The sequence below is a fragment of the Nesoenas mayeri genome (assembly GCF_963082525.1).
Source record: "Nesoenas mayeri genome assembly, chromosome: 20".
In the NCBI taxonomy this organism is placed as follows: Eukaryota; Metazoa; Chordata; class Aves; order Columbiformes; family Columbidae; genus Nesoenas; species Nesoenas mayeri.
The window spans coordinates 4,608,485-4,861,902 of NC_137569.1; the positions used below are offsets into that span (position 1 = coordinate 4,608,485).

General features: G+C 55.2%; 15 protein-coding genes across 18 annotated transcripts in view; 7 read left to right on the forward strand and 8 right to left on the reverse strand.

The window, feature by feature from the left end:
- The window catches only part of SLC13A2 (solute carrier family 13 member 2), a gene marked incomplete at both ends in the record, with an annotated part of 12,057 nt that extends 6,056 nt beyond the window's left edge, over positions 1-6,001 (reverse strand). Inside the window, 5 exons of the mRNA XM_080356839.1 lie at positions 189-369; positions 1,229-1,455; positions 2,504-2,640; positions 2,984-3,112; positions 5,900-6,001. Of these exons, the coding sequence (XP_080212965.1) occupies positions 189-369; positions 1,229-1,455; positions 2,504-2,640; positions 2,984-3,112; positions 5,900-6,001 (776 nt within the window). The remainder of the gene's footprint in view (positions 1-188; positions 370-1,228; positions 1,456-2,503; positions 2,641-2,983; positions 3,113-5,899) is intronic.
- A 1,088-nt stretch (positions 6,002-7,089) lies between these two features.
- SLC46A1 (solute carrier family 46 member 1) lies at positions 7,090-11,365 on the forward strand (the record flags this gene model as incomplete). The annotated part of the gene is given in 7 exon segments (XM_080356840.1): positions 7,090-7,095; positions 7,724-7,790; positions 7,793-8,007; positions 8,105-8,957; positions 9,351-9,434; positions 10,469-10,625; positions 11,181-11,365. Coding segments are annotated over 7 exon segments (1,458 nt in total). The 3' UTR covers positions 11,257-11,365.
- Positions 11,366-15,653: 4,288 nt separating this feature from the next.
- SARM1 (sterile alpha and TIR motif containing 1) lies at positions 15,654-21,987 on the reverse strand (the record flags this gene model as incomplete). Its single annotated transcript, XM_080357327.1, has 9 exons — positions 15,654-15,783; positions 16,327-16,448; positions 16,552-16,741; positions 17,309-17,402; positions 17,521-17,756; positions 18,259-18,350; positions 18,476-18,688; positions 18,844-19,462; positions 21,533-21,987. 9 exons carry the CDS (start codon positions 21,985-21,987, stop codon positions 15,654-15,656), a joined length of 2,151 nt encoding a protein of 716 aa, XP_080213453.1.
- Positions 21,988-25,013: 3,026 nt separating this feature from the next.
- On the forward strand, positions 25,014-28,726 carry VTN (vitronectin; the record flags this gene model as incomplete). The annotated part of the gene is made up of 8 exons (XM_080357355.1): positions 25,014-25,074; positions 25,475-25,594; positions 25,874-26,191; positions 26,291-26,430; positions 26,700-26,856; positions 27,524-27,673; positions 28,177-28,449; positions 28,629-28,726. 8 exons carry the CDS (start codon positions 25,014-25,016, stop codon positions 28,724-28,726), a joined length of 1,317 nt encoding a protein of 438 aa, XP_080213481.1.
- A 450-nt stretch (positions 28,727-29,176) lies between these two features.
- KIF12 (kinesin family member 12) lies at positions 29,177-33,322 on the reverse strand (the record flags this gene model as incomplete). The annotated part of the gene is made up of 14 exons (XM_080356841.1): positions 29,177-29,320; positions 29,652-29,991; positions 30,164-30,453; positions 30,532-30,636; positions 30,772-30,890; positions 30,979-31,114; positions 31,352-31,443; positions 31,695-31,830; positions 31,910-32,044; positions 32,184-32,259; positions 32,423-32,544; positions 32,619-32,697; positions 32,834-32,899; positions 33,243-33,322. 14 exons carry the CDS (start codon positions 33,320-33,322, stop codon positions 29,177-29,179), a joined length of 1,920 nt encoding a protein of 639 aa, XP_080212967.1.
- Positions 33,323-33,915: 593 nt separating this feature from the next.
- SEBOX (SEBOX homeobox) lies at positions 33,916-34,551 on the forward strand (the record flags this gene model as incomplete). Its single annotated transcript, XM_080357344.1, has 2 exons — positions 33,916-34,194; positions 34,303-34,551. The coding sequence occupies 2 exons, from the start codon at positions 33,916-33,918 to the stop codon at positions 34,549-34,551; spliced, it is 528 nt and encodes a 175-aa protein (XP_080213470.1).
- A 752-nt stretch (positions 34,552-35,303) lies between these two features.
- Positions 35,304-37,545, reverse strand: VMA12 (vacuolar ATPase assembly factor VMA12). The gene is made up of 6 exons (XM_080357245.1): positions 37,297-37,545; positions 37,152-37,225; positions 36,989-37,078; positions 36,274-36,310; positions 35,838-35,950; positions 35,304-35,737 (listed from the first exon to the last, which is right to left on the reverse strand). The coding sequence occupies exons 1-6, from the start codon at positions 37,466-37,468 to the stop codon at positions 35,642-35,644; spliced, it is 582 nt and encodes a 193-aa protein (XP_080213371.1). The 5' UTR covers positions 37,469-37,545; the 3' UTR covers positions 35,304-35,641.
- Positions 37,546-37,569: 24 nt separating this feature from the next.
- Positions 37,570-46,143, forward strand: POLDIP2 (DNA polymerase delta interacting protein 2). Of its 2 annotated transcripts, none has more exons than XM_080357243.1 (11): positions 37,570-37,791; positions 38,210-38,291; positions 38,988-39,085; positions 39,368-39,464; positions 39,877-39,952; positions 40,555-40,662; positions 40,903-41,039; positions 41,792-41,818; positions 41,995-42,120; positions 42,527-42,606; positions 45,770-46,143. In XM_080357243.1, exons 1-11 carry the CDS (start codon positions 37,622-37,624, stop codon positions 45,792-45,794), a joined length of 1,026 nt encoding a protein of 341 aa, XP_080213369.1. In that variant the 5' UTR covers positions 37,570-37,621; the 3' UTR covers positions 45,795-46,143. The 2 variants fall into 2 exon arrangements, with proteins under 2 accessions (XP_080213369.1, XP_080213368.1); XM_080357242.1 differs by lacking the exon at positions 45,770-46,143 and adding an exon at positions 44,146-44,360.
- Positions 46,144-46,663: 520 nt separating this feature from the next.
- Positions 46,664-55,286, forward strand: TSR1 (TSR1 ribosome maturation factor). Of its 2 annotated transcripts, XR_013923104.1 has the most exons (16): positions 46,664-46,777; positions 46,855-46,958; positions 47,467-47,683; positions 47,763-47,897; positions 48,436-48,857; positions 49,138-49,297; positions 49,625-49,791; positions 50,080-50,279; positions 50,687-50,849; positions 51,077-51,187; positions 51,528-51,660; positions 52,052-52,168; positions 52,441-52,581; positions 52,701-52,775; positions 52,869-53,177; positions 55,273-55,286. XR_013923104.1 is itself a non-coding variant. In XM_080357241.1 (15 exons), exons 1-15 carry the CDS (start codon positions 46,678-46,680, stop codon positions 53,045-53,047), a joined length of 2,424 nt encoding a protein of 807 aa, XP_080213367.1. In that variant the 5' UTR covers positions 46,664-46,677; the 3' UTR covers positions 53,048-53,388. The 2 variants fall into 2 exon arrangements, 1 of the variants encoding a protein (XP_080213367.1); XM_080357241.1 differs by lacking the exon at positions 55,273-55,286 and having other exon boundaries at positions 52,869-53,388.
- Positions 53,569-55,668, reverse strand: SRR (serine racemase; the record flags this gene model as incomplete). Its single annotated transcript, XM_080357244.1, has 7 exons — positions 53,569-53,847; positions 54,131-54,340; positions 54,501-54,575; positions 54,663-54,782; positions 54,861-54,964; positions 55,167-55,302; positions 55,510-55,668. The coding sequence occupies 7 exons, from the start codon at positions 55,666-55,668 to the stop codon at positions 53,650-53,652; spliced, it is 1,002 nt and encodes a 333-aa protein (XP_080213370.1). The 3' UTR covers positions 53,569-53,649.
- A 98-nt stretch (positions 55,669-55,766) lies between these two features.
- On the forward strand, positions 55,767-163,753 carry SMG6 (SMG6 nonsense mediated mRNA decay factor). 2 transcript variants are annotated; one of them, XM_080357239.1, is made up of 19 exons: positions 55,767-55,865; positions 56,953-58,711; positions 60,222-60,414; positions 61,122-61,232; positions 61,960-62,066; positions 63,212-63,290; positions 64,240-64,350; positions 64,992-65,204; positions 79,026-79,087; positions 82,852-82,997; positions 106,654-106,770; positions 107,265-107,433; positions 116,161-116,362; positions 146,207-146,383; positions 149,627-149,776; positions 156,431-156,584; positions 159,490-159,701; positions 159,954-160,035; positions 161,612-163,753. In XM_080357239.1, the coding sequence occupies exons 1-19, from the start codon at positions 55,772-55,774 to the stop codon at positions 161,740-161,742; spliced, it is 4,269 nt and encodes a 1,422-aa protein (XP_080213365.1). In that variant the 5' UTR covers positions 55,767-55,771; the 3' UTR covers positions 161,743-163,753. The 2 variants fall into 2 exon arrangements, with proteins under 2 accessions (XP_080213365.1, XP_080213366.1); XM_080357240.1 differs by having other exon boundaries at positions 149,630-149,776.
- A 1,816-nt stretch (positions 163,754-165,569) lies between these two features.
- Positions 165,570-168,276, reverse strand: HIC1 (HIC ZBTB transcriptional repressor 1; the record flags this gene model as incomplete). The annotated part of the gene is made up of 2 exons (XM_080356884.1): positions 165,570-167,515; positions 168,225-168,276. The coding sequence occupies 2 exons, from the start codon at positions 168,274-168,276 to the stop codon at positions 165,570-165,572; spliced, it is 1,998 nt and encodes a 665-aa protein (XP_080213010.1).
- Positions 168,277-180,707: 12,431 nt separating this feature from the next.
- On the reverse strand, positions 180,708-182,046 carry OVCA2 (OVCA2 serine hydrolase domain containing). The gene has a single exon (XM_080357071.1). It carries the CDS (start codon positions 181,938-181,940, stop codon positions 181,290-181,292), a length of 651 nt encoding a protein of 216 aa, XP_080213197.1. The 5' UTR covers positions 181,941-182,046; the 3' UTR covers positions 180,708-181,289.
- A 215-nt stretch (positions 182,047-182,261) lies between these two features.
- DPH1 (diphthamide biosynthesis 1) lies at positions 182,262-200,798 on the reverse strand (the record flags this gene model as incomplete). The annotated part of the gene is made up of 12 exons (XM_080357069.1): positions 182,262-182,454; positions 182,806-182,937; positions 183,242-183,320; positions 183,533-183,633; positions 184,543-184,699; positions 185,508-185,576; positions 187,261-187,382; positions 188,054-188,208; positions 189,797-189,918; positions 197,272-197,335; positions 199,727-199,879; positions 200,750-200,798. The coding sequence occupies 12 exons, from the start codon at positions 200,796-200,798 to the stop codon at positions 182,380-182,382; spliced, it is 1,278 nt and encodes a 425-aa protein (XP_080213195.1). The 3' UTR covers positions 182,262-182,379.
- Positions 200,799-204,493: 3,695 nt separating this feature from the next.
- RTN4RL1 (reticulon 4 receptor like 1) lies at positions 204,494-232,053 on the forward strand (the record flags this gene model as incomplete). Its single annotated transcript, XM_080356842.1, has 3 exons — positions 204,494-204,651; positions 205,266-205,312; positions 230,690-232,053. 3 exons carry the CDS (start codon positions 204,494-204,496, stop codon positions 232,051-232,053), a joined length of 1,569 nt encoding a protein of 522 aa, XP_080212968.1.
- Positions 232,054-253,418: the final 21,365 nt, after the last annotated feature.

Sequence of the window (253,418 nt, forward strand, 5' to 3'; positions counted from 1 at the left end):
GGCTGTTAGTATCCAAAATTCTGTATTTAATGATTCAGAGAAGTGGAGTCCTGGGAGGCCTACTAAGGAAGATAAGCTAACTTCCCAACAAAGTTACCAAACTGATATTTTCCTTCTCTGTGCTGGCTGGAAGTGAGCAGAATGAGGCAGTTTAGTGGGTCTGTAATCCCAAATTCAACCCAACTTACTCAGCAACTTGTCCCTGCAGTATCAGATTTGGTGTTGTCCCGGTCAGAGTTGCAATCCCTCCGATACTGGCTGAGTAACAAATACAGAGAGACATCCCCTTGCAGAATTTCTTGTGTTTCTCATCTAGCAGATTTTCATTTATCTTTTTATCTTCCTCGACTGTCATGACATGACTATTTCCTACATCTCAAGACAGAAACAAAAGAGTTATAGAAGACCAGATAGAAAGAGATCTTGCACCTGCATAATTCAGTAGTTCAAGGCTATGGCACAATGGGATCAGAGCTGAAGGAGCCAGGTTTCTTCATTTGTTGTTTGGCAGCATTGTTAATTATTTGACCTTCTGTTTTTTTTCAGAGGAATAGAATTTGAAATGTGTGATAAAGTCTGAACATACTGCTGACACTTCTCAGTGAACTAGGGCAAGGTCCGAACTGCACACGGTGGGGGGAGAGGTGAGAATTCAGGGAGGTACAACAGAGTCAGAGGAGCTGGACTGGGGGAAACTCGTTCTATACCAGCACCTGACTGCTGGCACTGAGATTTATATTCAGAAACACTTGAGTCATCTCAAAGATGGGGTGAGGGCAAGGCAGCTGGGAAGGAGATATTGTTGTGTGATTCTGTATCTTTGGATTAGAAAGATCATTTTAATCCCTAACCTTCTGGCATGAAATAGGCCACAAATTTTCCCTTGGAAACTCCCTATTTTATCTGGTAAGTTACACAGTAGATAATAATTGAACTAAAATATATAGGGAAATATCAAGCCAAATGTAAAGGCTTCCGATAAAGTAGACTTTATGCATTTTGTTGTTTAATTGATTGGTTATCATCGCCTCGTATTTTCAATCTATTTCTAACTTCAGCCAAGTCTTATTGTGCTTTTATCTGGTTCATGGAAGAGCATCATAAATGCTGTTTGATACAGTTAGGTACATTCTGCTTTTAATATTTACTTGCAACTATAATGACCGTGAAGAAAGCATCAGGTTATCCTCCGTTATCCCAAAGAGTAAAACACGCATGACCCACTCACCTTTTTTCTCTGTTTCTCTGGAGCTCTCTGGTTTGGTTGCCTCTTCCTGCAGTTCAAAGGCTTTATTGATGTTTTCAGACACTTGGCCAGGTGTACTAGACTCCGTTTCAGACTTGTGCAACTGTTCCAACACTGCTTGTGCAATTGGGACCATCATGGCAGTGGTGGCAGTGTTGCTGATCCACATCGACAGGAAGGCAGTCACAACCATGAAACCCATGAGAAGTCTGAAATGAAAACGTTTGAAATAGGCTGTTCAGAACTCAGGGCTGCAATGCCCTTTTTTTCATCGTTTGTTGTTGTTAAATTCACACATAGTGCTTCTTCTTACCCTGGTCTGCTTTGTGAATGACACAGGAAGATTTCACCTTATTTCCTGTGTGCAATTTCAACCAATTGTGCTTTTACAGTCTTATGACTAGGGAAGTGGAGGCTGGTATCTTGGAGCAAACAGTTCATCTAGTCAGTATCCTGCTTATTCTGCATTCTATATTGAGACATACCATCTCAATAACACATGTCAATGTATTGTCATATATTCTGAAGAGGAATTGCAAGCTGAATTTGATCCCAAATGGCAATCAGTTTAAGCCATAAGGAAGATGATCTCTTTTTTTTTGTAATTTTATCCCACCTCTATTCAAGATTCTCTTCTTACTCATATAAAATTCTAATCCTTGTTTTGGTATTACTCTGTTATTTGTCTCAAATAGAGATGTAGGTTAGGTATTAAATGAAAAGCGTTTTATCTTATATGCATTTTTATTCTATTGCTTTGCAATTTCCTTCTATATTCCATCTTATGATCTGAGACAAATTAAATAGGGCCATGTAGCCTCTGCATAGCTTACAGTTCTCGTCTGGTAAACATTTGTTGTTTTCAAAACAAGCATCCCACATTTTCTCTTCTCTTTGCAATCAGTGTAATGGCTAAATAGTGTATGTTTTCTGTGTTTCAGCTGCAGTCTTTCCTGGTTCTCTAAAGCTGTGCTTCGGGCCAAGCCTGGCAGCACCCTTCTCTTCTCAGAATTGACTCTCTCTTTGGTATTTCTCTACCTAAAGCCATTTGGAATTTAAAAAAGAGGCACCAGGTCTGTAACACAATGAAGGATGCCCATTTGTAAGGTTTGTTTAGGTGCTAACTCACTTGGACCGTAGAAAAGCGTTTGTAGGATATGATTTGCAGATTCACATAGGAGGCTACAGGCAACTCTGAGATAGGAACTAATGCCATAAAGTCCTTTATCCCACAACATTTTCACGACTGTTACTCACAGGGCTGGTCTGACACCAGTGATAAGCAAAACCCACAGAGCAATGCGCTTGTGCAGCTGCCAGTTCTCAATAGCAATGGCCATCAGCAGTCCCCCAATAGAAAGCATATTGGTGTCCTTCAGGTACTCCTGGCAAGTCTGGAACATGGAACATGGGAGAGAAAATATTGACACGAAACCGATGCTCAGAGAGAAGGCACCTTCTGCGGGAGGATCTTGACCTAGACACATCATCACGCAGTAAGTATGGATTGGATCTAGACAGTGAATTTGCTTTGATTTCAGATTTGCGGCTCCACCCAGAGTTCATTCTGAGCTCATGTAAGTTGTGTTCCACAGAGAGGACAGTATATTCCCTCTGTAACTATAGCACAATTTGCTCTTCTTTGCACTACAGTCGAGAAATCACCCTGGAAATATTCCCAGAATAACAGAAGCTGACCAATAAATACATAGGCAAACACATATAGAGATCTCTTACTGTTGTTGAATCCATGATGTTCATTAGTGGGAACAGCAGGACAGGAAAAAGAGCTGTGACAGCCACCGGCAAGGCTTCCGTGCACCAAAACAGGGCCATGACGATGATAGTGTAACCGCATTGGGCCTCCTGACAGAAGAGTACATGCAATCAGAACAGACTGTACAGCTCACTTAGGCTTTGAGAAGGCAACAGCCCATAATTGTGTTCATTATCTGATAAAGGGATTTGAGAAAGTGTTGTTTTCTATCTTTCCCATCTATCCTCCTACCTGTGCAGATCCTAATCAAATGACAAATTATTTGACCACCTCATCAGAACAGTGAGGAAAAGGTTGGGGTCTCCAACAGAGAGAAACAAGCTGAGGAAAAGAAACAAATCAGTGGCTTTTAACCCTTCATGATAAGGAATTAGCAGCCCCTGCACAGATTTCTTGATTTTGCTGATGATGGTATTTTCTTTTTATGTTTTTGTCTTTGAGTTGCAGAAATAGTTACTGATCCAGTCAAGCTTTCTCCATCTTTTTTCTCTGCATGTTTCAGGACGTGACCCAGATGAACCCCAACTAATTTCAACAGCCTGGATTCCTTGTGCTGTAAATACTTTTATCTATTTTTCATTGGATTTTTAGCTTAATACAGATTTTGAAAGGCTCACTGACAGACCGGTCACAGATCAGTTTCAGCTTCCACTGACTATGACTTATTTATTTGAAGAAAGTATGATCCTTTATTTCATGTTACTCCTTTTTTTGTTTGTTTATTTCCTGAGAAAACATTGATTTAGTTCTGCTTTGGACAACCACTCCAAATCTTATGTAAAAATATTTAACTCAGTCTCATACACTAAAAAGATTCAAAACAAGATGTCACAACAGATTTTTACATGGCTGGGCTGATGAAGAAAGCAAGAAAAAGTAACGTTGCAGGTTATAGTGTTGCCCGTGTTTTGGAACTAGCACAATAATGAGCACCAGCAAATGCAAGGGATGAAAAAAGTGGTTGTGTGGTCTTGGATCAGGGTTGTCCACAAAAAAATACTGGACAGTATGAATGAAAATGTAGTGATGCTTATTGAGAAAAGACGTTTACAGAGAAGCAAACCAAGGAGCTGGAATAGTGTCCAGCAAAATCTAACTTGTGATGCTTTAGAACGTGCTTGGGACTTGTGAACATGGTGTGGAAGTTACAGAGCTGGTGAAGGGAAGGGTTGAGCAGGGGAACTGAGTAGTCTGGGGGAAAGGAAGATAGATAGCAACCTGGGTGATAAATTACCAAAGGAACAGAGTCCAAGAAGTAAAACTGAAACACATTCGTGAAGAGATGAAGGGATGGCTTTTTGAGCCTTACTTTTGAATGAGAGCAGTAAGAACTTTAATTGTACATCACATCAAGCACTGAAAGCAATTTCCCATTTCGATGTTCCTTTTTCTCCCATTTTTGTTGTTAAATGATGCCAATGGGTGACTTTTGAGAGACCTTAGCAACATATGGAACATATATCATATGCACAGTGTGAACAGGCTCTCAGTAAAAGTCAGAATAAGGCATTTCACAAAGTCAGTTGTCCTGTAATGACATTCCTCTGGCTTTAGACAAAATCTTTAGCATTGTTTGCTCTCATTTGTAATAGTTTTGTGTCCAGTACTATGTCATTATAGGACAGGTTAATAGCTCGGCAGAATAGAAAAATGTGAAATTCTATCCTGTAACTTGTCTGCTTACAGCTCTGCCTGCTGAGGTACCAGCTTTTCCTGCTCAGCAGTACCGCAAGACAATTCTAACACAAGAAATCTTCTTACAGATTGCAAAGGGAAAAGTCCAGGACCTCTTAATTTTTTGTGTTGTAGCTGACTACATAGAAACCAGAGAGAGTCATTTTCAAAGAGGAACTGAACCAAGACTGCCAAATCATTCCCCAGGCAACACCAAGGATTTATTGTATGGTGACAATGACTCTAGCAAGTAAGTTTGAACACGTGGCCTCAGGACAAAAAAATATATCCCTCTTTCTGGCTACTTAGAACTTTTCTGCTCCAAATCTCTTTTAACTTCTGTAACTCTTTTGCCTCTGGAAAGTTAACTAGCAAAAAGGTACTTTTTCTGTTTTTCTTCTTAGTAAGCTTTTTAGTGATAGTTTAAGCTATTTTATTTGCATAGCAAGGAAATGGGATGACACGCCTGATCAATCCCTACATTTTACCTCAGACTAGTGCCACGCTGTCATTCTTGCTTGTGATCCTCTGGTCATAGCTCCAAAATCTCTGATAACACTCAGAAAAAGAGCTGGGAGGAAGAAGGAGCTTTGGAACAAGCTGCACAAAAAGACAGAGAAGAGCTAGTGAAGAATGAAGCTCAGTGAAGGAGACTAGAAACTGGGAGGCAGCAGGGACTGGGAGATAAGCAGGCAGGCTGAGGCCAGAGTGGAATACACATTATTTTATCCTTATGTATTAGAATTAATTTGTCTGTCTGACCAAGAAAAATACCTCTCCTAGATGGCAACAACAACAAGGACAAAATTAAAGTAAGATGTGAACTGAATACTTCTAGAAAATGAGAAGGGGGGTTAAAACTGAGCCTTAGATTGTAGATTAGGTTGACACGTATGAGCTTCAGCATAGAAAGGACTTTGCTAAATCACTTAGGTGGAAAGCAAAAGCTGAGAAATTGCATGTCACTGGGCATTCTTCTAGAATATGCAATCAGAGATGTAACTGTTCATCCGTGTCCTATTGCTTTTATGTTGCTCCACCAGCCAAAGGGGGCTGCTCAGACAAAAAGCTCTTCGAACAATAAACGAAGGGCGATTCTGTGAAGTGAGAAGGAATCTCTATGTTCTCTTCAGCTCTGTCACTTAAAAGGAACAACTCCAAGGAGGGATTTGGCTCTCAAATTCGATTTAAAAAATTCTTACCTTAGTAGGAACAGCCAGAGGCAGAGGAAGAAACAAGAGGGGTACAAACACTATGATCAGGTATTTCCTGAAGGCCAGGATCATCTGCCAGAAGCCAGCCATGGTGCTGGACCTAGCCCAGCGCTGAGAGGCTTGAGATCTGCTGCTGGAGACTATATAAACACTTGGGAATATTAACCATTGACCTCAGGAGGCTGGGTGTTGTTTTTGGAACTGTAATTGGTGAAAGAAGGGAGAGAACAAAGAAGGGAGGGGACAGCAAGAGTGTCAGATCAGGAACGTTCTTAAGACAATCTTCCTGATAACCGGTAAATCCAGGAGAGAATTAACTCCTTGTGGATCAAGTAGGTTTATTAAAAGCAGCCTGAAATGGTTGACGCTTTGTTTAAAAAAATATTACTATTTTTGTCTTTGATAATGCCTTCTTTGAATAGGTACTGTTATTCCTCTTGTAAAAAAGAGAAACGGCTCCCTCCATAATAGGTTGAAAATAGTTTTAAAAATATGTAGAGTAGAGAACACATCTGCACCTGTAATACTCAAATATAGAGATTAGAAGCATCAACATAAAACGTTATATAAACATCATTGTATCTGCTGAGGAATTCTTTGGGTAGCAAAATCCACTAGAGTAGAGCTCCTGTCACCAGATGTCACATCAAGTCCCTGTGCAGAAAGGAACTTGCAGTCCTTAGCCCCTGCAAGCAGGGTCACACGTCTCTGTGTAATCCCAGGATGACCTTCATGACAATTCTGTTTTCTTCTATTCAAAGAGCAAAAAGGGAAATGTGAAGATTTGGTCAGAACTCAGTTCCTCCCATGTGACAGCCCAGTGGGTTAAAAGAAAGGCTGAGGTCCAAAGATGGAACCTAATAACTTATATCTCAGTGGGTTGGGAAAGACTTGGCTCTAGTGCATTGCTTTGCAAACATTGGCCTATTTTTTTCACCTGATCTTGCAGGTTTATATGCCCAGCTTTGCTATCTTGCAAGGTGTGTTGGGGGGGGGTGGGAATCAAGTGCTATTGCGAAATTACCAGCAATTCTTGTCCCAGTTGCAAGACACTTCCAAAATACAAGCACTTGAATTACTTGGTTCTGTAAATACGTAGGAATGGAATGGAATGGAAGTTTTGAATTCCAAAGGGAATGTCTTGTTATTGTTACTTTGATATCTTTATTTGGTAGATCATGCAAGTTCGCACTTTATATAATGATAACGTTTCCATTTTATTGGTATAAATTGTTTCAGCTCTGTTTATAGCTTACTCAAGCAGAGAAAGAGAAGCACAGGCACGAAGCCATCTGATGCCAGCTCCACTAAGAGCTTCTGCTCTTCTGCTCTCTCATCCCTTCTCTGTTGGGGTTTGTTTCCTTTCAATAATGTGCTTATGACTGAAAACAGTGGGGTTTCAGTTGCCAGAGCTGCAGACTCACAGCTCTCTTGCAGGCTTGATTTAGGCATATTGCTCACAAGAAACAGCATCATTCTAGTGTGTTAAAAATGCTGATTATAACTTTTCCTTTCTTTGGAGATAAGAAAAAGATCAGGTTTTAAGTTTAAATTCAATAAATAACACACCCGGAGTTGAAAGGCACATTTAAAAGATGTATAGATGAGGTTCTTAGGGACATGGTTTAGTGCTAGATTTAGGTTATGGTTGGACTGGATGATCTTAAGGATCTCTTCAGGCAAAATGATTCTGTGATTCTATTCACAGGGCTGCAGAGCCAAGCCCTGCCTCCGGATCTCCTTGTTTGCCACGCAAAGGCAGAGCGCATCCCTTCCTCCTTTTGCAGGAAAACGAGCCACGACCGCTGACAGCCCCCGGTTCCCCGGCGGGGCGGGGCCGCCTGTCCTGGGCGGAGCGCTCCGCGCCCGCCTCCGCCGCCATGGCCGCGCCGCCGCTGCCCCCTGCCCGCCGCTGCCCCCCGCTTGCCAACGTCGAGCCGCTCCTGTTCCTGGCCACCCTGTCCCTCGGCCTGCAGGGCCCGCTCGCCACACAGTACCTGTGGGACCGGCTGGGGACCGAGCGCGGCTACAGCCCCAACGCCACCAGCCCCTCCGGCTGCGGCAATGGCAGCGCTGATGATGACCCTCTGCGGCAGGTGGGAGAGCGGGAGAGGGGCTAGAGGGGTCCAGGGTGCTCTGGGGCAGTGTTGGGGGCCGCTGGTGCACAGTCTTAGATGCCCGTTTCTCTTGCAGGAGGTGGAAGTGCTGGTCTCCCACTGGAACCTCTATATCAACCTAGGAGGCTTCTTCGTTGGTCTCTTCTCCGTGACTCTCTTCGGACCATGGAGCGACAGCGTGGGCCGCCGTCCTGCGCTCATCCTACCAGCAGTGGGGATGGCTGTGCAAGCGGCCGTCTATCTTCTCGTCATGTATCTGCAGCTGCACGTTGCTTACTTTCTCCTTGGGCGCATTTTGAGTGGCCTCATGGGAGACTACAACCTGATCCTGGCCAGCTGCTTCGCCTACGTGGCCGACACCAGCGACAAACGTGCACGTACATTCCGCGTGGCCGTCCTCGAGGCGTGCCTCGGCATCGCGGGCATGCTGGCCAGCATTGGTGGTGGCCAGTGGCGCAAGGCTCAGGGGTACATCAACCCCTTTTGGCTCGTGCTTGCTGCCAGTCTCGCTGCCGCTCTCTATGCGGCCTTCTGTCTTCAGGAATCGGTGAAGCAGCAGAAACCAGCCAAGCTGTTCACACTCAGTCATTACAAAGCTGTCTGCAGGCTGTACACAGCCTCAGAACACCGGAGCTTCAGGCGGCAGCTTGCTCTTTACTCCCTGGCTTTCTTTCTTCTGGTGACGGTACATTTTGGAACCAAAGACCTCTTTGTTCTGTACGAGCTTGGTTCCCCTCTCTGCTGGGCTGCTGACCTCATTGGGTACGGCTCAGCCGCCAGTTACCTGACTTACCTGAGCAGCCTGGGAGGGCTGCGGCTGCTGCAGCTCTGCCTCGAAGACACCTGGGTGGCAGAGATAGGATTATTCTCCAATATTTCGGGACTGGTGGTGATTTCTCTTGCTACTACAACATCACTGATGTTTACAGGTGATGCTGAGTCCTTAAATCCCTATATCCAGGTTTTTAGCTTAGTGATGCCAGTAGATGCAGGAGGGCAGTGTGCTTCTGGGAGTTCAAGCACTTGGAGGAAGTTCTGCCTCCAGTGCAGCCCATGTGCCAACAAAAGTGTGGCTCGGTAACAGCAAAGCTGACCAAACACTGAAGTTGAAAGTGCAACCACGTAGTTCCTGGAATATTAGATTTCCCAGAAGCTATATTATACTACAGACACAGACTGAAGTGCACTGTAAGATGCAGGAGTGTGATTTGGGTCTAAATATAGCAGGACGAAACTGCCTAGAGCTGCAGATTTCTATGATTGACTTCAAAGACTTTATTTTTTAGCTGAGCTTTCTCTAATGTGCTGTTTCTTGCCTACAGGTTATGGGCTTCTGTTCCTTTCCATGGCAGCCACTCCAGTCATCAGAGCCAGGCTCTCCAAGCTGGTCAGCGAGACTGAACAGGGTAAGGAGTGGACCAGTGTGCTTAACCCAGGTCCTGAAACTCTCTTCTTTGGACACTGAGACCAAACAACTTTGGGAGGTTAGGACTTCCCTGGCTCCTTTGGACACCTGTGCCCCTGCATTCACCCTCAGACCCAGGGTAGTATTTTATTTTTTCAGAATAATTGTCAGTTTTCATCCATTAAAACTTGCTACATTTTCAAGACGAGAACAAGAGAAGAAAAGCAGAATGAAAGGTACTGCATTCAGGCTCAGGAATAGTTCTTTCTTCCATCTGTTTCTTTCCAAAGCTTGTACAAGGAGCAAGAGTTAAAATAGATTGTATAATTAGCAGAAAATCGTGATTTTCCTGACTTTTCTGTAGATCAGTAACAGTGGGAAGAAACCCAATGTGGTTAGAGGGTTATATCATTGACCATGGTGAAAGATCATGGATAACCTGTAGGAGGAGCGTAGTTGCCTTTCTTCCAGTAATTTGTTTGAAGACCTTGCACTTGTTAAACTCTGTGCAGGTTTAGGCACAGGCAGGCAAAGGGAAGGAGGGAATCAAGGTGGGAAAGATTAAAAGGTAACTTTACGTAATTTGTGCTTCTTATATTGGATGAAGGTGGTGTGCACTCGATACCACATTTATGGTGCTAAATCTTTAAAGTGCAGGCTTCTCCTTAATTTAATGTTTAACAAGTGATAAGATGTGCTTGGCAGTAAACAGATCCGTATAGCCTTATCAAAAGCATTTGCAATCCAGAGGATATTTAATGTCCCTGGCCAGCTCCGGTGATAATGAGTTCTGGAGCTCAGTGAGGTGGTCCTGGCTGCAGAGGAGCTGAGCTTGCCAGGTTTGGCCTGTCAGGCCAGCAGAGTGAGCCTGATCCAGGCTCCCAGCTCTGGCTTACCACACCTGCTAACGCAGACACTGTTTTTCTGGTGCAAACTCATAGAAAAACTCACGGAATCCCACTGAAGGAGGTGATGTGTTTAAGATGTTTACAGGCAGGGTCATCTCTCCGTTAACCTCTGATATATCTCTTCCAGGTGCTCTCTTTGCGTCCGTTGCCTGTTTGGAAGCGCTGTGTTCGCTCGTGGCTGCAGGAGTGTTCAACTCTCTCTACCCTGCAACCTTGCACTTCATGAGGGGATTCCCGTTTCTCTTCGGGGCTATAATTCTTCTCATTCCAGCAGCTATAATTGGGTAAATTTACTTCAAATTTCTAAACTTTGCTATAGGGCCTGGGAACTGTAACATGAAAAATACTATTTACTCAAGATAGAGACTCTCAGTTCTTGAGGTATATTTGCAGTTATGCTTCTGGAAAGGTGTTTAGTGCCCCAGTAAGCAGAGGTGCAGGTCCACTTCTTCTGGCATCTGAATTGCAGTGATTAACCTACAGCCCAAGTAAATCAGCTGCCAACATTCAACATGCTTCAAAGTCTCATTCCACCCTCAGAGTGGAATCAGAAATCTGGAGTTGAATTTGAAAGTCCTCCTTTATGGGAGAGTTGGAGCTCTTTTAGCAGTCCTTCTTCCTGTGGTTTCTTTACTAATTAAAGCAAAAGTTGTGTCATGATAGAAAACAAAAGTCCCCTGGTAAGTCCTGGGAGAGAGAATGTGTTGGGATTTGCAATAGAAGTACAGCAGCTCCTGGCAGGGTCGTTTTGTTCTCTTCCTTCGAAACTTTAAAACTCATTTCATTCAGCAAGAATCCCAGTGTGCCTTCGTAGGCTCTAACTGTTCATTCCTTCTTAGGTGGATAGAAATCTGGGACTCAAACCATGACTACAGTCACTTCTCAGATGCTTCCCTGACTCCTGCAGACGGCTGAGCAGCAACTTAGCAACAAGGAACTGGCCAGCTTGGCAGCGTCCATCTGCAGACTGCTCTTTATTCTTCTCTTGGAGGACAGACTAGTGTGGGAGGGACACCCTGCTTGTCCTTACTAATTTTTAAATGCCAAATAGTTGGAAATCATGGCTCTGACTACCCACAGGAACTTGATTTGCAGATGTAAATGCCTCCTCGCTATTGTGTTGGCTCATCTGTCAGAGAAAACCCAAGAGATCCAAAACCCAATCAAGAGTAAAAGCTGTTGTTGGCCATTTGCAGGGCCAGTTAGTGGTTTGGGGTTTGGCGGGGAGGGAAGATTCTGTGGCATGTTTTAATGGCGAGAGAGGACTGAATTCTGGTTTAATTACAAAACAATATTCCACTCTCAGTAGTACAGGGTGCAGCAGATGAGTTGCTGGTGTGAGTGAGGCCCAGACCAAAATCTGCAGGGCAAGTCTGAAGCAGAGGCAGTCCAACAGCGCGCTGCTGAGGAGGCTCTGCGCTCCGAATCATTGTAGTATCAATAAAAGTCACACAAACCTTGCGCGCTAGACTGGGCTCCTTCAGAAATCCTTGTGACGAGCAGCAGTTTAGCGCAGGAATGCTATTGCTGTCCTTACTGACTGAGCTGGCTTCAGCTTCGCAAGTCAGAGGTGTCCTGGGGAGAGAATCTAACGCCTGAAGTGCTTGCAAAGAGGAGCGCAGCAGCACGTCCTGCCTGTCGGTCTGCAGCTCAGCCCAGGATTTCAAAGGTCCTTTTGAGAAGTGGTAACTTGTGGGAAAATATTAAGGTGCCAGGTAGGTTCCTGAATTGACAGTCACCAAAACTGATGAAGTTAAGGCTAAAATTGACAAAATCGCTGCTCCCTAACTGAAGACCATTGTGTTATAAATGTGAGGCCCCAAGTGTCATGTGGAATCACTGCTGTGCTTTTGGCAGAGCCAGAAGCCATCCTTCCTCATCGATACACGGCGCTGTCAGGGCAGGCTGGTGTGGGGACAGGACTAGTATCTGCAGAGATAAATTGTTTTGTTGTATTGATACAGGGAATTAACTAATTAATACTTAAAGAACTAACTCAGTACGGGACATAATTTTGTGTCAGTGACCTCACTTTTGCCGCCCCTCTTGGAGTATGTTGATGCTACCAAGCAAACCCCATGTTCACGGTGTTCATAACTGTTCTTTCCAAAACATTAACTGTATTGCCTCAATCCTATGTTCTTCAAAGTGTCATAAAGCAGCAGTTCTGTGTACATTGCGTTGTACCCGCTGTTCAGATGCATGCAATAATGTCCTTGACTGTGAAACTGCTTAGCAGACATGTTACTTTCAGAATGCATAAACCCTCCATTCTCTTTTATGGTTCATAAAAAGATAGCTTTTCTCATACAGCTGTTGATGTCATTTGTCCTTGTCTCATTCTTCCTTTATCGAAGACCCTGCAGTAAAGAAGCAGCAGCTGAAAGTCATCTGCCTTGTGGAGCCTGAGCATGTGGGAGTCCTGAGTCAGGAAAAATGCAGGTTTGGGACTCGGAAGCAGCCCACCACAGCAAAGCTTGTGGGAGCATTTAGTCTGTAACTTATCCTTCAACGTGCAGTAACTGTGAAACGCTGATAGACGGCTTTGCATGATAAAAGTGGGAGAATTAAGCAGAGGAGCATGAGGTGAAGTAGGGAGGATTTAAGAACTTGCTGTTACACCACTTGGTCTGTGTGGTTTTGCCAGCAGACACAGGAGTTGGGTGTTTGATTAATGGGCTGAGGCCAGAATTAGCCTCCCTGGGGAACGGGTCATTCTGCGAGTGTGCGTTAGGTATTTGTAGCTGAACTGATTGAGAACTACGTCCTCTCTACCGCCAGACTCCGTGGACGCCAGGGCCAGCAGCTGCTCAGCGTTGTGCAGTGAAGGGAGACCCATGTCATGGCCCTGTATGCCTGTTTGTGTCAGTGCGCTTGCAGAGGAGAAATTCAGTAGGAGCCATTATGTTTTTCTAGGCTGTTCTCCAAGAACTACAACCATGAAGCAAATACATGATCCACGCGTTGTGACTGTGGGATGCAGGGAGCTACACCAGTCCATGCAAAGCCGAGTGTGAGGATGGTGCTGGAGAATGTCGGTTCTGCACGAGGGCCAGTGCGAGGAGGCTATAGGGGGAGAAGCGTGTGACACAGACAGAAAAGAATTGGGGATTTAAGAGTATAAACCCAATTTATTAAACATGTCTGGGAGAACAACTTAAAACCTTTCTGATATGACATAGCAAAGGCAAAAGGAGGGATGATAACAGGATTCATTTCCTTGAGACTGATGGGAAGGGGCGGGTGTGGGATGTTTTGTCAGGAGCAAGGCAAGTTCATTAAGGCGAAGATAAGGATGGAAAAACAGGAAGAGGCACAGTCTGGGCAGCTGGAGTGTGAGATGGGATCTCATTGCAGGTGAGATGCCTCAGCTGTTGAGAACTAAATCCCTACGTTGAATGGTGGGTGAGCAGGTTAATTGCTAGAGAGCTCCTGGGAAACGATAACCTTACTGCGTATTATTGTAGAGAGAATAATCCTCAGGACTGCTTGTGTGGGACTCGGCAGCCATGGAGGCCTTGACATTTCATCAGGTACTCAAGCCTTTCCTTGAAACAGCTCGCAAGTGCCTTTTATCCTTCCACAGATTCACCTTTGGGCTCATCTGCTGGCTCCCTCCTATTTAATCTGCAGATTAGATAGATTTTTATTTCTGATGAATGGCAGATACAGCCATTAAATTTTCACTGGAGAATAAAGATGCTATTAACTGTGAGCTGATAAGAACTATCCGTAAAGCTGTGCTTAAGCACAAAAATTAAACTTTTTTTTTTTCCCTCAAATGTTCATGGATCTGAGCCAAAAGGAAACATGTTTGTGTTCCTGACAGTCAAAGCAAGCAGCGAGGCTTTGCGGGGAGCCAGGAGGAGGACAAGGTGGCTGGGACCCCTCATTACCCCCTGAAAGAGTTGATTTCTTGAGCAGCGACAGGCAGAGGAACTTGCTGCTTGTGCAGCGTCAGGGCAGGCTGGTGTGTCCTGGGCACAGCTCGCTCTCCTTACCTGTGCGTGTCTGAACAAGGACGTCTTGCTGCACTATTCACTTTGTGTTGGAAAAAAAAAGACAAGCTCAGGTAGGAGCTGTGATTTCTGGTCCTAATTACAAAACGAGGTGTTGTTGAGAAGCCTGCTGAGCTTCTGACCAGGTGTGAGCAGCAGGGCAGGGCTGGGAGTGCAGAATTCGGGGAGCTGGGTCAGGGTGCCCGTGATTCCTCACACCTACCAGCCTCCACCTGCCCTTTGCATCGACCTCGCTCTTTCCTGATGTTTCAAGGTGAGTAGCTGCAAAAAGACCTGGTGGGTGTTGAGAAGAGGTTGGTAGAAAGAAACAAATGCTGGTTGGTACATCTAGCAAAGAGTAGGAACAACCCTGAGGAGCTCAGCCAGGGGTCAGCAAAGAGATGCTGTGTGAAGGGGCAGACCACGGGAGGTTTGCTGTGGAGCACCAACAACAGAATAAAGTACAACCAGTGTAAATAACTGCAAGTACAGTACAGCAATTGGCATCTCTGGATGTGCATGGGTATATGTTTTCCAGAGTCACAATCCAGTGAACCTGGGACATCAGATGGAGGAAAGGGGCTTGTTTTTAAAAGTACTTTTTGCAAAGACCCTGCTGAACCTTCACATGATCTAAACGCAAACTTCCATAGCCAGAGTTAAGAGCACAAAGTGGTTTTGCAGCATTAGGAGGTGAAAGGTGCTTGAGGAGTGAGTGAGCTCATGTGATAAAGGGACATTACTGGGAAAGGGAAAGCTGCTGCTGAGCAGTTCAGAAGGCCTCGGTGCGTTATCTTTCCCAAACACGGGGATTTTGGTATGGCTTAGCTTTTATTTGCCCTTTCCTGCTCTCAGCTCCTGACCACAATGACGTTCCCACGGCACCCAGCAGAGGCCACACGATGCTTACGGACCGTTCCCTCTCCACTGTTCTTCCATCTTGCATCTCCTCTTGCCATGTGCCCTCACCAATCCCCCAGTTTTTGGTCCTCAGAAGATCCCTCCTCTTCAGACACGCTTCTGGGGGAAGCTGCAGCCCTTTGCGGGGTCTGAACAGTGTCAGCCCCTGGAAGACAACTCGTCCATTCCAGAGTCCACCCTGGCTTGGCTCACCAGGCACTGTACTAGTGAGTACCGGCCTTTTAGCGTCAGGAGTTTGCATTTGGAGGGTGAAGGGGAGGCTGATGAGCCACAGACCTCGTCTTAAGCCAGGGTACTAAGATAGGGAAAAAATCTAGAGGGAGAAATTTGAACCTGCATAAAAAAGGGGTCACCTGGGAGGTCTCTGGAGGGGATGAGGCCACTGTGCTGGTCCTAGGTCTGCCCCAGGGAGGGCAAACAGTCCAGGCCGTTCTCCGACCCAGCCGAGGAGTCTCGCGAGGAACGGCCCTGGAGAAAGCGAATGATTTTGTCGATTGTGGCCTCCTGGTACTCGTGGGACCACCTGCATTTGAAAGGAAGATTTGAGTTAATTTTTCCATTGCACAAGATGCCTCGAGACAGCTCGGCGTGTTTGGGTCGGGAGCCAGAGACACCTCTCCCCAGCCCAGCTCTCCAGCAGCCTTTTCCCCATGGACAATGGTGGAACGCTGGATGTCTTGGGAAAGTCCCTTCCCCGTGCCCTGCTGGGCTGGAGGGCTATGAGAGGGTTGGGATGGCAGTGAGGTGAGCGGACCCCGGGTGAGTTGTGAAACCCTCCAGCACCCCTCCTGCCTGGACGGATGGGCACAAGGACCCATGTCATCTGAGCAGTGGCTGAGTGGGGGATCCCTTATCCAGAGGAGCCCCAAGAACAAAATCGAAGAGTTAGGGTGGGACCTTTGTTCACTCTGTGTTCAGGAATGCTCGAAGTGACTCACCTCCCCTTTATCCCGTTCTGTCACCCTCATCTCTTTCTCCCAATTGCCTTGTGTTCTTTGCTACTGCTTATGTAAGCCGTTCTCTCCAGGTACCAAGGAACCACATGGCACAGGTTCCTGTTACTTACTTGATACCATTAAATTTCAGGACAGCCCTCATGTCTTCAGGAAGGGTTTCTGGGTCAGGCCACTCAAAATGGTCTGTAACAGGTACAATGTTCTTTCCAGAGTCCAAGGCTGTCACAATCTCCTGTGGGAACACACACGCGCTCCACCCGTGGCCCATGTCAGCCCATCACCAGCCCTTTTCTGCTCCAGCATCCACCAAGCTCCCATGTGATGGCATCTCCTACCTTGTGCACCCAGTCCTTGCACTCCGGGTCTCCCATGCATTTATCCAGCGCGTTTGGTGAAAGGACCAGCACAAAATTGCGGGCGCTCATGACGCTCTGGATCAGCTTGTCCTCAAACTTCCCTGCCTCCAGCTTCTCCACGTCGATGAACACGCTGAAGCCGTGCAGCTGCAGGTGGACCTTCAGCAGGCTGGTGGCAAGAGGGGACAGCACCATGAGGAGAGCTAATGCCAGCGCCCGGGTTTTGTGCGCTTTCCCACTATGTTGGCCAAGATGTGATGAGACAGAGGAGCAGTGAAGAGGCTCCCAGAGAGGACAGCGTGGAAAAGGGTAAGTCATTGTCAAAGAGGGACAGGGTGGCAGTGACAGGACTGGGAATTAGCCCGTCCACCGCACAGCTTATGGCACATGCTGTCCCCATTTGCACCGCAGCTTTTGGCAGCCTCTCCTTCCTCCCTGCTGCAGCTCTCCTGGCTCCACGCTCTTCCCACAACTTGTTTTTTACACTGAGGGTGATGAGAGCCTGGCCCAGGTTGTTCAGAGAGGTGGTAGATGAGCCGTCCCTGCAGACATCCCAGGCCAGGCTGGACGGGGCTCTGAGCAACCTGAGCTGGTGAGGATGTCCCTGCTCATGGCAGGGGGGGCACTGGATGGGTTTGGAATGTTCCTTCCAACCCAAACCATTCTATGATTGTATGATCACCAGCCTTCACTCTGGGCTGCAGCCCAGCACCGCGTTGTTGCCTGCAGGACTCACCTGGCCAGCTGTGACCCGGTGCTCCTCCGGTAGCTGATAAATACATCAGTCCCATCCGAGGCAGTTTGCAGCGTTATAGGGGAGTGAAGCGTTTCTAGGCAGAACGAACAGCAACCACAAGTTAAAAATACCCAACAGCTCATGCCAAACAACCCTCAATACTTGTCCCCACCCTCCTGCCCTGGCACAGCGAGCGGCAGCAGGGCCCGCACCCCGTGCAGCAGTGAGGATGCGGACGCGGTGGAAGCCCGTGTTGATGTGACAGTCCTCCTGCAGCTGCTGCTCCGTCACCCGGTGCAAGAAGTTGCGGTTGATGCCGCACGTCAGCAGGTTGTATGTGTACTGGCGGAACTTGGGGTCGATGCCGCCCAGCCAGTCGGCCAGGTTGCTGCGGTCGCAGGTGGAATAGTTTGCGAAGGTCTTCAGCTCCGTCAGCTCCCGGAAAAACCTGGCGGAGAAAGAAATGAGAGTGTGGAGCGGGGAGGGGAGGGTGCTGGACCAGGCAGGACCTGCAGACATTTGGTACCATGTTTTGTATCTGCACAGGAGAGGACGCAGCTACATGTCGTGGTGAAGAGTGAGGTAAAGAAAAAGAGACAAACAGTGTGACTGTGGGAGTGTTGGTCCTCAGGACACGGAGGTTTGAGGAGCTCAACTGAGCAAGGAGAATCTCGGGTAAGTTCCCATCTTCCTGGGTAACTTGCAGGATCCCAGGTCCCCTGTGCCATAGGCGGCCTCTTGCCACCCCACACCTCTCCGGTGCATTGGCCCCATTGCAGGAATCCCTCTGGGACTGGATTTGGCACTGGAAAAGCCCTGGTAGTCCAGGTGTTGTGTTTTCAAGATCTCTGTTCTTGCCTTTGCAAGAGAAGAAAGGCACAGATCTCCTCCCTGGCTCTGGCACCGTGGTGATGGCCATGGGAGAGGCCGGTGTTCCCTGGTGGTCCTACCTCTTCCGAGTGATGCTGGAGTCCATCCCCAAATCCTCCTGCAGCTCCTCCTCAGTCAGCCTCAGGAGAATGTCCCCATCCACCTGGTGGTCCTGCCAAGAGAAACCCAGGCTGGAAAGGTCCCAGGAAAAGCTGTTGGGTGAGATGCTTACACCTCTGCTGCAAGATGGGGCAAAAGGGCTCATCCAGGTATCCCTCCTCCAGCACACAGACCTACCAGGAAGCTCTGGCAGTATTTGTTGAATCCGATCTGCTGCAGCCACGTCTGCACCTCACAGGGTTTCCAGTTGGGAACCGTGGGCAGGATGCGCCGAGGAACCTCCTCCCCTATCATGCGCAGCACCTTTTTGGCCAGGGAGGAAGTGGTACTGCTGGTGGAGTAGCACACTACCCTCTTCAGGCTCTGCGTAGCCCCAATCTCACTGAAAATCTGGGGATGAAAAGCGGGGAGATGTCACTTTGCTTTCCCATCAGCCAAAAAACAGGGTCCTAGGTGAGCTCAGAGGGGAGCGAAGGACACCAAGAAGCGGTTGTGGCAGCCCTGCCCTTTCACACCTGCTTCCTACAGGTCAACCTACCCTTTACCTTTGCTTTCTTCTGCCTGGTTTTGATGGCAGCCTCCATGCAGAGGTAGAAGGCGGCGATGCACTGCGCTTCCAGCCGCGAGCTGTCCAGCAAGGCCACCAGCCGCTGCAGATCGTCCGCCGTCCTGCCCTGCCTGTTGTCACTGCTGCCCAGCATCTCGCAGGCAAACTGCTCCGGGTCCAGCGAGGCGATGAACGGCTCCACCAGAGCCAGCGTCCCCGAGCGCTCCACCTCCTTCTCGATCTCCTTGTTGGTGGCCAGCACTGTGATGGCCAGGCACGCGTGCAGGCGGATCAGTTCATCATCCCTGGAGAACACCAGTGGGAAAAGCCACTCTGCCGTCCTCTTCTCGATCATCAGGCGCTGGTTGGCCTGCCCGCCGTACATGGCGCAGTTGGCCAAGGCCATGGCGCAGTGCCGCAGCACGACGGGGTCCGTCCAGCGGCACCAGTACAGGATGGCATCCAGGCCTCCATCAGAGATGAGCTCGAAACAGGTCTCCTCGGTGTGTTTGAACATGTGCTCCAGGATACCGGAGACGCTCTGTGCCAGCTGGGGAACGTCTCGCTCCTTGGCTAAGTTCAGAATCACTCCCAGCCCGATGCGAGCGATGCGATCCCTGCAGGGAGAGGATGCGCAGGATGATGAGGGGCAGCTGGCCATGAATGGAGTGAGAGCAGTGACTGGTGTGAGAACTCCCCTGTCCTTCAGTGGCATTTGCCCATGACAGCCAGATGTTTCCCTGTGGGACATGGGTGGCGAGAGGTAACGGGCTGGTGTAGGAAGAACCTGTGTGGGTCTGATGGAAGAGCTTGTGATGGGACAGAACAAGTGGTGCGTAGCCCAGGGCCACCGCACCAGAGGCTTGTGCTCGAGGTAAGATATATGTAGCAATTAACAATGCAGGGTAGGCTAATGCCAGGCTGGAAATCGATCGGCTTTGTCAGCTTTACTGGGTGTGTATGAGCTGCTTCGTGCTCAGGGGTGGAAACTCATTTGTCCCTAAGCAGAGCTGTCCTCTGGCTGCTCTCCAGCTCGGTGGCAAGCCCAGGACAGGGGTGTCACAACTACCATGTGGAACTGGCCGTGAGGCCGTGCAAGAGATGGGGATCAGCCTGTCCCAGGATGGCAGCTTGGAGAAAAGCTGTTAATTTCTGCAATCCTGGGCTCTCCTAGAAGAGGACAGGAAGGGCCCGGGGCCACCAGCTGCCACTTGGCCATGACATGCTTTGTGCCCCATGCCATGAGGACAGTCTTGAAACGATGCCTGCATGGGGCTGGGTCCTAAAAGTGTAGAGCAAGGAAGGGGGAAACAATGGACTCCCCCCTGCCTTGCCATAAACCTGCCAGGATGAAGGGACAGCTCCATCTCTGGCCTTAGAAATGACCCATTTGGTGCCGCGATGGATCTGCTCCGCTCCCGAGGCACCAGCGCGGTGGGGGGTGAGGGCACGGCAGCCTCTCCGTGCTGGCACATGGACAAAACATTTCTGGGAAGCCTGTGGCCCACATGGCCCACGCTGACCTTGGGGTGGATTTGGCAGCAAACACTGTACAGAGCTCTGGAAAAAAAGCTCTCAGGCTGCGACTGGCTCTGAGCCCGGGCTCGGCCACGGGGCTGGATGACAAACGCAGCCCCACCGGGTCCCTGGCTCCCCGGGGCTGTGAGCTGGAGCCAGGACTGGTCTGACTGAGCACAGATGCTGCGAGAGGTCTCTAAGCCAGAGGTTTGGACCTCCCAGACATTGCTGGAGGTTGATGGAGGAGAACAAGGAGCTGGAGACCCATGGCTGATCCCAGACCCTGGCCCAAGAACTGCTCCTGAAGCAGAGACAGTGACTCCAGCAGCTACTTTCCCTCACCAGGAAGCTAAGTGCTGCAAAAAGACCATGCCAGCAATGTTTCCTGGGATTAATTCTGCTCTAATGGACTTTCCTGATTTATCTGTTGCTTTTTTTTGCCTATCAGTGCGTGCAGCGCGTGTTCACGGTGTGCGACGGGTGAGGTGCTGTGCATGAGGACGTGTTGGGTGCCACATGTGCACATTCACCCTCAGACACACACACAGAGCCAGACCAACGCCTCTCACCTGTCCTGGGGCGCACCACCTGCATCTCCAGCCTCTGAACTAGGGGGCCACAAGCTGGGGGGGCTCCGAGGGCCACCGACTGACCAGCCCCCTCCTTCTGGCCTCACTCCAGCCCTGGTCAGCAGCTGAAATTCTCTGGGAACCGGCTTCATCCTCCTCCTGCTGTGGTTACGGCTAAGGGGGTGTCGTGTCTCGTCCTAGGGATCAGATGCTCTGGGCCAGGCAAATGGACCCAGCTCAACCACAAAGGGTATTTGAGCACATCTGGGTGGCCCTAGGCTGAAGGTGGCTCATGGGGACACCCCAGTCCTCACCAGCATCCCATGAGCTGGGGCTGGTCCTCCTCCCACCAGCCACGGTGGGGGGGGCAGGTTGTGCCATTGCTGGGGGTGATCAGCAAGCTGGGGACCCCCTTGTAGAGGTGGCAGGTGTGGGGGGACACCCTGCAGAACCAAGAGGGTTTGATGCACCAGGAGCACCCAGAGCAGGGAAATCTGGGGGGGGGAGATGGGGTGGGATGGGTGAGGAAATCCCTGCTGTGCTCAGGCCTGCGGTGGGGAGGGCTGTGCCCGCTGCCGGGGGGTGGCTCTGCACACTCACCTGTTTTCTGCCACCAGGATCTGCTCCAAGAGTTTCCCCGCCTGGCACTTGGTCTCCAGCTCCGCCGTGTACAGCAGGTTCAGCAGCAGGTCCAGTCCCCCTTCCAGCCGGATCACGTCGCACACCGCCTTGGCCACATCCCTCCCCAGCGTGGGCATCCCCCAGGCTTCCTCCACCAGCTGGAAGACCTCGGCGATGGCCTTTGTCAGCTCCGCGGGGCCGGCCGCCTGCTTGGCGCGGGCGATGGCACGGTGCAGAGCAGGCAGGATGCGGTCCAGAGCTGCCCGCACATCGCTGTTCACACCAGGGGAGACCTCCCGGTGCTCCCAGGAGCTGCCCCCGCCGGCCCAGCTCCCTGCCTGGCTCACGCACTCGGGCACAGACAGACGCTCCGCACCCGCCATGGCGAAGAACCGGCAGAGCTTATAGAGGGAGACGAGCAGGGCGAGCACCATCAGCAGCTCCTAGCGCAGCATCCTCGGTCACCCGCCCACTGGGAGCACCCGGGCTGGGCCACCAGGCTCCTGGGGAGCCACCAGGTGACTGGAGAGGATGTGCTGGAGGGGACACAGAGCTGGCCCGTGGTCCAGCTGCAGGGATGGCTGCCAGCACCCTGTCCCCTCCCTGCCCTGCCGGGATGCGGAGCTGTAAGCCGTGACAGGAGCTGCCTTCCTAGATCCAGGCTCAGCATCTCAGGTCCGCAGGGGCTGATGTCACCCGCGCAGGCGCCGCCTCGCCAAGGAGGGGCTCATGTCCAGGCAGCAGCTTTCCCCTCCTCGCTGCAGATGCTCTGCCAGACCCCACACCCCTCCTTCCACAGCCCCCGGCCTGACTGCGGTTTGTCCCGCTGTCCCCACAGCTCATGTCCCGCTGTCCCCATGGCTCATGTCCCCCTTTGCCCGAGCTGCCGTGGTCACCTCTGCAACAGCAGGGCCCCCCAAGCTGCTTTTGCAGCAGGTATCGCTGGACCCTCTGTGAGTAGCGATGGGGGCACAGGGTAGAAATAAAGAGTCAGGCACAGCAGTGGCCGTGGCCGTGGGCGCAGTGTGGTTGTGGCTGCTCTGCCACTGCATTTTGAACTGATTTGGGGTAAATAGCTCCCTTTGCACGATGGAAATGCAGAGCAGCTCTTCTGGGTGGGCTCGGGATTTGCATGATAAAAGAAAGAGCAGAGGCAGCCCCGGCGCCTTTTATTTTCCTTTTTTCTTTTGTTTTTCCAGGCCGGATGTGCTCAGGGCAGAAAAGCTTTGGATACTTCTTGCCTCTGTTGGGAGGAGCAACTTAAATCCTTGGCTCCTAAGCCAGGTTGTTGCCAGCTCAGACTAAGACTTAAATTCAAGTTGATGTTTTGATGCCACAGAGTCGGTTTTAATCCTCTCTGAATCCACTACGGAGGGACAGGCAGAGGAAAGGGATAACAGGTCTCAACAAAGGACGGCAAACAAGGCGACCCGAGCGGCCCAGTGCTGCAGGAGGAGCTCAGCACAGAACCAGTAAGGATTTTCCTGATAAATTATTGTTAACTGGGGGTAACAACGAGCTGTTGTGATGCAGCACAGCAGAGGGCTGGCTGCCTCGGAGGAGGCTGCTCTTTGTGGCAGGCAGAATTCAAACTGTTCTCTTAGGCTTGTTCTGACAAACCCAGAAAGCTGAGCTTTGCTTTAGTTCTGCTTTGCTGTAGTTCTGCTTTGCTTTAATTTTGTTTCGCTTTTTGAGAGGGATCTCCAGCCCTGGCAGCCTGGGCTCTGGGGGCACCAGGGGTTCCCAGCCCCATCCCCTGTGCTCCCCTGTGCTGCAGGGGCTTCCCAGGACCCCGTTACCCCAACCAGCCCCCTCCCGGGCTCTCTGGCCGTGCTTTGAGCAGGGCAGCTGGGGACGGGCTGGCCAAGCCTTGGCCGCTCTGTTTGCTGGCGATCAGGAGCCTGGAGCAGCAGGAGGGAGCTTTGTCTCAGCCGATCAGCAAAAGCAGCTCAGACACTGCCCAGCTCTGCCCCTGCCCGAGCCCTCTCAGGGCACTTGTTCCCCCCATTCCGCAGGGATGGGGTGAAGCTTTAGAGCACCCGGGGACACCACCAGCCCTGCCACAGCTGAGGCCGGGGGACAAGGAGGGGGTGATGGGGCTGCAGGAGAAGTCCTGCCCCGACAGCCCATGTCTGGCGGCTGCCCCCTGGGCTCACCAGGGCTTTCTGAGTGGAAATGCTTTCAATGCCTTTCTCAACACCAAATCAAAGCTCTTTGCAGCAAAGGTGGGAGCAGCCGATGCCGGGAACTGCCTGTGTCTGAGCTGGCAGAGGTGAGGCCCCTGGAGAAGCGGGAACCCTGCTTGGTTTTCTGCTCTCCCCAAATCTCCTATCGCTTATTAAAACACTGCCCAGGTTTCCCAGAGAGGCGGTGGATGCCCCATCCCTGGAGACATCCCAGGCCAGGCTGGAGGGGGCTCTGAGCACCCTGAGCTGGTGAAGATGTCCCTGCCCATGGGAGGGCAGTTGGAACTTTGAAGGTCCCTTCCAACCCAAACTACTCTATGATTCTTTGATTCTGTTAAAGCCCAGAGCTGCACCGCTCCGGCCCTGGGGCTGGAATAGACCCCACAGAGCCCGGACAGACCCTACGGACCTCCTGCCCCACCAGTGCCACAGCAGCAGAGGCAGCCAGAGGTGCTATCTCTGTAGCCTCATGTGCGTTTGCTCCTTGCCCCTGACTAAATAAACATCCTAGAGTTACCAGGGGCTGTGGAAAGAGCTGAGTCAACATTAATTAGTAACCAAAAAGATTGGTCGGAAACAGAATGATGGGAACGACAAGAACAAAATACACAGACTTCTGTTTGCCGACTGCAGTGAAAGTGCAGAGGGCTCCTGCGCTCCCTCCTGGACACTCACCCCTGTCCCTCGGTCCCCGTGCTCAGACGTGGCACCTGCCCCGTCCCTGGTCTGAGCCTTGGGGCTCCTCAGCTCCGCTCCCAGCCTTGCTGGCATTGAGACAGCCAAAATCCCAAGAGCAAGTCCTCCAAAAAGGTGACATTTTGGGCAAGCATAAGCCCAGGGCTTTTTCCCTTTGCCCTCTGAGCGCTGCTCCCTTTTCTGCTCTCCTTAGGGTTTTATCCTGCTGGGACCACACTGGGAAACAACCTCCACTTGAGACGGAGGCTGGGAGCTTCAATATTGTGACTTTGCTGTCAAATAAGCGTGACAGGACCTCAAAACTGGTTCCTGGCTCTGCCTGCTCTGTCCCCCACACCCTGTCAGTAAAGACACAGCCACTGGCTCTCAGAGCTGCCTGTATGTGTGGGGAGCCCTGTCCCTTCCGAAATGCACCCAGCTCGGCATGGGCTGCTCATGGGAGAGAGTCTCTGCCCCTTTCCTCTCTGTTCTGACCTTGGCCTGTTTGTTCTCTCCCCCCAGGGCAGGCTGAGCAAACAGTGGATGCAGCAGCCCTGGCCGCAGCAGTCACAGGAGGGCTGCGCTCCCGGCTGTCCAGGATGAAGCTGCTCTCCGCAGCGCTCGCGCTGGCCCTGCTCGCTGCTGCCCATGCTGCCGAAGGTGAGCTGGAGCCACCAGCCCTGTGCCGGTGTGGAGATAGAGCGAGAGTGGCTCCTGGGCTGGTGGAAGGGCTGGGAGGCCCGGGTAGGGTGAGGAGGGGACCAGGTGGTGGCCATGGCTGCTGGCCATATTGGCTACATCTCCAAATCACTGGCTGTGCTACAGCTGGAGCACCAGCATGGAGCTGGGACCCTGGCACAGCCTGGTCTGTGGCTCCCGTCCCAGCAGGAGCACTGGGAGGTGCTGCTGCGGCCCCGAGAGTAGCCGTGGAGAGGTGGGGTCCCCCCAAAAGGAACATGCCCTCGTTGGCTTTCACCCCTGGGGCTCGGCTGGGGAGGAGGCACAGGCCCTGCTGAGCCCCCCATGTTCCTCCTCCTGCACTGACCATCAGTTCTTGCAGACTCCTGCGAGGGCCACTGTGACGATGGCTTCGATGCGCGGCGCAAGTGCCAGTGCGACACCCTCTGTGTGTACTACCAGAGCTGCTGCAGCGACTACTCCACCGCCTGCAAAGCCAAAGGTACCGGCCCCGCGGCCGCCCCCCTGCCGAGCAGGGGCTGCTGGGGTGGCTTTGGGTGGCCAACATCGTGGGGGCTCGGAGGGTCTGTGCTGGGTCAGCTCTGCACCCACAATGTCAGCAGGGGGAGGTCAGCGACAGGATTCGGTGCTGGGGGTGCTGCGGCACTGGGGCCCCAGGGGTCTGTGCAAACCCGTATTTCCTGGGAGCAAATGTCTCCCGCACCCAGACCCTGTGGGAGACCCCCAGGGCTGGTGGGGACCAACCCGCTCCCTCCCGCAGTGACCCGGGGAGATGTGTTCGCCTTGCCGGAGGACGACTACCTTGACTACAACCTCACCGTCGACCTCGGCACGGAGCCGAGCACCGAGGCAGCCCCCACAGAGCTGCCCACAACCCCACTGCCGGTGCAGCCCACGCCGGAGAGCGAGCCGGGCCCCGAGGAGACGCTGACGGAGGCGCCCGTGGAGGAGGCGCCCAGCACCACGGCAGATGTGCTCGAGGAGCGGGACCCCGAGGAGGAGCCAGAGGAGCTGTGCAGCGGGAAACCATTCAACGCCTTCACCGACCTGAAGAACGGCTCCCTTTATGCTTTCCGAGGTACCTTGGGGGCCTTTCTGAGTCACATGGGACATGCTGCTGTGCTGTCGCCCCATGCTGGTGGCCATAATGCCGCTCCCACGTCCCCTCTTCCCCCAGGGAAGTACTTCTATGAGTTGGATGAGACCAGCGTGCGGCCCGGCTACCCCAAGCTCATCAGCGACGTCTGGGGCATCGAGGGCCCCATCGATGCAGCCTTCACACGCATCAACTGCCAGGGCAAGACTTACCTGTTCAAGGTAGGCAGGAGCCCGGCTGCAGGGCTGGGGGTGCTCCTGGGGCAGTTGGCACAGCCCCTGACCTACCCTGTCCCTACCCTGGCACCTCCATGTGCAAACACACACAGTGGCTGCCAGATATCCCCAAATTCCTGTGCCTGTGTGGGGCCCCAGGCAGCCACAGCCTCACCACGGGGCTTCTCAGCCTCCGCTTGCTCCCCTGGGCAGACCCTCACTTGGGGAATGCTGCACCCAGCCCCCTGACCCCACTCTGCCCGACACCCCCCCAGGGCAGCCAGTACTGGCGCTTTGACGACGGAGCCCTGGACCCCGGGTACCCCCGCAACATCTCCGAGGGCTTTGAGGGCATCCCAAACAGCATCGACGCTGCCTTCGCTCTCCCTGCGCACAGCTACCACGGCAACGAGAGGGTCTATTTCTTCAAGGGTAAGGGGTGCAGCCCCCCGTTCCTGGGAAGAGCCCGGTACCAGTGGCCATGGGCAAGATGCCCCTCTGGCTACTGCTCCCCTATACAGGGCACTGGGGAGGCCACACCTCAAATTCTGGGGTCAGTTTTTGGCCCCTCAAGACAAGAAAGATCTTGAGGTGCTGGAGTGAGTTCAGAGAAGGGAACGGAGCTGGGGAAGGGGCTGGAGCACAAGTGTGATGGGAACAGCTGAGGGACCCAGGGGGTTCAGCTGGAGAACAGGAGCTGAGGGGAGACCTTCTGATCTCTGAACTGCCTGAAAGGAGCTTGGAGCATGGAGGGGGTTGGGCTCTTCTCCTGAGTAACAAACAATAGGATGAGAAGAAACAGCCTCAAGTTGCACCAGGGGAGGTTTAGGTTGGATATTGGGAACAATTTCTTAATAGAAAGGTTTGTTGGGCATTGGAACAGGCTGCCCAGGGCATTGGTGGAGTCACCATCCCTGGAGGGGTTGAACAGACAAGGAGATGAGGTTCTTAGGGACATAGTTTAGTGCCAGTGTTGGGTTAATGGTTGGACTCTATGATCTTGAGGGTCTCTTCCAACCAAAATGATTCTGTGATTCCATACTGCTACTCCTCAAGTGCGTGTCCCCCGCTAATGCCCTGTGCATCCATCCTCTCCCAGACAAGTACTACTGGTCCTACGACTTTGCCCAGCAGCCGACGCAGGCCGACTGCGAGAAGTCCTCCCCCTCCACCGTGTTCAACCACTACGCCTTCATGAACCGCGACAGCTGGGAGGACGTCTTCCATATCCTCTTCGGTGGCAGGATGAGTAAGGGCTGAGATGGTGCCAATACATCTTGCACTGACCGGGTACAAGGAATACAGGCACCCGGGGAGAGGGAGCGATGCCGGGGGTGCAGGCAGGCTGGATGAGCTGCTGTGACAGGAATCCCCCAGGCCACAGCTGCATCTCCCACAGCATCCCAAATCCCATCCTCTGCACGCACTACCCAGCCCGTCACCAGCCATCTCGCACCACAGCATCACTGTTGGGGATTGTTTATTCCCAGTGGAGATGCCAGAGCAAAACCCCAGCCCTGAGCAAGAGAAATGAAAGCTGGAGAGAAGGGGGCTCAGCAGCACAGGGCTGATCCCAGCCAAGGGTGGAGTGAGGGGCTACTCCCGGCTCTGCTTGGTCTGTGTCCCTGTCACACGTTTCCATCCATGCTGGGATCCTTTGGAGTGTCCCCGTGGGTCTTGGAGTGGGTCGTGGGGGTGGGGTCACCCCAACACCTCACTGTCCCTTTGACTCACCCTCTGTCTCTTTGCCAGCCGGGGCCAGCAGCCCGCGGTACATCAGTCGGGACTGGCGGGGGGTGCCCAACCGGCTGGATGCCGCCATGGCCGGCAGGATCTACGTGGCCTCCCACCAGCCCCGCAGGAGGAAGTCTCGCCGCCAGCGCAAGAGGTACAAGAACCACCGGTCACTGAATTTGGGTTTATGGGCCTGGCTGGAAAACGACTCCGACTCCGCGGGTGTTGAAAGCGACTGGCTGTCGGGTTCCAAGTGCGAGACCCTCCAGAGCGTCTACTTCTTTGTAGGAGGTGAGTCTGGGGCGGCAGGATCTGGGTGAGATGCAGAACCAGGGCTGCCGGGGCAGGGGGAGGTTTCCTCTTGCTCTGCAACATCCCTGAGCTGAGGATGTGGTAGGAAGGTGCCCAGGGCTGGCAGTGAGGGCTGGCAGTGCCCCACAGCCCTGACAGCCATCTCCTCTTCCTCCCAGACAAGTATTACCGCGTCAACCTGCGCACCAAGCGTGTGGACCTGGTGCAGCCCCGCTACCCCCGCTCCATCGCCCAGTACTGGCTGGACTGCCCGTAGCCTGGGGAGGAGAGCACCTGAGCAGCCCCCGCCGCAGCGGCCAGCAGCACAGCTCCTAGCTAGCCAGAAATAAACCGTGAGCGCTGTGCAGGCTGGAGAGCCGTCTGTCTGTCCGTTCATCCATCCCATGGTCTGTGCAGTCCTTGTAGTCCGAGATCCCTGTGTCCCCAAGGGCTGCGTTTGTCCCCCCAGGTGTAAGAACTGTGCGTGGGCTGTGCCAGGTCCCGCTGCTGCCCCCGGCCATGGCGCGGCTGCTCAGATATGCTCGGCCAGCCAGTCCAGTGCCTCTTCCCACTGGAGGAGAGGGACGGTGCCGGCGGCTGCCAGCCGGGAGCCAGCGGGATCAGATCTCCCGGGATCAGGTCCACAGCCCCATGCACAAGCAGCTGGGTTGGGGATGGGTGCCCATCTCTGAGGGACCCCATCTGAGGCCTCCCCCCACTGCCCTGCTCACCTCTTGGCTCCGAAAACCCTGGCCACGGTGGTGCCGAAGGGATGACCCTTCCCTCGGGGCTCGGGCACTGCGCAGGGCCCAGCAGCTCCAGGGGAAGCTGGTGCTGCTGAGACGAGCTCCTGCTCTTGCCCCGGCTCCTGCTGTGAGGACACATGAATCAACCCCCCAACCCACTGTCCCCTCACACCCTGTAACCCCAGGGGCTTCCTGAGCCACAGTTGATGCCCAGGGGGGTGGCCTCAGGCCCTGGCTCTCACCGCTTCCCCTGCTGTGTCTTGGGGAGCCCAGGGAGCTGATGGGACCCAAGCAGACCCACGTCCTCCTGGCCAGGTGGCAGGACACTGGTGCTCCGCTCTGGGGGGACTGGCTGTGGTACGGAGGGCCCTGGCAGCATCTGGGGGGTCACCAAGGTGGTCAGGCTGCTGTGCCACACTGTGCCACCCCCATCAGAAGAGACCCGTGGGGCCATACCTGGGACACGATGGCATCAGCCAGCCCGGGGCAGCACTGGCGACAGCTGGGGTGGCTGGCGGGAGGCAGCAGGGGAGTGGGTTGTGCATCCTCACCCTGCCACGGGCACAGCCCCACATGAGGATGCCCATGGAGTCCAGGGCCCCCCATGCTCGCCGGCAGCCGGGTGCCAGAGGCGGGTGTCGCGTCGGGCTGTCGGAGCCTTGTGGGGTGGCTGGGGGGTACACGGGGCATGTGGGCACTCTGGAGCAGAGGCTGGCTGCCACAGGAGCTGTGGGGGGCTCTGTGGTGTGGGCCAGCTGGGATGTCACTGCTGGGGTCTGGGGACATCCGGGGCTGCCTGGGGAGCAGTGAGGAAACAGGACAGGGCATTAGCAGCCTCCGGTGAACTTCCAAGCCCTGGGGAGCCCCCAGGAGAGACTGGCTGATGTAGTGCTGGCCAGCCCGGGGCTCTGGCTGCCCCACCAGCCCTTGAGCCCCTGCTCACGGGTCCCACGTGTGTCCCCCCGTACCTCAGCTGCTCATTCTCCACCACGAAGTCCCGCAGGAGGCCATAGAGGCTGGGCCAGGCTGGGGCTCCCTCCTCCAGGAGCTGCCCTTCAAGAGGACAGTTGCGCATCCCCGCGGAGCCATACCTGCCTCCCCAGCCTGGCCATGCCCCTGGCCTCGGCGGGGTCCCTAGGACCTCCATGCTCTTCATTGGCACCCTGGGCAGGCACAGCTGCTGGCGCAGGGAGAGGTTTTCCAGCTGCAGGGCATGGATTTCTTCCTCCAAGCTTTGCAGCAGCTTTTCCCGGGACACCTGGGAGCACAACGAGGTGGCTCAGGGGGGTCGCAGCAGCAGGACAGAGCACCTTGCCTGCAGCCCCACCTGCTGTACCCTGTTAGCCATGGGTCTGGTGGTGACTTTCCGGGCCCGGCTGGCATAGTGCAGCGTGCTCAGTGTCTCCGAGAGGCAGCGCGAGGATGGGGAGATGCAGGCAACCTGCCAGAGAGCGAGAGCCGAGGTGAGCTGCCAGACGGGGGTCACCGGTACCCCTCCAGCCTTCCCCTCCATGGGACGAGAACCTGGCACCCTGCAGCTCCATGCACCCCTGCCCACCCTCCTCTGTGCACGTACCATCAGGGTGACTCCTGAGCCGCCCAGGGAGCGGGCCAGCAGCCGGGTGAGCTTGCTGTCACGGTAGGGAATGTGCGTCTGCTTCCCTTGGGATTTGGCCAGCAGGGAGATGCAGTGTCCTAGCGGAGGATGAGCCGCAGGGGGTACAACAGGGCTCTGATGGGGGCCAGCAGCTTGTGCTTCCATAGCGAGGGTCTGCTGACTTACCCAGCGCCAGGAGGCTGCGGTTGATGTTGTTGGCCTCCACGGAGAGCTCCCCGCTGGAGCCGGTCTCCTTCACCCGCTCGCTGCCAGCCAGGTCCACAAAGCACAGTGTGCCCTGCTTGCTGGGGCGGGCGCTGGGCTGGGGGACCCGTGTTGGGGGGTGATGCTCTGGTCACTTCTCACCCCTTTCCCGTGGCCCACAGCAGCGTCCCAACCCCTGCGTCTGGGATCTGGCTCCCTGCTGCTCCCCCCAGCCCCACCAGCATATCTTGGGGGAGGAGGACGTGACCCTCACCCTATGGCTGTTTGCACCCGCACAAAGACCCCTGGTTGCCCCAAGCCCTCCCCATGTGCCCGGAGCAGGACACGTGCTCACGGCTCGGCTGCGGACGTGGATGGTCAGAAGAGCGTGGCTGCGGCTTGAGTGCCTGTTGAGGGCGTGTGCCGAGGTCCGTCGCCTCTGAGATCCTGCCCGAGGAGGTGGGTAAAGAGCTGCAGGGGGGCACGATGCCCTGGCACAGCACCCACTGCCCACCCCTGCCAGACACCAGCCTGCCTGGGCTCTGCAGCAGGACAGGGAGCTGCCCCTCTTGGCTGCTGTCAGAGCCCCGCCAGTCCCAGCCACGCATCTTGGGGGGGACTGAGAACCCCCACACCAGGTCCAGCACCCCCTGAACATGCCCCTCAATGGCCCCATCCCTACGTCCATGGCTCAGCACCTTGCAGGAGCAGCTCAGTGATGGTCTCCAGGCTCTTGAAGTCCACACTGAGTTGGTTCTCTACATAGAAGCCACGGGTTTTGCTCCACCGCAGGGGCAGGACACACGGTGGCCCGGGGCTCAGCAGGTCCCGGACCTGTGGGTACAGCAGAGGCAGGGGAGCAATGGCACGGAGTGCCAGGGGGGCTGGGTTGGGTGACCAGGTGAGTGCTTACCTGCTCATTGTAGATCTCCAGGTAGGAGGCACTTAGAGCCAGGTCAGAGCCGCGGCTCTGGCTCTGCTCCAGGAGGCAGGCAAAGGATCTCTGCATCAGCCCCAGCAGCCCCGGGGCCGCCGGCCGGGTTTCATTCTGCAGAGACACTGAGAAGGTAAGTGGTCACGCTGCTTTGGCACCCACCTCGTCCCACCCCCACAGTGCCCAGGACTGGGTGAGAAAAGCCCATCCCACCAGCAGGATCAGGTCAGGTAGGGGTATGGTGGTATCGTACCTGGGTGAAGGGTCCCATCAGGGTGTAGGTTTTCCCCGAGCCGGTCTGCCCAAAGGCAAAGATGGTGCAGGAGAAGCTGGGGAAGATGCTGAGCCTCAGGCATGGCCCCAGGCGGTGGCACAGGGATGCCACCTCCCGGCACGGTCCCGGCAGTGCAGACGCAACAGTGAGGCCTGGACAGGTGCAGCGCAGGGAGTGTGGGGTGGGCTGGGGTCTGTGGGGGTCTCAACAGGACTCACCCATCTATTGCCAGCTCCACCAGTTGCCTCATTCCACTGCCTTCGAACACGGCCTCCTGGGAGGTGCCCGCATCGAACACAGCGTTGAACCCGAAGGTGGCATCGTGCCTGGGTGCGCTCACCTGGGCACGGGGATGGTGGCAGCTCAGGGGGAGCCGCAGCCCCTCCTGGACCCCAGTTGGAAGGTGACACTTACATGGATGGTGCCATCACCAAGGCTGTGCACAACACGCCGGTCACCTCGCTGTGTCTCTGTGCAAGTCAGTGGCCGGACCCTAATTGTGTAGGGTGGGATGGTGACATGGAAGTGTCACTGTATGGGGACCACGGGGAGTCCCACTGTGTCCCTGCCCCAGGCAGGAGCAAAACTGGTCCCCACTGTATCCCCGAGCCCTCCACGTCCCCCCTTACCTCAGCACCACTCTCAAGCGTGTCTCTCTGCCTACCGCAGGGCCGTCCCGCTCCTCTCTGGGGCTCCTTTGTGGAACAGGGGGCAGTGGGGCACAGGATGCCCCCCGGCTGGGGGACCTGCCCACAGGCACCCCAGAGACCAGGGCAGCGGGGCCCACAGTTGCGCTGTGCTCACGCCGTCCTCCTGTCCTCGCTGTGCCCTGGGGCCTGGCAGAGGACAGAGTGAGATGTCCCCCCATGTCCCCGCAGAGGGACTGTCCTGTTCCCCCCAGCCTTTCTGGGGTGCCAGCCCCCCGCTGGCTGCCCAGGCGGCTGTGCTGGCTGGGAAGAGCTGGCAGCAGTCACTGCGCAGCCCCTGCCTGCTCCAAGACAGAGTGGCCTCCGCCCCCTCACGTCCCCACCAACTTACAGTCTCTCCTGGCTCCGTGGGAGCGTTTTGGATCGTGCACCCGGCCGGGGTTCCCAGCCCCGCTCCTCCTCCGGCTCCATTAGCCCCCCCAGCACCCCACAACTGGGGTGCCCGCAGTGCCAGGCCGGTCCCGGCAGGATCCACCGCCAGCCAGCCCGGGCTGCCCCGCACAACAGGTACCGCCGCTCCGGTTAAACATTGACCGGTGCCGGCCCCGCGGGAGAGCGGCGGCAGCACGGTGGGGGGCGAGGTGGAGCGGGGGGCGGGCGGTGGAACCTCGGCCCTGGGCGCCGGGGAGGGGGCGCTGGGGACCCCGGACTCCCGCGCCAGCTGGGGGTCCCGGACCCACCGACACCGGACCTCCCCCGAGCCCTCTCTGAGCCCCGGGATGCTCCCGGGCCCCGCCGTGCCAGAGGGCAGCGGGAGAGGAGACCAGTACGGGCAGCTGGTGGGGTGACCGGTCCCCGGGGGCGCTGGGGGGGACCGTCCCCGGGGCAGCCGCGGCTGTCGGGGGATGTGGAGTAGGGACCGGCCCCGGGAGCTGCCGGGGAAAGGCTTGGAGAGGGGGGGCAGCGCCGCCCGCTCGGGGCGGTCCCAGCCCGGTGCAGGGGGGGAGAGTCCGGGGCGGATAAAAGCCGGGGCGGCGGCGGCGGGTCCGGGGCAACCGGGCAGGATGAGCGCGGCCCCGGGCACCTCCCGCGCCCCTCAGCCGCTGCTCCGCTTCCCCGACGGGGCGGGCGGGCCGGGCGGTGGGCGGGTGGCGGGCAAGACCGGTGCCCCGGGGCCGTGTCCCTGCCCCTGCCCGGGGGGGCCGCGGAAGCGGCGGCGAACCACGTTCAGCCGGGGGCAGCTGTCGGAGCTGGAGCGGGCCTTTGCCGCCGTGCCCTACCCGGACATCGCCACCCGGGAGCGCCTGGCCGAGCTCACCCAGCTGCCCGAGGCCAAGATCCAGGTGAGCGCAGACGGGACCCCCTCCCGGGGCTGGGACCCCCCTCTTCCACAGGGCTGCCCCTTTGGGGCCGCTGCTGGTGTCTCACGTTGTCCCCCAAACCCGGTCCAGGTCTGGTTCCAGAACCGTCGTGCCCGCAGGATCCGCAGCACCAAACCAGAGCCACCACCGCTACCGCCGCTGCCACCACCCGGGGAGAGGGGTCCCCCTGCTGCACCCCCCGATGGCACTGCCATGAGCCCGACCCCTGTCCTCCCTCCGCCGGGCGCCCACAGTCCCGCTCGGAGCCTCCCCACCTCGCTGGGCTCCATCTCCGACCTCATCTACAGCGCAGCCATCACCAACCTGGGCGAGCCGTAGCCGTGATGGGGAACCCCCCGGCACCAGGGACCCTCCCAGCACTGGGGGCCCCCCCCAGCTTAGCACTACAATTTCATTAGGGTGTGGAATTACTGCTGGTCCCAGAGGTCCCAAGGATGTCATCCAATATCCTAAATGCCGGTGTGGCCGTGGCGGGCCCAGCTCCCCATCAGCCCCCTAATACCGACTAATCTTTTGGAAAAAAATACCTTAATCTGGGGCTGTATCCACGGATGATTGTGGCGCGGCCGCCCCTAATCCGCAGGCACGTTCGCAGGTGCTGGCAGATCCCCCTGTATCGGATATTAAAGCGCGTTTGCAGAGGGGCTTAGCTGCCATCAGAGCATTAATCACCGTGTCCGGCCCTGGCAGGCTGCCCACCCGGCAGGTGTCCGGTCCACAGCACCAGGTGGTGCCACCGCGGGAGTGCCGACCTGTTCCATGGCACCCGAGAAGCCCCCAGTATGTCCCCACCCCACCTACAAAAGCTGGGCACCCTTTGGCTGGGGATGTAGAGCCATGTGCCTCTTGCAGCCTTGTCTGACTTTGGGGGGCTCCGCTGCACCCCATGGCACGGGCAGGCACCTAGTGCTCCTCCCCAAAACACCGACGCTGAGTGCGCGAGCAGGCGGGAGCAGCGAGGGAGTGGGCAGGAGCAGGATGGGGGATGCAGAGGGATAACGAAGATTCTCAGCTCTCTGTGGTGTCTTTTAGGCAACAGGTCAACAGACGCTCCCATCAGGCAGTACGAAGGTTGCAAACACGCAACATTATTTAATTTCAGGCTAAACGGACAGCAGCTTCACAGGAGAATGGGAACAGCACAGCTGTGTCCCTCTGTGCTGGGCGATGAGAGTCTAGAAGCTCCCTCTTCTGTTCCGCAGCTGCGGGATTTTCAATCCATGATTCGTTTCAGGAACATTAAGGAGCGGGAAGCAAAGGACGAGGCCTGAGGAAAGCAGCGTGCTCTTCCTGGTAGCAGCAGCAGGTACAAACAGATGGTAGAAGATAAACCTGCCCCAAATTAACGACTCCTGGGGAGGACGAAAGCCTCCAGCGCGAGGGCCATAGTTCAGGAGGACACGTGCGATCACAGTTTGCCAAGGTCCCCTTCGAGGGTCCGCACCATCACGTACAGCTCGGCCAAGCCAACAACTGAGGCCACGATTACCGCTGAGAGGACGCGCTGGGGACACAAAAAGAGAGAGAAGTGACCCCGTGTGTGCCTGGAGCTGCTGCCCGTGCTGAGGAGCGCGTTTGCCGCTCTGAGACCAGGGGTCACTCACCGCTGCGGTCTCTGCGAAGACGTACTGGCTGCCCAGGTACGTGCAGGCGAAGGCGGCCGCCACGGTGACAAAGAAGTTGAATATGGTGATGACAACGGCTTTAACAGAGCGAACTGGAGAGAAGGGGGAGAGGCTTTAGGTAAGGCTGGGAGAGCCAGGTGGGGAACAAGCTGTCATCCCGTTGATGGAGCCTGCCCGTGGCTGCCTCGGCTGGGCTACAGCGACGCTCCAGAATGCTTTATGCCTCCAGAAATATTTATAAGAAAAACCAACAGGCTGCTCCTTGACTCGAGCAACACTGTTGTGCATTAAAACCTTTGGTGAGATATTCAGAGAGAGAAGGGCTGTCTGAGATAACAGCTCGCGATGCGGTTGTCCCCAGGACTGCCCTGGAGGTACACGCTGCCAGGCGTCAGCAGGACAGGCAGCCACTCACCTTGCCTCCCAAATTCAGCCAGTGTCCCATTCATCTCCTAAAAGAAGGAATTAAAACAACTTGTGATCTGTTGTATTTTAACATTAACCGCATAATAAAAGCAACACCGATGCCCTGTCCTGTCCCTAAGACTCAGAAGTTCGAGGAGCTGCCGGGGGCCCTGGCTGCAGTTTGTTGGGCTGTGCCACAGCATCGGGTTTGTCTGGGTTTATGTTTGTGGTCTGATTCAATGACATTGAGAAGGAACGCTGGCTTGTCCAGACAGTCACTGTGCCAAAAGATCTCAGTGCTTCCTCAGAAAGAACAAGTGCCCAAGTATTACCTTGTTTTTTCAGCTTTTACCTTGACATGAACGATCTCATTTTAAAACCATGAGGAAAATGTAACTGTTCAGAAAAAGGCAGCACGGATGCTCCCAATAAAACATTCACCATACGTGCTCAGCCTCCCAGACCAAAACCGGAGGTCTCTGGCACACAGAGCTGTTCCCAGACGCCAGCATCTCTTCTGTTCCACCATCCCAGTTACCTCTGCCCTCACCCCTGTATCTGTTGTCTCTGTGCATTTACATGTGCACTCCTCCGGTCCCTGCCCACATTCCCTCCATTCCACACGCACTGCAAGGGGCAGGTTTCCTTTGCCGTATGTCAGGTTGCTCTCGCCCACGCTCTTGAGCACCGAACCCTGACAGCAGGCGACGCGGGGGGCCGCTCACCTGGCCGGTGATGTTGCGGGTCATCCGCCGGTACTCCTCGTTGGCCAGCTTGGCCTTTATCCGCTCCAGCCGGGCCACCAGCTCGGGGTTCTGGGGACGGGCAGAGCGGCTGTAGGGCCGGGGCAGCCGCCACCTCCCGCGGCCCTGCCCGGCCCTCACCTACCCGCGGCGGGACCGGCACCTCGGGCAGGTGGATCTCGCTGCCTTCCAGGAGCTCGTGTAGGTACAGCGGGGACTCTGCGGGGAACGGTCGGTTACCGGCGGCCCGGCCGGTCGCGGCCTGTGGCTCCCGGAGCGGCGCGGCCTACCTGCCTCCCGCAGCGCGGCGTGCAGGCTCCGCAGCAGGCTGAAGGGCACCAGGGCGCCTTCAGACGCCAGTGCGGCCTCCAGCTCGGCCCGCAGCCCGGCGGGCAGCCCCGCCAGCTCGTCACCCTCCACCGCCCTCCGCAGACGCCGCCCGGCCCGCAGCGCCGACGCCATCTTGCCCGGCCGCCGTCGCCTAGGCGACACGGAGCACCATAGAGCGCGGCGGCGGGCTAGAGCGGCGCTGCCCGCCCCGCTGGGGCCGCCGGGAAGCGGAGGGGGGGCGCGCGGTGCATTGTGGGCTGGCGGCGGGGTCGGCCCGGCCGCGGGATGTCGGGCTGCGCGGCGCGGCGGTGCGTGGCGGCGGCGCTGGGCCGGTGCCGGGCCCGGGGACTGCCGCTCTGGGAGCCGCCCGCGGCCCGCGGGCTGCGGCCTCTGGGCGCGGGGGCAGCCGCGGTTCTGCCGCCGCTGCTGCTGCCGAGGCGGCACCTCTCGTCGCGGTAAGGCCTGGGCTGGGGGGGGCCGGGCCCGGGGGGCGGGTTAGAGGGTGAGGGGAGGGCTGGGGAAGGCAGGCGGTGGGGGCTGCGAGGGGGTGTCTGGAGGTGAGGTGAGGGGCCTTGGCGGGGTGTTTGGGGTGGGGGTTGGGGGTGTTGGTTCGTTGTGGGGAGACTGGGAGGGGGTTGGGGGCTGTTGAGGTGGCTGAGGCAGGGATGGAGGAGGATTGGGCTAAAGGGGCAACGGGGCGGGGGGTGTCCAGGGTGTTGGGAAAGGGGTGAGGGGCAAGGAAAGGGGTGACTGGGCAGCCCAGTGTGTACTGGGGATCCCGGGGGGTGTGTGGTACCTGGGGGGCTGTGTGCTCCCTGGCCTGGGGGCTGGCTCGGCCCCTGCACACCCCAAAAACCCCTTCTCTGCTCCTAGAAACCGGGCAGAGGGCAAAGTGCTGGAGCCCGTGGGGGTGTTCGAGGCACCGAAGCAGCATGGCAAATACGAGACGGGACAGGTGAGCGGTTCTGGGGAGCCAAGCTGACCCTGCAGCCTTGTCCCACAGAGACGAGGTGGCCGTGATTTACCCACAAGGAGGCTGCTGTGCTGTAGCAGAAGGCCAGAAGTTTCACAGTTCGGTGCTTGTTGTCACTGCTGTGTCTGCAGTTTGTCAGTCATCTGACAGCAGCAAGTTGATAAGAATCTGCAGCATGATACAACCGCTGCTACAATGGCATTTGCTCTGCTGGTTTTACTTAAGGGTTTTCTCTCTTTAAGAGCAAAAGAGACAGTCACTGAGTTGGAGAAATAACAACAAAACTTGTCATTTTTGTGCTTGTGACTCGCGCATCTGTTTGTGTGATCCTCAGTGGTCTCTACCATGTTGGTCTCCTTTCTGCACTTCTGCCATTCTGTTACTTTATTACTGGTTTAGTCATTTGCTCTTCTGGGATAGAGGTGACATAAATGTCTTCTCTCATCCCACACTGTTTATGTTCCCTCATTGTTTCTGCTCTGGGTTCGCACAGTGGTGATTCTCCCTATATTCCCATCCTACGCATTCATACCCTTTGTAAATATTTCTAGTTTTACCTCAGTTAACAGGTTATTTTTTTTAAACATCAGTAGAGGGCTTTTAGCTTCATGTTTTCTGTTGCATCTAAGTTGATTAAAGCTTGCTGTGGATTCAAATGCAATTATTTGTTCCTTTCAGCTATTTCTTCACAGTGTGTTTGGCTATCGAGGAATAGTCCTGTTTCCATGGCAAGCCAGGCTTTATGATCGAGATGTGGCCTCTCCTGTCACAGAGAAGTAAGGATTTGTTCTGGTTTATACGCTGTTGTACCATTACTGTCTTTCTGTCTGAAAACAGAGCTTTTGTGGCTTTTGTGCCAAACATTGTTGATTGTCATCTCTGCTCATCTGTCATTGTGCAGGTGGCAGACATGAGTTTAATTCTGATGGAACGGAATGATTACAGACTGTGAAATGTATATATTTTTTTAAATCATTGTTTATCAACATGATAAACAATGGTAACAACAGTTTGCTGTCCTCCCATGCTTGAACTCAGTGCTCTGCTTTTCTTTTTAGAAGCGAGAACGCAGCAGGCCATGGTTCTAAAGAGGTCAAGGGCAAAACGCACACTTACTATCAGGTGTTAATAGATGCCCGGGATTGTCCACATATAGTAAGTAACCAGTAATCTTGATACTGGAACTCGAATATCTTCTATATAAATGCTTTAGATGGACAGGCACTGAAAGAAAATGGCTTTGATGGCTAACTTAATTGTTTAGAATTTTAAAACAAATTTGTTCTTCAAGTCATATTTTTCCTGAGAAAGATAATTAGAATGTCATATGGCTGTGTTTGGGACCACGTTTCCCCTGTTAGTGTTCCTATTCTGCTGCACACAGGTCATGATGAATGTGGGTTGCAGCACTGAGAATGCTCTTCACTTATTTGAGTGGAGAACTAGAGGTAAATTGGTTAAATAAAACAAACGTTACATGCTTTAGAAACCACAATAGTAAACTGAAATGTGGCTGGAAACTGGCCCACAACAATCCATACTGATAATATACCTCCCTTTTTCTCAGTCCCAGAGATCACAGACAGAAGCAGTGACGTTCCTGGCTAATCATGATGACAGCAGAGCCCTCTATGCCATACCAGGTAAGGAAAATGCACCTGTAACCTCTGGGCAGATGTGGATTATGCTGAGGTGAGGTCAGAGATGTCACCAACAGCCAGTTTCTGCCAGTGAAGTAGCAGCTCCTGCAGGATGATCCCGTAGTGGGTCTGGCTGTGGCTTGGGGCTGTGCCAGAAACAACAGAACAGCTGGGGTACCTGAAGTACATACATGAAGCCGTTTTGGATGGCTGGAAGTTGGGCAGAGTCCGATGGGACGCAGGCATGGCTGCTTTGAGCTCTTGAGACACAGATCCCGTGTGCACACCCTGGGGCAAATGGGCTCTTCTGCTTTATTACCAGCTTTCCTCCTGTCCTGTACATATCCTGCCCAAAGTCCTTTTGTGGCAGTGTGGTTCCCTTCCCTGGCAGCCTGTCTTTATCAGAGAAATCATTCTGTGGAGGTCTTGCAGGAAAACGCTGCCAAGGGTTATTACTGGCCTGTTTCCTCCATTCTTGCCTGTGATTTTGGCTGCTGCCACCAAAAACCTGAACATCTCAGTAGTGTGATCTATTTCTCTGTCAGAGGTCATCTAACCTGCTCTTTGCTTAGTAAATTCAATCACTTTTGGGGTTTCTTTTTCAGGTTTAGACTACGTAAGCCACGAAGATATTCTTCCCTACAGCTCCACTGATCAAGTGCCCATCCAGCATGAGCTCTTTGAGAGGTTTCTCATGTACGACCAAACAAAAGGTAAATTCTGCCTTCAGAGGGAACTTTTCAGAGGGAGATGCTTGAGGTACTCGATAACAAGTACCCAGAACCCACCGTCTTGGATACAGTGTAAAAATCATGGTCTGTTTTGGAGTTTGTTAACGTAAAGCCTCCTTTAAATAATTTTCTGTAACTATGAGAAAGGAGTTGCTTTGAGGGGAGAGCACTCTGGTTACAGTACGCCTCTCCTCATCCACTCTCATCTTTCCCTCCCCACAGTTCCACCTTTTGTAGCCAGGGATACGCTGTGTGCATGGCAGGAGAAGAACCACCCCTGGCTCGAGCTCTCCGATGTGCACCGAGAAACCACCGAGAACATCCGCGTCACTGTCATCCCCTTCTATATGGGCATGAGGGTAGGTCTGTGTTGCACGTTGCTGTTTTAGTTGTGTGATCTGTTCAACTCGCATGTTTTTCTAAGACCGGTTTACTGACTGAAGGTATCTTCTGCTTACTGGAGAAATGACTTTTTAATCACAGTTGCGCTTTCGTTGTCATTATGTTCAGCAGAGGTACGAACTCAAAACTGTTTTGTCTTGCGTTTTTGGAGAACAGCTCCTGCAACTTGGCTTTTGTGTGTTATTTGTAGGATGGGAAATACCCTGTACTGTTCTTCAGAGCAGTGTTAGCAAGATATTGAGGAATATGAGGAATAATTGAGGAAATGGTCCTTTACTGCCTCAGTCACAAATGGGCATGGGTGGCACCAAGTTCCTCTGCACCGTGGCAGGTGGAGGTCTTGGTGTGGAATTGCAGCTTCTGTGGAGCCCAACTGATGTTTGTCCTAACCTCGTCAGAAAAACAGGTGCCTGAAGGCCAGGAAATGGGTGTTTCTAGATCTGTAGAAAGTGCGTAATTAACATGGAGACCAACCCTCTGTGGTCATGAGATCCTTGCAAATCTCCCATCTCATGATTACATGCCTAGAGCAGGGGCAGTGCGGGCAGTCGCTGCTTCGCAGAGCAGCTGTCTCTGCGCTCACGTGAGTTGTCTGCGTCAGTCTGGCACGGAGCGAGAGCCCCTGTGCTTGTGCCCCGCTGACAGCTGAAGAGGTTTTGGCGCTGAACATTGAAGGGCAGCTGCTAAAGTCTTTTGTTTCTTTTGACAGGAAGCCCAGAATTCCCATGTCTACTGGGTAAGTGCCTTTTATTTCACCAAGCAGCTAAAGGGAAGGAGTTTTATTTGCTGTGGCATCATTGCTGTGTGATAAGCTCTGAGGGAGAGTGGCCCTTGCCTGGCAACTGTTTCCCAGTGTTGGCTATGGGTTATCAGCTGTTTCCAGTTCTTGATAAAAATCTTTCTTCTGTCCAGTGGCGCTACTGTATTCGCTTGGAGAACCTTGACAGCGAAGTTGTACAACTCCGAGAACGGCACTGGAGGATATTTAGCCTGTCTGGCACCTTGGAAACGGTCAGGGGCCGCGGCGTTGTAGGAAGGGTAGGTATCGTGTGGTGAGTTTTGGGAAGCGCAGCTCTTTGCTGGAGTTCTCTCGCTTGGGTTGATTTGCCAGTAAGTTGGTTAGTGGGCAGGAGAAATAGATGGAATAGGAAGCTGGCAATGAAAACAAAAAATCACATGAGCTTTTCATCCCTTGTTAGTATGCTTTAACTGAAACACACTGAGCAATAGAGAATGATCCTAAATGATCAGTAATGGGAAAACTGGAATAATACCTGATTCTGGCACTACTCACTGGGTGAGTTGTTTGCTGTGTAATTGGTAGTGATTCTCAGATGTGGATCTCCCAGTTTTTCTTCTCGCTATATAAGTTTCCCATTGCTGCCCATCTGTGGAGAAATGTTAAGATCCATTGCTGATGCAGAGGGGTCTTTTGTCTTCTCAGGAGCCAGTTTTATCCAAAGAACAGCCGGCGTTTCAGTACAGCAGTCACGTCTCCCTGCAGGCATCCAGTGGCCACATGTGGTAAGAAGCGCTTATTACTGCAGTAGTGCTTTAGCTATAGGACCCTGCGCTGAGCTGGGATGCGGTTTGCAGTCTGGAGTTACGGCTGAAAGGTGGGTGGAAGTGGACGAGATATATTTGATAGTTAAAACTTCCCTGAGCTTCTCTATAGCAGTATATCAGTTAGTGATAAGGTCTGTTGATTCTCTGCACCAAGAGAGGTTCCAGGCTGATTTATCCTCCTTCTGTGGTCTGTGCTAGACTGGATTTGAATAGACACAAAGCATTTCTCTGTCATCTGCTGCTGTTCTTCCTTTCTGTCCCTTTCGGTCCCTGGTGCAAGAGGCAAAGCTTCTTGCCGGTGTTTCCCTGGGAAGCAGGGCTGTCTGCACCGGTGTCATCTTTTTTTAGAGAGGTCTGGGCTTCAATTCTGTCCCTGAGTGAAGCTGTGCAGTTCTGTGCCCACAAAGAATTGATACATGGGGTTATTCCATGTTTAGGTCAGATAAGGCCTTCAGTCTAAGTGGTAGTCAAGTCTCTACTTCTGTAAGCACAGTTTGGAACGTGCTCAGCTGAGTTGTTCTTCTCCTGTGCCACAGGGCTGAAGCAGTTTCCCCATTTGCGTTTCAGCTGGGTTAACACATTTAGTGTCATCTCTTAGTGGACAAGAAATGCACAGTCACCTCCTGCCTTCTGTGCCACAGGTCTTTCTGGCCTGTATTTTTTAAGTAAATCTGAGTTAAGCTGCCTTGGTACTGCCTTTGAGTTGGGAAGAGCAAGGGAGCAGCTCTTTGCCTATAGGATACACCCTTGTTTTCCATGTTAATGCATTTCAAACTGCTCTATCACATGCCCTGAGGAATAAAACCAGCTCGTTCAGTAGTTTTTCCCTCTCTGCATGAATCCTGAAAAAGGAGACCAAGTTTCTGCAGCTCAGAAGCTGCTCAGCTTGAATTCTGGTGTTCAATTGCATCCTCTCCTTCATGAGAACCTGTTAGTTTATCTCGATGATCATCCTGCCCACATCATATTGTGCAGTACAGTTGTCTGTAGTTCAGGGCAGTAAAAGTTCTTTGTTTGCACAAGGACAGGCAGATTCAGTTCTGAAATGCAAAGCAGAAGCTATTCCAAATTACATCTATGGTGGGATTTCGCATTGTCGCAGACTTCTTACCCAGTGGAGCTTCTGCCAAAGAATATGAATCTGAATTTACGTGTAATCAGTTTGTAAAAATAGCTCAGCTGGTTCTGTCTCCTGTGGGGTGGGAGTTAGGTAAACACTGTCACAGATGCTTGGAGTGTGCTTACCTCCTGGAGGCTCCGATCGTGACATCTTTATTCAGGAAACGTCTATATGTGATGTAAAGTGCTTGGGAATCTCCCAATACATGAGTCATCCTGGCAGGCAGGTGTCTTGGCTGCTGAACTGATTGCACTTGCTGGACCGGCCTTGCAAACGCAGCCCTGGAGTCCCTGCGCAGGACATGGAAGAGCTCACGGCTTTACCTTCCAGCTGTGTTTGTCCCCGGCCTCAGCGTGATCTCTGCCATTATTTTGCAGGGGCACTTTTCGATTTGAGAGGCCTGATGGCTCCCACTTTGATGTCCGAATCCCACCCTTTTCTCTGGAAAGCAACAAAGATGAGAAGACCCCCCCATCCGGCCTTCACTGGTAGAGCAGACCGAGCGCCAAGCCCCAGAGACCTGTGTGTGTTGTAGACCTTTGCTTCCCCATTATGCTGCAAACAAGAACACGGAGCTTTTAAACGTTTTAAACCATTTTTGTTTTAACTGTTGTCTAACGGGGAGGCTTTTTTTGAACTCTAATACTGGCTCTCTCAGGCTCCTTGTAAACATAAGCTGTGTTCCAGTTAACCCTTTCCTCAGCTGGGGGATGTAAACCTGTGCTGCTGCAGAAAACCGGCGCCACAGCAGCCTCGGACCCTTCCCAACATGTTGTGAATTCTCTGCAATGTGAGTTTTCTCTAATAAACTGGCCCTTCCAGTTGCAACCAGTCTTCCTTTATAAACCAAGGCCCAGGCTTTGCATTCAGCTTGCCCCGGCTTGTTGCTCCCCCTTCATTTCCATACGAAGCAGTGTCAGCCCAGGCTTCTTGCCGCTTCAGAAGGCAGCAGCGAGGATGTTTTGGGAGCAGGAATGGGAGCTCAGCCTTCCCGCAATGCAGCTGCTTTGTGGGGTTTAGCCAGCGTGCAGGAGAGCAGCCCGGGAGCTCCGCGTCTCTGGGTTGAGTGCTGGAGTGATGTGGAGCCTGTTGTATCGGAGAACAGCGCAGTGGGGACAGGCGGGTTGGCAGGTGGTGCTGAGCAGCTGTCACGCTGCTTTGTGTGCACAAAGCACCAGGCTGCGCGTCAGGGTAGCACGGGAGAGCTGAAGGGGTCTGGACCCCTGCCAGGACTTGGTTGCTGCAGGGACATGTGTCCCGCCTGCCAGGGGGCACTTCCCCACTCTCGCTGTGGCTGTGACCGTGTTTCCTTGGTTCCTGCTCTGGCAGGAAGAGCTTGTGTTAAGCTGCCATGAGGTCGTGCTTGGCTTTCTGCTCCTTCTGGCTCAGCTCACGGGTTGTGATTTTTGGTGGTTTTGATGGTGTGCGTGGAGGGCCCTGCGGAACCGCATAGGTCAGTGAAACAGCTGTAAGCTTTTGATGTATGGATTGGTGGGAATTCTGATTGTACCTGTGAAGGGCCCAGTGCATAGTGCAGATCAGGTGTGAGCTCTTTTTACAAGACAGGGCAGCTCTGAGGGTTGTACAGATCTGGAGACACATCTGCCTCCCTGGTGGGACCCTACTGGCTGCCTCTGGGTGACTTGCAGGGGCAGAGATAGTTGGCTTTGTGGAACCCTGGGCAGAAAACGTTTCAAACCTTGCGCCTTTCCTTGGTCTTGCTTAAATAACAAGGTGTAGCACTCCCAGGACGGTTGTTTTTCCCAGAAGTAGCTTTGTTGTCCTCTCTGAGCAGCCTCTGTGTGTGTGGCAGTGCGGTGCCATGGCTGTGGGCCACCTTGGCTGAGGGACAAACGGCCTTTGGAAGTGACAATAGGAGAGACTCGTGTGCTGTCCTGCAGCCAGTGGGTCCCTGTTACAGAGAGACTTCATTTCTGCTGCTCAAACAGTATTTACGTGTCACTGGTTTCTGAATTTTGTGTCTTCCTTCCTGTCTGGCAGGACGTGCCATCTGCAAAGTGTTTAGAATGGAAAGTTCCCGCTGTCAGCCTGCTTGTCGGGGTAGAAAACGATCCGTAAAGAACAGCCCCATGTTGCCACCGTCATACTGGTTTCCTTACAGAGGAGAAGGGGGCGCTGACACCCCCACTTTTCCCTCCTGCATAATTGCTCAGCCGGGGTGGCAGCTGCCCTTCCTCTCCCCTGGGTTACCAACTGCAGCTTTGCTGCCAAATCCAACACTGTGGTAAATGTTTAACCCCGTTCCTTGCCTGCCCTTGTTTCAGCGGGGCTGGGGACCTGATGTTGCTGGTAGTGTCACCGCGAGTAACCGCAGGGTCCTTGGGCTCTGCCAGCGCCAGCCGTGTTTGGTGTGACCGGTGCAGGGTGCAGCTGAGGCCTTGGGCCCAGAACACACGTTCTTGGCTGGATAACACCTTGTTCTTCGCTGGGGAACATCTTAAGAGCCGAGGTGACAGCGCTGCGGTGACAAAGTGACGCGGGGAGTGCGGGAACGTTTCCCCTCACTGGCTCTTTGCCGAGGGGGAAGAGCCGCGCCTGGGCTGGGCCTTTCCTCAACCGCTTCTTCCCGCAGAGCGCGGACGGGCCCTCCGCTCCCTCCTGTGTAAATCCCCGCACTGAGATCCCCTCAATAAAGCGCTGAGGAACGGCTGTCACTCCCGTCTCTCCTTCCTGCCGCCGGGCACCGGCTCGGGGGCTCGCCCCGGCCCCGCAGCGCGGCTCTCCCGCCCTGCCCTCCCCGCGGGGCCGGGCCGGCCGCTGCTCCCCCTCAGCGCCACCCCCAGCCCTCCCGCCGCCATCTCAGCGGGCTGCGCTCCGCCTTCCCGGCGTGCCCCGCGGCGCCGGAAGTGACGCCAGCGGAAGCGCGGCGGAGGCGGCGAGGAGGCAGCATGGTGGCTGCGGGCGCGCACCGGCCCGGGTCGCTGAAGCAGCAGAACAAGGCGCACAAGGGCGGGAAGCACAGCGGGGCCTCGCAGCGCCGCGCTGGAGGTGAGGCGGGCGGGACCGGCCGCCTTCTCCGCCGGCTCCTCCGCCGGATTTCCCTCCTTACCGCTCTCTCCCCGCAGGCCGCGTCCCCGTCAAGGCCCAGCCCCGCCGGCGGCTCCGTGACCTCAGCCGGGTGGACCGGCGGCACCAGGCGCTGCAGCTCCGGCGGCAGCGCAAGGAGGCGGTGAGGGCGGTGCGGGAACCGGGGCGGTGCTGATGTTGCAGGGGGAGCGGGAAACGGGTCGGTTCGGGTGATTGTGAGGGGGCTGGTGGGGCCCTCGTGTGGGGGTGTCCCTGGGGACTGGGCCAGTTCGGGGCTTTGTGGGGGGATCGGGAGCTGCACCGGGCAGAGGAATGGCTGCTTGGGTGTGTTCAGTTGCGGGCAAGCAAGAACATTCCACTTTCCCAGCTTGCAAACCAAGGGCATTGCGCTTTGCCTCATGTCCAGTCTCTACATAGCCATTGTTTCTCTGTTGAGTTCCTGTTATGCCTAGTTTTCCTATGTTAGGCCTAGTCTTGTTATATTGTGCCTAGGGGTTTCCAAAAGAGTTTTTTTCCTCTTATCAGGCAAGCAAAGTGTTACAGGACAGAGCAGCTTTGGGTTGAGCTGCTGAGGGATCTGGGGTTGATCTGAGGGACAGGACAGGAACTGGATCGGGGCCGGGGTTCATGCTCTGCAGTTGTGCCCACAGGTGCTGGCGGAGAAGCGGAGCTTGGGCAGCCGGGATGGGCCCCCACACCTCGTGGTTGTGGTGCCGCTGCACTGCAGGGCTGCAGCCCACGACACCCTCCGCCTGCTGCAGAGCCAGGACTCGGCTGTTGTCCATGTGGATGAGGGGAGAGCCGGTGGCTTTGCGCTCCTCTGCCCCCGACTCAAGCAGCGCTGGCGCTTCGTGACAGCACAGACAGGTGAGGAAATGCTGTTGTTGCTGTGGTTCTTGGCTCTGTACCCCTGCCAGCCCCGGTAACAGGTGTATTTTGTATGTAGGGGAGCTTCACGCTGTCTTGGACCTCGCAAAGGTTGCCGACTCCCTCCTGTTCATCCTGGATGCTGCGGATGGCTGGGACAGTGCAGGGGAGCACTGCCTCTCCTGCCTCTTTGCACAGGGGCTCCCCACTTATGGTGAGGGGGTGAGAAACATTTAGGGCTTGTAGTGGGGGCTGAGGGGGTGCTTGATGGGGATTTGCTGTTGCAGTAATTAAAAGCTTCATATGTTAAAAGGTGATCACAGGTCTTTGACCAGCCTGTTTCTGAGCACTGATCAGCCAGGTTAATGCCATTCTTGTGCTGTCTTGTACTACTGCCCTGGTGGGGAGTGTTGGAGATAAAAGGGGTGTTTATGTGCTTTGGGTGCACGGTGGTGCTCAGTGTTGTAACGGTTATTTGGCTGTGCAGAGCTCAGGAATTCAGGTGCTTTCCTGCTAAGTTCAGTTCCTGGGTCCTTATCTCTGTGGTGTCATCTATGCTCAAAATGTTACCTCTACAGACAGGTTTTTCTGTCCTGATTGTTCTTTTGAATGGGTGACGCTGTCTTTGTACCCTGTAGTGTAAATCCCTTTGGTTATTTGGGTTGGTGATGTCTGAGTTTGTGTTGATGCTTGGTAAAAGGGGTGTTGGAAGTTTTACCATCCTGAACTCTGTTCTACTCGCTGCTTGGTAGCTCTTGCTGTCCCAGGGGGCACCGACTTGCCACCGAAGAAGCGGATAGATGCCAGGAAGAAACTTGCCAAAGCCATTGAGAAGCGCTTTCCTGAGGCCAAGTTGTTCCCCCTGAACACGGAGCAGGAATCCTCACTGCTGCTGAGACACCTCGCCACCCAGAAGCAGCGGCATCTCGCTTTTCGGGACCGGCGGGCTCACCTGCTTGCCTACACTGCCGAGTTTGTGCCTGGCCAGGAGAGTGACCTAGTTGGGACCTTGAAGGTGTCCGGCTTTGTCCGGGGACAGACCCTTGACGTGAACAGCCTGGTGCATATCGTGGGGCATGGAGACTTCCAGATGAGCCAGGTGGATGCGCCCCCTGACCCTCTCTCTTTGAACCCCCGCGTGGTTAAGGGACAGAAGAGGAGTCAGGACACGGAGGTATGGGCGTGGGGGAGGTCAGGCCTTTGCGGTTCTGTTAGAACATGATGTTTGTGAACTTCCATCACGAAAATACAACTGGGTGTATGTGGTCAGGGGGAGTTGTACCAGAGCCAGCAGGGCTGTATTCGGTGCTGAGCTGAGGTTCCTTGCCCACAGCATGTAACAAATGTTATATTACGATGTAATGAACATGATAGCAAAGGGAGTTTCACTTCGAACTGATTGCTAGCTTCAGTTATGTGTATTCACATTTGGAAGCTCTGCTCTTGCCCTTCAGGATGACTCTGTAAACGGTACCGATGAGATGGAGGAAGATGTTAAGGTCCTGATGAAGGTGGATCCACACAAGCAGGAGTCTTTGCAGTCAGAAGTGGTTCCTGACCCTATGGAAGGGGAGCAGACGTGGCCTACTGAAGAAGAGCTGCAAGAAGCAGAGGGTGAGTAGCAGCAATACTGCTGTACCTTTTCCTTGTCCCTGTTAAGGGGGTTGTTAGAAACCCTGTGTCACTGGGATGGCTGTGAAGAAACATGGTAGTTGGGAGCCCAGGGCTTCCATTCCTTGTCCCATCACTTCACTAGCAGGCTGCATGCTTTGCCTGGCAGTTGGCAGAGTTACATTTCAGCTGCCTTTTCTGCGCCCTGACAAGTTCTGTGCTGGGAAACAGCAATTCTGGTCTAGAGCTGATCTTGGCTCTCCTGGTGTAAATGTTTCTGAGGGAAAGGAGAATTGTTGCTTGGTTAATTATTGGTGGGAAATCTTACAGCTTCTTTGAAGGCAAACAGGAGGGTGGTGAAGGTCCCCAAAGGCACTTCCAAGTACCAGGCTGCCTGGATTGTGGATGATGGAGAGGAGGGCAGTGAGAAAGATGATGATGACGACGATGAAGATGATGACATGGATGATGACCTGATGGAAGAGGCAGTTTCCCAGGTACCTCCAAGAGCTGATTTTGCAGGTGATTTCCATGGCACCACCACATATCCCAGGACAATGCTGTCCTTCCTGCTTGCTCTGTGCAAGGGCAGAGCACAGAGCCAGGACTTGCCTGGGTTTCCATTGTTAAGTTTCTCATGTGTATCATGTTGCTTCTGTGGCTTGTTAGATACTGAAATGAGGGACTCTGGTGTAGCTTGGGTCACGATTCATGCAGGGTTTGTGGTGCTGCCTGGACATGAACAGCATGCATGCTCATGGACTCTGTGCTGTCCTGTGTGTCAGGAGGGGGAGAGCAGTGGTGAGGAAGAGCCTGCAGAAGAGGAATGTGAGACCATGACCGTTTCCGAGTGCTTGCGGGATGACCAGTACGATGAGAAGATGGAGGAAGATGAGCAGATGCTGGAGAAATACAAACAGGAGAGAATGGATGAAATGTTTCCAGATGAGGTGGACACGCCACGTGACGTCCCTGCCAGAGTCCGGTAAGAAACAGGTTACTTTGCTGGGAGAGGAGCTGGGAGGTGCCCTTCTGTCTGGTTTAGTGAGATGGGGCAGGAAGCCTGTGATGTCTGAGCCATGGTGTCTGAACCTGGCTGAAGGATTCTTCTGAAGACGCATCCTTAGGCTCTGAGGCTTCCAGGGGATGCAGGAGTTGGGGGCAGTGGATGGGTCTGCGCAGGGAGAGGGAAGAGGATGGCAGAACCCTGATGCAAAGGAAGGTTGTTTGGGGACCCGGCTGCTGTTTCAGGTTCTCTCTGCACTAAGATCTTTTTTTGAGAAGCTTTGCTTTGCTCCTTTTGTCCTCTCTGAAGGTGACAGACCACAGAAGGTGCTGGCCGCATACCTCGATGGGTGAAGTGGTTTGTCTTTCCTGTTATCTGTTGTGTAGGTTCCAGAAGTACAGGGGACTGAAGAGCTTCCGGACTTCTCCATGGGACCCCAAAGAGAATCTCCCAAGGGATTATGCCAGGATTTTCCAGTTCCAGGACTTCTCCCGAACCAGAAAGCACCTCTTCCGGAAAATAGAGAAAGAGGAGACAGAAGGAGCCTCGGTAGCTCCCTTTTCTCTTGCCGATCTCTTCCCCTACCGTGTTCCCTTGCTCCTAATAGGAAAGACTTATAAGGGAGGAGGCTGGGTGGATCAGCTGGCTGGTTCTGGGCATGAGGCCATGAGTTCAGATGATACTGTTCTCCTGGATTCCTTCTCTAACCCTGGCATGTGTTACTTCTGATGCTTCTCTTTTGAGAGAAGTATTTACAAACGATCCTCTCTTGGCAGGTTGGCTGGTACGTTACACTTCACATCTGCAACGTTCCTGTCTCGGTGATGGAGAGCTTCAAAGAAGGGAAGCCCTTAGTCCTGTTTTCGCTGCTTCCCCATGAGCAAAAGGTGACTAAGTACAGCCTTGCTGATATCTTGTAGGTGTGCAGCTCCTTGTCTGATTCCTTCAGGCTGAATGGGTTGGAGATGCTCTGGCTGCTGAGGGTTTGGGCTGAAATCTCCCCACATTGCTTGCATTTCTAAGTAGGACCTTCCTTTTGGTCAGAGCAGGCTGAAGCTGCGAGGAGTGTTTAGGCTTGGGTGCCTGAGCCTGGGTGAGATATCTGCTTTGGTGACAGCGCTCCTTTGGGAAGCCATTGTCAAGGGTATTCGTCTCTGCAATGTCCCATTGCTTTCTGCTCCATCCACCATCGCTCATCAGCCCCTCACACTGCTGCCTCTCCTGCAGATGTCCGTGTTGAATTTCCTGGTGCGTCGACACCCGAGCAACAGCGAGCCAGTGAGGGCGAAGGAGGAGCTGATCTTTCACTGTGGGTTCAGGCGCTTCCGAGCATCCCCCCTGTTCTCCCAGCACACCTCAGGTTTGTGAGGGAACGGGGCTGGGGGTGTTTCTAGGGCAGGAAGCCTGTGATGTCTTAGCCGTGGTGTCTGAACCTGGCTGAAGGACTCTTGTGAAGACTCACTCCTAGGCTCTGAGGCTTCCAGGGAGAAATTAAATAGTGAGGAGTGGGTGGGCTTGGGCAGGGTGGCTCCCTGGTCCAGGCAGGGCGGTGGGAGGCTCTGCACAGTGAGCTGGTAGCTCAGAGGATTGTCTTTGCTCCTGGATACGCTCTGCCAGCAGAGGAGAGGTGTTGTCAACTGTTTTCCTGAAGCTCAGGGCCTGTTTGCCAGGGAACTATGGGCCCATGGGTGTTTCCTAGAGCTCTGACCATTGATCTTGGCCTGAACTTGATGGTTACTGTTCTGTCCTAGCTGACAAGCACAAGCTGGAGCGTTTCCTGCGCCCAGATGCTGCCCTGGTGGTGACTGTTTACGCTCCCATCACTTTCCCTCCTGCTTCAGTGCTGCTTTTTAAGCAGAGAAGTAACGGTGAGTTGAGAAGTGGCATCTGGGAAACAAACATCAGCTAACCCTTCCCATACCCCACTTAGTATATCTATCCAGGAAGTATGACTTGAAAAAGCTGTCCCCTTCGTGCTGTTTGAGAAGATTAACACATTTCCATCCCTGATATCACTAGTACCTTTGGTTGTCCTTGCTATGGGGTTGCTTTGGCCCTGCAACCATTTGAGGAAGGGAGTTGTGTTGAGGGAGGTGATGGAGGCACCTTGTCCTGGTGCATTAGTGACTCTGCCTTGCAGCAATGCACGACCTCATCGCCACGGGTTCTCTGCTTTCCGTGGACCCCGACAGAATCGTCATCAAGCGGCTGGTGCTCAGTGGCCACCCTTTCAAGATCTTTGCCAAGACAGCTGTTGTGCGATACATGTTCTTTAACAGAGGTATGGCCTGTCTGTGTGGTGGGAAGAGGGGACACAGCAGGACTCCCGCCCCATGGGAGCGTTTGTGTTGGTACAGCCACATCAGTTTTCTTACCTGCCTCTCGTGTTTTCACCCCCAGAGGATGTGATGTGGTTTAAGCCAGTGGAGCTGAGGACAAAGTGGGGTCGTAGAGGACACATCAAGGAGCCATTAGGTAGGTCTGGTTCTGTTTCTCTGTGATGCTGAGCAGGACATGGTCCTGCAGGGCAGAAGGGACAGCTGATGGCCTCTTGTGCTCTCTGCCTAGGGACCCATGGCCACATGAAGTGCCATTTTGATGGACAGCTCAAGTCCCAGGACACGGTGCTGCTGAACCTCTACAAGCGCGTTTTTCCTAAATGGACTTACGATCCCCATGTTCCGGAGCCTGTACCATGGGTGAGGAGTGAGAGCACGCTGCTGCTGCAGGAGGTGGAAATGGAATGAGCATCCAGTTTGTGCCTTAGCTCCCAGAACACTGTTCTCAGCTCGTGCACAGTGAGGACAGCACTCACCTCTTGGACGTATTACTGCTGGGGTCTGTACAGGGGTGGCTGTCTCAGCAGCTGCTGCTCAGGTACCAGCTAGAGCTATTTATTTTAATGGAAAACGTTTTCAGAAACAGTTAAGTGCCTGTGTTTTGGTGGTGGCTGGCTGTGGAGGCCAAAGGGGGAGGCTATGCGCACCCCTTGTCTTTTGAACCCCGTGCCCCTCTGGGGCTGTTGTCTGTCCCTCGTGCCCTGCCATAGTGGTGGGTGCGGGGATTTTGCTGTTTTGAGGATGAGTTTGCTGGGATTTATTGTTGATGCTGAGAAAGAAAAGTGAAGTAGCAGCTGGAGAGAGGAAAACAAGCAGTGCTTTGTTTCCAGGTCTCTCAGTAGTGACTCTGTTTTGGAAGCAAGTGCTGTAGAGACCAATGCCAGCTTCCCTTATTCCTCCACAAAAACTTTCAAAGGCTTGGGGTTGTTCATCTGTTTTTATAGTAGCGCACAAACCAGACTGTGCAAACCCAGAGCAAGGTTTCCGTTGCTTTAGACATCGCTCTGTTCTCATTCCGCTTTCCCAGGGAGCTCTGTGAGCCAGGTCAGGGAGCTCAGGTCCACGTTTCCCCCGCACAGCACGATGCAAACATTCTCCACGTCCCTGGGGACTGCCTGGAACTGCTCTGAGAGCACAGCTGCCACTCCCACACCCGCGGTTGGCTCGATCAGCAGCTTCATCCTTTCCCACACCAGCCGCGTGGCTCGCTGTTGGGACAGAGCAGCAGCTGTCACCCCAGCAGCCAGCGGAGGCTGTTCTGGGGCTGCAGAGGGCAAGGCCTGTGCACGTCTCCCTGCAGCGCTCTGGGAAGGGAGAGTGGAACTTCTGCCAACCCCTTCCAGCTGGAGACAGGGTGTTGTGCAGCTGCAGTGGGGTGCAGGGGCTTGTGCTGCTCTGGGAGGGCGGAGGGGTGAGAGGGGAGGGGCAGGGCAGGGATGGAGGCAGCTGCCTGCTGGCAGCTACCGTGAGAAGTGAGCTGGGAACATTTACCTTGATTTCTTCCTCTGAGACTGTCAGGACATCATCGACCAAATCCCTGATGATGGGCCACGTGTTTGGTCTGATGCTGGTTTTAACGGCATCTGCGATGGTATCGGGCAGGTGAAGGCTGGGGGTCAGCTCCCCCCTTACCTTGGACTGGTAACAGTCGTCCGCGTTGCGCGGCTCGGCAGCGAACACTTTCACATCTGGTCTCAGAGCCTGCAGAGAGCGGAAGGAGCCGCGCGGTTGCAACTACATTGTGTGTGTGCAGGGGCTGAGTGTTCCACGCCGCTGCCGTGCAGGCCCCGGGCACCCCAAGATTTCCACAGCTGTCCTGGGAGCCCTGCTCTTCCCATGGGGAGACGCAGCTGTCACCTACCTTGATGGCAACTGCCATTCCCGCAACCATTCCTCCGCCTCCCACGGGAACCACCACCGCGTTTACCTCGGGTGCCTGTGCAGAAAGGAAGCGTGAGTGCTCCTGGCACCTCCTGTCCCCCCTTTTTGCTGTGCAGAGCCCTGGGCTGTGTGTTTCCCTCACCTGCTCCAACACCTCCAGGGCGATGGTGCCCTGTCCCGCAATCACCGCTGGGTCCTGGTTGGGGTGCACCAGGACTCCTCCTGTACTCTGGATGACACGAGCTGCTGTCTCTGCTCTGGACTAAGGGAAAGAGTGCAGGTGGTGTCACCTCTCCACTCTGGTTGGGCCATGTCCCCAGCCACTTTCTTAGTCCCTTACTGTGTCACTGGGCTCGCAGGGCACCAGGGTGGCACCGTAGGAGCGGATGGCGTCTTGCTTACAGCATGGGGCTGTGTGGGGCACGACAACGTAGGCAGGAATCCCTGTGTGATGGAAGAGGAGACAAATCCAACAGCCAGAAAGCTGCAGGAGTGGGTTGTACCTTGCCTGTATTCAGGAGAGGGATAACCCTGCTCATCCCCAGGGGTGGCAGAACGAGGCTCCTGGTGCTGCCTCTACCCAGGGAACCACTGCCAGCCCTGTGCCCGGCTGCTCTCCGGGCTTGGAGCTGGGGGGACGCGTTACCTTCTGCCTGGGCAGCGCAGGCGAGCGCCTGGCCGTGATTCCCGCTGCTGTGTGTCACGACAGCTCGGGGCAGGTCCCGTCCAGCGCACTCACTGTCCTCAACCAGGCTCCTGACCGCGTTCAGCGCGCCGCGGATCTGCAAGGAGAGCGCAGCCCCCTCAGTGCCGCTGCAGGCGGGGAATCCCCGGCCTTCCAGCCCACCCAGTGCCCGGGGAAGCGCTGGGGTCCCCGTGTGGGGTGGCAGGAGCTTCGGAAGCTGGTGGGTGCCAGCAAGAAGAGATCTGCGCGCCGGGGCTGCCCGGGGGCTGACACCGGGCCGAGGGCTGGAACCGCCCCCACGCACCTTGAAGGAGCCTGTCCTTTGGAACAGCTCGCACTTAAAGAGCAGCCTCCGGCCGGCCAGGCGGTCCATGCCGCGGCAGGTGAGCACCGGGGTGCGGTGCAGGCACTCCCGCAGCCTCCGCTCCGCCGCCCGCACATCGGCCAGACCCAGCCCCGCCATGTGTTCGGCCGTGTGCGGGGGGGCAACGCGCATGCGCGCCGCGGTGTTTTTGGCCCTGCGCGGCCGCCGTCCGCCTGCCGGCCCCGCCTCCGGCGGAGGGAAGATGGCGGACGGGCTGGAGCGCGTCCGCGTCTCGGCCGCCGAGCTGCGGGACATGGTGGCGGCGGAGGCCCGCGCCGCGGCTGCCGGCGGGCGAGGTGAGGGGGCGGCGGGGGCCGGAGGATCGGTGGTGGGAGCTGGGAGCCTCTGCTTGGGTCTCCCCTCTTCTCTGCAGCGGCACCTGCCCGGGGTGGCTGTGCTGGGGGCCGCCCCCCGCCGGGCCCGCGTCGCCCCGGACACGGTTGTCGCTCGGTGAGGGAACGCCAGCGCGGGCGCGCAGGGAGCGGGGCCGCTGGGAGGCAGCGGGCTGCCCCGGGGCGGGTCGGTCCGAGCCCCTCGGGAGCTCCTGCGGCGCCGGGTCTGGCCCCGGGAGCGGCGGCTCCGAGTGTGCGGAGCGGGGCCGGTGCCGGTTACCGGCGGGAGGGAAAAGTTGAGGAAACGCAGCGCGTAACGGCCTGGCTGGGCTGAAACGTTTGGCGATGCGTTGGGCTCCGGCTTTGGGCTCTGCTTGCTGGTGAGTTTTTGTATGTAGAATCATTTTGGTTGGAAGAGACTCTCAGGATCATCGAGACCAACTATAATCTAACCGAAATCTGGCACTAGATCATGTCTGTAAGAACCTCATCTAAACGCCTTTTAAACCCCTCCAGGGATGGTGACTCCCGCACTGCCCTGGGCAGCCTGTTCCAATGCCCAACAGCCCTTTCCAGGAATAATTTTGTCCTAATGTCCAATCTAAACCTCCCCTGGTGCAACTTAAGGCCATTTCCTCTTATCCTATCACTTGCTACTTGGGAAGGCAGCAGAAAGGCTCCTGCAGCTGCTGCTGAAACCTGTAAAGCTAAAACTTTACACCTGGTTCTTGCATGTGCACGTTAAAGTCTTGCATTGTGCTTTATCTGTGGCTTTCTCAGGTTGCTGTCCCTTTGAGCAAAACTGTTGTGGGATGTAAGTGAATCAGGCCAAAAATTTGGTCAGCATTATTGTACTTTCTCATTTCCTACTCTTGCTCTGTGATTTCCTGTAAACCTCGACAGAGGATTTCAGGTCTGTTCTCTTGGACCTGCCCTGGGGGCGTTAGGCTCTTTGCTGTTATTTAATGTTTTTCCTTCAATGTTTGTCGTGGCTTTTTGTCCTTAGTTGGTTTGCGGTGGGAATAACTTTATTCTTTCTATTTTTCCTCAGAAAACGTGAAGGAAGTGAAGGAGCCAAGGCATCGCAAGGACAACAGGCGCCCAGACCTGGAGATTTACAAGCCTGGCCTCTCCCGCCTGAGGAGCAAACTTGTGCCGCCAAAGCACGAGGCCTCGGAGAAGGAGTGGAGCAGAGCTGAGGAGAGTGCCAGCGACAAGGGCTCTTTCGGAGGGCGGGCTCCAGTCATGGAGGATTTCAGCAAAGGTGATGGCCCCAAGCAGAACGGTCCTTCGCAGGAAAATGAAGAGACAGAGACTAAAGGCGGTCTTCAGAGCCCAGAGAACTTCTCCAAGCAGCCTGCTGCGGATGAGTGGTGTTCCAAGACCACCAGGAGAACCAAGAAGCCGGACCAGCAGATCTACCAGCCTGGAAAACGCTTGCACTCAGCTGCTAAAGAACTGTCCCTGTGGTCAGCAGCTGAGGAGGTCACTAGTAAAATGGAGCAGCTGAAAATTGAGAGAGATGAGGAGACTGAGAAAGGTACCAGAAAAGACAACAACAGGAAAACCAAATCAAGTAAAGAGGATAGAGAGGGCAGCCAGGCTGGGGAAGGAGTCAGAACCTCCAGGGGAGAAAAGGGAAGACGAACAGAGCGAAGCGACAGGATGAGGAGAACCAGCGATGAGGTGACACAGGGGAAACTAGGCTCCACCAAACGCTACTCCCGCTCTGACAAGCGCCGGAGCCGGTACCGCACCTGCAGCACAAGCTCAGCTGGAAGCAACAACAGTGTAGATGGAGCCTCGCTCGTGGATGGGATGGAGAGGCGACAGGAGCGCGCAAGGGAAAGAATCCGTCCTAGGAAGCAGCTCTCTGCATCCTCCACCGACTCCTTGGATGATGACAGAATCAATGAGGCCGAAGCCTATGTCTCCAGCAGGAATTTGGACAAGAAGAAGCGTTCAGAGCAGAGTCGAGCTTCTAGGAGCGAGAACGAGTGGAGCAGCAACAGCAGGGAAGTCAAGGGACCCTTTCGAGTCACGTTTGACAGCAAGACTATGAACAGGGATGTCAGCTTGGCAGATACAGATAAAAAAAAGCCCCTGAAGGCGTTTGTTGGTGGCAATGACTCAGAGACTTGTGAGGAGAGGAGCCAGAGCAGAGAGCCCCAAGGGAGGGGCCGTGGGATTCTGTTCCTTCCTGCCAACACGGACCTCTCTGCCAGCACCGCCGGCTCCCCCGAACCCGGTCACCCCGGGCCCAGGCTCCTGCTGGGCAGTGCTGGCAGTAAAGGCCCCCGAAGCCGGGGCCGAGGTGGCACTGCTCGCAGGCTGTGGGACCCAAACAACCCAGACCAAAAACCTGCCCTGAAGAGCCAAACCGCTCAGCTTCACTTCTTAGACACAGATGATGAAGTGAGCCCCACCTCCTGGGGGGAAGCCCGCCAGGCCCAGGCATCCTACTATAAGTTCCAAAACTCTGACAACCCCTACTATTACCCTCGGGCTGCTGGTCAGGGCCCCCAGTATCCTTACGGGGGGTACTCCCTGCCATATCCTATGGGTCCAAGCAACGGCGTGTATCCAGGAGCCTATTTCCCTGGGTACCCTGGCCAGGCGGGGCAGTACCTGTGCGGCCCCCTGCCCCCAGCTCCTCTGAGTCCTGAGATGGAGCAGCAGATGCGGAACATGCAACAGCAGGAGCTCAGCAAACTCCTCCGTGAGGCTGGGAATCAGGAGCAGCAGCTCAGCAATCTGCTTTCCAGAGACCGCATCAGCCCGGAGGGGCTGGAGAAGATGGCCCAGCTCAGGTTTGTGGCTGTGCTGTAGAGGAGAGAGTCCGAGCAGTTTCCAGGGTGAACTATCAGAATGACTATCCTGAAAATCAGGCTACTTTGGCATCTGGTAGGCTGGAGATACTGGTATACAATAAGAAAGCCCTTGAGGTGCTGGAGCGAGTTGAGAGAAGGGAACGGAGCTGGGGAAGGGGCTGGAGCACAAGTGTGATGGGAGCGGTTGAGGGACCTGGAGGGTTCAGCTGGAGAACAGGAGCTGAGGGGAGACCTTCTGATCTCTGAACTGCCTGAAAGGAGCTTGGAGCATGGAGGGGGTTGGGCTCTTTTCCTGAGTAACAAGTGATAGGATGAGAGGAAATGGCCTCAACTAGCACCTGAGGAGGTTGAGGTTGGATCTTGGGAACAATTTCTTCCCAGAAAGGGCTGTCAGGCACTGGAACAGGCTGCCCAGGGCAGTGGTGGAGTCACCATCCCTGGAAGGATTGAACAGACATGGAGATGAGGTTCTCAGGGGCATGGGGTAGTGTCAATGTTGGGTTAATGACTGGACTCGATGATCTTGGGGGTCTCTTCCAACCAAAATGATTCTATGATTCTGTATCTCAGAGATCTGGAGATGGGGCAGTGGCTCACTGGCTTTTGATGTGCTGGGACTGTCATGTGCCAGTGGTGTGTGGGTATCGGAAGGAAACTGCAGGCAAAGATATCATTTATCTGAGCTGGGAGCCAAGCCACGGCTTGTTGTGGTTGTGGAATGCTGTGCCTGCGTCACAGGGACGCGAGGGAGCAGGACGAGCACCTGCTGCAGCTCTTGGATTCTTTTTGCTCTTACTGGAGCTGGTCTGTCTTGGTTCCAGAGCTCTCACATGCTTTCAGTATTTACTGGGGGACTTCTGCTTCATTTTCTGCCCTTGCTTCTCTGCTCTCTGATTTGCATTGTGGGCTTCAGGGGCGGCGACGGTTAGCTTGTTCTTCTGAAGCGTTACGTGGGTTCCTGATGCCGTGTAACTGCAATGGCACCTTTGAGGTGCCGGGTAGTTTTTCTCCTGACGCTCTGTGACATACGGCCGTCCCATGGAAGTGGCCTGGTGACCTCAGCCAGCGAGAGGGAAGTGACAGTGGTGCACTGGAGGGCAGTTATTTTAACATGGCAGCAGCGTGTTTCTGCTTGGCATCTTTCATGTTTACTTGTGGCTTTCTTGTCTCTGGGGCTTCCCTGGTGACTTATTTTCAGAGCTGACTGGCAGCAAATTCAGCAGGTGAGCTCATTTTGGGGCTTGTGCTGTGTTTTGGGGACTTGTGCTATGGACAACAGGATGGGATATGTCTGCTTGAAGCAAGTACTGCTGGTCAGATGGACACATGTGAAAGCATCAATTTGCCCCAGCGTACGAGCTGACTGAACCATTGGCATCTCGTGCTTGTTGGGCAAAGAGCAGCTGGTGACTTGGGACATACCCCTGGCAGCTCAGGATCAGGCTGGGCAGTTGCTGTTGTGTTGACTGTGGATTGTGTTTCGTTGTAGGGTGGAGATGCTGCAGCTGTACGAACGGTGCATCCTGATGGATATTGAATTCTCCGATACCCAGAACGTGGACCAACTGCTGTGGAAGAATGCGTTTTACCAGGTGATTGAGAAATTCCGGCAGCTTCTCAAGGATCCTCAAGGAGAAAATGCCCAAGAAATTCGGAACAAACTGCTCCAACTTCTAGATGAGGTAAGAAGAAAGAAACATCCCCAAACTCCACTAAGCCTTTGGGTAGAATTGGTTAGTGTTTAGAATGGGTTGGTGTTGCTGGACATACTTCTTGATCTTTCTCATATCTCTGCACCTTGGGCCATGCTCCTGCAAGGAAAATGCTCAGACAGATTATCATTTATTGTGGCAAGTGTAGATCCAGGTGGACATCTGTTATAATTTAAACCAGGCTTGTTTTGGTGTGTTTTACCTTAATTTGAAATTGACTTAAGCTAAAATGAAATGAATGCCCTGAAGTGGAAATAAACAGAAGCATTCCTGGAGGTTTGTGACATCTTTATCCAATTTGCTTAAAAGTCATTCCGTTAAACTGTGCAGCTCAGTTTACTCTTAGTCGAAAGCAGGTTGACGGATCTGAGAGTCTGTGATCCGAGAGGATGTGTTTTGTAGAAACAGGTTGGTGGGAAGGGACTGCTGGAGAGCTTTAGTGCAACCTCCTGCTCAAAGCAGGACTCCTCAATCAGGTTGGTCTTGATTTTGTTGGCTCAGTCTTTAAAAAAGCTGTGAGGTTGGAGATCCCCCGACCTCCTCGTTGTTTTCTGAAGAGAAACAGCCCAAACCTCATGGAGAGGGACCTTCTTTCTTGCAGGTGGCAGGGATGGTGCGGTGATTTTGTGCTTGCCATCAGAAAGAATGTAACACCTGAGTACGTGTGTGTTTTGCAGGGCACTTCTTTTTTTGATGGGCTGCTCCAGAAGCTGCAAGTGTCATACCAGTTCAAGCTAGAGGACTACATGGATGGCATGGCTATCCGCACCAAACCTCTGAGGAAAATGGTAGGTCGGCTTCCTCCTAGAGACTTCTCCTCCTATTAATCGTAGACAGTATGCTGAACTCAGCGTGCTGCCCTTGCCAAGAGACAGGCAGCTGTACTTGGAACACATGTCACTATGTTTGCAGGGAATCTTTCTTAGCTGTTAGAGAACTTGTTGAACCAACTCTGGTACTTTAACATTTCTCAGCTTCTTTTGCAAAGAAGAACTTTTTTTGTACCAGCTCTGTGACCAGGGCTCATTAAGGGAAAGAAGTGTCCCAAGGTGCCCTGACTTTGCTTTAGGTACTGAACATCTCTTATTTCTGTCCGTGGAATATGGAATAATGAATGAGGAAAGCTCACAGCTGCGCTGCCTCCGTGGCACTTGACAGCGTATTGCCCTGAGCTGTGAGTGCAGGTGCAAGCGACAGCTGGGAATGGATATTTTAGTCCAGCTCCATTCCCAGAGAGCTGGATTTGTCTAACATCTGTCTTCAAATTGGTCATGGCCTGAAAATCTGGAGAGAGATGGGATGTCATTTTACAGGAGGAGGTGTTTAGGGGATTGGCTTGCCCGTGCAAATGCTGGACCAGTGCCATGGAGCCTTGTCATGTCATTCTGCTGCCCTTTTGTGAGACCTTTGGTGTGTTGGTGACCTCTTTGTAGCTCTCGGCAGTCCCTGGGTGCTCCCAGGGTGCCAGCCGGGGCCGCACAGGTCCCACACAACGTGCTGAATGCTTCTTTGCAGGTGAAGTACGCGCTGATCAGTGCTCAGAGGTGTATGATTTGCCAAGGGGACATTTGCCGATACCGAGAACAAGCCAATGACACCGCAAACTATGGAAAGGCCCGCAGGTATTGTTATTGACTGGGGACCTGAGCACAGCTCTTCTTCTGTCTACAAGGGATGCATCTCATTTCATGCTTAAACTTGCCCCTAGCCAAAGAAACCTTTCCTGTGAAGCTGAAGGATGTATCCTGGCCTGTTCTGCTGTCTGAGGGAGCAAATCAGCAGATCCAGTCACCCTGTAGCCAGCTAGTGTGGAAGTTGTCCCGTGCTGGGAGGGTTTGTGCTGTTGAGGCTGGCAGAATGGCTCGTATTTTCTGGTAGCTTTCCAGCTAGGAAAGGTTCCCATGTGTCCATATGTTCCAACTGCATCAGGAATTACTGCATTTGTTTCTTGTCACTCTTGTTTTTCTGATTTTTTTTTTTTTTCTGGAGCGAAGACTGATGAAGTGGGGGCAAGTGAGCCCAGTGTAGGGAACGGAGCCCTGAAACCTGGAGAGTTCAGGAGAAAGGGCAGGGAAAGCTGATGCTTTTGGGGTCCGTGGGCATCGAGGAGTACAGTGATATCTTGAGGGGACTGCTGGAAACATAGCAGGTTCATGATGTACCTGAACAGTGTTGAGGGATCTGTGTGGCTTGATATAAGCCAGAGAGCTAATAACACAGTGGAGGGAAAATAGGAGAATGGAGGGGTGAACAGACTGCCACTGGATGGATGCCTCTGCTTCTGTGATGATTAAGTATCTTGAAAAAGTTGGAAATAGAATCATAGAGTCATTTAAGTTGGAAGAGACCCTCAGGATCATTGAGTCCAACCATAACCTAACTCTAGCACTAAACCATGTGCCTAGAATGAGCTAAGCAAAAAGTTTGGCCCCAGCTGCCATGGAGCTAAAAAGGCGACTGAGGGAGAAATGTTTCCTGCAGGGGCACAGCGCTGGCTGGATCTGGCTAAACATTCATCTTCAGGCAGAGCCAAGGATGTTTATTTCTGCAGCTGTATGTGCCCCCCCTCTCATGCTGTGCCTCCCCAGGCTGGTGCAGCCTCGCTGCCTGTGCAGGCTCTTGCAGGCAGAGGGCACTTGTGCAAAGGGCCTGTCCCCTGCAGGACTGCCAGCACTGCGATGCAGGGGGAATTTTCACCTTTAACAGCAAGGAAGGCAGCCTGGTGTCCTTTCAGTAACTCTTTCTCTCTTGTTCTTCTCTTCTTCAGCTGGTACCTGAAGGCTCAGCAAATTGCTCCCAAAAACGGGCGCCCGTACAACCAGCTGGCGCTTCTGGCCATCTACACGGTAAGATGCTCATCAGGCAAGGATGTCGCAAGCGCAGGGAGAGCCTCTGGGGTGGCTGTGAGATTCCATCTGGTGGAGAAAGGCATTGTTTAGGGCAGTGCTCGCAGATGTTTGGGTTTTTTTTAAAAAAAAGAAAAGACTTATGTCAGGATGTGCTGTGTGAATCACAGCTGCTGTGGCTCCAGGCAGCTTTGTTAGGTACACGCTACTCCCTCAGGCTATTGGCATTTTGGAGACTGTTCAGTGGGCTGCTGAGAGTGCAGATGTTTTAAAAGTGGGTTGTGTTTCAAGTTGTGCGTGAGATTTCTGTGCTCAAGACCATGCTGCAAAGAGGATGCTGTTCCTGTTTGCCGTGTCTTCACTGAACCTATGGGCACTGGTCTAAGCGACATCCACATGCGACTTTCTTAGGTTTGAGTTTTGCTGGCTGCTCCAGCCATGCAGTAAACCTTACTTCAAGGAAGATGTGACAGCAGATAATGGAGCTGTCAGGCTAGGACCTCTGTTCTTTGTGAAACTCCTGTGGAGTCGTTGCCATATTTATGGTAATGTTGAAAAGAGTTATTTCCTGAGCCATCAGGAATTCAGTATTTAAGCTGTTGTCCTTTATCGTGTTGTCTGCTAAGAGACTGTTTTGTGTGAGCTACTGGGTTGATGGTTTTTCTAGCAGCTTTGGGGCTGAAGCAGGTGAGTCTGCAGGCTGCAGCATCACCTACTGTCCCTAAGCCTGGCACAGGGTTTGCGCTTTGTGCTGGTAGTTGTAGGTGGATGTGGATGGAGAGTTCAAGGTCCTGCTTTTCATACTCTTTGTCAGCCTGTCTGTCTGTCCCAGGTGGTGTAGAGGGAGAGGCCATGTATATTTGAGTGACAGGAAGGCGAAGTATGTGGGAGCTTGGCTTTGAATGCCCCAGAATGAGTGGCAGCTCTGAGTCTGGTTGTGTTTTTGCAGAGGAGAAAACTGGATGCTGTCTACTATTACATGCGCAGTCTGGCTGCCAGCAACCCCATCCTCACAGCCAAGGAGAGCCTCATGAGTCTGTTTGAAGAGACGAAACGCAAGGTGAGCCTTGGAGCAGCTGCCTGTGCTGGTTCTTCCATACTGGAGAGCTGTGGGAGAATCCAGAGAGGAGGGTGATGGGGCTTTTGGACTTGGAGTCACCACTTACCTACTTATAATAAATTCTGTGTTGAGAGTTGGATGAGAGACACAGTCTTTAGGATGATGGTGTCCTTTCTGCCTCTTCTGAGACTCCTTTTGGGCTTGTTTGGGCAGCTGAATCTCTTGTTTCTGGTTCAAAAACTGTAAAACAGCTAAGCTCAGAGAGGGCTGTAGGTTGCTGTGGTTTGCAGCATGGCCTAGGCATGTAGCATGATCATTGCATTATCCTGTAGGTACCTCACAGGGGTGGGCAAGAGAGGCTGAAGTCCCTTTGTGGCCCAGAGGGTCACCTCAAATCAAAGATGCGGCACGTTGGCTGCCACATGCTGCTAGAACTGGACACAGCTGCTCCTGTCCTGGGGCAGCTGGGGTTGAAAACCTCTCACCTGCACTGTCCTATAGCATCAGAAACTAAGTTCTGGACCTGTCAGTGAGTTACTGTGATTCTGAAGCAAGGGGAAGGGCTAATTTCTCCATGTGATTGATTATACTTTTCCTGAACTCTGATCCCTGGGTGATCTGAATCTGTCCTGTTTCCCCAGGCTGAGCAGATGGAGCAGAGAAAACATCAGGTGCTGGATCTGAGCCCCAGCCGCCGGGGGAAGGGCAAGAAACCCACATTGCGACAAGTTGGAGATGATGCCACGCGGCTGGAGATCTGGATCCATCCTTCACACCCCCGCTCCTCCCAGGGCCACGAGTCCGGCAGGGATTCCGAACAGGACAACGGTCTTGGGAACCTCAGCCCCAGCGACGTGAGTACTGCAGGAGGCGGCAGTTGGCTTTGGTGTCATGTGTTTGGAATGCAGCGGAATGACACTGGATCTGTTTTGCTTTCCTGTTGCTAAATTTTCCAGTGTTTTGGCTTTCCCTATGGGAGCTGTGCCTGGGTCAGGCTGCGGAGCTGGTGACCTCGTGCCTCTCATGTTTAAGGCATGTTGTTACCATCCATTTCTTGGCAGCGTGTGCTGGCGTGGCTGATCTGGAAGAGGAGAGGCACAAGCAGAAGAAGCTGTAAAATGCCTCTGCTGAGGGCTCTAACTTGGGTGAGGTTGCTGGTGGGAAATGAGGTCAGATGCTGCAGACCAAGGTTAACAGTGACCCTGTAAGCTTGGAGGCGTGTTCTGGAAGTGGATCACTTGTCCCATTGCCAGATGGTTGGAGGTTTGCACTGGATATGTGAAAACTGTGTGTTCAATTTCCATTATAGGTGTTATATTTGTATTACCTGTTCTGCTGAGAGGCCAGATTGTTGCTTTTTTTTTTGCAAGGATTTAAAATTAAAAAAAAAAGACAGCGTCTCCCAAGTCTGTTGGAGCTGTGTACCTTGCGAGAGGAGCCCGTGAACTCTATTTGTCAGGCAGAGGAATGCAGGCACAGGCAGTGGTGGTCGGGAGCTCATCCTCTAGGAATCCTTGTGCTGCTTTGGCACATGCGGCTTGCAGGAGAACTTGCCAGGGAGCTCTGGGCTGCCTGTCCTAAAATGGCTGTTAAGGATGTGAGTTTAGCAGAGCTGGGAAGACCTTCTCTGCACGCTGCGGGGCCCGGAGCCGCTCAGACACGATTGCACTTTTAGAACTCGTGTGTGACTTCAGCTGGGTGGAACTGGGGTGAAGTCTTGGAGCTTTGAAAGATAAGCTCTGGCACACAGCTGCAGCATTTTTAAGACGTTACTGCCCTTGGTTGTTTTCCCTCTCCTCAGCTTCTCTTCTGGAGACCTTTGCTTCCTCAGCATCATTGAAAGGAGCGTGCCAAGCTTTAGCCTCTCCATAAATCATTGATGAAGATGGTTTGACATAAGATGCTGTGAGTGTTTTTGAGGCACTAGGGGTTTCTCTTTGGCAGTGCTCCCATGTGAGACGGTGTAACGGCTTAGCAAAGTAAGGGTTGGTGATGTCTTGTTGTTTATTATAGTGCAGTGCTGTTTGCTAGAGCTGGCCCTTGGTCTGTTCACTGGGGGGCTGTGCTCTCTGAAGTGCAGGTCGCTGCCAATGCCTGTACAGATTGTGTGTCTGATTACTACCATTAGTCTTGATTTCTTCATCTGTTTGAAATGTTGGCTTGTTGAAAGCACAGGCTTTCTGATCATGGAGAGGCCAGACAATCAGAAATTTGATGGCAAAAGGGGAAGCTGCGGGTGCAGTTTCGGGCACTGCTGTGGTGACGCACTCTGCTCGTGTTGGCACAATTAATGATGGGACCGTAACATGGCCATCTCACCAAACGGATCTGCGCTGAAAATAACCAGGTGACAAGAAAACCTTAAGCCTGTGTCTCTGCCAGAGCTCCCGTGCTGTGAAGCTCTGGGCTGGATAAAGACAGCAGCTCTTTGGGAAGCTCTGGACTCCTTGCTGCTTGAAGCTACAGCCTCTCACCCTCTGACTCATGTCTCTGGGTGGTTTCTCCTACGGAAAGGAGCGCAGCAGCCCGTGCGTTGCCACGGTGTGGCACTGTTTGGCCTCGCAAGGTCCCTGCCCACGCCAGGGACCGGCAGCAGCCCTGGTCCTGGCAGCCCCTCTGCCCCATGTCCTGCAGCTGGGCGGATGGGAACAGCTCTTCTCCCAGGGGACGTGTGCCAGCGCCTACGTGTCATTTGGGGGAAATGAGTCTAGACTGTGTCACCGCCTCCTTGGTCCCTTCCTTGACAGCTTTAGCCCTTGAAAAGACTGAGATGAGCCGTGTTCTTTTGTTTGTACTGACAGCTCTGCTCTGCAGGTAGCTCCTTGGGTATTGGTCTTTACGGCAGCTATTTCTGGGCCACAGAATGCAAGAGTAGAATGGGAAAGTGTTCAGCTTTCAGAAGTAGATGCAACACCACCACGAGTGTAGACCCTGACTGCGCTGGACACGTACAGGGCAGAGGTGTAGGAGAGAGGCTCTTTCTTCAAAGCCAGCCCAAGCCAAAGGTGTTTTTACTGTGGAGATGCTGTTCATTGGTGACAATGAATTGGTTTGGGATGTTTTCTGTCCGCAGTGGGTGCTTGCTTGATTGTGCAGACAGTCAGGTGCCAGCCCTGTGACGTGGCACACGTGGCAGGGAGATGCTGAACAATTCCTCTCCCAGGAGCTGCTGATGCGCGCGCTGTCCCTGTCAGCGAGCAGCGCGTCTGCTCAGCACATGCTTACACATCTCCTCTCAGTGCTGACTTCATTTTTCCTTCTGTAAGAAGACACATCATTACTTTATTTCAGGGTTAGGAGCCAACTGGATGCAGTTAGTGAAGTGTGATGGCAAGTCTGCAGAAGGCCAGCTCGCGCTGCGGCCATTGCTGTGACGAGGGGAGGTGACACGCAGTGCTGACTCTTTGCTCTGGCACTCTGTGGTTAGGTAGAGGCTTGGCATAGCTGCTGCTTTCACAGTTTGCTACATCATGTTTTCTAGGAAGGTGGAGCTGGAAGAACGGACCATCTGTCCACACTGAGGGGCACGTTCCTCCTTTTTGCCCATTCCTCCCTATCTGGATTTGGTGCTGCTGGCATCGAACGTGTGGGACAGTTTCAAAGCGAGCTGAAGGAGTGTTTGGGTTGTAGCCTGCCTGTTTCATGCGTCAGGTTTTGTCCGTTATGCCTGTAGTCTTTTGGGGTTTCATTCTGTGAATGGCTGTTCTCTGTGGTTTCTTTGTGTGTTTCTGGGTGTGCAATGGCAGGAGAGTCCAGGCTGAGCCAGTGCCCTGATGACCTGGCGATGTTGGGTCAGTTTGTGTGGGATTCCAATCAGAAATGCAAAAAAAAGGAGGCTGAACCAATGAGCTTGTGTTGCTTATTTAAAAACAGCTGGACAGGGCAAAATGAGCTGAAGAGCTGAATCCCTACCATGTCTTCTCTGCCACTGGTTTCACTTGCCGTGGGTCCCTATTGATCTTAAATCTGATAGTACCGTATGCAGCTTACTGCGCAGATAGATGGTGAATTGGTAAAGTAAACAGGGCAAACGTGCTGTCAGCCTCTTGAGAAAGTGTTAATATTACACTGAGTTTGAGATTTTAATCACCCCTGTCAGGAAGCGCTGAGTTAAGGTTCCCACAGTTGCTGTTGCCCGCACTCTGCAGTGGATATTTCCTCGTGTTATCACGCAGAGTGTGTGCACTAATAAAGATTACTCCATCACTGCAGCTAAGATGAGGGAAGAGAGCTTTTCCCTTGGCACAACAGCCACACCAGTAATTGAATAATTCTTCTCTCCAGATGTCTGAATACTTCAGCATCATTAGAGAATTAAGTCCAGCCTCTTCGTGAGAGGTCAGTCTTGTAGAGCCATCAAAAGTTTGATAGGGCCACCCAAAAAGCTCTTAGAAAAGCTAAGGCTGGAGTCGAGATCTCTTGTCTTAGCCCTGCGTGTCGGCTGCAGGAACCTTCTCGTTTCTCAGGCTGGGGGTCTCTCGGCCACTTTGCTCCATCAGCCCGTCCTTTGCTGGGACCGGTCACATGCGGGAGGGCTGGTGACGTGTGTTCAGAGCTGGGGTCGCCTTGATGTCACCACCCGTGGTCCCTACGAGCTTCTGGTTTGTTAAAAGGCTGTTGTGGTGCGAGGCGGGCGCCTCCAAGCGTGGCGCAGCTTGGCTCGTGCAAATACACCCTGTTTACTGCGAGCAGCTCCCTTCACGCTGCCTTTCTCACCTTGTTACTCTTTTTCCATTACATGTGATGAGAAATAAGTGACAGGCAACAGTGGAAACGATATATTGCTATAATGGTGGTTGTTCTTCCATATAGGTGCATGGATAAGATGCTGCTTGGGGAACTCGTTGTTTCTGGAGTGTCTATCCTGAGTCTGCTGGGCTTTGGAGCGTTTCTCGGCGCTGCCAGCGTGGCTGGGTGCTTTTCCTCAGGATAGTGAAAGACTGACCTTTTCTGAGCAGACTCCTGAATAATCCCTGCTGGGCTCCCCCATTTGCTACCTCCATAGTGTCAGGTGGGCAGAGTGCTCAGAATGGTCCTTTTTTAGGAGCCTCTGATCTGGAAGGTAAATCCAGGTGACTGGGGCTGTGCCTCTGGTTTAGATGGGCAGTGTGAAAGTGCAGGTGCGCCTGTGTTCCCCCTGCTGCTGGGAGATATCCCCCCAAAAGAGTGACCCTGTGGGGTGTGCATGATGCCCCAAAACCCACTGCTGGCTCTTGCCTGCTTTCAGGGGTTTTTTACCCAACACTGTGTCTGTGCAAAGAATGGAGGGGATGGAAACCACCAGACCAGCAGCTCCCGGAGATGCCCAGCAGTTATTTCTACTGAAACCATTTCTCACACCTGTTAAACATCTGAGCTGCACCAGAGCAGCGGCATAGGTGTGTCCCCAAAGGAAGGAGACACACGGGGGAATGTTCCTTCTGGTCATCTCAGTGCATGAGCTGGTAGCAGGATATACACAAGGTCTTACAGAAAGGCCTCGGGTCAGGCTGCCATCTGCGCCTTGTGTTAAGTTGGGAGGTTTGTCTCTTGCTACGGGTAGGTGCTCCCTTGTACATGACATGAGTGACCCCATCTGTGGTCTGTTGTATTTTGGTCTGTCCTGGTGTCCACACCTCTGCAGCGCTGCGAGCCTCTGCTGAGCCTCCGTGCAGCACAAAGCAGGCAGAGAAGCTCTCGGGGGTGGGAATGGCACCAGCGATCAGCTGTCTCTCCTTACTTCCATCCTTTATCCACCACCCACCTGGAAAAGCAGCAAGAGATGTTGCATCCTGAATTTGTGTGCCCAAAGCAGGACCTGAGAGGGAGAAACCTGCAGTTCCCTCTGTCCTGCCTCCTTTCCTCACCCCGCGAGCTCGCAGGAACCCATCAGGTTTGGTTACTCATTTGTGGAGGTCAGGACTAGGTCTCGGGTTTTTTCCCTTTGTGTTTAGGAAACGGTTTACAAACTGTTTTGAGCACAGGGGAGCTGATGCCGTGCGAAAGAGGTTTCTCAGCCTCTTCACTGCTGGGCTCGCGCTCATTCTCTGCCCTGCCTCGTTTTCTGTAATCTCTTTCTCGGTTGGCAGCGTGAGTGTTTCTCAGTGCTTTCCTCAGCCTGCAGCCCCTCTGCCTCCTAATATGACCTCGGTCACTAAACCACCTTGGGGCTTTATTTTTACTCTAGCCGTTTCGTTTCACGTGGTAAGGTTTAGTTTCTTTCCCCTAGCAGTGAGAAGGCTTCTCTGCAGAGGAAGTAAAAGAGTGCCAGGCTGCAGTTGAAACTGGTTAAACACTAAAACCACACTCCTAGCCTCTCTGGGTTTGAGACGTGACATTCAGCCATGCAACTTAGCACTGGCTTATTTTTTTTTTGCCTGCCAGTCGTGCACCCTCTCTGCACTTTTTTTAATAAACGTTGGGTTTTTTTACTTTAAATGCTGCTAAAAAATAATCTCAGCTGCAGTTCCTGCATTAGTGATCCTACAAGAAATGCCGTTGCCCCTTGCCTGGGCTCATGATCTGCCATGGTTGCTCAGTGCTGCTCCGCTGAAGCTCCCAGAGCTCGGTTTTACCAATTTAGCCTGTGCACATATATCTTGTAGAGACCACATGTTGCTTTCCAGCGCAGCTTGACCTTTTGTCACTACCCAGAAAGTGAAGGCTGAGCTATTGGTAAGAGTTTCCAGAAGTTGGTGATGATATTTCTTTTTTCCTTTTCTTTTTAGACCATGTTGGTGGTTTTATTTAAGTGTAAAGAACAAGGCAAGAACTAATATTACTTGAATGGAAGAGACACTGACATGTTCTCCTTCCGGTAACAGGCATCTGGTGCTAATTAACGTGTGTAGAAGTATCGAGGTGGATCAGAGGTGGGAGCAGTACAAGGACATCAGTGGCTTGTGCCTGTGCGAGGGGCTCTGCTGTATCCCACTGCTCAGAGAGGCTGCGGTCAGGGGGCGACACTTCAAGTTTCAACAAGCTTCTCATACTCTAAACCCAAGTACAGTCATCCAGAAACCGCCTTTCCCTGTCAGTCACTCTTTCCTCATTTCCTCTCCTGCTGGTGCTGATCAGCCGGGGATTTGTGTGTAACCAAACCCCCTCCTGCTGCTGCACATCAGGCCTTGCTCGTGGTGGCGGGTTTGGTGCTGCGGGGTGATGTTGGGAGGGAGAGTTTGCACTTTGGATGAGAATATTGCCAGAATTGGCAATACAGGTAAAGGAAGTAAAATGCCTAATAGCAGGGTTGGGAAATTTCCCAGAGCGGTGATTTGTCTTTTGTTAGTCTAACCTTGATCTTTGTCCGAAGCTGACTCAGGCCAACGTTTTCTGCTGTCTGCTGTACGCTTTTTTTTTTGGGATGGGCACCTCATATTCTGCAGCCAAACCTCTTAATTCTGCCACGGGGAATGTTTGTTTCGCTTCGATATTGAATGAGGCATTTCCAGACAGGCTTCGCATCCACTGTGGAGGTGGGTATTAGGAAAGAAACTTCCTTCCGGAGGATCAGGGAGTGGAACCTGCTGGAATCTGTGTCATTTCCTCTGTCCTTGGCTCTACTCTTCCTCCCAAGCAGATTTCTTTGCTGCGTGATTCACAGTGCAGACGGATATACCTTCACACCCTGGGTTGTGCTGCCCAGGTAGGAGCGAAGGCTCCAGTACTGCTCCAGGGATGCAACAAGGTGCAGAATTACCTCCAAGTTGTAGGAGCTTTGGGCACGGGCTGCCTGGGAGCGGCCGCCGTTAGCCCAGCCGGGAGAGCGAAGGTTGCGTGCGATAATGCTGTCATCCTTCTGGAAGGCTCTGACTTTGCTCAGCCTGTCGTCCAAATGTCTTCTCTGCTGGCCTAACTCCATCCCGAGCCTTTCAGGGTTAGAACTCTTCAGTCTTCACCTTCCTTAATTTCTCGTATTATCTCTCTCCTTTGTGCTTCAACCCCACAAATAATGTTCTCTGGAGTAGTGAAGAAGGCTGACAACACCCTGAGCTACATTAACAGGAGATCTCTTGTGACCAGAGCTCATCACACGTTGCTCAGTGTCATTTTTTTGTCACAGGAAGGGGCTGCTGTCTCCTGGCAAGCGGTATGTGTTTAAGCTGGGTTTTTTAGCTGATTGTGGCTGCTTCAGCATGTGGCCTCCTGCTTACCTGCTGTCCGGAGAGAGGCTCTGCCTGGGTCATCTCCTGTTCTGCGCTTAACCAGCTGCAGCCTGGAAGAGCTGAGCTTGTATCCTAAATGACCTGCAGCACCAGAGCCAATTTGTACAAAGTTTTGTGTTGAAAGTTAACTTGATATCTCAGCTGAGGACTCTCTGGCATGTTTGCGTAGATTCATAGAGTTTATAGCCAGCAGGGACCATTAGATCATCTAGTCTGATCTCCTGTATATCGCAGGTCCTTAAATTTCACCCTGCTACTCCTGTATGAAGCCAAATAACTTGTGTTTGGCTAAAGCTGAACTTCCAGAAAGACATCCAGCCTTGAGAATCCACCCTTTTCCTGGGGAGTTCATTCCAGTGATAATTGCGCTGGTTCTGAAACGCTTACACCTTGTTTCCAGAGTGAACGTTTCCAGTTTGTTCTTGTGCTTTGCTATTCTGTGTAAAGAGCCCTTAAGTACCACGGAGGCACTTCACACCCTGCTATCAAATCGCCTCCCAGCCTTTTTTGATACACTAAACAGATTGAGCTGTTTTAAGTTTTTCACTGTAAGACATCATTTCTAGCCTTCTAATCACTTTTATGGCTGTTTTATTTTTGATCCTTGCCAGTTTTTCAGCATCCTTTTTGAAATAAAGGCACTAGAACTGGGTGCAGTATTTCAGTGTCAGCCTCGCCGCTGCCGTCTATAGTTGTAAATGTGCTGTCCAGTGCTCTGCTCGTATGTCTAAGGGACGTATTAACCCTTTTTACTGGACTTCTCATTGGAATTTAACCACTGTAGTCCCTAGAGCCTCTCTGGAGAAGCTACTTTGGGCACAGTCTCCTGCAGATTTAATTTGACATAATCCCAGAGGTACAACATGACATTTGATGCTGGAAAATCGCAGATTTTGAAGCGATTATAATAACCTTGTGGCTGCAGCCATCGTTACTGCTCCTTTTGCCTTCGTGTTACAGGCAGTTTGACAGCAGAATTTCCTTTCAGTCTGTTGATGAAAAGCATTGCCAGTGAGTCTCTACCAACCTCTTTCCATCCAGTTCAGTGAGGGCCCCCGAAGACCCCTGCTTTTTCAGGGCTTACTGAATCAGTTTTTAATCTCTTTAATGCTAATATATTTTTCAAGAATGTTGCGTATTACTAATTCATAGAAACCAAACTTAGATGCAGTTTTGGTTGGAAAGGAAATAACATGCACATAAATATTCTATTCGACCCGTTTTCATTAAATTAAAACTTCTGCTGGTAAATTTGTTGTTAAATAACGCTGAATTTATTTATAGGTCAGATATTTGTTCTGGAGCCAGTCAAGTTACTACTGCTTGATTTTTACGTTATCAAAGTGCACTATATTCTTGCTTGTGTGTCTCATCTCACCTGCTCCCTGCAGTGATGAAGGAAAAAATCAAAAGCTCGTTGGTTTTGCTGAGTTGCTTCCTAAATGCCTCTTTTTCTCTTGCTGGATTGCTGACTTGTAACTCTTACAACCATGAGATGTGTCGTGGAGCTGCTGCCCTGCAAAAGATGAGGAAGCTGCATGAGTGTCTCAAAGTCTCTTTACCTGTAAATTAATTTTGCATGCCTCAAGGCCACGGTACATCAGGGTTCCCTCTTTATTCCCTGTCATAGCAGATTGGATTTGACATTTGTGCAGCGCCTGATCCTGAGTATTCAGGACTCTTACTGGAATTGCTTCTAACGTTATAGAAATTAATCTGGTTCAGGGCAGGACGTTGCGACTGCTGAACAGAAACCTGCATGTGGCAAGAAGGAGCCAAGGAGAGCTCAGTATCCATTTGTGGTTGCAGGTGGTATATGAAGAGGAATGATTACAGTAATTAGCCCAACTGGAATTTGCCCACAGCTCTGCAGGTACTTTGTAAATACTGCAAAAATGCCAGACGATCTTAATAGCCCTTTTGTCTCTTCTCCTTTGTGTAGGTAGCTGTTTGCACCAAACACTTCCCACCAGCACTTTACTGTTACAGGTGCAATTGCAACAGCAACGAAAAACCAACCTCCTGCTGGTATATTGCCAGTCGAGCCCACTGCAGCATCCTGGGCTTTTCAGGAAGCTGTATCAGTGCTTGGTGTTATTTCAGTGAGATACTGCTGCAGCAAATACCCGCCAGAGCTGAGCCTTGCAGCTTTGGGACAGCATGGGATAAAGGTTTGTAAGGCTGGCTCCAGGGCAGGTGAAAAACAGGAATAATCTTAATAATTAACATGGTTCTTCTAGCCCTTGAGCTGCAAGTGAGAACGTGGCATGGTTTGGGTACTGGGATGTTATTTAATACTTGGGGTGAGCGTGGTACGTGTTTTGGAGCAGATCAGCGTGGCTCTGTGGTCTGTGTCCCAACCCCTTGTCACTGAGGAGACCTCTGGACCCAGGAGAACGTCCTGCTGTGCTCCAGTCCCTTCCACACCGGTGGAAACAGTGCATTTGTTACAGGCGGTTTTGCATCTGGTCTCTTGATTAATGGACTTGTCTTTTGCAGCCTATTTTGACTCTGACACCACTTTCTGCTCCACAGATGCTTTGCTGATGTTGAAGAAAGTTTGCCTCCCTTGATAAAGACCAGATCCTGAAATTTACTTCCAAACCTGAAGTAACAATTTTTAACTTGAAACACTTTTTCCCCAGGAGTGACCGCTCCAGAATCCTTCCCTTATTTGGTGCCTCCTTCACAGCTGGGACTGATGCTCAGGTGCCAAAGCTTTGTGAGCTCCTCGCCATGAGCCAAATGGATCTGTGCTAGGTTTGAACATGGCAGCTCCGTATCCCATCGTGGGTCGTGGTATTGCTTGTCCTCTGCACCCTGGTGACATTTCCAGTGTTCCTGTGCTGGGGTGGGAGACGCATTTTCAACCCTTTTTGGTCAGTCTCTTGAGGCTGGGTCTTGCTTTCGTCTTTTCTGGCTCAAGACATGACAAACCTTTCCTGAAGCTGTCTGGCCGCCTCTGTTCTGCGTGCTGTCAGGCCGTACTCCGCGTGGCCTCGCGGTGATTTGAGCTGGCTGTTCCAGGGCTGTTTGCTATCTCTGCGCTCAGCTGCTCCGTGAGAGGTTTGTTAGTCACTGTTGATTTCTTCCATGGTAACAAATCCAGTTTGGTTGGCAGCGCGGTGTGTGAATGCTCCCCGAGCAGCAGTGGGCTGCTTCCTCTGGTGAGGTTGCCTCTTCCCAGGTGGATTTAGTCTGTCTGCACATGCTGACTCATGACAGCCCAAACAGCTGTTTTCAGCTTCAGGCACTACTGTGTGCAGGGACCCCTTCTTCTTCTTGACAGCTGGTTTGTTTTTATAACTAATGCCTTCACTATATGCTCATAACTTCCATATCTGTGATGCCCACTTTTCAACTGGAAGGGCCAAAAAATCCATTTTTTGACATAGTTTCATTGTTGTATAAGCCTTGCTTGGTGGGCTCTTCCCAGGTGGCTGACTGGGAACAGCCAGATTTGCTTCCCCATCCCAAGGAGCAAACCTGTCTGCAAAGGGCAGCGCTGCGAGCCCCAGCATGGGCACAAGTACCACTTTTGGGAAACTTGGACTGTGCAGGGAGTGAGATAAAGGCAGGGAGTTGTCACAGGACTTGTGCTGGGACCATGAGAGTGGTGAGCACCCCGGCAGGGCTGTGGGGAAGCGTTCCTCTCCGCCGTGCGAATGCAGAACAGCAGATTAGGGGACTTCTCTCTCTGCCCCAAATCTGGGCAGCTCGGTGGAAGTCACTGTTTCCCTTTTGGCGTGAGAAGCAGCATTTGACAGGAGAAGCAGGGAGGGCTCCCGGAGACTGAGGGACAGGTGAGTCACTAGAGAAGGAGTCATTCAGAGAGAAGCCCAGTCAAAGCAGCCCGTGGCCTTAGCGTGAACTCGGAGATGAAAGGTCCAAAGTTAAGTGATGAGCTCATCAAAACCTTGAGGCTGTGAGAGAAAAAGTGATGAAAGGAGCACGAGATGTGCCTGCTTGAGATGCCACAGTACTGGGGCACACAGGTCTCTGCCTGGGCTTGCTGAGTTCATGCTTAAGTTGGCAAGAGGTATGAAACGTGCTTCTTTCCTAGAGGCAGGTATCCAGCTCCCTTTAAAAAAATATGTGTATATATATGAGCATATCTATGTCCCAGTTCAGCACTGGTTCCTGTGGAGTGTGACTGGTTGCTCCTTGGGATTGTGAGTGAAAAGGCTGAGCGTGAAACTTGCTCTCAGAAGATGGGGGTGAAGCCGAGGTCCTGGCGAGCCCTCCCGGAGCCGAGCGCGGGTGTCACTTCCCATTCAAGGTGGGGAGTTTTGGTTCTCCCCTGCTGCCGGTAAAGCAGCGCGGGGATTGCAGGGTGAGGGCACCCGGGGCTGTGGGTGAACGTGGGCCCTGGAAAAACTTCTGCCCCGATTTCTTCTTTTCCCCCACGTGCAGCTCTGCCGATCAGCGTGGCGACACGCTTTCCGGTAGAGATGGGTCAGGCCAGAGGTCTTTTTCTGTATCCCCCATCAGAGAGCCCAGAGCATGGACCCCTTCTCCAGCTCCACCACCCTAGCAAGGCTCGGACTTGTTAGGCTGTGTCTCTGTCAGGGTATGTGATCACGGCTGGAGCCGCAGAGCTGGTCACAAACCAGCTTTCTACCTCGTGGAAAAAAGAGTATATGTTAACCGTTTTGAGCTCTGAGCTGCCTTGGTGTCCTAAGGAGGGTGGTGGAGAAGTGGCTCTATCAGGCTTTGCTGACAGGGTGAATAAGGGCTTTGCTGTGCTGTCCCAGTATTCCCCAGTCTCTTCTGGGTTTCATCTGCAGAGTTAATAAAATGGTGGCAAATAAAGTTGAGTTCCAGTGGAAAGGGCTCTTTAGGGCAGCAGTAAAATAGTGAGTAAGCAAGAACCCCTTGCTGCGGGGGCCAGTTTAATTGGTCTGGCTTGTTTTATGAGACAGGTTTTATGTTTAAACTCGCACATGGCCCAGGAGCGACTCTGCAGCAGGGCATCATTCTCCTGCATGGGTCCTCCGGGAATGCAGCCCGGGTTAATTACACCTCGCCGAGCAGCTGGCGTAAGTCTTGGTGTGAGCCGAGGGGTTCAGCAGATGAGGGTGGAAGGTGACACAGAGCTAGGACTGCCCGTGATAACCATACCTTGCAGCCAGGCCTGGCAGGGAGCTCCGTGCTGCCTGGAGGCACTGACCGGTGCCTATTCTGCATGTGTCTGTCTGGGCATTGTCACAGCCCTGCTGCTGGCCTCGTCCTCCCTCCGTACCTGTTTCCCCCGTAAATGGAGGTGGCATCGCTGACCTTTATAGAGGGATCCAAGCTATAAACATGCGTGGATGGGAGCAGAGCGGCGGTGCTCAGGCTGGGTCGCTTCTGGTCAGTGTCTCCGTGCACGGTGCTCAGGGCCTGGCTTTTCTCACCGCGCTGAGGCTCTGCAGGCGCGGGAGGGAAAGCTGCTTGCTGTGGAGAAGGTAAGAGCGAGGCCAGTCCACTCCTGCTGTGACACAGCCACCTCCAGGGCCAGGCAAAGTGACAACTTAACCACCCACAGCCTTCTTCAAAGCCTTTTAGATAAGGACTGGGAAAGCCTGAGCTGGCAGAGCTGGCTTAAAGCAGCAGCAGGTAATTATTCAAGTCAGGTTTTGGTGTTGCTGGACCTAATGCCATCCCTAGGGACATTCCAGGCCAGGCTGGACAGGGCTCTGAGCAACCCGAGCTGGGTGAAGATGTCCCTGCTCATGGCCAGGGTTGGACTGGATGAGCTTGGAAGGTCCTTTCCAACCAAATTATTCTATGATTCTGTGATTCTAAGCAGGGCGGGAAGCTGCCATCATGCCATCATTGTGCCATCATGCCATCATGGTGCCGTCATGGTGCCATCATGCCGTCATGGTGCCATCATGCCGTCATGGTGCCATCATGCCATCATTGTGCCATCATGCTGTCATGGTGCCATCATGCTGTCATCATGCCACGTCCCCCTGCATCTCCTGAGCTCTGTGATGCTCAGGTAACTCAATGGCAGCATCGCTGCCGCAAACTTTCTGGGGCTCCTGGGTTTAAACAAAACGATGCAGCATCACCCCAGTGTCCCTTTGCTCCTGAAAGCTGCTCCTGGCTGTGCCGTGAACTCGCCGCGTCGCTGTTTCTCCACCAAACCTCTGGTGCGGACGCTCCCCCCACACCACGGGCACCGGCTTCCTTAGGTTAATTGTGGGTTTCGCCCTTTGGGGACTCGTTTCACTTGAGCCCTTAGGCCGGGCTGTGCTGCGGCCTCCCGGGGCGCGGGATCCGGAGCCGTTGGGGCCGGTGTCCCGGGGCCGGCAGAGGGCGCTGTGCCTCCACCGCTGCTCCAGCTGTTTGGCACTTGCCGGTGGCTCCGTGCGGGGAGTTTGTAAGAGTTTGGGCATGTCCATTTGGTTCCCATCTCCAGTGCCACCCCCAGCATCCCGGCCAGGTTCTTCTGTCACTGGGGACATTCTTAATTCACAGGAAATCGGAGAGAGTTTAATTGTTTTCTCCTCTCCTTTTTTTTTTGTTTTTTTTCCCATGCAGCTGAACAAAAGGTTCATCCTCAGTTTTCTCCATGCCCATGGGAAGCTGTTTACCAGGATTGGGTAAGTGTGCAGGATGTTTATTTTATTTTCCTACATTACAAGTCTTTTTGGAATTTAATATTGTTAGCAACTAAGCTGTGTTTGGAGCTGAGGGCACAGGGTGTGAATTCTTGCAGGCCTAGCCTCCTGGTTCTTATTCTCCTTACCCGCCCTCCCATCCGCACTGCTTATTGTTTGGGCTTTTTTCTTCTCCCACCTCAAGGCCTAATCCTGCCCATGCAGTGGGACGCTCTGGCAGAGGCTGAGCCCAGCCAGGTGTTACATACACGGGAGGGACTAGGAGCTGTTTTCTCTCTCTCCCATCACCTAACCATGCTCTGTTCCTCTTAATTTCTGGTTTTACCCCCTTCTCCCATTCTCCCCACTCTTAGCCAGCAGAGAGGTGGCTCTGGGGGCTCTTGGTCGCTGCCATCTGCGAGGAGCACGAAGCCATCAGGATAGAACCATGCGGTGGCTGAAAGCTGCCATCCAGAGCGTGTCGAGACAAGCCTTGCCCTTCACCTCCTCACTGCCGTTTCCATGAAAGCCTCGTAACTGAGAGCTGCCCTGGCTGTGAGAACAGGTTTATACAAGGTGCCCTTGGCAACATCTGTCAGAAACTAGTTTCAAGGAATTGAACAGCTACCCCTGAAGCAGAGCAAGCTCGGTTTAGACCTGGGTTAAAATCCCGGCCTGGGAGGCATCCATCTGACCCAGAGAGCAGAGCTCAGCCTCACTGCCGATGGATCTGTCCCCACTGCGGGTCCAGACGGGCCCTTGCTGTCCCGTGGTGGGGCAGGTGTCATAGAGACCTTGCGTGGGTTCAGGTGGTCTCTGGCAATGGTGATCTCTGCTTGAGATGGCCGGTGCTTCCTCAGCAGATGTAATCTCATGAGCTCTGTTGGCTCTTTCAGTCTCTTGTGGAACTAATGGCTACAAGTTACAGGGTTGAGAGACCTTTTCCAGGCCACTTAGTTAAGGATAGTGCGGTGCAAAGTGGCATCTTGTCCCTCTTGTCGTTTTTTTTAACTCAGAGGTACAGTTCCCTGCCTCTACATGTCCCCTTTCCCCCCTGGAGCAGGGAAGCACAGCAGTGCAGGACACAGCACTGACCCTGCCGCGCATCCCGAAACCTCAGCGCTTGCTCCATCCAACACACTCTCTGCGGTTGCGCGTGCGTGACATTGGACCCTTCGTCCAGGAGCTCAGGAGCTGCACTGGCCAATTTATTAGCGATCCGATTGTCTGAGGGCCAGGGAGAGAGCAATCCGCTTGCTGCCGGTGCTGCTGATCTCTCCCTGAGTCACAAGGCACTGGTTACCTGCCTGCAGTGTGGAGGCAGAGCTGGATGTCCTGCTGCCCACAGGCAAAGAGGAGAAAAGCTTCAAGAGCCCGCGAAAAAGGTTTGGTAACTGCAGCGCATCTGTACCAGAGGGCAGAGCGTCCGGGGAGCTGCTGGTCCTGGGCTCTGTGGGGCCGTGCTCGCAGCCCAGCGCCGGTTGAACGCGTGCCAGCAGGGGATTAATGGGGATGCTGCAGGGATTGCTTGCACATTTGGCTCCTGAGACTTTTGTGAAATTAGGATGCGGCGGTTGCTTCCCAGGACAGTAATTTAGAAAACCCAAGTATGTTTAATGGTAGAATATCCCCTGAAGTACTTAGAAAGGAACTAGAAAGTAATACCATGACACGGGAAGAGAAAATCATCCAGCCCTGCTAAACAGCTTCCGTGCTTAAAATAGGGAAAAGGTGAGGAATAGTTGAGTCTTCTTTGGGCAAGATCTGCAGTGATTTATCTGTAAAAGGTACAGAAAAGGTGATGTTGCCTTAATTGGACTCTTTTGCTCCGAAAACCACAGGTAAGCAATTTATTAAAAGCTTCCGCTCTGCTCCTGACCTGCTGGTTCTGAGCTCAGTGGGGTTACTGCATGCCGTTCCAGATGTGCTGTGATATCAAAGCACAGCTGGTGCGGCTGAGGAAGCCCTCGCTCCTTCTTGTTGTTTTTCCATGGCAATAATCTTCATCTCCTCGCTAACAACCCATCCTGCAAAGGGCTCCTCCATCCCCAGTGTCCTGTCTGCCCTGGGAGGATGTTGCTGGATGTGGTCTGAGATTTCTCAAAATTAGGAAGTATTTAGAAGCAATCAGTTTGTTCCAATTCTCTGGCTGTGCCCCAAATCCAAGGAAGTTGCCTCTTCGAGGGGGAGCAGCGCTTTTGTACCGGTGGAGCTGCTTCGTTGTGCGCAGCTATAAATTGTGAGGGGCCTTTTTGGTACAGCCCATGTTTGTGGGAAGGTAACGGACACTTAAACTGCTCCAGCAAACAGTGCCCAGGGAGAGGGTATCCCTGTGCCAGGCAGAGCTGGTAGTTGAAAGGAATCCGTGAAATATGGTTGAGAAGAAAACCATTTCTGTCTTTAAAAATAGAGCTGATTACTCTCCTGAAAGTCTGTTGGGGAAGCCCAGCAGAATTGCCCATGTGGGTTACCAGAAGTGGCTTTGCTAATCCAGCCTGTAGTGTGCTGATATCACAAGATCTGAATCTCTCGTGGGAAGATAGAGGAAATTGCGATGGAGGCCCCTGAAGTCGCTTGCCCCAGCTCCAGATGCCTCACCCGCTGTGGATTTTGGCTCCCTCGCTCCCATGTGGGCACACCACTTTAATGTCGCTGGTAACTGGAGTGGGAACTTGCTGTGAAATGGATATTCATTCCTACTGGGTTTAGCTGTGGCTTTTTCTAGTGTAGGAGCAAGAACACAGCAAGCTCAGCAGAGGAGGCAATGGGACAGGAGGACCTTTTCACCCCCCGATAGTTTCCAAGGTTTATGGCAGCTTCTTGGTTATAAAGTTGTCTTCCTACGATATGAGGTGAGGACTCTCTTTGGGAGGCCTGTTATAGGCAGCCGTATCTCAGTCATTTCTGTGAATTGACTGTGCTCTTCTTCACAATCAGTTTTTGACCCCACTTCAGCTGGGAGGTTGCTGAGGATCCAACAGCTCTGATAAGTAACCTCGGCTAATTCCCTTAGTGATGCCAGATAAAGAATAGGATAAACGTGTCAGATTTCCGTGGGCGCTTGTGAGCGGTGCTGAAAGCACACCCCATCCCCGGCTGCTGCGTCCTGACGAGCGACAGCAGCTCTGTGTGCTGAGGGACCAGCTCCAGCTTTGTCGTTTCCAGCAGCTAGATGAAGCCAGTCATTAGTCTGCGACTCCCTGTCCTGTGGGGCTTTAAGTGATGAAGTTTAGGGGCTCAATCACACTGTCAGGGAGTGTGTAGCCTGCAGGGGACGAGGCTCAGTGCCATGGGATGCGATCCTGCAGTAATAACTCGGGGACAGGCACCGTTCTTCTGGAGGAAGAGCTCTGGCCAACGTTCAGTGCATTGGAATTGCCACATCCGCAGTGTGGCACCAGCGTGTGCCATTTGCTGCAGCCCGGGTTGCTTGCAAGTCCCGCGGGCTGCTCCTGGTCCAAGTGAGCTGTTGGCCTCTTGGCACCCCTCCCGGATTGGTAGAAGTCAGTAGAAAAAAATGGTTGGTCAGAAATGACTCATAAAGGCCGTGTTTTCCTGCCAAAGGAATGCTGCCTGTTGGTTGCAGAGCAATCCCTCTCTCAGGAAGGCTTCAGCTGCCTGCATCGCAGCCTGCACCTTCGTTCCCCATGGCTCCTGGAGGGGAGACATCACCCCAGGGTGTCCCCCCTTCCCCAGGAGACATGACACTGGGTGAGCTGTGCCCTGAAGCTCAGCCTGCGCTCTACAGCCTCTTTCTCTGTCTGCAGGATGGAGACTTTCCCTGCGGTGGCGGAGGAGGTCCTGAGGGAGTTCCAGGTCCTGCTGCAGCACAGCCCCCCTCCCATCGGAAGCACCCGCATGCTCCAGCTTGTGGCCATCAACATGTTTGCGGTGTACAACTCCCAGCCCAAAGGTACCATGTGCTGCGTTAGGGGAACCGCGCTGGGGATCAGGTCGCTCTTTGTACGGCCGAGGTGGTCATGGAGAAGGGTGGGGGACTCACCAGCTAGAGATGGATGGCAAAGCAGAGCAGTGGTTGGATGCCTGGGGGTGTTGGTGTGTGTATGGACAGCAAAGGAATCTTGACTGGGCCTCGATGGAGCTAACTGGGGTGTCTGCGGAGTGAGCAGACATCGCATTCCCTGGAAGTTGACTCAGTAAGTCTCCTCCATCCACCCAGGATGCTGTGTGAGGTCTCAGCCGTTGTTGGGTTTAATGTGTTGGTCAGCAGAGATGCCACCAAACCAGAATCTCTCCTAATTGTGTTTCCAGGGGATGTGTTTCTCCCTGTGGCGCCCCCCACCATGCAGCAGGCACCCAGCTCTGCCTCAGCCACATGATGGGAGCAGGGATGGGGATGCGCTCACTGGTGGGAGGGAGCAGCGTTTCACATGCTGATAGCTTGGGATTTACATGCCAAAGATGAAGGCCTCCAGCTGATGGATTTCAGTCAAGGCTACCACGCGGCTGGTCAGGTTGAGCCCCAGAGAGCTGCTGCTGGAAGATTTCTCCCTCGTGAGCCAGTTGGCCACTTGTCAGACTGGTGGTTAGTGGCCAAGGTCAGCTGATGGAGCGAACCGGCGTCGGCCGGAGGGCTGGGAAGTGGCTCCCGTGCGCCGTGTCCGCTGCCCAGCCAGTCTTGCCGGCACCTTCCTCTCCCTGGGGAAGCCCTGGGGAGCCGTCAGTCCTGCTGGCGAGGCCGCCTGGCCCTCCTGCCTGCTTGATGCCAACCAGCCACGGCGTGTTTATCTTTGAGCTGCAAAGTACTTTACGATTATAAGCAAATGCCTCTGTGCCGCCCCCCGGTAGGTATATTAATAGCGGTGTCTGTGCCGCAGACGGGAGCTGGTGGTAAAGAGAGGAAGAGATTAGTCTGGGCCATACCGTGAGCTCCTGTGGCAGAACTGGAAGCGATCCCAGCTTTGAACCACTGGGTTCTGCTCTCCCATCCGCAGCTGAGTTATGGATGTGCGCGAGTGACAAAAAGGGGAGTGCTTTTTAGCTCACGTGAAAAATAAGTATTGTTGGAGTTGCCCTCACACGTGGGCAGCTGCCAGCTGGATCTCTGGAGAAAGCAAACGGGTCGCTGCTGGGGACAGCAGGTTGTGCGCAGAGCAGGCGATGGTGGTTGTGAAATGCCTGCAGGTCGGATGGCACCGCAGCTGCCATCTGATGCCTCTGCGCCCTGCGGGGATTTCCCTGAGGGCTCCTTGCTCTGGTGACTCTAAAATATCGCTGGCAAAGTGAATGGTCTGGTGGTCTCCAAGCACTTGTTTGCGAAGTGCTGGCACAGCCCAGGGCGGGCTCAGTGCTGACACTGAGCTGGGTGCAGAAGGGGAAAAAAAAGAAGATGCAAAGGGCCTGGTGTTTAAAAGACAAGCAAGAATATTTGCTGAGTTATTACCAAGTGCCCGGCACGCAGCGAGGGTGTTGGCTGCTTCCCCAGCATGTGGGATGCTGTGGGCAGAGGGACTGGCTGGAGCGTAGGGCAGGAGCGGCTGTCGGGAAGGTGCGGGTTTGCATTTCCCAGCACATGAGTCACCTCCCGGGGCTGCGGTAGCACGGGCAGCGGCGGGAGCGGGTGCGAGGGGACCCATCCGCCCCTGCGGGTGCGTGGGAGGGCGCAGGGAGCAGCGGTCCCACCCTGCCGGCATCCCAGTTGCCAGGAAGCTTTACTGGGGCGCTGAGAGCTCGCCGTAGTCAGAGCTTGGCTGCTTCAGCTCTGTAAGGCTGAATCTAACTTTACGGTTGGACCGAACAACCTCCAGAGATCTCCTCCTACTGAAATCCTTCTGCAAATCTGGGATCGCAGCGTGTCTGTGTCCTTCCCATTGCCTGGGCCCGTCTGACCTTCAGCTGCAGTAGCAGGAGGGGATCTGGGGGTTTAGGGCCGGCAGGGGAGGTCTGTCTATGAGCCTCTGCCCTGCTGTCCGGGGCAGTTCTCTGCAGGGAGAGCTGCTCCCTGCCTCTCCTGCCGTGTATTTCCAGGTCTCTGGAGCCCCAGATATGCCTGAGAAACTTGTAAACTTGCTTTCTTGCCCCATGCCTGGTGTCTAATGAATCCCTCGTGCTGGTGTTCAGTGGTGTGTGCAGTTGTGGGGTGGTGTTGCCGGCAAACAGGCTCGATGTGGGGAACTTGTACAAAGTTTTATGCCAAAGAACACAAACTTTTAATCACAGATTCAGGTATTGAGAAAAAGGAAACTGGAACAGTGAAATGCTTTAATAAGCATCTCTCTCTTCCTCAGGCTTACACCAGACGCCTGTCCTGCCCCATCTCAGTCGCTGCTTTCGTAGCAGATTTCGCTCAGTCTGTCCCAATGCCTTCAGTGAGGCAACAGGCAGCACAGGAGGTTGGGAACTTGTGCACAGCGGTTTCTGTCTACTGCTTTTTCCTTTTACTCATTTTCCTTTGCTCTGCCATGGGTTGGCTGTAGTCCCTTGGGGTGTCCTTGCCTCAGTGTGCGTCCCCCATATTGCACTTTCGATGCGTCCTCCTGCGTGTCTCCAGCTCCTTGCGGCTGCCACTCTTTTGTAAATCAGTCTGTGCGAGGTCATCATGTGCTGTTCTGATGGGCTGACTATTTTGGGGTGCAGTGGGGTGTTTAAACTGCTTTCAGACCCAACCAACTGAGAGCAGCACGTGGTGTTTCACAACCTCCTCCCACGCAGGTCGGTGCTGCAGCCCCCAGCTACCCGGACCCTGCAGCATGTGCCCAAGGGCTCGAGTGAGTGCGGGCAGAGCCCCGTGGTCTGTGCCTGGTGCAGGCAGGGCCCCGTGGTCCGTTCCCAACACAGGCAGCTGAGCTTGTCCCCAGGGACAGCACCAGGCGCGCCGGAGCTGGTCTCAGCAGCCGCGCAGCAATGGGAAGACCCTGGGAGATGGATTGGGACTGTTGTTTTCGCTGACAGAGGAAGCCAAAGAATTCCCACATGAAGTGCTTCCCCCGCTGTTTGGCATCAAACGGCATCTTCCTCCAAGGGAGCCGCTCTCTGCGTTGTCCCTGGAGTCACGAGCCCTCCCCTGACCTCCTGGCAGGAGCGCTCAAGGTGTGAAAAAGCTTCTTGTAGACCTCAAACCTGTGGGGTGAGAAGGGCCCACCCAGAGGAGGGAGGCAGAGAGAGATGTGCACTCTCCATAGCAGAGATGTGTGGTTGCTGGAGCTTTCCATCACAGGACAGAGGTGACAATCAATATTTTGGGCCATCCTGGGCTCCGGCTAGGGTGGGACCTTTGTGGGATGGCCCGTTTAACAGTTTGGTAGCCATCTGCACAACCAGCTAACAGAGAAGCATGGATCCCTTTATCCCCAACCACAAACACTCCAAGAATTTTAATTTTTTTTTTTTTTTAATTCTGTAATTTGGGGAAATAAAATGTTGGTTTCTGAAAAGACTAATTGAAGCCGTGCTTGCAGCAGGGGCATCTCGGTGAGGGGAGAGAAACCCCCTCCCAGCCCATCTGTGCCCAATTTACTCCAATCTGGCCTCTCTGAGGCTTTTTTTTTCTTTCTCTCTCTCTTTAATAATTTGTTTTATAATTCCTGGAATCAAACCCATCTCAGACACACTGTTTTATTTTACTGTATTATTGGATTATACTTCCTATAAATCACTGGATGTTATTCATAGGCCACCACCAGAATAACTTCCCCTCTCCCCCCCCACGCCCCCCCTGATGGCCCCGCATTCCAAACAAGCGCACACCAAAGTGGGGGTGCAGCAGCACGGGGCACCCTAGAGACGTTTCCCGGAAATCCCAGCAAATTTGCCTGGCTGCGGGTGTGAAGCATCAGGCTGCAGCACCTGGATGCCTTCTGGCACTCCCCGGGCCGGTCACGTTGTGCCGGGTGGAGGTTGTTAGGAGGTCGGGCTTAGGTGGAAGCGGAGAGGGGAGGGAGCTGCCATATGTGCATCCTCAGCACATGGAGGGAATGAAGTTGCATCCCCCCGGGGCTGAGCAGAGTCGGGGCACGGAGGCAACGAGGAGGTTCTGGCAAAGCGCACGGCTCGAGCTGAGGGTTGGGAAAGTGGTTTGTGTTTCAAGCGAAGGGAAGTTACGGCGCGGCAGGGTGACCTGCCTGTAGGGTGTCTGCTCACCGGTGGGTGAGGAGAAAGACCTGCACTCCAAAACTCCTGTGGGATGTGGGGAGGGTTGGGGCGACAGACAGGGTGGCAGGGTCAGGCTGGGCTTTGGTTCGCAGCCCTCCTGGCTCTGTCATCTCGAGTGGAACGTGGTTGGGTTTTCTGGGCGAGATAAGGTTGGCTGGAAAACCGTGAAGGCTCGTGTAGATAAAGGATTCACATCCCACTCCCTGCGGTGTCTGTCGCCTTTGTGCTGCCACACCAGTGTCCTCAGAGCAGCGTAGAGTAGGTCGGTGCTGCACAGAGAACTGCTCTTACACAGTGAATGTCCACTGACTACAGCCTTTGCAAGGGTTTGCTGATGTCCACAGTCCTGCTTGCTCCTTGAAGACCTACACCAGCTTCTGAGATGTTGATCTTGCCCAAATCGTCGCGATAGACACAAGAAAGAACGCACAGCTTAGCGCAAATCAACTGCTGCTTCTAAGCTGGTACAGGACTTGCCATTTGCTTGTGTGTTCAGCAGCCCGGCCTGGCTGGAGAGGACACATGAAACACCAAGGACCCCCTGAAATCTGCCTGTGCTTTTATAACCAGCAGCCTGCTCTGCTGCTGTCCTGCCGCCATGCACGGCCCTGCACTGGATGGAGCGTGTTTCGCTTTGCTGACCACAGCTGCTCGGGCTTGTGAGCTAAAATGTGAACCCTTAAAATATCCCCCGAGATGCTGCAGAGGCTGGTGGTGTCTGTCCTCAGCAGAACCTCAATTCTGACCATCTCCATGGTTCTTGTTTGGTTTCCGATGCTCGGTCCGAGCTTTGCTCAAAGAGCTCACTGCAGCACCAGAAAAAGTCTCAGCAGAAGCGTGTGCTGCTCTTCTACTGCAACCACATCTCAATGGCTGCTCATGAGGCTCTAACCACATCTTACATATTGGAGTAGATAAAAGGTGCTGGGAGTTGAATTCAGAGGAGTCCAGTGTATTTGAGTGAGTTTAAAAATAAAGCAGTACTGTGGACGGCTGCTGTGGTTCGGTAGAGTTTTAAAATTAGGCACAAAACAAAGCTTAATAAACCTCAGGCTGTAGATAGCAGAAGCAGCAACTTGATCTTCCCCTGTCTGGGGAGCAGAACTGAATCTTTTTCTGCTGGTGCCCGTGGTAAATACGCTCTTCACCAGGGTCCAGCTGGCACCTTTGAGCAGGTGGCTCTGTGCGCCCTGACAGCTTTGGGCACAATAACTGGGAACTCGATGAAGATGCCGCGTTGCAGGGCTGCGTCAGGGGGAGGCTGAGCATCTGCAGTCAGAGCAGAGCCTGAGGTCCCTCCACCTGCTCGGGGGACTCGGGTTTGTCATGCAAACGCGGCCCACTCTGCAAGGAGGATGGAGCCGAGCAGTTTCATAAGTGGTTTTCTCAGGGCTCTGGCTGTCATACAGCAAGTGTGGACTGAAGTGTCTGCACCGAGGTCACCAGTGTGCACCTGGCAGTCGCTGCTGCCTTTCCCTGGGAGACCAGGTAGTGCTGTCTTTAGCGAGGTGCTGCTAAGACATAACACTTCCCAAAGCCTTAAGGTTGGAAGAATTGGCTATTAAATTTGGTTTTTCCCCTCCCTTTGCATTGCTGCTCTTATTGGCTTTGGGTTTGAGTCGTAATCGGGAGAGGAAACCCAGAGGAGAGCTGGCAGGGGCTGGTGTCTGTCCCTCCCCATGCTGCCTGGCTTACACGGGGCTCTCTGCTTGCTGAGATGTCACTGCGAAGGGGGTTTTATACTCAACCCCTTCTCGAGTGATGTCTGCAACTCGCTGCATCCACGTGCTGCCCGGACTTCGGCCGTGTGAGCAGAACAGGGTTGAAGTGATGCGGGGGGTGATAACCTGCATTGCTCATCTTGGGAGCTGCGAGGCTTCCTGCTCTGAGCTGCTCGCTCATGCTGAGCCTCCTGAGGGACACGTCCATGTCTGGAGGTGGCAGAAACCCTCCAGAGCTTCTCCTCTGAGCCCTTGGGAGTGTTGGAGGTTGGCACAGTTGCTGGGAACTGTCAGCGCCTTTCCTTTCAGGGAAGGAAGCTGTCTCGGACTTGAGACATATCAGCCAAGTTCAGGTAAAATGCTCTTGGCCCAGATGCATCTTCAGAGTCTCGCTCTTGGGCTCTTGAGGCTGGTGGCAGCAATGTTTAGACCAAAGTCTTCCTTTGCTTATTCCCCTCTGTTTCCTGTTTAAAAGGCAGATTGTCACATATTTGGGGATTTATTTACCGTAATTGGAGTTATTTTCCTGGCTGCTGGCTTCTGCCCTCTGATGCAAGACTCCTCAGCGAAATGTGTGTCCAGAAAGCCATGTGACTTTTTTTTCCCCTTGCCCCAAGTGCCAGCAGGAGATGCAATAATCAACGCGCTGCAGGGAATTTCCACTCGCAGTTCAGGTTTCTGAAATCTAGACGTTGGCTTCAGAGGCAAAAAGATCGAGTAGAGCTTTGTGGCAGGGAAAGGAAAGGTTTCCAGCGGAACCAAGCACATGCTGGTGTGTCAGACTCTCTAGTCCTGCCCTTGGACTGAAATACAGCAGAAGTCCCCGTCGAGCAGTGTTAGATGAGCTCGCTGGGGGCTTCTGCCCGCTCTGCCTGTCACACGAGCAGATCCTTACGTCTGCCCTTGAAGCTGTTCCACCAAACGCAGAGTGATGCTGAGATCTCATTTCAGGGCAACAAACAGAGGGGAAGTGATTTGTAATCACAAAGCTCGAGTCCGCTCTCTAGCCAAGCTTTGGCAGCCTGAGCAGCGAGTCGGGACAGAGCCGGTGACAGGCGAGGTCATGCCGGAGGGGGACGGGCCAGCTCTGCGAACGCCGAAACAAAACCATTATTTCGATGAAGAAGCAGCGTCGCTGTATAAAATGAAAGGCAGGAAACAGAGCGCTGGCACGCGGTGTCCGTCTGTCCTGCTGTAAAATGAGAAAGGAGGTGCCTGAGGCAGCTGTCCTGGGGCTCTGCCTCACCCCTGCTTTGGTGGTGGAGAAAAGTGGGGTGCCAGGGAGCCGGGTTGCACCAGGTGCAGCAGCTTTGCTGAAGCTTTAGATGTTTGCACCGTGACAGGAAATCCTCTCGCTTTTAAAGAGAAGTTTCTGACTCTTTAATGTGCGTTGTGCCTTTGATTTCGTCGTGCTTCTAAGCAGCACCAAGTCAATTACTGTATTTCTGCTTAATTCTCTCAGAGAAACGTTGTATAATTAGGCTAATTATGGTGCTTTGTGAAGTTGTAAAACTCCTGATTGAGCTTACGGGGCTGTTTTATAGCCTGCCAGGTGTAGGCAGGGAGGGCTGCCCGCCCTGTGCCCTCTGCGGGTTTGGGCGCAGGCTGCCAGCTCGGTGAGGGTTGCATCCTTCCCAGGGACTGCCCCATGGGTGCTGTGGACTGATCCCCTGCCAGCTCTGTCCTGCTCATGTCTGCTCATGGGCTGCGGTCCCTTGAGGAATCGGGTGCCCGGTGCTGGGGGGACTTCAGCTGGGAGTGAGCACCCCCAGGGGCTCATTGGCATCTCTTCTTGCCTTGATGCTGAGGTCAGGAACCGCGGCAGAGCCAAGGCTGTGTTTCCACTCTGAAGTGTATCTGCAGCTAGGAGGTGACCCCACACAGGTTTACGTGTGGAAAACTTTCATTTGCCATGATTAGGGGCTGCCCGAGGCTGCGTGTGCCCCAGGTGCTCGGCAGCACAGCACTGGGCTAAGTGATGGTCAGGAGGAAGGTGAGGACTTAAAGCAGCTTTCCAGTGCATAAAAGGGGCCAATGAGAAAGATGGGGACAGACTTTCAGCAGGGCCTGTTGCGATAGGCCAAGGGATGATGGTTTTGAGCTAAAAAAGGGGAGATTCAGGCTAGATGTGAGAAAGAAATTTCTTGCAATGAGGGTGGTGAGAGCCTGGCCCAGGTTGCCCAGGGAGGTGGTGGATGCTCCATCCCTGGAGACATCCCAGGCCAGGCTGGACGGGGCTCTGAGCAACCTGAGCTGGTGAGGATGTCCCTGCTCATGGCAGGGGTGGCACTGGGGGAGCGTTGACAGTCCCTCCAACCCAAACCATTCTGTGATTCTATGACGTGTTGAGCGTGTTACCTTCAGGAGTCACCCTGGCTAACGTGGTGCTGAGACCGTCTTCACAGCCAGCGTGGACCATGGCAGATCAACCCCAGCCAGGTGACAGCACTGAAGGTACGTGGCCCTTCTCTCATTGAAGACTCATTTCTGATTAATGTTGCTCATGATGGCTGTGGTTAATGTGACCATAGGGCTGTCTTATAGGTGACATTGAGAGGGCACAAGTGATCTGTCTGTCCCCAAGGCTGGCACAAGTCTCTGGTGTGTGCTCCAGGTCTCCTGGAGTGGGACAAGAGGCAGACAGGAGTGTGTCACCATGGGTTGGGAGGGAGATGCCCCATAGGGATGGGTTCACCTCTGGCGTTTCTCTCTCCCGGGAGCGTGTGGTCCCCTGACCCAGCCCCGGTGAACTCCGGTGCAGGGAGCCGAGCAGGGGAATCTTGCGTAAGCAGCGCTTGCTCTCCGGGTAATGGCACCGAGACGGAGAAAGAGGCTCCAGTTGCCAAAGGCGGGTTGGGAACAGCATAAACCCTTCAGAGCCGGAGCCCGGGGAGCCAAGGTCTGACAAGACCTCGTGCCTGGTGCTGGGACCGGGGCTCGTCCCGCCCGGGGGGCCCCACCGGCGCGCGGGGCCGTGGCGGGGAGCGGCGAAAATGCCGCCACATGGGCTGGTGTGCGTCTCTGGGAGCAGGCGAGGCGGAAACGATGCTCCGGGCCCATCTGCGGGGAGCGGGAGACGCGCCCCAGCTGGTGCGAGGCCCTGGCAGCCCCGGGAGCTGCCGTCTGTTGGGGTTTTACTGCTGTCTACGTTGAAACACGGCTTGGGAAAGGAAAGGAGGGGGGGGACGTCAGTGGCACGGTGCCAGTCCCGCTTCGCCTGGCCTTCTCGTTCCTCTCTCCTCCTCCTCCTCCCCGCTCCCTCCAATGCTTTAAAGTCACATTTCCAGGCCAGACATAGAATTAATCTCTGGGCACTTCACATTGCTGGCAGCGCAAAGCAGGATGTGGGATCTTTTTTTTCTCTCTCTCTGCGTCTTGGCTGACTTTTTTACCTCTCGAAGAATTTGGAAGGGCCATGAGATTCCCCCCGCCCCCCCTCGCCTCGGTGCCGTGCAGTTTTTCAGCACGCTGATCACCCTGCTGTGGCTTCACCCTAATAGATTTCATATGCTGACACAGTTGACATCAGTACCAAACTATTTTACATGTGATCTGGTGTATTTCCTGAGGAAATCTGCAAGATATTTATTAAGAACTAATAAAATAAACCTCTCCATGAGCTTTTAGGTAGTTTTCAATTTTTCATGTCTCTCTCGTTTCCTCTTATCAATGAGTTTCTATTTTCTCCCTCCTCTCTGACCATTGCAAAAGGAAACAAAAATAAATGTTTTAAACCGTTCCTGAATGGACACTGGGAATATTTCTGTAGTGATGTACTAGCAAAGTTGTATTTTTAGTGCCGTATTGTCAAGACTAAAAATATCCCGCCGCAGTGCATCCTTTTTATAGGGTTTTGTGTGCGCGCGTGCGTGTGCTGAACGTTGTACAAGTTTGCACCAGCGTGTAAGGTCTGTGTCTGTACTACTGCAGCGCTGCCTCCCCATCGCAGCTGGACTCCATTAGGCCTCGAAAATTAAAGTAATCCTGGTTAAGAAAGGGGAAAAAAAGAAAAAAAGATTAATCAATCTCGCAGAGCCGCGTTTCCCCAACTGAGCCTGGATACCTGCGTGGCAGCTCCGCTTTGAGAGACTCCAGCAGCCCGGGTTGCGTGGGCCGGCAGCGCCGTGGGACGGTGGTTTTGCCATGGAGGGTGTTCCCGGCTGCCGCAGCGGAGCGGGGGGTGGACCAGGGGATGTCTGGCTGAGGGTTTAGTCACCCAGTGGGTTCCTGCTAATTTTTCACATTCAGGGAGCCCTTTGGGACCGCGCTGCGCTGGTGAGCGGGAGTGCGTGTGTAGCTGGGAGCAAGCTGGATATTTCACGTTTTTAGAGGAATTTTCTACCTTTCTGCTATTTCTGTCTCCTTCAATTAAGTGTGTTTGCAATGGAGAAAACCAAAGGTGGCAGCTGGCTGAGAAGCCGCTTCCCCTCCGTCCCCCGCAGCAAACACGGGGTGACCCCCACTCCGAGGGCTGGTCCCCGGAGCCGTGACAGGAGGCAGCTCCGTCTCTGCCGCACGTGATCGCCGCGGCCATTTCCAAATCGAACGTCCTCGCCGGTTTGCGTCCGCAGATACCCGGCGGCCGTCGCTCTGGTCCCCTGGACCAGCCTTGCGTCACAGGTGGCGGGTACCGCGGCTGACGGGGACCTGACGGCTGTCCCCGCAGCCCCGTACGCACGGCACACGGCGTCCGATCCACTGGCGCGTCTCACGCTCCAGCCGGGCGCGAGCGTCCCTTCCCCCCCGCCCTCCTCTGAATCACTCGCCGCTTTACTCCGCTTTTACTCGCGGGTGCTTTGCTTTACTGTCTGCTGCCGTCTGGAGAGAGCCGCAGCCTTTCAGCTTCCTGCAGAGCAGTTCGCCGAAAGCAGTAATTAGGGCCCGTAAAAATTTATTTTATTAGCGAGAAGTGTTGGTGGGTAATTGGCCATAATTTGAACCCAGCCAGATTGGAGATTAATAAAAATATATATATATATATTTAAAAAAAAAAAAAATCACAGATCTTTTTACCAGAAGGGCCAGGGCTGTTTCTTGCAAACCCTTCCCGAGGAGGGTGGGATGGGACGGGGACGGCGGCTGCTGCGGAGCGGGCGGCCGGCAGCGAGCGCCTGTGCTGTACCCGTCCTTGAGGGCGTTTGACACTGGCATGGGAAGAAAGGAAACCTTGTTTTCCAAGAACTCTGCTCTTTCTCAGCTTGATAAGCATTTAAAATAAAAGCTGCACAATTGGAATTGGCAGAGCATCCTCATTCTTTTGTCTGTCTGTTTATTTTTTTCCCCTCATCCCTCGACATGTGTGCTACAGCCCACGGTTACTACGCCCCGCAGAACCCCGGCCTGGAGCTCTGCAGGCGCACGCCGAGCTCTGCCCACCCCCGGCCTGGCTCTTTGAAGCCTGGCAGAGCAGCAGAGACCCGGCTCCATCCCCAGTCAGGCCCCCGATCTCCAGGGCACTGAAATATTTAACAAAATGTATGTTTTCAGCCTCTTTCAGTTCCCCCTTCCCTGGCAGGGCAGCAGACCCAGGGCTGTGCCTGGAGCGGTGGTTTTGGACCCGGCCCGTGACCGCGCTATACGGACCCGATCGCTTTGGTGTTTATAGACTTTGTTAGAGCAGCTCGAGTGTGGCCAGCACGTCGGAGCGTCCCGTGGGCTCATCGCGACGGTCGGTGTCAGCGATTGGAGAATTAACCGCTCGGGGAGGAGGGAAGAGCCGAGCCCCTGCACACATGTCACGCTCGGTTACTGCTGGTTGAATCAGGGAGTTACTTCAGGTTACTAGTCCTGGTGGTTTGGTGTAAGGGATGAGGGTGTTACTTCAGGTTAGTAGTGCTTGTTTTTTGCTTGGCAGCCCCCGGGGTTGGAACCTGGTGTAGCTGTTTCTCAAAGAATATTTTTGGTTTGAAAACTGAGGGTCAGCAGTTCGCGAGCGCTGTGCTTGCAGCCAGCTCTGTGGTTCGCCGTGTGCCACCGGGCCAGCAGCACTTGAGATCCTGATCAATTGATTTGCAATAATATGAAACCACGAAGGGCGACTGCCAGTTAAATCTCCCCGTCTCGCCCCATTTTCCCCACCCAAAGTGCCTTTCTGCCCATATCCCCTTTCTCACTGCCTGTCTCCCTCCCTCCCTTTCGACTGTGTATTGGAGCTTTTGTCTATCTTTTTCCATCTCTCTGTCTCTTTTCATAACAGATTTTAATAATGTTTTAGTTAGTTCCAGCCTTTTCCCTCAATGGATCCCATTGGAAAATGCATTTGAAAGGAAACAGTTATACACTTCCCTTCCTTTGAAACTCTGTTGGCACCTTTTCCAGTGCAGTAAACCATACAACATGGATTTTCAAAGTTTCCAAACACAGACATGCTGGCGTTAAATTTATGAAAAAATATTTTATTCGGCTGTATAGTAACTATGAGTCTCGGAGCTGCTGGTCACAGTGAAATCGAAGCTCGCTTTGGAACTGCAACAGGTTTTCAAATCTCTGCAGGAAACGCAGCAGCTCTGGCTGTACGGGAGCTCGCGGCTCCCTCGTGCCCTCATGGCAAGAGGTGTAGCTGCAAATAAAACGGGGTGCTGGGGCACCCCGGCGCTGAGCCCCCCACCCATGGGTGCAGCTTTTGCATTGCTGAGAGCTGTGCAGCAATGGGAGCTGCAGCGAACCTCAGGGTCGTGCCAATCCTCTCTCAAATCACAGGGGAAAAGAGGAATTTGGCATAAAACCGTTACGTCTTATGCTTGTTAGTGAAATGTAGAAGGTTGAGGCTTTTTAGTTACTGAGTCCCGTGGCGGCGGGGGCTCGATAGCCGGTGTGGGTGTGCGTGCTGCAGTCTGCGCGGGGTTTTGGGACCTAAGGCTCCGGCTACACATCAGTTGTCGGAGCACTGAGATCGTATTTTCTAGTACGGCTGCTCGGATGTTAAACATCCTGGAATGGTTTCTCTGTGTGCTGCGGGTTTGTGCCTGTGGTCTCAGCCCTTCCCGTAGGGAATTGCTGGCGTGACACCTGAGAACCTCCCTTTGCGTGACACCACTTGGAGGAGACGTTTTTCCGAATTTCTGCAGGAGACAGCAGCTCCCGTTCACCACGAGAGGTCGGGTGGGTGAATCTGGCTGTGTCCTCACAAGCAGGGCTGCGAGGGATTGATTCCAAACACGGCAAACCCCGGAGCCTCTGCTCGTCAGCACCTCCATGCACTTGAGGTGTGGTGTAATGCAGATAAAGGCTCCTGTGATGGACGAGATGATGACGTGGCAAAGAGATCCCGACCTCAGTTTTCCTGTTGTCCTTTCGCTTGTAAAATTCCTTTCCCTTCACGTGGGAGTTTTCCAGAGAAGTTGCTGATTAAGTGTTATCATCATGTTCAGTGCCACATGGAGCATAGGAAGAGCTAAAAGGTTCAGGTTCCAAATAATTGGATAGTGTAAACTCACTGGTGTCTGTCTTAGAGCATCTTGGGTTTGGATGTCTTTCTGCATGGTACCTCTAGCGCGTACAGATGGGGAAATGCACTTAAGGAAAATAACAGGTTTTCTAGTTTTTTGACTGCTCACCTTGAAATGCAGGAGTCGTTCTTCTAAAAACATCTTCAGCAACTGCATTTGTTTGTATTTGAAGCAGAGTTGCCCAGTGTCTGCAGATTCCATCCTCTCTGGGTCACCATGGCCGGCCAACGAGTCGGAGACGTGCAAACACTGACCATGAGTGTTGAGAGTGGTTGAGGTGATTTCTGGATCCCCTTGGAAGTTCATAACCAAGGCAAAGACAGAATCTAGTTCTCCAGGGTAGCACTGAGCCATCTTAATCCCCCAAACGTGACCGTGTCCTGCAGCCCTCAGCCATACTGAATACATCAGAAAGCTCTGCAGGTGGGTCTCTGCTGACTGTTAATTTTCTCTGCCGACTGTTAATTTTCTCTGCTGACTGACAATGGTAATCTGAGAGGAGAAAAAGTGATATGTCATTAGGACTACCTTGTAATGCATAAGTATGATGCATTTAACTCAAAGTTGCATAGATGGCTCTAGGTCTGGTGTTCCTGACCTTCCGGTCCTCAACTTTGTGTTCATGTAATGGTTTTTGTACGTGTAATTCCCATTGTTTTTAGAAAACCAAGCTCCCCTGTGGAACGGGACTGACCTCAACTGGGATCCTGGGCTGGTGTGTAAATCTCGATTCACCACACCAGCCTCTACCAGGGCAGGAACACTGTCACCCTCTGTGCACACCAGAGCAGCCTGGGGACGTGAGGAAGGGGCTGTTATGCTGTCACCTCCATTGTGCTGCTTTGGCCCCTGTTTCTACCTGCCCTCTCCACTCTCCAACCTGCTTTGGCTGCTGCTTCCCTTGCCTGTCTGAGCAGACGAACCAGCTGCTGCTTCGCTCGGAATGGCACGTGAGTGCTGATAATGAGCACCCGAATTTCCACAGGGTGCTCTTGCTTCCCTTGGCAAAGCGAAGCTGGCTGGAGGTGGCAGAAGGCACACCCAGACCCCACCGCAGTCCCCTGCCAAACTTCTGGTTCCTGCTCAAAAGTGTGAAGGTGCTAGGGATTTTGCTGAAATGGTCAAAAGAATTTTTAACTTGAGAAGAACAATATATTTTCCCTAACCTCATTCTGGCAAATGGCTGAACCTTTGTAGCTGAAATTTTCCCAATAAATTTAGCTCGAAGAAAGCTTTTGGCCTGAAGGATTTGCAGCCTAAATGGTTAAAGTTTGGCAAAGTTGTTAGGAATTAAAACCAGGGTCTTATAATGGAAAGTGTTAGGTAAGCTTGACTGTAGGCACAGCGGCTGGGCTGTGCCCCGCTCGGAGGGGTGTCCTGGTGCTGGGGGGCTGCTGGGGAGACTGGGCAAGGGCGGAAGGTGAGGAGACAGTTCAGGCCTGTGGGCATCCCATGGGGACCCTGGGATTTACTGCATCCCTGGAGCTGGCGGGGGGGCATGGGTTTCGCTTTACGTTTTGCCATTTGCTTTGCGAAGTGACATACTGATGCTCCGGTCCCTCAGGAAGCTGTCAAAAGAGGAGCAGCAAATGAGTGAATGTGTTGAAATGGAAGCTCCACGCTTTGCTGTTCCTGCCGCATCAAACACCGCTTTCTCTGAACACGCCTGTCTACAGGCTCTTCTTAACTTTTACTCCAGGCTTAAAGTGCTCACCGAGGTTCGCAGCAGAGGGGGCACGTTCCGGGCTGTCAGTTTGCATTTGCTGCCAAAGACGTGCCCACCTCCAGTATGGGGCTGGGGAGGTAGAAAAGGCTGCCTCGTATTTGCTGCCATAGTCCTAGTAAAACTTCACTCAGGGCTGGAGTAAATCTCTTGGAAAGCTCTGTTCACACCTCCTCCCCCGTTGTAAATAACATCTGACACAATTACGGTCGGGCGCACGCAGCTCCTGGGTGGGATGCTGGTAGCAGCGTGCCATGCTGGCTCCCCTGGCGGCCCGTTCCCCCGAGCACACGTCCCACAGAGCGTGCTGGCCTCCCTGGCATTTTCGGGGTGAGGTTCATGGCTCGGGCTGTGCAGATGGGCTGACAGATCTACCAGACAGAGGACAGGCCATCAGTGGTTTTCTTGTACCAGGCTACATGGTCCTGCCTCACTGCAGTGCTCCTACTTCCCTTTTACGTTTCTGTCATCCACATTTTTTCGCATTTTGGTGCAGCGTTCCCTGTTTTGTCCACACGTACTGAGCCCTGCTCGCCTTTGGACCCTTTCATCCTTGTAGTCACTTCAGCCCCATCCTGCTTGTGCAAGAGGCAGCTGGTGCCAGAGGCAGCTGGTGCCAGGCTGCTCTGGAGCTTTATACACGCTGATGAGCTGCCTGTCCAGCTTGGAGGGACACGCTTTCTTACGAGCTTGCCAGGAGTTACGTATGTGTGGCTTTGCCAGCCTTTTAGCTGCCAGACAGGTCAAATTTGTGTAGCTGTCAGTTGTTGGCAGCAGAACCAGCGGCTCTTGCAGAGCCTCGAGGCTAGGGAAGGTTTTGCTGTGCCTGTGTCCTAAGTCCTAGCATTAGCTCAGCCACTTGGAGCGGCACTGGTGAAGGCAGCACTGAGAAATAATAGTTTATCTGGTGATTCTGCAGGCTTTGCCGGTGTGGGCGAGACTGTAGGTGCCTTTGCTGTAGCTGTGATGCTCCGGGACTGGTGTGTCCCTGTGTGAATGGGGCTGGTGAAAGCAGGAACCGGCTCCCTGGGCAGGAGGAGTGTTTGTGACACTGCCTGGGGTGATGGACACGCAAACCTGACTCCTGCGGCCTCGCTGGGGCCAGGGGTGCCGAGCAGGGTCCTGGCCCTGCCAGCCGGGTCAGGCACCCTGAGCGCGGAGGGAGAGCTCCGAGTGCTGCTGAGCGCAAGTGGAAATGGCTTCAATCTGTGTTTTGACTGATGGGTCTTTTCAGGAAATTTCTGAGAATAACATTTCTAAAAATGGCTGCTTCTTTCCACTGATATTTCCTGGAAAAGGCTGCAGTTAATTTTAAACCACTATCCTTTTCCCTTTTCAAGTGGAAATGGCTCTGTGCTTGTCCTCGAGGGCTAATGTCATTCTTTCTGTCCTAGACCGGGTGCCACCACCCTGACCTTCTTGTGCAGGACCTGCTGGTCTTCCAGGGCTGCAGAAATTGGGGTGCTGGGGGCACACTGTGCACATGTCCCTGTGAAAATGAACAACTGTCTCTCCCCGAGTCACTTCAAAATTATATTCTTCATTAGTGACTACTGGCCAGCCCTGAGTAGGCAAGAAAGTCGTCTCTGAAGTCATTCCCTTGCCCAGCCTTAAGCTCTGTTCACGAGGGTCAGGAAGGATGTACGGAGCTGGTTATCGCGCCCCAGGTGCAAGGATCCAGCTCGGCATGTGGATCCGGGGCTTGGGGACGGTCAGAGCTGTCCCCGGAGCAGCCGGAGGGAGCTGGCAGCACAGAGCCATCCCGTCAGCAGAGCACGGCTTCCCCTGTGGCTCCCGGGCAGGCTTGCTGCTTCGGGTGGGAATATGTCATTAATTTTTATACCTTCCCCTGTAAACCATCGACCCTTTTTATGATGTCATGAGGGATTCCTTAATTTTGCAGCTGCTTCCTGGTTACGTCAGAGAAGAGCCTCCCGTCCTCGAGCCCCGCGCTGCAGTCCAGGACGGCTGGAAACAAATGAAGTGTTGAATATCTAATGGCTTCCACAGGGAGAGCTGCTCCATCCTCCCCAGGCCCCCGGCATTCCTCACCTCCTCGGCCTCCCTCCTTCCCTCCCTCGGACAAGACGGGGTTTCAGCGTGGAGCAGAGGGAGCTCCTGGGCTGCCCCGGCTGCTTTGGGAACACGTGCGGCGAGTTCCCCGGTGCTGCCGCGTGTCTGGGCGCTGCAGCTGAGACCCCCCCCAGGTCCTTCTTATCTCTCCGTGGGGAGAGGTCAGTGCGGGAAGGTGGATTTGGGAAATCTCAGGTTATCACTGCAATCTGAAGGGATTCAGCCCTGTGTGCTGCAGGTGGTGTTCAGCTCAGCCGCTGGGCTGTACTGGAAGGACTGGGGCTGCCATGTCTGCTGCCTGTAGATCCCGAGTTGGGGAGCATCTTTCTAGAAAGCTGCCCATCATTGTTTCAAGGCTCTTTGCAGGGTATTAGCCAGTGCTGAGCGAGTGCCTCCAGGTTCCCAGGCTCTTTCGGGGCAGATGAGTGTGTGTGTGTGACTCGCCGGTTCCCAGTACAGAGCTGGGAGTGCCCATGACTCACAGGTCCTCTGCGAGGGGGTGTTGGGAAATGCCCCCACAGCTGTGAGCATCCTCCTGGCTTTGCTGCTTTGTATTCCCGTCGGCTGTGTGAGGTCTCCACCGCGGCAGCAGGACCAGCTGCCTGGACTGGGTGCTCCCCGCAGACATCCCCGTCCCGGCGGGCTGCCCCACGGCACTGCCAACTCCACGTCTGGCGGAGGGTGACTCACAGGGAAAACACTTTTGTGTCTGGGTGATAAGAGAGCAAAGCAATTGCCTTCAGGTGGTGTCAGCGTGGAGGTGACTGGCCTCTGTCTCCTTCCCCGCAGGGCAGCAGCCCCTGGTGAATCAGTTGTCTGTGCCCGGAGCTGCTGACACATCAGCCGGTGCTTTAGGCACCGCTCGCCCATCGCCGAGCTCCTCCACCTCCTGCCTCCTGTTTTAGACTCATAGAATCATTTCAGTTGGAAGAGACCTTAAGGATCATTGAGTCCAACCATCACCTAACCTAACTCTAGCACTAAACCATGTCCCTAAGAACCTGGTCTAAATGCCTTTCAAGCACCTCCAGGGATGATGACTCCACCACTGACCCGGGCGGTTTTGCCATCCTCGGGATTGTGCCTGGCGACCCGTTCGTTCGATTGCCTTGGCATCTGTTTCTTTACTGTGTCACTGAGGAAGGTGGGTTTAGCTGTTGTTCTCCGGGAGCAAAGCCCATCTCTGCTGCTGAGGGGGCACTTGCCACTGCTGTCACTCCAGACGTCCCGGTGCGGAGCTGCAGCTCGGGTTAGGATGGGGAGGCCAGCGTGGAAACTGACTTGCTGGATCCTCTCAAACCTTGGCTTAGAGTGGTCCGGTTGCCTGAAAGAAGGGAATCCGGTCTCCTTTGGGACTCTAACGCCCATTGGCTTGTTTTAACAGCGCAAGATTCGGCTCTTGTGTTGTGTTAGCGGGGATGGCTGCAGGAGCTTGTGTGCTGCTCGCTCGGGGGTTGCTGAGACTCGCACCACTGCCCTCCTCTGCACCCGCTGCCCCGTCCCCACCGGTGCCCCGCAGCCAAGGCCACCTGTCCCGCCCTCGCTCTGCCCCGATTGTCCCTCGCAGGATTTCCTTCGGCACATGGCGCTTGAGCGGCCGCGAGAAGCTTCCTCCAGCAGCTCCTCTCCTCGGAGGCGGCCGTTCCTCACATCGCCTGCTCTTTTCCCATTCCCATTTCCTGCGGCTGGTTGCATTGCCCTAATAGAGGTTTGGCATTGCTATTTTGCACACCCTAGTGGGAGAGGGGATGTGTTTATCACTTTTCCTGGAGATTATCTGTTTAAGCACTCTCTGACAGTTACAATAACAAGGGCAGCGCGTTGTGTTTCCCAGCAAAAGGACACTCGCTGCTGAAAGATGTATAGCACTAATTAGAAATACATAACATCCGGCCACATGGCAGCCTTCTCCCGGCCGCTCCATTTCCTGAGCTCAGACGACTTTGACGACAGTTGGTTTATGTTTTCCATGAATATAATGTTCTCAGAGAAACACAAATTTCTCCCCGCTACAAAAGTCCCCGTTCTCTCCGTCTCTCTCTCCCCCCTCCCCATGCACCCTACCCTGTGTGAAGCAGGTAGATTTATGGCTGCAGAAAGTCCAGGTTGGATCCCGCTGCTGGCTGGGTCGGAGCAAATCTCACAGCCCCTGCAGGGGACGCGGCTGATCCCAGGGACACGCTCGCAGAAGGTGCTGCAAAGGAAACTGCCTCCTGATAGAAAAACAGCCTCTTCACACACACCAGTACCCGTCTGAAAAACAAAACATAACCAAACACTCTTTCCTACATGCAAAGAAACAGGGAGAATGCTTCTGCGGTTCAGAAGGTTTTTGTGATCTTCAGAAAAACCACCCATCCCAGGTTCCCAGGTGATTTTTCTCTGCGCTCGCAGTCATCAGTTCCCATTTTTTCCATCCCATGCCCTCTCCCTCCTCTCGTTCTTGGGCGCTGCTTCAGAGCAGATAGCCTGGGCGCCAGCTGGAGGAGTCTGGGTCCGATCTCCAGCTCGCAGCAAGCAGCAGTGACGAGGACAAGGACATTTTTCAGAGGTCCCCACGTGCAGGATGGGAGCAGGGCAGTTGCTCTGCTGAGTGTAAGGCGGGTGAGGTGTAAGGGCGGTTAGATGTAAGGAAGATGGAGCATGCTCGGGGAGGTGAAATCTTAGAAGGTTTTAGCTGCTGAAATGAATTCCTATTGAATATGGAAAAACTGCTGTGTTTCAGATGTTTATAGCTTGGCCAAGTGTGGACAGATTTCTAGTAGGACATGAAAACTCTCTGTTAAAAAGGTTATTCTGCAGCAAAATCTCTGGTCCCCTTTCCAGGATTTGCAGTCGCTAGATTAGCTCAAGGAAAAGCTTGTGTTTTTTTTCTAACAAGGGTAAGCCACTATCTTGTTTCCTAGCCTTATTCTCACAACTAGCCCAACTCTTTTGGCTAAAAATTTCCGGAAGAATTCAGGCTGAGACAAAGCACCCAGCGTGGAAAATTCAGCTCTGATAGTTAAAGTCTGAGCCAATTGGAAAAAGGGTCTTATGAGTGGCTAGTGTCAGGCAGGCTTAATAACACGGTGCTCAACCCCTGCCTGCAAAAAACTGTCGGAGTTCATGTCCCTCCAGCCGGTCCAGTGTCTGGAGCCCCGAACTCTGTGGTGGGTTTGCAGGGGGCTGCAAGGCTCTCGCTTATTTTTCAGGTGCAGACAGACAGATCTTTGAGGCAAATTCAGCCTCTGAAGTGTGCGGTAATGCAAATTACCCAGGCTGTTTCGGGCTGCAAAGTGTTTGATGATATTCCTGCTTGAAAATGCTCTGCCCGCTCCTTCTTAGCTCTGTGCAGCGATGCACGTACCTCAGAGTTTTGCTAGTGTAGCTGATATGGGACTACAGGTGACTGAGAAACAGACCCAGCTTAAGCAAGCTCACAGAAGGTGGGTTTTTAGGCCGGCTCAGCTCCCTGCCGTGTCTGCAGTGTGGCTCCATGTGTCGGTGCAGCGTGCGGTGAGGGTACGTCGATACCTGAGTCAGACTTGGCTGCAAACGCTGCGAGTTCTGAAGGCTTGACCTTAAGCTGTGGTTTAACGAGCAGTTATTTAGGTAGCAGTGCCAGCTTTACCCACCCTCCTCTCCCCCCACACAGCGGCTTTGATGGCGATGGCACAGCTGAAAGGTGACATTTCTAACCCCGATGAGCTGCGGGATCTGGTTCTGCGCAGACGAGAGCTGTGAGGTGATGTGGTAACAGGAGCTGTTTAACTGGTGCCAGCATTGACATGGACATTTGTAATGGTTTTAAACTAGAAGAGGGAGATTCGGGCTAGAGATAAGGAAGAAATTTTTTCAATGAGGGTGGTGAGAGCCTGGCCCGGGTTGGCCGGAGAGGTGGTGGATGAACCATCCCTGGAGACATCCCAGGCCAGGCTGGACGGGGCTCTGAGCACCCTGAGCTGGTGAAGATGTCCCTGCTCATGGCAGGGGGGACACTGAATGGACTTAGAAGGTCTCTTCCAACCCAAACCATCCTGTGATTTGCCTGGTTGCGAGGGGAGAAGGTGGAGGTGGAATGTGTTGTGGTTGATGGTGCACAACCTGCTGTTGTGCTGGGCGATTTCCTGCAGAGTGTCGCTGCTGGGGCTGCTGGTGGCACAGAGGAGCCATGTCTCTGACCGCCTCAGGGCCTGTGACCTCGTGGCGACTTCTTTTACATGTGATTTATGTCTGTAGTTGGCCTGACCACCTCCATACCGTGCCCTGGCTGCGCGGCGTGGCTGGGTGTGAGTACAGAAGGGTTATCTGATTACAGCCGAATTGGGGTTTCAGGGGAGGAAGCGGAGTGCAGGTTTGTGGCAGCTTTAGATGATGGGATGCCAGCAATGCCATGTGTCAATGTCCCCGACAGCAGGTTTTTGGTGACTGCCTGCAGGGATGGGATACAGGATTGCCTGCGGACCTGATGCTGTAGTTCGGCTTCTCCTGCACCTACTGTGCATTGGGGAGCTGACCTCTGAAGTCCATCAGTGCTGCGGCAGCACTCGTGACCCTCAGCATCACAAACACCTTTTTAGGCTTTGCCTTTTTTGGAGGGGGAGGACTCAGCTTTTGCTCCAGCCCAGCTTGGGGGTGACTGCCAGTCTGGCTTGAGCACAGTGCCCGGAGTCCCTGGGGTGCTGCCCCCAAAGTGGGGGGTTCCTGCTGAAAAGCCCAGAGCTTTTTACCCACCCGGGGAAACCACCAGACTCAGGTGCGGCAGTCGTGGTCTTGTCGTGTGCCCGTTTAAGATGGGAGGTGAAGAGAGTCCAGGCTCTTGCCCGAGCGCGGGAGGAGGGAGCATGGGGAAGACGACTGTAATTTCTTCAACTGGACTGTGGCCAGAGCACTGAGACTAACACTCTTAATTGTGGGAAAGGCTTCATGAAAGAGATTTACTGTCCCAGAGTGGTCACATCTTTAGTTTTATATTTCCTCCAAAAGCTGACAGCCCCTGCAGTACGGCGCTTTCTACCATTGCCCTACGGCATCGCCTCAGGCCTGGTTCGGGGAGCAGAGCACCCAAATTCAGCTACCAAGGCGCCTCTGTGCCACCCCGAGTTACCCTTGGGGGTCTCCCCACTGTGTGCTGATCTCACTGGCAGCTGTAGGAGCTGGCCAAATCAAGCCTACAGATCTCCCTCCTATTTTTTCCCATGTTTTCTAGGTGTGCTTTAGTCTTTTTCTGGTTGTTTTTAACCTCCCCACCCCATCACTCTGAAATAATTTGCACTTAAAAACCCCGCGTTTGTTCTCTGTGCCTCAGGTGTTTTGCCAGCCCCAGCTGGAACAGGGTCTCAATGTCTTGCTTTAATCCTCTTGCCCTTTGCCCAAAATCCCTGCTCTGCCGCATCAGGGGAGTTCAGCTTCCACCACCTTCTCCTCGAACTGATGCTTATGGCTGTGGCGGAGGTGCTGGGGAGTCAGTATGTACGTGTTAGTGTTCCCTGTGCAAATCCTTCACCTGGTTTGCAGCAGCTTTTCTCCCCATGGCTGCAGGGTGAGGGCTGGAAAGCGATGTGCAGGCCAGCGAGGGGCTGCTCAGGGACCCCTGAGCAGTGCCAGAGCATCCCATCCCATCCCATCCCACCGGGGAGCATCTCTGTTCTCCCCACACCGCTTCCCTGCCTCCCTCCGAACCAGCCCCCAGCCAGCTGCTCCCCCCTACATCTCAAGGAAGGGTGTGAACTGGGGGGCAGAGGGGATTCGGAGGACAGAGGCTGCCCGGAGGGATTTAAAACCTTCTGGGAACAGGCAGCGCGGTGCCTGAGCGAGTCGGGCAGGCTGGCAATGCCCCACGCTGCTCTCAGCATCGCTAAATGGAACCCACGCCCAGCTCCAGGCAGTTCCCTCGAGCCAGCTCCCCGCTGCTCCCAGCAGCCTCAGAAGTGGTTTCTGGCTGGGTGTAGATGTGCCGGGGGGATTTGCTCTCACTTCAAGCCAGCTCTGTTTGGAAGAGCTGTGGTCGTGTGGCATCTACTTGAGTAACAGCTTCAATTTAAGCTTTCTTGACAAGCTGTTGTGTGACTGGTGAACTAATGGGAGGAGCCCCCCTCCTCAGCTGCTGAGGTTAAAACTCCAGCAGGGACAAAGATCAAACATGCAGCTAATTACCCTTTTAACACTTAAACATACCCCCCTCCTTCAGGGGAAAGCATCAGCTCCAAGCAGCAGCTTCTGTGCTGGAAGCCCTGAGTGCCGGCTCTGTTGGGCTGGCTCAGCACACGAGGTGGTGTCAGGCATGACATGGGCAGCGTGACCACAGCCGCTTCCCTTTCCAGAGCAGCTACTCACCACCATTTTCCTCCCTACATGGAGCAGCTGAGCCCAGGAGAGGTGTGAGCTGGGGAATCGCCCAGCCCTGCGGAGATCCCTGCCTCGTGCGGGATGCAGAGGGGGAGGCTACGAAGGCGAAGCACGAAGGAGCATCTGCCCTGCTCCCCGCTGAACCCCGTCTCTGTCTCCTAGAGTGCATCTCGGAGGACTGCCGCTCTGTCATCCAGGAACAGGCCACGGCCCTGGGGCTCTCCATGTTTGCCCTCTTGGTGAGGAGGTGCACCAGCCTGCTGCGGGAATGCGCGCAAGGTAAGGGCTTACCGACAGTGTCCACGCAGCTGCTCGCGAAGCAACCCAGTGAGGTTCAGACCCTCATTCCCTGTTATTTTGTACAGCCCTTCCCATCTGCTGGGGCACTTGTGTTTCCCCGCAGTGTCCCAGGCTGTGCCCAGGTTACAGCTGAATCATCTGGCATGAAAACTCCTGATCTGTGCAGGCAAAAACAACTGGAAAAAAAGGATGGACACAGGGCATGCTTTCTGCCAGCTATTGGGAAACTTCCCAAGACGGAGACCTTAGGATCCTCTCTCTGTGACTGGTGCACTAGCGTCCCACTGCCCTCAATAAAAAGGGTCACGGATGTCCCAGCTTGTCCTCCAGGCCAATCCATGTAGAGAGAACAGATCTGGCCCTGCGTATGGTCTGGGTTGTGGCTTTTCCCTTGTGTGTCCAAGACTGGGATGTTGGGATCCATGTTGTGCATCCCCTGTCCTTGCCTGAGCTCTCACGTCTTGTATTTGCAGTTCAGCCACAAGAGGTGGAGCAGGAGGATGAGGAAGACGACATCAAGGTCTCTGCCTTGCCCCAGGACCTAAAGGAGCTGCTCCCCAGTGTGAAGGTCTGGTCAGACTGGATGCTCGGACACCCGGACACCTGGAATCCTCCTCCGACCTCTCTGGAGCTCCCTAAACAGTACGTGCATCCTCTGCTCTGTCTTCTGCTGTCTGCTCCCTCCCTGAGCCCCTCGTGCTGCCTTTCCCCCTCGCTCACGCTCACTCCTGGCTGTGACACCCAGCAGAGACTCGCTACGCAGGGGATTTTTGATGGGGACTTTCTTCACTGATGCGTCAGTGGGGTTGCAGTGTCTCTGTGGGGGCCTGGCAGGTGCCCTTTGCTTCCGTTTGCTAGGAAACGTCCCATGAGCTGGATTTATACTTTCTGCTTAGGATGCGCCTCTGCTTTTGTTGGGATACATATCTTTTACACGTCCTGCAGGCCCAGCCAGCTGAATAGGCAGGACCTTCCTCTCTGCAAGAGGAAAGTCCATTTCCAGCACAAATGGCAAGGTGTTGTTGCCTTTTTTTTAACAGAATCAGGTTGACCTTGGTCAGGCTGGGCTGGCCCGGAGCAGCTTGCCCGTTCCTGGAGCTCCAAAAGTCGCCTCCCTTCTGCTTCAGAAACAGCTTGTCTCTACCTCTGCAACACACAAAAGGGTTAATTTTCCAAACTGGCCAATTCCAGCCCATTAGTCCATAATGCGGACTAGGCAATTTGCATATTTTTGGACAGAAAATCGAGTGAAGGGGCCAAGTATGGAGTATGCGAAACAGTGTCTGAGCATGCTCTGTAGCTGCTTTCCCGCAGGATTTTCCATCTGCCTCCGGTTCTCCGGATCCAGAGCCTGAAATCACGTCTTATTGTTAATCCAAAGGAGCCAGAACCCAGGGTGATGGGAAAGCGCATTAAGAGTAATCCAGCAAAGTGGCTTAACCATTAATGGGTCCCCGCTCCATGCGTCAGGTCCAGTCCTGCTCTCCTAGTTTATTGCCTCTTACTCTAGTTCTTTTTCATTTGGCTGAGGAAATGGAAATCTCACACAGGAAGTTCTGGGCCTCATTTTGTGGAGATGGAGTCTGTTTTCTGTTTGTCGGCTGCTCGGTGTGGGACCGCTGCCTGCTCATGTGAACTGCTGCCCATCTTTGGGCAGGAACTCAAACTGGGATCTGTCACGTGAAAGCGCCTGCACCAATCCCCCCCTTCCTCTTGTGTTGGGAGCCGCTGAGCCCTTGGCGACGGGCAGCCTCGAGATGGAATTTCTGATCGGGTTTGCACAGCCAGGGCTCGGCGCCTTCCACGGGACGAGCTGCCTCCCGCTCCTGCGGGGCCGCGTCCCCCCGGAGCTGCCGGAGCAGGTGCCGGCGGCTCCCGCTCGCCCGTCAGGGTGGTAGAAGGTGGTGGTGGCCGCCCAGCCTGTGGTCCGTAGCTTTTTGGGGAGCAGGGAGTGTGGGTTGGGAGGTTTTGCTCTGCAAGGTCTGCCGAGTGGAGGAATGAGGGACTTCAGCTTGTAGCAGGAGCCCAATGGCTTCCCCACCTTATCTTCTCCATGGAGGGTGGCTGAGCAGCCCCTCTTGTCCCGCCATGCCCATGCTCTGGGCCATGGACAACCTTCCTCATACTGGCTGCCAGCTTCTCCATCCCAGAGCTCTTTGGCTTATCCATAGCGAGGAGATGAGCTGCTCCTCCAGCCCAGATCTCTAGTGTGGACCCAGCATCGCATGGCCAGATGTCGGTGGCCCAGGACGGTGGGATAGCAGCAGCTGAGCTTCCCTGGAGATGTGGGTAGTGAGGAGTAGCAGGGAACTGGCTCCGCTCTTGGGCATGACCTGGGGCTTGCAACACTTTCCCTGGAGGTGGGGAAGGAAGAGGGGAGCACTGGCTTGCTGGTTTGGCTCTACTGACACAAGCTTGGGGGCTGTTCAATAACCAGGTAGAGTAACTGGGTCTCGGGGTTTAGATAGGAGCAGCTTCAAAGAAGTTTTGGAAGTGAGAACCTGAGTCAGAGCAGCAGGTGTGTTGGAGCAAGGGAAGGTTTATGGGCAGGGTGAGCCCAGGAGCGGGGAGAGCATCCGAGAAGCAACTGCAGATGCCAAGTTGCACAACTGAGTAAGGGGCCTGTGTCGTTCCACACATGATCTGTGCCTCACAGTGCCATGAGGTCCCCACCAGTGCCACTGGAGAAGCTGGTTGGACACACTGAAACCACCTCCCAGCACCAAGCAGCCATTGCTGTCGGTGCGCGCAGAAAAGGGATGGTAAAAAAACCCACCCAAAGCACAGAAGCACCGTGCAATGATGCCACAAATGTGCTAAAGCTTCTGGAAAAAACAGGCCCCATACCCACCTGGCAGGCCTTTAGGAGCAAAGGCCTGGCCCAGAGCTTGCATCAAAGTGCAGCTCATCCGGGGCCAGCGCCGCTGCCAGAATGACGGGCTGGGCTCGGGGCCAGCGGGGCAGCTTGTCAAGGCTCCGCCAGAGCCTAAAACCTGGGGCTACATGTCCCGAGGCCTCCGCTCACACCGCATTTGCCATGTTCGCGATCGCTCGTTCTTAGTAAGGGAAGAGAGCTGGGGGGATTTTTGAGAACGTCTAAACTCAGCCCAGCTGTGGCAGTTGGTTTATTGCTTTCAGCTGGTACTTGAACCCAGGTCCTGGTCTTGGAGTCTTTCCCAGGTTTAATCCCCGGAGCTTTCTCTGCAGCTGTATGACACTGTGCTGACCCCGAATGAGGATAGGAAAATAGAAACGGTGCCAAGCCAGAGTCTCTTTTTCATTTGGAGTCTGGCTGTCTGCCCATGACCAGGGTTACATAATGGGAAACATAGCTGGGGCTCTGGAGAGCCCGCGTTTCACCACGCTGCCCAGACCTTCGCGTTCTGATGCTATATATCTTCCTAATTGTAGCTCGGATGCATTTATCACACTGCTGGATTTGAGTCCTTACAATAAAAAAAAAAAAAAGGGAAAAAAAAAAAAAGAAAGCAAGCCCACACCAAATTCCTCAGCTCGCTGCTTTTCCCCCTCGGACAGAGGTGGAGGGAAAGGTGTGAGGGGTGAGCGCTGCCGAAAGCCGACGCGCGGCTGCAGAGTGGGCTCTGTGGAGCGGAGTGGGAGGCTCCGGAGGCTGCGTCTTTGGGGTCCTTTCCTTGGCGAGGGCTTGGGAATGAACCCTGGCTCCTGGCAGGCATCCGCTCCCTAGCTGAGGGCTCAGTGGTTCCAAATTCAAGCTGAATGAGAAGCTACACCTTTCCCCAAGCCCCCGCTCCTCGCTCTGGCGTGTTCATCCAGCTCTCAGCCACATCTGTGTGGTCACCGTGGCTCAGAGGATGCGCTGGGACATGCTTTGAGGCCAGAAGGCCACGGAGAGGTGACGGGCTGCCTGGATCCCTCCCCTGGGGCTGCTCTGTGTATTTGAGAGGTGGGGGGTGTCACAGAATCACAGAATGTCAGGCATTGGAAGGGACCTCAAAAGATCATCTAGTCCAATCCCCCTGCCAGAGCAGGAACACCCAGATGAGGTCCCCTCTACCTATTTGTGAGAGGGGCTCAGTGTCAGTGAATTTTCTGTGGCTCTTTTCTCGGGTGTTTCTAGAACAGAAGCTAAACCTCACCATGGACATCTCTGCTTCAGAGCAGCCGTGTCCTGTAGTTCAGGGATTTTGTGGCTGGACCAGGTCTTCTAGCAGCAGGTGACAGTCACTTCTGCATCTTAAAGTGAATTCAGATGTGCACGTTTCATGGCAGACATTGTGCTGAGGTCTGAATAGGAGGTCGTTTAAAGCAGTTGCATTGCCATATGCATATGCAACTGGGTTGGAGCAGCGTCTTTCAGATCAACTGTCCCCAGAAGTAATTTGTAGAGATTAGGGTGGAAAAGCAGCGTCCTGAGGAGCAGGGTGGATCTCCTAAGGCGGAGATATCAGCAGCAGATGGGGCGCAAGGCGGATCTCCAAGGAGGCTGCTGTCGTTCAAGTGAATCCATCTCCTTTTGGGACATCTGGCTGAGGGGCTGAGATGGGTGAAGAGGGCTGGGCAGGGGAGAGCAAAGCTTCTCTTTACTCTGCTTTGTTGCTGCAATTAATCCACTGCTAAACGAAGTGTGAGAATCGATGAGGAAGCCACTGGCTAGACAGACAAACTGCCGTAGGGCTGACCCTGGCAAATCTGTGCTCCTTCCATGCTGGAGTGAAGGGCCTCTCGGTTTGTGGAGACTGTCTGCAAGCATTTAAAAATGGTTAATTTAAACCAAGTATTAAATTAAATCCAAAAGCTCTGAGCACATTCTAGAGCTTACCTTCCCAGAGAGATCTGCCAGATTGCTCTCATCACATCGCTCTTGCGGAGAAGTGTCACTGAGATGGCAGCTCCCACTGGGACAGATGGACAGAGCCTCGGGCCGGGGTGCCAAGACCTTGCTGGAGTTTGCTGGGGAATAAATGGAAAATGCCTTTTACAGATCTCAGCTTTAATTAGTAGTGCTGGCCCACCAGAGTTTCCCTATCGAGACATCAAAGCGAGGATTCAGAGGTGTCTCGGCGGTGTAAACCTGGCTGAGAATGAAGGTGAAGTTGAGCGAAGCAGGAGCCAAAAGGCTCCGTGGGGAAGGGGGCTGTGGTGAGGCAGGGCTGGCTGGGAGGACACTGCACCTCTCCTGGAGAGAACAGCATCCCTCTGATTCCCAAGGCAGGTTCTCAGGGGGGAAATGGTTTGCAGACACCTGGCTGGCCGAAGAGACGATGTGCAGGGCGGAGTGAGGGAAATCACTGGTGCCACGGGGCAAAGGGGCTGTGACCAGCTCTGAGTCCAGGGCAGGGTTGGTGAATGCCTTTTGGGAAGAGCTCCCCCCACCAACCCCAATTGTTCCTTATAGAGGAGGTGCTTTTAGTTTGGCTTCCCATGGGCTAGAAGAGGAGACCCAGGAGGGGGATGTGGAGCACTTGGTGTGTGCAGGAGCTGGGGTGGGCACTGATGGGTGCCCATCGCCCAGCCCCAGGAGCTCAGGAGCCTGAGGCGTTTGCCATCTGGGCGGCCGGGGAGCACAATGCAGCGCTTCTTCTGCACCGTGCTTTCCGGGTTTGTTCTGCAGCTGTGGAGTTGGACTGTTAGTGTTTAAACAAGCTGGTATTACACAGGAAACGGCCACCTCCACAGGCCCCCGCGGGCTTGTAACATGGGGTCATTGTGCTTGATATTAATCACCAGGCAGCCTGCAGCCCTGCTGAAGATGGTGGCGAGCGCCGGCGCAGCTCCGCGGCCGGCAGGGATCCAGCGAGCATCAGGCTCACTCCCGTGCCCATCTCCCTGCACTGGCCTCAGCTTGCCCCACATTTCGGTGTGTGCCTTTTGCCTTGCAGCGAAGCATCCCCATCATGGGCATCCCTCTTTGGCAGGAGCCATCCCCGGTCTCACCGTGGCCGTGCTCTGCCCCGGGGCTGAGCTCCAGCCCCTGCGCGCTCGGCTGTGCTTGTGTGATGCTCTCAGCATCCTCTGGCCGGGCTGTGTCCTGTCGGCGTGCAGCTGGGCTGCGCTCACACTGACAGCTACATTAAACCTGGAATCCTGAGGCCATAAAAAAGAAATTAACTCTTATTTTTTTTTCCTCTCCTAGTGGAATAAGCAAATGTAAAATGTGTCTGCGGGGAAGTGAATGAACCCCCCGTTCTGAGGAAAGACCTTGCGCTAACCCCCTTCTCACTTCCTCGGTTAAAAGCGCTGGGAGCCTCATCCCTGTACCTGGGGCTGCGTGCCTGGGCTCGATGTCAGTAATTCGGGGCCTCCCTCCACAGAGGGACCCCAAAGCCCTGGCACTGTGCATATGCAGGCACCTGGACCTGCTGTGGCTTTGCAGAGCAGCACTGGTGGGTGACATAAGCCAGAAACACCTGGAGGTGGCCCTAGTGGTGTCCTGGGAAGGGGCAGCAGGGAGAGGGCGCCTGATGGGGCTCCCCAGGGTTGTGCGACCTTCTGGGGCAAGCGCAGGTCCCAGGAGGTGTCCCACTAGGCTGTGTGGTGTCCAAATGAGCCATTAGCCCTCGCTGGCTGTGCTGGTGTATAAATGAGCTTGGTGAGGCCAGTACTGAGAGATTGACTGCACGGGGGGAGCTGCAGCTGAGAGGAAGGCAGAAAACTGTCCAGATTTGCTCTCTGCAGTGCTACCTCTGTGTTGCAGGAGAAAACCAGAGCAGAAACGCCAACACCTTCGTCTTTGTTGGCTTTTTGAAGGCTCTGCAGGGTGTTGCATGTGAGAGGGTGCTGCCAGTGCTGGCGCGGAGCTGCTGGGGGTTGCACTGCAGTGAGATCTTGCTGCCTGGAGAGCCAGCACCGTCTGTGGTTTGACTGAAGGAAGCCCAGGGTAGAAACTTAACACGTCCAGTGCGAATGGCAGATGTGGCGAGGCACTGTGAGGCAGTAGGGAGCTGGGGATGAAGGGGGTAAAGTGACAGGGACTGCTCTCGCACTCGGGGGGGTGAGGGGCTGTCCTAGGGGTCTGGCAGCCATGGTGGGGGAGGAAAGGGGACATTGAGCTGGGTGACTGCAAGGGTGTTAGCAGCTCGGTGACTGTGCACATGGTGCTTTTCTAATATGGGTGCCAAGCTCTGTAGAGGGAGACGGCTCCTGTGCTTCATCTGTGCTTTGCCACCCCTGACCTGCTGTGGATCCCAGTCCTGCCCAGCATCCTACTGCTGCCCTCACCGGTTATCTCCATCCCTTCCCTGCAGCACTCTTTCTTGGGCAACAGAGGCGAGGTCTCAGCGATGCGTTTCTTTCCCTTCTTCTCCGCCCCAGCCCTGTGCACCTGGCTGGCCCAGCTCTCTGGGGTGTCCTCTGCATCAGCACCTGCTCCCAACACCCCTGTGTGCTCCTTCATAGAATCACAGAATAGTTGGGTTGGAAGGGACCTTCAAAGCTCCCCCAGTGCCACCCCTGCCATGAGCAGGGACATCTTCACCAGCTCAGGTTGCTCAGAGCCCCGTCCAGCCTGGCCTGGGATGGTTCATCCACCACCTCTCTGGGCAACCTGGGCCAGGCTCTCACCATCCTCATTGTTCAAAATTTCTTCCTCACATCTAATCCTCCCCTATGGCTTCAGGCATTCTCCTTGATCCTTTCCCCCGCCGATGCCAGCAGAATTTCCACCTCCTCCATCCTGGTATGGTCCCACCAGTGCGATGTGACCGTGCTCAGGCAGCCCAGCCCCGTTGCCAGCAGGGCACTGGGGGGGACTGAGCCTCCCAAGCCCTGCGCATCTCCCATGGGCAGAGCTGCCTTGGAGGTGGCCCAGAGCAGCCCTATCGCATCCGGTGCTTGTCTCTGCAGCCTGGGCCAGAGGATAAACTATCAGAGCTGTGGGGCAGTGGATCATTCCTCTTATTATTTTCTTCTTTTGCAGATAGGGGTCGTGGAAAGTTCAGTTCCTTTTAACCCTCGCAGCTCTGTTTATTTTCCAGCTGGTAGCACAAACGCAGCGTTTCCCATTACATCACAAAGGGCCTCGGACAGATCCCTCCAAAAAAAAAAAGTGTTGCAACTGTTTATTTTTTTCCATATTTAAACATTTCTGACAGCCAGACCTGGCTGAGCCAAGCGATGGAGCTTTGTGAATGAACCCAGCTCCTGGTGTCTGTGCGCAGAGGGTTTTGAAGAACCTCTTCTCTGCAGCGTGCGGGCTGGGGCTGGCGGAGGGACGTGGGCGACTCTGCGTTACATGTGTGCTGATTACGTGCCGGGCTTTGATTAATGGCTCCTCATTCTGCCTGGCTCCCAGGACGCTCTTGAAAACAAGATGTTTCATTTCAGCGTGCTTTTCCTGGTACATTGATTCCCGTAAATAACCGAGCGCAGACTCTGTCCACCTGGAGCGGTTCAAAGAGCAGGGGCCTCCCTCCCGCCAGCCCTGGGCTGGTCACCGCTGCGGCTCCGGTGATGCTGGGGTTGCTCCACGCTTTTCAGTGCCCCAGGGGTATGGGGAGGAGGACCGGCCTTCCTCACTGCCACCAAAAGCAAATCAACCCCAGTTTCCCTTGTTCCCTGCTTTTATTCTGGTATATGCACTAAGAAAACCTCAACGTGAGTGCTTTGAGAAATGAGAGGGGGAAATGTGGTACGAGGCAGCCTGGTCGGTGTGGTGCCCCCATGCTTGTTGCCTGATTCCCCATCGCTGGCCATCCCCAGGGTGTGCTCAGCAGTGGGGACGTGTGACGGGGATGCACGGGGAGCAGTCCAGGGCCTTGTGTTCACACCCGGCACTGCCGCTCCAGCAAGGTGACACACCACAGAGGCAGCTTTGCAGGTCACTCGCAAAGTGTTGAAACCCTGGCCAGAAGCAAAACATGGCTTAACCTCCCTGTGGCTGGGGTTTAACTGAAAACATCTCCTGCTGCAACACGTGATTGTAGCAGAAAATAGCCAGGCTGAGAGGGTGTGCTGGGCTGGAGCCCTCCAGGTGCCTCTTGTACCCCGACAGCAATGCAGGGTCTCAGTCTGTCCTCCCAGCAGGCTTTAAAATTGAGTAAAAAGCAGCATTTCTCCCATCTGGAGTGATCTGGGTGCTGCATGGGGAAGCTGCTCCCCACTCAAGAGCGGGCAGAGCTTGGCAGAGCAGCGGGAAAGGCGAGATCCCAGGATCCATCCCCATCCCGGGGGACAGAGAGGCCGGTGTCGGCGCTTGGGGGCGAGGGTTTTGGAGCCCTCCCGGGTTCGGTGCCAGTGCAGCTGTGGCTGGAGCCCTCCCGGTGGGGTCGGTTCGCCGCGGCGGTGGCGTGCCTTGCCTCGCCTCACCTCTCTGGTATTCGCTGCAGCGTTGCAGGCAACTCCCAGCGCATTCCAGCCCCAAATTGCTCACGTCTCTCCTCGTTCTCCCAGGGTCTCAGTAGATGTGTGGGCGACGCTGGCTGACTTCTGTAACATACTGACCACAGTGAATCAGTCGGAGGTGCCCTTGTACAAGGACCCAGATGACGACCTTGCCCTGCTTAGCCTGGAAGAGGATCGGCTGCTCTCGGGCTTCGTTCCCCTGCTGGTCGCCCCCCAGGAGCCCTGCTACGTGGAGAGGACCTCGGACAAGGTCAGCAGTAGGCCAAACATCCCCCCTTCGATTCCTCCAGACTTTTTATTCTTGGGAAGTTTTCTGTGCAAACGGAACACGATTAAGTCATTGAGAAGGGTGTTAAGGGAAAATATCGACCTTTCAGCCGCTGACATCCAGCTCTGTGTCATGAAAACCCCTCTCGACTTCCTCTGGTGTGTGTGTGCTCGCTGGCATGTTGTATATACGATCATTTCCTCACTTGTTTAAATAGTGCAGCTTGTGTTGGCAGTGCTCTCAGTGCACTCCAAATGGTTTGCATCATGCTTAAAGCACCCTCCCCCTCCCCCCGGCCACAAAACTCTGCCTTAGGAAGGCAGCCAGGACTTTTTTCCTTCTCTAAAGAGGAGAGTGATAAATAGGTGACTAGAGAGAAGCAGACACCATGTGTTAACGTACAAAAGGCTTTTAGGAATATGAAGCATTCCCCACTGCCCTCTCTCTGTTTTCCTTTCTTTGCTCTAGGAGCCCATTCTAGCCTGAACTTTCCTTTGGCTGTTTGTTTTTAGAATAATGAAATCAGTTCCCTTGTTGATGTGGGGTTTTGGGTCTGCTCTCTGCCACCACCTGGCCAGGAGGGACCTGGGGAGCCAGGGGGGCTGCACTTGGAGAGTGTGTCTGAACCTGATGGGGGATGGAAGAGGCACAATGGCATTTGTTTTGCGTGCCCTCCGAGGCACGGCAGGATGAGAGTGGCTCTCAACAGTTTCCTGCTTGGAGGCAGAATCACAGCACCAGAAACGCTGCTCATCTGGGGAAGCCACAGCGTTGCCTTCCCCGAGCGGTTGGTGCTAGGGGAGGAGAAGTGGAGCTGGTTTCTGTGGAGAGGCAGCGTGTGACGGTGGCAGCGTGCCTTCCCGTGTGCCGCTTCTTCTTGACGCGTTCCCAAAATGACGGTGAGAAATTTAGGACCTTTTGTCACAGAGGGACCCAAGAGGTGCAGATTTCTGTTTCACTTCTCTGTCTGCCCTGCCCGTGCTCACAGCGCTGCCCGCGGCAGAGGGGAAACAGGGTCCCAGTAAAACCGAGAGCCCTCCCAGTTTGGGGAAGCACCTCAGTCCAGGAAGTCACTGTGGAAAAACGGATTTTCAAGCTTCTATTTGAACGGGTTAAAATAACAAGCAAGCTGTTGCTGCCCTAAGGTAGCCTGTTCTCCCAGCGTGTGCTGTGGGCTCTCGCGGGGTTCTGCTGGGGACAGTCTCACTGGGACAGTCCCACTGGGGCTCTTTCTCCAGCAGCTCCACCCCAGAGCCCCCAGCAGCCAGGTAGGTGACTGAGCAGCCCGGTTTGGTGCCCCATAACTTGTTGGTGGGGGACGGTATTCCCTGAACTCTGCCTCTTCTAACCACACACCGGTTTATTCGGAGTGCCATCTACCTGCCCTGCCAGGCACTTGCACTCGTGTGTAGAAGAAGAGACATATCTTTGTGCTGTAGCTACACCTGAGCTGTGTTTTCTTGCTGTCTGGCGTCCCTTTAGTTCTGGTGCTTTATAAGCAAATTGTACATGACTGGCGGGAGCTGGTGCCCTGCACAGCACAGCAGCAGCCACCCCACAATCCAGGATTATCGGGCATGGTGGTACCAGCTCAGCTCTGCTGAAACAGCAACACGGATCCCAGAGAGAAGCAGCCAGGCCTGGCTGTGCCCGTCCTCCTTTTCTTTCTTTATTCTTTTTTTTTTTTTACTGCTTCTGTAGGTCTTGTTTGGTTTGAAAGGAGCTGACTTTGGAACCGTGATCCCACCCGGCTGGGGTGTTCGCTCGTGTTTGCGCAGGTCTGATTGTGCATCATTTGTGTTGTCCTGTCTCCTGGGCTCTGCTTTACACACCAAACACATCACACACGGGTAGATGGAGTAGCTCACTGGTACCAGCACTACCCAGGACATGCTGAGCAAAAGCCACAGGTTCCGCAAAGTCTCTTCTCAATCCCATACTGACCAGTGTTCTCATTAATGGTCAAACTGGTGAAACAGCAGGTGTGCGTATTCACTTTGCAGAGGAGACCCAAGAGGGTTTAAGGGGAGGCCAGTGAGACAGAGCAGAGATCTCAAAAGCCTGACTACCAAGAAGGGATTGAAAGAACTAGGGCTTTTTAGTCTAGAGGAAATTCAGGGAAAATGCGGTGAGCTGTTGCAGAGAGGAGGAGAACAAGCTGTTGTCCAGCTGCACGCTGAAAAGCACAGGAAGGAATGGGCACAAATGGCAGCAAAATAGATTAAGGCTAGACTTTAGGAAAGGCTTCATACCTTTGGGTAGTTAAGCACTTGAAAGCAGCCTCCTTGGCAATTCTGCAGAATCTCTTCAGCCGTGGAGATTTTTAAAAGCAGGCTGGATGCCTCTCTCAGGTACAACTCAGGTGGAGGCGAATGCCTTGGAATAGGAGGCAAAATGACCTCTTTGGATGCTTCTACCCCATTTTCTGTGATTCGGTAATGCTGTAGAAAGGGGCTGGAGTGGCAGCTGTGTCATTACAGTCAAAGAATTACCTTGTTGCACAAACCTTCTCCTTCTGCCTTATTAATGAGGTCAATTATTTGACTCCAGAAGTGGGGTGTTGCAGAGGGCAGTGCAGACCAAGCCAGGAAGGTACAACTGAGAGACACGAACCCATGTGCCTTTCACATATGACTATGAGCAAAATACAAAAAGCCACTTTCCTGTAAAGAAGCCCCGAATTCAGCTTAACCACAGGACCTTTGTGTGCGGTCCCCCCGTCCACCATGTGCTCCCTGCCCTCCCTTCAGCGTGCGGAGCCCAGATGAACGTGACTCCTCAGCAGATGCACCTCTGGGCTGTTTGGAGTGGAAGGGGCTGTGTCCATGCTGAGCGTGGTGCCACAAGGGGACCCTGAGCCTCCCGCGTTCCACATCCAGCTGCATTGCACAAACTTTCCCATTTTTTGGGTGCTTCTAGTTGGTTGCCAGTTGGCCGAGCTGCGAGCAGGTGAGAAATGCTGTCTCCGTGCAGCAAGAGCTCTTTTCAGTGCTGATTTTCCACTGCTGTTTAGCAGGAGTTGTTTTTTTGCACCCAGTCTTTCTCTCATGTTCTCAGTCTTGGCCGAGTTTTCAGCCCGTGTTCCTGACTGTTGTTTGCCGAAGAGGCAAAGAAAACGTTCTGCTCTTTGTATGGCACCTGTGAATGTCTGTGAGCTGGGAGCAGGGCTCTGGTGTGCCAGAGTGGCTCTGGGAAGCTCACTGTCACACCTTTCCTATCACTTGCGTGGCTAGGAAGAGACAGTAGGCTTTCTACAGCAAGGATGATATCTCACCTTACTTGCTGATGCTCCAAATCCTTACTCTGTGCTTTTGCACCATAGTGTTTTTAACGAATTTGTAAAATTTTGGAGGAAATGAATCTGTTGAAAGGCAAGACTGGAGAGTATTGGATTTAAAATGGTGTTAGGTTATTGGCTTCACCAGGAGGATGGTTGTTTTGTAAGCTGTATAGGACAAACACTCTGCTTGCCACTTCTTTCTGTTCTCCGCGTCCCATTTAGCAGATGGAGCACAGTATTCAGCCAGAATTTCTCAGCAAGTTTTTGAGCATTTGGCCTGGCTCTTATTTTGAGTGAAAATGTTCTGACTCCATTCGTTGCCATGAAGCCGTGCGTTCGGATTCCTCCTGGAGCCAGTGTGACACTTAGAGCTTCCCATCGTCTCCTGCGCTGTCGCTGAAGCTGTAACCAACAAAAGCTGGCTCGGGGGTGAGCAGAACTTGGTGATGTTTTCCTGGGCGTATGTTGGGCAGATATCCATTGCAGCTTGTGGGATGGAACAACATCGAACGTACCAGTCAACAGCAAACTATGCAGCCTGGTGCCTGAGTTGTCAGACTGGTGTCTGCAGCATTTGCAGCCGAAGGAGATGCTGCCAGGATTGTACCCGAGGAAAGAGCAGGGAACAGCAGCACGGCTGAGTTAAGGATCGGGAACTAAAAATGGTGATAACTGTGGATTCATCAGGTGTTGCTGCTCTGAGGGATTTGTAACAGAAAACACTTGGGTTGTGTTGAGGTTAAAGCAAGTCGTGGTGCATCTGAGCTGTGTGTGGGTCTGGTCTTATGCAGCCCTGGGGCATGTCCTGGGCTCCTCATCTCCTGCTGGACCCTCTTGTCTTGGGAGCGTCCTGCTCCGTGGTGGCGAGGCTGGAAGAGGCCGCGAATCACCGGGCGTGCAGCAGAGCAGGGAGGTCCTTCCCCTCCGTGCAGTCACACGATCGCCCGCATCCCTGCAAGCTCTGCGTGGGCTCGACCCGTGCGTCACCCAAACCTGCGACCGCAACCCACGCGCTGCCCCAGCCAGGGAGACGCGGAGGAGAAAGTGTTAATGTCCCTTCCCACAATAAACCTCTCTGCATGGGGGGTCCTGAAACCTGAGCTTCTCTCTCCTCCCCCAGCCCTGACACACGTTAATAAAAGGTTTTTAAACGCCAATAAAAAGGCAGCAGCCCCAGCTCACCAGGTTCGGGGCCCAGGGTCCTTGGGAAGGCACTTCACAAATGTGTTTTTTGCATTTTCAAGCTTTTGGCTGGTGAATAAGATTGAGGAGAAATACTCCTTCCCCTGATAACAATACAGTGAGACGCAGGATCAGCAGTGTGTGGATTAAAACCAGACGGTGCATGATTAATACATATGCTTATAGGGCTAGTCACTGTGGTTCCCTCCTCTGAAACAGAAAGGCACTTTTTTTTCCCCCTCATGTGCATGCTGGTGTGTGGAGTGGACTGTCTCAGATACTCACCACTCAGCCTCAACCCTGCCTCACCCCAGCAGGCAAATGAAAGCTCTAAAATGCAAGGCTCTGAACAATAACCAGCAATATTTTACAGCCAGGTACCGCGCGACTCCTCCAGCTCCAGGGTGGCCAGTTTGCTTCCCACACTCGGGGCAGTTCTTGTTTCACAAGGACTTGCTTCCTGCTCTTTGCACTCCTCAGCTGTCAGTGCAGATAGCCTAAAATCCAAACTTTGTTCTCCTTAGAAAACACAAATCTTTCCTCTGTGCTGTCCAGCCCAGGTGGACACTCCAAATTTGACCTTCTCTTTAGTTCCTCTGGATCTGCAGAGCTGGTAGCCTTTGAATTAGCTATCTAAGAGCCTTTCAGTGTAGGCTTGGGCTAAAATTAGTCCTGTCTTGTTATTCACTTATTTACAGTATTTCAGTCTCTTTAAAACTTGCCGATATCTCTTGGCAGTGTGTAGTCCTGTCTGATGCTTCTTGGAATGGCCGCCCCAGGAGGAACAGCTCTCGGAGTTCTGTCACACATCTAAGCACCAGGCGTTTGATCCTTTCTGAGACCTGATGGCTCCTGGAATGCCAGGGATGCAATCCACATTGGAGTGGCCACAGTACAGTGATTTTGGGAGGACTTCTTGCAAGGCATTAGAGGAAAGGTAGCAAGACCAGGACTGTGAGAGCACAAACTCTTTGTAAGCAAAGAGAAAACCCCAGTGAGCAAATGTAACTGTTTTCTCAGCATCCTTTCCATATTCCCATTCCATAGCCCTTGAGCATCTCCCTCCAACTGGCAGGCAAACGCGCTCAGCCCATGAGAGCGAGAGCTTCCAGCTTGGAGTTTGATCCAGAGAGGAAAAGGGAAACTGTGAGCAGAGATCGGAGCCCCAAGCAGGAGAGTCCAAGGAGGAGTCATCCTTGAAAAACTCCTTCCATTCCTGCCTGCCTCGGTTTCCAAACAAGCAGTGAAAGATGCTGCCCCGGGCAGCCCTGCTCGGAGCGGGGACTTGGCAGGAGCTGGCAGCCCCGAGGTGGCGAATTTAGAAATGTTTACATTTTCTGACCAGTATCTGAACTCCATCCCAGCCTCGACCTTCCCTTTCATGTGGTGCCTTTGGATTGTAAAAGGCAATTAGGCTAAATTATGGGCCATGTTGGAAGATGATGTCATCGGGTGATGGAGGAGAGGTTGGATTTTATGCCACCGCGAAGGTAGCGGGCAGAACATGGGCTGCTTTGAAGTCCTAGTCCATCCTTGACATTTGTGCTTTGCCTTTGCCAGGTGTCATTAGCACAATGGGAGGTGTCAAACTGGGTCCATGTCCCCAGGTCAGGGTGGCAGAGGAGGGTATATTGATGTGTGTTGTGCTGTTTTAAATATATCTTCACAGAAATGGGCGCAAGTACCATCCTGGTGTCTGCTGCTGCATCTCCTTGGGCTGTGCAGTGCATCTTCCAGAGAGGTGGACTGGTCACTTACTGTTTGGTCTTGGTTTTTAGTTGCTCTTTAAGCTAAGGGTGTTTTGAGCATATTTTTAAAACTACATTTCTCCAGCTGAAGGTGAAGGGAACTCATTACAAACAAGCCCTAGTGCTGCGCGAGGACACTGAATACAGCCCTGGAGAAATCCGCAATGTGGAATAATAGTTCAAGCTCTTAAAAGAGAGGGGGGTGGGTTTAAAAAGAAAAAAAAATACTGCTATAAATCTAGCGAGTGGAATCTGAGGGAAATGATCCCATCTGGAAAACTCCGGCGCTGGTGCTGCTGAAGGCTTAAGGAGCGATGCAGATCGCAAAAAGAAAACCCTGCAGTCTGAGGATGACAGGCTGCTTAATTGATGTCCATCGCCACTGGTACTCTGCCAGTTGATGTTGGCTCCCTTCCAGCGTGCTGCAATTTTGGGACCAGGTGTGAAGCGTTTCTGTTCCGTCTTGTTCCCAAGCACCTACAGAAGCCTCACACATCTCACTCGAGGCTGCAGCCCTGTAGGAAACAGCTGTACAGGTAGAGGTGAAAGGAAATGTCACAGCTGGGCTTGGAGTACTCCCCCGTGCCTTGCCTAGGGCTCTGTCTTGGGGTGAGGGCTGCTCTCCCGCCCCCGTGCTGGGTTTGGGGAGGTGGCCACTGTCACAAGCACACCTGCCTGTCTGTCAGCAAGGGGCTTTGAACATCAGGGAGCTGCTGGGAAGAATGTACAGGTCAGAAACTCCCTTTTTCAAAGAGCGTGTGTCAGTCCTGGAGGTGGGAAACCCAGCCCGGGAGAGCCCCCAGCCCCTGGTGAACTGTGGCCATCTCCTCCGATCCCTTCTCCTTCAGGAAAACACGGGGAAGTTTCCAAGGGAGTAAGAGCAGGTCTAGTAGGAAGCACTCAGCCTTGGTTTTAAAAGGCTGAGAACCCGCAGGAACCAATTTTAATCCCTGTGAAACGCATGCGTTATTTCCAGGCTAAATTTGTTTTGTCTCAGTTTCCACTAACTGAGTTTTGCTGTAGGTTGGGAAGTCCTCCATTGCATCTCTGACCCCAATATATTAATGTGTCCCCTTGTCCCCATCTTTTGATAAGCTGAATAGATGGAGTGAGAGACATGATGGTTTGGATCCCCTGCGCCGTTCTCATGGTGTTTTAGAGCTGTGGCTGCCCAGGCTCCACGTGTTGCTCTGTGAGCTGCTGCACCAGCTTGGAAGGACAAGTGACCAAGTGACCACTGTGCTCTGCTGCTCTTCTCATCCCCATCAGACACTACCAGCATCCCACCACCTTTGCTCCTACAAGGACAACTTTGCATTTAGCTGTGTTAGACAGTGCGTTGTTTGCTCGTGAGTAGGTGACTGAGTGATTTTGAGATTATTTTACTCTGTTGGTGAATTGCTCTCTTCAAAGATTGAGAGGGTAGGAGATGGTGTCTAATCTCCAGGCTTTATCAGTAAAGGTTTTCTTTGTTCAGGTCACTGAAGCTATTGTTAAGCGGCATAAGCCCAAGCAAGCTTCCCCGCGGCCCCGCCAGGACTGCCCTCCTGTTTACGCTGACATTTTAAGACCTCTGTTGACCAGATTTTAATCCACTCTGTATCCTGTGCACTGCAGTCTCTGGGGCATACTGGCTGTTCACATCCTCTCGTCCCAGCCATGCAGAGCGCTCGCGCTGGGGACAGCTGCCTGCCTGACGACACACGGCTGTGGCACCGAGCTGCAGACACAGTGTTGAAAGCAGCAGGAGCTCAGAGCTCTGCAGCCACTTTGCCACAGCCAAGCGTTAACAGATCCCGTAGCCCTGGCCAGGCAGGCGCGATGGTGAGGAGGAACGGACCTCTGGTGAGACCCCACCTGGAGTCCTGCGTCCAGCTCTGGTTCCTCAGCACAGGACAGACATGGACCTGCTGGAGAGGGGCCAGGGGACCCACAGAAATGATCCGAGGCTGGAACAGCTCTGCTGGGAGGACAGGCTGAGAGAGTTGGGGGTTTCAGCTGGAGAAGAAAAGCTCCAAGGAGACCTTATTAGGGCCTTCCTGTACTTAAAAGGGGCCGATAAGGAAGAAGCAGACAGACTTTTTAGCAGGGCCTGTTGTGATAGGACAAGGGATGATGGTTTTAAACTAAAGGAAGGGAGGTTCAGGCCAAACATAAGGAGGAAATATTTTACACTGAGGGTGGTGAAACACTGTCCCAGGTTGGCCAGAGAGGTGGTGGATGAACCATCCCTGGCGACATCCCAGGCCAGGCTGGACGGGGGTCTGAGCAACCTGAGCTGGTGAAGATGTCCCTGCTCGTGGCAGGGGGGGCACTGGGGGAGCTTTGAAGGTCCCTTCTAACCCAAACCATTCTATGATCTAACAGTAGCTCTAGCCAGCCCTCTGCAGAGCTGGGCTCCTGCTGCTTTGCCTCCGTCCTGATGCTGAGAGCTGCTGTGTGGGAACTGCAGTCTCACTACGAGGTGAGGAACCACCTGCCAACGTGTTAAGATCCAGTTACACGTGTTCTCTTAATGAGCCTGTTTGCGAGCGTGAGGGTGGCTTTGTGGTCTGGACATGGCTTGCAGGGAAGTATGAGGTGTTGCCTTCCAGGCAGCCCCATCTCTTGGGGAGGAAGCTGGAAGGAAAGAACCAGCTGTTGGTGGAAACAACCTTCCCTGTTCCTGTGATGCCTCTTTCCTGGCACCCGGAGGGAGCGAGCAGCACCCCGGTGCATGGGGAAGCCGTGGGGAATTTGCTCAAGTGACTCGTGACGTTTCCACCCTTTCCTTCCCTGCCTTCTCCCAGCTTTGGATCCACCTCTACCACTCCTCCAAGCTGGGCTTGGACCGGGTGCTTTAGCCACTGTGTCGGCTCCAAGTGAATCAGCTTGGGCGTGAGCCGTGCACGTGTACCAGCACGTGTGCGGTTCCTCAGCCAGTACTGCACTGTTTGTCTCTGGTGTCAGCAGAAGGCTCTTTTAAATTGTTTTCTCGGAGTGCGATGTGATCATCAGCTCAAGGCACAGCCTGACGGGATAAATCAGCCTCATCCCATGCCTGGTTTCAGGCAGCATTGGATCTTTTCTTGTGGATCAGATTATGCTCGTTGTCGAACGTCCTTGCTTCTGTCATTATCAGTCCAGGTTTATGTAACAAGACAGAAAGCTTATTTGTATTCAGTCTTTTTTTGTCCTAAAAGCTGCCTGCAGAGGTTCAGGATGGACTCTTAAGATACGGGAAATGTCCTCTTCAAGAAACTCACTGTTACCGGAGTCAGCATCAGTGGAGTGACGTAGGAAAGGAGAATCATTCCATGAAGTGTCCTGCTCAGCGTGCGCTGCCTGCGCCCTTGGCTTCCCTTGGGGTTTTTCAGCAGGTAATGGCCTCACTTCTGCCACACCGGCACCCTAATGACACAAAACCTACCACATCTTGGCAAGACATCAGGCACAGATAGTGCAAGGTTCTGGCTATAAAAGAGGTATTCACTAACTTCAGTGTACTCGGAATGACATATTAAGAGTCCAGACCTCGTGGAATTTGCTGATGAGCCTGCAAGAACATTGAAAGGCCTCATTAAATCACCATTAATGCTGGATCCCCTCCCAATGAGCCATCTCTTATTGCTACCCAGAGTAAACCTTGAGGAAATGGAAAGGCTTCTCTGGCTGGCTGAGACAGACTGTGGACATGAAGCATGGCCTCACCTTGGACAATCTTTGTGGTGCTCAAGACTTAATGTGCAGGAGGGCCCTGGGACTCAGGGTTGTGTCTTTGCCTCATGCTTTGCGTGCTGGATCCACTGCTCAGACCTTGCTCTCTGGTACTAAATTCAGTCCTGGTTCTGACTCTTCATCTGTGACCCTGCCTTGGCTTTGGGGTGACCCCGTTTCACAGCACTACTTATATTTTTGTCGTTGACCAAGTGAAATGCTTAAAACATCCCTGCTTGAAGACAAGGACGGCTGTGGTATCCACCAACGCAGCATTTGGAAGGACCTCAGGAAACCTGAAAAAAGACCCAATTAATAACTCCTCATTGTTATCCTGAATAAGAAAGATCCACGTCCTGGGAAGCTGGCCAGAGAAGTGGACTGGGTGGAATGCAGGGAGTGGTCAGCCCAAATAACAGATGGGGATCTACTCTGTCTCTACGGGAGACGGAAGGTGACCTCTGTCATTGAGCTTGGAGTCTGCTCCCCACGTTTCTGCTCCCAGACGGAACTCGCGGTGTTTTTGTGGATGCCGGATCCATCCATGGATACCGGACTGAGTCTGGGTGAGGACGGAGAGCCCAGCTCCTGCTGGGCTGGAGCTGTGACCCTCGGTGTCCTCGTGCTGTCACATCCCAAATCAGAAAGAGAGGACACCACCACCATCTTATTTATTGTTTTCTTTTCTCGCCGTCATTGAAGTCAAAGCACTTCCCAGGCATTAATGAACGTACCTCCACAACACGTTATGACAGAAGGAAAAGCAATTTCCTCGTTGGAGATTGGCAACAGAGGTACGCGAGGCCGAGGGACTGACCCGGGTCCCACAGGAAGCCTCAGCTTCAGGATGAGAACAAACCCCTGATACCCAGCATTTCAGCCCCAGGCCACTCGCCTCCCCGAGGAAAACGAGCGGGTATTAAGTGAGGGTTCACTGGGAAGCGTTAAAATTCTTCCCTAACATATGCCTTGCATGAGTGACGTTACTGCTGCTGGTCTAACTGCATCTGTGGTGGGACACCAAAAATGCTGGATATTTAATCCAGATAACTCAATCAAATTTTTCCCCATAACATATTTGCATATATTTCCTTAAACATAAGGTAAAAGCCATAATTTATTTAAATTAACAACATTTGTCATAATGTTTTGCATACCAGCATTTTACATAAAGCATTTGCTCCACCATATGTAACAAATATTTGTCTATAAGTTTATACTGAATAGAGACAATAATAGTATTTCCATCTAGTGATTTTGTTGATTTATTTTTTTTAAACTTTCCCAAAACTTCACTGTACTTGAGATAGGTAGATGCGTATATAAGCACACATTCTTAGTATGGAGACAAAGATGTTTTCTGAGGTCTGAGAAGCTGTTGCCTGCCTTGTCTGCTGGGTTTGTGAACAACAGAACAGATTTACATTTTGGTTCCTTAAGCATAAATGATGTAACGTGTGTGATAGCATCCATTATTGAAGGAAAGAGATTTTATAGACAGAGAGTTTGTTACATCCTTTTAGCGCTGTGTCTGTTCACCTGATACCTGGTCCATACGCATGTTTCCCATGGAGAAGCGGCCGCGGGGCAGCACTTCAGAGAGCGTCAGGGACGTGACACAGTTGCTGATGTACATTTTTGGAGCCTACCAGCTGCCAGGGATGTGGCACATCCCTTTTGAAGATCACACTTGCACTCTGAAGTCACCTAGATGCTTCTTGAACTTTCACCCTTTGCCAGCTTGCATTGTTAGCTCCCTCTAGTACTGGTAGCTCTTTTAGTTCAGCATCTGTCCCAGTGAACAAAGATTTGATCCGTTTTGATCTGAGCTTTGCAGAAACCTGATGATTAAATGTTCCTATCAGTCTGGTCCAGGGGAGCTGAATCTGCTCAGTAGTTGCCTGTTATCATGGCTGCAGCTTCAACATTTTTAGACACAAGTGTCCTCACCGCCTTCCCTGTGGTCGAGAGCTGCTCTTTAGTGACTACCGTGGCACGGGAAAGGAGAGATCCACAGGTATCAGCGTGGAGGGCACCTCATGTATATGGTACCCGCTAAACATACAAGAGGCTTAATCATATGGGAAATGCCGGGATGATAAAGATAAATCCTTGTAGTCTGGAGAGCTGGAAGGGAGTTGTGTGCATGGATTTGAGTAGGTGGGAACAGGACTGAATACCTGTACAGGTGCGTTGGGTGATTGTATCATTGCAAGTGTATAGTCGGAGCAGTTGTTAAACAGAAGAGTGGGCAAAGACTTGTTCTTTTTGGGGTCTTCTGCCTTTTTGTTCTCAGTAGTTAGGTGAAGGTTGTTCAGCTGCCAGGGTCGCACCTTTAGGTTGCTTGAGGATCCAAAGCTTGGCCTGGCTGATGCCCATGTCATTCCTTCCTCCCCCGGGAGGATCTGAGCATCTTCAGCACTGAACCTGTGGAGAGAGCGGAGTCCTCATCATGGCCCCTCTACTCCACAGCATCTCTGACCATCCTCCCTTTCTCAGGATAAAAAATGCTGCTTTGGAGAACGGTTTATTTAAATGAATTATTTTATGTTTTATGTGGGTTTTTTTCATCTAAAATGAAACATCTTGGCATGGTGAAACGTGAGGACAGGAGAGAATTTGCTGGAACTCATGAGAGGTGTAGCATGTATGTGCTAACAGGTATAATTTCGGTCCTGCCGTGTCACTCCTCATGCAGACAGAAGCACATCAACCATTCCTTGTGGTGATGAAGTTCTCGAATCCTGGATTAGATGGTTTTGGGGCAGTCTGGTGTTGAAGGGGAAGCATTGTTGCCTGTTAACCCTCAGAGATGCGCTACGTGCTGCCATCCTCTCTCGGGCAGCGCTGCCCCTTCCTGCAGGCACTTCGCTCCTCCTGCAGCTCGTGGGTCTCCTGTTCCCTCGGGCAGGATTCCCGCTTTTCAGCTCTTCCCAGATTTCACCTCGGTTTCCCCCTTTTTAATAGGAATGTTTGGCCTCTTGCACTCCGACTCGGGGAGGAGCAGCTTGTTTCTGCAGCTGGCCTGGTGCCAGATGTCATCACTTCAGGCAGTGCCACGCTGCACATCTTCAGCAGTTTGAAATGGAGAGACAGAGGGAGACAGATAAGATCAGCAGCTTTAGGTGATGGCATTGTTTCAAATAAACCATGCATGACCCAAAGCTTCCACTTCAAATGGAGAATGAAATTGCTTCATCGTTTGACAGCTTGCTCCATGAAAGAAATTTATCTTCACTTAATTGCTTTAGATCCCAAGAGGCTGTGTACAGTAATTTCTAGGAGATAATTATATCAAATTAAAAAAATATGTGACTATGCGACTGCTGAGCGTGAATGCAGTGGCCAGAGAGCAGGAAGGAAAGAGGCACCACATCTGAGTGGTGCTCACAGGTTATCGGTTCGTCTCCTCCCCGTGGTCTGCGGACATGGCACGTGAGACCACAGGAGAGTCTGTCTGCCAGGGGCTGGGTGCTCAGCAGGGTGCTTGGAGCTGAAAATCCTGCTCTGATGGAGCTTCCTCAGGATCCTGCCTTCGCTGCCCTGCTCTGAGCTATGGCAGGGGTGTCCGTCGCCTGCCTTGTCACTGTTGGGGACAGCTGGCCTCTCCAGGCAGAGCTTGGCAGTGCCTTTATCCCCACAGTTCTCCTGTGTGGTTGTACAGTAGAGTTGAGGAACAAGAAAGCTTGTTGATTTAAAAACATGTATATTTAGAAGCAGAGTGTAAACTTCCTGCCCAGGCTGAGATTGGATTCTTGACTATGTTTGAGTTTCCAGTTTTCATTTCCTTTGCCCTCATACTTCACATTGTGTATCTCCCAGAGTGTGCCCCAGACTAATCTCTCCTTAACCCTCCCTCGCCCCACATTTTTCTCTCATTATTTGCACATCAGTTCCAGTTCTTCCAGGAAGCGGCATTATCTCCTGGTTGTCACTCGGTGCCATGGCTGAGCCTGGGCTCCTGCAGGTCTCCTCTGTCCCTCTGGAAGTGACCCCAGTGACAGAGCCAAGCTGGGGGCTGCAGCAGGGACAGAACTGCTGGCGGTTGCCATCCCTCAGAAGATGGGCTTTTTCAGCACGGGTTGAAGTCCTGAAGGGACATCACTCTTTGTAGCTGATGGTAAACATCACCGACCACTTCCAGGAGGGGTAAATCGCTCCATCGTCTGAACGTTCTTCTCTTTCTCTCAGTCAGACTGCATGCTCACCTTGACTGTTTCATGTGACAGCTCCTGCCCTGCCATTGCCTTTACAACCCATCTCCTGGGGATTTTGTTCCCCGCCAAGGGCTGTGACAATTTTTGTGTGTGATCCTTCACGGGCTTTGAAATGGTTGTCAACAATCCTGGGCCAGAACTGAGCTCCCCCTCACCCCTGTGATGTGCAGGCTGGTTTTTGAAGTGCGATGCTGCTTCAGCTGTTCCCAGGAAGTCTTCAGGGGAGCCGTGTTTGTACTAAGGAGGTAAAGTCCCTGCATATTTCTGGAGGGGATCTACTCAATGGGCTCTTTGATGTCATCTCAGTTTTTGGACTTAGATCAAGTAAGTCTGAAAAAGAAATGTTTTGGCTTAGCCCAGAACATTTGCACCTGAGCAAGATGACCTGTGGCTGTCGTGGTGTCTAAGGAAGAAATCCACGGCAACCGGTAAAGCTGTGACCCAGAGGCAAGGAGATAGAGGGTTCTGGTCCCAAAAGCTGCCCACTTGGCTCCCAGGATTGTCTCCAGTGGTGAGGTGGGACAGTTATCGCATGTAAAATGTCTCCTCAAGGCAGCCCTCAAACTTACCGCTGTCCTCACATGCTGCTGATGGTTAATCTCACACTGCCCTGAGCGCAGACAAAACCAGCCCTCTGGTCTGAGGTTCTGGTGCCTTAGTCCTGGACTCAGAGGGGAGGAGAGGCTCATGGCAGCGCAATGTGGTTGCCAGAAGTGGGGAGACTCCTCCAGTACGGTGTAGTTGTGTGGGGACACAGCACATAGCTCCGTGACTGCCCTGATGCCCTGTCCTGTAATAATTAGGAACTAAGCAACTAGAAAGTGATGCTCTGCTGACGAGAGCAGGTGGTGAGACATGGTCGGAGGCGAGGGACCAGGCATGGCACTGACCAGCCAGGTCCATAAGCTCCAGCTCTTGGCCCCTGGGGTTCAGACACAGCACCTTCTGCCATTGTGGGTTTTTTCAGTGTTTTCCAAAAAAAGCTCTGCCAGCAGTAGTCACTCTGTGTCCTCTTATCCTTTTCCCTGCTTTCTTGACAGACTTCTTCTCTTACTCCTTTTTGTTGCTGTTAGCAAAGAAAATACCACCTAAAGCCATTTGAAATGGAGTTTCTGCTCTTAATAGTGGCTGCCCTGACAGCCAAAACCAGGAGCCTTGGGGGACGGGCGAGGGGGCTGCAAAGGGGGTGGGCACACGATTGCAGAAACTGGCAGGAGAACGTTTAAGAAGCTGAGAATACGAGGAGCTCTCATCTGGCTTGAAGCTGCTGCTCCCAGCGCAGTCGGCATTTTGTTTCAGAGGCCACGAGTGAAGGAGTTAATGATGATCCCAGATGGCTTCAGTGTTTGCCTCTTGCCACCCCTTCCTGTTCCCCCAGGATCTCAGATGGTGGCGGGAGATGAAGTAAAATTCTAGAGTTTATTGTAAAGTTCATCTCTCGCCCTAAATCATGCTGGAACTTGCATGTGCTGTGTTGGCAGCTTCAAGGGGATGCTACCTGGTAATTAATTAGTTGTCAAGAGACAGCCCAGAGCTTCCAAGTCTTTATATTCTTGCTAATAGAAATTGCTCTGATTACATTTCCCCCCGACTTGGCTGGAGGGCTGAAGAGCAGGAGCTCTGGTCCATGGGCAGCTGGAGCAGGTCCCTTTGCTGGGACTCCTCTCGACGTGCTCGCACACGCTGCCGTGAGCACGAACCCCCGGGGAGCCCAGTCCCGAGCCCTGTCTTTGCCAGTTCTGTTCGTGTTTCTCATCACACCTTTCCCCTGCCTGTGCAGGTGAGCCCTGCAACAATTTCCCTTCAGCATCTCCTCGGGGTCTTCCCTTGGCATCATCGTTCCTGTTGGTCCTTCCCCTGCAGCTGCCGCCCTGGCCTGGATGGAGGTGTTTTACATGTTTTCTTCACAGAGCCCTTTTTCTGGGCTAAGCTTGGAGAAATATTCAGTGTCTGCAGAGATTCCTAGTGTTTCTCTCAACCTCACTTCTGTTTTTTTCCCCCTGTCTTTATCTTTGTGCTTGTGCTGTTAGTTATGAGCAGATTTAGGTTTCTTCTTGCAGAGAGAGGAGTGTGGTTGAGGAGCTGCATGAGAGGTGCCTGGATTTTGGGGTCCTATACGCACAGAACTGGTCTGGAGCTGGGTTATCTAATGGTTTATTAAAGGCTCATTTACATTTTTGTACGCTACTTTGTGCTTTTCCCACCTTTTTGCAGAGATCCTCTGCTAACAACTGATTTCTCCTCTCCCCTTCTCTGGTCCATGTCTGTGTGTCCCCCAGCAACCTGGTTCTGTCTGACGTCTTGAGCAGCTTTGCGCCCATCCAAAATTTGCATCTTTGGAGCTAAACCCCACCATCCATCCAAACTCTCCTCCTTATTGTGCTTCTGTGGCCAGCACCACCATCCTGGGGGGAGCAACGTGTGATGTACCAACTATTTGGGAGACATTGCTCTCCTCCTCCCTCTGCAGCAGGACACACTCATTTTCTGTTGTGTCCCTCAGCAGTGGACTGAAAATCAAACCTTCCTGTGGCTCCAGGAGGCATTTGTCTGGGAAGGAGCTACTGGGGTACTTGCAGGAGGTGACAGTGACCCAGGTAGAGACCCAGGTACCCAGCTAGGGACCCAGGTATATTGCAGGATGCAACCATAGCAACCCAGGGATGCTGCAGCTCTTTGGAACCTGTCTCTTGCTGTCTTAGGGGGCAGCTCTGCCTGGGCTGATCCCAGGACGTGTCCCCTCCAGCATCCCTCTGGATGCTGTAAATAAGCCGTGGCGAGCGATGCGGCTCTGCCGGATGCTCTCACGCCCGCCAGTGCCGTCCCTTCCCTTCCCACCCCCGGGGAGCCGGGCTGCGACCCACCTGGCGTGGCAGCTTTGCAGACATGTGGTCCCTTCTCTTTGTGTTTAGTTAAGTGTGGGAGGACTCGACACTGTAACTCCTGTAGCTTTTAAGCTATTGTTGGTGATACAGCCCTGCAAGCAGACGTGGCAATTTCACAAGCGTGGCCCCATCCCTGACAAAGACAATTAGGATGCTATTCTGTTATATCTGGGGAGAGAGAGATTTTCAGTGTCTAGAAGGAGCAGCCTGGAAAGGGCATAATCTAATGCAGAAGATGAAGACAAAGGCATTTGGAAGGCAGGATGTGGGGAGAACGGCGGCACGAGCGCAAAGGGCAGATGTGCAGCGGGAGTGGGGGTACGGGAGCCCAGCAGCTCGGGGTGCAGGGCAGGAGGGATGTGCTGCTCCGGGCAGGTACAGGGGTGCATGGGCTGGGGTGAAGGCAAAGAGTGGAGTGCTCTGTGCTTGGCTGGGAAATGGTTGTTCTGGGTGAGAAGGGTGAAGTTTCAGGCTGCTGGGTGTTAAAAAAAACAACAACCCAAGCTGTGATAACCACTGGAGTGTGATCCTGCAGAGCAGAGAGCGAAGGAGATGAAGGTGACAGCAGTGGCACTGGGCTGTCAAGTGGTCTGCAAGCTGCAGAGGTGGCACAGGAGAGCTCAGGGGAGCAGGAGGAGGTGGCCAGGCCACCCCTGTCACAAGTTTTGGTGCAATTCACCGTGGCAAGTCCGGAGGCTGTTTGCAGTCACAGGGCTCAAGCTGCGTTTCACACTGCTGGCTCCTTCCTCGCTTGGCTTTTCCAGCATCTGATCTGCCTGTTTGTTTGCTCGCAATGATTTCAGTTGTTTTCTATTTTAGCTTCTGACCCCGAGTGCCTGGGCTGGGGCGGGCAGGCACCGTTTGAAAGCCACCGCTTGGCGGCAACAACTGTTCGAGCCGCGGAGCAGCACCCATCTAACCCCTCTTTTCACACACTCGGAGCTTCCCAAACATTAACCTTTGGATTAAAATTTTCCATGCTTGGTCTCTCCCCAGATGTGATGTCTGAGCTTTGGTTTGAGTTCATGTTTTTCATGTTTGCTGGATTTGTGTTATGGGAGAATGAAAGAAATACTTTTCCCATTTAAAAAAAAATTATACTCTCCTTTTTTGTTTTGTTTTGTTTTTTTACATTTGGGGATTCACCAAAAATGGTTGAAGTTTGAAGCTGAAAATAATTAACTTGGCTGCAGCAAGTTCGTGTCGCGGGCGCTCGGGAAAGTGCCGCAGCTCCAGGTGTGCGGTGCGCCGGGTGTCACCAGCGCAGCCTGCACAGCCCATCCAGGTACGCGCAGGCTCTGCCGGCAGCGCCAGGAGAGCCTTGGTGTGAGTCAGGCTGAGTAACTCCAGATTTGGAGGAGGGCAGCTGGTTTCTTGTTTTTTAGAAGGAAAAAAGAAGTTGTTTTTCAGGCTCACCATGCAGGATCACGATGCGCCGGGGCCGCGCGGGCTCCCAGGCTGCGGTGAGTCAGGCGCAGGGCTCGCCGTGCTGTTTTCAATCCTCTGCTCAGCGGTGCAGGTCATGGCATCATTGGGAGATGACGTGCTGTAGACAAGGCGGTACGGTCACCCCCGAGGTGTGAGCATTGTGGCTCCTTTCTTTTGCAGGAGGAGCTTTGCCTCGTTTCATGTGGCATCAGCTGGTGGCTGCACCTTTCCTTGTCCTGAAGCCAAATGCTCGAGTCCTACTGTTGTCACCTCCTTGTCACCTCCAGGGCCACCTTGGACATGCTCAAACTCTCTGTATTTCCCTACATAGATTATTTATTATCTTTTTTTTTGCTGGCTGCAGCACCCCTCCTCTCTGCTCCAAGTCTGTGTGCTGCTCATCGGGTGGGGACCTGTGCTGCTCACACCAGCACTTGTAATGTCTGGCCTGTGGCTCTGCCAGAGGCCAAAATTGGCTCTGGGTGCACGGCTGGATCGCGAGGACAGTGTTAGATGGAGGGTGGAGTGAGTGAATACCCCTCTCTTCCTACTGTGCTTTCAGGAAATGTCTCTAATGCAGCTGTAAGTGTGAATGAAGTCAAAAGGATGGATCGGTGCCCCCGCTCCAGCCCACCCCACTTGTCAGGACCCATCCAGAATCCCCACCCTTATTGTTCTGGTTCAGCTGCTCTGTTTCGGGGCAGGGGCCCTGCTCTGTGCTCAGCATCCCGCTCCCAGGAGGAGGAGCTCTGCAGAAAACAAAGACACAGCGAATAGTTTTCCTCTTGCCGACCAGCCACCCTTCCAATTCCTCCTTCCCTTCTCTAGGTGTGTTTGCAGCTCTCGGCCCGGCTGGAAGCAAGTGACTGTGAGGCTCAGGCCATTAATCATCTGCCAAAAGAGCTGAGGATTGGGTATAAGTAGCAGAGCTGTGCTCGCTGCTGCCTTGGAGGCAGAGCAGGATCCGCACGGGCTGGAGCTCCCATCCAGGGCATGAAGTTACCTCTCTGATCGGGTAACGGAGCGCGTCTCGCTCAGAGCAGCCCCTCCTGGAAGAGGACATGGGCTCTCAGGCACACACGAACGTCATCGGGAGTCCCCTAAGTGGCAGCATTTCACTGTAAAGCAAAATACCGGCATTTGTCCCTCCCTGAAGTGGCTGCTGGAAGCGGCGCGAGCTGCTTCCCACTCTGCCCCGAGCTGCCGGGAGCGCGCTGCCAGTGTGGTTCTTGCGGTGGGTGGAAATGCCAGTATTGCTGAGATCTCTGGGGCTGCGGTGTCGCAGCTGACCGAGCTGTGGTGGCATTTTTCTGCTGGTGTTACATTGCCTTCCGTATCCCCACCCTTCTGTTTTCAAGGGAATTTATCGGCGGCCCCGGCAGAGGAGCCAACATTCAGAGGAACCTCCCTGCACGCAGCAGCCCCGGCCCTGCTCGCTGCCAGTTCTCGTGAGCTTTGCTTGTTGGTTCAAAGCAAAGCTGCTTCTCTTTCAGCTTCCAAAGCCAAGGGCAGCCGGCGTGCCCCGAGCCCCCCAGCAGTGCTGCGGCAGCTTTGGCGCTGACATTGCTCAGTCTGGCTTCTGGTTTGTGGAGCGGCGGTTTCTCATCGTGTTGCTCTGACTCAGGTATCTGTTTCCTCTGATGTGGGCAGCCGTCACTGCAGATTTTTGCCCCCGGGCACGCAGTCTTTCTGTGGCTCCCAGGGATGTGGGACGTGCAGGGGAGCTCCCTGTGTGTTGTCACGACCGGCTGGTGACTTGAGTCCCTGGGGTGGGAAAAGCAACATTGCAGCAGCAGCGTCTACCACACCGCTGCATGTTGAAAACTCCCCTAAAATCGGTGGTGCAAGCATCCAGTTCGTGTCCTAGACTAAAAAGTCATAAGGAAATTAAACACATGCAGCCTGACTCAGGTTTGGGGGCTGTTGCTCCCCATAAGTCACCCACCTGCTTGGGTGTCATCTCCGGGACCCTCAGGTCCCCATCCAGCTCCACGCGATGGCAACGCCGAATTCCTTCAGCATAGAGTGCTTAGAGGGACCTTGTACGGTGTTTATTTGATTGTGTTTTCCTGGCCAAACGGCCTTCCCTGGAGTCAGTATCGTTCTGCCACTGAGACAAACCACTCTAACCAGTTTCCCTAGAGTGGGATCCCAGTTCAGCAAGTTAGGATTGTCACCCTCTGAGAATCGCTTGTGTTTGGGGAAGTGAAAACACCCGCGGGGAGGCTGCGAGCAGCGGCCAGGTGGGAGCTGCGCTGTTTTCAGGGGGTTTTAGCGGTGCTCGTTAAAACAGTCTCCCGTAGACTCAGAAATCCCAAGTTTCCTAAAAGAAGAGGAGAAAATTCCGAAGACTTTCATCCCAGTTCAAATATCTACCAGGGCAAGGAGCCGTGGAAGTTATGGAGGGATCTCAGATGACATTCTCTGAAAAGCTTAATAGAGTGTGAGTACGAAATGCTCAGCCCAGCAGCATTTGTGCCCTTGGCAAGGGCTTGGCCGGGGTCTGCGCCTCTTCTTTGCCCAGACCGAGTAACCAAGGGCAGAGAGGAGGAATGGGGGGTCTGCCTGAGGAGCCCCCCCACTTTTGAAGCTTTTGGCACCTCTGCAAGATATTTAAATGACAGACAGACATATAGGGATCTGTAAATACTCATTTGGTGCCAGCTCAACCACAAAGAAGATACAGCATTTGTGGTCCAAGGAAGTTTAAATATTTGTGGTCAAACTTAAAATTCGACATAAAACTCTCATCTGCGATGGAAGGCGTCCAGGAACTGCATGGAGAACGTATAAGCTGTGTAAACTCACAGAAATGGCTTCCCGGGCGGCTCTGCCAGGACCAGGCAGAATATTGCAGCTCGTACCTCTCCTCTCGCTCCCGCTGCCGAGGGCAGAAGTCAGGTTTGCGAGGGACACGGTGGGCTGTTAACACCTCCGAGGGTGGCAGTCCACCGTGCCCTGGGTGTTACTGACAAACAGTCCACCGTGCCACACGTGTTACCGACGAACGCAGCGGTTTCCTCGCTGCCTGTGGCATAGTTGACACTGGAAGGGCGAGAGGTGGCCGCTGTGGGCAGGGCAGGTGGATGCTGGAAAGCTGAGCTCTGGTTTACACCTTTTTTTTGCTATTTTCATACTGTAGAACCTCATTCCTACTTCGCCAGCTCCTGTGTTGTAACTCTTTTCCTTCCACCACCCAACTTCCCACCGTCTCAGCCCTCTGCTACCACAGTGTCTTGTCCCGTGGGACAGGAATCACCGAGTCGCTCTGTGGGTCAAATCACGGGGCAAATCTCTGTGAGGAAGTCCTTGCGTAAGAGCTCGTCCTATTGGTGAGAGCAAAATGCTTGTTCGGTGCATGATGCCTTTATCTGTTCAGAAGGTGCCTGGGTGAGGGTTGGGTGTAGAGTCGGGGGGAGGCTGAGCTGAACCTCCCCATAGTGCTGCAATGTCTTGCTGTGCCAGGGACGGACACGCTCGGCAGCCGTGCATCTTCAGGGCTTGCTCCATAAAAACACCCCGGTGAGGGCAGCTCCCTCCTGCCGCTGCTCAGGAGGCGCTTTCTGAAATGGGGAGGTTGCAGCGTTTTCCATGCGCCCCGTGAAAAAAAGGCTCTTGCTGTTGCAAGAGCACATTGAGATTTGCGGTCGAGATGTTGGATCGAACGTTTGTCAGCCACATTTCCCAAATTCCAGGAGAGGCAGATCCTAACCCTGGCACAGGAACAGCTTCTCTGGTCTTAGTGTGGCCCCATGAGCAGATGGACCCGAGAGGCGCTGGGGATGGAGAGGTGTGGGGATGGACCATCCCCGTCCCCAGCGTCCCCTGGAGTGGTGGCCTCAGAGGAAGGGCAGCGTGTGTCTGCCGAGAGCCGAGCCGTCCCCTTTCCCTTACTAAGCAATCCTCCCTTCCTCCGCCAAAGAGCCTGCTAACCACTTTCTTATCTTTCTTAACTCTGCAAAACAATCTCTGGCAAGGCAGGCATCCTCCGAAATGGCAGAGGAAATAAATTCCCCCCAGTCCCTGAAAAGGAAAAGACTGGAGACTCTCACAGCAGGGAGAACAGCCCGTGCCCTGCGAAAGCTGTTGGTGGTGCCACATCGGCTTCGCCGAGGATACGGATCTTGGGATCTTGCCTTCCTCCTTCCCCAGCCTGGGACGGCGGGCTTGGGGCAGCCCGTCAGGGACTGCTCGTCCCTGGTTAGTAGGACCTGCAAAGGAGGAGCAGAGCAGGCTCCTTCACACTTGTCTTCACTTTATTCTGTGGGTTTTATCTCTTTTTCCCCTGGGAAGTTTTGGGATGTGTTGGGAGCTGGAGTGGGAGACAGGAGAGCATCAAGATGTCTATAACAGGTCACCCCTGGCCGTGACTCGCTGTATCTCCTGGAGTCATCTACCTCCTTCACAGACCTCTTTCAAAGCTGTGACTTTTTAGCCCCGTGTTCTCCCGACAAACAATTGAAACGTGTGGTCCTGCGCTCAGTGCTTCACCTTGTAGAGCAGAAATGCTCCGGATGTTTCACAGCTACGGGGATCGGTTTGCCCAGCGCTGGGGCACCGTGGGGAGCGGAAGCAAATGCTTTCTCCGATGGAAATTCCTGCAGAAATTCTTGCAGTGTCTTACTGGAGGCAACGGTTTGCAATGTGGGGAAGCCTGTAGCTCTCGCTGAGCTGTTGGCAGCGATGCCTGAGGACACAATGAGAACCAGGCAGGAGCCACGCTCACAAACCAGATGAAACATCTCCATCGCTCTGTGGAGATCTCCTGTACCCCATCGTCTTCCCTGGGACTTCTCAGCCAGGCTAAAGTCATGGTTTTCTCTCATACTGCTGCTGGAATGGGCTGATGGAGGTAAAATTAAAAAAGCTGACCACCTGCTTTCTGCCTACCAGGTGTTGGATGCAGCCTGGAGCCAACTGCTCCCTCCTGCAAATGCTGCTCACTGGAGAGAGGAACTGACAGAAAAGTTCTTTAGCACATTTAACAGGTGAATAAGACATCAGGGCAAGTCTTTCCAAGTATCAGCCAAAGCCAGAAGCTTGGTTTGGAAACCATCAGAAACTTTCCTCTCTGGGCTGTATAGCTTCAGAGCAGCAGTTGGTCCTGGGCTGGCAGCTCCAGCCAGACCTCTGCCTTGTCCTGAGCTCAGGGCGGGTCTGGAGAATGACTTTCCATCCAGAGCATCTGCTTCAGGTGGCTTTGGTGCTGACTCTTCCACAGAGTGGACAAGCAGCTTTCCCCAGCCTTGTATTGAGCTGTCATCAAGGACGGGACAAGTTGAGAGGAGCAGTGAGATGTTTTGTGGGGCGGTGCCAGGCTGTGCCGCAGCGCGGAGGGTTTGAGGGACGTAGGCTGCGACCTGTGGCAGCGTGGGGTCTCCATGTGGGGTTTTTAAGTGTCTTCTGGCCTAGATCGGTAAAAATTCAGTCTGTATTCCTGCCCCACAGCCACTAGGTGCCAGTCAGGGAGAGAGAACTGGCCCCTGGCAGACAGACAGCTCTGGAGAGGGCTCTGCTCCATGGGCAGGAATCCCCTTCTTGGGGGGAGCCTTGCTGGGCTCCAAACCCCAGAGCTGCTCACAGCTTCTCCCCGTCGCTGGTTTTCGCCTTCCTGTCCTACAGCTGCACACGGGGACAGGTACCAGTGCCATGGGTGCAGTTTGAGGACTTCCAGGGTAGGAATCTTCCCAGGCTGCTCAGGGCTGCTTCTGGCCTCTGACAGCAAGCATTGGATGACTCTGATCTACCACTTTGCACCTTTATATCATCCCTACGTCTTTGCATCACTGTGCGGAACAAGCAAGGCTGGGCTTATCCCAGCAAAGCCTAGCGATGGTAGGCAGTTGGCTCCCTTTTGGTGCTGTTTTCCAGTTTTAAGGGCCAGTCGTGGCTGAGCAACGTGGGCCAGGGCTGGAAAGACGGAGAAGTTGACCAGGTTGAGAGCACATCTGCTGCCATGACTCATCTTGAGACCGAGGGCCTTGGTGCAGCGGCTGGAGCTCTGCCTCTCTGCAAGGCTCAGCCTGCTGGGACAGAGCTTTGGCTAAGATATGGCCTAACACTTTCTCTTTGGGGAGGCCCTGCTTTGCAGAGAACAGGGTTCTCCAGCAGTGAAAAGCAGCTGGAGTGGTTCTTCTCTGACTTTCTCTGCCCTCCCTGGGGATTTTCTGATGCACTTCTGTGCTGTGAGACAGCGTTAGATGTGGATGTGGTGGATCCTTTCCCCATGGTTGGTGCCAGGCTGGCACCAGGTGGGTTCTGTAGAGCCAGGGCAGCAGCGGGACACATTGGGGATATTGGTTCCTTGATTTGTGCCCTGCTGCAGCCACAGTTGCTCTCTCGGGCCGTGCACAGAACTGCAAACACGTGGGAGCCGCATCCACCGAGCCCGTTGGTGGGATCAGTCGCAGAGGTTGCTCTGAGAGCAGCTGTGGCTGAAGTCAGTCCCCAGCTGCAGAAACCAAGGTTGCAATCCAGCTGCGAGTGCCACTGCCCAGCCATGACGGACACTTCGGTCCTCCTGACCCAGGTGGCCAGACCCCCCCGCATGCTGAATTTGGGGCAGGGTGAGGGGCTTCTCAGGCCACATCCTGCCTAGGGAACGAGCCCAGAGAAGCTGTGCTGTGATAAGTCCAGGGTTAAACCCAGCCCAGCCTTTGTGCCAGCCTGCTAGATGAAAACCCAGAAAGGATGAGACCTTAGCGAGCTCTCTGCTCCTCCTCCAGCACGCTGGGCTGGCTCTGAGCTGGCTCCCCAGGGACGGGAGGAGGCTGCGCAGGGCACCAGGAGGCATTTAGCCATGGCTGGATGTTTTAGCAGGGTCAGTGCAAATTTTTCAGCTCAGCCATGTAGACACTGCATGGTGTAGATTGTTTGGGGCTCACTTGGTTTCAGCATCGTTCAGCTACTTCAGCTAAGCTGTGTTTAAACCGATGCGGCAAAAACAGTGTTATCCCCGCGCTGGGTTGTGCTGGAGCTTGGCTCTGAGTCCCCGCTCCTATCCCGTTCCCATCTCCGAATCTGGGATGGGATCTCTCCATGCTATGACTCAAACTTCTCATGTCCTTTTCCCCTTCTGAATCCAGCTGTCAGGATGTGCTCGTGTCTCCCCCTTGAACGCAGGAATGTAGAGCCGGCAATGGCAGCCCGTCCTCCAAGCAAACCCTCCTGCAAAGCTGCTGCCTCCTGTTTGCTTATTAAATTTAAGGTTTTGCTGAGAAAGAAGCTGCCGGGGTCTCTCCACATGCCATGTGGCATTGCCAGAGGCTGCTGTGGGCACGGGGCAGCCCTCTCCGGACCGAGTCCCCCCAGGATGTGGCAGGTCCCCGAGGCTGCGCGGGGTTCCCCTGGCCAGCTGGTTTGGCTGCCGGAGGCTCTTTGGACTCGCTGGAGGAGTCTGCATTCCTGCCTCCCAGTTATTTGCTCTTTAGGACGCTGCGTAAAATTAACAAGTTGTAAAAGTTGATTGAAGGCGGCGATGGGTGTGACAGCGATTTGCTCAGCTGCGGGAGAACCGTGTGCGGAGCAGCGGGGCCGGCGTTGGGGGCAGAGGGGCTGTGTCCCCCCAGCTCCAGGCGCATCTCTGACCCAAAGCGAGACCGTGGCTGGTTTCTGCTTGTGTCACCCTGCCAGCACCAGGTGCGTGCGTCCCTCCCGGGCACAACACTCGCAGCTTTTGGAGCCAGTCCTCTCCCTCCCCTGAAATCTCCTGGAGGACACATGTTGTCGTCAAGGCTGCATCTCCTTCAAGCCAGATGCCAATGGGAGTCCTTGCCCTCGAGGAAGCTTTTCCCTTCAACCTGTTTTATCTGCAGGGGGAAAACAGCCAAGGCCGTGGAGGTGATCAGCTTTGTTAGATCTGGGGACCCATCGTTAGACCTGGGAACGCTGCTGGTCGCTGGCAGGAGGTGACACACGCAGGGTGCTGGTGGCACCGGCGCCGCAAAGTGGCTTTGGAATTCCAGCAGCTGGTACAGTTAATGTGCAGCCCGGTGGGTCTCCGCTGGCAGTTAGTGTGTGTTAACGTGTGTCCTGCTGTGGCTTACTCAATGATTAGTATGTTAATGTATGACCCAGGAATTAGCAGCGCTAACGAGCCTCAAGCCGTCAGTGGTGGCTGATGCTGGGAGCTGGTGGTTAGCCTGACTGATGCAGCAAGAGATTAGAAACCTCTTATCTCCGGGCATGATGAAATCAGGCTGGCAATCAGGGCTGCTGCAGCCGAAGCCACCTCCACCCTGCGCCTGGTCCCCAGCCACGTGTCCCCGAGAGGCACCGCGGTGGCGAGGGGCTCGGCGGTGCCTTGGCTGCTCGCACCCCTGGGGAACTGAGCCCAGGTCACGGGCGGGGGCACCAGACCACTTCAGCAATTCTCAGTTTCAGTTTTCCTTTGAGAGCGGCTGTGTGCGTGTCAGGCCTATTTTAATACCCCGCGATGACTCGAAGCCAGGCTTTCGGTTCCTGCTGCCTCACTGCACGGTTGGAGGGGGAAGGGCACGCGGAGCGGCTCTGTTCCCCACCAAATGCTTCGCCACGGTGTCACTCTCTACACGACCATTCCTTTGGGAAGGTTGGGCATGGCTCCTGGCATCCTCACCACGAGGAATCGCCACGAGAGCCGGCAAACGCCTTCAGGGCCGTCCCTGCCACCCCGGGCATCCCGGCGCTGCCGCGGGCGCTCACGTTTCCACTCCGAAACAGGAAGTTTCTGACAAAAGCGGGTTGCTCGGTGGCACGCAAGGTCCCTCTCCGCCGTTCGAGAGAGACCTGGGTGCCACTCACAGGTCACTTCTTTCCCAGCACTTCAGAGGTTGGGGACAGCCCGGCTGCAGGCGTCCCGGGGCTCTGCCGCGTCCTCCCCGAGCAGGGCTGCACGTGATGGGGATGTGCGGAGCATTTTTTTGCTCCTTCCCTGGTTTTTTATTCATGTGGGCTGGAAAAATGTGTTCACGAGATGAGTTGCTGTGGCATTATGTCATGGGCCTTCAGCTGGGCTCTTTTCTCCCCAGCAGATGAGCTGAATTTAAACATCGGGCTGTGCTGGCTTGGCAGGAAATCTGATGTTTCCTAATTGTTTCTTCTTCAGGGGAGGAAAAGGAGCAAACCCACCTGCCCTTGTCCCCAGCCACGGGTGAAAGCAGCTCTTCATCCCTCCCAATCCAGGAGGCTCTGACAGCGAGATTTAAGGCTCTGCTGTGCAGGGATGGCTGTGCCGCAGCTGTGTCAGCACCCAGCCCTTCCCGCACACGCGAAAACCTCACGGCTCCTAAACTAGATGCGATGGCTTTTATTGCTGGAGGTGTCTTGAGAAATCCCTCGGGAATGGTGTTGGGATGGGGTGCCCATCTCTAGCCAGCCGGTTCCTGCATCCCCTTTCCCGATGCCGCTGCTGTCGGTGCTGGCACCGGCGCGTCCCTGCGGCTGTGCCAGCGGCAGCGGGTGCTGTGCTTGCCCAGCCTGGGCACAAGGGAACTGCAGATACCAGGACTGGAAAATCCCTGGGCTGAAGTCACCCCGTGTGAGTCAGGCCAGGTCTCCGCAGCCTTGGCCCATCGAGCTGGGGATGAAGCAGGCGCTGAGGTTTCCACCACTTCCCCCAGGGCCGCTGCAGCCTGGGAAGGGATGTTTCCCATGACAGCCATTCCCACTTTGCTCTCGTTCTCTTTCCTTCTGACTTTCCCCTGTGCAGAATCGTTCCTAAAGGAGAGCCAGGAGGGTGGAAATGTTCCTTTGGTGACACTTGCCGGGGTTACTTATGACTGCACTTCCCAAACAGCAAAGGGTTTTCCTGGGAAAAGTCCCCATCAACCCAACTTGCTCCTGAGGCTGCTGGGCTATGTCACCTCATCCTTTGCTCCCCTTTTTTAGGAGCAGAATCAGTAGTTAGGAGTCCCTTGCTCCCTGAAATAATACCTTCTTGCCATCATGCTGCTTGCACCCCCTCTGCAGCATCAACTGCGTCCTGAGGGGAAGAAGAGGCTTCTCCTCCCCCTCTGCCTCTGGGTGCACGTACAGGGGGACACAGAGCCCCAGGGGGGACACAGCTTCAAACAGAGGTGGCCCCGGCTTCTGGTCCATGTGGGTGTCTCGCTCTGGCGGTAGCCGGGGTGGGAGGTTGGAGGTCAGAGGAGGGTCAGGTTTTTGACACACACTTACGGCAGCACGGTGGTTAAAATTAGCCCGCAGAGAGGAAACTGGCAGCGTGGTGGAAGAGCAGAAGTTTCCTCTCACGGCAGCCTGGTGCGGCACAGCCATGTGTCGCTGCCAGCCCGGCGCTCAGCACGGCACGGCAGAGTGAGGAGCCGGGCTCTGCTAAGCCAGGCTCTGCTAAGCCAGGCTCTGCTAAGCCGGGCTCTGCTAAGCCAGTACCGAGGCATGCAGCGTTGGTATCACACAGTGTGAGCATGCAGTGGAGAGCAGGCAGCGTCCCTGGTGCGTGGTTGAGTCGCCTCTGTGGGGTCTGGCCCCCTCCACAGTTTTGGGATCCCCTCTGTTTTTGGGGTCTCTGAGGCTGCAGAACAAAACCAGGGTGGTTTGGTGGGACAGGAGGAACTTGGGCATCAACATATTTTGTCTCCATAGCATGCGTCAATTCTAGTCCCTGTTTGCTGACTTTCTCCCCATAAATCCGGTGATGCTGGTGAGCAGGAAGCACCAGGGCCAGCTCTGCAGGTGCAGAGCCCAGCTGCGAGGGGACGAGGTCTGCGCTGGGGTGGAGGTGCCGGCACAGGCTGTGGCACATGGGACGGTGCCGTGGAGCCACCGGGCTCCCGTGCTCTGGAAACTCCATTTAAGAGCCTCATAAATTGGATAATTACCCAAGCTATTGAGTTTCCTTCTCACCAGATCCATCCCAGCCTCCCTGACAGGGCTCCCCAGTTGGTCCGTGAGGTGGACCCATAGGCCAGGGTCAGGCTGGAGATGAGGAGGGGTTTGGCTTCTCTCAAATGCCCCCACCTGCCCTCTCAGACACCTGCATCCCTCCCCAGCTTTTGGAGGGTGGAATCTGGTGATGGAGGCAAAACGAAAACAGTAAGGGTAGACCACATCATTCATTTCTCACACTTCAGCAGGACTTCTCCCCATTCGGTGGGGCTGGGCAGGGAGCTGGCTGCCCCCTGGCAGCCCTGGGGTGCACAGAACGGGCAAGACAAGACACAAAGCAGTGCTGGGTGTCACATCTTCACCTGCCTCCTTTTCCCTGGGGACAGCAGGCCACGAGGCATGGGCAGGCCCCTTCCATCCCTGTTTAGAAGAAGGGAGGCACCCCACACATCCCACTGGGTCTTCTAGCCCCAAATGTTTCCCCCAGCCGTTGCTCGTCCGCCTCCCCTTTGCACTGACTTTGTTTTCCTTTTTCTCCCCCCAACCCCCTCGTCCTCACCCTGTAGGTTATTGCAGCCGACTGCAAGAGGGTCACAGTTCTGAAGTATTTCCTGGAAGCCCTTTGTGGACAAGAAGAGCCTTTGCTGGCATTCAAGGGTGGAAAATATGTGTCAGTGGCACCCGTCCCAGACGCCATGGGAAAGGAAATGGGAAGCCAAGAGGGAAAACAACTGGAAGATCAGGTACCGTGCGGGAAGAGCGCGCCTCGGTGAAGGAAGAATCACCCCTGTGGGGCCCAGCCGCTGCCTGCCCTGCAGCTCCCGCTATTTATAGCCGGCATAGCTGCATGTGCATTTTATGGGGGGAGGCAAAGCGGGGGGGCAAATGGTGCACAGCCCTCGTCTCCAGAGTGTACTTTGCTCATGCCCTTTCCTGCCAGTCCGCCCCACGTGCCTCTATCTGCTATGAGTTCCAGATGCTGCTTTTTCATACCCGAATCGGGGGGGAGCTTTAATAACGTGCAGCACCACGGCCCCCAGAGAGGAGGTGGGCGAGGGGGTGTCAGGGTTCAGCTTCAGGATCAAGTTTATAAGCCGTGGAGCTCGTTGCGGCGGAGGCCTGAGCTCCAGCCTCCAGCACACGTACAGGAAGAGCTGACATTGGCGCCCCGTCCCTCCCCTGCCTCTCACATCCTGATGTGATTAAGGAATTCAACTCTTGTTTTTCTGCCCTTGCTTGTTCCTGTAGGCCCTTGCTTCACTCCAGGCTCCATGTGTGTGTTTAAGGGCCCTGCCAACCGCTCTGCAGGTTGACTCTTTTCTTCTGTTTAATTTTACAGTTGGAAAGGCCAAGGAAACAGGAGAGAGGGGCAGAGGCGTTGGGAGCGGGCAGCTGGGTGGCCCGGAGCTGCCCAAGCTCACTGTGGGTCCCCTCCCTGTGCCGGGGCCGAGTGCTGCAGAGCCAAAGGATGTGTCGCCTCATGCAGGGGACATTACCTTGCCTCTGCCAGCACTGGGTGACCCGTGGCCCTGCACACCCCAGGGCGATGATAGCCAGAGGAACCCAGAGCAAGAACGTGCTTGGCACTGTCTTGGTCCCAACAGCTGGCTGTGACTGAGCAGGGAGCCAATTTTAGGTGTTTTTTTTGCTCAGAGCAAAACCCCAGGCAGCAAGAGATGTCCAGGTGGGAGACCTGGACCCTGATCCTCTTCTGGAGAAGGACAAGGGCTGATGTTTTTAAACTAAAGAAGAGGAGATTCAGGCCAGACATGAGGAAGAAATTTTTTGCACTGGGGGTGGTGAGAGCCTGTCCCAGGTTGCCCAGAGAGGTGGTGGATGAACCATCCCTGGAGACATCCCAGGCCAGGCTGGACGGGGCTCTGAGCAACCTGAGCTGGTGAAGATGTCCCTGCTCATGGCAGGGGGGGCACTGGGGAAGCTGGGAAGGTCCCTTCAACCCAAACTATTCTGTGATTCGGTGATAAGGTGCAGGAGGTTTTCAAGCTGACACCACCAAAAGTACATGTTATGGGGGGATCTTCAGGTTCTACCCAGTGTCATGACAGGGAAGGTCCTATTCTCCTATGAACAAACATGGGATGGAGCACAGCTCCCTCCTGCCCCGTCCCCACAGTCTCTGGCTGTGGGAACCTCTGCGTGGGCTCATTGCGCAGCCTTGGAGCTTCCTCCTTGGGCTCCAATCACACAGGAGCTCCCAGCTCGCCAGCGTGACCACCACCAGCCTGGGCAAGCAGATCCCGAGGCCCTTGTGCGACACTGTGTCTCTGGCAGCATCCCCTGTCCCCTGTGGTCCAGGCTGTCCCGGCAGAGGGAAGTGAGCCTGAGGGCTCCATCTTCCTCCTTCCCATGGCTAAAAAGTCACAAGGAGAGAAGAGTACGTGGTTTTGTGGCCAGGCGGGTGTGTGGTCTGGGTGAAACGGTTGGGTACGCAACTGTGCAGTGCTAGGCTTGTTCTGAATTAAGACCACGAGCTCCTGCCCGAGTCCCTCCTGCCGACGTGCCATGGCAGCCAGCACAGGGCAGGGTGTGTAGCGATGCTCTTGTCCGTCCAGGAGATCCTTTTGTGCAGGATCCATCCCCTGAAGCCCTCAGAGCAGGTCCTTCTGCCCAGGTCCCACCTGGGAACTCTTCCCAACGCTTGGCTTTTGTGCAGGGAAGGGGAAATCAGTAACGCGGGGGCTTGGGAAGGTCCATGGTCACCGCACTGGTGAGCAGGGGGGTCTGGGCAAGACAAGGGGCTGTCTGATCAGCGACACGGTTTGTGGGCAGCACATGCCTGCAGGCAGCTACCAGTGGGACACGTGTTGAGGAACAGGGACTTGTGGTCTCCCCTTTGGGCAAGGAGCTACCGGGGAGAGCAGCGAAGCTGGAGGTGGAACTGTCTTGAGGCAGATCCTCAGTTAAACACCAGCCACCACCTTCCATTCTCCTGTGTCCTGGAGATTTGGGTGCACAGGGAAGTGTCAATGTGGCCATCAGGTGGGGTAGGAGCAGCATGGCTCATGTTGTGGCCTCCAGTTCAGGCATACTGGGCAAGCTCTCCCTGAGAAGGGTCTCTGGGAGAGGGTGAAGATGCAACATGGTCCAGAAGTGCCTGGGCAGGCAGGAAGATGGAGAACCAGGGACCCTTCAGTTCGGCAATGACAAGGTTCCCGGCCAGCAGGAGCATGGCAAAGGCCGACTAGAACTGGGATGCAAATGTTAACAGAGGAAGTAATTAACCGTTGAAATTACTGACCTCGAGACGCAGCAGATTCTCCATCATGTGGAGCTTTAAAATCAAGATTGAGCATCTCCTAAAACATCTGTTCCAGCCCAGCTGGAAGTTTTGGGGTGGGTGCAGGAATCACTCTGACCTATTCAGAAATGAAAACGGAGATGGGGAACAGGCTCCTTGGTCTCCTGCATTCGTGGATCCAAGTTTTCTGTCAAGATTACCAGTTTACGTGCCTGGCCTGGGACAAGGCAGCGGTATTAGGGCAGCGCATACAGCCCCAGTGCAGGCTGCTGGGGAGGAGCAGCATTTGCTCCAAGGGATGTGCAGCCTAAACAGCCAGGCAAAGGGAGAGACAGGGAAATACCGTGGTTTTACAGAACTGAAGCCTATAAAACACCAGTGACTCACCCAAGGCAGTGGGAAGAATTTTCCAAGGTGAAGGAAGTGTTTGATTTTAGAATAGATCTTTAAGCAGGGCTGCCCCTGCCCTGCCCAGTCACTGCCTTCCCTGCCCCATTACCTCCTGTCTCACCTTGTCATTGCCTGGATGTTTACTATTTATTTATTTTGCTCGCTTCTTCTGGATGTTTAGAAATAGTCAGTTGCCCATCAGCAGGTGGTGATGGACCCTGCCCGGCAGGGATTTGTGTGCTGGAAGAGAGCGAGCAGAAATTACACGCTACCTGCCACCAGCATCCCTTACAATGACTTCTCTCCATTTTTTTTGTCTTTCTGCATTTCCTGGAAGAAGGAAGATGATGTGAAGATTGAGGCCTATGAAGATGATTCTGAGGCTGAAGGCAGCGGAGGAGAGATGGACATCAAGGAGCTCAGAGCCAAGAAACAAGCCCTGGCCAGGAAAGTCGCTGAGCAGCAGCGTCGGCAAGACAAGATTCAGGTAGGACAGGCTGAGGAGCTGCTTTGCTCTTGTGCATGGACTGATCCCACCTCGCTGTGCCGATGGTGCACAGCCTTTTCCCTGCCATGCTGCAGGACCAGTGGCCTCTTGGGACATCTCGTAGCCCTGTTGTAGGTGCCCTGTGCTGCCTCCATGAAACCCAGCAGCAAGCTGAGCTCTTTGCCTTTGGTGGAAAGGACCAAATCAGTGTTACTGTCTCCACCCAGGGTAAGACCTGCCCTTCCAGGCCCTGAGATAAATGTTTTGGGGACTCCTGGGACACTTGTGAAGCCACACATAGCTTCTCCATGGAGCTGCCAGCACAGCCAGGAGCCCTGGGCTGGTGGCTTTAAGGCAACATATGCCCAGCAATGGGCTGTCCCCTGCCTGGGGCAGCAAAACTCAGTGAGAAATCAGCTTTTCTGTCCAGCGGGGCACAGGCAGATGGGGGAGAGGGTGGGACGTGAACGGCAGAGTTCATGTGAGAGCCAGCAGCAGGAAAAATAAGTCTGCGAACGGCTGCTGCAGCCAGAGCGCCGCTTGCAAAGCGTTGCCATCGTTATGGGGACAAACAGACGGGATACAGGTGATCCTGGCCTGGCCCAGGCCGGAGCTGAGCACGTTTCCCAGTGGGAGCTGGTGAAGTCAACTGGTTGGACTGGGAGCAGATGCCTGGCGGTGCACGCTGTTGCTTTAAGAGCAATCTCACATGCATGACTGTTGGCTGCCTCGCTCAAACCCCTCTTCCTCCAGCCTCACAGCCCAGATGAGGATTTCTCAGCAGAGGAAAAATTTCTCCCTGGCTCCCCTCCCCCTCACCTCCGCCCTCTCTAATGCCCAGGGCCCTTCACTTCCATAATTCTTCATTTTCCAGCCTTGAACGTAAGCCAGACACATCTGTCTGGCCATATGCGTGAACTCTGCAGTGTGTGCCGAGGTGGTTGTAAAACAGGGCTGCTGAAGGCCCTACTGGGAGAGTGCACATGTGTACCCTCCGGCTACTGGCGCCGGGCCCAGAACCACTGCGCTTCGCTTTTCCAAACCCACCCCAAACCTCGCAGATTTTGCCTTTTTTCTTTTTTCTTTTTTTTTTTTTTCATTTGAATTTGGAGCAATTCATATCAAGGCAAAGGTAGAAAGTTGCGCCGGGAGGGAAAGGGGCCGCCCCCGCAAGCGAGTCCATTATTGTTGGCAGGTACCTGGGTCGCATTAATACAAGGAGGAAGAAAAGCAGCACCGAACGAGGGGAGAGATTGCAGAGATGGGCTGTAAATTAAAGCGGCCTGAAGCCTTCCAGCCTCCCAGGGTTGTTAAGCGGGAGGTGTAAGTAAATTCCCCACTTCCCACCGCCTTGTACAGACACAGCAAACAGGAACTGCACGTGTTCGGGGAGGGCAGCGCAGCAGATCCCGACCCCGGCCACCAGCCCAGCTGCAGCCGGGCCCCCCTGGGATGGCCGCTGCCCATTCTGCGGGGAGAGTGGGGGCTGCCTGATGCTGTCAGGGGCTTTCTCTCGCCCCTCCCCTGGCGTGCTCCTCCCTTCCTCCCCGGCCGTGCTGGGGCCGATGCTCGCAGGCGGAGAGAGGTCAAACCGAGGGTGTGGGCAGCTCGAGGGGCTGCACAGCTGAGCGCCGAGGTGCAGTTGGAGGCTGAAGGCGCGGGGTGGAGGAGAAGTCCTTGGGGTTTTGGGTAAAGTCATCCAGCCCGTAGTTCGCTGGGAACTGCCTGAAGCAGAACATGTGTGCCGGCCCGGCTGCTCTCCTGCCCTGGTACGGACCGCGCAGGCGGAAGAGCTCGGGTGGAAAGTGCTGCATGGAGAGGCCAGGTTGGAGCCAGCTCAGCATCCCATCCTCACACTTTCCTTCTCTTGGCCTGTGATCCTTGACCTTTCTGATCTTTTCCAAGAGATTTTGTTTTTCCTGAGGACCTTCTGCCTTCTCTGTTACAGCCTGTTTCTCTCATTCACTGCTCACCTAAGCAGTTCACACATCGGTTGCTCTCTGAGTCCCCCTTTCATTATCCTGGGGACAAGCCACATCTCCGTGTGTTTATCCAAGACCAGCAGATGCGGCTCATGTCTCAGCATGGCTGAGAGCCTCAGCTCTCCATGCATGGCCATGTGGCCGTGCCCACGCGGTGATGGGGACTCGGGTCCGGAGACTCCAGCTGCTGCGGCTGCCTCCTGTAGAGTCCATGACAGGGTGTGCTGGAGCCTTCATCTCTTGGCCATCCGTTCTCTTTCTCTGCCCAAGGGGAGCGCAGTGTCACAGCCTCACCTGGGACTTGTAGAGTTGTCTTTCTCGCAGCTGAATTCACGGCCTCTCCCCAGCGGGTTTTCTTGTGCTGTCCCCACCTTTGCCACGCTCCCCACCTCTTGCAGCCCAACTCTGGAGCTGATGGAGATCAACCAGCCGACACATATCCCAAATTTGCTACAGCAGCTGGCAGCCCTGTGGGTCCTCATTACCACCAGCTCTGGGGTCACCTTTACACCTCAGAGGGGAATTTGGGCTCCACTGCGCTCCTTCACCTGCCAGCCCCGTGTCACAGCCTGGTGACAGCAGCCATGCATCAGGACGAGGTGAAACACCAGGCACGTACCTGGATGCTGTCCAGATATTGGGAAGGACGAGAGGCCAGGCAGGCAGGTGGACAAGAGGAGGCGGCAGCGGTGCTGCCGGAGCAGGCGGCGTTCTCGGGCAGGGCTGTGTCCCCAGGGTGCTCCCGGCCACCCCCGCCGCTTGGCCAGGCCCTTGGTCCATGCTGTTCGACGTCCCCTGTCCTTTGTGCCGCCGCTGTGCGCTGGGAGCGGTCGAGTTTCCTGACCGGTTGAAAACATCCCACCTGAAACATAACAGGCTCTTCCTCTGGATGCTGCTATTGTTTTGCTCAGCATTACAGAAGCAGCTTTAACCGGGGCGGCCAATTATGACATGTCTTCCCAAAATAACCGCTCTCCTGTCCCTTCTGAGCCCACGGAACGGCCGCCCCCTTTAAGATGCAACCGCTTCTTTTGTGGCGGGAGCGTGAGTAAGTGGCTAAATTTAGCCGGATCCCATTCACGCTCTCCTCGGCGCGCAGGAACAATGCCGCGGGCGCACACGCGCCGACACGCACCTGCCTGGGAGCCGGTGCCTGCTGCCTGCGGAAAACGCACACCCACCCACGGCGGCTCCGCCACGGCGGCGGCCCCGCTTTGCTACCAGGCACGGGGCACGTTTACTCCTGAGGAAGATGCTGGAGACAAACCTTGGGAGGAGGAGCAGAGACGAAGAGAGGCATTGTTCTCTCGACCCTGGAAAATCCACCGCTGATCCCCGCAGAGCATGCGGGGCTGGAAGGGGCAGCGGTGCTGGAGTTTCCCCGCAGTTGGAGAGCGGGTCAGGGCAGGAGGGTTGGTGGCAGGATGATGACAGTCCATCTGTCCTGGCAGAGCGGCGTGACCCTGTACGACCCTTCCCGAAGGTGGCGGGACACCCGGTTCTGCCGGGATTTGGCTCCACCAGCCTGGCATCGCAGGCAGAGCAGCTCTGGGGTCTGCGGAACCCCAGGGGGCTGATGTGGCGCCCACTCCTATTCTGTGTTTATGTTGGAGCCCCTCAGCTCTGCTCCTGTCGCCCTGCAGGAGGTGGTGGCCTGGCTCTCCGGGGGACCCTCTCCCCACTGGAAGCCCCTCTGGCTGGGTAGTGTCTTCCGGGGAATCCTCCAGGTGATCCCAGCTGATGGATGAGCTGGGAATTTGGGACTGTGCGTGCAGGAGTGTGTGATCTCAGTGCTGCCACCAGCTGGGGCAGCCGGGGGAGCCACCTCGGGCCCAGCTCCCGGGAGAAGCCCCCACGGCTGAGCAGGGGACGGGAGCAGCTCTGGGGGCCGCAGCATGGGGGTGCAGGAGGCAGGAGAGGGGGAACTGCCTGGTCCGGAGGCCCCCAACCTCAGAGATCCCCTGTTACATCCGGCACTGCAGGGTCACTCTGCCACTGTGCCGTGCAGCGTGTTTAACCCCAAGAAGGCTAAAATCCTGCTGTCCGAAAGCACTTGGGCCAGGGCAAGGCTGTACCTCCGCTGTTGTATCCGCACCAGGGTCTCCTCCAAACCTCACCTCTCGGTGGGGTACACAGGTCACCATCTCCCTGTCCTCACATTGGGGAAACCGAGGCACAGTGGAACCGGCAGCTCGAATTTTGGCAGTGGTGGCAGCACAGAAGCCAAACCCCAGACACAGTGATCCCAATCTGCATCCCCACACCCCTCACTCCCACGGGACCCCCACGGACCAGCAGAAGGGTTAACACGGCGCTCGCCTCCCCGGTTCCCCGCACATGGGCTCCTTTTCACGCCTGGCACGGGGCCAGCCAGCGTCCGCATGAATCACAGGCCACTCCTCTCCCCCCCCACAAGCCCCCCCAAAACCCCTTGGCCGGAGGCTTCTGCAGCCTTTTACTCACACAAACAAAAATAAATCTCACTGCCGGCCTCTGAACTCTGCAAAGGCGAGTTTCCCTCTGGCTCCCCGAGCGGCCCGGAGCTGTGCGCGGGGACTTGGCACGCTCCCCGCCGACCTCGCTCTTTCACTCCCGGCGCATCCTGTGTCCTTCTCTCACCGGGCGGCCCGGCGAGCGGAATGGGACGTGACGGCCGGCACAGGCGTCGCTCGCCGCTGCCAGGAATCGGCCGGGTACAGCCTGTGAGAGCTGCCGGAGCAAATGCCACACACGAGGGTGCTGTCACCCCCACGCCCCTCGGCCGGAGGGGTAGGTGAGCTTCCCACTCAAACCGTGCTCCTGAGGTCACCTGCATGGACAGGGACAAGGCCTGGGGTTGGGGAGCCGTATTGGGGCACAAGTGGGGGTCCCCTCCTGCCACACCGGCCATTGCTTGCATAGGGCCATTGTCACCTGTTGGAGGCCACGTGGTTTCACCTCCCGTTCCTGCAAGTTTAGGGCCATCGACCCTCTTTGAGGGACGTGCTGCTTCGCTCTGGATCTTTGCCTCAGCCAGTGGGGCCCTTCTCTATATCCCCATGGCAGGAGGAGCTTGATGGAGCTCACCTGGTGTCTCCCAGGGGCGTCTCCTCTTGCACCCCAAAACCCTGGGGAGAGACCCCACCTGCTGCCCTCCGCCATGTGAGGCACAGTGCCATGCCAGGATTGCCAACACAGGGTTCCCGTGCCACCGGGCAGTGCCGGCATCTCGCTGGGCTAAGACAGGGACGGTATCTGGCATGTGGCTGCCCATGGCAGCATCTCTCTGGGGACACTGGTGCCATCGCAGCTGTCTCTGCGCGATAGGGAATGTGCATCCTCGCTCTGCCATGCAGCAGACGGGACCCGGCGGGAGGCACGTGGTGAGGTTCTGGTTGCCGCTCTTGCCTGGAGACACTTGTGGGAGGTGGCAGCGTCAGGCCGCCTTGATTTAAAGCCAGATGACAACACTTGGAAATGGATTAAAAAAACCCACTTCTTTCCATGGCCACTGCTGGCCCATGCAGCTCGTCATTCCCGGGCGCCTTCGAGGCTTTGGTGTGACTGTGGGAGGGTTGGGATCCTCGCCCTGGGCAGGGGGAGCTCCCCGGAACATTGGGCAGAACAGGATCAGCGGTCACCTCCTGTCCCCAAGGCCCATCTTGGGGGTGCGAGGCCACTGTCGCGAGGGTTTGTGTGGTGGATGTGTTCCACAGCCGTGCTGCTGCGCTCCGTGGGTGACCGGTTCCTATTAGAGGCAACAAACATCAGCCAGTCCAGGGAAGCTATTTTTAAGCAGAGGAAGCACTAGAATAGCATCCTGAGTTTTTTAAGCCTGTGACTTTCTAAAGAGCCCAAGTCCTTCGATAGCGTCAAAATTAATATGTGAGCTCTTAGGTCCTGTTTTGACAACCGGCATTGTCCAGAGGTCCAGGTGCAACCCCGGAGGTTTGCTCGTGAGACCCAGCAGACCCTCCTTGTGTGAGTGTGAGCATCTCTGGTCTCCAGCGGGTGCGAAGGGCTCAGCCAAGGACAGGACTGGGAGTTTTCAGGGCTGGAACCCACCTGGTGTCCCAGCTGGATGGAGCTGGAAAAGGCAAGGCACATGCAGGAGCTGGTGGGACAGCAAGTGGGACACTCAGCCAACCATCACCACCCTACAGACCTTTCCTCTGGCTGCCTGCTTGTAGTCCCTGGGCTAGGATGCCATTGGCAGCACTTGTGTGTCCCAAACTGGTTTATTTTGGTTGTTGCCACCTTGAGCCGTTGCCATGTGAAGCCCCAGAACCCCCATCCTCCAGCCCCCTGTCCTCTCTGCTGTTTTCTATCAGGGTCAGTCTCTTGGCACAGGTGCAGATAGTCCTGGCAACTGCCAGTCCCCTAAATGGAACAATTCCCAAAACACCTTCATTTTCAAGGCTGCTCCCAGTTCTCCCCAGAGCCTGGACAGGACTGTTTGCTCTCTTGAAGGATTTCACCATCCACTCGTGTGTGCTGTGGACCTGCAAGACTCGGTGTTTGGGATGTGCAGGTGGGATGGGTGCAGCCTCCTGCGGGTCTTCTTCACCCGATGCCCTCGCTGTGGGACACATGCCTGCCTGGATAAGATAAGCCAGGCTTATCTTCTGCTCTCAGGGTCCACAGGTTGTAGGGTTGACGTCCCACTTACTCATCATGTGTCCTTCTCCTCCAGGCCGTGCTGAAAGACCAGAGTCAAATGAGGCAGATGGAGCTGGAGATCAGACCTGTCTTCCTGGTCCCAGACACTAATGGTTTCATCGACCACCTCAGCGGTTTGCGGACGCTGCTGGACTGCAGGAAATTCATCCTGGTGGTGCCCCTGATCGGTGAGTAGGGCCAGCGCTATGGCAGGGGCTTCCCCCTTTCCCTGGCACGGGTTGTCCCCCCGTGCCAGCTCCCTCTCTCCGTGCCCCACGTGTCCACAGTGCCTGTGTGGTCTGCAGCTGGTCGGCTCGTGCCATGGGGCTGGTGTCTGTCCTGTCCCATCTCATCCCAGCTGTGGATGCGGTTCCTTCATCCCATGTCACCCTTCTCCCTTCCTGCCCGTGGCACTCAGCAAACTCCTACTGGTGCATTTAGGGGTGCCAGGGGCTGGGAGAGGCAGATGGGTGTTAAACAGGATTTGGAGGGAATTTTGGAGGGAGCGAGGAGGAGGAATTGTTAAACAATCAGAGCAGATAGCTTATCCCAGCTGAGCTGGGGCTTAGGCAGCCGGAGCAAATGGCCGGTCTGTGTCCCAGTGTCTCAGAGCTGCTCAAGCCCAGCCCTTCATTTTATCCTTATAAAGCTCGCAGTAAAACAGCAAGCTGGTTCCCGTTATTGGTAAACACTCACCCTGGCAGATAACGGCTGTGCTGCTGGGTGGTCTCCCAGGGTGGCGGGAGGATTTGGGTAGATGCCTTTGCTCTGATTGTTTGATCGCGCTCCGGGCTGGAGGTAGCGTTTCTCCGGCCAGTGTCACTCCAGCACATCCCGGTGCCAGCCTGGCATCCTGAGGATCCCTGGGGACAGCAGGAGAGGCCGGGGCAGGAGCAGGGCTGAGTTTTGCAGAATCCACAGGCCACCCTGTCCCAGCCGCAGCCCCAGGATGCTGGGGGCAGGTCTGTCCTGTGAGCATCTCCAGCATCCAGGCAACGATACATGCCCTCGTGCCAACCTCCTGGCCTTTGGCAAGCAGGGTTACCTGCCCTCCAAGCCTTTATGAGGCTTTCTTCTCAATTCCTGGTGTCCAGCAGACAGCTCTGCCGGCCCCAGAGCCAGCATCCAGCTGCTGCCCGTCCCTGTGGGGTGAGCAGCCTGATCAGGAGGGGTTTCTGGGGCAAGTTCCACTGTTCTGCTGCCTCCCTGCACATCCCATCATGGGGTGGACAGAGTATCATCTCATCTCCCACTACCTACATGAACCTCCCCTGCTGCTGCTGGAGCACTCTGAAGCCAGCGACTCCCTTGTCCACACCAGCTGTTGGTCAAATTCCCTCGTGTCCCCCAGCAAAGCCGTCAGTGCTGAAACCCAGGCGTGGTCAGGAGGAACCCGTCCCCTGTGTGAGCTGTGGTGCCGTACCCCATCACCGGACTGGAGATCCATGCGATGCCCTTCCCCTGGCACGGGGCGCTCCTCCCCGCTCTTCCCAGGGATGCATCAAGGGGTTAAGCCTCCGGCTTCGCGTTGGGTTTGTTTCTCTTGCTCTTTAACCTGCTCCGTGCTCCTTGAGGCTGACCCCGCCGTGGAGAAACCAGGCCTGGTGCAGAAGCACAAACAAGCCTCCCCTTTGAAGCCTGTTTAGCTTGGAAGCAGGAAGGCGGATTTCGGGAGGGAATACCAGCTTTTCCTGTTTGATGTTCCGTTCTTGCACGGCTCCCCCCCACCCCGGGCTCAGCCGTGCATTGTGTGGAAATGGCAGCATCAGGTCGGTAGCAAGAAGAGTTGCCGGCTGGCAAAGAGTGAAGCAGCTCCATGCAGCTTTAATTTGAATACCCAGACAGTGAGTGCCAGTCTCACCATGGAACAGAGCGATCACGCAGGCTCCCCGGGCAGTGATTCACAGCACTGGGGAGAGGCCTCAGACCCCGAGCTCTCTCCCCGAACCCCCAAGGAATGCATAGTTCCCACTTGAACTCAGGACTTGGCTCCAGGCTCGGAAACAATCTTCAGAAATGAAGCCATGGCTAAAACACACGCTGTGCGCACAGAGGCTCCCTCACACACACACGTGCACACCAGCTCTCTCGCCCGCCCGGCCCCGCGCACACGCAGCCCGGTGCGCGATCACGGGCTAGGACGCCGGTGCGCGTATCTGGCTGCACGCTCGTGTGCCCAGGCCTCACTGATGGCCTCCTGGGCAGAACCTCGCTGGCACCAGTGTGCTCGTTGTGTGATGGAGCGGCTCCTCCAGCAGCTGGAGGGTGGGTCCCTCTGCTGGGGTCCCCTGGGCTTCTGCTGGGCTCAGGGGGCTGGAGTGGGTTCCTGGTGGCTTGGCAGCACTATGGGAGGCTCTGAGGCTTGGTGGGCTTTAGGTAAGGCGAACAGGCTGGGAATCTGCCTAATCCCAGGCTCATCTTCATCAGCATGTGTCAGGACAGATGTGCGAACCCAGATGGGTGAGGTGTTGGAGAGCATGTGTCCCCTGCCGGGAGCCTGGGACGGCGGCTCCAGGTGGGAAAACGGGGCCAGGACATGTGTGGGAAACGGCGCCAGAGTGGGAACTGCCTGCTCCCACGCGTGACCCTGTGGCAGGAGGGCAGCAGCTTTTTGTGTCTGACCGTCAGCATGGGGAGCGGAGAGGCGCGATGCGGGGCAGGAGGCGCGGTGCTGCCGGCCATCGCTGTGCCCAGAGGCAGAGGAGCAGCTACAGGAGACTGGTTTTCTGTCACCCTCGGGCACACACAGAGGTGTCATCGGGTGTGAGGCAGGAGCGTGGGGAGGGGGGCACAGCCGTGGTCCCACTGTCTTGCAGAGCAGAGCGAGGTGCCCGTAGGGAGCATTACCCGCAGGGCTGAGGTGCCTGTGCTCTCGGGGCTGAGCCAGGTGACCCACGGGGGTGGAAGGCAGCAAAGCTTTTCCAGAGCCACGGCCAAGTCCGGGAGCACAGGGACACTGCGGCAGCTGAACCCAGATTTCCTGAGCCAGCTCCCAGTGCCCCGGCCCTGAGGCCTTGGCAACTTGCATGCTCCAGCAGCGGTCACGGGAGCACCTTGTCCCACAGTAACTGTACCTCCTCTTCCTGTTTGAAGTGATAAACGAGCTGGATGGCCTGGCCAAGGGCCCAGAGATGGAGCACCGCGCCGCAGGTTATGCCCGCCAAGTGCAGGAGAGAGCCAGGAAGTCCATCGAGTTCCTGGAAGAGCGATTCGAGAGCCGAGACAACTGCTTGAGGGCTCTGACCAGCCGAGGCAACGAGCTGGAGTCCATCTCCTTCCGCAGCGAAGACACCACGGGCCAGCAGGTGAGGGACACTCCCAGCCCAGGAGGACAGGATGTGGAGGCAGCAATGCCAAGGGCTGGAGGGTCTTTGTCACCACCTCCTTGGGGGAAACCAGGGACCCTGGGGTCCGTGAGCTCTGGGCAGGGGGGAGCTCTGTCCCCACCTTTGCAGCACCTGAGCTGCAGCACGGTGTCACAAGGCAGCACAGAAGTCGGGGAACGGCAGGGTTGTCGGTCTTCTCCTGCCAAGGGTAACGTTGCCCTTTTCTTCCAGGGCAACAATGATGACCTGATTCTGTCCTGCTGCCTCCACTATTGCAATGACAAGGCCAAGGATTTCATGCCCGCCAACAAAGGTAGAAAGTCCTCACCTCCTCTTTGTCTCTTCTCTGTTGCATTCCACAGACTCTTCTCATTTCTCTTTCACGGCCCCTGGAGCCGATCTCTCACACATTTTGCCTCTTTCGACACCCAAGTGCCACCTCCTGCCTCCAGCCAGCCCCAGGCTGTGGCCCTCCCACCACTTTGCCAAATGTGCACCTCACCACACTCTGGGGATGCCCTAACCTGTGAGAAGCCCACCGTGAATGTCCACAGAGCCCTTTTGTGGTGCCAGCAGCGGTGACAAAGGGCCAGAAAGAGCCTCCTCCCCACGAGCCCTGGTCCCTCCTGTCCAGGGCCCTTTTCCCTCCCAAGGCTCGGTTGGCATTGGCCGCGTGTGCTGGGACCAGACAGTCCCCGGGCTGTTGCCAGGGCAGTGGGGATGGGAATCTCATCAGCAGCTGCCCAAGAAATCAACCCACATTTGTCAGTGCGAATTCTTAGCAGCTTAACTTGTCAGATCCACAGAGAAACCGTCACCAAATGTTTATGTGCAAATGATGCTGAATTTTGAAATCATGTGGATTATGGGGAATGGGGCCTGACAAGCTGACAGCCTCTGGTTTGTAACAAGGAGGCGCGTCACCGGCGCGGAGCAGAGGATGTTTATTGTTACACATTTCTTAAAGTGTCCGCACAAAACCTCCCGATCCCGCTTTCAGCAGCCTTCGGCCCTCTGACCGAGCCCCCGCTCCTCTTCCTCCCAGCATGGGCTGGCCGGGGTGTTCGTCCCACCATCCTCATCCCCAGCACTGTGACCATAGCCCGCGTTCCTGGCCACCCGCCCCTTCCCCTCGTCCTGCCGCTCCCCGCGCAGCCAATCTGGGCCCATGTTGGGCTCCCATAAACTCTGTTTTTTCCATTCCCGTCCTGGCTTGGAGGCACTGTGTTTCCTGTGCTCATAGGAACAGTTCTCTGGTCACAGGACCCAGCTGCTTACACATACCCCATATGCTTCCCCTACTTCGCACACACGTAAGCGTGGCTCCCACATCCCAGCCCGGCACGTTGCGTGCGGGGCAGCTTATCCATCTGGGGGCAAGATCCCTTCGGTTCTTTCTCAGGCTTCAACTCTCTCTGGCTGTCTGAGCCCCAGCCAGAAACGCCTCGATTGTCAGTGGCGGACTCCAAAAAAAGCTTCTTAAAAAATAAGGGTTGGTTTTAAGATCTTATAATGAGATCACCAGAATAATAGCACCAGCTTCCTGCTGGAGCCAGGGTCGTGGACTGTCTTCCTGGCCTGGATCAGGCAGAGGAACCTCCTCTTCCCTGCCCGCGGCACAGCACCCCAGCCCCTGCGGGCAGCGCGGGGCCGCGGGCAGAGATCACAAATCATCCCCCGGCCAGCGCACGGCGGGGAGAATGCAGCCCTCGAGATGAAGTGTTGTCTCCAAGCTGTGCCGGGAAGCCTTGGCAGGGAGTGGGGAGCGCTGCTGGGTGGCCCTGCCATGCCCGGGGTGCAGAGTGGGGACAGCACGGCATGGGATGGATGCAAGGGCCACGGCAGAGCGGGGAGGTCTGAGCTTCACGCCATTGTCCCTCTCGTTGCAGATGATCCCATCCGTTTGCTCAGGGAAGTGGTTTTGCTGACGGATGACCGGAATCTACGAGTCAAAGCGTTGACCCGCAACGTGCCGGTGCGGGACATCCCCACCTTCCTCAAGTGGGCCCAGGAGGGCTGAGGGGGCCGAGCGGGGCTGACAGCCCCTGAGCGAGTCACGCAGCTTCTTACGGTGGGAGACCGGCTCCAGCAGCCCTCGCCATGCGCCGCCACCACCGTCCAGCCCACCATGAACAATAAACGCCACGTCTTCAACCCACCCCAGAATGGCCGTGCTGCGAAGGGCCCCCCACCCCGAGGGCAGACCAGCTGGGAAGGTCATTGCTGTGGATGGTTCACGCGGAGGTTGGGCCGTTGAGGGTCCCACCAGCTTTGGGGCAGCGCCAGAGCGGAGCAGGCGAGCCCCGCTGGCGATGGAAGCTTTGGGGTGAGCCCTTGCTGGATCACCAGCCGTTTGCTTGGTTTGCTTGGTTGCAGAGAGCTCGAGTCACGAGTTGGTGGCTCTTTGGGTTTGTAGCTGCGTAGGGCAGAGATGGGGACACGCCAGCGCAGACTTTGGGATTGCTTAGTCTATGTTGTGCCCCTCAGAGAGGCCATGGACTTCAGGGGCAGGTTCTCTCCTGCCCCAGCCTGTTCCCTTCCCCACCCTGTGCGCCCCCCACGCCGGGGGTGCTGCTTGCAGAGGAGCTTGTCCTCTCTCAGGTGCAGGGTTTGCTTGTTGAGTTTCACTTCAGATTTCAGTAGAGGTTAGTTTTCAGGTGTGTGTCCTGCCTGCTTTGCTGAGGGGAGGCTTTGAACACCCCCAGTTCCCCCCACAGCTGCTTTCTGTTCTGCTCCCCTGCCCACCCCCAGCCATTACCTGCCCCTTCCCTCCTCCCGCAAATCCCTGAGTCCCACTCTGCTACCTTTAGGCACATTTTCAACCTAAGACTCAGCACGCAGCTAACAAAATCCTCTGAATCCCCAGAACCCCACAACCAGCTGTCCCACAGGTCCGGTGTGTCCTCACATCGCCACGGGCTCCTCTTGCGTGTGAGATTCAGCTTCTGCCCGTGGCTGCAGGGCTGAACAGGGCTGCAGAGAGCCCAGGCAATCCCTGCTGCTTGCCCAGCTGGGAGGGTCCCCTCTTGAGTTGCCCCATCCATGTGGAGGGAGCTGCGAAGAGACCCCGCTGCCTCGGCACCAGGAGCCAGTGCAGGATCAGGGCATCGCTGAGCCCCTTCCACACCACGTTGTCCCACCGCCAAGTCCCCCCTTTCCTCAGCCCAGTTAGCGCACCAGATACAGAAGCTTAAGAGGGAGCATTAACCCCCAAACCAGAGCCCCTGGAGCTCTGTCAAGTCCCAGTCCCACAAGCATAGGGTGGGGGTGACCCCGCTGCCATCCCCGGTCCCCGCTGGGGTGCCGCAGCCGTGGGAGGGAAGCGTCAAAGGTGGCGGAGGAAGCGGTAGGACGGAGCCCAGCGTTTTCCTTTCCTGCGTGGGCGGCTGGGACCCGGTGTGTGCGTCAGGAAGCCCAGCGTTACCCCTGCGCCAGCTGCCCGGCCTCACAGCGACGGCCACCGCCGGGCTCGGAGACTTGGCAGCGCCCATGGGGGCTGCATGACACAGCGGCAAAGACAAGGAGGTTTGTGCTCGTGAACCTGTGCCAGATGAACACCCCGAGCTCGGCAGCATGCAGGAGGGTCTGTGCTGCGGGGCAGAGCCTGTTGGACAGAGACTTTGTGGTGCACACGCCGTGCGAGGCGCAGGGAGACGTCACCACGGCACACACAGCACCCACACCCTGGTTCGGTGCCCACAGACTTTGCCTTCTCCTCCATGCCGGGTGTGTTTAAATGGTTTTGTTTTCGAACAGAGCTGCCCCAGGGCTGCTTTGCAAGGCCCTTCCTGGGGTCCCACCAGCTCTGCGGGACACTGTGCCATGGGACAGGTTGCTGCCACCAGGCTGGCTGGCACAAGGATGAGCAGAGCAGGGGGCTCGCGGGTTTGAGTTCCCGAGCCTGGGGCCATCCGTGCCAGGCTGCTGCCCCGTGCCCCCGCAGGGAGCCTGTGTCTGGGGAAGCAGCCGCGTTCGGGCTATTTTGTTAAGATGGTTTTAATAATTTTTAGTATTAAACACTTGTCTGTGCAGGGTGTTGTTTCCTTTGCTGTCGGCGGGTGAGTTGCTGTCGAGGTTGGGGTGTAGGGGGCTAGGGGAGGGACAGCAGCGGGACGCGTTTGTGTTTGCAAGGACGGCGTGGACTACGTCCCACCTGCAGCTGCTGCTTCCCCCTGAGCCGGGGGGGCTCCAGGCAAACCAGTTGCACAGCAAAGCCCCCCAGCTCCCCTCCAACCGCCCCGACCCACCCAGAGAAGGATGTGAAGCCACATGTGTTAATGTCACTTTATTGCTCGTTCGGTTTCGACTATAGAAAAAAAATAAAGGGCGAGGAGCCCGTGTACAAATCGGACGTGATACAGGGGGGCCGGTGGCCCTGCTGGGCACTGCCAGCTGTGCTTTGGGTGCTGCCGCTGCCGCTTGCCCCACGGCAGCTCCAGAGGGACCCTGCCAGCCCTGGGGTGCCCGGGGGGGCGAAGGGGACTCCCCCAGCTCAGGCTAAGGCACGGTGGCTGCGAGGCTGGGGACAGTCACTGCTGCTGGCCACCCCAGGGCCTCATGTGCAAAGGAGAGGTGGGGACGCGGAGGGGAGAAGCTTCACATTAGCCCCAGGTGGAGGGGTCAGGGCACGGGCTGGGGGGGTCCAGGCCGGGGGAGGTTCACCACACCAAGCAGAAAGCAGGAGAGGGGGTGACAGTGGTGGCAGGGGGTGCCCCAGAGTGGGGTTTGGCCCTGGGTCACCACAGCCCAGCCTGGGACAGCCCCGTGTCGCCCTCAGCTCTGACCCCCCTCCCGCAGCCCCTGCCCACCCCCTGTAGCTGACAAACCTGACCGCTTTGTCTTTGTCACGACCGCCCCGGCCCGGCCTGGCCGCGCTGGGGACGGGCATCTTTGGCAAAAAAAAATAAAAATCAAAACAAAAATCGTCAAGGCGAGTGGCTGCCTGAGGGTGAAGCCACCGGGTCCTTGGGGCCCCCCCAGGGCCCCCCCGGGCATCCCTGATGGCGAGGTGCCTGCTGGAGCAGGGCCCAGGGGCTCAGTCTGTGACAGGCCCTGCCCCAGCTCCCAAAAATATGGGGTGCCGGGGGCCAAGCCACGGGGTTCAGCCCGGGGGTCAGTGCTTGCTCCGGGGCGAGGAGCATCGTGATTCCCCAGCCTGGACCCAGCCGCCGTCCCCTTGCCCTGCGCCTGCTGCTCAGACCCTCCGGCCCCCTCTGTCAGTCTGTCCTGAGCTCCCAGCACGGCCCCAGGAGGGTGTTTGGCCAGAGCACCCACCCCCCCAACCCGGCATGGCCGCGCTCGCCGCTCCCGCTTGGACGGCAGCTCGGAGCCGTCGCTCCGGCCACGGCAGACGAACGTACTCACGGGCCCGCGGTGGTCGGGGCGGCACAGTCCGGTCCCATCGCGGCAGAGCCGAGCACCGGCGGGTCCCAGCGTGGGGCCGTGGCGATGCTGGCGGTGCCGAGGGCTTCCCCCCGCCGGGGTCAGCCCTGAGGTAAGGAGCGGGCTCATGTCCTCCAAAGCCTCGGGGCGCAGCCCGGCCTCACAGCTTGTGCTTCACGCCCAGCCCGGTGCTGGGGGCCCAGCAGCCCCCCGCAGTGAGGGGGCCACGCCACGAGGTCAGTCCCTGAATTATCGGCTTCTCCTGGACAGGCTGGGGTGCTCTTCACGGGATGTGTCGTCCAGCCGTCCCGGGGCAGCTCTCATGGGACCTTCCGCTACGAGCGAGTTCTCCAGGGCCATCAGCAGCGCCGGGGGGCGAGCACCCACCGCCTCTCGCCCCCCCCAGCTCCACACGGGGCAGCGAGGGGAGTCCAGCGGCCCCCACACCCCCCAGCCAGGCCGGCGCTAGGGGGGCGAGTATCGCTCTATGGTCCGGGCGGCCTCGGCGTGGAGGTGTGGAGCCTGCACCAGCACCTCGGCCGCCTTGTCCTGGCTCAGCCCCAGGTGCTCGGCCGTGAACTTGGCCAGTGGGTAGAGGCTCTCCATGGCCTTGGGGTCACTGAGGAAGTGCGAGGTGTGGGAGAGCAGCTCGGCCGCCTTCTCCTGCTTGAGCCCCAGCTGGTCGGCAGTGAGGCGGGCCATGGCGTAGACGCTGTCGGGGAAGTCCAGCTTGGCTTTGCCATCGGGGCCGGCCGCGTGCATCTTCATGTGGCTGATGAGGTTGCGCTGCTGAGCGAACTTCCCGCCGCACACCTGGCACTCGTAGGGCTTCTCGCCCGAATGGATGCGCATGTGCTCGGTCAGGCGGTACTGGCGGGTGAAACGCATCCCACAGGCGTCGCAGGCGAAGGGCTTGAGGCCGAGGTGGCTGCGCATGTGGCGGGTCATGGTGCCGCGTTGCGTGAACTTCTTGCCGCAGATGGTGCAGGGGTAGGGGCGCGTCAACCAGTGCGTCTTCTCGTGCTGCCGCAGCGTGGCTGGGTCCTTGTAGGATTTGTCGCAGGAGGAGCAGCGATAGGGCCGCAGGATGTCACCCAGCCCCGGGCCACCCTTGTCCAGGAAGGGCACAGCCTGCTCGGCCGCAGCCTTGTGATAGAGCTCCTCTTCGTTGTGGGCCTCCACGTGGGCGTTGAGCTGCTCGGAGCTGGGGAAGCCCTTGCCGCACGGGATGCAGACGTACAGGTTGTCGCCCAGGCTCTCCGGCTCGTAGCCCAGGTGATTGCAGTAGCGGTCCAACGCATCACCGGGCGAGGGACCCTCGCTGCTGCCCGTCTCCTCGCTCGTGCTGTTATCAGGCTCCAGGTCGTTGCTCTCCACGCTGGGGTAGCGGGGCTGCGGTGCCGCAGGCGGCGACTCGGCCTTTTCCTCCCGCTCCAGCTCCTTCTCCGCCTCCCCCTCATCCAGGTAGGGGCCCAGGGGCTCATGCTTCATCCAGCGGTACATCAGCTCGCGTCCGTCAGCGCGGGGCAGCGGGGGCTCGGCGCAGGGCGGCGTGCTGCGAAAGGGGTCGGGGGCATGGGGGTGCCCCCCCGGCTCGCCGCCCGGCGGGGAGTCCTTGTAGGCGGCGGCGTGACTGGCCAAGAGGCCGGCGCTGACCGGGGGGCTGTCGTGCCGCGGGGGCAGCGAGGGCTCGCGGGGCTCGCCGGGCAGCAGGCGGTCGGTGGGCAGGAGCTGGGCAGAGGGGCCGGTGGGGCTCTTCTTGGAGAGGTCGAGGCCGCAGGGCGGTGAGCAGTGGCGTTCGGGGGGGCAGAGCCCATGGGGGTGCAGCGGGGCTCCCTGCGCGGCTGAGGCGTACAGCTCCCCGCATTGTGTGTTGAGCGGTGCCGCCGGCTCGACGGGTGGCAGGTCCACGGGCCGCGGCGTCCCCGAGTAGCAGGCCTGGATGACCGGCGTGGTGGCACGCAGTCCCCGTCCCAGTTTGTAGGGCGCGTAGCCCCCGCGCAGGTGGCAGTACTTGCCACTACGTTTCAGCTTCTTCTTGCAAAGGGCCACCAAGCCGGGGATCTGGAGGTAGCTGGCGGCGGCCAGCACAGCGCCCAGGCTCTGCTCGCCGCCCGGCTCACACTCGGCCAGGCGGCCGGTGTAGATGAAGTCGAGGATGAGCCGAAAGATGCCGGGGCTCACCATCTCGTGGTCCAGGTTGAGCAGGTTGTCGTGCACCACCAGCGACTTGAGGTAGGCGCTGCTGGCCGCCAGGATGTTCTTGTGTGCGCGGAAGAGCGCGTTCTGCACCACGATGATCACGTCGCACAGGAAGCCCTTGGTGCGCTGCGTGTTCAGCTGCAGCAGCAGCTGCCGCGAGTGGCTCGGCACCTCCATGGCGTCCAGCATCCCGCTCCTCGCCCGCCGCCCTGCAACACACCGCCCCGTCAGCGCCGCAAACGGCCCCGGCCGCTCGGCCCACGCGTGGGGGGCTCGACCCTTACGTCGGGGAGCTCAGCCCATGCGTGGTGGGGAGGTCGGGGCTCAGCCCCCAGCCCCGTACGCTGCCGCGTCCCGGCCGCTCTGCGCTGCCGCCTGGCCGGTGCCACCACTTATATGGGGGCTCGCTTCTCGGCGGGCCGGGGGGGCGGGAGGGGGGTGAAAACCCCCGGAGGCTTTTGGAGAAAGTGACATCACCCGCCGCCGCCGCCAGCGCCGCGCCCCGGCCCCGCCAGCGCCCCGGCACCCCCGCGCCCACCTGCCGGAGGAAAAGAGGGGCGGTGGAAACCGGGCCGGTACCCCTGGCTCGTCCGCCCGCCCCCCCGGGGCCACCGCCCGCCGTTACCTGCGCAGCGCCGCTGCCCCGGCTCTTATGCGCCCCGGTCCCGGGACGCGGCCGCCCGTGCCCCCCCGGGTGCCCCCCGCCCCCGTTTCCTCTCCCCCCCTCTGCGAGGTAAGCGGGGGGACAGCCGAGGGGTGGGGGGGAGCGGGACCTCCCCTCCCCGCCTCCGCTCCGGTGCCGGTCCCCCCCGCCCAGGTGGGTAAAGCCAAGCGCCCGCGGAGCTGCTTTTTGGGGGGTTTGGTTTTCTTTTCCCTATTTTAAAATTTTTTTGGGGGGGGTTCCCCTCTCCCCTTTACCTGGGCGCCCGGTGGCCTCCGCCAACCAGCCGAGGTCTCGGTGAACTCTCATGGCTCAGCCCCGGGGGGGCCGCCGCCGGTTGCTGTTCCCCTCCACCCTCCTCCTCCTTTGCTGCTGCTGCTCCTCCATACCCCGCGCTCCCGGCCGGTCCTACGGAACGGGAGGAGGAAGAAGAGGAGGAGGAAGAGGAGAAGGTGATGGAAGAAGCAGCAGCGGTTCCTCGGGGTTCCCGACGCCGCCAGCTCGGAGGTGAAACCCGGGCTGCGAACTCCCCCTGACCCCGGCCTGAACTCCGAGCAGCGCCGCTGGCTGTTAAAGGGACGGCGGGAGGTTTTCCTCCTCCCATCCTCGGGCGGGGCACCGACAAGCCGGGCCCCCCCCGCCCCTCTTCTCTCCCCTCCCTCCCCATCCCGGTCTCCTCCTCCTTCTCCGGACTCCGTTTCCCCGCTCCTGGTCTCCTCACGCCCCGACCCCGCCGTCCCCTCGAGGGTCTCCATCCTTCGGACATCAACCTTTGCCCGGAGCCACCGAGGGGGGCCCGGAGCCCCGGAGGGCTCCGGGCCCCCCTCGGTGGCTCCGGGCAGAAGCTGATGTCCCCCCCGTCGGTACCGTTCGCTGGGCGCCATCTAGCGGCTCCGGTGCGCTCCACGCCCCCCCCGGTTACCGGAGGCGGCTCCTCCCTGCGCAGGTGCGCGGTAGGACCCGACGGGGCGGGCGGTGGGGGAGGATAAAAGTTGGGGGGGGCCCTGCTGTGTCTGCTGCCCCACCCGAGGGATAGGTGCTGATACAAGGGGGGGGGGGTGGGGATAGCAACACCCAGTGGGTGGGGGCGGTGGAGTGGGTGCTGTCGGTGCTTAGGGGGGACCCAAATGAGTGCAGGTGATGTGGAGAAAGGTTGGGTTTTTTTGGGGGGGACGCAGCCTGCCCTAATTTGTTGCCGGTGAGGGAGGGCAGAAAGGCGAGGCGGGGGGGATGCACAGCACTGGCGCCCAGATGTGCGGCAGCGGCGGCTCAGGGTGGGCCAGGGGCTTGCGGTGGTTTGGGAGGAGGAGGAGGTGAGGGGGACACAGCGCCACGTTTCCCCACGCTTCAGCCCTCCAGCTGCCCCCAAAGAGGCTGCAGGGACAGGGGTGCAGCCTGGGGACCCCCCGTTGGCGCGGGGAGAGCCGCCTCTCGCTTCGCACTTTCACTTCTCATTTCTCACGGCCTCTTGCACAACCTCCTTGTACAGCAAAGCGTCGCGATGGGCACCTCCGGGCCAGCCGCTAATCCGGGGGGGGAACTCAATGGCACCCTCAACCTGAGCAGGGCACCCCAGGTGTTGACCATCCCTCCCAGCTGGGGCCACCCGGCTGCTCGTGGATTTTCACCCCATAACGCTGATCCCTTGATGAGTGGGAGCCAGTGTGGGTTCCAGGGGCTGGGGACAGTGACTAGGACAGCACTGTGGGGGTCTCTGAGCACTTGTCATCACTGTGGGACCCCCACAGTGCTGTCCCAACCACCGTCCCCAGCCCCTGGACAGGTTTTGGCCAGTCCTGAATTTGGGTGCTGGCAGGGATGGTGCGTGTCACTGGTTGTCGTGACCAGCCCAGCTCAGCATCACTCAACTGGAACTCCTCCTCAGATTCCCTTTGGATCCAGGGTGCCCCAGCTCACTGCGGGGACACCCCCGTGGGGACCAGGACAGGGTGACACTGCCTGTGGGGACTCTGCAGTGGGCACATCCCAGGCACCGGCTCAGAAAGCCTCCTCCCCCCTCCCCGTCCTGGGCTTGTGCCCACAGGGAGCATCGGGATCCTGAGAGCCGGACACAGGCGACTCCTCGTTACAGAGCCGTGGTTTAATCCCAACTCCCCGGGCGCTAATTTCCACTCCCCCCCCACCCCCTTATTTTTTTTTTTCCTCCCTCTTCAATTAACGGCTGGAAGTGTTTCAGGTTCTGGCAGCGAGCTCTGGACGTCGCTGTGAGCGATGGCTCCCGCGGGCTCCGTCCTGGTAATTTATGGGGCTGTGCTGTATAAATCACGGCAGCGAGCGGCTCCCAGACAGCTGCCTCCCCCGGGGCCGGCCGGGACCCCGGGCTGCCCCAGCTACCTGCTGAGTGACGCCGAGCCCTTGGGGCAGCGACCGAGGGAGCGGAATGGAAAAACCTTCACCTTTTCCACCCTCTTTGGCAGCTCCTCTCCCATTCTCAGCCTCTCAGAGGGATGAGTCGATGCCTGCAGGGTGCTGGGACAGGTAGACAGGTAGAGGGAGGTTGGATTCATTATCCCCCTCCTGCCCTGCTCTACCTTCTGGAGGGATGCTAAGGTGAGCCCCAGAAGGGCTGATGTGGCTTCTGCGTCTGCATCCTGCACCCAGAGAGCCCAAAACCTGCCTGCACTTCCCCTGGGACCTGTGGCACATGCTCAGCCCCAAGGGACGGGGACAGCCAGGCTGCGGGGCCGCAGGCAGAGCCAGCACCGGCGAAGGGGAGCGCGCAGGGAAAAGGGCATTTTCGCCTCAATGTGCTGAGCAGATTGGAACCAGCTCTGGTTAAGTCATTGGCTCTGTTGGGAGGTCTGAGCTGGAGTGTCTCCCGCCTGTACCCCCTCCCCACGATCAATCAAAGTTGCAGCAAATTAGCCCAGATGCTGGGAGATTCGGTTCAAATCCAGCTGTGGTTTGGATCGCGTTCGCATGCCTGGCTTCATGTGGGACCTGGGCTTTTGGACAGGATACAGCCCCCCGGTCTCCACAGGGCCCTGTTTCCCAGCGCAGCCTCTCCCCAAAGCCCACACACATGTCTTCGATTACGGCGCGTTGGCCAGCCGGGCCGCATCCGGCACCGCCAGGAGCCTGCAGCCCCCGCTGGCAGCTCGCACTTCATTTTCCCTGTGGTGCCGGGGTACGGCAGTCCCCCGTGCCCCACCGCCACGGCCCCTGCGCTTGCAGGGGGATGCACGTCCTGTCTGCCTGTGCTGGGCTGACGCCGTGAAACTCATGACAGCGCTGAGCTGCACCAGGCTGGGCATGGATCAGTGCTGCCCACCTCCTGGCCAGCTCCCGGAGCCACGCAGGGCGGTGGGGATGCCTGTGCTGAGCCCTGCCTGCTGCAAAGAGAGGCTGGGGGCAGCCACAGGACCCTGCTGGTTGCTCCTGGGGTGCACAGTGCCCCCCAACATGAGAAGATCACTGTGAGATGTGGGAAGGGCAGAGCCCCCCTGACGCACCACAGCCCCTAGAATGGCCAGACTGGGGTGATTGCTCCCTCCAGCACAGCCCACGGCTGATGTGCTGTCTTGGGGGGCAAGGGGACTCCTTCCTTGTGGGTTGATGATGAGGATGATGGTGGGTGGGGGGGCTTTTCTCTGTGGAGTGATGTTTGATGAAGCAATGGGACCCCTTCTTTGTGGGGTCATGCTAGAGGCTGGGGGGAACCTTTCTTGCAGGGCAATGTTTGGTCAGACAGGGCACCTATCCCTGCAAAGTGATATTTCACAGGGCAGTGGGACCCTTTCTTGTTGGGGGATGCTCAGGTGTGTGAGGGACAGAATCACACAGTGGTTGAGGCTGGAAGGGTCCTCAGGAGGCCACCAGCCATCCCTCTGCTCAAAGTAGGGCCACCCAGAGCCGGTTTCCCAGGACCATGCCCAGGTGGCTTTGGGATATGCCCAAGACTCCACCACCTCCCTGGACAGCCTGTGCCGTATCTTCCCTCACACTGGAAAAGTGTTTCGCAATGTTTGGAGAGAAGCTGTGTGGTTTAGTCTGTGCCGCTGCCCCTGGACACCAAGCTGAGCCTGGCTCTGTGCTCTGCACCCTCCCTCCAGGTACGTACATGCGTTGATAAGTCCCCTGAGCCTTCCCCAGGCTGAGCAGTCCCAGCTCCGTCAGCCTCTCCTCATAAGAAAGATGCTCCGCAATCCTTTAATCTTCTCAGGGGTCTTCACTGGACTCTCCAGCATATTCCATGTCTCTCTTGTACTGGGAGACCCAGCACTGGACCCAGCACTCCAGGAGTGACCTCCCCAGAGCAGAGCAGAGCAGGGTCCCCTCCCTCCACTTGCTGGCAACGTCTCTCCTAAGATGCCCAGGACACCATTCGCCTCCTTTGCCCCAAGGGCACCCTGTGGGGTGAGGCTCAGCCAGACCAGGGCACCCATCCCTGCAAGGTGATGTTTCATGGGGCAGGGGGACTCATTTCTTGTGGGACAATGCTCAGGTTGGGTGAGGAACACTTCCAGTGGGGTGATACTTGGGGAGAGAGGTAACAAGACCCCTTCTCTGTGATGTGATGCTTTCTGGGGCAGTAGGACCCTTTGCTTGTGAGGTGACACTCAAGTCAAACAAGGGCACCCATCCCTGCTAAGTGACATTTTGTGGAGCAATGGGACCACTTCCTTGTGGGGTGACACTTGGTGGGGTGATGGGACCCCTTCCTTTTCAGGCGATGCTTCACAGGGCAGTGGAACCCCTTCCTTGTGCAGCAATTATCAGTCAAACGAAGACACCCATCCCTGTGAGGTGATTTTTCATGGGACAACGGGACCCCTTTCTTGTGGAGTGAGTCTTGGTGGAGCGATGGGGACAGTAGTAGGGTGACAGGCAGGTGAAGAGCCTATCCTTGTGGGGTGACGCTTGCTGATGTGATGGGTCCCCATCCCTTTCAGGTGATATTTGGTGGGGCGATGGGACCCCTTTCTTGTGGAGTGATGCTGAAACAAGGGAAGGCGAGGAAAGAGAAGCCTCTTTCTGCTTGATACCTCCTGGGGCGATGGGACCACTTCCCTTTCAGTTGACGCTTCGTGAGCACGATGGGATCCCCCCAATTTCCTTACGGGGCAACACCTCCTCATCCACCAAGCCCCACGGGTGACCACCCCCTTCTCCACCCACAACAGCCCCCCGCGACGGCTGCAGCCGCCCACGAGATGGCAGCAAAGGGCCACGATCGGGGATGCGACCCCCCCCCCCCCCCCGCCAGTATACCCCACTTGGGGGCCGCTCGCTCCCCCCTCCCGCCCCGGTGCCCCCGACGCGCACCTCTGGTGCGCGTCGGGGGGACCGGGGCGGGAGGGGGGGGCGGAGCGGCCCCGGAGGGGGCGGCGGCGAAGCTGCGCAGCCGGTTGCGGGTGGGCCGGCCCCGGTTGCTGACTAATCCCGGGGCTGAGTCACGGTTGCGGCGGGGAGCGCTGCGGCAGCGAACCCCCCCCCGCCTTCAACACACCTGAACTGGAGAGCCCCGAATGGGAAATAAAGGGAGGGGACACCCCCTCCTCATATCCGCGGGGTGGGTTGAGTTTTGGGGCACCCTAAAGTAGGCGGTTGATGGAGGATATGGGACATATTGGTGCTGTTTATTTTTTAGAGGGGGGGGGTGTATTCCTTGAAGCTCTCTGCAGGCTTTTGGGGGTGTAAGTGAGGAATGAGGTGCGGGGTGGGGGGGGCTTGTGGACGGGGCCCCCATAGCAGCGTGCGGCCTTGCGCAGCGGCGGATGCTGGCGGGCGCGGATGCTGCTGTCAATGACAACGCCGCTGTTGCTGTGGCGACCGGTATGATGCTTCGCCAGAACAGAGTGAGGTCAGAAGGCTCCAGCAGGAATGGGGTGCAGGGGGGGAATGGATGGATGCATAAGTGTTGGGGGGTAGAGGATAGCCCCAAGGTCCTTTCCCCCCCGCAACCAGACGCAGCTCTAGGCCAGTCTTGCAGGGAAGTGGCACTTGTGTGTTGGGGGAGGGCAAAATAATTCAGCCCCAAAGTCACAATCTGTCTATGGGGCACTGTTGGCTTTTGGGGGATCTAGCACTGATGGGAGTGTGGGCCAGGTCCCACTGTAAGGTTGGAGGAGTGAGGGCAGAATGATGATGCAAGTGTTGTTTCCCCCCTCGGTAGTCTAAATTCACCCCCGACACCACTCTGCGCAGTCCCATCCTCCTGCAGGGTGCCAGGCTGGCGCCCATGGGTGCTCACGGCGTTGGACAGATGGGGATCCTTACTGGGGGCAGGTGGGAGTTGCTGCCCAGGACTTCATCATGGATGGGAGGTGCAGGTGGCACCCCTAGGCTGGTACCCACGTGTGGGCACCCCTGGGGACCTGTGCAACTCCTTCCCATAACTGGGGGGTCCCAGAAAGCCCCACATCATCAGCCCTACAGTAAAATCATGAACTGGACCCAGTAGGGTGGTCAGGGGGTAATGGGTGCCCTGGGTCCTTGTGGGTATGCTGGACAGGCACCCAGGGGCTGGGAAAGGGGGTGCCCCACACCGCAGCCCTCGGGGTCAAGGGCCTCTCTGCTCGTACCTGGATGGGTGGACAGCCCCCGGGTCTTGGGACAAGTGAAAGAGGCATGTGGGGTGTCAGGTGCTGCTTCTCTGCGCACCTCCAAGAGCCGGGGCCCGGGGGGGCCCGGGGGGCCCAGGGGCGCCAGGGGGGTCCGGAGGGGGTCCGGGGTGCCGGTGCAGCCCGGACCCCCTGCTCGACTCCGGGCCGCTGTCCTCCCCCCGCGCTGATATAAATAGTAGCGTCTTCCCGTTCCCTAAATTTCCTCGCTGACGTAGCGCTCACGTCATTGTGTAGGTTGATGCTTTTCTATGAATGAGCCGAGATCCCCGTTACTACGAGCCCGATCCTATAAAAGCCCCGCGCGCTGCGGACAGCGCAGCACCGACACCGGCGCCGTTCCCCGCCGGAAGCCGCCGGGCCCCGGGCCCGGGCAGGGATGCGCCGGGGCCCGCAGGAGGTAAGGCACCGGCAGGGGTGGCCCCCAGGTAAGCAGCGACGGAGCCCGGTGCGGAGGCGGGAGGGGGCAGCGGAGCCCCGCGGCACCGGACGCTGCACCTGTCCGCACCGGGGGCGGGAGATATGGACACGGACGGGGGGACGGGGGCCGTGGCGGGGCTCCGCGGCGGGTCGGGGCCGTGCGATACCGCCTGGCGCAGCCCCACGTGTGGGGCTGGGCGGCGGGGGGGCGGCGGGGGCGGCGGGGCCGGGGCGCGGCGCCGGCGGGGGCGGTGCGCGGGGGCGGGCGTTGTGCGCGGAGCCGCCCCGGGGGGGCGCACGGCGGGGCCCGGACCACGCACCTTGCGGGGGTTGCGGGGGGTGGCGAGGAGAGGTGAGGAACCTCATCCGTGTGTTCATCCGCCCCCCTCACCGGCGCCCGCTGCCTCCCGCTCCGAGCCTCTCTGGATCCATCCCCGACGGGAGCCCCCCCTCCCAGCCCCAACCCGCCGTGTCTCCTTGCCCAGCACCCCCTCACCACCACCCTCGGGTTCCCCCGCACCCCGGGTGTTGCCAGTCCCGCAGCCCGGGGGGGGTCGATCGCCTTCACCCCGGTGCTGCTCCCGGGGCGTCGGAAGAGCGCGGAGACCCCGTCGAGGAGAGCCCGAGTCAGCGCGTCGGCACCTTGGCTCTAGACTGCTTACTGCTGCGTAGGGACAGGACAGTAACAGTCTACAGTCATGGCTACTGAAGCATGACCCACCGCCGGCACCGGCACCGGCACGGGCACCGGCCCCGCCGCAGCGCCGGGGGGGCGCGGGAGCTGTCCGTGGTGCTGAGCGCTCCCCGCCGGGGGGGTGAGAGGCGGCGTGGCGGGTCGGGGTGAGGGGTGGTTGGGGTTGTCCCGGTGCCCGCCTGACCCGCTCTCTCTTTCCCCCCTCGCAGACATCGAGCCCCCCCACGGCGGACGCCCCCCCCTTCCCGCTGCAGCCCAGGTAGGGGGGGTCCACACGCGTGGGAGGGAAGGGGGTGGCGGGGAGGGGGAGGGAGTATGCTACCGACACCCCCCCCTCCCAGCACCGGCAGCCCCCCCCCGCGCTGCGGGAGGGGGGTCGGGCGCACTCGCTGCGGTGGCGGGGCCGCCTCCTCGCCGTCGCCAAGGCACCGGCTGCCCCCCCCATCCCGTCCCCCTCCCCCCGACGCCGCCCGGGCGACCGTGGCTTTAGATTGTTACTGTGCCGCTGGGGGGGTAACAGTCTACAGCCATGGTCGCCGGGCCCGGCGCACTCGCACCGCGGGCAGCACCGGCTCCCACCCCACCCGCCGGGGGCACCGGAGGCGGCGGAGGAGGGGGCGGGCGGGGGTCGCCGAGGGTCCCGTCGGGGGCGGCCCGCCTCCCGGGGCAGTAGGAGCTCACATGCAGGGTGCAGCTCGCCGCACATCAACTCTTACTGTTCGGGGGGGCGGGCGCCGAGCGGCTCCTCCTCGGGCAGCGGGAACGGTGGGGACCCCCCCTTGACGCCCCCATCCTGCCCTCCCGCCCCTCAGCCCCTCACCTGCCCTCCCGGCGGGGCCGCTCCGGGGCTGCCCACTCCGGGCTCGTCCCGCCGCATCTGGAAGCAGCTCCCGGAGCGCGTCGGCAGCCGCGGTCCCGTCTCCATCCCCCGTCCCCCCCACGCCACCGGTGTGCGCGGTGCTGCGGCGGGGAGGGGGATAACGGGCCGCTCCCGGGAGCGGAGCGCGGCCCGGCGGCGGGGCTGGCGCGGCGGGGACTGAGCGCGGTCCGACGGGACGGCCCGGGCCGGGGCGGGCAGCAGCCGGGGGCGGTCGCAGGTTGCACAACCCGCCCGGCGCGGCCAAGGAGATTCCTGAGCGGCGAAGTCAGAGCGGCCCGGCCTGCCCCGATACCGGGCACCGGGCCCTCGGCAGCCGGCAGCGACCGGTGCCGGCTGGGCAGGGCCCCTCGCAGGGGACTCGGAGGTGGTGGTGGGGCTGGAAGGGGTACAGCGACTGCAGAGTCCCCGGAGGGGAGACGGGTGCAGGGGGCAGCAGGGATTGGGAAGGACAGGCCCAGGCAGGGTGAGGGTGGCCACAGCAGGACAGCAACACAGCCCCCAAACAAGGACCTGCAGCCCAGGGGGTGCTGCAACCCTGGCACGGGGCTCCTATGGGTGTCTCTGGGCACTCACTGGGGCCACCTAAACCCCAATAGGGGCTGTGCCAGGCAGGGCCTCCTGCCCATGCTCCCCCTTCCCAGAGCAGCCCTGTTAGGAGCATCCACCCATCAGGGTCCTGCATCTGGTTTTACCCATACAGGTATGGCCACCGCAAAGTCCCCAGGGGCCAGCGGGGCCATGGTGTGACAGAGCAGGCGCAGGCAGGGGGATATTGCAGGCACCAGGTCTCTGCCGTGTGCTGCCCCATCTCCTGTGGGTCCCCTTTGCCTCCCGCTTTTGCCATCACTGGCGATGGGCCATGCACCACACACCTCTAGGAAGGGGATTTTTGGGCAGCCTTGTCAGCACTCAGGTGAAGCCGCAGCTGCATTTGGCACAGCGCACTGCGGCCTGGCACAGCTGTGCCACGAAAACCACCCTCTGCCTCCTGGAAAAATCTCCTTGCTTGTGCCCAGGGTGGGCAGTGGTAACAGCAGCGCAGCGAGTTCCAGGCCACATCTGGGTCCCTTCCAAGGCACCCTCAGGGCTTGTCCCATGGGCAGCACTGCAGCTCCTCGGACCCCACGCTCCGGCCATGGGAAGGCTCCAGCTGTACTGTTGTTGTTTTGAAGGCCAAGACTCTCCTGGTGAAACCCCGGAATTAGTTTTTCTTCCAGAGTCCTTAAAAATATCCTGGATTTCTTGACACCGGGACTGGGCTTCCAAAGGTATTTCTGAGCCACCGGACTAGAGCCAGCTGTCAGTTTGGGGCAGAGGCCACCGGGCTTCCATGCTCCTCCTCAGCACGGAGATCGCGGTGGTGCCGGGAGGGAACACGGTGCATGCCATGGGCAAGCTGTTACGGGCCATTTCTATGGCAGGATGGTGCTCAGCAGGGCACAGGCCCGGCACAAATGCTGCCTTACCTTGGCCTCGCTCCCAGCGCTTCGGCAAGTGTCCCTGCACACAGCCAGGAGGGTGGGAAGCCTCTTCCCCAGGGACCTCCAGCAGCCACCATCCTGCAGAGTTCCCGCTGCAGCGAGGGTCCCCACTGGGGTCCCCCCGCCAGGATTTCTCTGTGCATCCCCGGGAGAGCACGTGGCCTCAAAAAACAGCTTCTGGCTGAAGCCTGCGAGACATTACCGGCTTTGCCAGGAGCACCTGTACCACGCTGGTACCACAAGAGTTTGGGGTGTGCCGGGGGGCTGTTTGGGGGAAAGGTGCTTCTGCTCCCCCCACAAAAGGCAGGGCAGCTGCCTGCCGCCCCTGGCTGCCCGCACGCGCTGTTGTTGCCATCTGACAGCTCTTGGCGAAACGGCCTTCGGTGATTCAGCCGTGTTTACCCAGCCCGCGGCCCGACCCAGCGTGGGTTTCCATGGAAAACTTCCATCCAAAACAAGGAGAGAAGGAGCTACAGCGGGAGTGACTCAGCCACAACTGGAAGCTTCTGCGGGTGAAGCGGGGAAGGGGGGGGCTGTTCCCAAAGGCTCGGTCCTGCTCCGGCAGCGGGGCCTGGGGATGGCCCCCGCCTCTCCCCTGCCTGTGCCGCTGGCAGCAGCCGGGCAGGCTCGGGGGGAGCCGCATTGTGTCACTGTCTGCCAAACACGTCACCTTCCCAGAGTGCCCCCTCCCCAGCCACCTGCACTCGTGGAGACAGGAGGAGGAACGTGAGATGAGTAAAGCTCGAACTCCAGCAAAATCCGCACCCGATGCTGGGCTCGGCAAGACATCGCCTTTTCCAGCGCTGCCCATGGGAGCCCCCACGCAGGGTGGGCAGAGCGGGGAGACCTGAGTCAGCCGTGGAGCTGGGGAGGAGGCAGGGGATGTTTGCGGGGAGACCGGTGCTGGCAGCATCTCCGCTCCTGCTGGTTTTCTCCTGCCCTCCTTGGGACACTGGGGGCTCTGCTCTGCTTGGGGGGCAGAGCAAAGCCATATCCTGCTGAGCCCCCAACCCTGGGCAGGGCCCTACCTGCCACTGGAGCCATGCAGGGGGCTCTGATGGCTGCTCGAGGGGATGGAAATGGTCCCATCTGAGGGGCAGAGGGGTGAAGCCCACCCCAGCTGAAACACCCAGGCTCCCGGTGCCGCTGGGTAACACCTGTGGCTGTCTCCAGGGCTCCTGGGCCCCAGACCAATGTCACGTCTGCCACCCAGGCTCGCTCACTAACCTCCCAGCAGTGCCCATCACTTGGGATCTGCAACCACCACACACCATTTTTGGGGAAAAACCAACCCCCCTGGGTCCTGCGGGGTGGGGGAAGAGGAAACCCTGGCACTAAGCTGAGGGAGGGAGGAGGACCTCGGCTGGTCTGTCCCCAAGGCCACTTCTGTGGGCAGAACAGGAACAGACCTGGATCTGCTAGGGGGGGGCAGGGGGGGGTGGCAGGATTCCCAGGGCAACCCCCTCAACAGCGCAGGAGCCACTCACTTCTCCCAGCACCCACACAGGCACCTCTCGCCAACGCGGGTCGCGTTTATTTGTTTTTATTAATTTGTTTAAACAGGTGCAGGAACCACCTTTTCACACACCCTATGAAGAGGACACAGGGGCTACAACACCCCAGCTGAGGTCACCCCATCCCTCAACACCCCTCCACAACTCCCTGGACAGAGCTTCGTACGGAGCCGCCACCGTTCCGTGCACTCACCGCCTGCTGGGGCTCCTTCCCTCCCCACCGCACCGGCGAGCTGCGGCAGAGCTCCCCCCGGGAGCGGGAGACGCCGGCGGGTGCTGCGGGACCGCAGTGCGGGCGGCCGGGCAGCATCGCTCCGCAGGGCTGCGGGCAGCGGCCACGGCTGCAGTGCCTCCTCCGCACCGCCCTGCGGAGCTGCTCGGGGTTGGGGTGAGATGCTGAGCCAGGAGAGCGTCACAGCGAGCTGTAGATGATTAAACAGCTAACGAGTGGCAAGTTGGTGAAGTGCTGCCTGCCGCCGTTCTTCCCCAGCAGCTGAGACACAAAGGCCCTGGTGCTTTGTCATGGCTGGACGCTGCTTTTGGCCTCACTCCCGGGAGCTGCCGCTGCAGCCGGTGCAGCCCAAAGCTGTGTCCATCCTCCCCTAAAAACAGCCTCTAGCGTCCCCAAGACAGTGACAGACACCCCACGTATCCACATCACCCCAGCATGCAGCACAGATGTGACAGAGCCCACCCAGGGCTGCTCTGCAAGGTGACAAAGTGGGCAGGCGCTGCCTGAGCCCCACCAGCCCCCCAGCTCACAGCCACGTCCTCCTGCCACTGCCCCGTCTTGCCGCCGTGTAACCGGCAACAAACCGGAGGGCAGAAAACTCACAGTCATGAGAACCAGGCTGGTTTTAACCTGCAGCAGCTCATAGGCCTCTTCCCGGCTGCATTAACATGTCCCCTGTCCCCCGTGCTCCCGCACCACAGCATCCTCCATCCCTCCCAGTGTGGGCACCACACTGCCTGGCTGCTGTCCTGCTCCCGGTGCTGTGCAAGCAGGGGGAAAATTAAGTAGTTTCATCCAATTTCTCTCTTTTACCAACTATATGGCCACGGTTAGAGAGCCTCTGGGCTGCAGACTGGGGAGCCCGGCCTGCCCTAGCAGCAGGCAAGCAGGACGCCTGTAATTATAACAATAAAGATTTCTGTGTGTGCTTCTGGAAAAGATCAGAGCAAAAAAATGTATTGATAAGATTTTCTTGTTCACAGAGGCACCCTGTATAGAGGAAAATACAAAAGATGTCACAACACACACATGCTGAACAAGCACAGGCATTTCATTCCCAAAATGAACACAAGCCCTGGCACTGTCAGAAAGTCACAATGATTTTCTAGACCCAGACCAGCTGGAAGGTTGGCTTAATCTCTTTTACCAGGAATATTAAGACCACAAACCTTTGGGGTGTAAGAGCTGCAGGAGCTGTGTGCTCTGCAGACAATTCCAGTGGCTGAGGAACCCTGAATCTGAATTACTCAGGTCTCTGAGGGCACCTCACGCACACAGTGCCACCCTCAAACCGCTCATCATCTCACCCACTCATGTACACAGCAAAGTTGCAAAAAAAGGGGAGATTACAAAGAACTATTCAGCCTGGCCCTGGGTTAACCCTACAGCACAGCAGTGAGGTGCTGAGGACTCTTTGGCTCCTCTGGAGGGCATAGAAACCCAAGGATGTTCCACCAGGATGGCCCCATTTATTAAAGAGACTGTTATCCCACAGCCCCAGCTGCCGGTGGCTCAGCCTACCCCTGTGCGGGGCGGAAGCGGCCCAGGAACTCCAGGTAGACCTTCTTCTGTGGCACAGCCGCAGGGACGAAGTGCCCGCCGGGGTGGCTGAGGACAACAGGCTCCACGAAGCACTGGGCCAGCTCCCTGCTGAGCGGGGCAGCGATGACTGCGTCAGCATCGCCCACGACGTGCAGCGTGGGCAGAGCGATGGGGTCCCGGTAGAAGTGGCCGTGGGCCGGGGCGCGGCTGGCGAACCCGGCCACCAGGATGGCAAAGGTGACGGGGAAGCGGGGGTCGCCGCGGGCCCGCAGGGCACACACCATGGCGGCCAGCGCCGCGCCCTGGCTGAAGCCCAGCAGCCCGTCGAAGGGCCCGCGCTCCGCCAGCGCCGCCGCCACGGCCGCCAGCGACTCCTCCAGCCCCAGCGGCGCCGCCGCCGCCTCCCCCGCCTCAAAGGTGCCGGGCCCGGAGAACCACCAGCCGCGGGGGGGGTCGTCCCCGTCGTCGTCCTCGTCGCCGGGGACTATGTGCGGCGCGCTGAGCGCCACCAGCTCCGCGCGGCCACGCAGAGCCTTGCGCAGCGCCCCGGTGCGCTGGCGGAAACGGCGCTCGCTCTGCCGGTAACCGTGCAGCGCCAGCAGCCGCAACGCCCGCCCCTCCGACATTGCGCCCGCCGCCGGCGGAAGTCGAACAACGCTTCCGGCTGACACGCCCCTCCCTTCCCGCCGAAACCCAACGCACTCATTGGATGGCGAGGCGAGAGGGCGGGCACTCCCCACCTGCGAAGCGCCAGCGCGCCCCCTGGCGGCGGGAGGCCGCGGCGCGGGGAGCCGGGACGGGGCGATCCCGGTGAGATGGGGCGGGATCCCCGGTGCGAGCGGGAGCTGCCGCGGGCAGAGCCTGCAGCACGGCCTGGCCTCGCTGGGAGACACTCCCCGCGGGCAGCCGGGACGGTCCTTGCGGGCAGTGGTGTGGTCAAGGTCCGGGGTGCATCCCCATCCATTCTGGTGCCAGCACCGGGAGGCATCGATGGTGCTTACCCTCCGGGGGGAGGCCGGTGCCTCTGCCCCCCCAGGCAGCAGCAGGACGGGGTGTAGGCTGCGCTCACGAGGCTGCGGGGCTGCTGGTGCTCGGTGTCTCCTCTTCCTGCACTGCGCTGGGAGGTGCGGGCGGCTGTGCCTGCAGCAGGGAGAGGGGGGTCAGGATGGAGCCCGTGCCCAACCTGTGCCGAGCCTGCCCGCACTCAGCCCGTAGCGCTGCACGGGACATGGCTGGGGGACGCTTGTGTGCCCCCGACATTGGGCTGGCACCAGCCCCGTTACCGTTCACCAGAAGCAAAGACACAAGGTGGCGCTTTGGGCACATGGCACTGGGAACTGTACGGCAAAATACGGCACCAGGCGTTCAACTGGCATCAATGCTCCTACCGCCCACCACCTCCACCCCGCACGGCCACCAAAGGCAAAGGGACAGAGCAGGGACCTGCTGCCTCGGTGACACCTCATGCTCTGGTGACACCCCACTACCCACCTGGGCTGGTCGGGCACGGCGCAGGGGCTGCGTGCCAGCGTGGTTCACAGTCCATGGCCCCAGGGACTGGCTAGCGTAGAAGTCCATGGGGTATGGCTGCTGCCACTCGATGTCCTGGAGAGCCACTGCAGCCTGCAGGACAAGGAGCTGAGTTGGTGCAGTGCCTGTGGCAGGGGGGAGCCGGTGGTGCCAGGAGAGGTCCCAGCATGGTGAATGGGTGTGCTGGGCAGGGCACAGCACGAGGAATCCCACTGGTTTCTCAAGAGATGGAAATCCCAGCAGCACACCCAGGCTGTGCATGGAGAACAGATGCGGAGAGGAGGGGACATGAGATACAGGGATGTCTCCATCCTGGCACCACAGTTCTGCGGGAGGCTCTGGTGCATCACCCCAAGCCGGGGATGGTCCCCCCACAAAACGCGAGGGGGGCGCTCACCTCGTAGGGCGTCAGCAGCGGCTTGCTGAAGGCTTCTCCCCAGTCGATGGAGAGCCGGGGACAGGCCACCTGCACCCACCTAGAAGGGAAACATGTGGGAACAGGTGGGGACAAGCATTTTGGGAAGAACAAGCTGCAATGAAGCCCCGTAGAGTTCCCCTCTGAAGGAAGCGGAGTGGGCACATTGACAGCACGAGAGATGTGACAGGGACGGCTTCCAGTGGGAATCAGAGGCCTGGAGAGGGATGGGGCATCCTGTGGACACCAGGGCGGGGGGCCAGCACCACTCACGCGTCCACGTCGGGGAAGAGCTTCAGCTTGCTGGGGAAGATCTCAGAGAGCAGCACCCGCACGAAGGGCCGGCCCAGGGCGCGGAGACGCGACTCCAGGTGCTGCAGGGCAAAAGACACCCGAGGCGGTCAGGGGAGCACAGACTGATGCCCCTGGCAAGCCCCCCAAACCCTGCCTGCAACTCCTTCCTGGCCATCAGACCCCTTGTCGGGGCCCTATGGCAATGTTCCCTTGGCAGGGGCAGTGACAGGACCGTGGGCTGTGGCCCCAGCTCACATGCAGCTCTCCCCAGCGCGTGCCTCAACCTAATGAAGTAATTACTGCTCAATGACAACAATCTGTTCTCATTAGTGGCTGCCTTCCCTGGGACACCCGCCTGCCGTGTGCTGGCCACGGCCAGGGCTGCAGGAGAAGAGCAGCGGCCCAGGAAGGGCCACGGATGTCCTTGTCCCCTCCTCCCTGGGGACACAGCGGGACAGTGGCTGCTTGGACCTGGCCATCCTGCTCTGCCCATGAATCCTTGCGCTGCCCCAAATCTCACTTGAGGCTCCCCAAAAAGTTTGGGGTGTGAGTGGGGCTGCTGTGCCCAGGGCACCCCATTCCCCTGGGGCAGGACACCAGGGTCTCACTCCTCCTGCCCGGCTGGGGTGCAGAAAGCACCAGCACGGTGGCTGAGCAGGGACAGTGAACTCGGTCAGTTCATCCAATTAAAACAAACCCAGGGAATTAATTGCTGAGCCGGCTGCACAGGGGGGTCTTTGAGGCTGGCCAGCTCTCCCCAGCGAGGAGCAGGTTTAATGAGCCCTTGGCCAATCTCCTTTATCTGCTGCTAATTGCCTTGCCCACTTGGCTTGGGGACACACAGACCCCAGTCAGTGGCAACCAACAGGTCCACCCTTGCCCCGGCAGTGAGGCCGCTGTGCCAATGGTGCCGTCGCTCCTCGGTGCTTCCCCACAGCCAGGAGCAGCACCCGGTGGCCAGGTGGGGCCCATGGGAAGTGGGTTGGTACCTGCAGGATGCCAGGGGAGCCTTGACGCCCCAAAGTGCCCAAGATGAGCCCCCAGCAGTGGGCACGGGTAGCAGCGCGGATGGCGTCCTGCCGAGCGCGGTGCATGCGGTCGTGGCTGTAGTGCTCCTCGGAGAAGACCTTGCTGTAGGGATCATACCTGCAAAGCAGAGCTGGGGTCACACACACCCCATCATCCACCCACATTCCATCAGCCGTCTGCACCCCTCCATGCTGGCCTCTAATGGTGCCTGTTCTTCATTAGCATTAATTAACCCCCACAGCATCTCTCCCCCTGCCTGATGCAGGGCCCAGCCAGCTTGTTAAGGTGCAGAGAGGGTACAACGACAGGGATAAGGCGAGTGTCCCACCGCAGCCCCCTAATGCCCGGCACATCCTGGGCTGTGTGCTCAGCTCTGCACTCAGCTTTCCCCCCCCCAATCCTGGCTCATCAATTATGAAGAAATCTTTGATTTGTTGCTTTGTTTGACGAGGAGAATTTTAATCAAATCCCACTCGGGTTTCAGCAGCTTCCCCAGCGCCATAAACCTGACGCGCGCCTCCCGTTAGTAACAAACGACCTACTAAGAAATTCAGATTTCGCCAAATGGGCCCAGCCTTTCACTCCTGATATTTCATCTGCTTTCAGCGGCCTCATCATCACGCTTTATGGCCTCTGCCTGCAGCAGCCGGGCTTTAATGGCTGCACCTCCACGAGCTTTCACAGGTACTTGTCAAAATGTTTATATTCAGCTGGAGTAAATGGCCGGCGTTCATCTCCCCTCAGCACCGCACCTCCTCGCTCGCCCGCAAGCCCCCCTGCCTGCCTGTGCCCACTGCAGGCAGCTCCCTGCCCAGCCCTGGGGTGCTCTTGGGGTGCATGGGGGGCTGAACTGGTCCCTGGCGTGCTGGGGGAGCTGAGGTGCCCCCCATTGTGGGGTTGTGGGGAGGAGAGTGGGTGCCCATACCTGTAGGCAGGTATCCCTGGGTTGGTGATCATGATGGACTCCAAGTGGAAGCGCCCGTCGCCCAAATACCTGTTGAGAGGGGAGGGAGAGCTGAAGCACATGGGAAATGGTGGCACCCATAGAATCACTGTGGCTGGAAGAGACCCTCAAGATCATTGAGTCCAACTGTTAACACAACCCTGGCACTAACCCGTGTCCCTGAGACCCTCATCTCCGCATCTGTTCAACCCCTCCAGGGATGGCGACTCCACCACTGCCCTGGGCAGCCTGTTCCAGTGCCCAACAGCCTCTTCCAGGAAGAAATTGTTCCCAATACCCAATCTAAACCTCCCCAGGTGCAACTTGAAGCCATTTCCTCTTGTCCTATCACTTGTTACTGTGGAGAAGAGCCCAACACCCTCCACAGTCCAACCTCCTTTCAGGCAGTTCAGAGATCAGAAGGTCTCCCCTCAGCCTCCTCCAGGCTGAACCCCCCAGGTCCCTCAGCCGCTCCCATCACACTTGTGCTCCAGCCCCTTCCCCAGCTCTGCTCCCTTTTCTGAACTCGCTCCAGCATCTCAAGGGCTTTGTTGTCATGAGGGGTCCAAAACTGACCCCAGGATCTGAGGTGCAGCCTCATCATCCATGTGCCCGCCGGATTCCCAAGCCGCAGTGTGCGGAGATGCTGGGAGCCAGAGCGCCGGCACTGGGACCGGGGGGCAGCGGCACAGCCCGTCCCCGAGCAGCCTGCATGGCGGGGCAGGAGATGTGGCTGCGGTCAGGGTGAGGAGGGATGCCCACATTGGCGTGGGGCAGCTGGGAGCTGCTCCATCTCAATGGCTGGTTCTGGACGTTGCTGCTTCCATTTCTAATCGGATTTCAAGTCAGCAATTACATTTCAAAGCCTTTCATTCAGCTGCCCTAATGGAGTGAGGGCTTGGAAAATGAATTCAGACGTAAAACTTGACTAGATTTTACCCTTAATTGGAGAATGACATTTTGGGAGATCAAAGCTAATTTGTCTGCAAAAGTTAGCCCCAGAGACGGGGGAAAGAAGAAAATAATAAGGCGGGGAGGACACAGGTACGCCAGCTGCATGCACCTGGACGGGCAGCGAGTCGGTACCACACTGCAGGCCCTCCAGCGCTGGGAAGGAGCCACTCTCACCGATGCAGTGCCAGCACAGCTGTCCCTGCCCGCTCCCAGTCTCCTTGGGGAGGAGTGGAAAGCAGCACCACTCCCTCAGACCCCCACACAGCTCAGGTGAAGCTGGAGCCCCCACTGACCCCTGGCTCCCTGCACATCCATGCTCGGGAAGGCGCTGGTGCTGTTGGCTCCCAGCAGAGCGGGTGAGAAGGGGCTCAGCAGGGTCCAAACCTGCACCCGGGCTCCCCAGCTCCCCCCAAGGGTGGGGTCCTTGTATTTATTTATTCTGCAGCGCACTGTATTCACAGTACATTAAGCATTTCCATTACCTAAAATAATTAGGTGATACGAAGCGAAGTGCTCCCTCTAATTTGCTGTCCTTAAATAAAATTAATGTTGCTGTGATGTTGGGCCCCAGCCATTTGTCTTTTCCAATTATCCACCCGCCCTTCCATCTATTATCTATTCTGATATACGACTCAATTATTTCTTCTGTGCTATGAACACACGCCACCCAAAGCAGCATGAGGAGGGGAGCCCATTCCAGCCTGTGGACATCCCCGTTCTGCCCCCCAGAACCACCCCAGGGCCAGGCAGGGGGTACAGGGAGGAGGTTTTGGGTACTTACACGATGGCATCTGTGTCCTGGGCAAGCCGGGGTGATGTGCAGCCCAGGATCTCCCCTGGGGACAGTGGTTTGCACTGGGGTACAGACACCTTGTACTGGGAGCGCAGCTCCTGTGCTGCTGCCTGTGGGAGATGCGGGGTCAGACCGTGGCACAGAGTGCGGCTGAGGACGATGGCCCCCGGCGCTGCTGGGGACCCCAGGGGACACCCCGGCCCTGGCAGTGCCAGCTCCATGGGCCACCAGTGGCAATGGCTGTGCCGCTGTGCCCCAGCACAGTGGCAGTGGCGGGGAGCCGATCTGCTCGCGGCGGCACCATCACGAAGGGTAACGGCCCCACACAGCCGAGATGCTCAGCGAGGCTCAGCCGACATATCAATTAAAAGACAAGGGAAAATGCTTAACGCTTCAATAGCCCCGTGTTTAGATAGACATGGCTCAAGAGGCTCATTCATCTCCTCCCGTCTTGCCCAGCCGGCCGTTCCGGGGCAGACAGACAGACCCGCTGGAGCTTCCCCTGCCACTGCCGGCACTGCATCAAAATGCCTAGTGCTCCACCACCTGCCCTGACATTTACAGAGCAGCTCCCGGGGAGGCAGGGAGGGGCGCCGCCATGAAACATTGATCAGAGTTATTACAAAGTACTTGATCAACATTACGGCAGCAGCATATTATCGCAGCGACTCGTCAGAGGGGAACCAGCACCTGGAGCTGGGGCATGGAGGGACTGAGCCAAGGCCAAGGCTGGCGGGGAGACACAAGCCCCATCCCGCACTGCCAGGGTTCTCCATCTCACCTGTACCGTGGAGACGAACTGGATGGTGCTGACGAGGGCCAGGGAGGTGCCCGCTGTGAAGTTGAAGCGAATGGTCTCAAGGAAATGGGATGTGTCAATCTTGATGTCCACGAACACGTAGAGCATCTTCAGCCCCTGTGTGGTGTCAATGGGAACTGGTGCGAGGAAGGAAGAGGGTGTGAGTGTGGAGGACACCTGGGGTGCCAGTGAGCCCCTGGATGCTGCTGCCTGCAGCTGGAGGGATAAAACATGTTGGTGTGGCTCCCTGCACCCCAACCACCCTGGCAGCCCAGGTAGGGGTGCAGATGGGAGCCGTGGAGAGCACTCGCTCGTTTCTCTCCAGATAATGGCAGCCTGGGGAATCAATGAACACAAATCTAATTACCCCCAGTGCTAAGAAGCCTGTGTCACCACGATTAAGTGAATAATTAAAGTACACAGAGTCCACATCGATCCACAGCTCCGTGTTCACTTCCCATTTTGGTACTCTTCACCTGATCACAATTAAGTGCAAATTACTCCCTCCCGTGGGGCACATGGGGCTGGGAGGAAGAAGGAGGCGTCTGCGTGGGAATGCACCCACCTTCAGCCACAGGGCTCCCAATGAAGACAATAGCACCGAGCCAGTGCCAGGAGCACCACGGGCAGCCCAAAAGGAGCCCAGCACCCTCTTAGCACCCTGAGGGCACCCCAGGGTGCCCTGCGACTCATCCAGCCCGGTGCAGGCAAGGGCCATGGGGCACCACTGGATACGGCCCCTTCCTCCTGTTCGTTCCTGTAACAACAGGCTACAAAACAGGGGTTTTATACTCCCTGTTCCACTGGTGCCCATAACCCTCCTTCCGTAACAAAGCACCTAGCACAGATATTTATCACCGTGAACGCTCACACTGGCACGGCTTTCGGGACTGAGTTCTCATCTGAGGAGTCAGTATTTCATACGGAGCCTGACACAATTCTTCAAACCCATTTATACAGCCCCATAAACGTCCAGGGTGCCGGGAGCGTGCCGGCAGCAGGGATACACGCGCCTCCCGCTCGCTACGGCAATTCCGTCGATCCACCTTAAAAAACCCAGAGCGTCTTATTGTTATTTTTGGGCTGATTCCATCCTGGGTGGACTTCAAAGTTAGCAGCATCTGGGACAGCAGCGCAGTTTCCATGGCAACTGGATCCAGAGTACCGTCCGCCTGGGGAGCACACAGCCTCCTCCTCCTCCCTTCCCCGCCCAGCCTGCGCTGCACTCGCAAAGCCGCCTTCCCCGGCCCTACACTGACACCGGGGTGAGCAGGACCCCAGCATGAGCAGGACCCCCAAGCTGTGGCTCCTGACTTCCCCCCAAAGCCCACAGCTGCAGGGTGGGGGAGTGAGAGCAGCCCCATCCCCATCAGTGGCTCCTGGGCGAGCAGGGTTGTGCCAAGCCCTGGCAGCGCTGTGCTGCTCCGCTCTCAGGCACAGGGGCTGCGATTTGGGTGCGGTGGCAGTGCGTGGCCAAGCAGGATGAGCACAACCAGCCACCCCTAAAACCTGCCCGCAGGAAGCAGCCCAGCCAGCCTGGCTCTGTCCAAAACCAGCAACCGCGGCTGGAGAACTGAAATAATTTTGGGAAGGGATTAGCCGTTGGCGCTAAGTCTCCGAGCTGGCGTCCAGCGGAGCGGGGAGCCGCTCGGTACAGCACGGTGGCAGCAGCACCGCCTGCGCAGTGCCACCTCGGCAGTGCCCTGGGGGCCCAGTGTCACCTACTCAGGCAGCTGTGTCCGTAATGCACCAAGAAGTCAGCGCCCAGGGCCCGGGCCGTGTAGTCGTCCACACAGCATGCACCGTAGGTCACGTCGCCCATCACCACCGCCTCCGCGTCTGTGAACCTGCAGGGAGGCACAAGGGTGAGGGTCACGGCCGGCTGCTGTCACCGCAGCCCACATCCTATCCCCCCAGCCCCGTAGTGTGCCGCTACCAGGGGATCCCGCGCTGCCATCGAGCCCTTCGCCACACGCCAAAGAGGACGAGCACTGGCTACTCTCCGAGATGTCAACATGATTAAGCTGGAGAGCGGTAATCCGCCTCTTCAATTGGGTAAAGCTGTTTGCAATTCAGCGGATTATCCGCTCATCAAACAATACGCTGCCAGCTTCCTAATGCTCCAGCGGAGAGCGGAGCAGAGGGAGACCCGGTGCAGCGTGGTGCTGCTGCTCCTGCCAGCCGGCCCCGGGGACCAGCGCCATCAGGATGGGCAGAGCAGTTACTCTGCTGTCCCCAGCCGTCCCAGTCAGACCGGCTAAGCCACCACCCTGCTGCACCCAGGCACTGCGCAACCTGGTGCACCCCAGCCTGGTGCCGGTTTGGCCAAGGGGGGTGTGCTCCAGGAGCAGCAGGTGCTTTGCTGGCACTTGGTGAGGAAAAGCACCCCCACCTGTGCCCCCGCCCTGCTTTGGCATCCTGGCGCTCCAGCGCAAGCCCACTTGGTGCTCGTCAGCCAGCAGAGGGGCACACACCAGCACCGGGCAGCAGAGCTGGGGCTCTGGCATGATTTACAGGCACCACCTTTCTGGGTATTTTATTGCACCGTTTTGAGGGATTATTAGCTTGGCTGCCTTCCCGGGGAGCCGCCGTGGTAGTTTAGGGATGAAAGCAGGTATCGCGATGACAAAGCCCCGCGCCCGGAGGGGTTGCTTAAACCAGATGCTAATTCCTCATTTACGCCGAGGTCGCACCTGCGGCTGTAGCTCGGTGCCAGCAGGGTCTCCCCCGCTGCTGGCACGGGGCGATGGGGCCGGGGAGGTGGGTGTCCCAGCACAGCATCACCCCCCGGTGCTGGCTGGGGGCCAGGGTCCCGCACACTCCCCCCCAAGAACCAGGCAGGGAGCGTTACGTCGGCAGCAAGAATAGAAATGGTGGGCAGAGCTGGGCAGATGGCAGAAGGTGGAGAAATGGCGGAGCGTGTTGAATATTAACAGCTCCGGTCCATCCGTCAGCACCCAGGGAGAGGGACAGGAGAGTGGCTCTGTTGGAGCGGCCCCAGAGAAGGGGCAAAGCCATCGCCACCACCCGCATCCAGCCCGGCCATCTCCTGCTCCTCACAGTGTCCCAAGTGCTGGGGACATGGTTGGGAACTGTCAGATGGACCAGATCCTTGCCAGCACCCAAGTCCCGCCGTCTCTTGCCACCAGAGTGGCCTGGATGGGAGGACGGCTCCTCTGCTGCCTGCACAGCTGCACTGTGGGGCTGGGGGCTACCGGTGAAGGTTCGAGAAATCTCTTCCCCACCCCGCAAGCCCCCAGCCCCCTCCTCTAATGAGAGGTGATGAGATGAACATGAATCAGACTCCACACATCTCAGCAAAAGTGGAAAATTATTCAGCTCCTTAAGATTCAGGACGGGGAGGTCTGACTCAGAGCGGCAGCCAGCGCCGCTTAATTTTTTATAGATTAAAATGTATGCAAATTGGCCCAAACCCCAGAGAAAGTCCCTGGGGGTGAAGAGCAAGAAAGTGAAATAGCAACGGCGGAGGGAGGAGGGCAGAGGCTGGCGGAGGCGTCCGTGGCCCCTGCCCACCGTGCGGGACTGCAGCGGGCAGGACGTGGGAGAGACGGTGCTGAGCCCAACCATGGGGAACTGTCCTGATGTGGGGAGCAGAACCACAGCCCAGCAAGGAGCAAAGAGGCTGTGGGATGATGCCTGGTGAGCTAGAAGCCCAAAAAAGCTGCCATCGAGGTTGGAAGGGTGCCGGCAGGAGAGGTGCAGAGGCCCCAGGACGGCACTTGGGTCACACACACCGGCCGCGCTGGCCGGTCAAGTGGAGCAGAAATCGTCCCCTGAGACAAATCAAAGGCAAGCGCGGGGGCCTCCCCTTGATGTTTTAATCAGTTTGGTGTCGACGGAGCCTTTCATCAAACTACAGAGGAAGGAAACGTCAATTAGCAGCCACCTGCCTCTGACGCGGACTGGGGAGCTGCTCACCAACCAGACCAGACTGGGATGCGGGCGAGGGGCAGGGACGGGAACATCCTTGCCGGTGTTTTGTGTCCCCACAGCTCGTCATGGCCACGGATGGGTCCCAGAGGCGTGCCAGCCTAGCTGGGAGGACACAGTGACGGGGCTGTCCCCACCCAGTGCTGAGCCGCTCACTACAGCTGGGAGCTCATGAATATTGAACACGTGGGGAGGTTATTCATCTTTTCCGTCCCGCAAACCCCAGCTCATTCTGAAAAACCGCCCGGCCTTAGCATTTTTCTCATCTCCCCTTAATTCATTATCTCCTCCTTTAAACAGATGGCTCCCAAAATCCCATTTATAAGCGCCATGCTCAGCACTGGCAGGATGCACCCCGATCCCAGCCACAGGGACCCCCAGACCCTCCCAGTCCCCCCTCCCCTGGTCAGCACAGAACGGAGGTGACAACAACCCAGGAACAAGTTTTGGGGCTGAAAATGCTAGGACAAACAGGCACGCACGGGGCCAGCATATCCCCAAGCATGGGGTGGCCAGTCCCTGTCACCCAAGCACAGGCGTCGGGCTGGAGCAGCCCTGATTTATCCTGGCTCTTCGACAAATAAATGAGAGCGTTTGCTGGTAGCAAGAGCGTGGGGTCCCCTCACACCACAGCAGCCTGTGAGTGATACCGCGCTGGTCCTCACCTCATGAAACAGAGACGCTCTCCCCAGCAAAGAGGAGTCCTGAGCCCCGGCGTGTCCGTCGTGGCCGGCAGCACCAGCCCTTGGCACAGAGGGGACCAGCAGCTGGCCTGGCACTGAGACACTGCGTGCCTGTGTGTCCCACTGGGGTCTGGGACATGGAGCCAGCTGCCCCTCACTTCAGCCACCCACCTCACCTGCATGTGGCCCATTGCAGCACGGTGACACTGGGGTGTGGTGTCACCTCCCTGCTGGAAAATGCCTGGGGATAAGCAAGAGGGTTATGCCCTAGGAACAGCCCATGCCATGTCCCCCAGGGATGGCAGAACCCCACAATCACCCCACAAACCCCACAGCCTCTGCCTGCCCTGCAGCACCTAAGCCCAGCCTGGCCCAGGGCGTGGGGGCTGAACACAGCCCCAGCTGAGAACAATGAGCTTAATTAGCAGCGAAGCCCATCACCAAGCCCCATTACCAAACTCCCAACTTCATTAGCACAGGAAGGCTGCATGTAATTAAAATAATGAGTTTGCAATTTTGCTGGATGGGCAACCACCGACTGCGGGTAGTGCAGAGCCCCATGGTGCATCTGCAAGGGGGTCAGGATGGGGAGAGGTGTGTGCCCCCATAGTCCCCCAGGAACAACCAACTACCTCTGGCTGTGTCCCTTCCCCTCAGGGGACCCCGCTCTGTCCTCACTGGAGGTGCCAGGGCCAACCCCATCCTCCCAGGGGGCACATCTCAGGGGCACCCCAACTTTGCTAGGCCTGTAGCTGCCAAAAAATACCAAAGCAAGGCAAACCAAGGGTCAAGTGCATGGTGGTGGCAAAGCCACCACAACCATCCTGCACCCAGATAGTGTCTGTCCCCTCTTCCCCACAGCTGGGCCGTGGCATTGCCTGTCAATGCCAGCTCCCCAGGCTCCACAGGGACATAAGGAGGTGGCACAGGCACATGGTGTGCCCAAGGCACTGCATCTGTGCTGGCACATGCTCGGCCTGAAAGGTGACAGCTCTATAGACCCCCCACACTCCCCTCTGCCCAGTCCCCCCCACACCGTCACCACCAGGGTTGAGGTTTTAAACATCTCCAATGAAGTGAGAACTTCATTCTCCCTAATGATGATGTTGTGCGGTTAATGATGGTGATTAAATTCCCCTGCACAGTGTGCTGCACCGCGCTGCCAGTGCCGCCGGGTTGTGCTTAAAGGACAAGGGGAGAAGGGATGGCGGTGCCGGCTGGTGGGGCTACGGCACTGCGCTGTCAAGGCCAGGTCCTGACCTGTGTTAGTGTCCCAGGACAGCCCTTTGGGATCTCCAGTGATGCCACAGCACACAGTGCCACAGCACTCAGTGGCACGGGGCAGATCTGCCTTACCAGGGAACCTGGTGCCCATGTCCTGCCACCTGCCAGCTCCACAAGGGGACAGCCCGCATGGTACTGGGGTGTTTTTGTCCTTGCTGTCACAGCCCATGGCCATGGTGGGACATTTCAAGCCACTCCAAAGCTGCTGGGCTGTGTGCACGACGTTTAACTCTTTGCTGCTCAAGCAGAGGTGATTCAAGACCCCCTGTTATTCTGAAATATCCCCGTACGCTGCTGGGCACACCACGGTGCGGTCACCGGGCTGCTCTGCGCACCCCCAGCGCCGCCTGGCATGGACACTCACAAACCATTGGGTTACTGGGAGGTGTCAAGGCCATGGTGGCGCAGCCTGTGTGGGCATCAGGATGTCCTTGGTCCCCCCCCCACCATCACCCGTCCCCGACACCGAGCCACGGCTGATTAGCAGGAGCCACTCGCCCCGTTGCGGCGCGGGGAGACGGAAGGATTAGCAGCTGCGGAGCCTGACAGCCGACTTTATTAACACGGAATCAAAAGCCCAGCTGATCCGTCTGCTCCAGCCCCAGTGTGGGAAGAGGAGGGGGCTGCTCCTGGCTGCGTCCCCCCTCAAGAAGCCGGTGGTGCAGGGGGCACCGCTGCCGCCTCCCCGGCACGACGGTGGGTGGGCTGGGGGGCTGGCCCCCTCCCCGAGCCACAGTCCGAGCTCCCCCCACGCGCCTCTCCACACAGCACGAGCTCCCCTCTGCCAAATTACATCAGCCGTGACAAACGGAGCCAATTTGGAAGGTGCCGCCAGAGCGTCGTGATGTGGTTTCGGCAGCCCACCGCCCAGCCAGCTCAGCGGACCCCAGCCCCGCCGCCCCCCCCCAGCTGGCCGCTCGCCCCAGCACACGTTCGATAATGACAAACCTATTAACGCTAATTAACTGGGCCTCACGCTGGTCAATGCTGTCAGTTCGCTCTTGATTTCAAAGGCTCCAGGCTAAAGTACCTCACCGGCCTTACAGGGGCAGCGGCTGTGACACTTCAGCTACATCTTCATCCCCACAGCCCCTTGAGGCTTGGCAAGTGCCAGTGCAGCGCTGGGGAGCCCAGACAGGGTGCCGGAGGGTCCCCATGTGGCAGCCCACTCCTTTTCTTGTCCCCACCGCAACGGGGACAAACATGGTGACACTGTCATTCCCTTGCATGGGGACAAACAGACCCACAGAAAGCACTGCGTCTGCCCTGAGCTCCAGCAGAAGGGATAAATATTCCATCTGAGTGGCAGGAGGCACGGCTCTGGTTGGACCAGAACACATGGGGATGGGCACTGTCACTCTGGGGGCACCGGCCCTGGCTTTGAAGCTGTCACCAGAGCACACAGGGGCTGGCACCCCCAGGCCTCAACTCCCAGCGGCAAGGAGGGGGCAGGAGGCTGCAGGGATGGGCTGGGGAGAGGGGCTGCTTGCTGAGCAATGCTCCTAGTGGGCACAGGTACCCCCAGCATGGTCAGCCCTCACATCCCTTCTGTCCCCAGTGGAAAGGGGACATGCCACCTCAGGGACAATGGTACCCCAAGCACCTGTCCCCAGCTTGGCCATGGCAGCCACTGCCAGAGCAGGCGGCTGCAGCGATTCCTGTCACGTCGGAGGCTCGTCCGGCCCCGGTGCCGGGTGAGGAGGGCCAGCAGGAGCGGGCAGCCGAGCCGCGATTCCACATTAATGCCAGCGATGAATATTAATAGCAGGAAGAGGCAGGCGCTAACGAGGACACCTGCCGATTCACACATCACCTACAGCAATGTAACCGGGTTCCCAGTGTCCCCAAGAGAGCGAGGACAGGGCTGGGCTCACTCCTGCCTGCAGCCACGTCCCCAGTCAGAATCGGAGCTGGCACCCAGTGCTCCCATGGGGTGTCTTCTGGGTGCTATGTGGTGGCAGTGAGGGAAGGACATGGCTTCGAAACCATCCCGATCCAGCCACCAACCCATCGCTGCTGCCACGTCCCCGCTCTCAGCCAGGCACCTCTCCCCACGCAGCACCCACCTCCCACCCACACCCACCACAATGGCACCAGCACCCCCCCCCCAGCCCTGTGGAACCCTCCGGGCAGGGAGGGTGAGCCCCGCAGGGACGCCAGCACCCTGGCATCCACCGGCACGCCGGCATCCACCGGGAAGTGGGGCTTAAGGTTTCATTTGGATAAAAGAGCCCCTTAATCCACTGCCTTTGAAGTCGGAGACATGAAAGCGGCTGGGTGCCAAAGCTGGAGAGGCGGCAGCTCTGCTTAAAGGGACAAGCCCACGCCGAGCCGCCCGCACTCGCACCCGTCCCCTCTGCCCCCCACACCCGTCCCCTGCCCGTACCCACCTTCCCATCGCTCCCTCGCCCAGTGCGAGCGTGGGGCTGCTGCAGTCCCATGGGGGGAACGATGGCAAAGCGAGGACAAAGCCCATGGGCACGGCAACCTCCCCACCCCGCACGGTAGCGGTGGCTGTTTGGCTGTTGGCACTGGGGAGACAAGCCTGCCCGCCCCAGAAAGGCAGGTTATTAATGAGTGCCGTGACCCCGATGGCAGACGCGGCACATGGTGCCATTAGCACTAATTTACTGTGTGAAAACAGAGAGGGGTTGGGGAGGGAGCAGTGGGGGGAAAGCCAGCAGGCAGGGAGGGAGACGCGCTCGGCAGTGAGATTATGGCCAGTTCCTGCAGGTGCTGCCGCTGCAAAGCCCAGCTCCTCTCTGGCACCTCCAACCTCACTTCCCAAACAGCACCAAAAATCAGGAGAGGAGCCGTGGGGAAGGGGTCGCCTGGCAGGAGTCACTTGCAGTCACCCTCTCTGGGCCATCATCATGGCCTCAGGCCTCCCCAGGCAGAGCAGGGCGAGTGCGCAGGCACTGAGCTGGCAGCAGCTGGTTGTTAACACAGCGGCTCTCGGGCTCTGTCACCCCCGTGAGGGCCTTGACACGCTGAGCATGACTCCCAGCAGAGCAGCGACTGAGCAGTGAGGGCCAGGCTGGTGCAGTGTCCCTGTCCCCAGGGCTGGCAGCAGGTCCCTGCGACCTGCCACATGGCAGCAGCGGCTCCTGTGCCTGCCCAGAAATCTCACTGTGAGGGCAGCGGCACTGGGACCTCCTGCACGCCCTTCGCTGTAGCACCAGACCTCATCCTGCCCAGCGGCCTCCCTGTTACCGGCAGCAGCTCCACCCCTCACCAGTGCCCGGAGCCATGCGAGGAAGCATGGAAAAGCCATTGCCTTACCGCTCAATGATGTCTGCGATGGTGCAGGCGAACATGAGGAGCCCCTCCGGCATCTGTAGGGCCACTGGGAAGAGAAACAGCCCCAGGGTTAGGAGGGGCCGAAGGGGACGCCCTGAAACAGGGACCTGGGCACCAGACCCCAGGGACAATGCACACACCTTGGGTGGCAGCTGCAGGAATGACCCTCCCCAAAACAGCCAGAAACTGGCTAAAGCTCCTGGGGGCTCTGGCAGCCGAGGTGCACGTGGTCCTGCCGCGGGCCATGTCCATTCTCCCTGCTTGCGCCAGTCCCCGCGCACACACCTCACCCCTTTTTGAACCCACTGACACTGCTGCCTCTCCCGCTTCTCGCAGTAATGAGTTCCAGATTTTAATTATGTGCTGCACAGGAAAAGGTACCTTTTTCTGTTTATTTTAAACCTGCTCTTAATAATGTAAACGTGTGCCCCTGGTTCTCCCGGTACAAGAAAGAGTGAATAATCATCCTCTATTCAGCCTCTCCGCATCGTTCACAATTCTATATCCCTCCATCATATCCCCTTTCGTTCGCCTTTTTTCCAGCTAAAGGATCTGAATCTATTTAATCTCTTCTTGTACAGAAGCTGTTCCAGACCTTTGATAGTCCTTTCTGCCCTTCTCCACACCTCCCCTCCCTGCTTCTCTCCCCATTTCGGGATGGTGGCTGGCAAAACCACAGCGTTGTGCCTAGCAGGAATTTATTCACCATTGAATAATGTTTCCAGGTTTGCTCCCTCCTCGCAGATGGGTACAAGCCTCTGCAGCCCAGCTGGGCTGCCCCGTGCCTGGGGTTGAGCCAGGAACACGCTGTGGGTCCCCTCAGGCTGCCCTGGGGTGGTAGGGAGGAGCAGAGACCACACTGGGGGAGATGAGAGGAGGAGGTGAACAATCCCATTGTTGTTTCACCTCCTGATCCCACTAAGCTATCCAGCTTCAGCGATATCTATTCAAACATCCTCTCCAGATCCCCTGCCAATAGAAATCTCCGCGCTGTCATGCCCAAGTCGTGGCCCAAACTGGGCTAATCTCATCCTGCTCCAACCCATGGAAAGCTGTACCTGCTTTCTCAGCCCCTGCCTGACCTGGCAGGGCCAGGCAGCTCATGGTCCCAGTGTCCCCCAGCCCCTTTGGGATGGCCCTCCACCCCAGACAGCCACCAACAAGCAGACCTGCAAACGGCTTTGCCTCCCTCAACAAGGGGCTGGTAGGAGGTAGCTGGGTCACTCCCCACCGGCAAGGCACTATGGGGCCGCGGGGTGACACCCCAGCCCCCCCACCTCACCGCAGGCAAGGCACAGGCAGGGTTGGCTGCAGCCCGGCAGGAGGCTGCGTTCCCCCAGCAACGAGCCCCTGGCTGGGCTCTCAACGTGCAGATTTTTAAATCCCAGCACGGCTGGCTGCCTGATGGGCTCCGCTCCCAGCTCTGAAGCCTAAATCCCAGCCGCATATTTACATTTAATTAGAAGGTGCCAAGCAGCAAAACACGGTACCAAAAGCCAGAGCGGCGCGGCTGGGTGGCCTCACTGGGGCCTGATGGGCAGCTCTGCCTCCTGTGCCGCAGCCGGGCTGGACCCCGCAGCCTCCAGCCTCTCGGCCTCACAGCGGGGATTGGCTCAGACAGCAGCTCCCAGAGCATCCCTTGTCCCCTGTGACACCTGCCAGCTCCTGCCAGCTCGGCGGCAGCAGGCAGAGACATTCCCCAGTGGACATAGCATTTCAAATCTGGCTCTGCCTGCACTCCCCTCGCACTGTGAAACCCTGGGAGCAGCCCCTGTCTGCGTGTGAAGCGAGGGTGGGGACACTGGTGACACTTGGAGACAGAGGAGGAGGCTCCATATCCTGATGCCGGTAGCTGATCACACACTGAGAGCCGGCTCAGCTGCACTGGGATGTGCACGCCGGGGAGGGGACAGTCCTGGTGCCACCTCACAGCACTGCAGCACCTGCTCTGGGACCACCATGGCCACTCTGTACCCCCCCGAGGCTTCAGCAACCCCCAAGGACCCCAAGAAAGGTTCAGACGAGGGCACAGAGTGGCCCAGCTCCCCCTCAGCCCCCAGAGCTGGGCAGTGTGGGGCTCCCCCTGCCCAGCCCTGGCAGCGTGGCACAGAAGCGCAGGGAGCGAGGAGAGCAGCAGGGACCTGGCCGGCATCCCAGACACATCTCGCAGGCTGACAGGTCCGCGCAGCTCAACCTGTGCTGTCCAATGCGATTATAATCCAGAGATACAGATCTATTAACCCCCCCTGAGGGGAGCAGAGCTCACCGAGACAAAGTCTAAACACATCGGGGCACGCTGAGCAGCTCAGCACCATCCCTGCCCACGCCTCACCCGCCCCGCGCCCCGTCCCAAACAGTTCCCCTCCCCACCATGAAGCTCAGCTACTCCAGCCACACTGCAGGCCCAAAATCCCTCGTCCCTGGGGCCACCGCTCACCCTTCCTGGCCCGAGCCTGCCGGATCCGCCAGATGGTCTTGGGGATCTCAAAGTTGTAGTTTCGGGGCAAAGCCTCTGCTGCCTCCCGCAGCTCTGCGTTAGCGAGGATCTCCTCAGGGATCTGCTGCGCTGCTCGCCGTGTGGGGCCTCGGGCTGCGGGACAAACGGGGGCAGCTTGAAGAAGCGACCGGGAGGGCAGCGTACGCCGTACCCCAACAAACCACTGATATTCTCACTGCCCTCAGGCCACCCCAGGGGACAAGCAGGCAGGAGGAGGAGAAGGTGGAATCCTGCCCTTCACAATGGGGCAGATCGCTGGCACTTTTGGGGGAAAACACCTATTTTTGCCTAGAGAGCATCACTGGAACTACGTGAAGCTCTATGAGTGGGGCTGGGCGGGGGAGGACACTGGCCATAAACCCATCCACAAGCACCCCGAGGGCACGAGGAGGTGGGATCCTGTCCTCCACACTGGGGCAGATCGCTGGCACTTTTTTGGGGGAAAACACCTATTTTTGCTTAGAGAGCATCACTGGAACTACGTGAAGCCCTATGAGTGGGGCTGGGTTGGGGGGACACTGGCCACAAACCCCATGGCCCATCCACAGGGCATGCTCGGGGGTTCCTTCTGCCCCATCAAGACGATCCCGTTATCCCACCGGGGTGTGGATGGGAATAAAAGCAAGAGCAGCGGGTGAAGCAAACCCGAAATCGGCCCCCGCCAGCAACCGCCCCCTTACAGCTCGCCGAAGCCGGAGAGCGGCGGGGGAGTGACAGCAGGGGGATTATTCACTATTTCCAGTCCAACACCGACACTCATGAGGCACCAAACCCTCCCCGCACGGCCCACGGTACAACCGGCAAAGGGCCAGCTGGGCCGGGCCGGCGGCGGGGGAGGCCGGGACGGTGGCAGAGCCACCGTCCCGGCCTCCCCCGCCGCCGGCCCGGCCTCCCTCACCCTGGAAACCGAAATAGCCTCCGGTAGCGGCACCGGGAACGCGGCGCTGCCCCGGCCTTGCCCACCTGTGGCAGAAACCGGAGCGCAGCTACCGCCCGTCACGGAGGCCGCCATGGCTCTGGAGCACGTGAGGGCGGGAAGGCAGCACTAAGCGAGCCCCGCGCTAGGCCAGAGCAGTCGCTGGACGAAGAGATCGAGCGCGGGAGCGCGCCCGCCGGGCACCCCGACGGAACGGGGGAATCGATGGGTCCCGGGCACGGTCCCGACGGGCCGCTGGGGTGTGGTGGGAGCTGTGCCAAACGTTGTGATGACGGGGCTGCCCCTCTTCATGGCGAAAACATGGTCCCGCCGCGTTTCACACCGGTGCTTGCAGACGCGGGGCTACCGGTCGCATGTTAACGGGGACGCCGGGGCCATAATGACGGGTCCGTGTCCCCCGCTACCCGTGTCTCGGGGCAGAAGCCAAGTGTCTGCGAGGCGCGGGATAGGCAGAACCCGGGGGTCGCGGGCACCCCCGGGGACGGCAGGGGACAGGGGAGGCAGCAGAGACCCCTGGGGACAGCGGGGACCCCGGCGAGGCGATGGGGACAGTAGCTCTCCTGGTGGAGCAGTGAAGACGGGGCGGGACGGACCCTCGAGGGGCAGGAGGACCGTCCACAAGCAGCGGGGCCCCGATGGGGTGTCAGGAGTCCGATGGGGTGTGTGGACAGCAGAGACGGGGGAGGCAGAAGGGGCTGGGGCACAGAGAGGACAGCAGAACTCCCGGTGAGGCATCCGTGACCCCGGTGGGAGAGCAGGGACCCGGTAGGGCAAGGGGGACGATAAGGGCCAGAGGCTACCGGCAGGGAACCCGGGGGAGGTGTCACGGACAATGCCGGGACGGAGGGGACAGCAGGGACAGCAGGGACCCCAATTGAGTGGCGGAACCACGGCGGGACACCGGGACACAGCGAGGCGGAGGGCGCAGAGCAGAGGGGACGGTGGGGACAGCAGGGACGGTGCTGGACAGACGGGACAGCGGAGACAGCCGGGATCTCGGCACGCGCGAAGGGGCGGCAGAGCCCTGGTGGGATACCGGAGCGCCGAGCGGGGGGCGGAGGGGATGGCGATGGGGCGGAGGTGACACCAGGTCCCGGGGGGGACGACAGAATCCCGGCGGAGCGGCGCTGGGCCATGGCCCCCGTGGGGCGGAGGGCGCTGGGGCGGGGGGGGAACGGGAGCAGCGGCACTTTCACGAACTGTCCACGGGAGGCGGGAGAGGCGGCGGCGGCAGAGGAAGGGGGGGCCCGGTCGGGCTCGCCCAGCCCTGCCCAGCCCTGCCCGCCCCGTCGCTGCCCCGCCCCGCCCTGCCCAGCCCTGCCCGCCGCTGCAGGCAGCGCGGCACCGGCACCGGGCACCCCTTTATAGGCTCGGCCCGAGGGGGTGGGGGGCGGCGGCGGCCCCAGCCCCGAGGGGGCGGCTCCCCCCTAAAAGCCGGCGGCGGGACGCGCGGCGAGCAGAGGCGCGGCCGGCGCTCCCCGGTGCTCCGGGGCCGGCGCTCCCCGGTGCCGCTGCGGCTCGGCCCGCCATGCCCCCGCGGGGGCCGTTCGCCCGGGCCCCGGCTCCGTGTTCCCGGTGCAGCAGCAGCCACCGCTGCCGCCGCCGTTACCGCTCGCCGCCGCCGCGCCCGCGGCTCTAAGCGCCGCCGCCGCCGCCGGGAGACCGCGCCCGCCCCGGCTTCAAGATGCTCCGCCAAGGTGAGCGCCGCACCGGGAGGGCACCGGCTACCGCGGGCACCGGGGCAGCGGGACCGGCCCCGAAGTTTGTCTCCCCGCCGAAGTTGGGGCCGCGCCGCCGGGCGCCCCCCGCCGCCGCCGCGTTACCGGCGCCGCCGCCGCCACCGAGGCTCGAGCACCCCCCGGGATCCCCGGGGAGCGGCACCGGTGGCGCACGGCGGGAGCGCAGCGCGGCGGGGCGGGAGGGGACCGGGAGAAGTGTGGGGAACGCACGGCGGGCGCCGGGTCCCGCAGGACCGGGGACGCGGCGGGTCCCGCGGGCACCGGAGGATGGCGGGTCCCGGAGGCAGCGGAGCTGCGGCGGGAGCGGGGGGGCACCGGGGCACGGCGGGTCCCGTGGCCATGGTGTGTCCCTGGAGGATCGGTGCTCGTCTACCGGGGCGAGGGAAAGAGAAACGGGGCTCACCGGAGGACGCGGGGGGTTCGGCGGGGAAGTTGGGGCCAGCCGTCCCGTTCCGCCCCCCCCGAGGAGATCCGCTCCGCTGTGACATCACGCTATTTCCATGGCAACCGCCTGGGACATCATAGGGGCGCTTTTTGACATCACAGCGGGAGTTGAAGCTGACCCTCCCCGGGGGGTCCGGGGTGGAAGGAGGGGGCAGGACCTCGAGCCCTGCTGTGCCCGGTCCGGTCCTGGGGAGATGCTGGGGACAGTGATGCTGTACGAGGTGACCCCGGCCAGACCCCCCACTCCCGTCCCACACCCCAGGGATGGGGCAACCACTCAGCCCCAGGCCCAGCCCTCGCCACCACCACCACATGCTCCTCTCCAGCGAGGCTCCAGCAGCAGGAGAAGGTGCAACCGCTGCACCTGCAGCCCCCCGTAACCTCCCACATCGGGGCACAGACCCCATGTCACGGCAGAACCCCCACTGCCACCCCAGGAATGCTTTTTCCCGCTGGAGGGAATGTCACCTTGCGACTGCGGGGCCTCGTGCTTGGATGCTTCTTTCTCCGGCTCCCGCCTCAGCTTTGTTCGGCGTATTAACCCAACCAGGCTGGCAGTCTTGAGAATAAACCCTGAGCCCTTGGAGCAAACCCGATTGCCAGCCCCGGTGCTGCCAGCTGGAGGAAAAGCATCATCCAGGCTGGGAAACTGGTAGCTCGAGGAGGAGGCAGGCGAAAGAGCTGCTGGCAGGGTTTCATCCTACCAGGGGTAGCCCGTTAAGGTCAAGATCTACAGCTTTCATTTCTGGAGCTAGAAAAACAAAATGCAAATTGAGGAGCCTGTGGGCTAATGCAAAACCTATTCTTAAAGTTTTTGTCTTGTTAAGCAAGGAAATAGAGTGCCAAATAGGCTTTGTTAAGTGGCAGTCTAATTAATAATTTAAAATCTTGTAGCTGTCTTTCATTAGAATTTATCTGTACATCAACCACAAAATCAGTCAAACACACTCATTTATAAGTTAATGCCATTCCTGAATAATTCAACAGGCAGTTAGAGGAGGCCTCCATCCCACCGAGAGAGCCTCTCCCCTCTCTGGCTTGCCATGGCCAGGTGTCCCCAGGTGGGGGGTCCCAGTCCCCAGTATTTGCCCCGTGTGGGGTGCGGAGGGGACATCCCATATGGGGGCTTGTGGAGGTGGGGAGAGCTGCCACTGGGCTGTGGGGCTGGGGTCAAACCCTTCTGTGGGGCTCAGGAGGTGACTGGTTTTATTGAGGGACACGTCAGTATGAGGCGGTGCTGGTGGGAGGCTGATGGTGGCACTGCCACCACGGTCCCCATCCCTGTCCTGCTGTCAGGAAATAGGATTGGACTCGGGGCTGGGGGATGTGGCAGGGCTTGGGGAAGCTGTGGGTGACGTCCCCAGGGGAAGCAGATCCGTGCGCCTGCTTGCAGGGGGACAGCTTCGTGCAGTGCCACGTGGGGTAAAGCTGTTTGTGGCAGAATGGGAGGCGGTGTGGCCAGGGCAGCGCTGCGGTGCCTGCGGACATTTTTGGCCTCCTGCACCCTGTGAGCTCCAGCCGCAGAAGCAGCAGGCAGCCCAAGTGGGATTCAAGGTGGATTTAGGGTACTGGGATGTTATCATCGGCATGGCGGTGGATGACAGCGTGGGGTGCAGCTCCAGCCTGGGTGTTGGTGATGATGGGGCCAGCGCTGCGCTGTGCACCTTGCCGGAGGTGGCCGTGGGCAGGAGCGCAACACTGGCGACGCAGGAGAAGGAGATTTCCAGGTCAAGGATGACACCAAGGTCACGGGCAGCCACATCCCTGTCCCCGCCAGCACTCAGCCCATCGACGGGGCATCCAGCCCCTGTCCCTCCCTGCAGGGCAGCAGCCGGTGGCCAGGGTGCAGGCACAGGCCGGGCTGCGGTTCCTGCACTGGGGAGCTGAGAGCCTAGAAACCTTTCTGCTTATAAAAGTTTAATTTCCTAAAGAGCTGAGAGGAAGCCACAGCTCTCTGTGCCCGGTGAAACAAGGGGGTGGCTAAGGAGGGGATGGTCAGGATGTGGCCCAGGCTGTCCATGCGGTGGTGCTGGGGAGGAACGAGGGGGGTTTGGGCAGGCGAGACTTGCCTGGACTTGGAGCCGGAGCCAGGATGTGAAGGAGCCGTCGCTGCTCAGTGATCCGCACTGATGGAGCCTGGCAGGGTCAGAGCTGTGGCCACGCTCGGCTGAATGTTATTCCCACCTTTTGCCGAAAGTGCTGCACCCGATGCCCCACGGTCCCATCTGGGTGCCCAAAGGCTGTGGGTGACACTCCAGGTGGCCTCGAAGCTCTGCCCTAAAAACACCAGTGAACCTGCTGGGGAGACGTAAAAATATGCATTTTTTCCGGTGTGATTTCACACCCACCTTTCCTGCAGGCGCCTGGAGGTGCTGGAGCCGGCAGCATTGGCCAGAGCCATGGGCAGTGGGTCCCCGTGGTTTGCAGGATGAGGCCACGGGTGGGACGTTGAGGCCACGGGTGGAATGTTGTGGCCCTGGGGCTGGGCAGGGACTCAGGCTGCTGAATACAGCTGCTGTTTTTTGGCAGCAAAAGTCAAAACCTAATTTGGAAGCAAAAACCAGGCAGGGAAACACAGGAGTCTGGAGGGACATGGCTTTGGCCAGGTGTGGCCAGGGCCACCCCTCATCAAGGTGTCGCCAGGGGGGTCCATTGGGGTGTTCCCAGCTCTCCATGGTGACACCAGACAGCCCTGGAACAGCACGGAGGCAAATCCTCCCCTTGGAGAGGAGTGACCCTGGACACGGCTGCTTCAGCCCCACATCCCTGGGGGAAGCAGCCCGTCCCATGCTGCCCCACATTGGGGCACCCCAGGGGGACACTACCCCCCATCCCTGGCCCGGGGAGCTGCTCCAGCTGCCCCCAAACAGCAGAAAACTTGGGTTTTGTTTGCAAAGTGCAATCCCAGGGCTTAGCTGCATTTCGTATAAACTGGTTATTAACAGCAGATTATGTCTTTAAAAGCACTTTGGTGGAGCAGCGGGCAGCAGCAGGCAGGCGAGGTGCTGCTGTCCGGGCAATGGTGGCTGTTGTTTGGGTTCCCAGCGGGTTGGGACGCGTGAGGTGCTGCCCTGACCCAGCATCCACTGAAGGAGGCTGGTGATTTAAGAGTGGAGGCAACAAGTGGAGCAGAGCTGTGGGGCAGACCTGTGGGGCTGGCAGCAAGCGGGACGCTGGTGGGGGTCAGTGAGGAGGAGCTGGGGTTTCATGTGTCAATGCGGGCAGAGGGTGCAGGGCACTACTGGGAAGCAGGAACATCCTTGTCCTCTCTGGTGAGGGTGCTTCTTCCCTACTATTTTGGATGACGCTGCCTGAGCCCAAGGAATGATCCGGCTCAGCCCCAGGTCCCTTCACCAGCAGCACCCCTGGTGCTGTCCCCTCTCTGGATGCTGGCACTACGTCCCAACTCTCAAACTGAGAAGAGCCGATCCCCTGTACCATCCCTGCAGAACGGTATCGCCATGGAAACCCACAGCCCTGCGCCTGCTGCCCGGCAATCAAGGGGGACACTTTTAGGAATATTATTTTTACTGATGACAAAGGATGGAGGCTCGGCGCTGATGGGGCTCGGCGCTGATGGAGGAAGCGCCTGCGCCCAGCGCTGGGCATCGCCTGTGGCTGGTCTTTCTCCTGCCCATTTCACTGAGGACAGGGCATGGTTTGGCACACGCCATGTGCCGATCCGGCAGCCACAGCGCTGCCCATGTGGTCGGTGTGGGCAGCAGCAAGCGGCAGATGCAGGATGGGGAGATGCAGGGGGCAATCTTCTTTGTGCAGATTAGGATTGGGGTGTTATTAAGAAGAAAATGCTCCATTTGGTGTAGAAAGCTCCTTTTCTTCTTTAACAGCACATGTGCCCACCGGCTGCTTGCTTCTCGGCGACGCTGGCACAGCGGCTCGGAGCCAGCCCAGCTTTGGCAAGCAGCTTTTTGTGGTACTCCTGCCTGGCCTGGTAGTGCTGTGACCACCCCAGTGATGCCCAGTGTTGAAAGCTGGTTGCACTTGGAGCTGCGTCTCTCTCTGGCTTGTGGCTGGCAAGATGGGACGGCAGTGAGTTTTGGCCCTGGAGAGGGGATGGCATGGCAGGCTAGGGGGCTGTGGTGGTCCAGCGCATCCCAATGGTGCCCGGCCATGGGGAGAACGGGCCACCAGAGGCGGAGGGCTTTGGAAGTGCTCCAGGTGCACTGCAAGTCCCCGTATCACCATCACACGGGGAGGCTGCGGGTGTTGTTTACCGGGGAGTGGCGGCAGGAGGGAATTTGGCGGCCACGGCTTCTCACGGAGGCAGCCCTGCAAGCGGAGGGGAGGTGCCAGCGGCTCCGCCAGTGCCGAGTGCCGCACTTGGGAACCGCTTCCTTTTTTTTTTTCCAGCTGTGTTTGCACCAGCCTTTGCACTGGTTTGCTGTGGGAAACCCTGTGGCCACAGGACCCCCATGCTGTCATGTGAGGGGTTCAACCCTCATCCTCATGCATGGAGAATATCCCAGCGCTTTTTGGCCCTGTGTTGAGATTGGGGTGGCCCGAGCGAGCTCTTGTCCACAGGACCTTCGCCCAGCTGGGCATCAGTGAGCATCTGGGCATGGGGATACACTTGCATGGGGCAGAGCCCCTCTGATCCCCCAGTGTGAAAGCAGAGGGGGGGAAAAGACTGCCAGCCCCACCAGGAGCCCTCCCTGCCTCCTATCTGCCTGCAAATTCAGCATCCAATGGGGTGATGGATGCAGCCACCCCCCGGGTAGCACCCTAGATCCGGGAGAGGGGCCAGGACGATCCCTCCTCAGTAGGGATGTGCCGGGGTGTTTGTGCTAACAAGGCCGGTGTATTATAATTTCAATGGAATTTTAAAAACAAAATAGTCCTCAGACAAATGGCTCTGCAGTGCCTCTGCCAGGGCCTAAGATCTGCTGCTATCTATTTTTTAATAATTGAGGGTAATAAATATGTATTTCTTTCTCCTTTCTCTCCGTACTCCGCAGCTTGTCAGCTCCCTGCGTCTCTCCTCTGATCAGACCCCATCCTTGCCGTGTGGAAAGGAAAAAAAAAAAGGAAAAAAAAGGGGAAAAAAAAAAGAGAGGGTAAAAAAAAAAAAAAGATCCTTTAAGCAAAAAGGATTAAAGCCTTGAAAGTAGGTCTGCCCGAGCCACTCAGCTCTTCCTGCTCCCTGCCAGCCGCAGCCAGGGCCAGGGAGGGCTGGGCTGGGGTGAGGAGCATCCCCAGGAGGCTGAATCTGGTCCCATGGGGTGTTTTTGGGTGCAAAACCTGGCAGGGCAGCAGCAAATCCCCCGGGAGCCAGGCTGCAGCCGGGCAGGGCTGCCGGGCAACTTGGCAAACCGCTGTGCAGAGCCAGTTCTGCTCCGGCAGCACATATTCCCCAGCGCTTTATTCCCTCTGGTTTTTGGATGGGGATGTTGGCCTGAAAATGAGTGGGGAGGTTGAGGGCAGGGCTGAGTGTGGGACATGCAGTAGGACCCCCTGGCCGCGGGATGCTGGGGCGAAGGAGGCGCTGGTGTGAAGGAGGTGGCTATTTATAGCTTCCCTCAGCTTTTGTTCCTTTTCCAGTAGAGCTCCTCTCAAAATAGAAACAGCGCTGGCTGCGTGGCCACTCCCGGGGCCCAGCCTGGCCATGGGGGCGCCTCCCAGCCCCCGGAGTGGGGACACCCCCTGCCGCCAGGTGCTGTTGCATTGGGCATCCCCTGGTCCTGCATCCCTTGAGATGGGGCTGACATGGGATGGGGATGAGGAGCTGCCCCGCTGCAGCGCCCCTGTGCTGGCGATGCTGATCCCAACCCCAGGGGCACATCAATGGCTCTGGGGGGAGCAGCTCTGTGGTGGGGGGGACAGCACTGGCTGCTCACAGGGGGAGTGGGTGCAGCTTTTGGGAGCACCCTGGCAGGGTCAATCCCTGTTTTGCAGCTCAGTCGTTGCCTCTGCTCTTCCCTCCTGGCATCCGACTGCCCCCCCCGCACTCCATCTCTGATCAATATAGCTGGGAAAAAACAAAACAAAACAAAGTAAATATTTAATACGATCTAGGGAGCCACGGCGAGCGCTCCCCCCGTCTGTCTCCTCCACCAGCCTCTCGCAGCAGCTCCCCGGCCCTAATGAGCCTGAGTGCAGCGAGGATCGATGGCCAAGGCAACCTCTGCAGGGGGGGCAGCTCCACCACATCCCCCCCACCCCATGCTGCCCTGGAGCTGGGGTTCAGCCCCCCACATCTCCCAGGGCTGCCTGCCCTCCTCCTCCTTCCCCTGCCCTGCTTTTCCTGTCCTGCATCCCCTTTGTCCTCTCAGGCTCCCGGGAGGGATGAGGGCTCTGCTGCTCCAGCGCAGCTGTCGCCGTCCCTTGTTCTGCTGCCACACAGGACACAAGATCTGTCAGGCATCAGCTCCGGGCTGGGGTCGGGATGTGGCGTGCAAAAGGCTGGGTCTGATGCGGAAAGCCAGTGTCTGTCCCTGCACTTGGGGAACATCTCCCTCATGGATGGGGGTGCAGAGCCCAGGGTGGGTTCCCAGACACCCCCAGAGCTGGTGCTGTTTTCCTACCCAGTGCCAAGATGCTGTCCCTGCTCATGGTGTGACCAGACCCGCCGCCTCTTGTCCCCACGCTTTGCTCCCCATGGGGGACCTGCGTCCTCTGGTGTCCCCCAAAGACCCTGGGCACTGATGGAGACCCCAGACTCTGACACCGTTTGGAAAGCACTGGTGCTGAGGGGCTGGCAAGCTCACCCGCGTGATGCCAAAGTGGGACCTGCCTCCTCCAAATTTGACTCCACGTGTGCTCTGAGTTTGGATGGTCCCTGTTGCTCTGACGCCAACACAGACAGAGGAGCATTCATTAACGGAAGCTGCTGAACTACCTGTTGCCCTGACACAGCTGACCTCCACTGGACAAGCCCCCATTGTGTCCTCCAGCCTGTGCTGTGGGTTTAGGAGGGGGGCTGAGCCGTGCCCTTGGCCAGGCATCCCATCGGGTGGACCCTCGCAGCACCGCATGACCTCATCCTGCAGCCCTGACGATACTCAAGAAGCATTTGGACGACGCCCTCAGTGAGTTTTGGACCGGATGATTCTTGTGGGTCTCTTCCAGCTCAGAACATTCTGTGATTCTGTGTTTTCCCAGCGGGACGCAGAGGTGACACACTGGAGGCAAAACTCCAGAGGAGCATCTGGCTGCGCTTCTCTGCCACCATGAGCGCTTTGCAAATTGTTTTTCTGTGGAAAAGTCAATTGTCCTTGGTGGCACCTGGTATGAACCTGAGGCTGAATGCTATCCCCAGCATGGGATGAGAGGAATGGCTGCCCTGCCTGATGCTCCTTCTCCAACCTTGCCAGACCTCCAGCACCGCAAAGCCCTGGCCAGGCTGCACCTGGGGACAGCAACTGGATTTATAGCAGGAAAACAACCTGGTGCACCCACCCATGGAGTGGGGAAGCTCCTTCCATGGCAGCTTGGGGACCATCTCATGTCTGCAAGGTGCTGCTGAGCGTCTTCCTGCAGCTCGGGGTTCTCCGGGCAGGTGGGGGGTGCAGAAGGACCGGGACAGGGCTCGCCGCAGGAAGCACAGCGGTGACAGCGGTGGCAGCCGGGACAGCGGCGCGGGTCCTGCGTCACAGGCACAGGTTGGTGGCAAGGTGCCGAGGAAGTTTTTGCAGCAGCATTAGAAAATGTTGACATGTTTTTTTTGAAACAATTTCAGATCTGATATCTGCGCCAGATTGAGTTTGTAACCAGCTTTATTGTTTAAGCCTGCTGGGATTTCATCAAAGGCGTCTGCTGTTTACCCAGAACCATTTCATTGGAGAAAACAGCAAACAGACCTGCATTTCTATCTGATTTCACTTTTTCCTTTTCCTCCTGAATTTAAGTGCTTGTGAAAACCATGGCTGATAAGGCAGAGCAATGTGGATAAATCCCAAGGACCGGCTTGGCGGAGGCTCCACCAGCTGCTACGAGTTTATTAATAGACCGAAGGCAGTTGTGGGACCGGCTGCTGGGCTGCCTGAGCTGATTTTGGGATCTCCATCCTGGCAGGTTGAGCCAGGTCCTGGCTCCTCAGGATGCTAAAGGATGGGCAGAGGATCCACACAGAGCTTTTTGACCACTTCCAGTGCAACTTCAGATTTAAGCTATGAAGGAGCTGATGTCTGTCCCTCCCCAGGGAGCGGCAGTGACCCGAGTGAGTGATGTGCTCCATGACAAGCCAGGCCAAAGCTGATGCAGCCGCATGAAGCTGAGAAAGATGAAGGAGAAATCAAACTAAAAAGGGGCCTGGTGTATACTGCATGGATCCTCCTTGCACTTTGCTCCCCGGGGGCTGTGGGTGGCCGCCTGCCCGGCTCTGCTTCTGACCTTGGAATTACGCCCGAGTGGAGGGTTGGGGGCTTAAGATGGGACCCGAGAGGGTTTTACAGGAGCTGACCCTGAGGCTGCAGCCCCTTCCACTGCTGAGTGCTCTGCCCAGGGCGTCCTTCCCACAGCCGCTTTGCGGCTGCTCCTCATGGTCGCCCATCACCAGCATTGTGTTTGGCATCTTCCCTTGCTTGGAAATGGCCTAGGTGGCCAACCCCACCTTCCCCAACCTTTGGGACAGGGACACGAAGGGCTGGGGTCAGTGAAGTGCATCCCACCACCTTTTCCCAGGTCTTTTCAGCATCTCCCGGCCGCCTCGGGGGCCAGTGCTCCCTGAGCGGGTTTTGCCGGTGGCACCTCTGAGGGCTTGTCTCTTCCATCGATCACACCTGCACGGTGACAATGTAATTTTTATCTCTGGTTGTTTATTTCTCAGATAGAACTACTTGTAAATTCTGAGAAGAATATATATCCCTGCGCGTGACAGATCCAGCACACGGCGATTAATCTGCCCTCTTAAGACCTGAATGCAAAAAATGTCCCAATGTCACTCCTGGGTGGGGTGTTGAGTCCCAGGGCAGCACTTTGGGGACATGCAGGGACCGTGTGGCAAAGTGTGTCCTTGTCCAGGCAATGCTCCCCTATTCCTTCTCGTACTCACTATCAGCTCTGCTGGTTCCCGGCTGGTTCTTGCCGCTGCCCTGGCTCTCCAGGCTCGGGCTCGGGCTCCTCTTTTTGGGAAGTTTATGCAAATAAGGCTGCTTTTTTTTCTTTCTTTTTTTTAATTCCTTGCTGCTGCTGCTCTGCTGTGTCCCAGATAGCAGAAGTGCTGAGGACAGGCGTTTGCATCGGGTCCTGCGGCACCCGCGTCCCAGCCGGCTGCTCGGCCGAGGGAAGCGGTGAGGGGCTGTTCCAGGGACAAGGCGACAGAGAGCAGCTGGCAGAGGCTGAGGATGGAGGGATGAAGGTCTTTTAGTGGCCGATACCTCCTCACCACACTAGTGAGGATGGGCACCGATGCCTGGCAGGCACAGAGTGGTCCCCAGCCTAAGCATGGATGTGTCCCCATTGAGGGCCAGGACAGGGACCGGGGTGTCAGTCTGCAGCCACCTACAGCCCCATTGGCAACATCCCACGTGCCACAAAGCCGCTTATTTACAACCTCCTACTCGGGAGCATCTGGGAAGCCAAGCGCGTCATTTCCAGAGAGAGCAAAATGCTGCATATTTCAGTGTCTTTTGAATTTTTTAGGTTTCCCTGAACTGTGCTAATGGGTTGGCGGTGGTAGGGGGGAGGCGAGGGCCCAGCCCAGCTCCCGGCCTGCCTTGCTGCTCCGCCGCGCGGCCATGACTGCATTGCTGCTCTTAAAATATTCAGTGCTGTTGGCCACAATTTCACAGCGGGTCAAAGCGCGCCGAGCCAGCAAGAAGGAGGGAAAGTGTGACAACGAGATTAACCCTGGCCCAGCAGGTCCCTTCCGCGCTCGGCAAGCTGAGCACGATGTGCTGCAGCCACCACGTCCGGGGCGACGGGCAGCGAGGCCAGGGGGGGCCATGGCACCCAAAATGCCACCGGTCGCCCCATCTGGTGCTGTGTCCATGGTGTCACCTTCAAAATGCTACGAAGGGACAGTGGGAGCATCTGGGGTCCCACTGGGAAGGCTGAGCATCCCCTGGGCTCCAGCATCTCCCCCAGGCAGGGGATGTTTCCCTCCTTGCCCTGAGCTGCTGCAGAGCCAGAGCCATGTCAGGGACCTGGCATCACCCTGGCCGTGCCGTGGGGTGAAGGGCTGGGGATCCCCCCAGGTCTCAGGGACTTTGCTGAGAGTCCTCAAGTGCGTCTGCATCCTGACACGTCATGATTCCCAGGCCTTGCACAACCATAAGTTAGCGCTAATGATGGAGCGGCAGATTTACGATGCGAAAGAGCAGCTGCTTGAACCTAGAGAGGATTGCGGATGGGGATTTAATAATCCTGCCATCAGCCCGGAGTTGGCTCTGTAGTTGCTGGCTTCTCTGCCAGGCTTTTCTAAGAAAACTTCTAGGACTGGGAGGAACAAAATGAAGCAAAGCAAGTGGTCTGTGCCACCCACACGAGCGGGGATGGTAAGAGATGCCTGTGGAGCCCGGGGTGGATGGAGGATGCTGCAACAGGCAGAAGGGTCCATGCCAGCCTCAGCCATGTGGTGTCTGGAAACCTCCAGCAACTGTCCCTTGTGTGGGCCATGTACCCTGGAGCTGGACTACACTGCATGTCCAGCTTGGCCGAGGCTTGGGCTTGAGCCTCCTGCTCATTCCTTGGTGTTGTGGTTGCATGCTTTAACTTCAGAGCTCACCGCAAAGCCTTGCGTGCAAGCGGGTGGTGTTTGCAGGAGGTGCTGCAGCGGGTTGATGCTCTCCTGGGGTTTTAATGACGTTATGGCTGAATTAATTGGGGTGTCCTCAGGGGTCAGCCCCCGGCATCCCACTGGCCTCTGGGAACAAGAGGCGGCTGTTGGGTTGTGAGCTCTGGCAAGTTGCTGCTGGTGCGGGGACCTGTTGAGTGACCTGCTCAGCCCCAAAATTTCACTTCCCAAGCATGCATAGCAGTGTTGGCATCTCTGCTGTAGTTGGGGGCCAGGCCAGTGGTGCCCCCCTCAAGCCACCCCTGAGGGTGCCCCCCCGCACCCCACAGCAGCGATGAGCCGGGCTCTTCTTCCTAATTCTTCTTGATCCCTGCTAATGTACCAGCAGATGTTCTCATTATCCATTTAAACATATAATCCTCCCCCCAATCCCGCTAAGCTCTTGGCCTGCCCGATACCTTGTGGCACTGCGTTCCACAGGTTAATTACGCATTTTTAATTAATCACCGAGTACAGAGTGACCCATGAATAAGGAATGCAAAGCTCCAGCAGTTGGGAATGGCCAGCAAACCATCCCCAGGTAGAGCCGGGCCGATGTTTGGTTCTCCCTGAATAACAAACCCGTCTCTAAAAATTCCTGGTTTGTGGATCTGACATGACCGGAGGATGGGATGGAGCTGTACCCGACACAGATGGGACCCCACGTCCCCCACCAAAGGGGAAGGGACCGTGTTCCCACTGGAGCTGTCTGGGTCCCACCTGGGAGCAATGGAGCAAGTGCGAGGGGGAGGAGGAGTGAGGCAGGGAGGGAAGAAAAAATCACGTTGTTTTTAAAAGGCGTTTTTGAATGAATGCTGAATAGGGTTTGGGAAAATTGCCTTAAAGGCCTGTTCTCTGCAGGGACGGAGCTTTTCATGGAGCACAAGTATTTTGAAACTTAATTGCACATTTGCACGGGCTAGTGTTTTTATTTCTGTCAGGTCTCCGAGGTGGTCTTTGAAGATTGCTGTCTCTCTGTAATGGTTTTCTTTATCTCAAACAAATTCCGCACACCTGCGAGGTGGAGCTGCTTGAAAGAAATGATGTCGAAATTGGCTCTCAATTTAATAAATCTGCAAATGGAGCTGGGATGCAGAGAGGCGAGGTGGTTGGTGGGGATGGCTCTGCCTCCTCCCCTCTTCCCACCTCTCCTCTCCCTTCCTCTCGCAATCAGCTCGTTTGCAGCCGCTCTGTGGGCTGGGGTGAGATGGAGCTGAGGGATGGGGGTCCAGATGCTGCCTCTGCCCCCTGCAAGCACTGATGGGGTCTCTGGCTGAATGCCTGGTGGCGCAGACCCCTCTAACAGCCACCTGGCCACACGTTGACCCTCACAAGAAAGTCCTTGAGGTGCTGGAGCGAGTTGAGAGAAGGGAACGGAGCTGGTGAGGGGCTGGAGCACAAGTGTGATGGGAGCGGCTGAGGGACCTGGGGGTTCAACCTGGAGAACAGGAGCTGAGGGGAGACCTTCTGATCTCTGAACTGCCTGAAAGGATCTTGGAGCCAGGGGGGTCGGGCTCTACTCCCCAGGAACAAGGTCCAGGATGAGAGGAAACGGCCTCAAATTGTGCCTAGGGAGGTTTAGATTGGATATTGGGAGCAGTTTCTTCCCAGAAAGGGCTGTCGGGCATTGGAACAGGCTGCCCAGGGCAGTGGTGGAGTCACCATCCCTGGAGGGTTGAACAGACATGGAGATGAGGTTCTCAGGGACATGGGTTAGTGCCAGTGTTGGGTTAATGGTTGGACTCGATGATCTTGAGGGTCTCTTCCAACTGCAATGATTCTGTGACTCTGTGACACAAACTCGTCCGTGTGTCTGAAACTGGTGGCAAAAGCTGCCATCGAGTGAGTGTCCAAAGCCCTGCCATGCACTGTGAGCGTGCCGCTCTGCTCGGCTATGCTGGCCAGAGACGATGCTACAAGCTGAATGCCAACTATCCCAAAACCCCTCCAATGCCGTTTTGTTTCCTGGCCTCAGGTTTGGGGTTAGGAGCTGCAGTTTTCTCCGGCAGCTCCTCTTGCAGCCACCACCGTGTGCCAGTGGCCATTTCTCCTGCTCTGATAACCCATGCTGTGGCTCCCCAAGTGATGTTTAGCAGGTTTTCCATTTTGGAAGCAGGGCCAAGCACTGGAGAAACACCAGCAGCACCATTCAGTGGTGGCTATACCACTGCACAGGCAGAAATAAAACCCCTGGGTGGCTGGGACAGTGTGTGCTGGGCAGCCTGGCTGTCAGGCAGAGAGGAATGGGCATCCACGGGAGGACACAGACAGGTTAATGGCAGCTGTGGATGCTGCACAATTGGATTTTGCCTCCATGTTTCTTAAGGAATCGGTATAGCTCCCTTGCTCAGAAATCCGCTGGTCCCACTCCTCTCCCTGGGAGCCTTGGTGGCAGCAGGGTGACCTGTCACCCATGGAAAGCACCCAAAAGGCTGCTCAAAACGCACCTTGACGGGCTCCCCAGTGGTGAGGTTACACACAGAGGCCACGCCAGCGCCTGCACAAACCCGACTGTTCACACTCACTCGGCTTCAGGTGAACAAGACACTCGGCGGTTTTATTGCCTTGCTGGATTTTGTTCCACTCGGTTATTCAGCACAATTGAATTTGCTGCCGCAGAGGCAGCAGCCGGCCCAGCCAGAGCTCCTGCGTCGCCCTCACCGCTCCGGTGGGACCGTGACCTTGTCTCGGTTGCTCATGTAGCCCCCGGCTGGGTAATTCAGCGCTGGTGTGGGGGCCAGGCATTTGCTTTCCTCCTGCTGAACATCCTGGTGTGGTCTGACTCCCTTACCTGAACCAAATCCTCACTCTGCTCCACTTTTAATCATTGACCTTGTAAATGCTTTCAGGGAAAGCATCCACCTTCCCAGCTCCCTCCTCTCTCTCTCTCTCACCCGATTGCGTCCCTCTGTCCTCATGTCCCTGCATAGCTGTCGAAGTGCCGATGCCCCGCACATCACTGCGGTACCTGAACCCCTGGGCAGCACAGAAACGTGTGTCCCCATGATGCAAACCCTCCCCAAGTTTTAGTCACGCTCACAGTTCATGGTGTTAGTTGGGAAATGACACTTCATGTTTCTCCTTCCCTGCTTCTCAGACTTATGTAAAAAACACCTCTGGCTCTCCTGGAACACTCGTTTCTTGGCCTGTTTTGTCTTTGTGCAGGAAGCTGTGGGGTTGGGAGTGTCCGGGGGGCAGAGCCGTCCGGGAAGGCTACCGAAGCCTCAGTCTCTCCATATCGACAGTGACGGCTCTTCTCCCGCAGCTCCTGTGCCATCGCCTCTGTCCCTTGATTGAATTAGGGGGCTGTAACCCGCCTCCCTCCCAGCCACGGTCTCCGCTGCGCCGGGCTCAGATGGTGAACTTGAGAGCCATAATTTAATAAGTCTCAGGCAGACAGCGCGCTCAGATCGCCGTCGGGATCTTTCACCTCCTCCCCGCCCAGCCATGCGCTGATTTACGCTCCCAGGCGACAGCCGGGATCTCGCCCGGGATTTTTGGTCTGCTGGGATACATTGCTCTTTTCCCAAAGTGGGGTGAGCTGGGAACAGGAACAGGACTCTATGTGCTGCGGTTGATGTGGTGTTCGCCTGCACAACCCTTCATTAGGTTGGCCCTTTGTTTGTTGGAGGGGGGAGCAGAGGGACCCCGTGTCCTTACGGCAGTAGCTGCTCTCAAGCTTTGCGGGCACAACGAGTTAAAAGTTGCAATTAGCAAAGTGCTGACGGTGGGAAGGTGGGGTGGGAAGTGAGTGGCGCTAAATGAAACCTGAAAGGTTATTCCAATAAGCGGCAGTGCGGTTTGCAGCTGCGCTCGCTTTCCTGGGAGTGGGGGAACAAGGGCGGCGAGTCTGCCAGGAGCCTGCAGGATGGGATCCAGGGAAGGGCAAGAGATGCTGGATGGGATGGGGGATGTTGCTCAAGGATGCTCTGGTGCCGACATCACTTGCAGCACATGGGGGCTGTTCTGTGCCCTTGCCGGGAGAGCAACAGCACAAGAAAATTTGGTGGGGGTTTCTTTTAAGTGCCCCCGAAGGAAGTCTCCTGGAGGCTGGCAGGAGCTTGGCACTTACAGGAATGAAAAATATGTCAGGGGAATTAAAGTGGGAGGGGGACAGGCCGCTGTACCCCAAGGATGCTCGCACCAGCACCAAGGTGGGAGCACAGTGGGGTGGGTGCTGCCCACCCAGTGGCCCCGCCGGCTTCTCTGCTGAATCCTGGCACAGAGGCAGAGCCCAGTGCCGTCTGATTTTGCGTGGGGAGGGTTTTGGGGATCGGCGTGAGCCACAATGCTTTTGGCCGGGAATCCTTGTAGCGTGAGAGTCGCTGTCAGCCACGGCGGGGGCTGCAGGGGGAGCGGGGCTGCGCAGGGTGGGGGTTCCCAGGAATCTCTTCTCTTCCAGCCGAGCAGGCAGGAGCGCAGGCAGCCAGCGGTGGCCTCTCCCTGCCAGACGCTGCTGTTCCAGCTCTCTGCTGGTGCGACACCACGGTGCTATTATTAGACTCTGCTGGGTCTCTGTGGGGAGCTGTGAACTCCCCGGTGCCTCCAGTAGGTCATCAGACACTGGGCAGAGTGGAATCTGCTGGCACCGGTAGCGACGAGAAGCCCCAGCGAGCTCAGAGGGGGTTTGGGTGGCAGCGAGAGGTGGCAGAGACCCCCTGTACATCACAGCCCGGGCTGCAACCAAAGCAGCAAAAGGCAATTAGTTGTTTAATGAGAGATTTGTCTGATGAGGAGGGGACTGGACCCCTGGGAACGCCGGTGGCAAGGAGGGCAAAGCTCAGGCGGGTGGTGGATGCTGCCCCAGCAGAGATGTGGGATGTGGGGCTCTATGTGAAGTCACACCTAAAAACCACATCTGAACTTCACAGCATCAGTGTCAAATGGAAACATGATGCCCCATCACCACCAGCATCGTTGGGAGGCATGGGTGGAGCATGGTGGGGCCACAGCACCCCAGCACACCCCATCCTGTGCCGGAGGAGGGCTGGGGCTGGGGACACGTGGCATCTCCCCGCTCCCGCCCTCTCCCCCAGCCTGGTTTCCAAGCAAGAGTGTTTAAATGCCTTTTATGTTGTGACTCAAATGATGAAAGGCCCGAAAATGGAACTAACAAAGACGAGTTGTACTTCAGAATGAAAAAACCCATGAAAGCAGCAGATGCTGTCATAGGAATAAATTGTATCAACAGCGATCAGATGGGAAGTGAAAAGTCAGAACGGACTTGCTCCCTCTTTCCTGTTTCCAGCAAAAATGTCTGGGTCCATGAATTTAGCCAGAATCAGGTAGGATGAAAGGCTTTGTCTGACAAGGCATTTCAAAGCATCTGGGAGCCTCCGGAGAAAATGTGGCCACTTGGACAGGGAAATGGAGCCCCTCAGTTTTAATGAGCATTTCAGTTGCCTTCCTTTATCCTTCTGCCAAGATCTTCCTTTTTCTCTTTTCCTCCTAAAAAAATCCCAACAACAAAACCTATTTCTGCTGTTTGCGATTTGTTTTAACTTTGCAAAACATGCATTTAAGCAACACGACGTGAGGAGGCTAAGGATAAAACATCCCCGTCGCTCCATACAGCCAGGCCTGTTGCTTCTCGCCATAAATATCTCCCCGCAGCAGCCAGTCTGGCCATTTCGGCTGCTGCCGAGTCGGGACCATGTGCCTGTGGCCGAGACCCTGATACCAGCACCCTGGCACTGGGACCCTCGCACCGATGTGGCTGCAGCCCCTGACAGCACTGGGAAGGGCAGCAGGGCCGGGGGGAGAGGATCTGACCCCCCACATCCCCCCAGTGCCTTTGGCAGGAGCTGAGCCATCCATCATCCATCAGAGATGCTCCTTTGGGAACGGGTTGTGTATTTTAGGAACAGCCTGGCTGAGCATCAGTGAGCAGTGCTATGTTCCCACAGGCTGTGTCCAGTTCCCACAGACCAGTTTGCACGGCCTGCCCAGTCCCAGAAGGATACTGGCAAACTGGGAGGGGGAGGAAAGGATGCTTGTTCACCACGCAGGGAGCAGGATTGCTTTTGAAGGCAGCGCCCAAAGCAAATCCTTTCTGCACTCTGTGAGCCAGTGGGAAGGAACCCTGTGGCCATCCTGCAGCCTCTGGCTTCTGCTGACTCAGCATCTCCAAAAAATGGGTGTCAATGCCCCCATGCATCCCCCAGCCCTTCCCCAGTACAGCCAGGTCGGATGCTCTCACTGCTTGGCTGTTCCCTGCTTCTCTTCATCTCAGAGCATTTCTCTGCAGCAGTTTGTATTCCTACTGGAAATTTTGAGGCTGTGAGGTCCAGCCTGTGCATCCCAGCACTGAATGGGAGCTCTGCCAGTCATGGGGAAAGCAGGGACATTGGCTTGGAGTTTGTAATTGGCTCCTAAAGCAGTAGCAAATGGCTGGAACCAGCAGAAAGGCAGAACTGGTCTCCTTCTCACCCCCCTCCACATTTAGGGGGTTTTGGCTGCTCAGACAGCACCTCCCTGCCCATACACTGCCCTTCAGCCTCGCTGTGTGGTTGCAGGTCACAGCCACTGTGAGCATCACCTCAATTCCCACACCCCGCTTCGATCCTGAATACTCTTCTGGGCCCTCCAGTCACAAAACCCATCATTATCCTTCCCCATCAGTTAAACGACCTTAATAATAGACCTGGTTTGGGGACGGGGGCCACATCCCCTTCCCTGCCCCCCAGCCCACCCCAGGTGCAGAGCAGGTACCACTTCCTAGCATCTTTCAGCATCTCCCATTCCCTTCCCAGCCCCCGCAGCGATTTACCATCACAGCCCATCTCCCCTTTCTGCTGTGACTGGATTGCATGCAGGCTATAATTAATAGAAATTAGACTGTCGAGACCTTGCAGCCCCCATCCCGTAATTACTTGGCCTTGCTGCGTTCAAAGTGCAGAGATCGGCAGCGAGCTCGCAAGCCACCGGTGATGGCAACGCATCCCGTTAACAAGATATTTTTATTAAGCTTTTAATGCAGGCACTTGTGTGGTGCTGGGGCATGTGCAGCATCTCCATGAAGTCTGCTCCCGGGGGGGGTTGCACGGGGGGATATTTTGGGATGAAATGCTGGCTTTAGGGCTAGACAAAGCAGGATATTAGCAAAGTGTCGTGCCCCAACTGCATTCATCGCTTGCACATTAATTCCCAGCTCCCCACCGCTCCAGCCGTCCAACTGTACAGATTCAGGGGCTTGGCAAAGTCCCTCCATCCTAGAGCTCTCCCACATCCCTCTGCACCCTGAGAGCCGTGTGGGAGCGTAACGATGCCCGACATCTAACCGGGGACGTGGCATCTCCCCAACGGCTCATTAAACCTCCTAACAAACCCTGTGCGAGGCGCGGGGCGGGTGATGGAGCGCAGCTCTTCACACCGCTCAGCTTTTATCGCTGTGCTTTTCTCGAGCTGGTAAAAAGTTCAGTGCAAAGCACAGGAGAGGTCTCTGAAAGGCAGCCGCACTCCTGACCCAGCGTGCTCACACTCGTCTCCACCAGGATCAGGGGTTTTGCTGGTGTCTGTGATGCTCGCTTGGCTGCCGACCCATGGGGATGTTCACTTGGAGGGCTTGTAGCATCATGCGTCCACCCTGAGAGGAGACTGAGGGCCTGGGGAAAGGTGCTGCTGCTCATTTTGGGTGCAGGAGAAAGATGCAAGGCTGTGGGCTGGGCTCCAGCTGGTGCTATCGCTTTTTTGGGGTTTTTTTTTGTTTTTTTTTTTTTAATGGGAAGAAAATGTGACAGAGCTGGTGGCTTTGATGCCCGCCCGTCAGTCTCCTTCCCCCCTGCTGCAGGCAGAACGATGTGCCTGAATGGGGAAGAAGATACATGACAGGCTCCAATTTGCCCTCTTCTCCACCAAACACAAGGACATCCAGTCACTCTGAAATGCAGAAAGACTGAAAGGGGATGAAAGGAAGCCCGCGCGGCACAGTGTGTAATTGGCTTGTGGATCTCAGTGGCACAGGACACCGCTGGGGTCGGGACCTCAGCGGGATTACACGTTCGTAGAGCTGATGCTCTCCCTGTTAGCTATGCCAGCACAAAAACACAGCAGAAGGGCCCTTTACCTTCCTGTTTCAGGCCACCATTCCTTCCCTGCTCCATCCAGGGGAAGGTCCATCCAGTGCATCCCTGATTTTCTGATGAGAAATCCCAGTTTTTGCATCTCCTGCAGACGTGGGCTGGATGGCAGGGCAGCCAAGTGTGCACTGGGAGCCCAGGCAGCTGTCACTTTGCTCTTCCATCTCACTTTTGCTCTCTTCTGGCTGTATTTCTGATCCTAAAGAAACTCTGTAGGTCCGAGCCAGCCGCTGGCAGGGAATTGAGCTGGTGAATCTGCTTTCCCTACACATGAGCTTGTTCAGCATTTGATACCAATCTGGCTGGTGCTCATCTTGGGTGCGTTTTGTCATTTCATCTGCAATTGTTTTGCTGTAAAGCACCTCGCTTGCCGGGCTGTTTTACAAAGGACACCGTCCTTATTACTGCTGTGAATGAACTACTTTGCATTTCTGTGAATGGGAAGGAAAAACTTGTCACCTCAGGACAAAAAGGGAGTGGAAGTATCTGATGATCCCCTGAGACGCCTCAGACAATCCACTAAGCTCAAGTCATCCTCCTGTATTTCTCTCTCCTCGGGGGAAATTGGAATTATTAGTCCCTTCTCAAGGACCTCAAGACGTCTCTGTCCTTTGCCAATTCCTGTCCTGGCTTTGCAGGTGTGTCCCACCACCATGTCCTGGGGACCAGCAGAGGATGCCCAGTGCCTGCTGGGGGTCAGGACAGCAGTGCCAAGAGCTGGTGAAGCCCCTGGCCGTGCCTGAAATCCTGTGATATCCCTGCACACCATGCTCAGGGTGTCTTGGGCCACACTGTCGTCTCCTGGAGGAGTAGGAGCATTCTGGTGCCCATCGACACCTCCAGCCATGGCAGGACCCAAGGATTCAACTCATCCGTGTGTAAAGAGAGATGTGCCATTTCTCTCTGTCATTGTCTCTCCTCTGGGAAGGGCCCAGTGGCTTTTGAGATGCTGGTCCATCATGTGTGATGGGATGAGACGAGACACAGGGGCACAATAAACCCTCCAGCAGCAGGGAAAGGAGAGTCAAGTAAAGAAGATGAGCTCTTCTCCCTGGTATCCAGGGACAGGACATGTGGAATGGTTCAAAGCTGTGCAAGGGGAGGTTTAAACTGGACATTAGGAAGCAATTTTTTACTGAGAGTGTGGTCAAACACTGGAACAGGCTTCCTAGATGCCCTAAACCTGTCCCTCTTTAAGAGGCATTTGGGCAAAATGCCCTAAATGACATGATTCAACTTTTGGTCAGCCCTGAAGTGGTCTGGCAGCTGGACCAGATGATCATTGTAGGTCTCCTCCAACTGAAACTTCTATCAGACCAGGCTCTGATTTAAATGACCTTCTCCCAGATGCTGGGTACCAGGTTTGTGCCCCGTGCCTGCAGCTGTAGGTCTGGCAGCATCCGCCTGCAGCTGCACTCCCAGGGCATCGCGGCCGTGGAAGGGGTTCTGCAAACCAGGGTTAAACAGAGCAGATCACACAGGGAAAACACACTCCACACTCTGTTTCTGCATATGTTAGTCCTGAAACAAACATTTACATTAAACAAGTTTCTATAGCTGTGTTTCCAATCCCACAGCCACTTCCACTGTTGCCCTCCTTTCTTTTATCCCCCTCTTTCTGTTAGCTGGAGCAGCGGGATGAGGAGGTGCAGACACAGAGAGGAGTGCTAATTAAACAGGGAGTTCCACATTAGGGTACAAATCCTCTGGACCAGCACAAACCCTGCCAATTTCTATATTTATTTATCATTTTTTTCAGTACAGTTGTAATTTCCAGTGGTGCCTCCAGCACCGGGAGAGAGTTCAGGGGCTGCTCTTGGAGAGGATTAGCGTGCTGGAAGCATTATTACTTTCCTTCGCTGTGAATTCAGGAGTGATTCCCTGATGGCTGCACTCTATATAGAAGTGAATCGGTGCTAATTTGTTTTTGAGGATCACACATCCACCAACATGTGAAAGACAATCCTGCCTCTCGATGTATATTTTCGAGTCGGTGCTACAGCAAACAACGGAAAACAAGCAAGCAAAGGAAGCCAGACCTCCTTCGGCCTAAAAGCCAGAGCTGGAAAAGAACGGACTCTGTTTTTTTTAATGCTTGTGTGATTTGGTGCTGCCGTCTTCCCAGGATTGTTTTGGGTTTTGGTGATGGGCAGCAGGTGATGGGCATCCCTGGCATGGAAAGCCTCAGGGATGCTGCATTGGACAGGATGTCAAAGAGACTGAGCATAAAAGGCTTCTTTTTTCCTCCCCCTCTTTTAAATCATCCTTGAGTTTAACTGTGAGAGAGGAATAAATTAACTAATTGAATCTGTAACGACAGAGGGGCCGGGCACCTGGCAGGAGAGCAGCCACCCCACCACCCATCGCTCCTCTCTCTTTATTTGTGTGATTCAGAGGGACGTGGTCCGTGGGGAGATATCAGAGCCGGCTGAAATGGAAGACAAAGCTATTGTTTCAAACAGAGTTATTGATTTTTACATTATTACACTATGAAATTTATGGTCTGGTTTCAAACTGCAATAGGAGTTAATGACCACCATCCAGAAACTTCCAGGTGACCTTGGCCTTGACTTTGGTGGAAGAAGGTGAATAGCTCCAGATACCAGGTCAGCAAATGTAAAATGAACCTGCAGTGTCCTAAAGGACTGGATTTTGGGGTGCTGCTGATCCCAGGTCCCTGCCCTGAGTTTTAGCTCACTGCGAACTCCAGGCTGAGTGAGAGCAGTGATGGAGGGAAGGGAAACTGGACCTTCTCAGCTCCAGACAAAAGCCACTTCTGCTGTTAAGCGACATTTTGCTCCTCTGGAAGCCCCCAGCCAGAAGCACCATGATATCCTCAGAGCTCCTGAGCATGGTTCTCCATCCTTACCTGACCAAGGGTTTGCCTCATCGGACCCCACTGGAAAAATGCAAACCAGGGGGCTTTGGGGTGGCAGAGAAGCATCTGGAGAGGAGACAACGCAGCCCAGAACAGGAGAAACCCCGTAAGAGGGGAGGACAATGGGCAGTGCCTGCAAAAGGCACGGCCCATTCCCGGTGCTGCTGCCTCTCATGTCTCGGTTGCATGCGGAGAATTTGCTTTAAATGTTGGGTAGCCCCAACATCTCAGTTAACACATGAGATTCTGGTGACCCAGGCAGGTTTATACTCCCCAGGCTAAAGTCTTTTCCTGGCTTTTCTTTAAAAGGTCCCTCCTGAGGCATCTTTTGGCACCAGCCTCTTCCCAAAGCTTTCCTGAGGTATATTTCTTTCCAATTTCCTTGTATGTGTCTTCCTCTGGGAACAGCCCTTCCTATTGCCAGGGAAGAAAGGCAATTTCCAGCTGGTGGGGAAGGGTTTTTTTCTTGTAGTACCTTCTCCCTGGAACATCCCTGACGCTGCACCCTGAGCTAAAGTTGTGTGAAGCCGGTAGCCTCCAAGCTCATCTTCTGCCTCGGAGGTCATAATTGCCATTAAATCACAGCTTGCCTAACCAAATTATGCAAAACCGAAATTATCTCCAATGATTTTTATGTTGCTGAAATGTTCCAGAACTGCCGGGGTGATGACTGGGGGATTGGGAGCAGCTGTCACTCCATCAGAAACCATAACTCCAAACAGCTGGGATCTGTCAGTTATTTATGACACCGTTCGCAAAGAAAAAAAAAGAGTAATGATGAAGGTGGATGGGTGGTTGCCACTCTAGGGCTGAAAGGCAGCTCATGCGGAAAGCAAAGCCCTGCGCCGTGTCTGCAGCCGATGCTGCGGGGAGCAAACCCACCGAGGATGCTGCTGCTGCCGAGCGCTGCAGGACCACGGGGCTGCACCGACAGGGCTTTGCGGAGAGGCTGACAACAAGCTGCTGCTCGCTGGGGAATTTCGTCTCTGTGACAGTCAGGATGGGCTTGTTTGTTTTATCCTCTGTGTTGCAAAACTAAAAAAAAAAGGGGGGAAAAAACCCCCGCAGGTACTAAGCGTGGGTCTGACACCGCTTTGTCGAACCATCCCAGATCGGAAGCTTCAATCGTGGCTCGTGCCCAGTTGCCATCGCTGCTCTGGCCTTGCCTGTCATCGTCCTTCACTTGGCAGATGAAATTGTGAACATTTGAGGCTTCTTTTTCTCCCTAGAGAGGCTCTGTGGCCGTGAGAATGTCCCATCCTGAGTTAGTTCCCAAGTTTAAAAGTTTATTTTCCCCTGGGGGTCATAGTTGTCTCTTTGTGCCCCTGTTCACTCAGGGTGGATCTGGAAGCATCTTTTGGTAGATCCAGGGTGTGCACAGGGCAGGAAAATCTCTCCCCGGAGCTCGTTGGCAGTGACGTGGTGCTGTTACACCAGGTGTGAATTTGGCCTCAGATGCGGGTGAGTGATGAGTAGGCTGCTGCCTTTTTGATAACACCAGCTGCAAGCAGAAGCCAGATGCTTTGTCCCCACTTGTAGCTCGCTCTGGTTAAGTATTATTATTTATATTATGTAGTAGCTATACATAGTGTTTTATGGCAGTAAAGATACATAAATCAGCAGCCAGAAGTCGAGGGCTTTGCTCTAAAGAGCTTATAAATCTAACAGCTTGAGCAGCACCGGTAATGGCCACAGTAAGTAGGCAGTCAAGTTCCATGTAGACATGAGCTAAGATGAGTCTTCCAAAGCAGATGGTGGTTTAGGGGAGATTTGAAAGAGGAGCAACTCGCTCCATCCTCCAGACCAGATCCTGCCGGATGGAGAATTAGATGGGCCATGACCCGTATAAGCTTGTCTGGGTGGAGGGCTGAAAGCTTCCATCTGAGAAAAGCAGCTCGCAAAGAGGGAACAGGCAGGGGGTGGCGAGGGCTCACGGCGGGGGATGCTTTTAGGGGACACTGCAGGTTCATCCCCATTGGGCATGAAGCATCTATCCTTGTCCTAAGTGATTCTTTTTTTCCCCTTGAGCCTGAGACCCGTAATGAAAATAAGTAGCATTACATCTTCCTAAATAAACCAAGGCCTTAAAAACCTTAAAATGCAAGAAGACTGCTGGCACAGGTGCACCCTGCTCTCTGGTGCCATGGGGCCAGCGTCCCTGCTGTGGTGGCAAAGAACTATTCTAACCCTTCAAACCTCCCCCTCCCTTATCCTGAGTATCAAACTAGCTTTTTTTTTAAACAAAAAAAACCTTCCTGTGCTGGCATTGGCTCAGGAGGAACCTGGTTTGGGCTGGAGAGATGTGCTGTGTCTGGCCGATCGCGCTGGCTCCGGGCGTCTGCATTCTTCTGGCCGCTTTCAGCTCTTGCTCAAATTGAGGCTTCACGCTAAATGCATTACGCTGTATAACAATTAATCCCGTGCTACATATAGAAAGTCCTTACTCATCAATAATGCATGCGGGAGGAGTGATTTTCACTCTCAGTAATAAGGCTAAGACAATGGAAACAAGCAGGTAATGGAGAACATTTATAATGATGTTAATCTAATAATGAGTCTAATGCTGTTAAAAGTAAGACTGCAAACTGGACGTATCCAAAGATAAATTATTTCAAGCATTCATTAACTGATGCCTAATTAATGCCCAATTAGAGAGATGCTACATGGGAAATGGTTTGGACAGTTGGACGAATTCATTCCAATCACTGAAACCTCAATCCAAAGCAGGAGGCAGCAGAAGGACACTGCAAGCAGCAGCCGGGGTGACACAGCGCATCGGTGGGAGAAAGCCAGGAGATAAACACCCCCTTGCTGTTTTTATCCATGTCAGCAGGGCTTTGTTTTTATTCACTTCACCGGCAGGTTTCTGCTGATTTTTCTGTGCGGCTTTTGAAGCTCTCCCTCCCCAGTGAGCCCTGACACACGTGCTGGTGACCCTCCATCTGCCTCTCAACCTTTACAAGATGAAGCTGAAAGGGCTGTGTTAGGAATAACTAGTTCAACCAGTTAGGTAGGGTCTAACTCTCAGGGAGCTGGGCTGGGAGCTTGTGGGAAGCTCCTGATGGCACTTCCCAGCCTGGGAAGCCCAGCGATACCCAACCACTCATCCCCATGGGACTTGGCTTCTGGTCATCACAACGCCGGTGTCACCAGGCTCAAAAGCTTCATGGCTCCGCGACCACAGCCTCTATGTTCCTTAGGGGTCTCATTTGCAAATCTAAATGGTGACCAAGCCCAGAGCATCCCAAGAGCAGCTCCTCACAGCACTAGGCAATTGGCAGGTTTTACGGTCATGGAGGGAAGGCATCCTTGATGAGACCATGTGCCCATAGTGCATCCACTGGGGAGTCCCTAGGTTTCTTCTCTCCAAGTTCTGCCCACCTAATTGTTATTTTTTCTAAGTATTCATCCTTCTATATCCCCCTTCTCCTTACCGCTGAGACACAGCACATAGGTAGAGACACATCCCTGCCCTTTCTTCCTGCTGTCTTACTCCTGGGAAGCTGAGAACCAGTAGCACACCGGCCTATCCCCACCGCCATCCACAACCGCAGGAGTCACGTCTCCCTCTCCATGGGAACTCCAGCTATTAACTCACGAATGCCTGTTAATTAAAGAGATGGACTCAGTTCCCTCTGACCTTTACCTCCCGAGTTATCGCTGCAGGCAGGGAGCCGCTAAACACCGCGCTCCCTTTCGACAGGAGCCTCTACCTTGGCCGTGCTCCAGGGAGAGACCCAAGCTGCCTTCGTCCATTGCCACACGTTGCTAACAGTCGCCTGTCATCGCTGTCCCTAGACGTGAAATCGTGTCTGCTCCGAGATCCCTGCCCGGCTCCACCTCTCGTCAGTAATCCCGTTAGCCTGGCAACTGTCGTGTCACGGAAGAGCGCATAAAACCGTTGTTTGGAAGCAATATGTAATCTTCCAACCTGCTGCTTATAGCTGGGAGATGGTTTATTGATTCAGGCCCTTGTGATTTGGTATTTGCAATAACAGACTCCGCATGTGGGAGATCGTCACAGTGCTTGTGCCTGGCAGGATTTTACTAATAAACATAAGACCTACAGAAGGCTTTGTGCTTCAGTGTCACCGAGGTAAGACGGGGAACGTGAAACCATCCCACCTTGGCGAAGTACATCCATGAGTAAAAAAACCCAGCAGAATGTATCAGCAAATGTAGCTTTATCTTCACCATTGTTATCTGGCACTCAGATAATCACAGTATTCTCAAGATATCGCTGTTTCCCAGGCTGAGCTCGCACGGCGAGTTGCAGCGAGGGCTCCAGTTTTGGCAGGGAGCTCTCGGTAGTCAGCGCTGGCACGATGCTCCCACCAGCACAGCCCCTCTCTCATCGCAAAGGCATGACAGCAAAGCCAAAATGCTACGGCGGTGACTTGGAGAACGTTCCTTTTTTTCCTACACAGCCGTAGGAGTTGTTGCAAACTAAACGTTCCTGACTTACAGCCCCTTTCTGGCAGCCATGCAGGAATGAGACATCCCTCCTGGTAGCCGGTGTTTAATTCCTGAAGGGCAGCGCCTGGAGGAAGTTCCCCCCTTCTCAGCACAGCCAAGGCTTGGTCCAACACTTTGGCTTGCAATGCTATTTTTTGTTTAATTAACAGCCCAGTCAGAGATGACTGCCTCTTACTGGTGATTTATGGAGAGTCTGAATAACCCAGTTTATCTAAAAATGTGACAACTTTGTGTTGAAAGGATGAGTCCAGATGGACGGGTCACCTTCTGTTAACTGTATGGTAATAGATCTCCACACCAGGCAAAAGGCAATGGTAACCACAGAGTTATATTTCAAACACAATTAACAAGAAAACAGTGAGGGTTTTTTTTGCCTTCCACTTGTATTCAGCTGTAGGCGCTGAAAAGAGGGACTGTAAAAGCCCAAGGGGTCCAGGCTCATGGATTAGCTGGTGATAATGACATGGAGTAATTAGAGATGAACTCCACTTCCACTCTTGTTTTTCAGATTATTACAAGTTGAGTGCAAGGCGAGGACTCGTGGGCAGGATGGCACCGGCAGCTGTACGCTGCTCCGATATTACTCCTTTTCCCCTGTAAAGTCCAGAGGCAGAATTCATTAGACATGAGCAAATTTTGCGTGTAAGAGGGAAAAGCCAAATCTAGAAGGAAAAGCTGAATGAGAAATGACAAGTCTGGTGCAATGAGTCTGAAAAGCCACTCGGCGCAGAAGGAATAGCCTGAAAGCAAGCCTGGTGCGAGGAGTGGGAGCGAGACAGGAATGGGGCGGCAAAAGCAGCACTCGTTGAGCTGAGCAGAGGGAGGGGATGATTATTGCCTTGCTCACCGCTTCTTCTCTGCAGCGAGAAAGCCCTGGTCACCAGCACATGCTGTAGCATTAGAGGATGCAATATGCTTTGCCACAGGACATCCATTTAAAAATATGTCTAAGCATCCCACTTCCAAACGGAGTTTTTCAGCTCAGCCTTTTCCACCAACTGCTGACGAGATATTTCTCCTGTAAATCGCTTGGTTTTCAGGGTGGATGGTGATGTCTGACAACTGTAGTAAAAGGAGACGGTGGGGATGGAGCTGCGCCTTTGGGGGAGCTGGTTGTGCTGTGCAGATGTGCTGCACATGGGGAATTTTAAGTGATTTGCTGGGAATTACTGAAGCTCTGTACCTTTTCCTGTCTGATACGTAAGCGCGGGTGATTTAAGAGCTGCATTACAGGAGGGGTAGACACCTGCGAGGGTTTGCATCTCCTCTGTTTGCTCTCACATATTTGCACAATGGCATTTCCCCAGACTCCGCTGCCTACCTGCAGGCAAAGGGCTTTGCTGCCTGCGCTGCCGGCACAAATTCTCCGGAGAAAATTTACCCTGCCTGTTTGGGGCTGGGAGCACAACTGCCTGCCTGTTGCAGGCAGGGCGAGGAGGCAGAGGGTGCTCCATCCAACATGTTTAAACTACCATGGGTGATGAGCCCACCCATCACAGCCACGTAATTCACGAGTGGAGAGGCGGGTTGAGTCAATTTGGGGTGTTTTTCACCCGGCGATGGGTGGGTGGGGGGTGCACCTGTCCCCGCTGACGCCGTTGTCCCCTCTCTCTGCACAGGGGGGTTTGCAGAGCTGCTGCTGGTGCTGCTGGGGCTGAAGGTGCCCAGCGCCCTGGGCTGCCCCACTGACTGCGTGTGCTACCCGTCCCCCATGACCGTCAGCTGCCAGGCTCACAACTTCGTCACCATCCCCGAGGGCATCCCCGAGGACAGCGAGAGGATCTTCCTCCAGAACAACCAGATCACCTTGCTGCTCCGGGGCCACTTCAGCCCCTCCATGGTCACCCTCTGGATCTACTCCAACAACATCACCTTCATTGACCCCAACACCTTCGATGGGTTTGTCAACCTGGAAGAGCTGGACCTGGGGGACAACCGCTACTTAAGGGCTTTGGCTGCAGACACTTTCCAAGGGCTGGTGAAACTCCATGCCTTGTATCTGTACAAGTGCGGGCTGAGCTCCCTCCCCAGTGGGATATTCGGTGGCCTCCACAACCTGCAATACCTTTACCTGCAAGACAACCACATTGAGTTCCTTCAGGATGATATTTTTGTTGACTTGGTTAACCTCAGCCATCTTTTTCTCCATGGAAACAAGCTCTGGAGCCTCCATCAGAACACGTTCAGGGGATTAATAAACCTGGATCGGCTGCTCATCCATCAAAATCAGCTGCAGTGGATTCACAGACGGGCTTTTCATGACCTCCGAAGATTGACCACCCTTTTCCTGTTCAATAACAGCCTCTCGGAGCTGCAGGGGGACTGCCTGGCCCACCTGGGAGCCCTGGAGTTTCTCAGGTTGAACGGGAACCCATGGAGCTGCGATTGCAAAGCCCGTTCACTCTGGGAATGGCTGCACAGGTTCCGAGGCTCCAGCTCCAGTGTGATCTGCGAGTCCCCCGAGCAGATGCATGGCAAGGACCTCAAGGTGCTAAGAGCAGAAGACTTTAGGAACTGTTCGGGGTCCGAGTCCCTCCATCAGATAAAAACACATACTTTTTCCACATCAGACAGAGGAGCCTCCAAAACCCACCACCCTCACCACTCCTCCAAGGAGAAGGCGAAGGAGAGAGGGGCCGAGAATGGTTTGCACAGCAGCCAGCCCGCCGGCCCCCCCGGCTCCCGGCCGGGCTATCGCAAACCCGGCAAGAACTGCACCAGCCACAAAAGCCGTAACCGAACCTCAAAACCGGTGTCCTTGGGGCCACGGAAAAACGGGCAGGAGGTTCCAGACTATGTGCCTGATTATCAGCACAAATTCAGTTTTGGGGTGATGCCAACACTCTCCCCTAAACGTAAGGGTAAGTGTACCCGGCGGACACCCATCCGCCCCCCCAGTGGGGTCCAGCAGGCAGCCGGCTGCCCGGGGCTCAGGGCATCGCTCCTGGTTTTCATGATGGTCTTAGCGGCCGTCATCCGCTGAGCCCCCGGCTGCGGACGGAGCGATTCTGTACTGCCACCAATCTACAAAGGACCAGAGTTTCTTTTCTTCTTCTTTTTTTGTACGTGGCGAGCGTTGGCCTGGTGAAGGGAAGAACGTTGTCTCGGCATCTTGATGGTCTCTCTGTGCCCGGCCGGGCTGCCAAGGCGGACTGTGCCGAACGCAGCGGGAGCGGATTAAAAAGGCATTATCACACCTTGTCACAAAACAGCCTAACCGAGCACCTACAACAACAACAACAACAAGCCAACCTTACAAAAACCCACATCAGAGGGACGGTAGCCAATTCATTGGTGACAACAACCGGACAAATGGACTGTATCCATGCTCTTGTGAAATCCCGTTCATTTGAGAGCGCTCTGAATGACCCCTCCAATTACTGAAAGGAACATAATTGCTGTAAAAAATGATCACCAATTAAGCCTACACTGTTTCTCTGAAAGTGAGTGCAAGGACACTGATACCGATGTAATAAGGACATTGGTTCTCCCACGTTTTAGCCCTTTTGGCTCCAAACCCAGAGGCTAAAGTTGGCTGGGAATCTCTTAGAAGACAATCTCAAACCCCTGAATATCTCAGGCATTACAGCAGAACAGGGCTTGCCTGCTGGGCTTGGAGTAGCCAACAACCAAAGGAAAGACTGATTAGAGGTGGAATTAAACAAAAACAAAACAAGAAACCCAACACTTAAAGAAATGAGGTACCCGCAGGAGGTGCGTTTTTTTTGTAACCATGCTCACACATCTGAAAAACAACCAAACCCAACAAATGCACAGGCTGCCCCCCTTCCCCTCAATTATCCATATGTATGTCTTATAATGTTTATAAACTATATGGAAACTATATCTTCAGAACTAAGGATTGTATCATTGAATTTATAGCAGACCAGTATATGATTTTTGTTTTTCCTTGAAGAAAACAAACCGGCAGCAGTGCCTACAGATGCTGAAAGCCATCGGGCGGGCTGAGCGCGCGCGGGGGAACCACGGCGGACCAATGTTCTCAGCAATTCAGAGCACTAAACTTCGGGAGGGGTGGGGGGGGAAGGTTGTATGTGATGCAGCAAAGTCCATATCCAGAGAGCCAAAACTCACCCTTACATCTTAATTTGTAACCACGGGGAGAGAGAGATTAATTAGTCCAAACAAATAGAGCCATAGAGCTCTGTCTCCAGAGAGCGCTGCGAGGCCCCGGGGAGCAGAGGGGCATTTTTGGGGCTGGGGGCAGAGAGGGGCTTCCCAGTCATGTCGGTGGCGTGAGGACCTTTATAGCTGGACTAAGGTTTTCACTGGGGCAGCAAGGAGCAGTTCCCAGGCTGCAAATAGTCCTGACAGCGTCAGGAGAGTTTTTGTTTCTTAAAAGGAACAAGGTTGTGTTGTGGGGAGAGTCAGAGAAGAAGGAAACTACAGCTCATGTGAGACCGGTGAGAAGCGCAGTGCCCAGGGTTTCTGGTCCACGGTAGGAAAGAAAAATAAATGGTCCAAGACAGTCATACAAAGGGGGTTGTGGTGAGGCGGAGGAGAGGGAGCATATCTGCTTGTTCCCCTCATCCCGAATTGAACCCCGTGGCGGAGCGATGCGTTTGCTGGTTGGGGACACGGCAGAGCCGGCGGCAGCACTGATGGTGCCCGTGGGCTTGGGGAGGTGTTGCCCAAATTCTGCAGTTGGTGTGACTTCCCTGTCAGCGTGGGTGTGTGAGACCAAACAGCCACTGAAGTTAATGAAACGAGGGAAATAAAAGTGATCTTGGACAAGAAAAGCCTGCGTTTCATTTTGTAATGGTATCCCGCTGGCGGTGGCACATTTCTAGCCCGTAGCACACACAGGGGCTGGAAAGCCTGAAGGCAGGAGTTCATGTTTTCCATCAGACACACCACTAATTTCAGGAAGAACAGGCCAGCTCAGAAATCCACTGTCCCATCCCCTCTGGGGACAGGGAAATGGTGCTTACACAGTGGCAGATCCTCCGGAGGTATCTGGAAATGAAAAAGGAAACTCCCCCCCAAAAAAGAAGAATATTCTCCAATGCACTTATTTTTAAGTGGGAAGCTGGGGTGGAATGGTGTCTTCTGTCCATCTCACAAACAAAGATGAGCAGGGGCTTGGCTGATTTGCTTTTAAATATCCTTCTTGAGGAACAGCAGGAGTAACTGGGAGGAGAAAGGAAGAGATTACTTCATCAAGCCCTCTCCCTTCCAGCTCCTACCCAAAGTTTGCTGTCTACAGGGCTCTAAAGCTCCACTAAAGGGATGCCCAATGCAGCCAGAACAAATAATCTGTGATCCGAAATAGCTCCCTCACGTCCTACTCTCTATAACCAATAGCAACTGAATGAGTCTGGCACTGTCCCTTAGAAGTGGAGAATGTTGTTATGTTGGTTATTTCGTTTCATACTCTGGAAATCAAAGCTCTCAATGGGAGAATGAAGAAGAGAAGCACTTTATTAATTTTTTAAAATCTGTGTGTAACTCCTGTAATATAGGAGTAAAATGTCAGCACAGGAGATGCTAATGTTTTATAAATGATTTGGGTGCAGCAGGAACGATGGATAGTATTTGAGATGAATTATATTAGAACAGACTATGCCTGGCTCAAAACCATAATTGTATTTTTAGTATCTTTCCCTTTAACATGTAGGAAAAATAAAGGCAACTCCACGGTGTATTACAAACCTTGTCAATCAAGCGCTCTAACTCCTAGCAATAAAGGCTACTGTTTAAAAACCAGAAGGGAGACATGATACAGTGCTAAATAGGAGATGTCACTTGACATGGACTATAGGTTTCTGATGTTCCTTCTGCCTTCCCCTTCGCTGTTGTCCCTCCCCATGCCCATCCTTCCTCCACGACCAGAGCTCTTTGAGGACAAACTAAATTTTTATGGCATGCTCTGACACTTAGCCTCAATAACTAACTTCCCATCTGCATGGTTCAACTCTACCATGGCCCCTGGTTCACTCTTGTGTGTTTTTCCCCCAATCCCTTCATACAGCATGTCTTCATGCATTTTGAATGTTGCTCTGAGGGCTGGCATAAATCCCCAAAGCAGCACTCCCACAACCTCAAAGCAAATATCTCTCCAGTCGAGCGGACACAGGTATAACCACGACTTGCCAGAGCGAGTCTGGCTCAGGCTGGGAATAAGTTGGAGAAATTTGGGATTTAGTTAGGATCACTGCCAAAGACCACAGGTTTGACAGGGAGGTCCCTGGGGTGAAGGGCTGAACCCCCAGGGTGATGACAAGCACCATGTTGAGCTCCTGTTTGGACCAGCTGGATCAATGGGTTGGGGTCAATTGTACAAGGTTCAACAAGGCCAAGTGCCAGGTCCTGCACTTGGGTCACAACAACCCGAGGCAGTGCTACAGGGTCGGGGAAGAGTGGTTGGAAAGCTGCCTGGCAGAAAAGGACCTGGGGGTGTTGGTTGACAGTGGCTGAACATGAGCCAGCATGTGCCCAAATGGCCAAGAAGGCCACCAGCATCCTGGCTTGTATCAGCACTGGTGTGGCCAGCGGGACCAGGGCAGTGACCATCCCCCTGGACTGGGCACTGGTGAAGCCAAACCTTGAATTCTGGGGTCAGTTTTGGGCCCCTCACACCAAGAAAGCCCTTGAGGTGCTGGAGCGAGTTGAGAGAAGGGAACGGAGCTGGGGAAGGGGCTGAAGCACAAGTGTGATGGGAGCGGCTGAGGGACCTTGGGGGTTCAGCTGGAGAACAGGAGCTGAGGGGAGACCTTCTGATCTCTGAACTGCCTGAAAGGAGCTTGGAGCATGGAGGGGGTTGGGCTCTTCTCCCAAGGAACAAGCAACAGGATGAGAGGAAATGGGGAGTTGTGCCAGGGGAGGTTTAGATTGGACATTAGAAGAAATTTCTTCACTGAATCAAGCATTGGAACAGGCTTCCCAAGACATTGGTGGAGTCATCATCTCTGGAGGGGTTTGAAAGATGCGTAGATGTGGTGTTTAGGGACATGATTTAGAGGTGGACTTGGCAGTGTTGAGTGAATGGTTGGACTCCATGACCTTAAGGGCCTTTTCCAACTTAAATGATTCTGTGATTCTATAAACCCAAACCCCTCCATGCTCCACAGCTCTGCCTAGGTCCCCTGGCCATGCCACCATTCCCCTTCCCAGTGAGGGGAATGAGCCATGAGCTGGTGCCATTCACTGTCACAGTCTCAACCTGGACATTCACGGATTCCCCTCTCCGGGGTCGGGCAGACAAGCTGCCCGTTGCCAACGTGGTGAGACGCTGCCGGTAGCTCCCTGCAGCTCGGCTGCGAGCTCCAAACACCTCCCCTGGGAAATGTGTCACTTGAGCATTTGTTTGCTCGTCGGTTTCCCATTCCTTTAGCGTTCCCTGGGCTGCCGCCCGCACCACACGCGGCTCTGGCAGACAAGACGAGCCCTGTCGGTGTGGCTGCCTTGTCCTTCTTTACCTGATTGCATCAGTGAGCTTTAATGCTCTAACTTTGGGCTGTTCATACAAATCCTTTCCATTAATAAAAATAAACAGCAGAGAATCCAGAAGAGACCCCAGACTGTGCCTCTGGAAACACATCCCCGGCAGCAGAATCCCGTTTCCTGAGTCAGAGCCAATTTTCTCTCCATTGTACACTTTTCCACAGTTTCATGCTGTAATTGCTAATACGGAGCTTTTCGTACATGCTTTCAAAACACAGACCATATGACATTGCATCTCTTTTATCCTCCCAGCCAGGATGAAAACCAAACACCTCCCGGATATTGAGCATAATTTTTTAGTTTATCAGTCTAAACCAACACCACAAGTCAGTAGTTTCTCCTATATTCCCCATCACTTCCCGGACAACACTTGAACCCCTCCCAGCACCACTTCCAAATTGTCCCGTTTGTCTGAGAAAGCTGCTCTGCGACGTGTACCCACTTTCAGAGGGACAGAGCATAACAAAACCATCACTTCATGTTTCTCATAAGCTAAATAACACTTTTTGTGGCACTTCCAGTTCGCCCTTCCTTAAATCCTCCCCTGTCTTAGCCTCAGCCACACCCCCAGTAACACTTCCCAAGATCACATTCTCCATTGCATGACCAGGAATATTTCCCTTTCCATTGCTTCTTATCTCCCTGAGGACTTGTAGGCTGATATCATTCCTATCTGCCACCAGCCCCTCTTCTTTCTCTTAACACACCCAGCAGCCCCTGAGCTCACAACTCCTGAAGCACATCATCACTGACACCAGACGATGGGAAGGGCGATTACAGCTCCTGCATTGCTGACCGTGGTGGAGTTTGTGGGTTCCAGGTGGAAGCAAAAGCAGCTGTGCAAACAGGAGACAGATGACTGCAGCAGTGCTCACGTTCTGCAATATGTGTTTTTGGAAGGTGGCATGCTGGCATTGCTGGTGAGCCAAACCCGCTCTCTAGCTGAATAAGAAGTGCCTCGAGTTGCACCAAGGGAGGTTTAGATTGGATCCTGGGAACAATTTCTTCCCAGAAAGGGTTGTTGGGCATTGGAACAGGCTGCCCAGGGCAGTGGTGGAGTCACCATCCCTGGAGGGGTTGAACAGATGCAGAGATGAGGTTCTCAGGGACATGGGTTAGTGCCAGTGTTGGGTTAAAGGTTGGACTCGATGATCTTGATGGTCTCTTCCAATCAAAGTGATTCTATGATTCCAGCCCCAGGAGCAGCACCCCTCCGGAATCCCTGTCTATCTCAGCATCCCACCATACCCTCCATCCTCCCCTCTCCTTTAAAGGGGAGAAGGATCTTTCATCTCAGTGCCCACCTCAGTCCCTGACCCCCACTCAAAAGCAGCCAATTAGGGGAACAACAGCAAGTGTTCTAACACAAGCCACTCGCTACCCAGCTCATTGCTGTGAGGAGATGCTCACTGAAATCCCTCCCAGCCTGTAAATATGGGCGAAATTCTCCCCACGCCCAGCCGCTCTGCAGACGCGTCTTTATCTCTCTGCAGGCTCCTCGGCTCATCCCCACCCTCACCCGCACAACCCGAGTCCTTTCCGGAGCTGCCCTCCATCCTCTTCCTCCTTTGTGAAAACAGAATCAAAATAACTGTTTAACAAATCAGCCATTACCTTCTCCCATGTCACCAATTCCCCGCTATCATTTCGTAATTGGCCAATTTTCTCTTTTACCTTCTCTCTGCTCTGAATACGTCTCGGGAAGCTCTGATTGTGTGTTAAAATATCCTCTCTAATTCACTGCTCAATATCTCTTTCTGCTCTTCTAATTGCCCTTTTAACTTGCTTCTAATTTTTTTATAAATCTCCTAATCCTCTTCCTGCACAAGTTGTTTACACGCACCAGAGAATGTATATGTATTAGCAGATGTTCCTGGGTAAATAATGCACAAAAGAATATTACAGCTTCACGCAAGCTGCAATTACTGCTTTCCTCAGAACAAGCCCTGTTTAACCCTCCTATTTAGGGCACACGCCCCTGCTCGCGCTGCGCATCTCCAGGTTATTTCACTCCTGCTGCAGAACATTAACACCACCAGCTCCACCACAGCTCTGGAAAAAAAAAATAGAATTAAAAATAATTTAAAAAATGAAAGGATAAAGAGAATAGTACAGTTATGTTCCAACAAATCTGTGGTGGGTTTTTTTTTTGGGAGCACAGCTAGAAGAAACGAAACAAAATAGCTACACGACTGGAACACAGCAGCACAACCCCAAGTAATAAACAAATTTGATAGTCTTGGTGCTTTTGATTTATGGACAGCTTACTGTGCTCCCCGCTCTCAGGGACTCAGTTGTCAAAGCCCTCGCACCGCAGAGAGGCAGAGGGTCAGGCAGGGGTCGTTTGCCATCCGCTTTGTGAAAGACTTCCCAAAATTACTCAGAATTTCCTTTCTCTTTTCTATTTCTTTTCTTTCTCTCTTTTTCTTTGGCAGTCTCTTTCTCACAAAACACTGCAGGACCTGCCAGATGCTTTAACTTCTGTATTTTCCAGCGAAAGGGTGATGCTAAATCATAGGTTTAAAGTTACACATCTCATTCAAATGAAAAGACTCAGGTCGTCCCCTAGGGAAAGTGACCCTGGGTCTGGGAACAAGTCAGTGTTTCACACCCCAGCCCTTGATCTCGGGGACAAAAGGCATCGCGGGTACCAGGAAGCTCCAGGAGATGGGGGCTATTTTGTACTTACAGCCAACACTTTGTTGCTGCCTAAATACCAAATCGTGATTAACAATAATGTTCTGGCCACCAGAACATCTCTGGGAATGGCGTCCACCTTTGTCACCTCCATCCTGACAAAAGCAGGTCCTGCTGCACCCCAGGAGCTGCCCATGAACCTGCCCAGGGGTCAGAAGGTTAAAAAAATAAAATCAAGAGGGAGGAAAAGCAAAATCAGATGGAAACCGTAAAAGTTCACCTCGTGCTTTTTAGAGGCTGCTCTGCCACGCAGGGTCAAAAGCAAAACACTTCTACTAAAATATGAAATTGTTCCTGTGACAAACCACAGATTCCCGAGTCCATTCCAGAATAACAAAACTCTCAGCGATTTGCTGACTCGCCCAGAAAGATTTCCATTTCTTCCCCACCTCCGTACACTTTATTTCCCAGAGAAGCAGATCCCGCTCCCACCAAGGGTTGCCATCCCCAGAGAGGGATTTTGTTTGCTTCAATTTGAGCTGCACCAGCTTCATCTGATCCCCCTCTCACCGGGCAGGTACCGCAGCATCCTCAGCACAGGACTCTGTGCTGCACCTTCCCCACCTTGCAGCCGAGATTTAACACCTCCACTTCAAGCCTAACAGCGTGACTTGGTTATATTTTTTTTCCTACAGACCTAGTGAAATTTCTCACAGACCTGATTTCTCAATAGTGCATACAAATTGCTCTCTCTGGAAAAGGTTTTCATAGTTATTCCCCTCAGTCAGTCCTTCCACAGCCAGAATTTCCTGTAATCAAAGGTCTTGGTTTCTCACAGGTCTTCTCTACAGAAGCATTTCTAGGTGGGCTGTCTCATGAACTGCCTTGCATGTCCTCAGAATAAGCCCCGTTTAACCCTCCTGGGAGTTCATACAGTATCCGTATTATTTTCAACTCGTGCATTAACCTCGTTCTAAAAGATAAAAATTTAAAAAATAGAAGGAAAAGCTGAGCGACCCTTTTGGCACATACCCTGCCAAAGGGTCCTGAGAAGGACCAAACCTGCAAAACCCATCGGCACAGAGTCTGCAGGGTCCCATTTCACAGCCTATGTCCCCTGTCCTCCAGGAGAATCCCTGTCGTTTGAGAAACCTTACCCCATTATCAGGAATTCCTGACAGAAGGGGACCCCGGGATACTTGCTCCCCTCCAGTTCTCATGCTAATGCTTTTCTAAAGCACTTTCTTGCTCGGGGAAGCAGCCCCGCAAAGGAGAGCGGCACACAGAGTGGCGAAACCGCATCCTTGCCATAGCGGGAAGGCTTCTCGACTCCTTCCTGCATCTACTTAGCACGTAGAAAGCAAAAGGAAACAAGAGAACACACACAGATGGAGCCCCTGTTAAACCTGCACTAAATATACCGCGGGATGCTGACAGCCTGCCTCGACTTGCTGGTGCTTCAGCTGGCGCGGCGGGACCCCGACCACCAGGTTGCTCGGGCGGCTGGAAGGGTTTTCCACAGGGAAAACATGGGAAACCTCTGAAATACCCCTCTGCATGTGCTGTGAGTACCAGCACAGCACTGTGTGAAATTCTGGTGCAAGCATCCAGATATAATGCGAGCATGCTGGGAAATGCAGGGCAACCCTGCCTTACAGCATCTCTTCTGATGCTCCATCATCCCACGATGTAGAAGCCCCTTCTCTGTGGTACCCAGGTGGGCAGCAGCACTGGGACCGGCCAAAGATACCAGGCGTGTGTGATTTGCACAGCACACCGAGGATGAACAACCACTTGCCATCGCCTGGCTAGATATCTGGGAAGAGAGATGGGGACTCTCAAGATTAAAACGGTGAGAGATGAGAAAAGTGTGCAGGAGAGGAACAGCGGGAAGAAGAGCATACGTGCAGGCTGGAGCGGGTGCGTGCTGCCTTGTAAAGGGGGAAAATAAAAGGAAAAGGTGGTCATGTTTGACTCCGGAATGAAGGAAAGCCAGCTGAGAAATTATTAGAGGCAATTATGTGAGCAGAGTACATGAAAAGTAATCCCAGCTGCAGGGAGCTGTGGGGGGAGAAACAAATCATGATGTGATTCAAGGGGGCCCAAGAGAAAAAGCGCAAGAGCAGCAATGACCTGGTTTGCAGATGGATCCATTTCTATTTCTGCTCGGATGCTGAGGCTGAGCCTCATCCCGCACACCCGGCTCTCCGCTGGCTTGCGTGACTTCTTCCCCGACGGGTGCGAGTGTCAGACACGTGCATGTGCCATGCGGCATCTGGGAATCGTATTTGCCTTAACAGTCGGCACAAACACAAGTGCAAACAAGAATTCACTATTAACAGCAGAATTATGTTTTTTAGTCCAATATAATACCCTTTCCCTGCATGTCAATATTTGCAACACACACACTAATCACTTTATTTCTTTTTGCTCTCTTCCTTATTTTCACATCTTTGGAAATAAAAGCTAATTCATTGTCTGTGCCGATTCTGATAATTTCAAGTCATGCACTAAACACAGCAGTTCTCAAATAGATTTTTTCTTCCCTCCTGCTGTGTAACTTCCCCCAAGTTACACTATATACAGAAAACCAACAGCAGCTTCGAACACCAGAGCAAGAAAACAAAAAGCAGCTCCTACATCAAGTCAAATCCCAGCTCCTCAGGCTTCCAGCACATCTCGACACAGAACTAGAGCAAAAGGGCAGATTATTTAAAGCCATTGCATGTAGGCCAATTTTCACTGCAGTTCCTTTTGGCTCTGATTTTCAGGCCCCAGTGGAGTGGGGAAGTCATGAATAAATACAAGTAAACTGAGCTTATCCACTCTTATTTTGAGCAGCGGAGTTTACTCACCTCATGCTGCTTGAGCTGCAACACCAAAAGGTAAATTTAAAGGGAAAAAAAATAGAGGGAGTGGGGGATAATCTATCACTGCCCTCGCCTACCGACTCAGCCAGTCCAGCGCAGAGTGAAAGCAAAACCGGGAGCCGCAGACATGCAGCGTTTCATGCTCCGGGTATTGAACATCCACACTTATCTCCTGCTGTGGAAGGGCTGGAGTGGTCCACGCTGTGTGATGGGCAGGGTGAGGATCCCTGTGGCTCCCTGTTGGGAAAGAGCTCAGCAGAATGGGATTGACAGCAGGTCCTACCTGAAACACAGCACGCGGAAAGCTTCCTTTGAGGAGAAGACATCCTTGGATGATATTCTCCATCAGAAGATGGAGGAGGGTTGGATTGTGACTGCAAACTTCATTACAGCCTTCCAAATTGAAAGTAAATAGAGCAAATATTTGAGGGTTTAAGAAGTCGCCGCTAGTCTCAGAACGCTTCACCTGGGCATTGTGTCCTTCCAATTAACAAGGCAGCACCAACAACCAAACGCTGCTCACCTGAGGACCTTACCCAGGGACACAATGAGCTGAAAATGCTTTCGGAGCTGGCCAACTACAGCACTGCAAAGGTTGTGTAGCAAATTAAACATGCTAAATTCCATATTCTGCTCCTCGGAGCTGGGACCATACTTGCCTGCTCACCTGGTTTGTCTAGCCTACAAGTTCCTTTGAGCTCTGCCCAAGAGTGGTGGAGCCTGCAGAGACCCAAGTAGACAGGATCTGAAGTCTGCAGAGATAAATCCATTATGATTATCACATTAAGGAAAAAAACCGAAGAAAAAACACCCTGCAATTTTATCTCCCTGCAAGCATCCCTTCCGCTTAGCTTTGACCATAGCAGAGCGACTGCCGCACTTGTCTCCTTGTGGTCAAAACAGCAGTGAGAGCCAGTTTCTTCAAAGTTAAAAGAAAATAATAATAATGGAGTCCCCACATTCCTGCTGTGTTTATAAAGAGATGTTTTCTTCCTGAGCTATACAGCATGGCGGGCTTAATCTGAAATTTCTTTTTAATCATAGCGGGAGTCCCAATTAACGTGTCGGGTAATCGTTCGAGTGGAACTGGAGTTGCGCGGCTGCGGCAAGACAAGGAAAGGCAGAGGAGCAGGGTACCAGGGGACAGGCAGGGACTGGGAGAACACCCGAGTGCCGCCACCAGCCTCACACTCTCCCCAAACCACAGATGAGCTGCTGGGGAACGGGTGCAGCTCCCCCCCCCCGCCCAAATATTCCTATACAAACAGGTCCCCCAGCTCCCCAAGCACCAGGAATGCGGCAGCTCCAGGAAAAACCACATGGCGAGAGCGACTGCACCAGCACGTCGTAAAGCACCAAATTGCTTTTACATGCACCTTCCCAAAGGAAAAGAAAAATCATCACAGTCACTCCTGCTTCAATCTGCAGGCGTGTAATCCAACACATGTGCTTCCAGCGCGCAGGCGGGGAGGGGGACCTGCCACTGACCTACTTTCTTTTGTTGCTGGAAGTGCTGATCTCTATGCAGAATCTAGCGAGCAGGCAGAAGCTGTCATTAGGGTCTGGCTTCACCTCTGCCTTACACCACTCCTTACATCACTGCAACCACCAATTCCAGCCCAATTACTCTCTATTTATACCAGTCCTGGGGACAGGACGCTCTGACCTCGTCCTTCCCGCAAGCAAAGAAAATTGCCGTCTGTCACGCGGTGGGTTTTGGCCGTGCAGGGGGGTTACCTGCAGTCTCAGGAGGTAAACTCTGTCCTCACCTGGAGGATGCAGCGTACCCCAACAGCCTCAACCAAAGCAGCATGCAGACGACCTTACTAGATAGACTTTATTTTTCATTCACAAGGAAGTTGGGTCTGAATTAGGCACCGCATTGACCTGGAAAGCAAAACCCTTTAAAATTCAAATGCATACACCCAGGGTGGATCTGAAGCGTCATAGAAAACACAGGCACACAAGCTCTTAAACACGCAGGCTTCATATTCTTTGGGTAGAACAGGTTCATCAGGCGCAGCCGACCCTCCTCCAGCTCCCTTCCCGCTCCCTGCAGCATCTCCTGTTCGGATGCTGAGCCACAGCCCAGAGGTTTGGGAGTTACAGACTCGCTGCAGTCGCTGGGGCTTGTGTAAATTGGTCTTCGGAGACAACCAACTCCATCACCTTATGCAAAAACACTCCTCAGTAACCTACTAAAGAGCTTCCCCTGAATTTCTCTCTTCCCTGCGCTCCCAGGTACCTGGGTAAAACACACTGCCTTGATTCTGCAGATTTGGAGATAAAAGGATGTTACTTTTAAATCACATCATTCAGACCTCGTAAGGGAGGTATTCAAAACAAGCCTTCCCTTCTGCAGCGGCTTAGGAACGGACCATTTTAATTGATTGGTTTGCCCATTATGGATAAGCAGAATAACCGCCTTGCAATTGAACTTGGGTCCTTGAAACGCAGGAAGACATCAGCCTGCAGCGCGTTCACAAGCCTCAGAGGCTGATTTCTGCCCTTCCCGCTGTTCTGCTCGCTCGGGCTGGGATTTACCTAAACACACAGGATGCGTCTCTGCACCAGGAGGGGGGAATTTCTTCGCACTGACGTTCAGTCAACAGATTCTAATGATAAAACAATTTCAAATCCACACTTTGATTAAAATCAAAGCCATGGAAAAATCACGCTAAGGTTCATCTAATGAATTTTGCTTTCCAAGACTTCAGCAGAAGCCTCCCAGGGACTAAATCTGAGGGGGTAAAGCTAAATTTGAGAGTCTGATAGTCATCTGCACCCCAACTCCTAGAGCAGGCTTAACAGTATGAATAAGTCTGGCATGGCCACCAAGAAAATAATCCCATCTATTTAGCAGCAACAGTCTACTGGGGAGAGGATAAGAGGCATCTGAAGACAAAAACAACAATCTCAAACTGTATATATATGAAATTAAAGGATGTAGGTAATTAATTGTTCGATAAGATAATAAAATCTCTGCTGAGCTAGGGCCATATGAGTCAGAGAAATAAGAGATAGAAAATATGTTCATCACTCAGTCCACCTCTTTACCAACACACATTTTCTAGCATTTGTCCGGTGTAGGTTTTGTTTTGTTTTTTAAGTCAATGAATCAACTTTTTTGATATTCAGCCCAATGCCAAACAGGAGCTACTGGCATTTGCTGAGGATGAATAAATAACTCGTAATGGTACAGTCTCGTGAGCTGGTCCAGGAAAATCCTGGGAGAGGTTTCCCCAGGACACAGCAAGCTCAGTCACACTACCCTCTGCTTTCTAAAAGAACATGTATACCTACATATATATATTTATATATCTTGTTACACCGACCGCCAACGATAGCCGCCCATCCTTCACCTCCCCGCTGATGCTGTTTTGCCTGCTGCTCTCATCTCCCCTAAATACCAAGTGACTTGTTTGGAGAAAGCTCATTTCTCCCGGCACCCTTACCTCACTCTTAGCAACCTTCTATTTAAAGTCACAATCTGTGCAGCAAAACCAGCTTCGGAGCCTATAAACAAGCTGTTATGACCCCACTGCAGGAAGGGGAGGAAATAACCTATGCTTTAAAGTCAGCTGCCTTCAGTAATTAGAAGCAAGTAGACAAACATGAAAGCAGTGACGTTTCAATGTTCTGTTATTTAAAGGGTACCCCGGCGCTCAAGTCCCTCGTTACCACCTAGGTACGCAGCCCCGATGCAATTAGTCAAGCAAAGAAGAGTGTCACCTGCCACGGGAGGAGGTCACGGGCTTTTTTGCCATTGCTGTTACTGGAAGAAGTTCTTTTAAACCAGTCTTTGTTTCTTAGCATGCAACATCAGCCGCTTCTCACATCAGAAACCCTGAAAAGGTTTTTATTAGTCCTAATGCTCCACAGAAGAATTAAGAGATAACAGCACATATGTTCCACTCTGCCCCAAAGAGCGGGAAAGGCAGGAAAATTAGCTGTTTTGCAGCAATACAGCTACGCGTGCACATCAGCTGCTGAAGCAAACCCATCTCCGCACAAATACTCCCTTTGCGAAGGAGCAGCCTCTGCGTTATTGGCCTGGGAGGGGGAAGATAAAGGTCCCATAAACGGGAACGTTTATTTCGGAGCCGTCAGCAGAGGAGACAGTCTCCTTGGGAAAGGCAAAGCGGGGCTTTGCTTCATTCCATCTCTCAGACAGAAAGAGGAGAAAAAGGCGAAATCAGCACTAACATCGCACCTGGGAAGCTCACAGTGCTGCGCAGCTTAAAACTGAACGGGGCACAGATCTCCCATTAGGCTGTCTTGACATTACACTCACAAATAACCCTCAAGTGCTTTTAGGGTAAAAGCCTGAAACTTGTTTGCAGAGGGACGCGCTCGCATCAACATCTCGAGCAGGGAACCAGCTTCTTCAAAGCATCTTTCTTTAGGGAAACACAACGCCGCGGAGAGCAGGCGCTCAGCTCTTCCAGGAGAGATTAAAGAGGAAAATTAGCAAAGCTACAGCTTATGCCCATACCAATAAGAGCAGGCATTTACCTCCTCTTAAATAATTAAAAAGATTTTTCACTAGTGACCAGGTTGTCACTGACTCATCTCGCAGCCATCCATGGATGCAGCAGAGTCATGGCCGGGGCTGTCACGGCGCTCTGCTCCAAGGGGATTCCCAGCACAGAGAGGTGAAGAGAGGAGGAGGAAGAGAGGAGGAGGGAGAGAGGAGGAGGGAGAGAGGAGGAGGAAGAGAGGAGGAGGAAGAGAGGAGGAGGAAGAGAGGAGGAGGAAGAGAGGAGGAGGAAGAGAGGAGGAGGAAGAGAGGAGGAGGAAGAGAGGAGGAGGAAGAGAGGAGGAGGAAGAGAAGAGAAGGAAGAGGAGGAAGAGAGGAGGAGGAAGAGAGGAGGAGGAAGAGAGGAGGAGGAAGAGAGGAGGAGGAAGAGAAGAGAAGGAAGAGGAGGAAGAGAGGAGGAGGAAGAGAGGAGGAGGAAGAGAGGAGGAGGAAAGAAAACCTCCCCGCTTTTCCCAGAAAGCTCCAACATGATTTCTTCTGGGATAGGACCCAAGGTTTGTTTGGAACAATTTTTAGCTAGACCACGTAATATCGGCTCCATTAAAATGCTGAGACTTTGGGAGCAATTATCCCAAAAAATAGCGTGTCAGGCAGCGCCGTGCAAGCCGGCAATTAGGCTGCATGTTAAGAGGCAGAATCCAGGCATTAGCACACAAACCAGCGCACCCGGGATGCGCGCCGCATTGAGTGTATTTACAACACATGACCCAATAGTAAAAGCAATAATTAGCCACTATTAATACCAATGGAAAAAAATCGAGGGAAGGGGAAGCTGCGTAGCTAAACACAAGTTATTTATACAGAGGCATGGGGTTGCGGTGCAAGCGTGAAGCCCCAGCCATGGAAAGCAGGTTCAGGGATGAGGGATGGTCTTTGGAAACCTCTGTATCTGCATCACAGGTACCCCAGGCTGGAGAAGGTGGATTTGAGTCCCACCTACATCACCACTCCATGTACCGAGCCACTCTCCATGGAGAACCTCTCCCAAAATTTCCAGATGAGGTCAAGTCATACACAACCTGCGGAGGGTAAAACAGAAGGATTAAATCTCCCCTCCCCTTTTTAATCCAAAATATTTCCAGGCAGTTGGGCAAGGCAACAACCACAATGATGCAAAACACCGCAGCACCATCTCCTAGAGCAAGAACCGGGACTGGCTCAAAGCTTTTGTCAGCGAGAAGAAGGTGCTTTCATAATACAGCCCTTTGTTCTGCCGGAGGAATTCGACTGCTATAAATTCATTCCCCTGGTAAATGCAGCAGTTATCAGGCATTTTACCACGGGATTCCTGGTCTCCTAGTGAAGTTAAATGCAGTGCCATTACAGCAGCACTTTAACGTGTAAATATTACATTCCCGGTTCTTTAGGAGATGTTCATTTAGTGAAATAAAATCCTGCTAGTAAAACACCTGATGAAACCCTTCAGTTGAACTGGCCCAGTAATTGCTCTAGGACTGGAGGGAGTCCAATGACTGGTTGCAATTTATGACCACTTCAGACAAAAAAAATCTACCTTGAAGCATCCGCTCAGGGCTGAGTTGTAGATGAGATCATGGAGTACATTTACATTGCAGCTTTCTATAACGTTAAGTGGCCACTAATTCGTGCTGAATCCCTTTGTAATTCTGACGGAATCGCATCTGACAATCACATAAATAGCAAAAAATTCCTCAGGAATAATGTTACTACAACAAGGAGTAAAAGGCAAAGGAATGATTCATCTTTCATGGTGAGACATGCCCTTTTCTATCATCTCTACTCACCCAAAATAATTTGCCCAGCCCAAATTTCGCAGCCAGGGCTGACAGACACCGAGTTGTAAAGGGGTCACTCTCCTGAGCCACAACCAAACCACAGTTGCAGTTTGAGGGAAATACAGTTAAAATATGAAGCTGTGAGAAAGCATAAAGACAATTAAACAATGGATGAGCTGCCTGAGGGAGGCTGCAGGAAAACCTTGATGAGGATTCTGCTGCAGGCAGGGGGCTGCATTAAATGACCATCATCTCCGCTGTTATTAAAAATCCAAGGGTCGTGGTTGGAACCGGCCAGAGAGGACGGATGCAAAACAACTGTTTAGCCATTTCAATTCAGCATGGACAACCAGGGTTAGAAAAGGGGGGAAAAAAGACCAACAGTGCAGGGAAAAGCAGAGAGTCATGAGTGTATCAGAAGCTGGAGATCTATAAAACAGCAGAGCAGGGTTCCGAATAATGTCAAAGAGATGGAGTGGTGGGATCTATACAGATTTTAAGAGGTTTGGTGTTTTCTCTTTCTCTCCATACTCTGAAGCCAAGAAGTAAATGTGGACTTAGGCTCTCTGCATCTCTCCAGTTCCAGAAAGCAAATGCACTCGTTCTGCCCTGGAATAAAAGCGGCTTCATTACCCCCAATAGCGCAACGCCGCTCCAAAAGGGCTTTATTAGAAAGGCCACAGTTCTTTGGCACTTAAATAATGCCAAAATTAAAACATCAGCTCAGCTCCCACAGCTTCGGAGGCAGCAGATTCCCCTCCTGCCGCTGCGTTGTCCCCAGGAGCAGCAATGCCACCAGGACATCTCCTCACGGACCTGAAAAACCTGGAGACAATGAAAAAGAAGCTGCATTTTGACCACCTCAATTAACCAAATAGCTTAAAACTTTGTTATTTGCCTGGCACCCATAGAAACAGGCTCCATATGCTGAAGTAGAACAAGAACCTGTTTGAGGAATCGCTGGCTCGACCGTGTGATGCCAAAAGCCAGATGGGGGATTTAAAACAAGGCAAGGCTGGGCTTAATGGGCAGAGGCAGCTACAACACAGCCTGCTCCTGGCAGAAAGCAACAGTCACCGAACCTATGGGAAAGGGTTAAAAATAAAAGCGAGCAACTGTCTTATCATGCACTCCTCGCCTTCCACTAAATTAACGTCGGAATCAGAAATCAGACGACACTCCAGGCTGCCTGAAAATTGTTTTTACACTTCTAGTGCACCCGTGGCCAAAATCTAGACAATATACGTTCGGTGTGAGGTGATTATTTAATGAATTAAAGGAGCAGATACATTAAGAGAAGCCAAAGCTCTTTTCTGCTGTTCTCCTCCCGGACGAAGACTTCAGAACCAGCTTCACCCATTACTCAAATAGCAAGAGCATCACTGAAACGACTGGCTGATGCCTCAGCTGTTTTGAAGAGCAAACACACCCTCCGTCTCTCGTTGAAGCAAAGTGGCATGGGCCTGATGCAAGGCAGCGGGAAATAAAATGTGAAGTTGCATTTTTAGATTCCCATCGGGTGCAATAATTACGAGCACGGAACAGCAGCAGCAGCATCTCTCCTTAAGGCTGTTAATAAAGTTCACCTTCCCCGGCTAAGCCCATTCCTCTTTCCTAAAGACTGGAAGAGATTTTATAGCAGATTCATCACCTCCACCCTTTAATTCTATTTTTGGAGTCTATTGAACTTTTGCATATGTTGAAATGAAAAGAGTCTATATTAACACAACCACTTTTTTGTTACTGTAATGAGAGCCTTGAAACCACCACAAAGAGAAACATGCCTTTTAGCAGCTGAAACAAATTATTACAGCAACTGAGTCTTAAAAGGAATTTCAAGTAAAAATATAGTATTGCATGAAGTTGTTATGGCAACTGATGTTGTAGAGTAACTGCACTGGGGCAAGTTTTCCTCCTTCATCCCGCTCACAAAGTCTGGGAAGAACTTTATGATAAAATTGTGCCTTAATTAGTCAAATAAGTCATAAATATAGCTTATCCCAAAATCTTTAACATTCCAGCCTCATGCAGTCTGTGTGCAGTTAGTCCACTAATGAGAAAATATATCTACTAAAGCCCCACTTACCATTAAAAATCCTATCCAATATTTTCCTAATACAATTTATCAATTTAAACACATTGCACAATGTAATATTCTGCAGTGTTCCATTAAAATGATAAATAGCCATGGAAAAAACAAGGGATTAAACATACTGTAATGTAATATAACGGTATTTAAACGTAAATAAAAACTTAAACATGGCTGGGGAAGCATCCCGTGTTTGAGAGCAAAAAGAGTGCAAGTTCAGCTACGGCTCCATGGATCGGAGTATTAATAGGACAGAAGAAGCCGGGCAATGAGAAATGACAGTCAACTTCAGAGGATATAAAATTTCCATTAGGCTTTGTTATAAGATTACATCAAAGCAGTTCATATGTTTTAATCTAGGGAAAGAGAAAGCAGCTACTTGGGGTCTGTGCCTGGGGGCTGCCTCTGTGTACTGAACCAGACAGTTTGCATAATGAACAATTTTTATTCAATCAGGATTTCAGCACAGATAGCTCCCACTCAATGGGCTGGAGCACAAATGGGCTTGGAAAATGATGCTATTCTTCAAGCTCCACCTGCTGGCTCCGGAAGAAGCGCCGGTGGCTTTCCGAAGGGACGGTTTTTGGAGGGACATCAAGTTTAAAATCCCTGTATTAAGTTATCAGGATCAAAATCTAAGCCCGGGTTCTGCACTTCTCACCTTTCTGAGTTAAGGAAAAAAAAAAAGGAAACAAACCAAACCAAAACACCAACAAATAAAATAAAAATCAATAAACCCTAAGTCCCTGTTTTTGCTTGGATTGTACCAATAATTTAAGCTGATTTAAGGTTGCTTAGGCAGATCTCTAGCAGCAACGGCGCTTCTAAAGAAAAGGCGCAGGAGCTGCCAAGATCTGCCCGTCTGAACCCACCCGCTCACCCAGGGACGTGTCTTGTGCTCAGAGAGCGGCCAAAAGGGCAGAGCAGCCAGGGGAATGGGTCCATTTAGCCTGCGCCTTCTGCACGATAATTACTCATTTAAATCTTACTCTCTGCTTGATCCATTAGAAAATGCACGATAAACAAAGGTGATTTTAAGCAGGCAATAGCTGAGCCAGACGTTTTTTTAAAGACAGGCACGATGACTTATCTCCCAGGATGAGAAGCTCTTCGGAGATCACTGAAACAAGGTTTACGGCCCCAAACCCCTATTTCCCAGGGTTATTCCGGTGGCTGCGCTGCCAGATCACCTTCAGCTTTCACAGCAGCACGGAGCTCGCTTGCCTGGCTGATGCAAACCAGGGTCACCACCAGCTTTACAAAGAGCCCAGGTGACATTTAGCTCCACGAAAGGGTTTATTAAATCCTTGGGTGATCCTTTAAGGGTTTCAAATATACACCTGGTAACTCAGAGTTTATTACCGCGGGTGTATTAGGGATGTATTAGGAACCTCTGGATTCTGCCTATTGATCAGGCACCGCGGCTGCTCCCCGGCTCCTCAAGAAACTGTTGCAGAGAATTGAGCTCCCTGCCTGAACAGGGGCGGCTTTGCTTCTGACAGGCACCAAATCCCTTCTTCCTATTTCCAGAAGAAAAATAGCTCCATTTTAATCTAGCCCTTCCAAAGCTCCTGCCATGTCTGTGACTCCTGAATGCAGAATTATCGCTTCCCCTGGTTTCCGCTCATTTGTCTGGAAGCCTGTAGACTGTTGTATCTCACCTCCAGTACTTTTTGGCTCCATCCAGAAATATTCTTTGATCAATTCGTCTGACAGCGATCCAACAAGAAGGGTGTGTTGGCAGATGATGCTAACCCAGAGAGACTATTCTTCAGTTGGAGCTTCGCGTGGAGTCTAATGAACTATTGGCAGGATGGGACTTCTGTAGAGCAATTAAAACTTGCTTCTGCGAGACACAAAATACTGCGACTAAAAGTTAACTGTGCCAAGCAGGAGAGGTGGATTAGCTGGTAAATTCGATGAGAAACATGAGCTGGGACATCCCAAAAGTCCTCAAACTGCTCAAAAAGTAGGAGGCAAGAGCATGGGAAGAGGTTGCTGCTTGGGGACTGGACCCATCATTAACTCCAGATAACATCTCATTAGTCATAGGAAATGCCACTAACAGAGATCATGAGAACGCTGTGATTTTTCACCAGTTTTGTGAACTGGGGGGGAAAAACGAAACAAAACAGAACACTGGAAAGTTTTAAAGTTTCAAAAGAAATTAATGTTCATTGCTTTGTGTTTTTGATTTTGCTTCCAAACATGGTAATTGAAATTCTAATCAAAATAGAGTTACTCTTTTTCTTAAATCTTGCTTAATAATAACTGTGTTTTCCCTGCACTCTGATACAAGACCAAAGTATAACGAGAGCAAGCCAAGAAAAGGTGAAGGCGGATCCTGGAGCTTTAGCATCAGTGAGAGCTGCAGTGATACAGGCTTCCTACTGCAAAGTCTGGCTTAAGGACCGATGCCTAAGGCCACGTCCACCGATCGGTACAGTAACACCATTCCTTTCTTCAAACCCCTTAAGTCTGCATTGCTTCATGGGAGACGTTTGAAAATTAAGATTATACATATATATTTTGTCTTATTAATCTCTTTGCAGAAGCTCTGCATTTGGAGACAGCACGGAAAATAGGTTACGGCTCACAATAAGCGGAATGAGTTAAATCGGAATCAGGCAAGTTTGCTGACAGCCACATATTGCGACTCTTAAGCTTACGGGCCAAGGTGCGAGCGCGAAGGAACCTGCAATATCAAGTCAGATAAAATGAATATGTTGGGTTTGACTAGTCTATAAGGAAGGGTCAAGTATTGGCTTGCTGGTGGGACCTATTGCCAAGATGAAACGACTGGCTGAAGCAAAGGAGGACTGACATTACTTCTCCAAATTATAAATTCTGCTTCCCAATCTATCTGAATGGATTAACCTCAAAACATGAGATCCGGAATTTAAAGATTCAGAATTCAGAAGCTATTATGAGTCAAGAGCAAGAATTAGCATTTGAGTTATAAATATGCTCTACCGAACTGACAGGAGTCGGCTT

Bases quoted from the DNA above. Each gene is read 5' to 3' on its own strand.
- VMA12 (XM_080357245.1), bottom strand. From the start codon at position 37,468: ATGGCGTCGGCGCTGCGGGCCGGGCGGCGTCTGCGGAGGGCGGTGGAG. The intron at 37,079-37,151 runs GTAGGTGAGGGC...GCCCGTCCCCAG, and splicing joins AGGTGCCGGTCCCGCCGCGG to AACCCCGAGCTGGTGGCCCG. The intron at 35,951-36,273 runs GTGAGTGGCTGC...CCTTCTCTCCAG, and splicing joins GGCTGAATTTGGGAGGCAAG to TTCGCTCTGTTAAAGCCGTT.
- POLDIP2 (XM_080357242.1), top strand. From the start codon at position 37,622: ATGTCGGGCTGCGCGGCGCGGCGGTGCGTGGCGGCGGCGCTGGGCCGG. The intron at 39,086-39,367 runs GTAAGGATTTGT...TTTTCTTTTTAG, and splicing joins GCCTCTCCTGTCACAGAGAA to AAGCGAGAACGCAGCAGGCC. The intron at 39,953-40,554 runs GTAAGGAAAATG...TTTCTTTTTCAG, and splicing joins AGCCCTCTATGCCATACCAG to GTTTAGACTACGTAAGCCAC.
- TSR1 (XM_080357241.1), top strand. From the start codon at position 46,678: ATGGTGGCTGCGGGCGCGCACCGGCCCGGGTCGCTGAAGCAGCAGAAC. The intron at 49,792-50,079 runs GTACCTCCAAGA...CCTGTGTGTCAG, and splicing joins TGGAAGAGGCAGTTTCCCAG to GAGGGGGAGAGCAGTGGTGA. The intron at 52,582-52,700 runs GTATGGCCTGTC...TTTCACCCCCAG, and splicing joins ATACATGTTCTTTAACAGAG to AGGATGTGATGTGGTTTAAG.
- SMG6 (XM_080357239.1), top strand. From the start codon at position 55,772: ATGGCGGACGGGCTGGAGCGCGTCCGCGTCTCGGCCGCCGAGCTGCGG. The intron at 61,233-61,959 runs GTAGGTCGGCTT...GCTTCTTTGCAG, and splicing joins CCAAACCTCTGAGGAAAATG to GTGAAGTACGCGCTGATCAG. The intron at 62,067-63,211 runs GTATTGTTATTG...TCTCTTCTTCAG, and splicing joins AACTATGGAAAGGCCCGCAG to CTGGTACCTGAAGGCTCAGC.
- OVCA2 (XM_080357071.1), bottom strand. From the start codon at position 181,940: ATGTCGGAGGGGCGGGCGTTGCGGCTGCTGGCGCTGCACGGTTACCGG.